The sequence below is a fragment of the Trichosurus vulpecula genome, chromosome 4 (assembly GCF_011100635.1).
Source record: "Trichosurus vulpecula isolate mTriVul1 chromosome 4, mTriVul1.pri, whole genome shotgun sequence".
Classification (NCBI taxonomy): domain Eukaryota; kingdom Metazoa; phylum Chordata; class Mammalia; order Diprotodontia; family Phalangeridae; genus Trichosurus; species Trichosurus vulpecula.
In genome coordinates this window covers 212,608,923-212,897,280 of record NC_050576.1, presented here as the reverse complement: position 1 = coordinate 212,897,280, position 288,358 = coordinate 212,608,923, and the positions used below count along the sequence as shown (strand labels likewise).

The following is a 288,358-nucleotide window of genomic DNA, read 5'->3' as shown; positions in this document are numbered from 1 at the left end:
AACATCTGGGTTTTCAAAGCTAGGGGTGAGGAGCACTCCTTAACTGCTATCCAGATTTTCATCTGGCCAAATCACATGGAACACTCTTCCAATGAGTGAGCCCCCAAAGCAAAATGCTAACCTCAGAGTATATATACACACACTTCTTCAGGGTCAGAGGGCATCACAACTATGTGACTCAAACTCATGTGACAAGCTTTCTTGTAACTTAATCGGGCCATCAAAGACTCTTGATTGAAACGAAGGCAAGGCTCAATCACCTTAGTGCTGAGGAGCATTCCAAAAGAAAAAACATCAAAAAGTCCCACCCTGCTTGCCACTACATTCCACCCCTCCAGGATCCCTGGCCCTACAATCTAAATGGAGGCACCATACTTTGCAGTCCCATCACACAACAACTTATTAGTAAGGTGGCCACGTAGTCCCAAATAAAGCATATCATTCAATATATCTTGCAGCACTTCTCAGAATACCCACACAGCATATATCATTGTTCAGCGAACTAAACCATAACGTTCATAGCAACATCCTTAAGCAAAACATCATTCAGTAGAATTCCCCAAAATACTTGTTTACACAAGCAAGGGATCCCAGACCAAGGTCTTCCCTACCACAACATATCATCCTTAAGGGGTGACAGAAAAATACAAACACCATTCACCCCTAGGTCACAGCAATTTACAATCTCCTCAGTCAATACCGAGTGTCCAAGAAAAGTCCTTCTTGGGGGGGGGGGTGTCCCCATACTGCCATTGCAGACTTCCTCCTAGCACTCTCAGGTACAGGCATGCTTTAATGAGCTAAGTCCCAACACAAAAAAGTCCAAATAAAGTTCTCTTGGGGAGTGTCCTCCCCACACTGCTCCGGCCTCCACTTCCAAGTACTGAGGGGCCTCCCCCCGGGGCCCAGACCATCTCAGGGGAACACAGCAAAAAAGCACATTCAGTGCCTTGCTGCAAAGTTTTTATCTTGTGGCTCAATTTTGAGCTCCGGGGTTCTTTGTCCCCTGCAGGAGCTGGGCACTCCTGGCTTCTACCTGAGTCCCGATGCCAGCAGTTCTCAGTTCCTGCTTTCACCTTTCTAAAGTTCTCACACAGGCAGCTCTCTACTCCTTCTGGGTCATTATGCAGGCATCTCTCCACTTTTTCTCTCGCCTCACTAACCACTCCTGCTGGGTTGGTACACAGGCAGTTCTCCATTCCTGCTCCAGGGCTCCATCTACTCTGGTCTGGGTTTTGAATATAATATCCTTTCAGTGCATTCAACCCTCCAGCACAGTCTGGAGCTGGGCTAATCCACTCAAGCCCTGGCTCTGGCCATCCCCACTTCCCACAGGCTTGTTTTACTCCCACAGCTGTTGCTCCAACCTCTCTACTTGGGAGTGCTAGTGGGGTGGGGAGGGAGGGAGAGGTTATCTCCCAGGGGCCCTGCTCTGAGGACTCAGGAAACCACTCCTGTTACTGCTACTCTCCTGTTTCCCCTCAGGCCACTACTGCTCCTGGGGCTCCACAGAACCATAGCTGCCACAACTGGGAAACAAACAATTATCCCAGCCCCCATACATTCCTTTTAGTTTGCAGACCCTGCCTGACAACACCATTTTGTAACAATGTTACTAGCAGCTGCTATAGAGGTGTAAGACCAACAACACCAGCACACAGGAGGGCTGCTAGCAGTTTCTTTGATCTGCTTTTCTAAGGAAAGCAACTTTTAAGGGGTTTACAATCTCACTTTAATTAAATATATACATATCATTCTCTTAGTTCTGGGGAAAAATTCAGCACCCTGAGCTTTAGAGAAAGCACAAACAGAAATTATAAGCAGAAATTATATAAACAGAGCAAATAACAAATCAGCAGAGAGGGCTTCTAACTGTCCATAGAAATATGTACATAGTTACCAGAGAGAGAAGCACCGCATCTGGATTTTCAAAGCCTGGGGCTTACTCATTGGAAGAATGTTCATGTGATTTAGTCAGACGAGATTTTGAATAGCCATTAAGGAGTCACCCTGGCTTTGAAAAGGTAAGCCATTCCATATTGGTTATATATGTATAGTCATGTAAAACATATCCATTATAGTCACGTTGTAAAAGAAAACAGATCAAAAACTCAAGAAAAATAGAGAAAGTGAAAAAAAACCCCAAAGTTGCTTCAATCTGTATGCATACACCATCAGTTCTTTCTCTGGGGATGGATAGCATTTTTCATCCTAGTCCTTTAGGGTTGTCATGGATCATTGTATTGCTGAGAATAACTAAGTCATTCACAGCTGACCATCTTACCATATTGCTGTTATTTTGTACCCATTACATTTCCCTTTGTGTCAACCCATATTTTTTTTGTATATATAGGTCCTTGTCCTTTTTGTTTTTTATTTCTTTTGAGATATAGACCTAGTAGTGGTGTTGCTATGTCAAAGGTTTTATAGCCCTTTGGGCATAGTTCCAAATTGCTCTATAGAATGGTTTAATCAGTTCACATCTCCGACAACATTACATTAATGTCTCGTTTTTCCCACATCCCCTCCTACACTTATCATATAGCTTTTCTGTCCTATTATCTTATCTAATAGGTATGACATAACATACCAGCAAGGCAAGAATAACAGTATAGATGACAATTGTCAATATGCCTATGTGGTTCTGTATTGCAAAATGTATGAGACTCTCCACATAGAAGGTAGAAGAGGTAAATCATTTATTCAGACACCAGAGAACCAGATCCCATAAGCCATCCACCCAATCCAGCAAAGAATTCAATACACAATATTACAGCATGGAGCCTTGCCATCACAAAACCTCTCCCCGCTGCTGGGGCCTTGTAAAAAAAACTTACAGTACAGCTGTCACAGGTCAGCTCTCTTTCTCTTAGCTCTGTCATATCTACCATAACTGCTCTCTTAGCATTTCCTGTGACATAATTTCCTTTTCCTCTCAGCAAGCTCCTCCCAACACATGTAACTTAGGCTTCCTGTGGCATAAGCAGATCACATGGCCTATTAATGTATGGGAAAGATCTTCAAATCTAAATTGCTATTACATTGGGCCCCAAGATCTTTCTTATCCATTACATAGGGCAATGGGAGTTTTGGGATAACTGGTGTCAACAGAACTTTACACAATAATATAACAGGGATAACATAAGATAAGCACATAAAACAATGTCATCATTCCCCCCCACCCACCCAAAAGAGTAGGTTCAAAATCTTGGGATAAAGGTGAAGGTCTCGTCCTCCACAGCTTCTTCCTGCTGAAATTGGACATAGAGCTGTCCCTGCTCCAAGAGGTCAAGATTCCCATTCAAGAGGTCAGTTCTTTAGCAAGCTGGCATCTGGAATTCAGTTGATGCCAAGTCCAGGGATGACACATCACAGTCGTGGACAGGTCCAGGGGTGACATCCAAACACATCAAAGGGTGACATCTGGCTTAAGCAATCAGGTATCTGCAGGTGGATGGTACTAAGTCTGCAGGAAACAAATCTAGCAAACCAATTTAACAGACGAAAATCTAAAAAGAAAGAAGGAAACAATCATAGCCTCATTCATGATAGAATACATGAGTCAAGGATACAGTTTTATAATCATTCTCTCTTGGCTAAACCACTGTTATAGTATTATCCTTCCCATGTGCTGGTGAATCAGTGTTTTTTGTTTTGTCTTTTGTTTTTGTGGGACTACCTTATAGCGTGGAGGGTATATAAAAGTGAAGAGTGGAGAAGGGAGTTAGAGAAGAGTATGTGATGTGCAAGAGAGAAAGAGAAGATGGATAATGAAAAGAGTGGGAGAAATCCTTTTTGGAAAGGAGTCCCCAAAATGCAATTCAAAAATCTAATGAACAGGACTAGTTGAAGTGAAGGAGGCAGGGAGAATCTATTTGACCATCTAAGACGACAAAAGAGGGTAAGCATTATATAACCAGATAAAAGCATAAGAGGAAAAGGGGCTAATAAATCCCAAAGGGAAAGAGGTAACAAATGAAAGGGATCAGGGTTGAGGGGAAGAGAACCAGTGAGAGCAAGACAACCTTTAAAAAAAGATTAAAATTAACTGAAGGAACATAATACTGTGTCTACAACAAAGAGGGAAAAATTATAACTTGTGCTGAAGTTCTGGAATCATTCTTTGCATAGAAATGAAATGTAAGAGGCATGTGCTACCCACATAAAATGTGTATATCCACATTTTTGTTGTTCTTTAGTCATCTTTTTTTTCAGTCATGTCCAACTCTCTGTGACCCCATTTGGGGTTTCCTTGGCAAGATACTGGAGAGGTCTGCCATTTCCTTCTCTAGTTCATTTCACAGATGAGGAAGCTGAGGCAAACAGGGTTAAGTGACTTGCTTAAGGTCACACAGCTAGTGTCTGAAGCCAAATTTGAACTCATGGTTCCCCCAGCACTCTATCCACTGCACCACCTACCTGCCTATATGTCCATATAGGTTATTTAAATTTTGCTCTAGGGGAGGCACTGACAGAGACAGAGATAGAGATTGAGTATCTAGATCTAGAATCTTGCATGCCTCTATCCAAGGGAAGATTTGGTTCCTGTCTTGAGGGGCACAGCAGAACCACTATGTTTTCCAGTCTCTCAGAGAGCAGGTACTGGCCAAAATAATATCTATCTGCCCCTCGAAGTATTGCTGGTCTAGGGACACATTTTTTTGTTTTGTTTTGTTTTCAGGTTGAAAAGCAACAAGCTTCTAGTTTCCCCTTAAAAGGGAAGAGGTAACCCTAAACTTATACTCAAATACTCGATGCCTTCCTACTAAATGCTATTTATGCAAAACTATCAAAGCAAATAGTGAAGCAACATTGGAGAAATTACTCAGATTTGAACATGTCCCAAAATATATAAAGTGAATGAGCTTTCCCATTGGGAGTGAGATATCTCACATAGCCAAGAAGAAGCCCTCAGTCTCACACAAGGGGAAATCTCCAGGAAGGGAGCTGGAAATCAGACGCATGTTGAGGCACCAGCTCTTCTACATGTCTTACCACGTAACCAAAGTTTTTTCTTCTCTTCCCTCAGATTTTTTCCTGAATATCTCTTTTCTCCAGACCTCTCCCACCAACTCTACCCCTCACAAGCACACAATCTCATCATTATTCTCTTCAGCAAATTAGTGGTTACACATAAGCAACGATAGAAAAACACCTCAGCCTTGAAACTCGAGTTATGTAAAAGGATTTGAGGAACAGGTGAGTAAAAAAAAAAGCCTATTTCTGAGATCTCTGTGATTTATTGATGCTCAAAAATGAAAACAGCACTTTAGAACACCATCAGTAGTGTGTAAGCCAGCTATGGGCTAAGATATTTTTATGAGTTTCAGTTTTTAAAAATTTAAAGTTTTTCCAAGGTAGTAAAATTTTGGTAGAAAGACAGATTTAGTGCTGGGAAATTCCAAGCTCGTGTTTAAGCTATTTTTTAAAATAATATTTTCTTTTTTCCTCAATTATATGTAAAAACTTGACCCATTTTCAAATCAGGATTGTATTCTGAATGCTACTCCTTTATTACTCTTTAATTTTGATTCTGTTTTGTCTTGTACTATTATTTAATAATTGAAAACCTCATAGGAAATTTGAAGTTGGTTATTTTGGGGAAAGTTTTCCAGGATTATTTTTAAAGGAAAAGTTATAGTACAAAGACTTTCTAAATCTTATGTTTTTGAACCTTCATAACAAGACCAGGGTTTAATATATAGTCCTGACCTTCATGCACAATGTAAAAATTTCCTTGTTTCTACAAATAAAACAAGGTGGTGCAGTGGATGGAGCCCTAGGACTCCAAATGGGAAGACTTGAGTTCAAATTCTAGCTTAGGCACTGGACCCTAGTGGGTCCACAGGCAAGTCATTTAACCTCTGTTTGCCTCAGTCTCCTCATCTGTAAAAAGGAGGAAACAGTAACACCTACCTTCCAAGGTTGTTGGGAGGATTACATTACAAAATGATTGTAAAGCCCTTAGCGCAATGACTAGCACATGGTAAGGGCTCTATGAATTATTATTATCACCACCCCCATGCCCCCTACCCCACTCACCACCTTCACCACCCCACCCCCTCCCCCATCATCATTATCATCATCATCATCATGGGACCACAGTCATGCTATCCATGTCAAGCCTTTTCCTTCCATTATTATGGCTTAATTACTATTCAATGCAGTTTAAGTACTTTCTGTGAGAAAGCAGTTATGTATGATGTTTCCAGGCTTCCAGTATTTAAAACTATTCATAAATAGTCCAATTGGGGAAAGTTCAGCTTGGTAACAGAAATTTAAATGTGAAAGTGTGTTGCCAGCACCGTGGACCTCGGACATTCACTAGCTGTGCCATCCTGGGCAGGTTCTTAATCTCTCTTTACAGCTGGAAACTAGGAATAATAGTAGCACCTACACTCCAGGGTTGTTGTGAGGATCAAATGAGATAACGTTTGTAAAGTGCTGGCACAGTTTAGGTCTTCCTGATTCCAGGAGCACTATCTACTACCTACTTTTTATGCTAATACAAAGACCTTACTTGCCTATTAAAATACTCCTATTTCCAGCTACATAACTGTGTAAGGCCAGATTTTCTTCATGTACTTAAAATATCATAGTAACAGATTGAATGCAAAGCAAATATGAGAATTCAGCTGTCTTCTATTAAGTCAGACATTAAAGAAATTTGTAAAAATAATTCTACTTTTCACTTTTTTGTTTTGGAAAATAGTTTTTTCATAAAAGTTATTATTTCTGTGAACATGTATGGGCCTATTATTATTTTTAATGAATTAATACATATTTTAAAATTTAATCACTTTAATTTTGAATATTATAATATCAATCAATATAACCACATAAACAAAAACTCACTGAGGGCTTCAGTAATTTTTAAGACAATAAAGGGGTCCCGAGACCAAAAAGTTTGAGAACCTGCCAATTTACACCACTCATGTTCTTTTTTTTTTCTTATAGCTTGAGATATCTTTAGTCTGAACTTTTAACTGGCATCAGAGCTAGATGTTGGGGTCACTCATTTGTTCATTGTACCATGTCATTTACTTAATTCAAACCCTGCCTCCAGAAAGTTCAGATTAGTCAACAGAATTTTTTTAAATGCTTAAATATGTTTAGTAATAAACAATCATTTCCTAGCCGCTATACTGAATAGTGCATTAAGAACATTATCATAAGTTCTGGGTACAGCTGCATTAAAAAGGCTTGCAGCCTAATAGATATCTTAGTTCTCTAAATGGAAAGCTCCTTACAATATTTTCATCATAATAAGTATGGTTGTGAATAAAATTATAAAATTTAGAAAGGAGATTGAGTTTTTATTAGAAAAAATGTGATTTTAATAAGTTAAATGTTGCTTTTTTATATCTCAAATTTCTCCCACCCCCAAATCAATGTAAATTAGTTTGTGCTTAAGTTTTCATCACAATGGTGATGCTTCAGTAAATGTCTTTTTTCCCTATAACTAAAAATTTCATAGTCTTTACTAGTAAAATATATTTTTAAATCTCTGAGAATTTTGTAGAAAAAAATCATGTTTAGTGTATAGTGAAAATTTTTAATTCAGTAGGCTAAAAAAAATCATTTCTGAATGTCAAAAATAATTGTCTCCATAGTATTGGCTGCTTCTCCTCTGTCTGATTAACCTTGGTTGGCATTGGCTGAGAGCCTCATTGTTCTCCAAAATGAAGGGTACTTAATTGTTCCCTTTTTCTGTATTCTGCAGGCCTCATAACACACTGCAGTTTGCAGTTTCTCAGAGTTCAACATGTTAACCTAATGCAAAACACAGCAAGTATCTGGTTATCTGAAATGTTTAAATAAAATTAAGATGCCAAGTGTTTTTAGTCAGATTCTCCTGACAGGATTTGACCTAAAGCTCATTTTTATTGGTCACAACTGTCGAATTATATTCTTGGCCTATTTTGTCCAGCAGACAAAGGAAGACAAAATCAGCACCATTTTCTCGTCACGATCAAATTGTTTTGCTGTTGTGGCAGAAGCGAGAAAACTTTGTTCATTGAAAGAAAGAAAAGAAAAGCAAGAATAAAGATAAATGGGGTCAAATTTTAACTCCATGGAAATGCCACGTCTGCTCTTCAGTGGAGAAGCTGGTTTAAAGTCACACAGAAAACTTTGACTGTATTTATTTATTTTGGGGGAGGAAAAAGACACTTTTATTGATGCCCACCTTTGTCAGTTAATTATTTTTTTCTTTATAAAAAATCCAGCCCCAGTTACATGTAATCCATTCTCTATCTTATCATGATTCCTGTAGGTAAAAGTACAAGAGACCTCTAGATGTCTTTTCTTTCTATAAAAGGAGCTGCTATGTACACATGTGCACACACAAATACACACACACACACGCACGCACAGAACTGGGAATCAACAGTGAGTTTATTGTTCATGCTAGAGAAAAATTAAGCTTGCATAAAGGTTGGGCTAAGTGGTCATGGACTACAGACTCTGTTGCCTTGAATAAAACAGTACAATTTGTCATTTACTCTGCACCAGACTGAAATGAGTAAAATCTATTTGAAGGTATCTTGTTTGTAAACATTTGTCAGATTCTAATTTTTTTCTTTTTGTATTAAAATTCAAAATATGGATGTATATGAAACAAAATAAATGGAGAAAATTTTTCTCCCACAGATGGAAGTGTCTTTGAATGTGTGGTACTGATTGTAAGCATGGGTGGGGTGGAAGGGGACTCCAAAAGGGCAACACAGGACAGAAAAAACTAAATATGACTGTTTTCCCCAGGAAGGTGGCCCTGTCTTTTGTCATTCCCAATTCCTTATTGCTTCAAAATAGTCAATAGGGGTGCCATACCTGCAGCATCAGTGAATGCTGGAGGTCCATGTAGTGGGAAGCAGGAGTATCCCACAGGAATGGAGGACTGCTTACTGAAGTCTAGAATAGCTTGTGTTTGTTTTCTTCAGAGAAGGAAAGGTAGAGTAAGAGTGAAATCAACTGAAGCTCTCCATGCAAGTTTCTCTTGCTTTTAATGATCTGTGCTTAAACTGCATTTTCTATATTATATTAACAGCTGTAATGAAATCTGCTGTTTGGCTTATGCAGCCTTGCAAAAATATTACTAGATTTTGCACTAATTCACATTAGCTTTGTCCTCCTAAGTTCTGGAGTTTGCCGTGATACATACATACATATATATATATATATGTGTGTGTGTGTGTGTGTGTATACATATATATGTATATATATATGTGTATATATACACACACACACACATACATACATATGTGTATATAATTATATGTATATATTATATATATGTATATAATTTTATTCTTATATATATGTATATAGTTTTAAAGCCTTTCTCTAGGTTTACTATCATTCCCTCCACCCCCACCTTGCTATGCAAGCCTCTTTCTAGTTCTTAGCTTCCTAAAACTAAGTGTAAGACATAGCTATGGATCACAACTCTTTTTTATTACAGGCTCTGGTGTACAGGTTATTCTGGGGTTCATTTGATCTAATAATTCTTAGACCATTTATTTGTTTATTTATACAGATGTTGTCACTTAAACTAAAGAAAACTGTTCAATGTGAAAACAAAGCTTATGCTTCCTAAAATAAGATGAAAGTTGTTGCACTGAGGTTATTTTTGCCAGATTTTTAAAATGCTACATATTGTATTCATTTGCTGGTGCAACAACAACCCTACATTTTTAATGTTATGCAATTATTTTGTATCTCATCACATCACAGTATTTCTGTACTATTTATTCATATACATATGTTTATAGAGACTTAATCTTTTAAAACTTGTTGTGGAAAGAACTTTCCCACCCATAAGCAATAAATTGCTATGTTTTTTTAAAAAGTTGTGGCCAACTCAAAAGAGTAATTTTTTATAATAAGACATTTCATCTTAGACTTTGGACAAGTTACTTGAATCTCTGGGCCTCAGTTCCTCATCCGTGAGAAGAGGAGTTGGATTAGACAGCCTGTAAGGTCTGATCCAACCCTAAATCTATGGTCCTAGCTATGGTCTGTGCACCTGTGAGAGAGGGGATGTCAAGTGCTGGGACCCCTTTTGTTGTTCAGCTGCTCAGTCATGTCAGACTTTTCATGACCCCATGGACCATAGCACTTCAGGCCTTGCTGTTCTCTACTATCTCCCAAAGTCTATCCAAGTTCATGTTCATTGTTTTCATGATACCATCTAGCCATTATTTAAATTTCAAAGATCCCAAACCACAGAGAGATCTAGAATAAGTGGTAAAAGAGAACACTTTGCTCCTTGTAACGGGGCAAGTTAGAGCCGACCCCTGCCCTCGCTGGACCTCTGCACCCAGGGCCTGCTGAGGTAAACTCGGGGCTCTGAGGTAAGGGTGGGACAAGATGGCACTAGGAGGATGGGTCTCCCCTTTGTTGGCAATGTGGCAGTTCCGGGTCTTTGTCTGGACTTGCCTGAGCACAAGGGAATCATGGGGAGAGTGCGGGAAGGAAAGGGGAGGAGAGTAGGAGGAACCAGGGTGGCCCTAGTGCCTACGTAACTGAAGCTATAAAAGTTTTGCTACTAATATGAATAAACGGAGTTGCTCACCATCTTGCCTCCCATCTCATTCATTGCCCACGAGATCAGGCCTTTGCTGGACAAAGGCCTGGGATTTGGGGTGAGAGGGACCCCAACAAGTTTTGGGGTAATAAGGACCCCAACAGCTCCCCACCAGTCACCGTCCTAGAAACCAGAAAAGGAAGGAGCACCTTTAACTTTCATCAGAAATGGAGCTTTTCCTGTCAAAAGGGGGAAAGCTGGGCAGCCATTTTGGTACCTCCCCAATATGCTAGAATAGTTTGGCTGGAGTGTATGGTGTTAAATCAGTCTGGAACAGTGTGATAAACTCAGATTTTGAAGGATTTTTAAAAATTCAATATTTTCAGTGAACAGAAATCTGTTCTCTCCCTCCCACTCCCTTTCCCTGCACATTAAAGGGTTTTAAATACCAAGTTGAGGAATTTGTATTTTATCCTAGAGATAGTAGTAAGCCACTGAGGATTCTTAAGTGAAGGAGTGACCTGGTCAGAGCTGTGCTTTAGGGAGATAATTTTAGCAGCTATGTAAAAGATGGATTGGAGGGACACTGGGAGCAGGAAAATCAGTTAGAAAATTCAGGCAAGCATTTATGAGGTTCTGATAATTATTGGGGTGATAGCCGTGTGAAAAGAGGACAGAAGTAAGAGATACTGAGGAAATGAAATGGACTTAGGAATGGATTAGGAATGATCAAAAGGGAAAGGAAAATGTCAAAGGTGAGTCTGGTTGTGACTCTGGGTGATCAGAAGGATGGTAGAGCGCTCAACAAAAATAAGAAAGTTTGGAGGAAAGACTGGTTTGGGGGAAATCTAGTGAATTCCGGTTTGGAAATGTAGAGTTTGAGATGTCTATTCGGCTTCCAGTGAGCAGGTATTTGATGCTGCCAGGGAAAATTCAGGAGAAATAATAAGCTTGGATATATACATATACACACACACACACACACACACACACACACACACGCACACACACACATATGTATACACACATATACATATGTATATATATATATATATATATATACATATGTACACACATACACATATATGTGTGTATATAACATGTATATGTATGTATATGTGTATGTGTATGTGTACATATATGTTTGGGAGTCATGGACATTAGTAAACCCCTAGGAGCTAAGATCACTAAGACAGGTGAGAAAAGAGCCTGGGAAAGAGCCTGGGTGTCACCCATGCTCAGGTCACAGACATGGATGATGATTGGAACTGGAACCATTCACTACAGTGCAATCTGAATGGCACTTCACTCACTTCAGTTCCTCCATTTGGCACCAAAGACCTCTCCAGATGAACAGTTAGGCAGGAACTGCATTGGCATTAGTGAAGGGAAAAGAAAAAACAACTAAGACTTATGACCCAAGTTCAAATCCAGCCTCAGACACTTACTGGCTGAATCAGTTTCCTCATCTGTAAAATTAACTGGAGAAGGAAATGGCAAAGCACTCCAGTATCTTTGCCAAGAAAACTCCAAATGGGGTCATGAAGAGTCAGACATGACTGAAACAACTGAATGACAGCAGGGTTGTTAGAAGAGGCAACGTGCTGGAGAAGACTGGATGGAATAGGATGTGCACGTTGGAGGGGTTAGCTTTAGCAAAGGGAAGCTCCACATCATCATGTGAGATAGGGTGAAGGAGGCTATGAGTGACATATTGAGGAACAGAATAGTAATTTTTAAAAAAGGCCTTCAAAAAGACTGACTCATTAAAAAAATTCTATATTCACAAACCTGGAGTTTCTAGAAGATCAAATAAGTAATAATCCTTTTAAGAGCATCTCCTTTCATTACTCATTAAGCAATAATTTTTATATTAAAATAAATTTTATTGCTCCATTTTGTTTCAATATCATCTTCATTTCTCAGTGCATTCCCCTCTTCCCCTACCAGAGAGCCATACCTTATTGTTGTAAGGCAGGGCTCTCCAACCTTAGGTTTTCATTGAAACAATAGACAATATATTATGATTTGCCATTTTAGGAGAGCTCTGCAGTAGCTCGGCTTCCTTTACTAAAGTATTTATGTAAATTTCTATGTAGGCGGGCCACATAAATCGCACTGTGGGTTTTATGCTGCTGCATTTTGGACAGCCCTGTTATAAGGTATTGTATGAATAAGGAGGAAAAACTTAGTTCAGTAAAACGAGCCAACATATTGAGGAAGTTTGACATTATATGCAGTGTTCCACACTCAGGAGCTAAATAAATGCTTGTTGAGAAGCATTTGAAACTTTACAATCTATGCAACTGGGTTATCATTCATGAGTATTCTCTCCAGGATTGTTGGAATGAGAGAGAGAAAAAAAAGGTGAACCCAGAGAATATGAAAAAAATCTGACCACTAAAAACGATTTACTATTTTACAATCATAAACACAACACTATGTCTTTATTTTAAAATTTTAAAAAATTACATCTAATACACTCAGAATTAATTTTACCACTTTTGGAAAGCCAGTTTGGCACAGATGTAAATTATCAAAAGCAGCCAAGTATGAAAATAAACCCAATGTATTTGTTTCATCAGAAATGCTCAGGTGGATAAAATTTTGTTTTGAATCCTTCAGTAATCTCAACAACAACAGCAAAAAAGGTGAAGTTTAAATACTTATCCTGAGCCCTGATTTCTTTGTACTTCTATCCCCAAAAACTAGGACACTTCCTGCCATGTGGCAGGCCATTACGAAATGCTTGATTGCTTGATTTTGGGATCTATAAAATCTCAAAAAAGTTTCATATTTATATTTCTTCAGGTGAGTATATTTATTACAAGAGAAGCAGGATGGTGGAGTTGTTAAAGGATCAGCCTTGAAGTTAGCAAGAACTAAAATCTGGGTTCTGCCTTTGAAAATACAGTCTTTGTAACTATGAGTGAGTAATTTAACCTTTCAATGCCCCAGAAAACTCTCGAGCTCTATAGAACTGCCCATCAATCAAGACTGGTAGAAGTTTCTCCACACTGGGAGTTTCCCATACAGAGGAAAAACATAGGGGAGATCCCACTCTCCAAAAAGTGTATTTTAAAGTGATGTTTTAGATAGAAAACTTGATAAGCTTAAATGATTTAGATAAGTTAGGCCAAAAAATAGTTATACTTTTAGATTCAATAAAAAGAAACTATTTTGTGTGAATTATCTTCCCTAGACAATAATAATATTTAATTTAAAGCAGCAGAACACATAGTAAAAAATATTAACCCTAAAAAATAAAGTGAATAGGAAACAGTGACTTATGGATCAAACAGGCCAATTATCACAGATCTGTGAATCACTGCCTTGTACTATACTTGAATATCTGCAATTGAATTTTTTTAAAAAATGTAGAGGCATTTATTATATTGAGAAACACCAACATCCTCAGCATTAGCAGGGCTGGAAGGAATCCTTGATTGGCTTAGAAGGGCTGAGCTCAAAGGGTTCCCAAGGAAGCACTGGGGACACAGTCTAGCGAAAGGCTAGGATGAATGAAGGCAGATGTCCTTCAAGTCACTGAATCCCAACAGAGCCAAGGCCTCAGAAAAGCTTTGCAAGGGGGTTCAGATACACTTGGTATGAGCTGCCCTTTGGATTTTCTCATCCCTTTTGCGGTTAAATCTTTTCACGTAACTGCTGCTGCTCCGGAGCAATCCATCTCCAGGCCTCAGGCGTCCTTGTAACACCCTCAGCAAAGCTGTGGAGAGCTGCCTTCTCTTGTAGTAGATGTGACCCATTACTATATACCTGCTGCCTGAAAAAGAACCAGAACAGAAATGAGTTAGGCCAGGCATCAGCCGAGTGAAAGACGGTGGGACAGAGAGAGGAATGTTGTAAAAGAAGCTAATAACATGATGACTGATTTTACTATATCAGTGAGATTCTCTAGTCTGGGAGGATCTCAAAAGGGAAAAGACTTGCTTAAAATTCAGTTCTGAACCATTCCAATGTATTTTTCTTTTGCTAGCAATGGTATTTTTTCATCTGTGGATTTACCAGCAGTGAAAAAAGAAATATCTAGGCAGACAGGCTGTAAGTGATACTTACTCTCAAGTATATTGCATTTTATGAAGAAACTGCCCATTTTTCAGGAACCAAAAAGTAGGGGAGAAAACACGGAGTTGTCTATAGCTTTCAGCACTTAGAGATGAGGTTATTCAAATCCAGTTCTTGCCAACTTAGAAGCCATGTGACCACTGGCAATTCGATGAGTCTCTCTGTGGCAACTCTCTAAGTTCGATATGTGGATTTAGGTGAAGGGAATTCCTATGTGTACTCTCAGTGGACACAACAGAAAGGAGATTCTGAAGTTTCTCCCTTTCACAATATTAAAACCCTGATGTGAATTAAGGCCTGGGCAGCTAGGTGGCTCAGAGCATAGAAGACTGGCCCCCGAGTCAGGAAGACTCATCTTCCTGAGTTCAAATCTGGCCTCAGATACTTACTAGCTGTCTGACCCTTAGCAAGTCACTTAACCCTGTTTGCCTCAGTTTCCTCATCTGTAAAGTGAGCTGGAAGAAAGAAATGGCAAACCACTCCAGTATCTTTGCCAAGAAAACCCCAAAAGGGATCACGAAGAGTGATCATGACTGAAGTAAGGCATACATATATACTAGGCACCTTTAGGGGAGCCTCATTACCAAATTTAAAATCTGCATATGGTTTATTGCAGCTGGAGGAATCCAATACGAGCACATGAACTCGGAAGAAGAAGCCATCTGGGGTGACATAGAGGCGGTTTGTCTTGTACAGCCCATGACTGTTGACCAGCAGAGAGACCAGCCGGATGCCTTCACCAAGCACTTCTATATCATGGACGATTCCATTCACGGCTACTTTCAAGATTTAAAAAAAAAGTTTGAAGGGGACAAAAAAGCACAAAACTGATTTCTTCTTGCAATCCCAGATCTTTCAGTGGCCTCATCTGGCCTGAGCTATCTGATAGTTACCTCCCTTCTCCTCTTGGTTCTGCTGGAAGACTGGCCTATCTTGGGCTGTCTTCACTTAATCATTCACTTTCCCATCCTTGGAGAATCATGGGGCTGAACTTGGAGTCAGAAAGACTCAGGCTTGAATCCTTCCTCTAACATTGGCTAATTAGCCTGACCCTGGGTAGACCACTTCACTTCCCCAAGCCTCAGTTTCTTATTCTATAAAAGAAGGGAAATGCTGCCTCCACTCTTTGTACACTTTAAAGTTAAATGTAAATGCCAATTACTATCATGTCTAAAAGCAAGATAATACTAGATATAAGTTAGTCTTCTACCAAGTGCCAGCTAAGTAGGGCCCTGAATTGAAATTCTAGCTGTTTGTAATTCTATAGCCTTAAGGAAGACCAGGATTTGAATGGTAGGAACCATGTTACCAAATTCACTCGTGCAATAGAATTCCTTTTCATCCATATCCCATTTGCACTCAGTCTCACAGGTCTTTTCCATGTGGTAAGTATCTAAAAGGAGAGAAGAAAAGGACTATAAAAACAGAGGTGGATGCAATTCTAGGCAGTTGGGTAGTAAAGAAGTTATATGAAGTGTGGGACCTAGAGAAGGAAAGCCCTCAGTTCAAATCCCACCACACCCACTGCGTTTGCTATTTGGCCTGGGGCAAGTCCCTTAACCTCGGTTTCCTTATCTGTCAAATGGGGCTAATAATACCATCTACCTTCTTGTGATATTAAGATAATACATGTAAAGCACTTTGTGAAACTTACTTTTTATCATCCTTCTACTTATCATTACTATCATCCTTCTATTTTGCATTTTATTCTGAAAAGTTACCATTTGGGTCACAACTAGATTTAAGAGGATGCCTCCAAAACAAATGTCCAGATTCCTATAGTTTTAACTGCATTTAGATCACTATAGAAGGATGAGAGCTGAGAGTTCATTATAATCATGAAAAGAAAGATTTTTCAAGGCTCACTGATCACAAGTACTGGTAATACAGCAATGTTTGGAAGAAAAGGGGGAAGACTTTATGGATTGGTTTTTTGGAAAAATTATCCTTATAGAACAGAGAAGAGCAGCAAGATACAGAAAACAACCAGGGACTGGAAAGGAGACAGAACTTTGTCACTTACTAGCCATGTGGACCTTGAGCTTAATCTAAAAGCTGGATGAGGTCAACGAACCCATCCAGTCCATACCCCTTATCTTTCTGAAATTCATGTTAAATTCATGGAGATGAAAATTGACTTGACCGAGGTCACATAGCTAGTTGGTAAAAGAATGAGAACTAGAAACCAGTTCTACTGATTTTTTGGTCTAGAGAGCTTTCCACTGGACCGTACTTTCTGAGCCTTTTCCTCTCACCTATGAACCTCGTATGTCTTCAAGGAAGGTTATGGTAAGTGATCACGATCATGGGTGGAAGTGCTTGTCAATCTATCAAGCAAGCAACAAGCCTTTAGTTATTGTCTATCATGTCTTGGGCACAATGATAGGCACAATGATAGGGATGCAAAGAAAAAAGTATAATTAACGGTCTCTGCCCCGACAAGCTAATTACTTTTAAAGCCTTGAGTGATCAGGGCGGAAGAGGCTGTGAGGTCTGAAGGAGGAAAGAACAATGGGGAAGTGTAAGCTGGAGGAGGGAAGCCTCAGTGAAGGCACAAGAGCTTTCTTCCAACTTTTGAAGGGTATTTAGTTAGAACAAGCTTTAGCTCCTTCATCTTGGTTCCTTAGAGCAGGTCTAGGAGTAGGGGGTGCAAAACTGCAGAGAGGCGGGTTTAGGCTGGATTTAAGGAAAACAAAACCAACTTTCTAACAACAAGAGTTATCCCAAAGTAGAATAGGCTGCCTCAAGAAGAAGTGTGCTCCCTATCACTGGAAGTTTCCAAGTATAGGCATGACCACTAATGACCGGGGTGTTTTAAAGGGGTTTCTTGTTCTGGTAGGGTTGGTCCTGGTGATCCCAGAAGTCCCACCCCTCAGAACCTGCTGGAGTCTGACCGAGGGGGAGGCTTTTGATTAGATCTTCCTCTCCCCCCACTACATGCATTATGGGGTCCTGGGTTTTGCAGGAGGGATGTAGCTCACCTCTGCGGGGTGGGCGAAGGCGGGACTGCTGATGGCTGAGCCAGGAAGCCTTGGAGCGGTTGCTCAGGGGCACTCCCTCCTGGTCTGGGCTGGTGCGTCCGGGAGAGTTGAGGCTCCCTTCAAGGGGCGGACACTGGTCCTCCACCCACTCTGACCCAGCGCCAGAGAGGGGAGGCCCCTGAGCCAGCGGGTACGAAAGTATGGGCCAAGTCACCCGCCCGGACAGGCGCCGCTTGTTCACGCTGTTGTCCAGTGGCACGGCCTCTCCACGAGGTGGCCACGGACTGCCCAGTTCCAGAGCTGTGTCTTTGCGAGCTCCAGTGCTGTTCTCCATCCGAGGCCGGGGTCTGGCCTTCCTCCACTTGTCCCTCCAGGACCCAGGAGCGCGGGCTCCCAAGGTCGTCTGACCCCAGGTCTTCTCTATTGGGTATGAGAGTGAATCTGTGGAGAAAAAAGCGAGAGACTGTGCTGGAGAAGAGGGAACAGAGAAGCAAGAGATTGCACTGGAGAAAAGATAACCGAGAATCTAGCAGCTAGGGAAGACAGAGGACCAAGAAATTGTGGTGGAGGAGAGAGAAACAAGAGAGTGCTGTAGAAGACCAAAAAACTGAGGGAGAGTTCTGGAGAAGAGAGAGAACCTGGAGAATGAGTTGCAAAAGAGAGGGCTAAGAACAACAGAGAGTGATGGAAAAGAGAGAACCCAGAACAGAGAGATTGTGCTAGAGGAGACAGAACCAAGAACAGAGACTGTGCAGTGATGAGATAACAGAACCAAGAGTCTGTGCTGGAGAGGACAGAGCTGAGAACCAAGAGATTGCACTGGAGAAAAGATAATTGAGAACCTAGAGCCTGGGAAAGACAGGAAACCAAGAAACTGTAGTGGAGGAGAGAGAACTAAGAGACTGCTGGAAGAACAAAAACAGAGAGACTTCTGGAGAAGAGAGAGAATCTGGAGACTAAGTTGCAAAATAGAGGGCTAAGGAAACAGAGAGGCAGTGATGAAGAGAGAACCTAGAACAGAGAGACTGTGCTAGAGGAGACAGAACCAAGAACTGTGCTGGTAAAGAGATAACCAAGAACCATTGTGGTAGAGAAGAGATAACTGAGAACCAAGAGTCTGTCCTGGAGAAGACAGAACTGAGAACTAAGAGTCTGTGCTGGAGAAGAGATAACCAAGAACCAAGAGTCTGTGCTTGAGAAGAGAGACAACTGAGAACATGCCAGAGAAGATATCATTGATAGCAGAGATTCTGTACTGGAGCAGGGACAGAATAAAAGATCTCTGTAGGGAGAAGGGGGAACAGAGGGTCTCTGCAATGAGAGGAGAAAACAATCTGTGTTAGAGGAAAAAAGAACATAATTTCTATAGGGAAAGGAAAGAACAGAATCTATGCTGGAGAAGAAAAAACAGAAACTCTTTGAAGGGAGAGGAAAGAAAAGAGAATCTGTCCTGGAGAAGAGTGAGAACAGAAACTCTGTGGTGGAGCAGAGAGAAAACCAAGAGTCTGTGCCAAAGAAGAGAGACAACTGAGAATGTGTGTCCCAAGAGGAAAGAAAACAGGGTCTCTTCAGGGAGACGGGAGAACAGAGAGCATTTACTGGAAAAGAGAGAGAACTCAGAGTCTGTGTTAGAGAATCAAGAGTCTTGCTGAAGAAGAAAGAGAATCTAGAACAGAGTGTGCTGGAAAAGAAAAAGAGGGTCTCTAAGGGGAAAAGGGAACAACAGAGAATCTGTGCTAGAGAAAAAAAGAACAAGGATCTCTTCAAGAAGAGTGAACCTGAGAGTTGGTTCTAGAGAAAATTGAAAAGTGAGAATAGAGAATCTGAGCTGGGTGGGGACAAGAGAATAGAGGCATTTATACAGGGAGAGGAGAAAACAGAATCTGTGCTAGAGAAGAAAAAGAACTGAGAACTATCCTGGAGGAGAGAGAGAACAGAAAGTTTGCAGGGAGAGGAGAAATCAAAGTCTGTGATGAGGAAAAAAGTAGAGGACTTCTGAACGGAGAGGAGAGAACAGAGAATCTCTCAGAGAGAACAGATAGTGGGGAAAACAGAGAATATGCTATAGAAAATGGAGAATGAAGAAGATAGAGATCATAGAGTCTGTCTGCAGGGAGAGGAAGAAACCATGCTGAAGAAAAGGGAGAATAGAGAGAAGAAAACAGAGAACAGAGAAGAAACAGCTGGTCTCTTCAGGAAGAGGGGAGAATAGAGTCTGTGCTGCAGCAGAGTGAGAACCAAGAGTTTGTGTGGAGAAAGAGGAGAGAACAGAGAGACTACTGAATAATAGACAGAATTGAAAGTCTCCATGAGACAAAGAAGGGAAGAACATGAATCTGTGCAGAATCAATCAATCACTCAACAATAAACGTTTATGAAGTGCCTACTATGTGCTAAATGCTGGGGATGAAAAAGAAGAGGCAAAAGACAGTCCAGTCCTGCCCACCAGTAGCTTACAATCTAAGAGACAGACTGACACTTTCAGCCCTGGGCATTTTCTCTGGCTTTTTCCAGTGCCTTGGAACATTCTCCCTCCTCAATTCCATCTACTGACCTCCCTAGCTTCCTTTAAGTCCCACCTAAAATCACACCTTCTACAGGAAGTGTTCCCTCTTTTAATTATTTCCTATTTTTTCCTAAATGTGCCTCATTTTGTGTATATTTGTTTGCATGTTATTTGCTCTATGAAATTGTAAGGTCCTTGAGGGCAGGGACTGTCTTTTGCCTCTTTTCGTCTCCTCAGTACTTAGTGCTGTGCCTGGCATATAGCAGGTGGTTGATAAATGGAGAGAGAGAGAGAGAGAGAGACAGAGAGAGACGAGAGACAGAGAGAGACAGAGAGAAAGACAGCAAGAGAAAGACAGAGACAGACAGGGAGACAGAGAAACAGAGAGAGACAGGGAGACAGAAAGACAGCGAGAGAAAGACAGAGACAGACACAGAGACACAGGCAGAGACACACAGAGAGAGACAGAATAGAGAGTCTGTAGAAAGAAGAGAAAATTAATAGTTGTAGGGAAAAGAGGGAATGAATAGTATGGGCAGGGAAAGGGAAGAGAATGGAGAAGGGAGAAAAATCCAAAGTCTGTTCTAGAGAAATGAGAACCTAGAATCTATACAGGGAGAAGGCAGTGATGAAAGCATCTGCTAGAGAAGAAAGATGTTCCAGAGAAGAGAGGGAGCCAAGTGTCTGTGGAGGGAGAAGAGAGAATTAAAGTTCTATAAGGGAGAAGAGTGACAACTCAGTCTCTACTAGAGAAAAGATAGAGCCAAGCCTTTGGTGAAGAAAGGACGAATCCAAGATGCTAGCGGGGGAGAGAAGAGAGAATCTATGCCCAGAGAAATAGCAGCATGAAATCTGCAAGGGTCCAGGACAGGGACCCTTGTGTGAAGGGAGAAATAAGGGTCGTAGCCATCTTATCAGTCAGGAAATAAGGTCACTGAGAACCTTCCACAAACTGACACTGCCCTACTCTATGTCATCCCAAGTGCCCAAACCAGACCACTACCCAGTCCCAAAACATTGTTCTCGCCATTCTGTACTTGGCTTATGTGATACCCCGTGAAGAGGCAGTATAGTGGGTAGGGCAATGATGTTAGAGTCAGAGGGTCTTGTTATTAGAAGTTCTATCTCTGATGCTCACAGGTTATGTGACCTTGAATGAGTCACTAAACTTTCCTTGATTCTAGTTTCCTCCTCAGTAAAATGGGGGTAGGGGTAGGGTTGGACTAAATGGCCTCTAAGGTCCCATCTATCTCTAGACCTATGAGCCAATGCCTGGAATTTTCTCCCTTTACTTTTTAATTTTTTCAATAGCATATCCTGATTAAAAGCCAAAGTAAAAGGGACACTGTCCATGAAACCTCTGATATCCTTGTCCCTCAGTGCATATGAATCAAGAATGCCATTTTCTCCCTCAGACCTCAAATGATATTTGTTGTTCCTCCTCCATTACTCCACCCTCCCATAGAATATAAGCTCCTCAAGGATAGGGTCTATTTAATTTTTTTTGTTCTCATATTTTCCATTGCAATTAATAAGTGTAAGCCAATTGATCCAATATTGTATATTATGGTCTGCCTTGTACAAGATACATATGTCTGGGGGCTGCTAAGTGGTGGTGCAATGAATAGAGCACTGGCTCTGGAGTCAGGAGCACCTGAGTTCAAATCCGACCTCAGACACTTGACACTTACCAGCTGTGTGACCTTGGGAAAGTCACTTAACCCCGATTGCCATGCCTTCCCTTCTCCAAAAAAAAAAAAGATACATTTATCTGTCTTTGGTTCTCATTCCTGATTCTGAGAATACAAGTTTCATAAGGGCAGGAGTCCCATCTTATCTAAAGTGCCTAACATAAATGCTTAATAAATTTTTGTTCAACTTTCCAGCCTTTCTTAAGCAGCAGCATTGGGCTATTCCAGTCTTCCAGCTCTGAGAGTTGCTTTCCTGACCCTTTTGATGAAAAATTTCATTGCTTTACCCCTTCTTTTACACGTTTAGAGCATCTGTCTCTTACTTATTGACAGTTTGTTCAGAATGTTCAAAGAATAAATGCCAAGGGCTGGGGGTGGGGAACAGCCTTTTACTGCTGGTGGGGGCAGCAAACTAATTGTTTAAACACCCCTGACAACAGAGCTATTTGGTTTTCCCATCTCTGTTGACAAAGTCATTTGGGACTCCACAGAGCCCCATGCCCCAAAGGGACCTTTACTGGGATTTTTGTATCTCTCTTATTCATAAACTATAGACCCAGAAAAGACCTAGAAGTCTTGTCTTGTCTATCCTGAGAGCCTCCTCTCCCTTTGTTTTTTTTTTTACTTTCTTTAGTGATTGAGAAAAAGGCCTCCAACGATATGGAGTAAACAACAAAAAAATTAATGGTTTTCACCAAACCTTGTGAATGAGTTGGCGAGCAGACAGCAGACCAGCTCTGAAGTTGATCACCTTGTCCACCTTGATTATAAAAACTCATCTTCCCATTTTCCTGAGAGACTGAGCTGACCTAATAGGTCTAAGAACTGATTTCTTTCTTTCCATATCTTTCTTTTTTTCTTTCTTTCTTCCTTTCCTTTTTTTTTTCTCTTTCCCCTTCCTTTTTAACTACTTTTTTGGGCCTTTTTTTGCATTCTTTTTCCTTTAGTTTGAAGTGTTAGGTGCCACAGGGCCCCTTTGCAACCTTCCCTATGCAATCTTGATCATCTCTTTAAAACCACCTTTCCCCAAGAATAATACTTGTTATAGTTCCTGTTTTCGAAAAGGGTCAGTTTTGACTCGGTGTGTTAAATATTGTGCCAGGCACAGCTGAATAAAGTTTTGGTCTATATCCAATTCCTTACTATCAACTATCACCATCTGTTGTCATGAGAAAGATTGATATTTGGGTTAAACGCTCCTGAACCCATTCAATTTCCATGTGGAAAAATACTCCAAAGTCAATTGCCCTGTGCAGTTACAGGAGCTATTTTTCCAGGAGATTGCAAATCAAAGGAAACATCCAAAGGAAAACAAAAACACCTCCCCCAGAGACTGCCTCTGTCTGCCTTTACTGCCTCCATCCCATATTTTCATCTCATCCATGAAATGTGGTTTTAAGGAGAGATGGACCCATCTCTTTGTGCCTCGGGTCTTCTCTGAGACCAACGGGAAGAGTGAAGATGTTTCCGGATCTCTCCTGACTCTGCTCCCCTCCCACCCCTTAACTTAACCCCTGTTCCTGCCTTGTGCAGACTCTTAGAGGGATTCTTCTCCACCTTCCCTTGGTAGGATGCACCAGCTCCAGCCTGCAACTGCAGACACTTCTCAGGAGGCTTCCCTGGAGGCTCAGATATAGCATCCCCTTCTCAAGGCACACAAACACCCCCCAGCAAAGTCAGAGCCTGGGAGCTTAGCAGAGACACCATTCTGGACAGCTCCCACAGGGCCACCGAGTCCTGCCTGGAATGCCAGCCAGTCCTGCGTTTGCATTCTGTGCGCCTAGCCTGTGCAAAGGTCCCGACAGGCAGGCACTCAGCAAGCCCTTTTGATACATCAGGCTGCTGGCTCTCTGCTGGTGGAGCAGCTACTTAACATGCAGCCTTTCCTCCAGCTCTCCCCACTGCTCTCTCTTCACATCATTGTAGTGGCAAGCCTAGAATGAGTATCTCTCTCCTCAGAGGCTGCCAGGGGGAAAACACCCTCTGGACGCAGGCTGGGCTTATTTCTCAGGGGAACACAAGCCTGAAGTGAGCCTGCTCTTCGTCACCTCCTCCAAACTCCCTGCTTCTCTCTTCCTCCCTCTCAAGGGCTCTCTGCATTTCACCCTTCTTACCTTTTCTCTCTGTCACTGGGGTTTCTGAGGAGGATCCAATGAGCAGGCAGAGAAGCCAGAAAGCTCTCTCTGATGGCATTGTGAAGACCACTTTGGCAGTCTCTGAAGCTGAGCTTTCAGCCTTTGCTTTCCTCCCTCAATTCTCCACCCCCGTTCATGCTAATGAGGGGCAGCCTTTGGGGAAACAGGGAATCACTCACTGAACCGACCACTGGAACGAGAGCGAACTGCAAAGTGACCCCTCTACCTACCCTTTCTCCCCAAGATGATGGGGATGGGCTCACCTCTCTTCCCCTTTCATTTTCAGTTGGACATATTAGATCTTGGTCATGCTCTGAAAGAAGGGCGAAATCAGCTGGTTCTTTGCTCAGGCCTGAGGTCTGTAGTCCTTGCTCCATCTGGGGCAATGTGGTCCCTAAACCTCTTGCTTTGACATCTCTTCCACTATTAGACAGACACACCGAGCCAGGAAAGGAGATATGGAGGCCTGGGCAAACTCACAAGCTCTCTGGTTTCAAGAAATTCAATGGCTTCCAGTCTTTTTGGAGCGTAGGAACCCACAGATGCTGCCTGCTAAAAAACCTCACACATCTTTGATCTGGTTCATGGAACTACAGGGGCTCTCTCAGTAGGGGAAGGTTCCACTAAATTCTGTGCTGCTCAGACCTCTCATGGCCTCTTATCCCAGGATCAGAGATAGAGAGCTGGAAAAGAACGAATCCAAATCCTTATTTTACAAATGAGAGAATAGGTGCAGAGAGGTTAAGTGACATAGTGAGGTAATATGGGAGAAGAATTCAGTTTTGATGGTCACCTTTTATCAGAAGACGGTTGACATACTAGAGGATGCTCAAATGTCATCACCAGAATGGTGAGAGATACGGAAACCTTCTCACACTGGATCAAGTAATGAATGAATAAATGAAAAAAAAACACATTTATTAAGCTCTTACTATGGGCAAGCTTTGTGCTAAGCACTGGGGATAGAAACACAAAATGAAAACATTCCTGGCTCCAGAGTAGTTTAGTCTAATACAGGGAGATGAAATATATAAGGAAATAATGGCCAGAGAGGCCTGTTTTGGTTTGAAGAGTTACAGGGGTGGTGAGTGGGACCACAGGGGAGTAGATTGAAGCATCTTTTGTAGTAATGATGGCAATATTGATTTGATATGGTTCCAGAACTAGAAAGCAGGGAGGGTAGGAGAGGCAGGGGAAGAGAGAACTTGACACCCAAGTAGTAGCAAGTCAGCTGGGGGGAAAATGGGGAGAGGATAGTTAAAGTAAAGCATGTCTGGAACCTGGTTAAAGTGGTGGGCTAGTCAAGGTACCTACCACTTAGTAAAGCATCCCCCTCCCCAGGGCAGAAGTCCTAGAACTGAAAGGGTTAAGTCATCAGGGCATAGTTTCTGGTCCAAGTGTTAGAAAAGACAGCTTGAAAAACTAGAAAAGACTAAAGGAAGAAAGGAAGTTTAGTTTTTAAAAATTAATTTTATTGCTATCTTTTGTTTTCATGTCACTTATCTTCCCCCACCCCGCCATTCCTCCTTCCTCTCTCTCAGAGTTTTCTCTTATAACAGACTTCTCTAAAAAGAAGGAGAAAAAATAGCAAAACCAATGAACACATTAAAAAACAAAACCTCACATTACAAACTATGTTTTACATTGGTAGACCCTCACACTTCTACAAAAGAACTCAGGTAGGTGTCTCCTCGTATCCTCTGGGGCTTGGACTTTATAATATTGAAATGTTTGATTTTTATGTTAATGGTTGTTTTCACACACAAGGAGGGAATAGACTTTTTTTTCCTGGTTTTTCTTAGAGGGAAGAACTAGGAAAATAATCCTTGAAACACAGAAGCTATGTGACCATAGATAAATCTTAGAAGCTTTCTACCTCAGCTATCTCATCTGCAAAATGGGGGTGATAATACTTGTACGGCCAGCTTCATAGGGGTTTGTTCAATTCAATAAATATTTATTAAGTGCCTTCCATGTGCAAGGCTTCATGGTGGTCCTATAAAGATAAAAAATGAAACTTTCACCTATAAAGTACTTTATAAATGTGAACTTTCGTTACTACAAAGGATAGTGACCCCTAAACTCTAAAGAGCTGTGATTCTGCTGACTAGATTTCTGTTCCAGGTAATAAAACTTTCTAACAAATAGAGCCATCCAACAATGGAAGGGCCTGGCTCCTGTGGCAATAGTGCCCTATCACTCCTGGATACTAAGTCTGAAACAGGATGACTCTGTCTGGGACAAAGTAGGCAAGATCCCTTTGGAAAGTGGCATGTTGGAATAGATGTACCACCTACCCTCAAGTCAATTATTCTGACTTCTGAGATAGTATTATCTGTCCTCTTTAAATATATACAAATATACATACATACATACATATATACATACATATATGTCTGTATAAAGTTTCTTGAGCTCATTAACCCCAAGCAGAGTGCCCTGTCCATAGAAGCTATTTACAAAATATTTAATTGAATTGAGATTTAAAAAAGGATCAGCCCAAAACAGCTGTTTTGTTTTGTGTATGTGAGGCTTGGATGGGGAAGATAGGCAAAACTACCTTTCCTAGTTCTAGCTACTATGTTGGCACTTTCACACTTTTAAATGAAATGAACGAATGAATAATGCATTTACTGAGTGCTTCTTACGTGCAAAGTGCTGTGTTAATTGCTTCAAATACAAATAGAAAAAAGTGAGATAGTCCCTCCTCTCAAGGAGTTCACATTCTGATGACTTTTAGGGCGAAGAACTCCCTGCCTACACCGTGTTCAGGCGGCAGGAGATGCTTTGTCACCTCAAAACTCCGAAGTGTCCAGAAAGCAGACCTGGCTGGAATCAGGAAGGACAACTTTGGGAATGAGCCATTTATACTCCAGTTTTATTCTTATCCCAGTTAAATATTTTCTGTCCTTAGCAAATCAGCTTGGATGAATTTGGCACATTGGGCATATTTGTCCATATCCCCAGTTCTGGAAAGTTCTCTGGGTTCTTGGGAAGGCTTGGATATTGCAATCATCCCCAGATACAAAGCTATGGAAGTTCAACAAAGAAGTGGCATTTTACAAAGCTCATCAGAGGTTACTTACTGCTTCCTACATTAAAAGAAACTTTCTCAAACCAAGCAAACAGAAGACAAGAAAACAAAGTGAAAATGAGAATAAAAGGAACTGCTAGCAAAGTGGGAGGGGACGCGGGGGGAGATAAAAAAAAAGGACAAGTAAAAAGGGTTCTCCACTCAGAGGAAAAAAATTAGTTTGAAATGAGCTTATAGAACACATGAGGCTCAGATTTTGGAAGAGCATTTATTTCCTACATAGAAAAGAAATTGTTAGGACACAAAGACTCAGTTCATGTCAACAAGACTTAGCCAGTCAATTAATATACATATATATATGTGTGTGTGTATATATGTATTATTGTATGTATTGTGTATATATGTATTATTACAACTTTTCGGGAGGTTGAGTCATAAGCATTGTAACACAAAGCGGTTTGTGGGAGCACCAGAAGTGATTCCATATTTCACCTAGGTCCTGCACTGTCCAAACAGTTCCAAGTCCATGCCTTCTACCAATCTAGGCCAGGGTTGGGGTCCATCCTTTTCCAGTGAAGAAATTTCCCTTTTAGTCCGCTTTACTAACTGAAAGGAACAAGGACCAAAGACCTCTCAAACTCATAAGATCAAACTCCATTCTCCACCATCCCCTACTGCTCTCTCCCTTATTCCCATCCCCCTCACCCCAGCCCTACAATGTGCCACTCTAAAGCTTCCCACCCCTTCCATTCTGTGTTCATTGGATTGTCTGCATCACAGGTAGCAAAGCTGCTTTGTCCTAAACCTTTTCCTTTCCCAGTCCTTCCATCTTCTTGTACTCATAGTCCCTGGAATACCCCTTGTTCTCCATTGCCATTTCCAGGTCCTCCTACTACCTGTATCACTAAGTAATCTCTCCTTTGAGGTTCACACAATCCACAATTACCATCTAGTTAAGTTTCTGGTAGCTATTAACTACCGAGTCATTTCCTCAATGAATTCAGTGCCTGACTCATAGTCTTTCTCTCCTCCCCAACTCCTGCCCTCATAGAGGGGATTTCAATATATACTGTTAACTTCTCACGCCCTAACCTCTAAATTCCTCAACTTATTCGTTTCCCACAACCTACTCCTCCATCCCGCCTCAACTATACATAGAGATGGTCATACCTTAGATCAAGTGTTCTACCTCCTAGGGTTGTTAGGATCAAAGGAGATAATATTTGTAAAGTGCTTAGCTTACACTGTGCTTAGTACAGTGTCTGGCACACAGTAGGTGCCTAATAAATGTGTATTTCCTTGCTTCCTGCCTGCCACTTCCAGGTTCATGTACTTTGAAATTCCCTTTTGTGATGACAATCTATTGTGATTACACTTTCCTCTACCTTGCAACTTCAAACCCAGTTCTTCATTCTCATCGAGGCCTCCAATCCTTACAACCCTTGGTTCATTAACTGGTTTCACTTTCTTCTCTTCCACATTTTGACCTCTTGGTGAAACAGTACAAGTTCTACCCTATCCTTTTCTTTCAAGTCCTTTGCCCCTGTTCTACCACCAATCTTGACCTTTCAAGACTCAGCCTTGGACTACTGTCACCATTCTATCCCATTTACATGCTGCTGAATAAAGCTGGAGAAAATGATGAAACTGTGCTGACTGGGTCCACTACAAATCTACGTCACATAAACTATATCCAACTGTTCCTTTGTGGCAACAAGACAACCACTTTGCACATCCCTAATTGATTCACTGTCAGCCTCTCCAGAGTAGATTTGCCATATCTTTTCATCCCTCCTCAGACCTCTTATGGCTCCCCTTCCCACCTCCCCTCCTCAGCTGATAACCTTACCTAACTGAAAAAACTGAGGCCATTCACTGAGATCTCCCTCTTCTATCTACCTTATCTGACATTACTCAGAAGCCTTCTGCCACTAGCTCCCCCGTCACACCTATCTCATGGGAAGGTTTAGCCCTTCTTCTTACCAAAACTAACCCCTCTGTATGCATGTGATCTCATTCCATCTCATTCCCTCCAGTAGATTGACTCCTATGGCATCCCTAATCTACTCATCTTCTGTTTCTCCTTGTCTACTTCCCTACTGCCTACAAAAATGCCCATGTCTCCCCCATCTTCTAAAAAACCTTCATGTGATCCACCCATCCCTACTAGCTATCATTCCATATCATGTGATTCACCAATCCTTACTAGCTATCATTCCATATCATGTGATCCACCAATCCTTACTAGCTATCATTCCATATCTCTCCTCGCTTTTTTATAACTAAACTCCTTAAGAAGACTGTCTAAAATTGGTGCCTTTATTTCCTCTCCTCTCATTATCTTCTTAAATTTCTGCAGTCTGGCTTCTGATCTCATCATTCAACTGACACCGTTTTCTTCAAAGTCACCAGTCATATCTTAATTGCCAGCTCCAATGGTCTTTTCTCAATCTCCCTTTTATGAACTCTCTGAAACCTTTAACATTATAAATCCCCCTCTTCTCCTGGATCCCCTCTTCTCTGTAGGTTTTCATGACAACATTCTCTCTTGGTTCTCTTCCTACTTGTCTTACCACTCATTCTCAGTCTCCTTTGCTGAATCTTCAACCAGAATACACCCACTACCATAGGTGTTCCCTAAGGTTCTGTCCGAGGCTCTCTTCTTTTCTCCTTCTAAGCTATTTCATTTGGTGAAATATTTCACTATTTCATTTATCATGTCCCAAGGATTCAATCATCTTTAGCAGAGAATTCTCAGATCTAGTTATCCAGCTTTAACTTCCAGTCTCAAATCTACAACTGCTTCTTGGACATCTGAAACTGGGTGTCCCACAGACATTTTAAATTCAACATGTCCCAGACCAAATTTGTTATTTCCCCCCCAAACCCTCTTTTCTTCCTAACTTTCACGTTATTGTCCTGGGCGACACCATCCACCCAGTCACCCAGGCTAGTAATTTCTTTGACTCTCATCCTCTCTCCTCCCTATCTCCAAGCTGTTGCCAAATACTATAGGTTCTACTTAACATCATCTGTCCTCTGGGTCTCCTTCTTCTCTTGACAATGTCCTCATCCCCTCACATCTAGATTATTGCAATAGCGTTTTGGTTGGTCTCCCGGTTTCAAATCTCTCCCTACTCTAGTCCATTCTCTACTCAGCTATCAAACTGATCTTCTTAAAGCACAGGTCTGATCATGCCACTTCCTATATGGTTTCCTATAACCTCTAGGATCAAATCCTCTGTTTGGTTGGCCACCTGCTACCTTTCCAGGCTTTTTCACATTACCCCCTCACCCCCCAAACATAGTCCAGTGACTGGTGTTTTTGCTGTTCCTCATACAAGACACTCTATCTCACAATGCCAGCCATTTTTTACCAGCTGTCCCTCAAGCTTGGTATCCTCTCCCATCTCATCTCCTGGCCTCTCTGGCTTCCTTCAAGTCCTGGCTAAAATCCCACCTTCTACAAGAACCCTTACCTGATCCCTCTAAATGCCAGTGCCACACCTCTAATGATTATTTCCTTCAGAGCTCTGGGGTTTTTTTATTTGCCTTTTTTGGGGGATCCCAAGTGTTTAATGCAGTCCCTGGCACATAGTAGGCACTTAATAAATCCTGGTTGACTGACAAGCTGACTATCCTCAGTGCTTACTTAGCACACTACCAAGCATACAGTAGGTACTTAATAAATGCTTACTGACTATAGCAAGCATGATTACAGCAATTTTTGAATCAACCCCAAGCACTAGGAGTGCCTTAATCCTACCTAGGTGCTTAAGAAATGCTTGCCGAAGTCATTCCCCAATTGATAAATGGTCAAAGCATGTGAACAGGCAGTTTTCAGATGAAGAAATTAAAGCTATTTGTAGTCATATAAAAAAATGCTCTAAATCACTACTGATTAGAGAAATGCCAATTAAAACAACTCTAAGGTACCACCTCACACCTATCAGATTGGCTAATATGACAGAAAAGGAAAATTATAAATGTTGGAGAAGATATGGGAAAATTGGAACACTAACACATTGCTGATGGAGTTGTGAATTGACCTGACCATTCTGGAGAGTAATTTGGAAATATGCTCAAAAGGCTATAAAACTATGCATATCCTTTGATCCACTTCTAGGTCTGTATCCCAAAGAGATCATAAAAATGGGAAAATGACCCACATTTACAAAAATATTTATAGCTGCTCTTTTTGTGGTGGCCAAGAATTGGAAATTGAGGGGATGCCCATTGATTGAGGAATGGCTGAACAAGTTGTGGTATATGAATGTAATGGAATACTATTGTGCTATAAGCAATGATGAGCAGGTGGACTCCAGAAAAACCTGGAAAGACTTCTATGAACTGATGCTGAGAGAAGTGAGCAAAACCAGGAGAACACTGTGCACAGTAACAGCCACATTATTCAATGATAGAATTAGCTCTTCTCAGCAATACAAGGATCCAAGACAATCCCAAAAGAGGCATGAAGGAAAATGTTATCCACATCCAGAGAAAGAACTATGGAATCTGAATGCACATCAAAGCATATTATTTTCACTTTGTTGTTGTTTTTTTCTTTCTTGTGATTTTTCTCTTTTGATTCTTTTTTCACAACATGAGTAATGTGGAAATATGGTCAATAGGATTGTACATGTACAACCTATATCAGATTGCTTGCTGTCTTGGGGAGGAGAAAGAGGAGGGAGGGAGAAAAATTTGAAACTCAAAATGTTATAAAAATGAATGTCAGAAACTCTTTACATGTAATTGGGGGCAGGAGGAATACAATTATGTGCGGGGGGAAAAAAGAAATGCTTGTTGATTGGTTCATTTGATTGTTCAAACCAGTATACCTTCAAAGCTGGGAGCACTTTGCTATGATCCCATTTAGAGGGCAGAAACCATTTTTGTGGACCAAAGAGAAGTCTCTACTAGCGGCATTTCTGTTTTTACAGTGCCACAACTCTCCTAAAAACAGTTTAATATTGAAAGAAAGAAAGCCCCTGAACACCCTAATCCCTTCCTGTGAAACCTCCCCTGGAGGAGAAATTGGAAAAGTCAGTTACCAGAAAGTTGGGAAGGTGTGTCTAATTATAAAAGACTAAGATTGAAAGTTCACTGGAGAAGATGGGATCACTTTAAAATAATCAGTTCCAGATCCCAGCTTTAAAACACAAAACAAAGCAAAACTACGCATCATGCGAATTTCAGTTTTCTGAATATTGGCTCCAAATAATATCTTTTTTTTTTTCTGAGAATCAGAAGCAGAGAAGATTGGAGCACCTTAAAATGATCAGCTTCAGATCCCATCTTTTTTTTTATTTAAATGCATTATGCAAAATTCAGTTTTCTGAATCTTGGCCTCAAATATTTTTTTTCTTAGAGTGAGAAGTTGGATTTTGCTCTCTATACAGCTAACTGTATGAAGAAATACAAAAACAAACTGCATAATTAAATCCTTTATAAATTTGGGTTTACTATGCCTTTGAGGCTTTACAAAGATGGCAAGTGACATTTTTAAGAACTCCTAAACTAAACGATATTTTAATACGCTAAATGACATTTTAAAAACCCAGGCCACAAAAGCGAAGGCGCGACCCAGATGGGACTCGAACCCACAATCCCCAGCTCCGGAGGCTGATGCCTTATCCATTAGGCCACTGGGTCACCACATTGCTTTCGGTCTTGCAGACAACCCTTACGTGACGCCGTCAGTTCTGTCCACGCCTCTTCACGTTCTGTTCCCGTTGGCTCTCTCGCTCTAAGATCTCGGGACCACCCGCCCCCGCAGAAGCAGTCTCAGTGGGCGGAGCCGCTTCTGCGCTCCAACGGCCCAGAACTACAAAGACCATCATCCTCTTGAACTATCAGCCGCTTCCGTTCTCCCGGATAGGTCCCGGTCAAACGCCCCTCCCCCCTTTCTTCCCTAGGTGGGATGCCTTGGTTGTAGACCTGTCTTTCCTTTACAGGGAAAAGGAAATGAAATATTGGGAAAGTTTCGGCCCCCAAAGGGATGCCTCAGCTCCCTCAGAGGGCAACTGCCCTATTCCCCCCACTCTTCCTTACAAGGTAACCGGAGCTCAAACTAGATTTGAGTCATAAGACCTGTATTCAAATTCTGCTTCTGTCACTGTCTGTGTGACCCTGGACACATTCACCTCGTTTTCCTCATGTGTAGAAAGCAAGGGGTTGGACCAAGGTGATCTCTAAGGCCCCTTCCAGCGCTATACCAAACGTTCTTTCTTTCTCATTTTAAAAATAAGCATTTATTGAGATCTTTTTTCCCATCACTATAATTTCCCCTAGTATCCCTACCCCTTCCCAGAGAGCCCTGTATAACAAATTATATTTTTAAGACAAAAAAAATTTAAAAAGAGGACAAAAAAAACCCAACATAACTGATGAATACCTTGAAAAAGTCTGAAAATAACGTGCAGTGTATATACCATGCATACTTGTGGACCTCCCACTTCTGCAAATGGTTGGCAGTGTCTTCTCATATCTCTTCTCCCCATGCTTCTTTCTGGTAATTTTGCAACATGTCACTTTCAAGCTTTTTCTTTTTTGGTTGTTCTTTCTGCTTACAGTTTTGTGGTCATTGTGTACATTATTTTCTCACCCTGTTTACGTTATCCTGCGACCGTCTTTTTTTTTAATAACACATTTTATTTGTTTGTTTTGGGGGTGGGGGGGCAAGGGCAATTGGGGTTAAGTGACTTGCCCAAGGTCACACAGCTAGTACCTTGTCAAGTGTCTGAGGCTGGATTTGAACTCAGGTCCTCCTGACTCCAGGGCTGGTGTTCACTGTGCCACCTAGCTGCCCCTCTGACCATCTGACCATCTTTCAAACCCATCCACCACAAAACCAATGTGCCTGATACATCGGCAATATTTGCTCAATGCTTATCTATCCATCTTCTCAGGCATCTTGCCTGACATCTGCTCTACAACCTCTTTCCTTCTTCCATCCTCCCACACCCTTCCCACCTCTTTCTTTGGAGACAGTAATCAAAAGTCTTACTATTACTACTAAAAAGAGTGTGACAAGCCATTGCCTTATGGTTTCTCTCCTTGTGATGTCCCAGACCCAAACTCTTCTCTGCCTTTATGTGTGTTATTTTTCCCTGTTAGAGATAGATAGTATCTATCTACATAGAATCTAAGTGCTTTGAGAGCAGACACTGTCACACTTTTGTATTTTTATTCTCACTCTCTGACACATTGTAGGCACTTAATAGTTTTCATCCAATCATTCTTTCACATTGGTGCCTTCTGTTTCTATATTATATTAATTTCCTGTTTTTTTTCTTAATAGTATTTTTTTCTAATTACATATAAAGATAGTTTTCAACATCTATTTTTGTAAAATCTTGAGCTCCAAATTTTTCTCCCTCCTATCCCCCCTCTCCAAGACAGCAAGCAATCTGATATAGGTTATACATATTGGTCAGTTGCTGTCCTTTGTTCTTGAAGAGGACCAAAAATGACATCACTCTGCTTGAATCAAGATTCAGTGTGTCCGACCGTGGCTGATCAGGGCAATATGAGCTCGGATTGCTCTACCACAGGCCAGGCACAAATAGTCTGTGTGAACATTTGGGGTGGATACTCCAAATTTGCATATCCTGAGTTTCCTTTGAACTGTTTTAATTCTGCTTTGCTCATAGAGAACAGCACCTTCTCTGATGTGGGGATGCCATGCTGAGAGGTCCTGTACCAATGTCTCCCATGTCACACATCAATTCCAAAGTTCCTGAGAGAGACCTTGAGAGTGTCCTTGTATCGCTTCTTCTGACCACCATGTGAAAGCTTGCCCTGTGTGAGTTCTCCATAAAAGTCTTTTTGGCAAGCATGTGTTTTGCATTCCAACAACATGGCCAGTCCATGGGAGTTGTGCTCTCTGAAGCAGAGTTTGAATGCTTGGCAGTTTAGTTCAAGCAAGGACCTTGGTGTCTGGTACCTTATCCTGCCAGGTGATCTTCAGAATCTTCCTAAGACAATTCAAATGGAAGTGATTCAGTTTCCTGGCATGGCGCTGATATACTGTCCAGGTTTCACAGGCATACAACAATGGGGTCTGCACAGTGGCTCTGTAGACCTTCAGTTTGGTAGTCAGTTTAATACCTCTTCTCTCTCATACTTTCTTTTGGAGCCTCCTGAACACTGAGCTAGCTCTGGCAATGCATGCGTCTCGAAGGTCAGTTCCTAAACTTCTGATAAGTCTAGAATCCTAGTTATGATTATGGTCAACAGACATCCATTCTGATGTAACCAATGGTTACATCAGAATACAGGTAAATGACAATTCAACACAAATTGTCAAATATTGGTTGTGACTTGCCCAAGTTCACACAAATGGTAAATGGTGGAGCTGAGGATTGGAATCCTGGTCCTCCAATCTAGGATCCAGCTCTTTTACCTCTACTTTTCTAAGATTTGTGTGTAGAATTTGTTCTCTTATTGGAGACATTCAACTAAATACATCTCTACTGAGGCAGCTAGGTGGCATGGTGGCTAGAGTGCTAGACTTAGTCAGGAAGTCCTGATTTCAAATCACGAACTGTACTAGCTGTATTACTATTGGCAAGTCGCTTAACTGCTCTTAGCCTTAGTTTCTCATCTGTAACACTGTGCTAATAATTGTATTTACCTTACAGGCATATTAGGGGGATCAGATGAGATAACATGTAAAGACTTTGCAAACCTTAAAGGACATACAAATGCTAGCTAGTATTATTACTATTAATTCTCAGTTGGCTTGAGGGTTAGGAAACAAGAGATGGAAATTGTCATTGAACTCGTCATATCATAGTCATATAAGTCATTCATTTGTGCTCTACAGGCAGTACCCAAGTTATAAATTATGTATATTGCAAAAAGTCCATTTCTTATAGTTATACGTATTTCCCCCCTAGTTTAGTGAGGCTTAGGAACTTGTAATTTCATTGACATATGGAACTCCTGGGTGAGGAAAAAGACAGTATGTATCAGAGGCATGATTTGACCCCTGTCTTCCTAGCTGGCTCTCTACCCACTATAAAAATTCAGAAATGTAAGATGTATGTTGGACTAGATGGCTCCTATAAAATGCAAAGGTAGGAGGGAGAACTAAGAGAAAGCTGTGTCAGAAAAACTCATGGAGGAGAGGGTGGCTAAGAGTGTCAAATGCTGCAGAGACATCTAGGACAAGTGACCCCTTTCATGTTGGAGAATATCCAGGGGTGTGCTGGAGCTAACTCATAAAGGTTAGAGACAGCTGATTTCTACATCTTCAGTGTGTTAGCAATTATGAGAAACATGGTTTTAGGGATCACTGGACTTCCTAGGCAGGGCCAGAGTCCTGAGGAAAAAACCTATGATAGTCCTTAGGGAAGGCTGTACAGACCACAGGACTCCCAGAGGAAGACCAAGTGGTAGCCATCCCTTAATCTGTGGGGATGACAGGACACCCCAAGACAAGATCCAGGAGTAAGCCCGGCAAGCTTCCGCTGCCTGTTGCTTCCCTTCACTTGACCTTAGGAAAATCCATGTGATTTGCCCGTTCACACCCAAAAGAACTCAGGACCAGAGTGGGCAGAAGAAGGCATTTTATTACGCTCCCCAGGAGAGCAGGAACACTCACACTGATACAGCTGCAGGAGCAGGGGTGACCATTCCCTCCACTCCTGCTAGAGTCATGGTTAGTTTACGATCTTTGTTTTTTACATAGTTTTCCTAGGTTATACAGTTTATATAAATAGGATAATAAGATACAGAAGCAAAAGTGAAGTTAATTAGATTTTCCTTGTCTTAGTTTAGGATTAAACTATATTCTTTTACTTCCCCTACTTTCCCTCTTTAACATATGCAAATGATGCAAATCAGTAGGCCTGGATTCTTGACCAAGACCAGACCCTAGATAAGCTTGAACAGGTTCAAGTGGGTTTGGTCTCTCTAATTCCCCAGACTGCCTTCTCAAAAAGTATGTACATACGTACAAGCCTCTGACCTCTCACCTGACCGACCTTGAGGCCTGGTCTCTGCTAAAGCTGGGGTGGCGGAGGGCAGGGAAGCACACCTTTAGTTCTGTGGAAACAAAACTCCTCCTCCCATTTCTTACACATTTATGCTTTGGAAGTTGGCAAAGGCTCCAAATCAGGACTTGCTTTATTGTGTTGTTGGCCATACGTGGCCTCAAAGCTGCAGGTTCCTCACCTAGACTTAAGAAAGTGTTGGAGAAAATGTGAATAATGCAGATTAAACTTAAAATGTGCATTCCCCCCTCCCCCTCCACACACAGCCAGTTGTTAAACATTTACCAGGATACACCAGGGAACATCTTTTTTTTTTCCCTCATTCTACTTTTCTATAACACTTGAGTTTTCTTATAACATTATATGAATCTATATTATGTTATCTAATTTGATTATCTAAAATTAGATGAAAAGCTGGATCTTCTTCTCAAAGTTCTAGCATACTTTGAGGAGTTTGTAAGTGTTCCTTTTTTTTGTCTGCATCTTAAGACCCCATTGGCTGTGCTCCCCCTATTTTTAGGGGGTCAGTAACTAGCATCCCAGTTTTATTTAACTACTTAACACCAGGTAGCTTTTCACAAAGGAATATTTACTTCACAGATGTAGTAAGAACAAATATACAAACATTTTTCCTCGGTACCCCAGGGGCACAGTGCTTATACACCTAGGTTTTGGGGTAGGGAGATAAGGGTCAGTTTAGCTTAGCTCCTAGATGGCATTGGTCCCCCCAAGTTCATGTCCAAAGGTAACTTTTGCTGGGCTGGAATCCCAAACATAACTCCAGAATATCGCTCTGTGTTCCTTAAGATCTCAATGCTATGCTGGCTGCAACACTCATCTTAGATTCCTGGATTCCCAGACTCCTATGGCTTTTGCAACTGGCGCTTGAAGGTCTCCCAAGGTCAGAGACTCCACTCCCTGCATCTATAATGGAAAAGACAGAATGAAAAGGCCAAGGAAGCCCTGTTTATTGGGGGAAGAGGGAAGGAATATGATGTCCTTAGGGAGGGCGGAGGTGCCTCATCTGTAAAATAAAAGTGTTTTTCTCTAAATCCTCTAAGATCCCTTCCAGCTCTAAAGCAATGATTTTATGACTACATGAACCTCCCATGTAAGAATTTTCCTGAACCCTACAGTTGTCATTGCTCTCCCATAGATCTGCATAGATTTTTGCATTGACATTTGCATGTGTGTTATTCCAACCTCCCCCCACAGGATGTAAGTTTCTTGAAGAAAGGAACTGTTTAATTTATGTCTGTATTGTCAAAGAATTTTTTTAAACTGTCTTTTGAGTTAAGTTAAATATTAAGAAATACTATTTCTGAAGCCCCAAACCCTTTTGAGACTTTTCCCTTTCGGAAAGTAGAAAGAACGATAGCTAAGATCTTCCTTTGACCTGGAGTAAAGGTGATAACCAAACTTAACTCTGATCTAGGTAAGGTCATTGTAGCCTCACCTAGCAAGTGATACAAGCCATGATCCTCCTGGGAAAGTCTTCTCTTTTGAAAGTCAAAGTTAAGATAGTGATAGCAGGAAGAAACTCTTAAGGGGAAGTGGTCTAGGAAGAAACTGAGTGGTAACAATTCTGGAATATTAATCTCAAAGTGTATATTTAACATATTATGATCTTTTCCTTGAATCTTGTTCAAGATTTCCTTGATCTTACCACAAATTGTCTTGCTGAGGAGGATCATTCTACAGGGCGTGGGGAATGATGCCAGTTTGTATCTCTCTCTCTCTCTCTCTCTCTCTCTCTCTCTCTCTCTTCAAGCTAGAAATAGCTTAGATATAGGGTAATGGTAAATAAAATTATTTTGGGAGACTTGAGCCTAAATCATAGGGTATGTTATTAATATTTTTTTCTTCTTCAGCAGTATCCAGTGTGTCAGAAAGGCAGCATAGAATAGAGAGCACAGCTGGCATTGGGTCCAGGAAGAGCTGGATTCAAGTCCTGCTTTTGACGCATATTGACTATGTGACCCTGGTAAGTGACTTTATCTCTCAGTACTCTGGGCTGCTTTCAAGACTCTGAATTGCAGAGAAGGGGCCAACCTGCCTTGGGAGAGGAAGTGTCCTTTGCAGAAAGTTCCCTATACAAGTAAAATCTCAGGATTCTTCCCTTTTTCCTAGTACATAGTATAGTGCCTGCCATATAGGTCCTGCTTAATAAAATGTTGATTGAATATTTCAAAGGAAATATGGGGACTGTGCAGTTTCTCTTTCTTATTCTCTCCCTTACTCCTCATTCGCCTCCCAGATTGCTATCCAGGACCAGTTTCACTGCAAATGTATGTTGCCTTATACCAGAGGTAGGCAAATAGAGCATCAGTTCACATTTTCTTTAGAGTAGTTAGACAATTGTTTGTTTTTCAAAGGCCTTCTCTGGATCTATGTTTTAATCTCATTGTATGCCATGGTATTTTGGAGTATTTCTTTACTAATTAATTTATTTTTAGTTTTCAACATTCACTTTCACAAGATTTTGAGTTCCACATTTTCTCCCCATCTCTCCCCTCCCCCACCCAAGATGGCCTGCATTCTGATTACCCCTTCCCCCAGTCTACCCTCCTTTCTATTACACCCCCCCCTTTTATCTCCCTCTCTTCTATTTTCCTGTAGGGCGAGATAGATTTCTATACCCCATTGTCTGTACATCTTATTTCCCAATTGCTTGTAAAAACACTTTTAAACATTCATTTTTTAAAACTTTGAGTTCCATATTCTCTCCCTTCTTCCCTCTCCACTCACCCTCATTGAGAAGGCAAGAAATTGGGTATAGATAACATAGTATTTTTCATACCATGAAATCTTTAAGGGTGGGAGAGTTAATGTATGTGATACAAAGTTTCCTAATTAAAAAACATAGTTGCTATGTAAAGGTTTGGAATATGGGCAATATGCTGTTTAAAGATGTTATCTGCTTTCTCTTATTTAGGTATAGTATTTTTTCTGGAAATCTCGTCAGAGCGTTAGAAAGTTCTATTTCAAACACAAACTTACCACTGAAAAGCTTTGTTTCCATTATGAGTTACTCCAAAATAAAATTGAGTTTGAAGTCTATGAAGCTAAATTGTGTGCCAGTGTATCAGTGGAGTATGAGCCACTAGACAGTAAATGACCAAATTTTAAAGTGTGAGGGAAGAAGGGGGAAATAGGAGCATTAAAAATTTAGGGAAAAAAGTATTAATTAAGTTAGTCATGTGCCAGACACTATTCTAGAACAACTAACCATAGTAAGAGAATTCAATTTAATTGAAACATTCAGCGAATGTCTACTTTGTGCAAACCACTGTGCAGGGAAAGAAAGAAAGAAGGAAGAAAGAAGGGAGAGAAGAATAAAAGAAGGGAAGAAGATAGGGAGAGAGGATGAAGAGAGGAGAGAATGAAGAAGGAAGAAGAAAAATTGTTCATCCTTTGTTTTCAAAGAGGATCAATGACATCACCGGGTGATGGGTTTTTTTTGGTGGGGGCAATTGGGGTTAAGTGACTTGCCCAAGATCACACAGCTAGTAAATATGTCAAGTGTCTGAGGTCGAATTTGAACTCAGATCCTCCTGACTCCAGGGCCATTGCTCTACTCACTGCGCCACCTAGCTGCCCCTCTGGGTAATGTCTTGACTCACATGTGCATTGGTTTTATGTGAGGCAGAGTTGCACAAGTCATTAGTCTCTCTCCCAGAATCATCAAAGTCCAGTGGTAGGACAAAAGTCAGCATGACTGCAGATGGCCTGGGATGCAGTGGATGACCTTGGCATCTTCAATGTCTGACCAAGCTCTAAGTGCTCCACAGCACTTGCTTCAGTCACCTTCGTGGCCATTGGAACGAATTGTTCTCATCTGCCCATTCCACCAGGGAAAGTCTTCACATGCTTGGATAGATATCCCCTGAACTCACCCATGGTTTAAGGTCTGTCAGTTATCTTCAATCTGGTTTATCTTGTCTGTTGAGACAGTTTTACCTGGGTGTGTCCCAGGGTTGCACAAGCTACAGCTTCTTAGAGCCACAGGCTGGTCGAAAGGTAGACATCTAAGGTAGACGAGCAGTCCTGAAAGGGCTTGGCAAGCCCTACCAGGCAGGCTAGTCCTTCCTGAACACCCCATAGACCTTGAGGAAAGAAATAAATATTTATTGAGTTCCGACTAGGTACCAGTCACTTTGCTAAGCATTTTACAGGTATTATTCTACTGATTTGGTTTCTTCAGACATGGTACTGAGTGTGTTCTGGGACCAGGGACTAAGTATAGAAGGCTAGCTTTAGGGGCTAGCCTCCAAAAATAAGGCAAAGACCTTGGACTAAGGCTGCCAACTATGTAAGACTTGAAGGAAGATATGGAAAGGAGTTACTCTATCCAGCTCTCTCCCTTCCCCCTGTTCATTGCCACATAAGTGCTCATATGATCTTCCCCCCTCACTATTCCTTTGTTTCGTTATCCTGACAGAATTCCTGATCAATCATAACTGCTTTGTCCTCCATACACTTCTTCTGTGCCAGTAAAGGGGGAATGGGGAATGCCAGTGACTGCTTTAATACAGAAGTTCACTAGTACAGAGGGTGTAATGGTAAGAATGGTGGTTCCTTTTTTTTTTAAATTGTTTTCTCTTTTGAAATGCTAAGGCAATCAAGTCCCTTTGAGTCTTGCCTTTCAAATGTTATGGCAAACAGAGTGGGACTTTTTGAAGTTTTTTGTTTAAGTGCTTCTCAGCACTGAGGTAATCAAGTGCCTTTGATGAGTCTTTCCTTTGTTTCTTTGATTGAATCAAGAGTCTTTGATGACCTGCTTAAAAAATGAGAAAGCCAAGATGGTGGCTAGAAAGCAGGGACTTGCGTGAGCTCCCACCCAGGTCCCTCCAAACACCTATAAAAATGGCTCTGAACAAATTGTAGAACTGCAGAACCCACAAAATAGCAGAGGGAAGTGGGGCTCCAGTCCAGGACAGCCTGGAAGGTCACTGGGTAAGGTCTATCACATGGAGCTGGGAATGGAGGGGAGCAGAGCCCAGCGTGGGCTGCACCAGGACCAACCAGACTGGGAGCCAGGTGGAACAAGCACTAGCACCCTGAATCAGTGAGCTGTGGAAGTTACCAGACTTCTCAACCCACAAACACCAAAGACAACAGAGAAGGTTAGTGGGAAAAACTGTGGGGACAGAGTGAAAGGAGTTCCCAGTTAGGCCACCACCCCGGACACAGTGGAGGTGATGCAGCTCTGAGGCTGCTTACAGAGCTACAGCTGCAGGCTCACCTGGCAGGAGGAATTAAATGGTGGATCTGAGCGGGAGTGCAGAGCCAGCTTAGATCTGAGTTGCGGTCCGGGTTGGCAGTTCTTAGGGGAGGAGTAGTGCTGGTGTGGCAAAGTTTGCTGTGTAGAAATAGCTCTTAAAACAACAGCACAACCCCTCAAGCTTGGGACAAAGTACTCCCTACTCTACAAGCAGTCATACCCTGACAAAAAACTCAAGGATCAAGTAAGTTGGCTGGGAACATGAACAGGCAGCAAAAACAGACTCAGATTCAGACTCAGACTTTGGAATCTTTCTTTGGTGACAAAGAAGAGCAAAACATACAGCCAGAAGAAGTCAACGAAGTCAATGAGCCTACATCAAAAGCCTCCAAGAAAAACACGAACTGGTCTCAGGCCATGGAAGAGCTCGAAAAGCATTTGGAAAAGCAAGTTAGAGAAGTAGAGGAAAAATTGGGAAGAGAAATGAGAATGATGAGAGAAAACCATGAAAAACAAGTCAATGACTTGCTAAAGGAGACCCAAAAAATATCAAAGAAAATAACACCTTAAAAAATAGACTAACTCAAATGGCAAAAGAGCTCCAAAAAGCCAATGAGGAGAAGAATGCCTTGAAAGGCAGAATTAGCCAAATGGAAAAGGAGGTCCAAAAGACCACTGAGGAAAATACTATCTTAAAAATTAGATTGGAGCAAGTGGAAGTTGGTGACTTTATGAGAAATCAAGATATTATAAAACAGAACCAAAGGAATGAAAAAATGGAAGACAATGTGAAATATTTCATTGGAAAAACCACTGACCTGGAAAATAGATCCAGGAGAGATAATTTAAAAACTACTGGACTACCTGAAAGCCATGATCAAAAAAAGAGCCTAGATATCATCTTTCAAGAAATTATCAAGGAGAACTGCCCTGATATTCTAGAGCCAGAGGATAAAATAGAAATTGAAAGAATCCACCAATCACTTCCTGAAAAAGATCCCAAAAAGAAAACTCCTAGGAATATTGTTGCCAAATTCCAGAGCTTCTAGATCAAGGAGAAAATACTTCAAGCAGCCAGAAAGAAACAATTTGAGTATTATGGAAAAATAATCAGGATAATCCAAGATTTAGCAGCTTCTACATTAAGGAATTGAAGGCCTTGGAATATGATATGCTGGAGGTCAATGGAACTAGGATTAAAACCAATTATCACCTACCCAGCAAAACTGAGTATCATGCTCCAAGGCAAAATATGGATTTTCAATAAAACAGAGGACTTTCAAGCTTTCTCAGTGAAAAGAACCGAGCTGAATAGAAAATTTCACTTTCAAACACAAGAATCAAGAGAAGCATGAGAAGGTAACCAAGAAAGAGAAATCATAAGGGACTTACTAAAGTTGAACTGTTTTGTTTACATTCCTACATAGAAAGATGATGTGTATAATTCATGAGACCTCAGTATTAGGGTAGCTGAAGGGAATATACATATATATGTGTGTGTGTGTGTGTGTGTGTGTGTGTGTGTATGTATATATATATACACATATGTATAGACAGAGGGCACAGGGTGAGTTGAATATGAAGGGATGATATTTAAAAAAATAAAATAAAATTAAGGGATGAGAGAGGAATATATTGAGGAGGGAGAAAGAGAGAGATAGAATGGGGTAAATTATCTCACATAAAAGTGGCAAGAAAAAGCAGTTCATTGGAAGGGAAGAGGGGGCAGGTGAGGGGGAAATGAGTGAATCTTGCTCTCATTGGATTTGACCTGAGGAGGGAATAACATACACACTCAGTTGGGTATCTTACCTCACAGGAAAGAAGGAGGAAGGAGATAAAAAAGGGGGGGCGACAGAAGGGAGGGCAGATAGGGGGAAGAGGTAATCAAAAACAAACACTTTCTAAAAGGGACAAGGTCAAGGGAGAAAATTGAATAAAGGGGGATAGGATAGGAAGGAGCAAAATACAGTTAATCTTTCACAATGTGAATACTGTGGAAGGGTTTTACATAATGACATGCATGTGGCCTATGTTGCGTTGCTTGTCTTCTTAGGGAGGGTGGGTGGGAAGGGAAGAGGGGAGAGAATTTGGAACTCAAAGTTTTAAAAACAGATGTTCAAAAAAAAGTTTTTGCATGCAACTAGGAAATAAGATATACAGGCAATGGGGCATACAAATCTATCTTGCCCTACAAGAAAGTAAGGGAAAAGGGGATGGGGGGGGGTAGTGGGGTGACAGAAGGGAGGGCTGACTGGGCAACGGGGCAACCAGAATATATGCCATCTTGGAATGGGGGGAGGGTAGAAATGGGGAGAAAATTTGTAATTGAAACTCTTGTGAAAATCAATGCTAAAAACTAAAAATATGAAATGAAAAGAATAAAATTTTAAAAAAAGAAACGAGAAAGTCTAGTTCATATGGGTTTGAGTCACATGGTTGTGATGCCCTCTGACCCTGAGAAGGGTATATAAGATCTGAGGCTGACATTTTGTTTTGGGGCTCTCACTCACTGGAAGAGTGTTATGTGATTTGACCAGACAAGACTCTGGGTAGCTGTCACAGAGAACCCCTGCCCCCCACCGGCTTTGAAAAACCGAGATCTTGGTGCTTCTCCCTATGGTAACTAGGTATGTGATGTCTATGGTCAGACAGACAAAAGCCTGTCTGTTGATCTGTTTATATTTTCTCTGTTTGTATGTGCTCTGAAGTTCAGGGTGCTGACTTTTCCCCGGGAGCTAAGTTAATGATATATATATATATATATGTTTAAAGTGAGATTGTAAACCCCTTAAAGTTGCTTTCCTTAGAAAAGCAGATCCAAGAACCTGTGCTAGCAGCCCTCCTGTGTGCTGGTGTTATTGGCCTTATACCTCCACAGCAGCTGTAAGTAGTAATGTTGTTGTTACAGAGGGTTACACTTTGATCCAGAATAGCAATGGTAGCTCTCTAACTCAAAGGTACTGAGCTGTTATGATTTTAGTAATATCTTTAATAATTCTGTAAATTCCCCCAAAGCAGAATTTAAGTTGGGTCCCGGGTTTTGCTTTGCCCTAGACTAAAAGGGAGCTCTTAGTTGTGGTCAGGATAGATCATTAGGTGTGAAGAGGGAGAGAGGGTGGACTAAGGGGGTGGTCTCTTGGGCCACCCAGTGGGAGGAGAAAAGCTTAGTCTAGGAAGAATCAGCCCCTTTCCCTTTTAAAGGGGAGAGTAAAAGAGTAAGGGCTTAGCCAGACCATCTCCACAGGGGAGGATAATAAGTTCTGTTTTGGGTATGGTGAATTTAAGATACATGTTAGATATCCAATTCCAGATATTCAAAAGGCAGCCAAAAAAGCATGATCATTGTTCAGGAGACTGTTTGGGGCTGGATATGTAGATCTGAAAATTATCTGCATAGATGAATTCAGTCTGTGGGACTAAATGGGATAATTGAACTCATGAGAACTGATGAGATCACAAAGTTAGAGAATAAAGAGAAAAAATTAAAGAAGGCCTGGGACAGAGTTTTGGTGGATGCCCATGGTTATGTGTTGTAATGTGGCGAGCCAGTAAAAGAGACTGAAGGACAGTCAAATAAATAAGAAGAGAATCAGTAGAGAGTAGGGTAAAGATAACCTAGGGAAGAGAGAGTATCCAGGAGAAGGTAGATAACAACATCAGGTGCAGCAGCAACAACAAGAAGCATATAGTGCTTCAAGGTTTGTAAAATACTTTACAAATAATATCTCATTTTTTCTTCACAACAACTCTGAGAGATAGGGAGGTGCTATAATTAGCTACAAGGAGTTTGAGAAGGATCAGAACGGAGAAAAGGCCATGAGGTTTGGCAATGATCACAGGTAACTTTGAAGAGAGCAGTTTCAGCTGCTTGATGAGGTTGGTAGCCAGATTGCAGAGGATTTAGAAAAAGAGTGAGAGGAGAGGAAGTGATAGCACCATCCTTTGGAAGATTATCATCTTTAGTTCTTTAGGGATTGTGGTATTTTATGGCTTTTTCCATCACTTTAAGAATAGGGATGGACCTGTGATATCAGTGGTAAAGTTAACTCCCAGGTAAGGAAACTCTCTAATAATGTAGGTCAGTACCTTCTGTAAATTAGAGTCCAAGAGAGTTGTCAATGGCACTAAGAGGTTAAATGACTTGAATAGAGTCACACAGCCAGCATGTGTCAAAAGTGGAACTTGAACCCAATTCTTCTTGGCTTTGGGTGCTGCTCAATATTCACTATGCCATGCTACCTTAAGAATACTGCTGTTAAAATAGTGGGTCTTTCTTTCAGAGAGAAGTTTAGCGTCGTTGGGGTAGCTAGGTGGCGCAGTAGATAGAACACTGGACTTGGAATCAGAAAGATATTTTCCTGAGCTCAAATCCAGCCTCAAACACTTACTAGCTGTGTGACCCTGGGCAAATCGCTTAGCCCTGTTTGCCTCAGTTCCTCATCTGTAAAATGAGCTGGAAAAGGAAATGGTAAGCAACTTTAGTATCTTTGCCAAGACCTCAGATGGGGTCACAGAAGAGTCAAACACAACCGAAAAATGGCTGAAAAAAATTAGTGTCATTCAAAGAATTGTGCAGGTTCCCCATAACAATCCATCTCACTCTTCTCCTGTTCAGTTCTGGACCTAGCTCAGTGTTTTATTTTCAGTATTTATCCTAGATAAGTGTTCCAAAGGACCATTATATATGCTGAGCACCCAAATGTCTATTGTGGTTTGGACAATAGACGTTTGACATATAACTGGCTTTTCTGGTATGGATGGTTAGGCTATACTCTGTTCAATTATGTTGGAATCATTTAGAGGCTCTGCTAGGATTTGATAAAATCAGCACAATATAATCCACAAGTAGGAGCATCTAAAGGAATCAAACTCTCCTGCCACTTGGATACCTCAACAAACATCCTTCATGTTAGTGGCAAATACTTTTGGCCAAGGTAAATTTCATGTTTCCCTTGATAGTAAAATTCAGAGAACTGTCAAAATTCTTGTATGTTTCAAGGAATCTTATTTTTTTTGACACATACATGGGAGAGGCAGGAGAACCTTTAAGACATTTTGCTTTACCTGGTCCTTTTTTAACTTGGATTCTATAATAGAATTTACATTACAACTACAAGTAATCATTACAATGTGCTAGTCATTGTATAAAGCATGGGTTCTTACCCTGGGGTCCACAAATGTCCCACATGGTGAATAGATTTCAGGGGCTTCATGAAATTGGATGGGAAAAAATTACATCTTTTCACTAATCTCTAACTAAAATTTAGCATTTCCTTCAATTATGAATGTAGGCAACAGATATTGTTCGGAGGATTCCATAGGCTTCACTAGACTACCAAAGTGATCCATTATACATACAAAAAAGTTGAGATCCACTTGCATAAATTGTGATTCCGTCCACTTTCTTGTGTATCAGTTCATTATAAGCCCTTCCAGGGTTTTTTTAAAAATTTGTTCCTTTCATAATTTTTTTCCTCTTAATTTTTCTTATCAGCAAGCACTTGTTTTCTCTTTCCTCCCTTCCCCCATTGGAAAAAAAAGGATACAAAACTCTTATAACAAATATGTATAATTGAGAAAAACAAATCCCCACATTGGCCACATTCAAAAAATGCATTTCCTTTGCATTTTAATTCCGTCACTTCTCTGTCAGGTTGTGAATAGCATTCTTCATCATCAATTCTCTAGACTCATGTTTGTCATTAAATTGGCTAGAATTCTTAAATCTTTCAAAATTGTCTTTTTCAGTATTTTTATTATATAAATTGCTTTTCTCTTTCTGTTCATTTCTTTCTGCATTAATTCATAACATTTCCCCCATGTTTCTCTGAAATTGTCCCTTGCAAAGTTTCCTCTGGTGTAATAATATTTCATTACATTCATATACAATATTTTTTTCAACCATTCCTCATTAATGTCATACCTTTATTTTCCAGTTCTTGAACACAACAATAAATGCCACTATAAATACTTTTTTGTGCATATAGGTGCTTTCTTATTTAAATTTTATTTTCAAATGAACATCCACTTTCTCTCCTTCCCAAAAACCAAATTACCAAACCAAAAACTCCTTTCACAAACATGTATAGTCAAGCAAAAAATTTCTGTGTTGACCATGTCCAAAAAATATGTCTCAATCTGTACTCTCAGTTCATCACCTCTCTGTCAAGAGGTGGGCAGAACATTTCATCATGAGTCCTCTGGAATTGTGGTTGGTCATTGTGTTGATTGCAGTTCTCAAGTCTTTCAAAGCTGTTTGTCTTTACAACTCTTGTTAATATATAAATTGTTCTCTGGGTTCTGTTCACTTCACTTTATATCAGTTCCCATCAATTGGAGGATTGAACAAGTTACGGTATATGAATGTGATAAAATGCTACTGTGCTGTACAAATCTTCCCAGGTTTCTCTGAAACCATCCTTTTCACTATTTCCCACAGCACAATAGCATTCCCTCACATTCACATACCATAACTTGTTCAACCATTTTCCAATTGATGGGTACTCCCTCAGTTCCCAATTATTTGCCACCATGAAAAGAGCTGCTCTGAATAATTTTATACATATATGTCCTTTCCCTCTTTTTGATCTCTTTGGGGCATAGGCCACAGGTTAGTGATATGATATCACTGCCTTGTTGTGGCAGAGGGGTTTGCATAGCTCAATGAAACTATGAGCTATGCCATGCAGGGTTACCCAGGATGGACAGGTCATAGAGGAGAATTCTGACAAAAGGTGATCCACCAGAGAAATGGCAAACTACTTCAGTATCCTTGCCAAGAAAACCCCATGGACAGTATTAAAATGCTAAGAGATATGACACCAGAAGATGAGCCCCTTAGGTCTGAAGGACGTGGAGTTCTGTGGTCTGCAGAGTCAAGAAGAGTTGGACATGGTTGAATAACAACAAAAAGTGGCATGGCTGGATCAGAGGTTACGCACAGTTTAGCCACTGTCTGGATACAATTCTAAATTGTTTCACAAGATCCGAACCAATTGACAGCTCTACCAACCACTGTGGGTGTTCAGTATGCTTATCCTTCCACGTTCCCTCCAACAATTGTTATTTTCCTTTTTTGTTGTTATTATCTTGGCCAGTTTTGTCAATGGGAAGTAGAACCTCAGAGCTGCAAGCACCAAGATTTTGGGGCACCCTGTATACACTTCATCACAACAAATAATTGATCTACCAACAAAGGCACAAAATATCTTTATTTTTACAAAATTAGTCCTTGTAAAGGTGTTTACTATAATAGAGTTTTTGTTTATGTATTTATTTTCAGTCTGGCACAGATATCTTCATTTTCCTTAACTGGTCCAGGGAATTAGCTCCTAAAATAAGGGGGTTGAACTTAGATGATCTCTAAGAATATCTTTCAGCAAGATGCTTTGTCCCTACTTATTCCATGAGAATTTTCAATTTAAAGAATTGAGAAGCGAGGGAACTAATTCATTTTATGGAAACAGAAGCCTAAAACATTTTAACACCGCTCCCCCCGCCAAAAAACCAACTTGAATACATTATGTATCAGTGACACCATCTGGTGAGGTGTGGTACTGCAGCCTAGAATCTTACCTAAGTAGAAGATAAATACACAGTTAAAAAAGGAAGAGAAAGTCTGTGAAGTAGAAGTGCAGTCAGTGGACTCAAATGTCTAAAGGAAAGTACTATGTTTTAGGTAGAATCTGAACTAGAGAAGGAAGTTGAGGGAAAATGAACTATTCAGTAGTGACATCTGCCATTGCTTGTAAATTATCAATGGACAACATGACATCAGGTTGTCATTCTCTTATTCTTTATTTTGTGGGATTTTTTTGTCCTTAGAGACTTGTCTCCAACTTTCTAATTAATGTCCAGAGGAAAATAGGGCTTGTTTTATAGCCAATTCAGTGGAAATACACCTCTTCTTCGAAAGCAAGGAATACTTGTACTTATGCCTGGATAGCCCAAGGGCTGCCTTTTCTCTATCCCTGGCTAGAATGCCAAAGCTGAAAGATGTGGAAAGGAGATAAAGGTACCTACATGGCTTGGTGGACAGAGTGCTAGACCCTGGGTGAAGAAGACCTGAGTTCAAATCTAACTTCAGACACTTACAAACCGTATGAACCTGGGCCTTAACCTGCCTTCCTCATCTTCTTTATCTGTAAAATGGGATAATAATAGCACCTGCACCCTAGTGTTGCTGTGAGGATAACATTGTAACTTGGTTTGCAGACCTTTAAAGCACTATATAAATGTTAGCTATTGTTAGCTATTTTCTTATTTATAATGCAAATGAACCAATACATAAAAGCATTAACTATGTACAGCCCTTGAGATGTAAAGAAGAACAGCTGTAGACTGAGGCTTACAAGGTTAAATCTCTAGAGTACTTTGCCCATCTCCTTCTCCAGTGCAAGTACTCACCTTAACAAGGCAGAATTGTGCAGCCTTTATTTTATCCCTCAGAAAATGTAAAAAATACATAAAGGCCCCACAGTAGCCCATTACTGGTTGATAAAATTATCCTTCATCTCTAGCTGAGTTTCATCTATTTTTTACCCCCCAAGGTCCTGCATTTCTTATCTTTGCATTTCTTGGGCTCTCTGTAGCATTTTAAAAAAACTATTAATTACCCGCCTCATCCTACACATCATCTCTTCCCTGAGTTTTCAGGCACTGCTCTCTCCTGGTTCTTCTCCTACTTCTCTGGTCGCTCCTTCTCTCCTTAGCAGGAACATCACCCTTATGCCACCCATTTTATGTCTGTATATCTGAGGACTCTGTCCTGGGTCTTGTTCTCTTCTTTCTAGGTGATTTCATCATCTTCCTGGGTTCAACTCTTAGCTCTAGGCAGGTATCTGCTAGGTCTATATTTCCAGCCCCTACAACTCTCCTGAATTCTAGTCCTATCTCTTCACCTTTATGTCCCTTAGGCACCTCAAACTCAACATGTCCAAAATAGAACATGTTACCTTTCTTCTGAACTTCCCTGTTATTAGTTCCCTGTTATCATTACTTGGGTAGTTTGAAAGAGCGTATATAGATAGAAGGCTTGGGCTTGAGTTGAGTAGGATGGGATTATCCTCAAAAATAAAATTGGGTAAGAAAAGGTAAAATGGATCAATTATCTCATACAAATAAGGTGTGAATGGAAGAACTTCTGCAGTGGAGGCAGGAGGGGGTGAAGAACTGGTAGTGCTAGAACCTTATTTTCATCAGAACTGGGTAACAGGGAATAACACATACGTCTAGTAAGGTCTAATTTTTTTTTAATTTACAGAGAAATAGGAGGGCGAGGGGATAAGATAAGGGAGGGACTCTTAGAAGGGTAGATTAAGGAATAGGAGGATAAAGGAAGAGGATAAGGGAGGGATTTTTAGGAGTGCAGATTAAGGAAATCAATTAGATGTAGTTAGAAGTTATATATTAGTGGAGGAATAGGGTAAAAAGAGAGGGGGAGAAAGATAAACAGTGACGAAAAATAGGATAGAGGGAAATGAACAACTAGTGATTATAATTTTGAATGTGAATGGGATGAAGTCACCCATAAAACAGAAACAGCAGAATGGATTAAAAACCAGAAGCTGCCAATATATTGTTTATAAGAGACACATTTTAAAATGAGATATGTGCATAGAATAAAAATAAAGGCCCAGAGAAGAATTTATTATGCTTCAGCTGATGCGAAAAAAAAGCAGGGGTAGAGATCATGATCTCATATAAAGTTAAAGCTAAAATGGATTTAGTTAAAAGAGATAAACAGGGAGACTACATTATACCATAGATAATGAAGTAATGTCAATACTAAACCTATAAGCACCAAATGCTATAACATCCAAATTTTTAAAGGAAAAGCTAAATGATCTACAGATAGAAATATAAAACTATCTCTCTTTGCAGAAGGTGTGACAATATACTTGGAAAATCCTAGAAGTTCAACTCAAAAGTTAGTTGAAACAATTAATAATTTTTAGCAAAGTAGCAGGATATAAAATAAACTCATATAAATCATCAGCATTTCTACATATCACTAACAAAACTGCAAGAAGAGATAGTAAGAGATACTCCATTTAAAATAACTGTAGATGATATAAAATACCTGGGAGTATATCTGCCAAGACAAACCCAGGAAGTACATGAACATAATTATAAAACATTTTTATACAAATAAAGTAAGATTTAAATAATTGGAGAATATTAATTGTTCATGGGCAGACAGAACCAATCCAATAAAAATGACAACTCTACTTAAACTAATCTACTTATTCAATGCCATCCCAACTAAACTACTAAAAAAATTATTTTATTGAATTAAAAAATGATAAAATTCATTCGGATGAACAAGAGGTCAAGAATATAAAAAGAATTAATGAAAAAAATATAAAGGAAGGAGGCTTAGCTATACCAGATCTTGAACTATATTGTAAGGCAGTAATTATCTAAACTATCTGGCACTGTCTAAGAAATGGAAAATTGGATCAGTGGAACAGAGTAGACATACAATACACAGTAGTAAATTATTATAGTAACCTTGTGTTTGACGAATGTAAAGTTTTAAGCTTTTGGGATAAGAATACATTATTTCATAAAAATTGTTGGGAAAACTGGAAATCAGTCTGGGAGAAATTGAGTATAGAGCAATATCTCATACTATTTACCAAGATAAGGTCAAAATGAATACATGACCTTGAGATAAAGGGAGATATCATAAGAAAACTAGAAGAACATAGAACACATTACCTATTAGACTTATGGATAGGAGGAGAATTTATGAATAAACAAGAAATAAAAAACATTGTGAGATGTAAAATAGATAATTTTAATTACACTAAATTAAAAAGATTTTGTATAAATAAAATCAAGTAGCCAAGATCAGAAGGAAAGCAGAAAATTGGGGGAAAATTTATGGATAGTTTCTTAGATAAAGGTCTCATATCTCAAATATATAAACAACTTCGTCAAATTTACAAGGATATGAGTCACTCCCCAACAAAATGTTCAAAGGATACGAAAAGGCAGTTTTCAATGAAGAAATCAAAACTATATATAGTCAGATGAAAATATGCTCTAAATCATTATTGATTAGGGAATGTGAATTAGATATGTGATTAGATAATGTGAATTAAAACAACTTTGAGATATCATCTCACACCCATCAGATTGGCTAAAATGACAGAAGGGGAAAATGACAAATGGAAGGGATGTGGAAAAACTTGGGACATTAATACACTGTTTGTGGAATTGTGAAGTGATCCAAACATTTTGGAGAGCAATCTGGAATTGTGCCCAAAGAGTTATTAAAATATATATACCCTTCGACCCAGCAATACCACTATTAGGTCTGTTTTCCAAGGTGATCTAAAATATTTATAACAGCTCTCTTTGTGGTGGCAAAGAATTGGAAATTGAGGGGGTGCCCAGTAATTAGGGGATGGCTAAACAAGTTGTGGTTTATGATTGCAATGGAACACTACTGAGTTGTAAGAAAAGAGGAGCTGGCTGATTTTAGAAAACCATGGAAAAACTTGCATAAAATAATGAACAGTGAAGTGAGCAGAATGGAGAAAATGTTGTATACAGTAACGACAACTATAAATACTCAAATCAACTATAAAGAACCAATTGAAGGAAGATGTTATCTACCTTCAGAGAAAGAACTGATAAATAGAAGTATGCATAGTATGGTTTTACATATATTTATAAATCTGGGTCAAATGGCAGCCTTCTCTAGTGTAGAGTGGACAGGGAGGGAGATAGTTCAGAACTTTAAACAAAAAAAAATTTTTAAGGTCAAAATCACTTGTTAACTGATTTCTATTTAATACCATAAAATACTCTATTTTTGGTTTTTCTGAATTTTTCCTCCCATGTAGATTTTGTTTCCTTTTTACTCCTTTTTGTATCATAGGAATTGGTATTTTTTTTAATTAAATAAGTGGGGCCGCTAGGTGGCACAGTGGATAGTATGCCTGGCCTGGAATCAGGAAGACCTAAGTTCAAATCTGACCTCAAACACTTGGTAGCTGTGTGGTCCTAGGCAAATTACTTAACTCTGTTTGCCTCAGTTTCCTTATTTGTAAAATGAGCTGGAGAAGGAAATGGCAAACTACTCTAGTATCTTTGCCAAGAAAACCACAAGCAGGGTCCCAAAGAGTCAGACATGACTGAACAACGACAAATCAAATGAACTTTGGATATGATATATATGTGGATATTCTAACCTTTAGGCATTTTGAGAACAATTTTCCAAAGGTAAAAGGCAATTTTAATTCAATTCAACAAACATTCATTGAATGTCTATTCTATGCTGAGGCATTGGGAAAGGTGCTAGAGATACAAAGACAAAAACAAAATAGTCCCTACCCTCAAGGAGCTTATGTTGTCTGGGAGGAATACAACATGTAAACAGTTAGCAAATATAAAGTATATTCAAAGCAAGGTGCACCAGGACTTTGAACATGCCTAGATCACCCTTTTTTGGGCCAATTTCTCTAGGATCTCTGAATTCTAGGGTTTCTAAACTAAAAAATGCCAGGCAGAGAATCTCTCTAGGGGTCCCTACAAATGTGAAAGCCCAATCTTATCCCAGACAAGGTCCCAATATAACAATGACTGTCTTGACTACTACTGCCTGAACTCCACCAACTGTATTCCCTGAATTTGGGGGGGGGTTCCCTGGACTCCAGTTCCTTTTAACCACTTAACAGATTAGGTTTTACAAAGGAATATTTACTTCAAAGGTATGACAAGTGCAAATTTTGAACTTTCCCTCTAACACATGGAAGGCATAATCTTTCCATTCCCCTCCTGCTTTTGAGGAGAGAGGGATTAGGTTCCCAACTTAACTCAGTTCCTATGTATTACTGTCCTAGCAAGTTCTAAATGCAAAGCTCCCTGGGTTTACATCCCAGCAGTCTGGCTTCTCAGGGCTTCCCTGCTGGGCTGACTGCAACATCCAGCCTGTATTCCTGCCTCCAAGGTTACCATGGCTTGAGTCTGGGTCTAGGGACTCCACTGCCCGAATCTAGCACTAAAAAGGACAAACAAAACAGACCAAAAGCCCAAGCCTGTTTCTTGGAGCCACAGGTACCAACCCAATACAGGAACTGGAATCAGGAATTGAAGCTTTGCCCATGCCCTACAGTGTGACAAAGTGTTTATTCCCATGAGAGTCAGGTCCTTACACTGCTGGACAGCTCTAGTTGTTAGAAAATGTTACTACCTGGAGCAAAGATTTGGCCAACAACCTCTTTAGAGATCAGGGGTCACTGTCTTTAATAACAACTCACGTTTACAAATCATTTTAAGGTTGAACAAGTGTTTTTAAGCTTCTTAATGGCAAGGGCAGTTTTATTTTAATAATTGTAGCTCCAGATTCACCACAGTGCCTTGGAGTCAATGACATTTATTAAAAGCCTACTATGTGCCAGACATTGGGGATACAAAGAAAGGCAGAAGGAAGACAACGTATGAAAAGACATTTGGGGGCGTGATGAAATCCAGAGGACTGCTCCTTTGTAGAGGTATGTGGGTTCATAGATGTGAACCTTCATGTAAGTCAGAATGTATATGTGTATATGTGTATGTGTATATGTGTATGTGTATATGTATACATATGTGTATGTATATGCAGACATATGTTGGTTTTGCTGGGTTTTTTGTCTTTAAAATTTTCTTTTTGATTTTAAAAAGTGGTTTTGAGAGAAGGATATGGGGGGAGGCGTAGGTGCTATAAAAACAAAATACATCAAAATCAATTATTTTAAAAAGAGAAATAATCTTTAAATCATTCCTAAGTCTTCTCAGGTCCTCCAAACCAGGCCATCTTCTCTTGCCATGCCGAATCAGAGGTCAGGCCGTAATGACTTAGTCCTTTCAGTTGAAGGAATCCTGCCCTAGAGAGGCTGCTTTTCTGATTGATGTGTGCCTCATTTGGCCTACTTTACCCAGGTCCCAGCCATACTTCACTTTAGCTATCCTCTTCCCATCTTCTTGCCAGATAACTTGCTATTGCTTGGATGGCAAATCCTTTCTTTTCTTTTCTTCCCTGACTCCCTTTCCATTCTGGAACTAATATTATTACCATTTTTTTTTACTATTTTTATTATATATAATTTACTATTGCTATTAGTAATAGTAACTAATACCATCATTATATTACTATTTTGAAGGGTATGCCACTCTACTTTTCTGGCTCCACTGATCATTCCACTAACTTTTCAAATTAAAATGCCCCTCTCTGGCCACATTCCCTTTATCTATCCCATCATCTACCTCTATTAGATGCTAGATTCTAAGAGGTAAAGTCCTTGGGAGTTGGGACTATCTACATTTAGTATTTGTATCCCCAGTGCTTCACATATAGTAATAATGTTTTCATATTCATGCATTAGTTGATCCATATGAGAGGGTTTCTATATCTTTCATCATCCTGGGTCATGACTTCTGGGAATTCTTTAGTATGTTCCTCTTCCTTCAGAGCATGACCAGGATCTAATATGTCCAACTGAAAATGAAAGGGGAAAAGAGGTGAGCCCATCCCCATCATCTTGGGGAGAAAGGGTAGGTAGAGGGGTCACTTTGCAGTTCGCTCTAGTTCCAGTGGTCGGTTCAGTGAGTGATTCCCTGTTTCCCCAAAGGCTGCCCCTCATTAGCGTGAACGGGGGTGGAGAATTGAGGGAGGAAAGCAAAGGCTGAAAGCTCAGCTTCAGAGACTGCCAAAGTGGTCTTCACAATGCCATCAGAGAGAGCTTTCTGGCTTCTCTGCCTGCTCATTGGCTCCTCCTCAGAAACCCCAGTGACAGAGAGAAAAGGTAAGAAGGGTGAAATGCAGAGAGCCCTTGAGAGGGAGGAAGAGAGAAGCAGGGAGTTTGGAGGAGGTGACGAAGAGCAGGCTCACTTCAGGCTTGTGTTCCCCTGAGAAATAAGCCCAGCCTGCGTCCAGAGGGTGTTTTCCCCCTGGCAGCCTCTGAGGAGAGAGATGCTCATTCTAGGCTTGCCACTTACAATGATGTGAAGAGAGAGCAGTGGGGAGAGCTGGAGGAAAGGCTGCATGTTAAGTAGCTGCTCCACCAGCAGAGAGCCAGCAGCCTGATGTATGAAAGGGCTCTCTGAGTGCCTGCCTGTCGGGACCTTTGCACAGGCTAGGCGCACAGAATGCAAACGCAGGACTGGCTGGCATTCCAGGCAGGTCTCGGTGGCCCTGTGGGAGCTGTCCGGAATGGTGTCTCTGCTAAGCTCCCAGGCTCTGACTTTGCTGGGGGGTGTTTGTGTGCCTTGAGAAGGGGTTGCTATATCTGAGCCTCCAGGGAAGCCTCCTGAGAAGTGTCTGCAGTTGCAGGCTGGAGCTGGTGCATCCTACCAAGGGAAGGTGGAGAAGAATCCCTCTAAGAGTCTGCACAAGACAGAAGCAGGAGTTAAGTTAAGGGGTGGGAGGGGAGCAGAGTCAGGAGAGATCCGGAAACATCTTCACTCTTCCCGTTGGTCTCAGAGAAGACCCGAGGCACAAAGAGATGGGTCCATCTCTCCTTAAAACCACATTTCATGGATGAGATGAAAATATGGGATGGAGGCAGTAAAGGCAGACAGAGGCAGTCTCTGGGGGAGGTGTTTTTGTTTTCCTTTGGATGTTTCCTTTGATTTGCAATCTCCTGGAAAAATAGCTCCTGTAACTGCACAGGGCAATTGACTTTGGAGTATTTTTCCACATGGAAATTGAATGGGTTCAGGAGCGTTTAACCCAAATATCAATCTTTCTCATGACAACAGATGGTGATAGTTGATAGTAAGGAATTGGATACAGACCAAAGCTTTATTCAGCTGTGCCTGGCACAATATTTAACACACCGAGTCAAAACTGACCCTTTTCGAAAACAGGAACTATAACAAGTATTATTCTTGGGGAAAGGTGGTTTTAAGGAGATGATCAAGGTTGCATAGGGGCCCTGTGCTGCTGAATACTTAAAACTAAAGGGCAAAAGAATGGGTGGAAAAAAGCCAAAACATATTAGTTAAAAGGAAGGGGAAAGAGAAAAAAAGAAAGGAAAAAGAAAAGAAGGAAGGAAGAAAAATAAAGAAGGAAGTTAGTGCCTGTGCCTGCCTGTTAGGTCAGCCTAGTCTTTCAGATTAACGGGAAGATGAGATTGAGTGATCAAGAAGGAGGACAAGTTGATTAACTTTAGAGTTGGCCTATTGTCTGCTTACCAACTCATCTATAAGATTTGGTGAAAATCATTAATTTTTTGGTGTTTACTTCACACCACTGGAGGCCTTTTTCTCAATCACTAAAGAAAGAGAAAAAAATAAAGGGAGGGGATAGCTCAGGATAGCCAAGACAAGATCTGTAGATATTTTGGGGGGGGGTCTATAGTTTATTAATAAGACAGATGCAAAAATCCCACTAACGGTCCTTTTCATACTGCTCAAAGTTCATGGGACTCCGTGGAGACCCAGATGACTTTGTAACCAGGGAGGGGAAAACCAAAAAGCTCTGTTGTCAGGGGTATATAAACAATTAGTTTGCTGCCCCTCCAGGAGACTGTTCTCCATTCCCATCCTCATTCCATGGCATTTATTATTTGGATATTCTGGACAAACTGTCAATAAGTAAGAGGCAGATGTTCTAGATGTATAGAAGAAGGGACCCAAGGCAGTGAGATTTTTCTTTCATCAAAACAATCAGAAAAGCGACTCTCAGAGAAGGAAATCTGGAACAACTTGATATTCCTTGTTAAGAGAGGTTACAGGGTTAGAAAGTTTCATTCAGTCATTCAAAAGAAATTTATGTTAGGCACTGAAGATAAGATGGGGTCTCTGCCCTCGTGGAACTTAAGTTCTATGAATTAGGAATGAAAATTAAAGATGGACAAAGGAATAATACACAAAGCAGACCATAATGCACAATATCATACCTGACAGCTACATTAGAAAGTTCAATCAATCAGTAGGCTCTTATTAATTTCAATGGAGAATGCAAAGATAAAAAACTCAATGAAACATGTCAGGATCCCCATGTCAAGACCATTTCTCACCTTTTACTCCTCTCTTTTTTTACTATTAGGAGACATCCTGTTTTCCAGAGCTAAGGCCCAGCAAGCAAACTGTGCCCTGAGCTTGGCATAACAACGATCCTTTACACTCAGCCTCTGGATGAACTGAGCCACAGCAAAGCCCAGAAGTGTTTCACACTGTTGTCTCTGAGCTTGGACAAGCACTTGTAGGACCCATGTTCCGGTCATGATATCCCACTATGGATCAAACTCGTCTCATTGTTGCTGTTCCCCCTCAGTGTCAGGGCTACATCTCACTGTGTAACCACCAGTACAAGTATTGAAATTTGTCCACACTAAAGAGGGTCTCCTACTGGGGGTTGGGGGTGGGGGGTGGCACACATGTCTAGTTTCCTTCCTCCAATGGAATAAAGAAAGCTTTTTGCTTATAACCAACTGTTAGCTCCTTGGTTTGGTTCTATTTCATTTTATTTTTAGAGTTAACTGTGGTTTTGATGACCCGTGTGAGCTCCCTGGCCTTTTTAGAGTGAGCAGCAGTTGCAGAGCTTCTGTGGCTCTTTGGTCATTTGGGCAAGGTCGACACAGTCTCCATTCTCATATTCTATGACAAGCTTGGGTGATGGAGGAGGAAGAACAAGTACCATTTGAGGTCTGCGGGAGAAAATGTCGTTCCTGACTTGTAGGCACTGACGGAAGAGAGTTTCAAGGAAGGTTCCATGGAGAATGGCCCTATTATAATCAGGATATACTATTGAACAGATTGAGAGGTGAAGGGAGAAAATTCCAGGCATTGCTTCATAGGTCTAGAGCTAGAAGGGACCTTAGAGGCCATCTAGTCCAACCCCCTCATTTTACAGAGGAGGAAAGTTAGGTGACTTGCTCAAGGTCACACAACAAGTAAGCATCAGAGGTGGTTCTTGAACCAAGATCCTCTGACTAGAACCAGTGCTCTACCCACTGTAGCATGCTGCCTCTTCACAGGAAACAGTATAAGCCAGAGATGGGGAACCTGCAGCCTCAAGGCCACATGTGGCCCTCTAGATCCTCAAGTGCTGCCCTTTGACCGAATCCAAACTTCACAGAACAAATCCCCGGTTTCCCACCCCTGGTATAAGCAAAGGTAAGGAAGCAGGAGAGGAAGTATTTGTTTTGGGGTTACAGTGTAGCCCAGGTCAGGTGGAACAGTACTATACCATCAGGCTGGACAGGTAGGGTGTCAGTCTGTGGAAGGTTCTCAGTGCCCTTATTTCTTGACTGACAAGCTGGTTGGCCTCTCTATTTCTCTCTTCACAGCTTCTTATGATTCCCATTTCTCTCCTTATGGACTCAGTGTACCTATTTCTCTTGGTACAGAGTGTGGATTCTCTCTCTACCCAGAACCTTGGATATTTCTTTTCTCTCCATCTGACAAATGGTTCTCTTTTTCTTCTGCTAGGCAGATGCCCAGTTGTCACTCCTCTCCCTCATACACCTTCAATGGCTTTTTCTCCTTTCTCGTACCTTTCTCCATTTTAGCAGACTGTCTGGTCTCACTCTTCTCCCTGAAGAGACTTCAGGTTTTCCTTCCACAGCCTATTCTACTTTTCTTGTTAGGCAGTTTAACAAACAAATAAAACATCGAGCCTAAATTTGCCTCTCTTCAATTTTGCACCCCCTACTCCTACTTCTGCTCTCATGAGCCAAGCAGAACAATGGTATGTCTTCTTCCATCTTAACCAGCTCTTCTTTTTTTTTTTAAAAAAATTTTTTTTTGATAGGGGGAAGGCAGGGCAGTTGGGGTTAAATGACTTGCCCAAAGTCACACAGCTAGTGAGTGTGTCAAGTGTCTGATGCCAGATTTGAACTCAAGTCCTCCTGACTCCAGGGCCAGTGTTCTACTCATTGCACCACCTAGCTGTCCCCTTAAGTAGCTCTTCTTAAACTGTGTATTGTGACTCCATACGGGGTCACAAAAAATTGGCAACAGTAAAAGGTTTATGAACACTCACAGACCAAAAATTAATTAAAAATCAAACATGTAATGAATCCGAGATGTTTCTGGCAGTGCTTGCCCATGTTGTATAACTCAACTTCACTGCAGCCTTGATTCTGAACATTCGGCATGTGCACTTTACACTGTGCACACCCTCAGGCCACTCAACGCTAATGAACATTACTGAAACAGAAAAGGGGTCATGAGTGGAAAAAATTTAAGAAGCCCTGATCTAAACAATCCTTCAATATTTCAATTTCAAATTCAAATTCAAAATTCAAATTTTCAAATTTAAATTCAAATTCAATATTCAAAGAAAGCTCTCTGATTCTTCCCTTCCCCAGCCTACACTTCTCCATAATCCTTTCACCCTGCAGACCTCATTGCCTCTTTGAAAGTTCCACTCAATTTTTCTGTACCTGTTACTCAAGGCAGTAAAAGTTGTTAGCTCATTGGGACAGAGGCCATGAACAATTTTGTCTTTGTGTCCTCAGGGCCTATCACAGTGCCTGACTCTTGGTAGGAGCTAACTAACTGATAGATTGACTAACACCTCCACATTCATGATCTCACTTTCAACCATCTTCACAGACTTATGAGGTTCTGTAAACATTGCTACCTCCAATTCATAGGTGAAGGAAAGAAGCTCAGAAGATAGTAGGAGTGGTGAAATGGAAAGCCCTTTAGACCAAAGCTTCTTAAAATGTGGAATAACTGAATGTTGCGGATCCAGAAGGGTTTCTGGCAGTGCTTCCTGGTGTCTCATCACCTGACTTCACTGCCGCTTTGGTTCTGAACACACAACATACACACTTTGCACTGCACACGCTGTCACACCATGTAACACCAACGAACTCTGCCAGAAACACCTCGGCCCAGATTTGAGACTATTGTATGTGGTGTATTGTGGTGTTTTTATTGTACACACAGTTTTCTGCTCTTACAGAAACACAATAGTTTAATTACAGAAAATAAAATTTTAATATTTTTCTACCATCATTCCTCAGCATGTATCAAATTAGTATATCTTTAGACTGCATTGTTTTAGAATATTTGATTTTAAAATCACTGTTATCACCTTCTTTTACGGAAACATGTTTAATTGTAGCAAATAAAGACAAAAACCCTTTAATAGTATTTCTATACCATCACTACTGTATGTGTACGTAAGTGTGAACATCAATTTTTAAAATTAAGCACAAACAAATGTAATTTCATAAACTAAAACTAGTATTTATTTTAGAAATGATTAGCAGTATTTATATTTTAGGATAAAAACATTTTTTATTTATATATAAGTGCCTAAATTTAGAGAGAAGTGGTAAAAATATTGATGACAATGTGGCAGAGTCTTCGCTACCAGGTTGTAGTATACCTAAATTGACAAGAAAAAGAATATATGTCAAATCACTGTTGCAACATGGATTTACTTCTAATGATGACTGTGTAGAAAAATCTCTTTGCTTAATTTGTTGTGAAGTTTTGGCTGCAGAGAGCATGAAACCACCCAAACTGAAGTCATCTTAATACCAAACATGCAGTGTGTTGCAATAAAGCAAAGGAATATTTTAAATGACTTTTAAAGTCTTCAAATAAAAGAAAACAATGTTTTGAAGAATTTGTTACTGTCAATGAAAAGTGTTTACTAGCATCTTACAAAACTTCTTATTTAATTGCAAAACCTAAAGAGTCCTATGTGATAGGAGATCTGGTATTACCTATTACTATTAAAATGTCAGAAATAGTTCATGGAAAAAAAGTATGGGGATGAAATTCATAAAATTCCTTTATCAAATGATACTGTTTCAAAATGAATTTCTTTTTTTCTTTTTCTTTTTTATTGAAATATTAATAGACATTGTAATGAAGTATATCATGCATTATGCTTCTACAAATAAATCTTCATTGTTTCAGTGAACTTCATAGCTCCCTCTTACATATGCTTTGGGAATAACTGAATAAAACTTGGGATAGGACATTCCCAAAAGACTAATGACTGTTGGTGAAGACTACCTGAAATTAACCTGTATCACTGGGCATTTAAGATTTTCAAAAATTTGGAGTTGATTTTGTGTCCACAACGTCCTACTTCAAAAGATCTTGGCATGGAGTTGATTCTGGCATCTCAAAAGCTACATATAGAGAGCATAAGCTTTGGCAGGTTTTACAGGCTGAAAAGCCTTTAAGTGCAGTCCTGGCAGCAGCTTGTGTATATTTTTTCCATATTTTTATTAATTATTTAATATTTTTAGTTTTCAACATTGATTTCCACAAGATTTTGAGGTACAAATTTTCTCCCCCTTTCTACCCTGCCCCCCACTCCAAGATGGCATATATTCTGATTGCCCCCATTCCCCAGTCTGCCCTCCCTTCTGTCACCCCAGTCCCCCCAATCCCCTTTCCTCTTACTTTCTTGTAGGGCAAGATAGATTTCTATACCCCATTGCCTATATATCTTATTACCCAGTTGTATGTAAAAACAACTTTTTTTGAGCATTTGTTTTTAGAACTTTGAGTTCCAAATTCTCTCCCTTCTTCCCTCCCCACCCATCCTCCTTGAGAGGGCAAGTAATTCAACATAGGCCACACATGTATCATTATGCAAAACACTTCCATAATAGCCATGTTGTGAAAGACTAACTATATTTGCCTCCAACCTATACTGTCCCCTTTTATTCGCTTTTCTCCCTTGACCCTGTCCCTTTTCAAAAGTGTTTGCTTTTGATTACCTCCTCCCCCTATTTACCCTCCCTTCTATCATTCCTGCTCTCTTATCCCCTTCCCCCCTACGTTCCTGTGGGGTAAGATACCCAATTGAGTGTGTATGTTATTCCCTCCTTAAGTCAAATCTGATGAGAGCAAGATTCACTCATTCCCTTTCACCTGGCCCCTCTTCCCTTCCAATAGAACTGCTTTTTCTTGACATTTTTATGTGAGATAATTTACCCTATTCTATCTCTCCCTTTTTCCTCCCAATATATTCCTCTCTCACCTCTTAATTTTATTTTTTTAAAATATCATCACTTCATATTCAACTCACCCTGTGCCCTCTGTCTATGTGTATATATATATACACATATATGTGTATGTATATATGTATGTTGCTTTCAACTACCCTAATACTGAGAAAGGTTTCATGAGTTACAAATATCATCTTTCCATGTAGGAATGTAAACAAAACGGTTCAACTTTAGTAAGTCCCTTATGATTTCTCTTTCCTGTTTACATTTTCATGCTTCTCTTCATTCCTGTATTTGAAAGTCAAATTTTCTACTCACCTCTGGTCTTTTCATTGAGAAAGCTTGAAAGTCCTTTATTTTATTGAAAGTCCATATTTTGCCTTGGAACATGATACTCAGTTTTGCTGGGTAGGTGATTCTTGGTTTTAATCCTAGCTCCATTGACCTCCAGAATATCATATTCCAAGCCCTTCAGTCCCTTAATGTAGAAGCTGCTAGATCTTGTATTATCCTGATTGTGTTTCCACAATATTCAAATCATTTCTTTCTGGATGCTTGCAATACTTTCTCCTTGACCTGGGACCTCTGGAATTTGGCAACAATATTCCTAGGAGTTTTCTTTTGGGGATCTTTTTCAAGAGGTGATTAATGTATTCTTCCAATTTCTATTTTACCCTCTGGTTCTAGAATAGCAGGGCAGTTTTCCTTGATAATTTCTTGAAAGATGATGTCTAGGCTCCTTTTTTGATCATGGTTTTCAGGTAGTCCAATAATTTTTAAATACTCTCTCCTGGATCTATTTTCCAGGTCAGTGGTTTTTCCAATGAGATATTTCACATTTTTTATATTTCCATTTTTTCATTCTTTTGGTTCTGTTTTATAATTTCTTGACTTTTCACAAAGTCACTAGCTTCCACTTGTTCCAATCCAATTTTTAAGGTGGTATTTTCTTCAGTGGTCTTTTGGACCTCCTTTTCCATTTGGCTAATTCTGCCTTTAAAGGCATTCTTCTCCTCATTGGCTTTTTGGAGCTCTTTTGACATTTGGGTTAGTCTATTTTTTAAGGTGTTATTTTCTTCAGTATTTTTTTTGAGTCTCCTTTAGCAAGTCTTTGCATTGTTTTTCATTTCTTTTCCTTACTTGATTTTTCAAATACTTTTTGAGCTCTTCCATGAATTGGCTGAGACCAATTCATATTTTTCTTGGAAGCTTTTGATGTAGGCTCTCTGACTTTGTTGACTTCTTCTGGCTGTATGTGTTGACCTTCTTTGTTACCAAAAAAAGATTCTATAGTCTGAGTCCTTTTATGCTGCCTGTTCATATTCCCAGTCAATTACTTGACCCTTGAGCTTTTTGTCAGGGTATGAGTGCCTTCAGAGTGGAAAGTACTTTGTCCCAAGCTTTAGGGGCCTTGCTCTGCTGTTTTCAGAGCTACTTGTACTCTAGTCACCGAAAGCTCAGCCACACCAGTGCTCCTCCTCCCCCAAGAACCCCCAACCAGGACCACGACCCAGATCCAAGAAGGGTGAGGTAAGAGAACCTTACTTCTGCCCCAGCAAAGCAGTCCCTGCACTCCTGCTCTGATCTGCAGCTTGATTCCTCTCATCAGGTGGGCCTGGGGCTGGAAGCAGCCACACCTGGAGCTCTGGAAGCAGCCACAGGAGCTTCTTGCTGCTGCTGCCACTGCCCACCTCTGCCACCCCAGAGGTGGGGCGGGACAGTGCACTTCTCTTACCCGGATTCAGAAGTTTTCCCACTAACCTGCTCCATTGTCTTTGATGTTTGTGGGTTGAGAAGTCTGGTAACTGCCATGGCTCAGTGATTTACGGCCCTAAGGCCTGCTCTGCCCAACTCCCTGTCTGGTCTGCCTGGTGGGGCCCATGCTGGGCTACGCTCCACTCCCAGCACAGTGTGATAGACCCTTCCCAGTGACCATCCAGGCCATCTTGGGCTAGAGACTTGTTTTTCTCTGTTATTTTGTGGGTTCTATAGCTCTAGAATTTGTTCAGAGCCATTTTTAAAGGTGTTTGGAGGGATTTGGGGGAGACCTTAAGCAAGTCCCCATTTTCCAGCTGCCATCTTGGGTCTGCCCCCCAAAAGAACTTCTGAAATTAGTAATGACCAATTCCAGCAGCTTATTATCAGGCATAAGGGCAGCCCAAAGTTTGCAATTCAGTTAGGTGAAACAACTGATGTTTCTAACTTGGCACAGTTGTTACTTTATGTAAGATATGTTTATGAAGGAAGCATGTGCAAGGAATTATTGTTCTGTCACCCTTTGGAAGGGCACACAAGAGGGGAAGATATATATCTTAAGGTTAATGAATTTTCCACAAACTAAGGTTTACAGTGGAAAAATTGCATTGGAGTCTGTCCAGACAGTGCTAGAGCAATGATGGGCAAGAATATTAGCTTTGTAGCAAAAGTTAAAGGTGGTGGCAGTGAACATATCACTTTTACTCACTGAATGACTCATAGGGAGGTACTCATAGTCAAAAAAAATATCAGGAGAGTTAGACGTGTACTTTGCAATACTATCAAAATCATGAACTTCATTAAAAGCTGTGTCCTTAACAGTTATTTGTTTTCAAACCTTTGCAAAGACATGGACTCTGATTACAGAAGCTTATTACTACATGCAGAACTGAGATGGCTCTCCAGAGGATGAAGTTTAAACAGATTATTGAAATCAAAAGTTGAAGTCGTTACATTTTTGACTGAGCAGAAACCAGATTTTGTTAATTTTATTCACAATGACTTATGGCTTTCAAAATTGTGTTATTTGTCAGATTTTTTTAAAAAACTCAATGATTTAAACATGTCGCTTTAAGGAAAAAATTATAATGGATTTATGTTAAAAGATAAAATTGAAAGTTTTACTAAAAAAGTTACCATATGGAAGAATAGGGTAGAAAATGGTTCTTTAGAAATGTTTACAGCTACAGATGATTTTATAATTGAAAATAACATTCACAAAGATTTAATTTTAAGAGTTATAATTGATAATCTGAAGTGCCTGGAGGCATAGTTCTAGAAATACTTCCTTTCAAATTTTATTCTAAAAAACTAAATTGGGTTAATAAACCATACTCAATTGAAATAAAAAATGTCAATCATCTGCTATTAAAAATTCAAGAAGAATTTACCAAGTTATTAAGTGACACAGGTTTAAAACTTAAGTTTTCTAAAAAATTGTTAAATGAATTTTGATTTGGGATTAGGACGAAATTTCCAACAATTTCTGAAATGGCCCTGAACATACTTCTGCCATTTTGTACTACGTTTTTATGTGAAGTGGCATTCTAAACACTGATGATTACAAAATTAAAATATCGATCAACTCTCAAAAATTTTGAAGATGCTCTGGGTCTTGCAGTATCAAATATTCTAACAAGATTTAATTCTTTATGTAAAAAATAAGCAAGCACAGCCATCTCATTAGTATGCAAATTTTCTTGTCTTTAATAAATGGTAAAATTATATGTATACCAAAGAATTGTTTAAAAGAAATTTCTTTATGGTTTATTATCAGTAAATGTTTGATTTGTAGACCTATTATGTACATTTATATATCCGAGGCCATGTAAAAATTTCTCGAGTGAAAAGCAGTTGTAAGTAGAAAAAGTTTAGGAAGCCCTGCTCTAGACCAAAAAATCAGTAGACTTGGTTGCCAGTCCCCCCCATTAGATTATAAGCTCCTTGAGTTCACGAATTATCTTTTGCTTCTTTTCTTACCCCCCAGCACCTAGCACAGTGACTGGCACGTAGTTGGGGCTTAATAAATGTGTGATCTTGGCTAAGGCACTTTTCATGTCCAAGCTTCAGTTCAATAAGATGAGAGCAATGAACCAGATGGGCTCATGGGTCCCTTCCAGCTTTTAGGTTAAGCTCAAGGTCCACATGGCTAGTAAGTGGCGAAGTTCTGTCTCCTTTCCAGTCCCTAGTTGTTTTCTGTACCTTGCTGCTCTTTGCTCTATAAAGATAATTTTTTCCAGCCTTACCTACAGTCAAAGAACCAATCCATAAAGTCTTTCCCCTTTTCTTCCAAACATGCTGCATTACCAGCACTTGTGATCTGTGAGCCTAGGGATGCCTAAAAACCCATCTTTTCACTATTGTAGTGAACCTCCAGCTCTCATCCCTCTATGGTGATCTAAATGCAGGAATCTGGAAGGATTTGCTTTTGGGGGTATCCTCTTAAATCTGCTTGTGACCCCAATGGTAACTTTTCAGAATACAATGCAAACGGAATGGCAGTTTTCCAAAACTTGACCCAATTGGGGAGAAAGGAAGAGACAGAATGGGGTAAATTATCTCTCATAAAAGTGACAAGAAAAAGTAGTTCTGTAGGAAGGGAAGAGGAGGCAGGTGAGGGGGAATGAGTGAATCTTGCTCTCATTGGATTTGACCTGAGGAGAGAATACCATACACACTCAATTGGGTGTCTTATCCCACAGGAAAGAAGGAGGAAGAAGATAAAAAAGGGGGATGATAGAAGGGAGGGCAGATAGGAGGAGGAGGTAATCAAAAACAAACACTTTTGAAAAGGGACAGGGTCAAGGGAGAAAATTCAATAAAGGGGGATAGGTTAGGAAGGAGCAAAATATGGTTAGTCTTTCACAACATCAGTAGTATGAAAGGGTTTTACATAATGAACTATCAGACAGCACAGGCCAATTGAAGCCATGGAAAGATCTGGGAATGCAAGAAAAAATCAGTTTTGTGCTCCTCCCCACCCCCCACTTTTTCCTGTCCTTTGTTTTTTTAATCTTGAAAGTGGCAGTGAATGGAATCGCCCATGATATAGAAGTGCTTGGCAAAGGCATCCGGCTGGTCTCTCTGCTGGTCAACAGTTATGGGCTGTACAAGACAAACCGCCTCTATGTCACCCCAGGTGGCTCCTTCTGAGCTCATGTGCTCGTACTGGATTCCTCCAGTGGCAATAAACCATATGCAGATTTTAAATTTGGTAATTAAGCTCCCCAAAGGTAACCTTGTAAGTATGTGTATTTTACTTCATACCAGATTTTAATATTCTGAAAGGGAGAAACTTCAGTATCTTCTCTCTGTTGTGTCCACTGACAACACGTGGTGGATGCAGGAATCTCCTTCACCTAAACCCACATGTAGAACTTAGAGAGCTGCCACAGAGAGAATCAGTGACGTTCTAGTGGTCACACAGCCTCTAAGTTGGCAAAAGTTGGATTTGAGCGACCATATCTCCTCACTCTAAGCACTACAAGCTATTGACAACTCTTTTTCTCCCCTACTTCTTGGTTACTAAAAAATGAGCGGGATCTTCATAAAGTGCAATATACTTGAGAGTATGTTCAATTTAAAGCCCATCCACACAGATGTTTCTTTTTCACTTCCGGGATGAGCAATCTAGAAACAACAGTAATCCACAGATGAAAAAAAAACCCACCATTTAAAAAAAAAACTTTATTTTTATTTTTTGAGTAATATTTCCCCCAATTACATGTGTAACTTTTTAAAACATTCATTTTAAAAAATTTTGAGTTCCAAATTCTCTCCTTTCTTCTCTTCCCTCCTCGTTCCCTGAGATGGAAAGCACTTTGATATAGGTTATATATGGGCAATCATGCAACACATATTTCCATATTAATCATGTTGTAAAAGAAGAAAAAAGAAGACACAAAGAAAAAAAATGAAAAAAATCAAGTGAAAAATAGTATGCTTCGATGTGCATTCAGACTACATCAGTTCTTTCTCTGGAGGTGGATAGCATTTTTCATCGTGAGTCCTTTGGAATCATCTTGTATCATTGTATTGCTGAGAATAGCTAAGTCATTCACAGTTGATCATCACATAATATTGCTCTTACAGTGTTCAATAGTCTCCTGGTTCTGCTCACTTCACTTTGCATCAGTTCATGTAAGTTTCTCCAGCAAAAACCACCATTGTTAGTGAAAGGAAAATATATTGGGATGAGTTCAGAATTGAGTTTTAAGTGTCTTTTCCCTTTTGAGATCTTCACAGACTAGAGAATCTCACTGATATAGTAAAATCAGTCATCATGTTATTAGCTTCTTTTACAACATTCCCTTCTCTGTCCCACCATCTTTCACTTGGCTGACATCTGGCCTGACTCATTTCTATTCTGGTTCTTTTTCAGGCAGCAGGTATATAGTAATGGGTCACATCTACTACAAGAGAAGGAAGCTCTCCACAGCTTTGCTGCGGGTGCGGGTGTTATGAGGATGCCTGAGGCCTGGAGATGGATTGCTCCGGAGCAGCAGCACTTATGTGAAAAGATTTAACCGCAAAAGGGATTAGAAAATCCAAAGGGCAGCTCATATCAAGTGTATCTGAACCCCCTTGCAAAGCTTTTCTGAGGCCTTGGCTCTGTTGGGGTTCAGTGACTTGAAGGACATCTGCCTTCATTCATCCTAGCCTTTCGCTAGACTGGGCCCCCAGTGCTGCCTTGGGAACGCTTTGAGCTCAGTCCTTCTAAGCCAATCAAGGATTCCTTCCAGCCCTGCTAATGATGAGGATGTTGGTGTTTCTCAATATAATAAATGCCTCTAAATTTTTTTAAAAATTTAATTGCAGATATTCAAGGATAGTACAAGGCAGCGAATCACAGATAAGTGGCTTATTTGATCCATAAGTCACGGTTTCATGGTCACTTTATTTTTTAGGGTTAATTATTTTTTACTATGTGTTCTGCTGCTCTAAATTAAACATTATGGTTGGTTGTTTAGGAAAGATAATTCATACAAAATACTTTCTTTTTATTGAATTAAAAAAGCTTATCTATTTTGTGGCAAAACTTATCTAAATCACTAATGTCGCTTTGCAATACATTTTTGGAGAGGGGGTGCTCCCCAAAGTTTTCATCTGTATGGGGAGCCCTTAATGTGGGGAAACTTCTGCTACTTTTGATTGATGGGCAGTTCTATAGTCTATAGTCTTCTGGGGCATTGACAAGTTAAGTGACTTATTGATGGTCACAAAGCTAATTTTTCAGAGGCAGGACTGGATCCTAGTTCTTTCTCACTCCAAGGTTAACCCTCTTCACCATCTTGCCTCTTTAGCATTAAATATACTAGCCAAAAAAAAAATTTTAAATGTGAAACTTCTTTTATATTCTGCAGATCCCCAAATAAAACAGTCAAATTTTTTAAACTTATTTTTTATTTTTGGTTTACAGCACTCAGTTCCACAAGTTTTTGAGTTCCAAATTTTCTCCCCACTTCTCCTCCCCCACTTTCCCCGAAGACAGCATGTAATTCGACATAAGTTCTACATATACCTTTGCATTAAATTTATTTACAAAGTACTCAGGTTGTAAAGAAGAATTATAACCAAAGGAATCAATCATGAGAAAGAAGAAACAAAACCAAAAAAGAAGAAAAAAAAGAGAGAGAGAGCAAAGAGTTTGCCTCAATCTGCATTCAGACTCTCTAATTCTTTCTCCGGATGTGGATAGCTTTTTCCATCATGAGTCCTTTGGAGCCATCTTTGAACGTTGTATTGCTGAGAAGAGCCAAGTCTATCAAAGTTAGTCATCATGGGTACTATGTGTCTATAATCGTGTATAATGTTCTCCTGGATCTGCTCCCTTCACTCAGCATCAGTTCGTATATGTCTTTCCAGGTTATAATGAAGCCCATCTGCTCCTCATTTCTTATAGCACAATAGTATTCCATTGCACTCATATACCACAACTTATTTAGCCATTCCCTAATTGATGGGTATCCTCTTGATTTCCAATTCTTTGCCATCACGAAAAGAGCTGCTATAAATATTTTTGTACATTCAGGTCCCTTTCCCACTTGTATGATCTCTTTGGGATACAGTCCTTGAAGTGGTATTGCTGGGTCAAAGGGTATGCACATCTTTATAGTTCTTTGGGTATAATTCCAAATTGCTCTCCAGAATGGCTAGATCAGTTCACAACTCCACCAACAATGTAACAGTGTTCCAATTTTCCCACATCCTCTCCAGCATTTATGATTTTCCTGTTTTGTCATGTTGGCCAATCTGACAGGAGAGATATAGTACCTTACAGTTGTTGTGATTTGCATTTCTCTAATCAATAGATTTAGTGCATTTTTCATATGTCTATAGATATCTTTAATTTCTTCCTCTGAAAACTGCCTGTTCATATCCTTTGACCGTTTATCAGTTGGGGCAAATATTTCTTAACGGCCTGTCATATGCCATGTACTGTGCTAGGCTCTGGGGAGATAGGTAGATAGAATTTATTACTCAGGGTAAATATTTAAACTTTTTTTTTGCTACCTACAAGCATGCCATCTCATCCCGAACTCCATTCTTAATCCTGTGGTCTCTTACAAGCTAACATCCTACATCTTGCTTCTTTTTCTCACTTCCCTAGAAAAAGCCACTTACATTCATTACGTCCACTTCCTCTTCTCCTACTCACTTTTCAGACCTTAAAATTTGCTGAAACTGCCTTTTTCAAAGTAATTAACAGTCTCAATTGCTAAATACAATGGGTTTTTTTCAGAGTCCTTATCCTTCTCGACCAATCATCTGCAGCTTTTGACACTGTTGATAATTTTTTTCTACTGAATTTCCTTTTTTTCTTGTCTTTTGTGACACCAGTCTCTCCCAGTATTCTTCCTGTCTGACTGATCTTTCCTCAGTCTCCTTTGCTGAATTATTTGTAGGATCCTTTAAACTATGTTCCAATTCATTTCATAGCATCTATACATATCTACTGGGATACATACATACATGCATACATATATGCTTACATAAAAACATTGTTTGCCCCACAGAATGTAAACTCCTTGAGGGCAGGGAATGGTTTCACTTTTGTCTTCATATCCCCAGCTCTTAACACAGGATTTGGTACATAGTTTAGTAAAGGCTTATTGATGGATTGATTATCTGGTTTGTGGCTTCTACGATCTTTCTTATGATGTGTATAAGGATACGTTAGAACTTGATAACTGCATGTGCTATCCTTTCTCTGGGGAATGTAAATCAATTGATATTGCTGGCTAGGAAACAAATTATACACACACACATACACTCACACACATTTATATATATATGTGTTTGTATACACACTCACACATTTATATATATATGTGTGTGTATGCACACACACCCATATACACACACACACAAACTCACACATTTATATATATATGTGCATATATATATATATACATATATTCATACATGTATATATCAGTCAATAGATGTTTATTAAGCACCAACTATGTAGCAGGCACTGTGTTTAGTACTGAGGATACAAAAAGAGGCAAAAGACAGTCCCTGCCCTCAAGGAGCTCTCAATCTCATGGGGAAGACAAAAAACAAACATATACAAACACACTACATACAAGATAAATAGGAAATCATGAACAAAGAGAAGGCACTAGAATTAAGAAGTATTGAGGACTGAGGCCTTTCCCTTTGTGTTAGGATTTTTTTGTGGTTTTGAAGGTTATTCCCCTCTCCCTTTTAAAATCTGAGTTGGAATTCACATGTAGAATCAGGGAAAAAGCCATGAGCACCAACATCAGAGACACTTTGATTCTCAGGAGTGGCCCAAGGCCATTCTCGTAGCACTCCTATTGGACTTCCCAGGAAGGGGAAAGAAGGGAAGGCAATAGGTATTTATAGAGCATCTATGAGGGGCCAGGCACTATGCAAAGCATTTTATAAATATTATCTCATTTTAACCTCACAACAATCCTGCAAGGATACTGTTATCCTCTCCATTTTACAGTTGAGGAAACTGAAGCAAACAGAGGTTAAGTGACTTGCCCAGGGTCACACGGCTAGTAAGTGTTTGAGTCTGGATTTGAACTCAGGTCTTCCGAAGGTCCAGCACTCTATGCCAGGGCTGTCCAAAATGTGGCCCGCAGTGTGATTCATGGAGCTGCCTACAAGCATAGAAATTTACATAAATGCTTTAGTAAATGAAGCTGAGCTACCGCAGAGCTCTCACTAAAATGGCAAATCAAAATATACTGCCTATTGTTTCAATAAAGACCTAAGGTTGGACAGCCCCCCTCTATGCCATTTAATTTCTTCCTTGATTATACCTCTAGACCAACAGAGGTCTCCTCCTGTTTTCCCTGTTAATATAACTTCATAGATGTGTCTGTCTGGGCTCACACACTGTGACACCTAGGACCATAGATAAGAGCCTCCATCTCTCTCTTGTAGTTGACCTAGAGTAGATTGGGAAACATTCCATTCTCATGTTCTCACTCTCCCCAACCAGTAACTGTGCTGAATAATCTGAAAACCCAGATACAGAACTAGAGTGTACAATAGATAATACTTTGCTCCCCACCAATCACCATCACAGATTGGACTTTTTCCATCCAAGGGACAAAGCTAGGAAACCATCTTGGCAGCCATCATTCCACCACCCCAGTGTGGATGGAGATTAGGAAGCCCTTCTGAGGCCTATAGTACAGCTCACTATGCAGTACATGCTTCAATAAATCCCATTTACACAAAAGTATTGTGTGGGATTTTTTTTCCTACTCCCTTCACTAGTATCAATGCACTGTCTAATCAGTCATCAGGATAGGTCTTTGGTGCCAAATAATAGAAAATTAAGTGAGTAAATCCCGGATCGCTTCAGTGAATGGCTCCAATTTAGATAATCATCCATGTCTGCAACCAGAGCATGACTGAAACCAAGTTCTGGTCTCTCTTTTCTCCTTTGTCTTGTGAGCTAAGCTTCTAGGGCTTTACTCATGCTGATGACTTCCAAATGCATGTATGTGCATGTATGTATGTGTGTGTATATATGTATATACACACACATATATATATGTACATATGTAACCAAAATCTTAGTGCATTAATCTTTAATAACATTATGAGTATAAATGTTTGTTGTTCAGTCGTATCTGATTCATCACCCCATTGAGGGCTTTCTTGGGCAAAAATACCAGAGTGGTTTGCCATTTCTTTCTCCAGCTCATTTTACAGATGAGGATACTGAGGCGAACAGGGTTAAGTGACTTACCCAGGGTGACACAGCTAGTAAGTTTCTGAGGCCAGATTTGAACTCAGGAAGAGGAGTCTTCCTGACTCCAGGTCTGGCACTCTATCCATTGTGCCACCTAACTGCCTTAATTACAAATGCTACACTTAGAAAAAACATTTAAAAGGTTATTTGAAAATAATAGTGTTTCTTACGTTCAACAGAACTACTCTCTTGTGCTTCACATCATTACAGTCAATTTTTGAATTTCATAAAACCTTGATGAGTTGCCACTCAGTGACTGAAAGGATTGAATTTTGTAAACTTAGTCTTAAGGCCATTTAAAGAAAAAGGCTTTGTTGCATACATGACAGTTTTGATGTGAGTCCATGAGAAAATGTCTAATGGCAATAGATGAGATAAGCAAGTTGGCCAAGCAAAAAGACTTCCTCTACTGATCTGGTCTGAGAAAATGTCATCCAGAAATGGTTCCACATGCTTGACAATTCCACATCATGATTAGGCGCTGTTTTAAGAATTTTTAAAAAAACTTATTATTCAAAATTCACAGAAGTATATAAGTGCAAACAAATTTTAAATATTCTTTCGGCAAGTTTGTTGCATTTATATTTATGAAGTTTAAAGATTAAAATTGCACTAGGACTTTTGGGATAGCTCACACACACACATACACTTCCAACCTTATTCTCTCTCCCAAGTCCCACAGAGATTTCAAACTCTACATTTCCAAACCAGAATTCATTAACTTTCCCCTGAAGTGCCACCATCCTTCCAATTACCCAGATTCACAACTTAGTAGTCATCCTTGCCATTTTCCTCTTCCTCGTGCTCTATGTCTAATTAGTTCATTTCCTCCCCATCTCTTGCTTCCATCTCCATAGCTGACACCCTAATTCAGGCCCTCATCACCTCATCTGGACCTCCCAACTCGTTTTCCTACTCCCAGTCTCTCCTCACTATTCCATCTTTTGAATAGCTGCTAAAATTATCTCCCTAAAGCATGACTCGGACTATGCCTTACTCAGGAATCTTCAGTGGCTTATTCCTACCTCTGGGATAAAATGTGAACTCCTCAGCTTGGCATTTTAAAACCTCTGTCATGGCATTCCAGCCTTATTTCACGTAACTCTCCGTTGGAAACACCATGCTCTAGTCAAACTTGTGTAACTTGCTGTACCCAGAACTTGGCATTCCATCTCCCATGGTTGGAGCTTTGGATAGGATATTTCCCTTACCTTGGGCCACAGTGGAGTTGGAACCGACTCATTTAGAGATCATCTGGTCCAACTCTTGGTAGTACAGATGAGGAATTGAGAGGCCCAAGGAGGTTGTGATTGGGCCAATGTCACTCAGGTAGTGGTGGCTGGGATTTGAATCCAGGTTCTCCAGCAGCAAAGTGACTGCATCTCACTTGGAATATACTCCCTGGCCATCTTCTCTTAGAATCCTGATGTTCTTTTGAGGGAGAACTTGGGCTTCCTCTTCCAAAGGGCCTTTCCTGATCCCCCTAGATATTAGCTTTCTCTACCTCCACAGATGATCTTCCTTTTCCATGTCTATTTACATATTGTATCCCCCAGAAGAATGTAAAGTCTTGAAGGCAGGGCCCATTTTCCTGCTTTTTGTTATATCTGCAGTGTTTCCCACCATGCCTTACACATGTGCAGTGCCCGTTGAATTGGACTGAACCTCTCTTGGCCTGTTTTCTGTAAAGTGATCTGTAAGGTCACCTTGAGGTCTGTGACATTGAGTCATTCTTGTCTAAACTGCCTGGATCCAAACATCGTTAAAGACTATGCCTGAAGAGCAAGAGATCTCAACGTATGGAAAGCAATAAATATAGACACCATGATTTGATCCCATGGAAGATGGCAAGGATTCATTGTACAGCTATAGGGTTCTGCTAACCTTTTATTCTAAGTTGGTCTTAACTCGTTGTCACCAATGCTTCACTCTTACATTCTCCCAAGCCTCCTTCAACCTAGCACACAAAGGATGTGGACGAGGATGACTAAATTTATTCGTCTGACTCTGTTTCGGTTTCCAGGTTCTTTGAAGGATGTACTTATATTTCAAGGACTAAGAAGTTCTTTATATCCAGCACCTCTCAAAAGCCTTCATGTTATAATTCAATAGTACCATATCTCAAGATATGTCGGTTGAGGAAGGTCCTTATAGGATCATGGATCTAGAGTGAGAAGAGAACTCAAGAGGCCATCTAGTCTGCCCCCTCAAGATGTGGAACCAGAGGCCTGGGGAGGCTGTGACTTGCCCAAGACCTCACAGCTAATTTCAGGAGTGCAATTTGAAACCAGACCTTCTGACTTCAGGGCCAGGACTCTTTGCACTATGGTTCCTTAGCACTTTCCTATCGTAACATATCATTTTACTGGAATTAGTGATTCATATTCACCTTGAAGTCATTTTCCAATGTGAAATAGAGCAATCAACTATGACTAAGCAATACAGATAAAAATAGTTCTCTATAATTATATGTGTGTGTACAAATACACACACACAAACTATATGTACATATGTGGTATAGGTGTACACACAAACTACATATTGCATAAAACTAATTTGGAACATTCTCTTCACTTATCCTTTTTGCACATTGCATTTTATTTCCCATCGGAATGATGATGAATGGTGTAAGGTCAGAGAGGCTCATTCCCAGCCAGCCACAGGACCTGCATTCAATCATAGAGTAGCTGCTATCAGTGTTAGGGGAAGGACTGACAAACTTAAAGATGCTTTAAGCACTTCTTCTTCAAGAGAACACTGTCAAAGTTCCACTCAAATGACATATATTTGGATATGGTTCTAATTTCTGTTCATCTCCAGCAAAATTTAGACTCTTCTGTATTATCCTTCTAGCTTGTTTACAAGATAAGCATGTCTTTTGTTTGGATTATGACATTGGAATGACAATCTGTAGAACCCATCCATCATCAGTAGAATGATATTGGGCAGATACTGCAAATGAACAGAGAACTGGGACCCAGAATTGAAGAGCCTGCATTGCCTTTGGGAAACTGCAATGTTCTTCCACTGATTCCATGCTTCTCTTGAAATAAAGGTTAAAAATACAAACAAAAGAAAAAACCCAAGCCCCAAAAGTTATTAGTCCAGTGTTGTCTTCCCAATCATATGCCCTCGAGGGCACCGGGATATGCAGACCATTGAAAAGACTTTCATATATCGTGCTTTTCATTAAAATACTTAAAAAACCCTTGCATTTGATATATACTTGTGCTTCTTCGGAGAGAGTAAACTCAGTGTTCACAGACAATAGCTTTGCAATTATCTTAATAAGCACACACTAGAGTCCAACTCTGGAGTACCAACTTAATACGAATGCCCAGAAAAAGTTTAAACTATGCCTGTGTTGATTCTGGCACCACAAAACATATCAAGACCTTGGACTTACCAAATGGAAAAGGAGAGAAAGTCAGGGAAAGATATTTTATTTTTATAATCTAGGAGGGAAAATACAATGAAAAAACCCCCACAAAACCCAGTGAGTCTGTAAATATCAACCCCAGTCCATTTCAAATCTAGGTAGAGATTTTATCTTTAGAAAAACATTTTTGAAAACTCATAACCAACTCTGCTGCCCTTCCCCACCCCACCCCCACTTTTGCCTGTAGGACAATCAACTAAATACAAATCTTGCAGATTTTAGTTTGCAGAAGAAACCTTATCAAAACTATGAAGGTCATTTTAATGAAATGCTTTGAAGGATTTTGAACTTGAAAGCTGAGGAAGAAAAAGCATTTACCAGAAGTATTTAGTTAAGGAATTGTAATCATACAAATTGAATATTCACAACTCCCAAAGTCATAAGTAAAAATATGTCTCACAAGCGTGGACTTCTGAGTGTACATTATGCTACACGAAAGACTAAAAATGAATTATCTACAGGACATCTTGCTGAAGGGCAGAATACATCCCAAAGTACAATAAGAAAAAAGTTTTTGAAACAAGTTACTTGTGATTCTTTAGGTAAGCATGTTTTTCAAAAATTCCTCTGGAATGACTAAAACTCCATAGTTGATAAATTCCATATTCTACAAAATGCCCATGTATTCTATGATGATATAAAAAATAGAAAAAAAGGCATTTACAGCATTAAATACAGATTTGCCATTAATATACTCCTAGTCTGAGGACTCCTGTGAAAATTTGTCGTTACGTACAATTTGGCAACATTGCCAAACATCTATATAAACTGTATCAGCAATCAACCAACCAGTGTTTCATTAGAAACTGCACCGAATCCAATGTCAAAAACATTACTTTATTTGTCTAGGATGAAATGTCCTATTAAGTACAAAAAATTACTCTTTAGAGTTTGCCACAATTATTAAAAACATAGCAATCTATTGCCTACGGGTAGGAAAGTTCTTTCCGCAACAAGTTTTAAATGATTAAGTCCATATATATTTATATTATATATATATGAATAAATAGTACAGAAATACTGTGATGTGATGAGATGCAAAATAATTTCATAACATTAAAAACTAAGGTTCTTGCATCAGCAAATGCATACAATATGTAGCATTAAAAAAGTCAGACAACATAACCTCAATGCAACTACTTTTATCTTAATTATTTTAAGAAGCATAAACTTTGTTTTCACATTGAACAGTTTTCCTTAGTTTAAGTGACAACATCTGTATAAACAAACAAAAAAGAATGGTCTAAGAATTATTAGATCAAACGAACCCCAGAATAACCTGTACACCTGAGCCTGTAATAAGAAAGAGTTGTGATCCATAGCTATGTCTTACACTTAGTTTTAGGAAACTAAGAAGTGGAAAGGGTCTTGCATAGCGGGGGTGATATTAAATCTAGGGAAAGGCTTTAAAAAAAATTCTCAGGCAAACTCCAGATCTTAGGAGAACAAAGCTAATGTGAATTAGTGCAAAATCTAGTAATATTTTTGCAAGGCTGCATAAGCCAAACAGCAGATTTCATTACAGCTGTTAATATAATGTAGAAAAATGCAGTTTAAGCACAGATCATTAAGAGCAAGAGAAACTTGCATGGAGAGCTTCAGTTGATTTCACTCAACACTATTCTAGACTTCAGTAAGCAGTCCTCCATTCCTGTAGGATACTCTGCTTCCCACTACACGGACCTCCAGCATTCACTGATGCTGCAGGTATGGCGCCCCTATTGACTATTTTGAAGCAATAAGTATTTGGGAATGACAAAAGACAGGGCCACCTTCCTGGGGAAAACAGTCATATTTAGTTTTTTCTGTCCTGTGTTGCCCTTTTGGAGTCCCCTTCCACCCCACCCATGCTTACAATCAGTACCACACATTCAAAGACACTTCCATCTGTGGGAGAAAAATTTTCTCCATTTATTTTGTTTCATATACATCCATATTTTGAATTTTAATACAAAAAGAAAAAAATTAGAATCTGACAAATGTTTACAAACAAGATACCTTCAAATAGATTTTACTCATTTCAGTCTGGTGCAGAGTAAATGACAAATTGTACTGTTTTATTCAAGGCAACAGAGTCTGTAGTCCATGACCGCTTAGCCCAACCTTTATGCAAGCTTAATTTTTATCTAGCATGAACAATAAACTCACTGTTGATTCCCAGTTTTTTTTTTGTGTGTATGTGTGTGTGTGTGTGTGTGTGTATTTGTGTGTGCACATGTGTACATAGCAGCTCCTTTCATAGAAAGAAAAGACATCTAGAGGTCTCTTGTACTTTTACCTACAGGAATCATGATAAGATAGAGAATGGATTACATGTAACCGGGGCTGGATTTTTTTTAAGAAAAAATAATTAGCTGACAAATGAGGGCAGCAATAAAAAAAGCGTCTTTTTTGCAACAATAAATAAATACAGTCAAAGTTTTCTGTGTGACTTTAAACCAGCTTCTTCACTGAAGAGCAGACGTGGCATTTCCATGGAGTTAAAACTTGACCCCATTTATCTTTATTCTTGCTTTCCTTTTCTCTCTTTCAATAAACAAAGTTTTCTCGCTTCTGCCACAATAGTAAAACAATTTGATCTTGACAATATGGTGCTGATTTTGTTTTCCTTTGTCCGCTGGACAAAATAGGCCAAGAATATAATTTGACTTTTGTGACCAATAAAAACGAAGTTTAGGTCAAGTCTTGTCAGGAGAACCTGACTAAAAACATCTGGCTTCTTAATTTTAAACTTTTCAGATAACCAGATTCTTGCTGTGTTTTGCATTAGTTTAACACGCTGAACTCTAAGAAGCTGTAGACTGCAGTTTGTTGTTATGAGACCTGCAGAATACAGAAAAAAGGGAACAATTAAGCACCCTTCATTTTGGAGAACAATGAGGCTCTAAGCCAGTGCCAACCAAGGTCAATCAGTCGGAGGGAAAGCAGCCGATACTATGGAGACAATTATTTGTGACATTCAGAATTTTTTTTTTTTTAGCCTACTGAATTAAATTTTTTTACTGTACACTAAACATGATTTTTTTTTTCTGGAAAATCCCCCAAGACTTAAAAATATATTTTACTAATAAAGGTTACAAAATTTTTAGCCATAGGGAAAAAGACATTTACAGAAGTATCATCATTATGGTTAAAAAATATGTACAAACTAATTTACATTGACAGGGGTTGTTGGGGGTGGGGTAAATATGAGATGTAAAAAAAGAGCAACATTTAACAGTAATTAAAAATCACATTTTTCTAATAAAAATTCAGACAATCTCCTTTCTAAACTTCACAGTTTTATTCACAACTGCAGTTAGTATGATGAAAATACTGTACAGAGTTTCCAGGACTAACTAAGCCAACAGACTTTAATACAGTATTCCCAGAATTTACAATAATTTTTTTTAATACATTGTTCAATGTGGCTGCTAGGAAATGATTGTTTACGGCTATACATCTTTAAACATTTAAAAATTCTGTTAACTAATCTGAACTTTCTGGAGGCAGGGTTTGAATTAAGTAAATGACATGGTACAATGAAAGAATGAGTGACCCCCAACATCCAGCTCTGATTCCAGTTAAAAAGTTCAGACTAAAGATATCACAATCTGTAAGAAAAGAAAGAACATGGATGGTGTAAATGAAGAAGCATAACAAATAAAATGCAGTAATGAAAATAATGTGCAAATACTTAATGCTGGATACCATAAATGAAAACAGGGGTATGAGGGAATGGCAGCAGATGGCAGCTTGGTAAATCACTGAAATCCACAATTAGAGCAAGAGTTTCAACAAAATGACCCCTAAGGTCCTGGTCATTTCCAACTCTAAAATCCTATAATTCTAAATACTGGTCATTCACTTCCAATTTAATCTTGCTCATTTGCACAGAAATTAGAATAGCTGTATGTATCACTACATTCAGTGGTGCTTGCAACAGGCTTTCACATTTAGATTTTTTATTTCTGTTACGAATCCAAAATTTCCCCAATTCTGCTACAACTGCTTTCTAATGGAAATTACTAAAACTGGACTGTAAAAAATAGGAATTAAAAATAGTAGGATTGAAGTAATGTCATTTTACTTATTTAGGTAGCATAATCATTTTTATATTGTACACGGTCAATACTAAATATTGGTTTGGAAACTCTTTACAGTCTATTCTTCCATTCAGAAAAGAACTGCTAGAAAAATTTCTCCAAAATAACCAACTCCAAATTTCCCATGAGGTTTTCAATTCTTAAATAACAGTGCAATGCTAAACAGAATCAAAATTATAAACTAAAAGAGAAGGAACATTCAGGGAAGACTGCAGCCCTGATTTTAAAATAGGGCAAACTGAAGCTTTGCAATTTCCCAGCACTAAACTTGTTGGTAGTTACCTGCATATCTTTAAAATTCTTTAAAATCTGAGGTCAATAAAAAGTGCCCTAGGAGCCAGTTCCTTTGGGAGGCTAGCTCATGGTGTTCTAAAGAGTTGATTTAATTTTGAGCATCAACAAATCAGAGATGGCAACAATTGGCCTTTTTTTGGGGGGGGGGCTTACCTGCTTGCCTTGAATCCTTTTAATTTCTGTACAAAGAATGATTCAAGAACTTCTGCACACTGGTAAAAAGGGGAGTCACTTGGATTGTAGTAACGACAGTTATCAAAAATTTTGGTCATATCTGCCACAAATTCTGTCAGCTTTTTATAATAACGCTTCTGTATTCTTTCTTCCATGGTGGCTAGATCTTAAAAACACAAAAATATGAAATATTATTTTAAGAGAACTGAATATTAAAGTTTTTAATGTATTACCAAATCTGGTCCTGAACATTCCCTTCAGGTTTAATGTGATACATTTATTGCCAAAGTAGGCATGAGAAAATAGGAAGGGGAAGAGGATCTCTTCTCTTCAAAATCAACCCCAACTGTTTTCTTGTAGTCTTTTGTAAAAATGCCTTTGCAATATCGTTGAATCATACTTTATTTCCCAATAGCTCCATTCCTAACAACCACCACCTTGATGGCCACATCCACTACCTCTTCCAACATTCTGAGCTGAAGATAAATTTTTGTTATCAACACTAACTTCAGAAACTTAGATTTTTTCTCTCAAATTTGTGCTCCTGAACATGAACAGAGAGGTTTAGGGTTTGCTTCAGCAACAGCAGTGGGCACAGGAGAACCTACTCCTTGCTGTCACCAAACCTGCCTGTACTCCCAGGGGCTTCTTTTCTTAAGATATCTCGTCCTTTCAGAAATTTGTGTATTGGGGTCTAGAATTTAAATTTTAGATTGCAGAGCAGGGTCCTCTAAAATCAACTGGTCATAGACACAGGCTTTTCTCCCCACTTTCCACATAGCTAAATATATAGCACTGACCTGAAAACTGTATTCTCGACTTCTATAGCCACAGAGAAAACTAAGTGTTTAAAATTCATATTGTGGGGTATATGGGAGGAAAGTAAAATTAGGGGGAGAAAAATTAGCTTGTTTATTTTATGATCCTTATTTTGGTCTAACTACAAGATTTTAAGAGAAAACATAATTATTTATAACATAAAAACCCCAAACCAAAAGTATTTTGATGCTCAAGTATATATTTGAAAAATTAATGTAAATAAAGTCAGAAATCAGGGAAGGCAAGTGTCTTGTAATTAACCTCACTCTTCAGATATAGTCCTACAAAGTCTGATTCTCACACCTCATCGAGGTGGCAACTTGGGGCTCTTGAAGGCTAAGCATGCAGAAAGCAAGCTCTAATCCGTTTTATGACACAGGAAGGCTCAGAATTCCTGGCAAAAAATGAAGTCCCTAGCTAAGCATGGAATGGCTTATCACTAGGAGGCAGGTGGTTTGGTAGCGAATTTTATGTTTGATGGGTTGCCATGGCCAAAGAAAAATACAGGCTTGTTTCCAGGTTTGCCCATCTTCCTTCCACTTCTGCAATGAGGGTGATAGAGTGGCAGAAAAGGGGGCAAAAAGTACTAAAAATCAGTTGTTAGACTTAAGATTTCAATATTCATTTGCTGATGTTGTTTTCAGTCGTTTTAAGTTGTGTCCGACTCTTTGTGACCCCATTTGGGGTTTTCATGGAAGAGGTACTAGAGTGGTTTGCCATTTCCTTCTCCAGCTGATTTTAAAGATGAGGAACTGAGGCAAATCGGACTAAATGTCAAACAAGATTAAAGGGTCACACAGCTGTCTGAGGCCAGATTTGAACTCAGGAAGATCAGTCTTCCTGACATTAGGCCCAGCACTCGATCCATTGTGCCATCTAGCTGCCAGTGTGAATATTCATATATTGGCTTATATTCAGCTATTTTAAATACCAAGCAAGGGTTAGAGAAAAGATTAAAAGTCATCTAAGAAAAAAGTCCATTTTTCCAATTCTCAGAACTTCGTCAAAAAATAATTTTTTTTAAAAAAATATGTCTATACATAGTGTCTCTTTAATCTCTTGCATCCTGGCTTCCACTCTCATCTTTTTATTGAAACAGGTCACTAATGACCAAATTGCCAAATACAACAGAATTCTGTCAGCATTTAATACTGTTTTCTCTTTATTTTCTGTGTTCTGTCTCTCCTTAAGCTTCATGAACACTTCATACTCTAGGTTTTAAGATCAGAATGTTAAATTCCTTTCCTTTTTCTTTTGCTGACTGCTTGTATTCTTTAAAACTCTTCTCTCTTGGCACTCTCATGCATCAACTATCACATGTGCATGGAAGACTTCATAAAAATCTTCATCTGCAGCTAAACTGAACAAGTCTCCTTTAGAAAATTAATATGTTTAAGTTTAGCTTTCATTGACCAATATAAGCACTTAAGATATTAAAAAGAAATGTACCAAAAACTCCTCGAACACAAGAATTAGGAATCATTATACATGAAACCATATGCTTATTTATTTTTAAAAATCCAATTTTATTTTCAGTTCTGAATTCTCCCTTCCTCTTACCTTCTTTTATCTATCAAGAAAGAAGAACAAAGCCCATTACAAATCTGTGCAGTGGAAAACAAATTCCTGCATTATTCATTGTTAAAAGAAATAAATGTCATATATATTAAGTTTAAGGATGTAGTAATGGAGTTTTTTTATACATTCAATATGAAATCTCTTGCTGCTTGTTATCTTTATGTTCATTTCAGTAAGCATATTGTTGTTTTGAAGCTGTTTTGTAAACTCTGAATGATTTCATGTATCTCCCATATTTCTCTGAGTTCTTTAATTCATCATTTATTCATGTATGATAACATTCTATTTTTTCATATACTATGCTTTTTTCAATTATTCCCCAGATGTTGGGCACATCATTTCTCCTAAGTTAGAGCAGGTTAAGAACTTTATCCCAACCCACAACTATCAAAGATATTCTACTCTCTTTAATTAAATAAAAAAAAAATTCATCTTTTACCTTGCTTCTACTGAGTCCTCAAATGTCTGCCAGAGAATTTCTCTTGGATTCTCCACTAGTACCTCAAATTTCACATGTTCAAAACTGAGTTTAGCATCTTTCCTCTTAAACCTATTTCTCCTGACTTTATTATTTTATTGGTAGCACCATCACTTACACAAGCTCTCACATGAAAAACTTTGTAGTTATCACATCCAAATGGTTACTAAGTCTCATCTTAGCTACCTTTGCATTATCTTTTGCATCTACTCAGCATAAACCATTCTCCTTTTTCCCTCTTCTCCTGGGGGTGCTGGCATATAAGTAGGGTACTGCTGATGCAACTGCCCACATAGAAATTTCCTGATGATTTTTGGTGGAAGTGCCTCAGATAAACTTTGGAGCATGTGTAGATATTCTGTAACTGTTTGCAGTCTTCTAGCCAGGTGGTGGACAGCAGCCTCTTTTGTTGGCTGCAGTGGGAGAACCAGATCTAGGGGTGCTTTCAAAGAGCCATTTGTTGTCCTTGGCCTCTCTCTTGGCTTGACTCCTTTATTGATGGTATCCAATGAGAGGTATTACTGTAAGGGGAGAGGTCTTGGGCCCTTTCTGTTTGAGGGTACCATGTGGCCCTGTGAACATGGTCCTCTGTTCTTTGCCAGCCTTGGCATATCTTCTTTTGTATTAGGTGAAGGGATGGTAGACTGGCCATGTGACCTTAAGAGTTTCAAATGGTCAGGAGAGTGAGTGACTGGGAGTGAGGTGCAGGAGTCCTATTCTTTCCCCTCTACTGCAACCCTGGGACTGTCCTTTAATACCACCCTCACAATTAATGCCATCCTAATTGGTCTTTTCACCTCCCTTCACACCTTTGCCAAACTTATCTTTCTTATATGAGTCAACCTTGTCTTAAAACTGAAACGAAACACTTCGGCAGTTCTATACTGCCCAAATAAAGTCCAACCTTACTGGTATTCAGGGCACTCTGCAGTCTGCCACCACCTCACCTTCCCAACCTTTTCTCAGACTCTTCTCCTCCACGCATACTATGGCCTAGCCAAAGTGGAGCTCTCTCTGCCTCTCAAAATGTCTTGAATTTTTCTGCCTCCATATTTTGGCTCATGCTGATCTCTGTGTTTGGAATATCTTCTGCCTCACCCTTTAGACTGCTAAATATTTACCTATCCTTTAAAACTCAACTTAAATACCATTGCCTCTGTGAGGAGAGGAGAGGAGAGGAGAAGAGAAGAGAGAAGAGGAATGCATTTAAGAGGCTTTATGAAGGTTTTTATTTTATGACAGACCATGTCAACAGATTGCATATGAGGGATGAGAGAATGAGGGATGGAAGAAGATACCTAGGTTTCCATCCTGGGTGAATAGGAAAATGATGGTGCCCTCAAGAGTAAAAGGGAAGGGGGTATGAGGGAAAAGATAATGAATTCAGTTGTGGAAACATTGAGTTTAAAATGTCTACGGGTCATCCCAATCAGGATGTCTAACAGTCGGTTAGATGCAAACCTGGAGTTTAGCAAAGAGGTGTGAGGGCTGGATAAGTAGATTTGAGAATCACTAGTACAGAGACTATAACCGGATCCATCAGAACCAATGAGACAACCAAGTAAAGGACAACAGAGGGAAAGAGAAGAGGGCTCCTGATAGGGCCCTGTGGGACACCCATTTAGAGCAAAATATGACCTGGATGAAGATCCTGCAAAAGAGACTGAGAAGTGCTCAGATAAGGGGAGAACCCAAAAAGAGTGGTGTGACAAAACCTAGAGAGAAGAGAGTGAATCAAAGAGAAGAGGGTGAGAAAATGTCATTGGATCTGGCAATTAAGAGACTGTTAGTAGTAATTTTGGAGAAAATGGTTTCAGTTGAATGATAAGGGCAGAAGACATACTGCAGAGAGAAAGGAAGAAAATGAGAAGAAAAAAAAGTAGAAGGGAGTTTAACCATAAAAGCAAAGTGAGACATGGGATGCTATTATGTGGGGACAGATGTATCAGGTGGGGGTTTTCTAAGGATAGGGCAAATATGAGCATGTTTGTAGACATCAGAGAAGGGAGTAGACAAGGAGAGATTGAAGATATGTGACTGGGGTGATAAGGTGGACAACTTGTTGGAGAACACAAGATGCACTGGGCTCACTTGTGCACATGGTGGGGCTTGACTTGGCAAGGAGAAGGGCCATTATGTGAGACGGGTGAGGAGGAGATAGTGGTAGGAGACATCTAGGTGGAATGAGATGAGGAGGAGGGAAGAAGAGGTACATTTTTTGTTTAATGACCTCAATTTTTTCATTGAAATATAAGGGCAAGTTGTTAGCTGAGAGGGTGGGTGGGAAGGAAGGCCCTGGGAGGTTTGAGAAAGGATAAAAAGTTAGGAAGAGCTGCTCTGGAGAGCAGGATAGCAAGTTGACAAGGGAGGTATAACAGAGGATTACCTAACAGCATGAGAGGCTATGGACCACGTAAGGCTATATAAGACAAATTTATGGTGGCCCCAGTAAGTCTTCATCTTAAAACACAAGCATCTTTGACAGGGTCCTGCAAATGCACTGACATACTGTCAACTTTTTTGTTTTACCTTGACTGAGAAAACAAAGAGGAGTCCTTCTTGCCAACAAGAATTCCTTCTGAATGTTTATTTTGTAATTCTACCAATTGTCATGATATTTGTAAACATTAAATGAAACTGTATTTTGCAGGGAGGTGATGTCTTGCATGGGTAAAAGGAGCTTGCTCCTTGAGAGTTTCTTATACACGGATTTTGAAATTGCAGATTTTGTCCAAGGAAATGGAAGAAATATTGTACTGTAATAACTATCTGTCTCTTCTTTTAAGTTGAGAAAATGTGAAAGCTTCCCCTTTCATTACATGGAAACTATTATAATGCTGATCATTAGGAGTATTATCTGCTGATGCGAGTAAGTCCCAGGACTTCTGCTGATGTGGAAATTCACTGTGACCTTTATTTTATTGAATTTCCCCTATCTATCTGAAATGTCTTAATCCAACTACAGATAATTTAATTCCATCATTTAAATTTAAGAGTGAATATCTCATCCACAATGCTAAATAAGACATACCTTCAGAAAGGCTTTATTTGAAGTTCTGTACGATTATTTTACATAGCTGGTCTGAGGTCTTTTTTTTTTTAATACCAATTTTAAAGGGACAGTGGGAAGAAAAGGCCTTGGATAGGAGAAATCATTAGCATTATGCTATTTTATTTGAAAACATAAGTTTACTTTAAGTTCACAGAAACACTGACACTTAAATATTAGGAAAGCTACAATCTATTCTATGTAGACAGTGTTACATTTATTTAAGTACTTAAGTCCAGCTCAGGAGAAATGCTTCAGTTACAGGAAATGCATGTGATTCATTGCTTTTTACAAAGTGAAAACATCTCCTGCACAGAGTAAGGAAGCTGTTCACCATCTGACTGAAGCACTTACCCATTGGTTCCTTGATAACACCATAATAATCTGGTGCATCATTAGGATCCACTGGCTCTAGGAAAGGCCATGCCATCTTGTGAGCCTGGGAAGAAAAGGAGACAACATTATCAGAGGTAAATACTGGCCCCCAGCTAAGTCACTGGTGATCCAGTGAACTTTATAGATTGAATTTAAATTCTCATTTTGCCCAGAACAGAAATGGACTTGATCTGCCTAATTCTTATGATGAAGGATACTTGTTTTCATCCTGACCTTGCTGCACCTCACCCACTTCTGCATAAGTGGGATCTAAAATATAAATAACATACATTTTGAAAGCAAAGAGTTAAAATTGGAAGTAATGGTGAAAAGGATCCCACAGCTTGAAATATGTTAATTCATACTCTATAATATATCTACAAGCATGCAAGTAAGCCTTCATTTTAAAAGATACCAAAATTAGCAACAGTCACTAAAAATATTTCTTTAAAAACAAAAATGATACACTCTAATAAAGACGTATTGGCTAAAGAATAAGTGCATGTTTGTTTTTGGGGAAAATGTTTTATGGTTGGTGTCATTTTCTATTAATTTCTTGTGTTTGCTAAAGGATTTAGAAATGACATTCAATTACTTACTATCTGATTGTCCTAATAAGAATGATCTTGCAAAGAAATTAAAAACTTTTATAAGTGTAGATATTACCTAGCTACAGTGTGGAAATCTGTTCTCTATTTCGAAATTTCTATTATTTCTCACTACCATTCAAAGTCATGAAATGATTCCAATTGGTCATTTAAAGCAGGCCTTAAAAAGAAAATACTTAACGAAGAGTCCTGTAGGCCCAGAGATGTAGGAAATCATAGGACTTCTTGCCAGTGATTCTACCTAAAGAAGTACTGAATTTAAAAAGTGTACTTCCCTAGGCGGATTTATTTAGTTTTTGAACTCTCCCCTTGGGCCAAGGTGTCTTCAGTGGTTTGTAAGAATAAACTTACCTAACCTATTACAACTAGTCTGCTCCAGACTATGCTTCACATATCATCTATCATCTACCACCTACCATGGACCACTTTCCATTTTGGGGCACATACTGCATTTCTCCCCCTTGTATCTAGTTCCCTTAGAAGATTAGAGCAATCAAATCAATACTGCCATTACCTCTGGGAAAGGCAAGGAAATCAAATGCTGTACTCATTATCCTAGAGATTCTTCAGACTAAAACTTTTCCCTGACTACCATTCTCTAATATGTATGGTCTACTCCCAATCAGGATATGAGATTGAAGGCAGAGAATGTTTCTCTTCTGTATTTTATCCACAGTGCCTAGTAAGTCATAGTTGCTTAATAAATGCTTTCATTAATTCCCCATCACTAATTCTAACACTGGTAGTATGTGCCTTTAGCTGGTTATTTATAGGGCAGCTTGCAAACAAGCTGAGTTAAATAAGCTGTGAGCTAAATAGCAGGTTCCTTTCAAATTATGATGTCTGTGGAATAGGAAACCTATTCTTCAGTAAACACTGCTGCTATTCACTGTGCTGTCACTCCTCACCTGTAAGGAACGCAGCACTCGTTTTAGTCCTTCATAATCTTTATCTGTCAATGGGCTAAGCACTGTCATGGCATCCTCAGTGGACTGGCATTGTGGACAGACATACTCATCAATGAGATCTGCTTCACTTTGCAAAATGCCAACACAGCGCCCATGATACCAATTCTGACATCGGTCACAACCAATGTAAAATCTGCAAGATGCAAAACAGAAATGTAAGTTCTAGGATGAAAGGATGATGCTTTTCACAATTTATTTAAATGAGTGTTATATATCTGAAGATATACTAAACATTAGTACATAACATAGTTCTAATACGATTTTCATATTGGCTGAAGACTGACACTTATTTAAGAGCTTGTTAATTTAGTATTTCCTATAGTTAAAAAAAAATCAAATAACTAAATTGTCAGAAAACAGTATTAGTAATATTGCCTTACATTGCAGAATAGATTTGGAGAAACAAATTTTAATTTAATTGATTTTAAAGCTCAAAGTACAAAAGAAAGCTCAAATCTCTCAATGAATAAGATATCAAATGGGAAGCTACTGCTGGCCACCCAGCTGGCAGTCAAAAGTCTATGGTCTAATAACAGTCTCAAAGGCTATGCTCGAATTTTAATTTTTCTAATCTAAAATAAAGCACTGTTTCAAACACTGGTAAAATCCAAACCAGATATTCTTTTTTAAATCTAGTTAATTTATATTTAGAAAAATCAAATCTACCTTTTAAACCGCATATTCCCAATACATCTCAACATTCACTATAAAGCAACATCAATTTTGAAAGGGGAGGGGGAAGGGAAGAGAAAAAATAAAAATTGGGAAGGAACTTGTAATAGGTGTATAATATATGCAAAAATAACCTCCTTTTACATTGAAAAATAAACAAATAACCAGTCAGAGCAGTTTGTCTTCCTAAATTATTAAATAAGATGCTCTTATCAGAACTCACTGTGACTCATCATAAGGTGTTCTGCAGATACAGTACAATTCCTCACTGCTGCCCTCTTGTGCCCGTTTACAATCATTACAGATGTACACATCCATTTTCTTAGCCTCCTTTTCTGTGATGCCAACACATTCTCCATGATACCAGTTAGTACAAAGATCACAGCCAATATAGAACCTAAAAGTATTCACAATGAAAATGACAATGTAATTGTCATTTTGAACTGCATGGCCCTTTTATCCCTGTCTTCCCTGTTACTGATGCACTTTCTGCTTGATGGCTTTCTATAATAGGTCAGACCGAACTTACTGAATCCAACCATTCTACCCATGGAGAGAAAGCTACAGCATCTGACCCTGTATCTAATGTGAAAGTATTCACTCACATCAATTTCAACAAATGCATGCTTTTCAGTAAAATGTAGGTCTTAAATGTACTGGAATTTTGGAGAAAACAAAAACAAAAACACAACAACACACTGATGGTAATGTCTCCACTAATGAATGTGCATAAAACTGTAATAGGCACAAAACCCAAAGCATCAAACTTACTTACATCTATCAAACCTATGCCACAGAAGCCATCACAATATCAAGGCTATTTCTTAGATAGGTTTGAAAATGTATCTCAAAGTTAAGTTTAAAAAACAGAGCAAAGCGCAAACACCACAAAGAAGTTATGCTATTATGGAGAACATGCAGGGCAGCCAGCCAGCTGTGTGTATGATACATGTAGACAAAACATGTTAGGATGGAGAAAAGTGGTAAAAGAGAGACACAGTAGATGAATTTCTGTCAAATACTCTAAATATGCAAAAGGAGTTTTATCTAGTTAAAATCACAGGCTCCTTAAAATAAACTACCATGAGGACCATTCTTCGGAGAATATTTTTAGATAATATGTGGCATATAAACGCAGGCAATGTGCAACAAATGTGTAATGAAAATGAAGATAACATAAACAAAGTAACAGAATCAATTAAAAAAAAAAAACAGATGTGGCCTTGCAAGGAATGGTGTGAAAATAGTTATCTTGTAAGATGTTTTATATTTGTTACAAGTGTAGAACACATTTGTGACTAACAGACGGTTACTATCCATAACTTTTTAATATACAGATCCTAATAAAGTGATGTACTGATTAACACTGGTGACTTGCAGGGTGCAGAAAACAATCACAGTCAAAGGGGTAAGCATAATTATGGCGAGAAGGAGCACTGCACACATTGGATGAGACCCTGGATGGGAATGGGGAAAACCTTGGTCAAAACCAGTCACTGAGTCTCCTCAGCTGCAAAACAGGGATAATAATCTCTATTGGTAACCATCTCACAGGCCTATTCTAAGGATGAAATAAGATACTATATAGAAAAGTGCTCTGCAAATCTTAAAGAGCTACCTACCATACATGGCAGCCGAGATAAGGTAACTAGTATCCCTAGAAACATTGTACCACATGTCTTGGACAACGTAACTAGAGGAAAGGAACTAGGTGTCAAACTCTGAAGTAAGCTGCCTTTATGAACTGAAGACAAAAATAAAGGTTAATTCTCATCTCTCCTTTTTTGCATTGCTCTTTTTTTCCATTTGTACAAAGACTAACACAGAATCTTAGGGGCATTACTGCATACGCTCTCCAGGAGCTAATATGTTACTTCCATGGCACTTTGAGAAAATTATGTTGGAAGCAAGTTTACATCTCAAACTTTAAATATGATTTTGCATTAAAATCCCCAATAAGCCCTCTATCGAAGTAATAACAAAAAATGTAAAACTTAATAGATAATGTTAACCTTACTAAATAAACACATTAACTTATTCTAACTAAAAAGTGGCATGAGTGAACTTGGCATAATTCAATGATCTTAATGCCAAAGAAAAATGTTTAGTATCCACGCAAAATAAATGCAAAATGACCTTAAAGAAGTGATCATTCAGATGTACCTCATTTTATGCAATGCATTTCTGAAATTTTGAATTTAAATTGAGTGTTAAATAAAATATTTAAAATGTACAAAGTGCTTTTCATATACCTTTCTAAAGGTACAAAAAGTCCTCCATTTTGTATTTTGGAAATCTTTATTCATGGATTCCACGGGAATTTTTACAGAAGACAGAGATGAGAGCCAAATAGGATGAAATGGCATGAAGGGGTTCCATGTGCATGAGCACAGAAAGTATTGACAGAAGGAAACCATAAATGTATCAAAAAATCAAAATTTCATAGTTCATTTTAGACTGGATTTGCTTAAAGTGAAGCACACTAGACCAAAGGGATGAATTCATAGGGTTAACTTTTTAAACTGTACACCATATATCTAATGAACGAAGATAATAAACAATGAAGATGCCCATCTAGTCTCACCTAAACAGAAAGAGTTTAGATTCCAAACATGCCTAGCCCCAAAGAATTTGTGGGCTGTTCTACTGGGAAGAATGGCAGAGGGAAGGAAAAGCAATGTAAAAAAAAGTATTTGTGATGTAGGATTTGTTTTTACTGGAGTAAAATTATTAGAAAATCTTACAAAAGCAATTTTTGTTTCCTGTTTAAACACAATACAGACAAAACAAGTCTAGAAATTATTCAGGTATAGAAAGTCTACTAGTGTATAAACTATGATGTTAACTTGATTCTTAAAACCTAAAATGATAAAATTTCTCAGCATAACCAAATGGATTTGGAGGGAGTATAATGTTAATAAATTTTTGCTTAACTAGATTTGCTTGACATAATAAATTGCCAGAAAATTAACCAAAAAAAAAATATGGTCTACACACTAACAATTCAAGAAGAAAATTAAGATACTTTTCTAAATGATGAAAATTCATCACATCATTACAAGTGTGAAGGACCTCCTCTAAACTCATTCTATATACCCCATATTACAAGTTATACCTGTCCCTCTCCCTCCACCAAAAAACTTCCACTTTCATTGACATTTTTTCCAGTTAGAAATGAGAAATATTCTTCAGACTTTCATATTCTGCAGAATATATGAAAGAAAAATTTTATATTGCACTTGATAAACAGGACTTTTATAACAATAAAACTTAAGCCACTAATATTATTATTAACAAATAGTACCATTCTCCCATAGAACAGTACCATCTTTCAACAACTACAGTCTGATAGTAAATAAAATGGACTTTAATCTCAAATTTAAGAAAAGATTACAGAGCCAGTGCTCTCAATTTTGGATTGATCTCTAGAAGGACCTATTGATTAATTTTGGGATTAAAAATTTACTTCCAAGGAGGAGACTTAATTGCTCTCTAAAGGAGAGAAACTGATGAGGAGAGAAAAGCAAGAGAATAACAGAAAGTATGTTTTTTTCTTCCTGGATAGTGGAATATGATGAAGAGACAGACTAAAATAAGAATCATAACATAAAATCATGAATTTGCTTTTTCTTGTACAAGGTTTTGATCATCAGATTAAAAAAACCACACTGACAATTTTGCTCTTGTAAATTGCTTTCAAATATACACTAATATTGCTACCTTCAGCCTTTAATAGGTAAGGTTAAATAAATACTGAAAAAAGAGAATTCAAAGAACTGGACCTACTCACTTAGATTCATCATAAGGCGTTTTACAGATACAGTAAAGCTTTGTGTCCTTCTTAGTTTCCTTTGAGGTAGTGGAAATCATTTTCTTTTTCTTGGATTTGGAAGCTGAAGACTCTTTCTCCTCATCTCGTTTTCTTTTCTGGGAAGATACAGGTATGGGCAATGTCGGAGTTGATGTGACACTGACCGAATGCTGTGGTGGAGGTGGTGGTGGTGGAGGTGGTGGGGTTGGTGGTGGAGGTGGTGGTGGAGGTGGTGGTGGGGTTGCTACTGCAGAGAGAGCTGCAGCAGCTGCAGCCTGTGCTTTCTCCTTTTCCTTCCTAATTTTATTGAGGTCTTTCTTTAGCTCTTCCTGTGGAAAATGAAATAGAACAAAAATGGTCATTAGGATCATTTAAGCAGGATCAGAAAAGACTCCATCTGTAATGTCCTTTGATTCTAATGTTCAAATGTTTTAGTCCAGGAGGAAAAAAGAGTCCTTTTCTTACATCCTCCCTCTTGTGGCAACTCAAGCCCATTCAAAACTACTGTAAGATTGTGGAAGCATTATAAAGAGAAAAATAACATTAAGTAACAAAAATTTATAAAGGCATCTAAGTAATACTGACTACATGTCTAAAATTGCTTTCACAGTTTTGGCTTACCAAAGACTTGATACAGAAGTTTTTGTGAGAAAAATTTTGTGTAAACTTAAAGCTCCATGCAGCTAGGTCCTGATTAGTGAGAATAATGAATACTCTGAAACACTATTCTAATTCAAACAGCATATTTTCATTGGGTTGGAAACAATGACCATATTTTACATAATTATGGCTTCAAATACTATAAAATCAAATACAAGCAACTACTTAAGGGGATTCATTATTTGTGCCAATTGGGGACTTAGCTTTATAAACATGACAATGTATAAACAGGACAATGTACCTTGGCAGTATTTTCTCCACTGACATGGTCTTCAGGCAATTATGGGAAGGAGTTGCTTTCTGTTTAGAAGCAATCCTGAAAACTACCTTGTAAAGTAGATGGTACCTCCTTCCCAAAATTACTTTGTATTTATTTGATATACTCTTCTATATATACATGTTGTCTTTTCCGATAGAATGTAAGCTCCTTAAGGACAGGGACTATTTTACTTTTGTCTTAGTATCTACAGGGTCCGGTATAGTAACTGGCAAAGAGTGGGCACTTAATAAATGCTTGATTGGTTGCAGACAAGGATTCATTAAATGGATTCCAGAGGAACAAAACTATAAATGAAGGCTGCATTCCAGACCTAGGAATTAGTATCAAATAAAGGGATATGACCAGCAATGTCATAAAAGCCAAGATATAACTATAAAATTTTATAATTAAATGTATAATTACTCCAAATCCCAATAAAATGAATATAAATACTATACTGATTGATCACATGAGTGGCTTTAAGACATAATAAAATACATCAATAGTATGTGAGCAAAACAAGTCAAATGTATCATAAATCTGACCCATCTAAAATAAATATGCATCCTAGAACCACTATTATTATTCTTTGGTCAGGACCTGTGATTTCCTCAGGTTGTTCCCTCTACCTGTGTAGATAAGTAACTGATTGGTAATTTAAGAGTCTTAGTAAGCAGCTTAAGTGCACTGAAAGGTCAAATCATTTGTTCATGGTTTCCTAGCCAGAGGCAGGCCTTGAACCTAGGTCTCTAATTCTAAACCTGCTTCTCTATCCATTACCTCATGCCACCTCTCACTTATTAACTAAAATATTTAAACAAAAATTTTACTAGTCTTCTCTGAATTTAGGGAAATTATTTGGATAGCACCTATCTTTTGTAAAATAACCACCTAGCAAAGTTTGAACCAATGCCTTATTTTTCTCTAAATAAATTTGAAAGGTAGGAGAAAACTGAGATAGCAAAGGAGACTGAGGACTGGTCAGATAGTTAGGAGGAGATCCAGAAAATAACAGTGCCAGGGAGTGCTAAGGGAGAGGACAGTATCCAGAAGGAAGAGGTGAATAATACCAAGTGCTGCTGAAAGGTCAAGAAGGAATAGAATTCGGAAAAAGCCATCAGCTTGGCAAACCAAAAAGCAATTCTGGAGAGAGGGGTTTCCTTAGGCAGGCAGAGATGGAATCCACAGTAGAGGGGGTTGAATAAGTGGATGTGCACTCTTTCTAGACATTCAGCAATGAAGGTGATAAAAGACATAGGATGAATGATAGCTTGAGGGGATTGTAACATCTGTTTTTCGGATAGTTGAGAATGTTTGTAGGTGAATTTTTCCTCTAATTTAGCTTAATAAGATGAAAATGCTCCCTACGTAAGTGTTATTTTTAGTGTATTTTATATATCCTCCACTAAAATCTTACTCTGTGCCTTATTGTTTCGGGGAGATGACTCAGGGATAGCAAAGCTTATGCCAGCAAAACACAAGTTTTGGTAGGTTCTACCAAAGCTGTAAAGCCTTCAAAAGTATGGGCCTGGTAAGTGTCTGAATGGATGAGGACCAGCCTACATAAATTAGGCTGGCTATAGGGTGGAGACTTTTTTTTTTGGCCACAGCAAATCTCCAAGACCTACTAAGTTACAGAAAAGCTGTGATCTGTGTTGGTGGATGGAAGATCTACAGTGATAAAATTACAGAAATAAGTATACCTATGAATATATCTTTTTGATTTCAAAGATCTCATAATAGGGATATAATTTAATTTGCAGGAGGTCCAAATTTGGACTGATATAATAGCTACTTGCAGCATCTGATGGCATAGCTATTACTATTAACATTATGCTAGGTATTTAATATAGGTTGACAGACTAGCCGTCTTTTTAATCTGCCCATTATGTTCCTCTCCTCTTTGCTGTCTCCTTACTTAGATTAAGAACTGCTAATAGACAGGTGTTGAAAGCAAAAGGGACATTCCTTTGCCTTGGTGACCGTGAGGGTGTTTACAGGCCAAGTGTAGTGTCGTCGGGTGATATCCATGACTCCTCTCTCACGTGCCCTTCTCTCCTCCACCATCCAATCTGTTACTTTTACTTCTGTAACATCTCTCATCCCTCTCTCTCCTCTGATACTGCCAGCACTCTGGTGCAAGCCCTCATCACTTCATACTTGGACTATTATAACACCCTGGTGGTGGGTTCTGCCTGCCTCAAGTCTTTCCTCACTATAGTCTATCCTCTACTCAGCTGTCAAAGTAGAGCTTGTCTTACAATATCAGATGGAAATCTTAGTCAAAAAAACTCCAGTGACTCACTATTACCTCTAACATCAAATGTTAAATCCTCAGGTTGGTATTCAAAGCCCTTCATAAACCCCCACCCTTCTTATACCTTATTCGCCCCTTTGACAATGGTCTCCTTACTGTTCCTTCCATAATACTCTGCATTTCCCAATCCTGGGCACTTTCCCCTATGTCTCCTGTCCCTTATGTTTGGAATTCTCTCTCTTCCTCAACTCCACCTCCTGGCTTCCTTCAAGTGCCAGCTAAAGTCTCACCTTCTGCAAGAGGCCTTTCCTGATCCCCCTTAATGCTAGTGCCTTTCCTCTGTCGATTAGTTCCAATTTATCCTTTCTATAGCTTGTTTGTATATAGAGGTTTTCAAGTTATTTTCCCCATTAGACTTTGAGGTCCTTGAGAGCAGTGGCTGACTTCTGCCTTTCTTTGTATCCCCCTGCCAGAGTGCCTAGTACATACCAGGAATTTTATAAATGTCTGTTGACTGACTGCTGCTTCAACTTTCTCCTTCTACCTACTAAGTGTGGGTGTCCCTAAGGTTCTGGTCTTCGGCCCTTTATTCTTTTCCTATCCTTGGGTGATCTTCTTAGATCCCATGAGTTCAATTATCATCTCTATACAAATGAGTCTCAGATGTACATTTCTAGCATTACTCTTTCTCCTGAGTTTTATAAACTATCTACTAGAAATCCCTACCTACAATGTTCCATCTACACTTTAAATTCAAAACGTCCAGAAGAGAATTCATTATCTTACTCTCTAAGCCTTCTCTTCTTCCTAAATTCCCTATTTCTATTACTAGCTTCACTATCACAATCATCTAGACTTGAAATCTTAGATTCATTGAGTTTTCTTTCTCCCTCATTCCCCATATTCAAATCATTACAAAGTCCTAGTGATTCTATCTCCACAATATCTCTCGTATCAATTCTCTTTCTCTACCATCCTAGTTCACCACCCCTTGAATGGACTACTGTAGTAGCCATCTGACTGGTCTCTCTGCTTTTAGTCTTCTAATGCTTTATGTCATCTGTCATCCAACTGCCAACATAATCTTCCTAAAATACCAGTTTGATTATGTCAATTCTTTGTTCAAAGTCCTTAAGTATCCATAGGATCAAATACAAACTCCTTAAGGTCTCTGCAGTTTGGTTCTAATTTACCTTTCCAGCCTCTTTTTCATGCATTCTAATTTCCAGTATGTACCACTACCTGATCCCTAAATTTCTTTTTACACTGTGCATATTTATGCAGGACATATCTTATGCATACGATGCATTATCTCCTTATCTTTATCTTTACCTTTTCTTTCTTCAAGGCCCTGCTTAAGTAACATCTCTTCCATGGAGCCTCTCTGCCCATCCTCCCAGGTGAAAGTGATCTTTCTTTCCTAATTTGTTACAGGACTTTGCTTATACTTCTTTGTTGTTATCATGTTCTATCTTGTATCATATTTGTGTACATGTCACCCATCCCATTTGACTGTAAGCTTCTTAAAGGCAGTGATTAGAAGGTTGTTCATTTTTGTATTCCTCATCCTTGGCATGCAAAAGGCTCTTAATATCTGCTGACTTAGTAAGGGGAAAGATTCACTCTAGTTCAAAGTAGCAGTGTTAATTTACTTTATCCTAAATTGTTTGTCTCTAGACCTATAGAAGCCAAGAATATTTTGGAGGTCACAACACACAGACTTGAATATGAGGCAAAGCTCTCTGAAAAGAAAGAAAAATGAATTTCAGAGACTTGTCTAAAATTAAGGAAGATACTTAGCTGGTAAATCTGAGCAATGGTCAAAGACAAAGTGGCAACTTTTGCCCTGTAAATTTTCACCTCGATCTTTTAAGAAAAATTCACTGATAGATGAGCTCTTAGAATTATCATGACAAAGACAGTATCTTTGTGGATGTGTAAGCATTTAAGATACAAGGCAAACAATCCTATTTCTTTTCTTTCCTGAGCCTAGGAATCATAAAGATGAATGATTAACAGTAACCCATATGTAACTAGCCATTTAGGAGTTTTTATAAGTTATGTTTATAAGACAGTCTGATGTTTACCCATAGACCAAAGGGGAAAAAAAGGTCATGTGTACTTGGAAAATATAAGGTTTAAACGACAGTTAAGGTCATTAAGATCATTCTTCATTAAAAAAAAAAAAGATCATTCTTCATGTTCGTAGCAACAATAGGCCAAATATTCCAAAGGCAGGAAAAGAAAGTTCTATTAGAACCAGTTCAATTTTCACGATGTATAAGCTGTTGATATACTGTATTTTGAACACACTGCCATTTACACATTTAATTGAATGTTGTCTCTCAAATTAGTTACCTTGACAGAATACACACTTACTCTAATAGCACTGCCATTGGTTAAAACACTTTGAGAATGCCTTCAACGTGGATACAGTAATGATGTAAGAAAAGCCAATGTGTTACTTTATGGCTTGTTTTTGACATTCAATGCTATAATTTTGATAGCCAATCTAATTTTGATTTCTTTTGGAATAGCTTTTGTCTATTTTAAAAATCAAACCCACCATCGAAGAGCAAAGATTTGCCGTCAATAAGGATACTCAAAAGAATGTGTCAAAGGCTCTCAAAGGAATTCAGAATGTTTTGAACCACTTCAAATAGAATAAACTTCTGCTTTCAATAGAATAAACACGATAATTTTTGAAGTGAGTGGTATAAATTCTGGTATGTTGGCTGAAAATATAAAATCATTTCATAATTATACCTCTTACAGACTTAAGTTAATTTAAGGAAACAGGTGTAAACTAAAAATTCAAGGTAATAGTTCACAAGACAGATGGATATCTGACACAAAAGGGAAATGAAAGAAAGCTCCTCCTACCTGCACTTCTATTTGAAGGTCTTTGTCCAGTAGCGCTCTCTTCTTCAATATTTCAGCTTTGAGTTGTTCTTTATGTTTGAAGAGCAGAGCTGATAGCTTGGTAGCATTTTGCTTGCTACGCTTCTGTTCCACACTTTCTTCCCGTTTTCGTTTCTTAGCTGCCTGTTTTTCTTCTTTATCTATCTTATCCAAAATAAACTTCATCACCTGGTTACAGACTATCATTCTAAGAAAAAATATACAAGGTACATAAAGCTGAACTGATGGGTGACTACAGAAAAAATGCTGAAAGTACATTAGGCACCAATGACTTTTCTAGGTGCTTACAGACAATATTATCTATTAAGAACTATGTCTGGAAACATTTCAACATGTCTAGAACAGTACTTTAATAAAGCAAAGTTTACATGAAATCCAATTATCTAGTCATCTGTTTTCATCATCTCAACATTCAATATCTTATGCCCACTAGCAGAGGCAATAATAGTTTATTAGTTTATAGTAAAATAAAAAAATTCATAGAATATGCCAAGAAGAACCGAATGAATTTTAGTCCAAACACAGAGAATATACAAAAGCTATGCAATAATCAGAATTCGTTTCTTGGTGTGCGAGTCAAAGGGGAAAAAAGATGACTACTTTGACAGAGTAACCTTTTCTATTATTTCAAAACATTTTTCCTACCTCTGATTTTCTTCTCTTTCAGCTGGAGTCATAGTCTTTTTCTGTTTTAAGTGTTCTATCACAGCATTATGTTTCATCACCACCTTGAAAACAGTAAAATTCAAAGAAATATTACATAATTAACACTAGTACTAGAAAGCTGAAGCACATAGAAGGGATTCTTTTAAAAAGCACAGACAAAATTTTGTATAGGTATATTTTATTTAAATATTAATTTTTTAAATTTCAGCTTCTTCTTTCATAAAGATTAAGGGTTAAAATTTTCCTGCTGAATAAAACTAAAAAATTAAACTGCAGAAAATTTGATATTGATACTACTCCTTTTGAAGATCCAGTCTCCATTTTTATAAAAAATAGTTACAGTAAATTTTAGATTTGACATGTGCTTTTCTAATAAGAGAAAATGTTTTTTACATTAAAAAGATCTAACTACATCAAATTAAATTAAACAAGTAAATATCACCCTTCTTCCCCTTCGAATGCCTGAAAAAATCTGGGAATAAGTTTCAAAAATACAACGGAAAATGACATTATTTGATTTGTTCAGACATGGGCTGTACTTTGTACCCAAAGAGTCAAAAGTGAGAGGCAAAGTGGCATTGTAGTTTAGGCACTGAACTTGGGAGTAAAGAAGACTTGGGTTCCAATCTTGCTTCAGACATTTAGTAGCTGTGTGACTCTGGGAAAGTTACATGCTTTCTCTGTGTCTCTGTAAAATGAGAGGCCTGGACTCAATGGCCTATTCTTAAGGTCTCTCTCAACTCTAAATCTATGATCTCAAATCTAGTTTGAATAAAGCCAAAAACTGCACTCTTAGAACCAGACCCAGCTTAAGCCTCAATGATCTACCTCCCAGGGAGCTTCTTCAAAGGTTGCAGGAGCCTTGGTTACTACATCTGCCTTTGGGGCTGGAAAGCAAGGAGGCCAATCCTTCTAGACTGAAGCTCCAGCAAATGCCCAAGGGTATTCCCTTGGCTGTCTAATCACTCAGAAAGAGGGATCTCATTGCAGTCCCCCGCATTTCTCTCTTCTTCCCCTTAGATATCTAAGTCTAGTTGAGGACCCACTGGGGTGGATGACAAGAGGGAATTCCTGGGGAGTTCCCTCTCCAAGAGTCTGTGCTGTGCTTCTTGGGCTCTGATTATGCCTGAAGAGAGAAGACTTTGTGATTGGTATGGGCAGATAGGGGTCCCAAGAGCTCAACGGGAGAGAGGAAGTATTAGAAAGGAGGGAAGCGGTGGTGGTGGTGAATCCTAAACAGCAGGGTTTTTCAAATTTTACCAATCATGTGGCTGCCTTAAGTAAAGAATGCGAAAATAGGTGTGTGAAGGGTGACAGTGGAAGAACCAGGGCACTTGAGAATGACCCGTATGTGTTTAGCCTGTTCAGTCACAAAATTCTCAACTTTCTATGTCTGCTATTTTAAATTTCCCCACATTCCCATGATTCCCTTTAACTTATGATGCTCTGCATTTTTGTAGGGCAGAAACAAATTTCCTGAAAGACTTTTATTATTTTCTCTTCTTCACAACAACCCTGTGAGGTACATAGTACAAGCATTATTATCCCTATTTTACAGACGAGAGACAGTGTGGCACAGTGAATAGAGTGCTGGTCTTGGCATCAGGAATACCTCTGTTCAAATCTGACTTCTAACATCAGCTGTGTGGTTGTGGGCAAATGGAAATCATGAAACTTCTCTGAGACTCAGGCAACTCTAAAACTTGTCTACTAATACAATTTAAGAAACAACAGATCCCTGATACACTGAGTAATGAGGAAACTGAAGGTGAGACATTAAGCGACATACGGCCATTATGATAAGAGGTGGAATGTGAATCCAGTTTTCACAACTACAAGTCCAGTTCTCTTCCCAGTGAACCATGTTGCCTATTTCTTCCAAATAGGTCAACAGAGTTCTTTTTAATGTTAATTTTGATGAATTATTTTTCAGAATATAGCTATAACTATGTATTTCTTTTAAAGAGGTCTCATTTTTGGAGTGTGACCTACACTTAGGTCTATGTCATTTTTTAGCAGCACTCTTGGCTTGATTCATACTATAAACCATCTGTTTACAGGAGATGAGGTTGTTTATATCTTACTAAGGTAGTGTTAAAAGATTCAGAAATTTTTCTGTGCTAGCCACTTTTATAAATGGCAGTTTATTGAGAAAAATTGGGCTTATTTATTCTTACTTTAATCTTTTAAAGATTCATTTAGTGTTACTGTTCAAAAGCAAAAAAAAGAAAAAGAAAAAAGTACATAAAAATTTTAACCTTAGACATCTCTTAAAGGTAACTGGCATAAATGGATAGATACCTAATATAAAACTTCCACCTCAGCCCAAGGTCTCCATACTGAACCTGCTTGCCTCCTTCTATTATAACCCCCAGGGGTTCAATTTGATCCTTTGGAATCCTCATTAACCAACTTCATCTTAGACCTCTCTCCCTTATGTGATTCTTCAGTCTTCTGGCACTCATAGAGACCTGCCTTCCCTTGAAGAATCTACCTCTCTGGACATCCCTTTAAGTACTAATTTCACATTCTCTCCTGTTACACTTTCTTGGGCACTTTATCTGCTTCCATGGGTTCAATTTATTATATTTAAACAGACAACTCCCAGACCTATATATCCTGCCCCATTCTTTCTCCTTAGCTCCAGTCTTGCGTCATCAATTTCCTACAAAGACCATGGAGCATTTTTGTCTTCATATTCCAGGGTCTAGCACTGTGCTTGTCACGTAGTTGATATTTAATAAATCTTTGTTGATTGACCAGATATTTCTCAAACTCCAGTCCAAAACAGAATTCATTATCTTTCTTTTGAAAAAAGTTGAACAAAAATACTATAGCCCCTCACCTATTTGTTTTTAAAGAGAAGGTCTATTTCCATTATTTCTTTTCCTGTCTTCACTGGTTTTTCCATTGCTCAGAGTAGATCTCATCTTTTCCCCAAACCCATTCTCTTACGAACTTTTTTATTCCTGCTGAGAACACTATCCTCCTTCTAGTCAGGTCTGCAAGGTTATTTTTGGTCAGTCAGCCAAAATACCAAACAGTTGCCAAGTTCTATTGATTCTACCTCCATTAAATCTCTCACCTCTACCTCCTTCCTTCTCATAACAGCCACCATTCTAGTTCAGGCACTCACTATTTCTTGCTTAGACTACTGCAATAGCTTCCTAATTGCTCTTTCTGCTTCAAGCATCTCCCCTCTCCAAACTACCCTCCACAAGGCTGCTAAACCGACATTCCTCAAGCAGAGGACTGATACGTCACTTCACTCCAATGGCTTCCTATTACATCTAGGATTAAACAGAAACTCCTTCACAGCCTGGCTCCTACCTGCCTTGACACAAACTACCCTTCAAGCCTCCCCTTCACAATGTCCCCCTCCAGCCATACTAGCTTGCCTGCCGTATCTCCTCTGTTCCTTTGCACAAACTATCCTCTCTTTGTATCTACTTCTTAGAATTCCTGGTTTCCTTCACTCAGCTTAAGTGTCTCCTGTTTTCTACATGAGGCCTTTTCCTAATCATCCAGCTGATGGTGTCCTGTCCCCAAACTTACCTTGTATATATTCTGAATGTACTTTTACATATACATATTTCCCTAATAAGATGTAATCTCCTTGAGGGCAGGAACCATTTCTTTTCTGCATTTGTATCCCCAACACTGATAAGAGGTATTTAATAAATGCTTATCTATTAATTGAAAATTAGGCCAAGAAGGAAAAAGAAAAACTGGAGTATATGCTCCAGAATTTTTGATATACCACTGAATGTACAAATCAAAGGAATGAATTATCTAGAAATATGTTTAAGTAAAGGTTATTTATAAAGGCTTATTTATCTATCATTTTATATTAATAATATAATATTTATATGTTTATTATTTATAAAAGAAGGGGGTTGGACTTGAAGAGTTCTAAGGTTCCTTTAGTGCTAAATTCTACGACATGCTCATTGAGTGATCAAACGCAGGCAGCAAAGATTTATATGGCTAAACAGAAATCTCATGCATTGAACAGAATGTTGCATAAAATGGGAAAACAATTCCCTTGTTTCCTGGGGCAATGCATATTTGTTAGAAGGGTTCTGTTATCCCCCCTCCCTACCTAGAAAAAATAAATTCATGTTAATTTTTTAAAAATCCCTGTTTTCCTAAAAAGTGAAAAAAACAAAACAAAACAAAACCAAGACTGATTGACTATTCAATGACATAAATTAGGGCCTTCCAATAAAAGACACTAAGCAAAAAACCAGATATGCCTAAGTATGAACATGGCAAAGGATTAGATTACCAAAGTTCTTCTAATTAGGGAAGATCTTTGATCTTGTGGGTAAGTCTCCCTAGTAGATACATAGTGTAGGGAGAGCAGGCCCTAAAGCCAGGAAGACCTGGATGCTAGTCCTACCTCTGTCATATAACTGTTTAATGTCCCTGGGTAAGTCAGTCAACCTTTCAGTCTAATACTAAAAGTTGCAGAGGATGTGCGGATCTTGTTGGCAGAGGAAGTTTCTTTCCCTGGAAGTTCCCCACAGCAGGGCTGTCCAACAGGTTATGCAAGTATAGAAATTTACATAAATGCTTTAGTAAAGGAAATGTACGGTTGGACAGCCCTGCCCTACAGGATGAAATCATATGTCCAGTCCCTGTCTCTATCCATTACTCTAAGTGAAACATTCAAAAACTTATGATTAAACCTTTACATTTCAAACACTCTCATGTAACTAGAATATGCTGCTTCAGCCAAAGAAGTAATAATTTATAAAATAAAATGCCTAAGAGATAAGGACAGATAAGCTCAATTTTTTAAGAGCAGTCGTAAGTATGGCTATAGTATTACTAGGTAAAAGAACAACAGACAACATACATTTCCAAGTTTACGTAAAGGAAAACTGTCCAGAAATTCTTGCCTAGGAAACGCAAGACTTATAATCAAGAACACTATGAATTCATCCATTTATTCACCTATGGAAAGTGGTCTATTCCCAAACACAACTCACTTCTTCCCCTCCCATGCCACACTCTAGTTCTGCAAGCTCTTTTCATTGTACCCTTTTTATCTTTAATACTCACAGAGACTTGGCTTCCTAAAGATGACACTGAATGTCAGGCTACCTTTCTACAGCACTAGGCGTGCCTTCTTTCATAGCCCCCACCCCAACACACACACACTGGTCCTAGAAGGAGAGCAGGGATCCTTGTACTCCCACTTCTATTTCCAGAATTGCCCTTTGTACTGTCACTCAGCTACCTCTCTTCCTTTGAGATTGACTTACCCAATACAGATTCTAGTGGCAGTTTCTCTCTCTCTCTCTCTCTCTCTCTCTCTCTCTCTCTCTCTCTCTCTCCCCCCTTTTTTAAAGTGTTCAGTACCTCTCCCACCTTTTCTAAGGGATTCAGCACCCTTCTTTTCCACCTCAACTCCTGTCTTTTTAATTATGGGACTTCAACACACTTGATGTTTTTTTCAAACACCTTAATCTTCCAATTCTTCAGTTTCCTCAACAGTAGGGTTAGTCACACCCCTGATATTATTATCACCCACCACAAGGGAGCCACTTCTAGGAACAAAACCTCTCAAATTCCTTTATATGATCATGTTACCATTCCATCTCTAATGCCTTATCACTGTCTTAAACTTAGTCTTCTCTCTTACTTCTATGTCTCAGCACTCTCCTAGGTCAACACACCTCTGCTCTGACTTCATTTTACTTTATTCTCTATGTTGACTGGAGAATTAACCAGTTTTACTTGACATTATCCTCTGCTCTCTAGTTCCCTGCCCCCTTATCCTTGCTCATGGCTTGCTAAAGCTTAATTCTGAATTATACCTGCCATCAATCTCTCTCCTTTGCTTCTACACATGTGCTATAAATGAAGCTGGAGGACATGACACAACTAAGATGATTTGGTCCACTACAAAAGCAATTTCAAAAATCCTTCCCAAATGATTCTCTATCGCATTCTCCACAAAAGCTGTTACAAATCTGCTCTTATCGGAAGCCTCCCATGCAATACCTCATGCCTCTACCCATCCTCTAAGCTGGAGACTTTACTAAAACAATCCATTTGTCTTCTTTCCTCTTTTTCCCTATTCCTGTATCTCAAAGCCCTTTGACATCAACTCCTATTTTCTCCTCCTTCCTATCTGGGGCCTTTACCTGACCATCATCCTTTGATGAAGAGGTAAACTGTTTCTTTACCAAGGCCAACTGCTTTATATGCATCCTTGATTCCATCCCACTTTTTCTAGTAGATTGCCCCTACAATCACTACTCCTTTCCTCCTAACCCCTTCCCGTCTTCAAACTCTGTTGATTCCTTCCTTGCTGTCTACAAACATGCTCAAGTCATCCTGATCCTAAAAAAAAAGACATCATTACTTTATCCTATCATTCCCTCAAGTAATCGTTTTGTGATTTTCCTCCCTTTAAGCCAAACTCCTAGAAAAAGTCATTTCCACTTTCTTCTACTCTTTTTGTTTCTCAATCCTCTGAGCTCATCACTCAACTCAAATTTCTGTCTTCCAAGTACGATGTCTTAAAGGATAAGCTAGATGGTCTTTTCTCAATTCTTGTCCTTCTCAACCTCTAAATGTTATGAACATTCTCCTCCGGGGTAGTCTTTGCTCTTCCTTTGGTTCTTTTACCTGTTAAGCTTGTATCTTCTCTTTTTGCTGATGAATCATCCATATCCTACCCACTCACTATGAGTGTACCCCAAGGCTTTGTCTTGGGCCCTATTCTCTTTTCTCTCTCTACACTCACTTGGTGGCTTCATCAACTCTCAAGGTTTTAATCAACACTATGCAGATGACTACTGGATCTAATTTGTCACATATCTCCAAATGCCTACTACACAGAATTCGTTATCTTTTCTCCAAAACCCACTCCTTTAATGAGTTTACTTACTTTTGTCAAGGTTAACCTTCATCATTCTAGTCATCTAAACCCTAAATTTCAGCATTATCCTCAACTCCTCAGCCTCCCTCACTCCACCAATCTGATCGTTAACTGCCCTTCTTAGTGATGATTCTCAAACACAATTCTCCAATAATCTCCATCTCTGGGCTAGCTGTTTCCCATGTCCCCTTTCTGCTCTCCCACCTTCATTTCTTGAGACCCCTTGTTTCCTTTAAAACTGAACATAAGCATCACCTTCCATACTAAGCCTTTCCTGATTCTGCCCAGCTGCTAGTATAATCTCCACTGTTCCCAGTTACTATTTTTATTTTGTAGGGAAAGGTACAGAGATTGGATCCCAGACAAAGAAACTCCTTCTATTAATGAAAGTTGGCAACTTTTCTGCAACTTACAGTTTCAGAGAATTGTCCAGAGTAACTCACCCAAGGCACCATATGTTGGAGGTGGGATTTGAATACAGGTGTTTTTAGGCTTCTGTTTTAGTCTCTATCCATGATGCAACATTTCTTCTTAGTTATTTAGTATACCTTTTATATCTACCCCTCTTTTGGTAGCTTGATGGCCCCCACTCCTCACTTTTGAGGGATTCACCATATTGGTGCTAGACTTAGTACAGACCACTGACTGACTCTAGACCTATTTTAGTTCAGAACTCCCAAGCTCAAGTGATCCTCAAGCTTCTGCTTCCTCTAGTAGCAAAACTGTATGCACGTGCCACTGTGTCTGGCAATGAGTACTGAATTTTGGGTTCTTAGGAACACATTTCTCAGAGAACAAAATGTTTCTAGAGTATGTAGAATTACTTCTCAGTTCTCTAGGTTTTAATGGTCACAAGATTAACAAGGTAAGCCAAGCAGGGGAATGAACTTGAAAATGCTCTAGTAATTCGAGAAGTCAAAGCAGGGTGTGAAGTACACCACTGCATCAATCCTATCAAGATCCATTAAAGAACTGAAGTAATGGGGGTTTAAAGGTAAAATGATATTCTCCTGTGTTTTCCAAAAATTCTGTTGGCTCCCACCCATCTTTTTCTTTCCTAATTTTAGCACTTTAAAAAAAGTTTAGTCTAATTCTTTGCATCTTTCTACTTATTATCTTCTTACGCTAAACATTACAGAGATGAAAATCACATAAAAAAAATCTGGTCTTGTGAAATGGACAATTTCAGTAAATTAAATGAGGTTTTAGATACGAACAAAAAAATCCTCTCTATAAGTGCTTTAGGATCAGTTAGGTAAGGAAGCTAATACTTACTAAAATGATTTCATGGCACTGAAATGGACTCACCTTATTTAGAAGACATCCCAGTGAGACTGCTTTGTATTTGTGCAGGAAAACTAGAGTTCTCTACAAAAATTCTATTCCAAAGTCTCACTGAAGTATATAGGTGACCTTTGATTCTTGAAAGCTAAATTAATGGAGCACCAGTTCTGGTAGTCCTTGATAATCTAGAAAGAGGGTTCTTGGTTTTTTTTTTTTGCATATGGGCCTGGCAATAAACTGTGCATCTGTTATCTAATCAAACAACTAAATTTGTTAAGACTCAGAAGGTTGGCTGCCAGGTAATGAATGATTTTGGGCCATAACAACTCATGAAGACCATATAAAATAGAACCAAGAGAATTTCCATAGATATAGATATTTATATCTCTCTATGCACACATACACACCACAATAATGTAAATGAAAACAACTCTAAAAGACTCAGATGAAATGCAAAGCCTATCTAGGCTCCAGAAGACAACGTTATACTCTCAGTAGGGAGGAAGTAGACTAGAGGTCTGCTACTAATGGAATAATGCAAACATTTATCATCTGGGATTGGTAGAACTGCTTTTTTTATTACAAGGGAAGGTGCTCTGATGGTGATGGAGTTCTGGGGCAATGAGAGTGATATAAAAACAAGTGTCCTTGTGGTTGGGATACACGTTTTAGTAGGACAAATTCAAACTATCTCAAAAGGAAATGAGGTTGGATGTAAACTTGTTTCTAGGTACCTAAACAGCTAGGTGGTACAACAGATAAAGGGCAGTGGACCTGGAGTCACAAAGACCTGAGCCAGACACTTACTAGCAGTATGACACTGGGCAGGGCACTTAACCTTTGTCTACCTCAGTTTCCTTCTCTGTAAAATGGTGTTAATAATAGTACCTACTTCTTAGCGTTGCTGAGAGGAGAAAATATTTTTAAAGAATTGTAAAAACCATAAAGTGCTACCTAAATGCTATTATTATTATTATTATTATTAATTATCTCTCTTAAAACCAAAATTCAACCTTAAAGTTCTTTGTTAAGACTAATCGACTAAAGATATGAATATTGTGCAAATCTCTTCTTTCTAAGCATCCACCTTCTTGGTCTCTTAAAAATGAAGCAGTTATTTCCCAATAACACTGAATGCTTATGTCTAGACATGTCTGCAAACAGGAACAGGCATTTGTTCACTATTTTTAGGCAACTGAGCAGCTTGCTCTTGTTATTAAAAATGTTACAGGAAAAGTTGACACCAATAAATTGGCCACATTTAATCTCATGAATAAAATATTATAGAACTATAATTCATGCTACTGTTTCTTTTTAAAATAAAAAACCAAGTAAACACTTGTGACTCTACCTGTTTCTGGATGATTTCACTTTGATTGGAAGCTTGGAGGGTGTGTTCACGTTTGATTTCAATCTGTTGCTGTTTCTTCTTTTGCTGTTGTTCCCTGAGTTGTTGAACCCTTTGCAACTGTTCTTGTACACTGGCTGCTTGCACGGTGACCACGTTCTGGATCTGGTGAGCCTGCACAGGGCTGGTTTGCTGAATCTGAATAGGTAACTGAAGTTTGATTTGCCCAGGAACAACACCTTGCTGAGCCTGTATCTGAGCCACAACATGTGACTGAATCTGAGAGAGAACCTGAACTTGTTGTTGTAGCTGAGGCACAGTAATGACTTGTGTCTGTGGCTGCTGGAGTTGTAGCTGAGGACGGGATGGGGAGGTTACAGTAACTTGATTCAAAGTTTGTGTTGTTGGGAGAGTTTGTATGGAAGATTGAAGCTGGGGTTGTGATGGTTGCTGTACTTGGGACTGAATCTGAACCGATGTATGTGGCTGAATTTGAACTGGCTGTGAGGCTGTTGTCTGCACTGGGGCTTGACATACAGTAGGTCCATTGGATGAAACTGGTGGAAGCACTCGAGCCTGTGGTGGGCTTTGGACTCGAACTGGAGACTGCCCTTGAGCCTGGCTTTGAGACTGACACTGTATTGTGACTTGAGTCTTATTTGGATGTGTCGGGACAGGCTGTGCTTCAGAAGTGACAGGGGATGAAGCTGTTGCTTGAGTTTGGACTTCAGTGTGAGTCTGGGCCTCAGGCTGGGCTTGTGGCTGGGGCTGAGCTTGGCTGGGGGACTGGGGCTGAATCTGAGTTGGGGTCTGGGGCTGAGCTGAAGGTTGAACAGTCTGAGGTGGGGCTTGTGGTTGACTCTGACTTGGTTGCTGAGCTGGTGGTAGGGCTTGGATGGGCTGAGCCTGGGTCTGAGCTGATTGTGTGGTTTGTTTCTGTTCACTTGTAGCTGTGAAAAATAAAAAACCAAACATTCCCATTATTCTAGACTGTAAACCCACACTCATTAACTTTAAAAAGATATTTCTAAGGTGGAGAACTCTGTTTTGGTTTCTAAGAGTTATCATTTTTACTTAGCTTGTTCATGTGCAGATAGTAATTTTAAATAAGCCTAACCCCTACCTGATGTTGAGGTGGAAACTGTTGTCGTAGTGCTGGCCGCTGTAGCTGTCGTAGGTAAAGGGGTGAAAAGAAATCGTTGAATGGTACCATTTGGCATTGCAGCTTGCATTAATTGTTGGCCTGGCCCTGGAATTACTGTTACCCCTTGAGGGATCAGTTGCAGTTGTCCAGTAGTTTGCCCCTGTCCTTGAATTACAACAGTCAAACCCTGACTGCCACCCTATGAAAAAAAGCCACCATATAAATGCATATTGCTCAAAGAACAGGCTTAAATATATTGTTGATCATTTAGACTAATGGTATTTTTTGTTACCAGAAATACAAATTGAGGGTACATGGGTAGTTACTGTGGGTGTTGGCTGGGAAATTTAAGAGGAAAATAGAATGAACACAAAATGCTTACAACTACTGCTCACCATGTATACACCACACGTATTAAAAAAAATGTTCATACTGGAAGAGCTCAAACTAAGATATGTACATATATATATATATATATATATGGTCCAGATTATAGACAAGGAATTCAAAAACCTAAATCCACAGAGAAGGTAAATATACTAGCCCCGGGAAGTATTCAATAATGACTATATATCAAGGAATATGGACTAAATAACTTCATATTATAACCATCTATTTATCCTAAAATTCAGCAATCCTACAATTTCACCTCATTTTACGTAGCAGAAAAATGAAAAATAAGCAAAAAAAGGCCCCAGCACAATATAGTTAAATCTATAGATTTTACTTGCAGGAGAGCCAAATAAGTATTCATTTGTAACCAATTTAGAGGTATTTTACATACAGTTTTTATTAGGTTTCTTTAGGTTTTGAAGACCATGATAAATTATAAACTTCAAAAGAGGGGGTGGGGCAGGGAAGGACCATGAAAAGTAGATATTCTGATAGCAGCAGAGAGTGATAGCTGACAGCAAGGGAAGCAAAAAACTATAAAAAGCTGACACAAGACACTAAAAATCGTAGCAGCTTTGGGGACATTTAACGTAGGAACAAATGGCCCAGTCCTACGTACCTCAACAGCACATCGCTATTTCAGCAGAGTACAATGCTTCTGATGACCCAGGATCAATAATTCAGTATGTCATGTTATGGTCAGTATATATATCATGCTGAAGTAGATTTCAGAAGATTTTATCCCAGAAACGTCATGGAACATTACTACTTCAACTCAACCATCTTCTGTCATGGTACATGGCTACTGCTACCACAACTTCTTCCCTGGGGCTTTATCTTCCTAACTGATGAAAGCTTACTTTATCCACCCAGCCTTGTGGAGTAGAGAGACAGTATTCTTCCCTCTGAGAGGTCCTGGACCAACACTTCCATCCTTAGCCACCACTCCTTTCTAGGTGCTGTTTCCCCTCCATAAGAATGGAAGATCATTGAAGGCAAGGACCGACTCTCTTTTCTTTTATCATACCTAGCACTTAGCACTGTTAATAAATATCTCTTCAATAATTATGTAAAGTAATTGCAAAATCAATAACATTTAGCTAAAAGATATAAATTTTGGAATATTTAGAACACATGCTGAAAAGTCTATCCTGAGGACAAAATGTGGTAGCTTTCAAATTAATTATTTGGAAGAGGCAAACACCTCTATTATTTCTATTCTAGAACTAAAAGAATAAAGAAGTCGTGGGGAGAGGGACTGACTTTTTTGAGGGATGTTTCACAGACACTTATTTAGGTCCTACGTATAAAATTCCTTGGGCTTAAGGGATATACTGTTGCTGTTATCACCATCACCATCATCACCTTAACTGTTATATTGTGTTATACTATTGCTGCTGCTGCTGCTACTACTACTGTAACATATAATGCAATTCTGTCCATACCACTTCAAGGTCCACAAAATCCACACATACCTCTCCCCGTCAGACCTGTGAGGCAGACAAGGCAAGCCCTATTTATTTTTCCCCCCTCTACGACTTATAGAGAAGGGTGGTGTGGTGCAATGAACCTGGAGCCAAGAGCCATGTGCTGGGCCCTGATGGTGTTCTATAGAGCAATAACATGTAAGGTCACATTCAAAGATTTCAAAAAGTACTTGACATTATTTACCTGGCCTTGTGTTAACTGAGTGAGCTGAGCCATTGTAAGTTTCACTTGTCCTTGCTGGGGCCGAGGAGGCTGTGGGGTGGAGGATGGGGGCTGCATATGTGGCACAGCTGCTCCTGACGTTACTACCTTTTGTCCAGAGTTTGAAGGTACTGCACTAGGACTAGAAACGGCAGTGGAAACAGGCTGCCCCCTGATGATCTGCGTTACTACCTGTTGAGTCTGACCTGTAAAAACAACACAACATTAAGGATGCTAAAAATACAGTCTCAGCATTTAGTTGTTCTTGTTGAGAGAGAGTATGACAAGTCAGATTATCATACAGTCATTTCTGTCTTCAAATTAGGCTAACACACATTATTCACCCAATTATGCAAATAGTGACTCAACTGGATTCCTCCATGTCAACTTCCCATTTAACTGCCTAATCTATTTAAAGTCTCTCTCGCCAGCAATTACTGTGTCCAACCAGGGTCTATATATCTAGTAGTGAGGAGACAATTAGAACACATTTTCAATCTAACTTTCTTATGGTAACCTACGTCCCCAATTCTTCTTTTAAAAAAAAAAAAAACAAACCTTTTTATTGACCTTGTTTGTTTTATATTCTACCTTCACATTTCCCCCTCCCCAGTTAACCATCCCTCCTAACGAACAGTAAGACAAAAAAGCAGTTCCACAAAACTAATCAACACATCAAAAGTATCTTTCATATGCTATCAGGCCATCTACTTAGGCCCTTTTGTCATCAGTTCCGCCACCAACACTGTCATGATACTGAATCATCTGAGCAAGCAATGGTACAGGGGAGTGGACTTCCAGAATTCCTACTCTAGGGCTCAAATCTCCCCAGTGAGTGTAAATTTGCATGGCCTCACACCAGATTAGATTATGCTTCATATCCCATTCAGCTGTAACAACCATAACAACTTGCCATCTGCATGGATGCTACATGCACATTTTCCCCACTTCAGCTTTCTACCTTTTGCCCTGGTAACAGTCATCAACCAGTAACAATGCTTTTGTAAAGTAAGCATGAGCTGACTGACAGATCAAGTCACTCCCCAGACCAAGACTCTGTTCCCCGGCTATCACATATTTGTATACATTGTCTCCTTGTATAAATGTCTCTGCTGCTCAAAGGCAGATGATCTCACTTTTTGTATTAATCTTTCCAGTGGCTGGAACACAGTCAGTGCTTAAATGCTTTGTACATTCCTAGACAATGTTTTCCTCGTTCATATGTGCAACATTCCACATCCACAAACCCAAATTTCCGTGATGTAGCTGCATTTCCCAACTTTTCATTATTAAGGCATACAGTTTCTATTTTTTTGTTCTTTCCACTTTGTTGTAGTAATTCTGCACATGGTTTTATTGGTTCTGCTTATGAGTCTTCCTGTGCTTCTCTGAATCCTTCACAAATTGTTGCTTATGGTGCAGCTATTTCACTGCATTCATGTGCCACAATTTGTTCCCTATTCCTCAATGAATGGGCAATTACTGTGTTCTAATTCTTTACTATCACAAGAAGCGATACTATGAATATATGGGTGTATATGGACTTTCATTTCTATCTCTGACCTCCTTGGGATTTGTGCTCAATAGTGAGATCTCTAGGTAAAAATGTTGGGCTGCTTTAGTAACTTTTCTTTAAAGCAAAATTCCCAATTGCTTTCTAGATGGGTGACCAATTCACAACTATACCCATAGTAATACCAGTGTGACTGTCTTTCCACAGCCCTTCCAACTTTGATTATTTCCATCTCTGGTCATTTTTTGCCACATTTCCATTTCTATCTCTGTATCCACTTCTAGAATAGAAGCAAGAGAGACCAAATAGAAGCATACTATCCAAAAAGGCTGGATTTAATACACTTCATCGGCATTTTGTTGTTAGTCATTTTCAATCATGTTTGACTGTGAGCCCATTTGGGGCTTTCTAGGCAAAGATACTGGAGCGGTTTGCCAAATCCTTCTCCAGCTCATTTTACAGATGAAGAAACTGAGGCAAACAGGGTGAAGTAACTTGCCCACAGTCACAGTGTCTGAGGCCAAATTTGAACTTGGGTCTTCCTGAATCTAGGTCTGCCATTCTATCCACTGTGCCACCTATCTGCCTCTTCAGTTGTATTTAATATAGAACAAATCTGTGACTTCAAACCACAAGCATTTATCGACTACACAGTCTCTGCCAGTGCATCAGGGATAGAAAGACGAAAGCGAGTTTCTGCGTTCAAGGGACTTAAATTCTCCTGGGGGAGACAACATCTATATAAATAAGTATATCACACACACACACACACGCACGCGCGCGATAATATTTTTGGAGGGGGAAGGACACTAGCTGCTTGTAAGAATCCGGAAAAGTTTCACACAGCAAGTGCTTAAAAAATGATTATAAATTGACTGATGTTAGAAAATGGTGCTTGATTAAAGTTTTGAAGGGAATAACTTGAGGTGAAGTGAGGGACTCATTTCAGGTATGGGGCAGAGCCAGGTAAACGCAGGAATATGGGAGATGGAAGGTCCTGTGTAGAATATGACAAGAAGGTGAGTTTGGCTGGAGTACTAAATATAAGAAAGGGAGTAATATTTAAGTCTGAAAAAGTTAAGTTGTGGCCAAATTATGAAAGGCTTTAAAAACTAAACAGAGAAACCTATCTTAAGAGTCCCTGGAATTTACTGAATGATATGGTCAGACTTACATACTTTAGGAAGATTATTTTGGCAACAGAATGGAGATGGGAGATATCAAATGGGTACTTTCTTCAATGGTAAAGACTGCAAAGTCTTCTAATAACAGCTATAATTCACATTTATAATCTTTGTGGTTTATAAAGTGCTTATCTCAACATTAACCCAGTAAAGCAAAGCATATTATCTCCATTTTACAAATGAGGAAGCTAAAGCTTTTTGAGGTTAATTGACTTGCTTATGACAGAGCTACTAAGTAGTTTGTTTTTATTTATGAATTTGACAAATATCAACATTTTCCTAAAGCCCTCTACTCCCCCCCAAGAAAAACAACTCAGAAGAGAAACGCCTATGAAACTGTGACTCTTCCTTAAATACAAAGGTTGGTTTTGTTTACTGTGTAGATTTTAAATCTAACATAGTAGTTCTAAGACTCCTATGCTTACCTTTGTCCCTTTCTGAACTTCCTTGGGCTAGCTTATTTTTTTAATGATGCCTTGGTGATCTTTTCTTTTTTAGAGTCATCGATACTAACCTAACAAGCCTGACCCCTACCACTGCCAGAAAAAAAGCCCTTCCTTGTCAAATAAGTAGTCATTATGCGAAACAAATTCACACATTGGCCTTGTACCATTCTGCATCTATCATTCCATTATCTCTTTGCCAAGAGATAGGAAGCATCGCTAATCTTCTGGAGTCAGGACTGATCATCAGTGTTTTCACGTTTCTTTCCCTTTACAATGTTAGAGCCAAAATATAAATTGTTCTTCTGCTCTGTTCATTTCATTCTTCATCAGTTCAGACAAATACTCCTAGGCTTATCTATATCTTGCTCCCTTTCTCATTTCTTATGGAGCAAGAATATTCAATTTTATTCATATACTATAATTTGTCCACCCATTCCCCAAATGATAGGCACTCACTTGGTTTATAATTCTTTGCTAAAACAAAATTGCTGTAGTATTTTTGTACATGTTAAGTACTTTTCTTTTCTTTGATATCTTTAAGCCTAGTAATGATATTAGGTCAAGGGGTAGAAACAGTTTAATGATTTGAGAACTGCTTTCCAGAATGGCTGAACTAATTCAAAGTTCTACCTACAGTGTGCCTGTTCTTTCACATATCCCCTACAATACTTATCACTTTTCTTTTCTGTCACCTTTGCCAATCAGACAAATGAGTGGCAGCCCCTCAGATTTGTTTGAATTTGCACTGTATTTATTTTAGTAATATAGAACATTTTTTCATGATTACTGAGAGCTTGCCTTTCATCTTTGGAGAATTAACAGTCTGTATTCTCTCATCTTTTTACCTACTGGGGACTAACTCTGGTTCTTTCTTATTAGTATTAATGTCTTGCCTATCTTGGGTATGAGAACTTTTTTTAAAGAAAATTAAAAATTTCTCTCCAGTTAACTCCCCTTCTTTTTTAAAAAAATTATTTTATTTTTAATTTATGGAATAAAATAGATTGCACACGAAACTTCGAATTTATTATATAGCACTATTCCTTTTAAATATATAACAAAGTTATCATATACATTTCTTTTGTTTTCCTTTTTTTTCTTCCCTCCTGTCCCTGCCCCCCCCCCCCCGGCCCTTGGGATTACTACCATTAAACAAAATAGGTATATATATATATATATATGTGTGTGTGTGTGTGTGTATATGTATATATATACACACACACATACATATATGTGTGTGTGTTTGTGTGTGTATATGTATATGTATATATGTATATATACACATACACACATATATGTATGTTTACATATACATATATATGTAAAAATATTCTATACCTACTTCTATTTATCAGTTCTTTCTCTGGATGCAGATAGCATCTTTCTTCATATGTCCTTTACTTTAAATTTGTATATTTATAATAGTCAAAATTACTTAGTTGCTCAAATTCATTCTTAAAACAATACTGCTGTTACTGTATACGATGTCCTCTTGGTTCTGCTCACTTCACTCTTCAAGGCCTGATCTCACCTCTGCAACATCTCTCCAATATTCCCCCTCCTCTCCTCTGACACTGTCACAATTCTAGTGCCACACCCTCATTACCCCATGCCTTGATTATTCAAATAGCCTGTGGGTGGGTCTGCCTGCCACTAAAGTGATTTTCCTAAAGTGCAGGTCTGATTGTGTCTACCCAGCCCCTCAGCCCCCCACCTGCCCCATAAACTCCAGTGGCTCCCCATTGCCTCCAAGAGTAAATACAAAATGCTCTGCTTGGCATTCAAAGACCTTCATAAACTAGCCCCCTCTTACCTTTCCAGTCTTCCTTACTCCCTAATACATAATCTTTGATGCAGTGACATTTGTCTCCTAGCTGTTCCACAAACAATACACTCCATCTCCTGGCTCCAGGTATTTTTACTGGCTGTCTCCCATACCTGGAACATTTTCCTTTCGCCATTCCAAGACCTCCTAGGCTTCCTTTAAATCCCAAGTAAAATCCCACCTTCTACAGGAAACCTTCCCTAATCCCTCTTAACTCCCTTGCTCTCCCTGTTAATTATTTCCTTTTCATCTTATATATTGACTTGTATAGTATTTGTTTGCACATTGTCTCCCCCATTAGATTGTAAGCTTCTTGAGGGCAAGGACTGTCTTTTGTCTCTTTGTGTATCCCCAGCACATAGCAAAGTGCCTAGTACACAGTAGGTGATTAATAAGTGTTTATTGACTGACTAATTGAAATAGTGGGAAATTCTTGTGTGCCTACTCTCTTCTACTGAACTGCTTTTCTGTTTTTTTTCTCTTGTTGCTGTTCAGTCATTTTTCAGTAGTGTTTGACTCTTTGTGACCGTATATGGGGTTTTCTTGGCAAAACTACTAGAGTGGTTTGCCATTTCCTTTCCAGCTCATTTTACAAATGAGGAAATTGAGATAAACAAAGTTAAGTGACCTGCCCAGGAGCACAAAACTTATATTAAGTGTCTTTAGTCAAATTTGAACTCAGTCTTCCTGACTCCTAGCCCAGCACTCTATCCCCTGTGTCACCTAGCTGCCCCTTTTCTATTTTTAAACTAATACTAAATAGTTTTCTGATGATTGCTGCTTTGTAATATACTTTGAGATACTGTTAGGTCCCCTTAATTCCCACTTTCTAAAGTGGGAATCTCCCCTTCAGAGAAAAGGAACGTTTTGTTCCTCCAAATGAACATCGTAATTTTTCTACTTCTAGAATAACCTCCTTGGTGGTTTGATTGGCATTGTACTGATTGTGTAAATTAATCTGGGTATTATTTCCATTTTTATTATATGCTCCAACCAAGAGCAATCAATATATCTCTAATTACTTAGGTCAATATTTCTAGGTCAAACACCATAGGAGTGTTTTGTAGTTGTTGTCATATAGTTCCTGTGTATGTCTTAGAAGCTGGGTTCCCTAATATTTTACACATTTTACAGATAAAGCAAATGGAATTTCTTTTTCTCTTCCTGTTTGGTTTTGTTGGTAATATACAGAAAAGCTGATTTTTTGGCGGGGAGGGGGAAGGGGGGTATTCTATAGCCTGCTGTTTTACTCAACTATCATTTCAGTTAATTTTTTAGTATATCTTCTAGGGTGCACTAAGTAAACATTCATGTCATCTGCAAAAATTGATAATTCTGTTAACACTCTGCCTTTGCATAGTTCCTAAATTTCTTTTGTTTTTTTTAAAGCCATAGTGGTATTTCTAGATTTATATTAAGTAACTGTGGTGATAATGGATATCCTTACTTTACCCATGAACCTACTGCAAGGGTCTTTCTCCATTACAACTAATGCTAGCTCTTGGTTTAAGAGAAATCTCTTTACCATATTAATGGGCAGTCTACTTAATCCTCTGCTTTAAAAATTTGTACTTTCAACATAAACAGGTATTGCATTTTGTCAAAATGTCTTTTCTCCATCTATTTATACATGCACATGATCTCTATGGTTTTTATCTTAGAAGAACATTTCCTTGTTGTGCAAAAATATTTATATACTACTAGAATTAGTTCTGTGAATTTTGATAGAATTGACTTGCAAATCTACTTGGTCTTGGTTTCCTTCCATTTTTAGAGGTCCTTTATGTTTTGATTTCTTTTTTCTAAGATTAGGTTAAGTTCTCTCTTCCTTATCTTATACTTCCATAAATACTTATTTTCATTTGTTATCAGTATGTGCATATTACTTTATAATATTTTGAAACAATTTCCCTTATTTGCTCTTTATTATAATTTTTTTTTGCATTTTAAATAATAGCAATTTGGGTTTCCTTGCTTAAAAAATAGATTAACTAATGATTTATGTATTTTATTAACTAAAAAAAAATCCCAAGTCCTAGTTTTTAAAAATCAATTTGGCTTTCAATTTTACTTTTTCTTTGATTTTTTTCAGAATGTCTATTTTGTGGGATTAGGAGTTTAGAGTTACAAATTCCTTTCCCTCTTCCCTATCCCTGGACTGCTTTGGTTGCATCCCAAAGGTTTTGTTACGTGGTCTTACTGATGTTATTTAATGAAATTATGTTGTTTCTATAATTTGTTCTTTGACCCATCATGTTTTAGGATTACTCAGTTTCCATTTAAATTTCAAAAGCCCTTTGCTGGTTTGAGTTTTCATTATTTAGTGATCAGGAAAAATATTTTTAATATTTCTGCCTTTCTGTGTTGAGGTTTTTAATGCCCTACTACATGGTCAGATTTTGTAGATAGACTGTGCACAGCTGAGAAATAGTATATTTCATTCAGCAATTACCAAAGAGCTGTCATTTCTAACTTTTCTAAAAATTCTATCGGGTCTCTAATTTGCTTCTGATTAGATCTGTCTAGGTCTAAAAAAGGCACATCAAGGTCACCTAATTATAGTTTTGCTATTTCTCCCTAAAAATTTTTACTCCTTTTATTTTATTACTCCTTTTTAGTACTTACGTATTATGCCATTTGATACATATATGTATTGATAATATTTAATAATTTATGGTGCTTTTAAATATAATGCAATTTCCCTGTATTTCTTTTAAGGAAGTCTGTTTTTACTCTTAAGGAAGTCTGTTTTTACTCTTTGCTTGTCTGAGATAATGGCTTCCTTTGCTTTTTAAATTTTGCCTGAAGCATAATAAATTCTGTTTCACCCTCTTATTTGAACTATGAATCTTTACGTTTCAAGTATATTTCTTGTAAACAAAACATTGTCGGATTCTCCTTTCTAATATACTATGTTCCTCTGCTTTTTAGGTGAGTTCATCACCTTCATGTTTAGTTATGACTGCTAGTTGTGTGTTCCCTTCCCCTCCCCCATCATAAAGCTCTTACATGTTTTCCACTTTTCCTTCTACCTCTTTTACAAAGAAGGAAAGGGGCATTGTGAGCATTGTGATCAATAGTAGTAATCTATAATTGGTCTGTTTTTAAACCTCCTTTCATCAAAATTAACCCTGACCTGATTATTTATTTTCTGTTTTAATCTCCCTGTTTATAACCAACCCTAAATTGATTTGCTTGTTGTGACTAGCCCCCCTTTCAGAATATACTCTGCCTCTTATACCCTCCTCTTTTTGTTGCCTGTTTCCTCCTCATTTAAGGTATTTATTTGTGTGTGTGCGTGTGTGGGGGGGGGGGGGGGAGGGAGAGAGGGAGAGAGAGAGAGAGAGAGAGAGAGAGAGAGAGAGAGAGAGAGAGAGAGAGAGAGAGGAGAGGGCGAGGAGAAAGAGAGGGAGAGAGAGAAGGAGAGAGAGATGGAGTGAGAGAAAGAGAGAGGAGGGAGAGGAGAAAGTAATTCTCCTTACCTGATTTGGCAAAATGTGAGATTATAAGATGCCTGCTCCCCTGCCCATTCTACTCTTTTCTCAGGCACCCCATTTATAAGAAATAGTAATTTTCGCCTCCTCCTTTCTCATTTCTTCCTTTTCCTTTTTTTCCTTTCTTAAAACCACAAACTAGAACAAAAAAACTGTAAATAAGTCCTCTGATGATGTTATTTAATTTCTATGACCCCGAAAGATAACAGGACTTCAAAGAGACACTTTTCTCTCATTAGAATGGAAGCATTTCCTCATTTAGCCCCTTGCAACTGCCCAAATGTATTTACTACCTAGGATTCTTCTGATCCTTATGTTTATAATTCAGAATTTCTACTATCTTTGTACTTATTCAGAATGCTTTAAAGACCTCTATTCCACTAAAGGTGTATCTCTACCCGCCCCACCCCCGCAACAGACTCATACTGAATTTTGCAAGTTAAGTTATTCTTGGTTGTAAAACTTCCATCTTTGTAGAATGTTGTTTTTCAAGATTTTTTTCTCCTTTATTATGCTTCCTACAAGTGTCGAACAATACAATTTGTGATTCTTTTGCACTTGGACTCTTCCTAGTTGAAATATTTTTCTTAGAACTAGAAGGTATAGATTTTGGCTATGAAATTCCTGGGTGTTTTCTGTTTGGTTCTTTTTTTCAGGAGGTAACTGAATTCTACTTTCCGATTTGCCCTCTAGTTCATATAGATCTGAGCAATTTTCTTTTACGATTTTTTGAAATATTACATCCAAATTTTATTTTTTTTGTCATGGTTCTCAAATAATACAATGGTTCTTAAATTCTCTTTCCTTGAAGTGTTGGATTTCTAGTAGATACCCGACATCTGGATAGTTGATACCGGACATTTTATTTTTTCAATGTTTTAATTTTGTTCTAAGATTGCTTTCTGTTTCAGGGTCACTGAGTTCTGTTTTCTTCATTCTCTTTTTCAGAATCCACTTCTTGAGTAAAGTTTTTCTACCTTCTAAGCTATTTACTCTTTCAATTCCATCCCAACCCTACCAAACTCTAATTTCACACTTTATCTCTTGCTTCATTTCCCCAAGACACTTTTATACATTTATAGGCCTTGTGGCCAAGGCATTTGTTCTTATCTGAGATTCTGCTTTTAACTGTAGGATTATTTTCTTCTTCTAGGTTTACCTCTTGGGCTTATCTTAACTCAAAGTTTCCTACATTGTATTTAGTGTTTAATCATCATTTTCAGTCTCAGATCTTGGATTAGGATTTTTGTTGTGGGGACCTCTGGCACTGTTAGGTTGAGAAGGGCTTATTTGATCCTTTCCTCTCTGTAGTCTGGTTGCTGCTGCATGGGCTGGCTAGTAATTAGGTCCCATCCTATGCTCCAATTCCTGGTTTGTCTCAAATCTCCTAGTGATCAATTGGAGAGAATGGCCTTGGATAGTCTGTCCGTCTTGTTATATGATCCCTAATCAGTTGATTTTATCCTTTTCTGTGGTTCTGAGATGGGCAAGCGGAATGCTGGAGATCACAATTACTGGTCTCTCGCACAATTTTCTTGGCATTGGTTCTTAGTTGCTGAGTTAGCCTTACCTCCTGCTGTGGCTCTCAACACTGACAATTGGATAGCCTGACTCTGTCTTTGTGTGTGGTGACTCAACGGTGCACTCTGGCTGCAGGTCTCCCATTAGTGGGTCTTGCTGGCTTTCCACTTTCCTTCAGAGCATGAACTAAGTTCAGGCCCATTTATGAGAGCTTGTTCCAGCTGCTCTGGTGCAATTACTCTCTTCCAGGCTCCAACTTTGCCTGAACTGGTGATGCCTTTCTTGGCACAGCCCCTTTATTGACAGTTATCAGCTTACGGCTACCTTTTGGCGCATTTCAGGACAGGAGAGAGGACCTTATTTTTAATTTGTTTCTTTTCTGTGGTTACCAATGCAACATTCAGGCTCTCCATCCATTATCCCACGCACTATCAATCAATAAACAGTTACTAAGTGCCTGGTCCTTTGCTAAGTGCTGGGGATACAAATATAAATGAAAACAGTTCTTGCCCTCGAGGAGTTTATAATCTAATGGGGAACTACAATAGACAAAAGGAAACTGAAAGTAGGGGAAAGAGATACCAGTGCAAGAGGATGGAAGTTTTGAACAAGTCTAAAAGCAGTACAGGTAATACCAAAAGGGGAGAAAAACTGTGCTGAGCCCCCTCTTAAAATAGAGGCCATGAAGCTCATGTTCCTGCTCTGCAGTCAAAGAAGCAGAGGGTATTGGTGAGCTGGTCACTATAATACCAGCCTACCTACTCTTCCAATAGTACATTGCCCAGCTAACATCTTTTATACCACTTTACCACGTCACCAATGGTCCTCAGCTCTGGGCATTTTCTTTGGCTTGTTTCCATGCCTGGAATGCTCTCCCTCTTAAATTCCACCTACTGACCTCCCTGACCTCCTTTTTAAGTACCAACTAAAATCCCACCTTCTACAGGAAGCCTTCCCCAACCTCTTAAGTCCAGTACTTTACTTCTGTTAATTATTTCCTCCTGATCCTGTATATAGCTTCCTTTGACATACATTTGTTTGCATGTTGTCTTCTTCATTAGATTATAAGCTCCTTGAGGGCAGCGACTGCCTTTTGCTGCTTTTTAGCAGTGTCTGGCAGACTGAAGGCATTTAATAAATGTTTACTGACTGATTTTCTGCAGCACTATTACATCCATGTACTGCCTTTTTGGTCGCTGACAATTTTAATTTTTAAATTATGTGATTCTCAATCTATTAACATGACAGAAGAACACCAGAATTAGAAGGATGGGGCTCTGAATCAAGAAGCAGCCTGGCATCTTTGAAAGAGCAGTGAAATTTCCCAAACAATCCAGATACTCTCATCCTCTTTTAAATTCTGAGTCTAGATCATTCTTGATCCATAGTGCCTGTCAAAAGGTGCCCTACAACTGCCTGTCACCATCTGGACAACAGGTATTCTTCATCCAATTGGTCTTTTATGTGTTAGGTTCTAGCTTTTAAGAGGTAAAGGATTTCACTGAGGAGGACTTTTAGTATTCTTGGGCTTGATGCAATCAGCACTATGTCATTTGAAAGACTTTACCACCTAAAGGAAATCCGTTTTCCACGTGGAATCTGTTCAGAACATCTCTTATGACAGCGCTGAACATTTCTGGCAAACATTTGTCTTCCTGTTTTGTTCTGCTTGATATGGAGCATCAGGAGATCAATGACCAAAACTTTGTGCTCACATCTATCAAAGCATCTTATGTGCAAGGGAGACAATTTTTGTTGGAAGAGACCTTTTAAAGATTGAATTTTGCTGTAATGAGTTACAAAAAAGAAACCAACAGATATAGAAGGATACTGTATTTTCTATTGCTTTCAAGTTAATCAGATGGTTATAAAAATGACCCGCTCTAGAAAAACTGTGAATGTTTCTTCTCCTCTTTTTATCAAAATTAGGAACATATAAGTTTTGAAGGTCACTTTATACATTTACAAGTTGTGTGACCCTGGGGGGCTCGATCACTTGAACTCCTCCTCATCTATAAAATGGAGACAATAAGAGCCCCTACCTCACACCAGTTATGAGCATCAAATGAGGTCAGATATGTTAAGTGATTTGTAAAGGGAGTGCTAGGGAAATGGTAGTCATTACTGTGATTTTTTTTTTTGGCTAATACTCTCAAAATCTTTTAGAGATGAGCAACTTTCTACAAAAGTCCTTTTCATCATTTCTGGGGTAACGATAAAGTATGTGATTTTACCTGATTCTCTCTCCCCATCTGGGTATTCTTCTCCTCTATCAGATAGTTTGAAAATCAGTCTGGATCTCAAAGAAGTCCGAAGGGCCCAGAAGGAACAGGCAATAGGCAGCCCTTCCCTTTCTATGTCCCAACCATTTCCCAGTTCTTCCTAGGTGCTGAATTATCTTTCCCTGGTAGATGCTGTCACCACCCTCACTCCTGCCGCTTTGCCAACATCCCATTCCGGCTTGAGGTAACCCAAACCCTGCTTCACTGCAACTCTTGGGCCTACCTCATACTTCTGAATCACAATACTTTGATGATATAAAATCAGAATCCTTTCAGTAAGATGTTGAATAACTGGGCCTTACCATTTACCCTACTGCTGTGCCTTCTAAACCACCGGGCACTGTCATATCCCCTGCAGCTGAATCCTTCTCTATATCCCCTAATTAGTATATGAAGGCAGAAACTGCCTTACTTTTTTAGTTGTATTTTCTACTTTTTTAACAGTGCTTGGCACAATAGCAAATGCACTTACATGCCATCCCTTCTTTTAGATATCTTAAAAATCAGTCTTTTAGTGCTTTAAGAATTATGTTTCCTCACAATCAGAATAACACAAGATCTAGCAGCTTCTACATTAAGGGATGAAGGGCTTGGAATACGATATTCCGGAGGTCAATGGAGCTAGGATTAAAACCAAGAATCGCCTACCCAGCAAAACTTGAGCATCATGCTCCAAGGCAAAATATGGACTTTCAAGCTTTCTCAGTGAAAAGACCAGAGCTGAATAGAAAATGTGACTTTCAAACACAAGAATCAAGAGAACATGAAAAGGTAAACAAGAAAAAGAAATCACAAGGGACTTACTAAAGTTGAACTGTTTTATTTACATTCCTACATGGAAAGATGATGTGTATGATTCATGAGACTTCAGTATTAGGGTAGCTGAAGGGAATATGCACATATATATGTATGTGTGTGTGTGTACATATGTATACGTGTGTGTATGTATATATGCATGTGTGTATATACATATATATACACATATATATACATACACACACACACACATATATATATATATATATATATATATAGACAGAGGGCACAGGGTGAGTTGAATATGAAGGGATGATATCTAAAAAAATAAAATCAAATTAAGGGATGAGAGAGGAATATATTGAGAGAGGGAGAAAGGGAGAGATAGAATGGGGTAAATTATCTTGCATAAAAGTGGCAAGAAAAAGCAGTTCTGTAGGAAGGGAAGAGGAGGCAGGTGAGGGGGAATGAGTGACTCTTGCTCTCATCAGATTTGACCTGAGGAGGGAATACCATACACACTCAATTGGGTATCTCACCTCACAGGAAAGGAGGAGGAAGAAGATAAAAAAGGGGGGATGATAGAAGGGAGGGCAGATAGGGGGAGGAGGTAATCAAAAACAAACACTTTTGAAAAGGGACAGGGTCATGGGAGAAAATTCAGTAAAGGGGGATAGGTTAGGAAGGAGCAAAATATAGCTAGTCTTTCACAACATGAGTATTGTGGAAGGGTTTTACATAATGATACGCATGTGGCCTATGTTGAATTGTTTGCATTCTTAGGGAGGGTGGATGGAAAGGGAAGAGGGGAGAGAATTTGGAACTCAAAGTTTTAAAAACAGATGTTCAAAAAAAAATATGTTTCCCTCAGCATGAACTTCTTTTATGTGTACCTAGTCTGGTCCAGCTACAATCTCTGATTCCATTTTAGGTGTTCTTTCTTCACTGTTAGACTGTATGCTACTTAAGAGTAGGGATTGTTTCAGTCTTTGTATTTATATAAATAGGAGTTCAGAGTACCTAGGATAGTATGCGTTTAATAAACGCTTGTTGAAAGATTAGACCACACAGTAATAGGGTACTGAGGTAATAATAATCTACTAAATATGCCATAAAGATGGAAAGAACTCATGATACAGAATGAATCTGTTTTTCATTTATTTCAAGTCCTCCTTACAGTTTTATCTATATTCTTATTATTGATCTATTGAAATATTGAATTATTGAAATATTCTTATAATGATCTGGCTTAACTGGGTCTCATACAAAGCTTTTTATAGATTCATTTTCCCTTGTATCATTCTTTGTTGTTTTGCCAGATGATATCGCTTGTACTCTTCCATCACTGTCTATTATAATATTTTGCAAGTAAGTTTATATTCTAAACCCATGTTTCCTTTTAACTGCCAAGTCTTCTGCTTGTTTGATGGTTTTTCAAGTCAAGCTGTGTGACCTTTTGGTCTCTTTGTAGTAGTGATTATTTTATATCAGTTAAACTTTTATAAGAAATGGTTATAACTGGTTTCAATGGCTCTTCTTCTTAATTCAGGAGCCATGTTTTCATGATCAATGTCAGGGTGAAGTTGTAATTACATGCATCATTTTTTCATCTTTACTCTTTTATATGGGTGATGATTCTCACTTGCAATATAACAAGAGTACATATAGACACATGATTCAGAAATGGAAGTGTTAACCAGCTATTTCTTCTTTATTATATTATATAGCCAATTTCATCATTATGTAATGTTTGGCATTGAAACTTCATGTGTGTAAAGCCTCAAACCTTTGACTTCTTTCCTTTCTTAATTCTAAACCATCTTTTTCAACATATTTCTCACTGTCCTCTCTTATGACCATCTTTGCTTTGAAGTTACCAAGTATCACTGTATATGTAGATTTGGTTTGGAGCATCCTGTCAAGTTAAAAGAAATTCTCTTCAACCTCTTAAAACAGATCACAGAATCATATTTCCAGCACTGGAAGGGACTGGCCAGGAGAACCTAGGAATTAGCCCTCTACTTAGTGGCAACTTCCCTATGCTTTCTGGTTTCAGATATAAAAAAAATATATTGTTATGTTTCAGATCCTCCAGTTGTATATCAGTTGGTTGGCCAATGGCTCTCATTTAAAGTACCAACAGTTAAAACTAATACATATTTAATATTTACTTAAATTATAATATTACTTATTTACTTAAACTTACTTACATTATTTACTACATACTTAATATTTAATGCAGATTTAAGAACCGCGGGATTCTTAACCTGTCTTGGTCTCTTTCCTGCCATTTACTCTGCCAACACTACTTTGAAAAGGCTATACAGGCAGAGTATCACTTTGTGTTTTTCTGTGTTTCATGGGTTCCCATAACTTACTAATGGGCAGTGTCCTGATAACAAAACTCTCTGTACTTTCCTAATCTGGTCCTCACATCACAGACACAGTTATAGAGGGCTTTAGAGAGAAAACTGCTTCGGAGGTGATCCAATCTGAACCACCTTCACTCCTCCATTTTATAGATGAGAGAATGGGGGCCTAGACACTCAGGTTAAATGACTTGCTCAAGGTGATATAAGGCAGTAACTGGCAATCTGTAACTGAGAATGTGTACGAATTGAAGGCTTTCTAGTTTGGTAAAACCTGTCAGAGCATAAGCTCTGCTAGCACAGCTTTCAAGGATCAAGGGACACCGATGATGACTTCAGAGTAAAGAATGCTAGAGAGGTGGTGAACCAGTGCAAGGGAATAGGGTACATATTTGTAGACATGGCCAACAGTGTTGCTTTGTTTTCCTTGACTGTACTTATTTGTTACAAGGGAGGGCTCTATCACAATAGGTGGGAAGGGGAAGCAATGGGAAATGATAATGTTAAAAAGGAAAAGAACAAATATACATTTAAAAAAAGGAAAAAAAAAAAGAACGGCAAAAGTGGAACAACAACAATAAAAATAATGTAGATTCGTGCCCATGCTTCCATAACAAAATAAAGCACTGGAGCAGGACTGCTGTAGAGGCCTCAGGAATAGCTGACTAAACAGACGACTTGATTTTTATAATCAGTTCAAACAAACTGTAAAGTTTAGACAGAATTAAATTTAGCTAGGGTGAGACACACTAACATGAGTTCAATAGGAGTAGTTGCTCAGTACCCTTTCACATACCACTGTTGCCCCGTTCTTTCACTTTAGCTAGAAGAGATGGCAAGCAGGTAATTTTTTTCCAGCATTATAGTAAATTCTGAAACTATTTTATATTTGTAGATAGTTTATAAATCTTTAAATTCATTACAATTTACAAATTACTAATTATCATTTAACAGTACTTCACTCAATATCAAAATTTTGAAATTTAATAATCCAGCTTTTTTTTTTGAAGATCACAGTAGAAGCACTTAATAAAGAAATATTAATTCTAACTTGTAATTTTCTATTATGGAGAATGATCAGTAGTACAGAATATGACGGACTTCATATATTTAAAAATAAAAATGAACCTACTGGCTGGAAGAATACCTTGCTGTACCATCAGAGGTGTTCGAATAATTGTCTTTCCTAGGGTTGATTGTTGGAGTGGTGTTCTAATCACTGTCATACCAGGACGGATCTGAGTCCCTGTGATTACCTATCAATGACACAAAGGGGACATGAATTCAAATGTTTTTCAAGACTCAGGTATGATGATTTTTGAACTCAAGATCTTCTAAGTATACTATGCTTGGTCAAATGTGAGAAATCTCTGGAGAAATGTCAGATGTCCCCAGATACTACATTAATTTTTATTGAATACATTTGAATAATGCTTACATTTTTGAAAAATAAACAAACAAAAAAGAAACCCCAATTTTCTTTTTTACTCTTCTTCTTGATAATGTGTTTAATTCCGCTGAGGATAACCTCAAATTTCCCAATTAAAACTATTTCATATAAAGTTCTTTTGCCACCGAGACACACAATGGTCTAAAGGAAAGTTACAAGACCTAATGAAGGCCATGTTCAAAACTATCCCTAGCTTCTAGGTATTACGGAAAAGCAATAAGTGGCTCCCATTTTTCCTCTGAGCAGATTATAGCTACTAGTTAAAGGAGTAAGAGATTAAATTAAGAAATCAGACGTTCCTTTATAGTATGAAAGAAGAAAATACAGAATGCATTAATTCAGCTTTGTTATTAGGTTGAATGTTCAGACAAGTCTCCCTGATTAACCTTCCGGATAGTTATCAGTGTCACAGAAGATGATGCATCTGATATATATGTGTATATACACACACATATATGTATATATCAATTGCTTAATGAAATATAGATACAATGTTGTGGGATGTAATTTATTTTTATTTTTCAAACTCTTACTTGCCCACAGCATGTTTTAAGCACAGATGATCCAGTGCAAATTTGCAAGGCTATAATAAAAGGAAAATTTTCTTTTAAAAATTCCTTATTTAACACTTACTATTCAGAGGAACATACTTACTGATACTAAATGAAAGTCCATCTGGTCAATGGCTAGTGTTTAACTGTTTAATGATTAATGTCTCACATTTTAGAAATCTAACAAATAGAAGAACAGATTTTTCAGAACAATGATTTTTCATAGATTAAGTAGTAACAGGTAAGGGAAAATGAGAGGCTAGGTTAGGCTACTCTGAAAAACCCAACCCACATTTCAAAAGGAGGTAACCTCAGAAAAGAAGTCTTACCTGTGAATTACTTGTGGTACCTACAGTGCCTGGGGTGTTTGGTCTAATAGTGACTGTAGCTGTTCTTGGCTGGAATGAAGTAAAAGTTTGCTGACTTGCACCTGTACTTGATGGAATGATACCCAGGACTTTCTGTTGAACCTGAACAACACCTTGAAAAAAATTAAGAATTCATTAACGATGCACCGGTGCGGCTAGGTTTCCTTGCATTAATTACAAATTGGGAAGGTTACGGTGGGATACACGGACTATGAGACCCACGACACAGAACAGAGGAAAGAAAATAAAGGCAAAACTATTTGACAAACACGAATTAAAGGTCTTCATGACTTTTCTTCCTTACCTCCTTGTGTTGTTGGCACATTTACAGCAACAATCTTGCTATTTGCAGGAAGCGGTAGTTTGGTAATTACTTTTCCTGCCATAGTAACTGGACTGCCTGTAATTTGGAACGTCTGACCTGTGCTGGCAATGGTTGTAGCAGATGTAGCAGCTGTGCTGGTGGCTATTAGGGTATAAGACATTCAATAAGTTTTAGATTTAAGACAACCAGCAATATAGTCACTTCTAGGAAGAAGTTCCAAGGCATAAAATGATGTATTTGTATACTTACAAAAAATTCCTGCCCTTTCATTTCTTTAAATATACCTTTTATTTCAATTTTAAATTTCATCTATTTAAATATTCCTTTTACTAAAGTAAGTCTGGGATTTCAAAGGTTATCCCAGTCAAGCATAGCTTTGGTAGATCCTACCAAAAGAGAAAAGCCCAGTTATGGATGTGTCTGCTTTTATGTACCAGCTCTACTAAATCTGGAGAAGCTCATCCCTGGTGACAACTAAAAAAGCAAACTAACAAAAATGATAAAAAATATGGTATGGGTTTTGAAAATTTCCTTTTATTATTCAGGACTCAGGGCTTTTTTTTTTAAATTTTGATTAACTAAAAGTCTGTCTCCTATTAATATTAACCTTTCTTAATCAAAATCTGACTCATGAAACAAGGAAAGATGGTTTGACATTCCTCAGATAGAAGCCAAAGTGATTTAGTTATTTCTTAGCCCTGCTAGTTAACTGCTGAAACAAGGATTTCTCTGATGCCAAGTCTTCTGGGTTATCTTGGTGACATGTCAATATTCTGCCTCTATCAATCTATTTGTGAAACCTCGAAATACAAATTTAATCTGTAACCTTAGCTTATTCATAAAGTTTGTTTGATGAGGTTTGCTTCTTTAGGGAGCATGTGAGATTATGACTCTGTTTCACAAAGTTTGTTCAACTTTAATGACATTGAGGGAATTATGGAACTATGAATGCATCGTCTCTTTAACTTTTACGGCCTAAAAGGCATGTACAAGATTGCAATACGTAAAAAAATTATTTCTCTATCATTCTGACATACTTTTGCCTGTTAGACGTCTTGTGAGACTCCTAATAGTGGTTCAGGTCATCTGTGAGGCCTGAACTCATGCTTGAACATAATAATAAAACCTAGGTTTTTAACCTCTATAATTTCTGGGTTGTAAATATATTTGGCAGCAGTTACCAACCACATGAACTTAAAGAGAAGATATTTCTCCCATAACAAACACAATGCTCCAAATCCCACCTGGCTTCTTTTACTATTGCAATGGGGCTTAACAGGAAAAAGCTTGCTAAGTATCATACTTTTTATACAGTTTACAAACTTTAATTCAATTGGTGGCATTCTCAATTGTGATTTTGTCTAACAATGAAAAGGCTTACATGCTACTAGAGAAACCAAATCATATTAGTAACAATATGCTCACCATATATTAAATTAGAAGCTACAAAAGATTGCAATTAAATGAAAAGATGACATAAAGGTTTATCCTGAGCGAAGACATTAAAATAAATTATATTGGTGGTTTCATCATAAGACCAGCAAAACAAGGAACACTGTTTCTTGAAGCACTTAATCATCTCACTCTGCAGCTGCAGTGTTCATGAGTGCAAATGACCAGTGACTATGAAGATTACTACAACTTATATACCAACATCTGTGTTCAGGAAAAAATGTTAGAGAAGTTCTAGGAAGAACCTGACAAACTCCTTCGAATTAAGTCAACACAAAATTCAATACTCAGCAACCACACTTTGAAAAAGAATAAAGGGGAAGCTGGTGAAAGTATGTTGGAATATATGGTTCAGACTAAGAAATGTGAATGGCCAAACATTGGATACTTCTTGGAAGTGTACTCTCTAGACACACACACACACACACACACACACACACTCTCTCTCACTCACTCTCTCTCTCTGAATATTCTTTTAAAAAGAATTGAAATGTATTGCATGAAGAGAATATACCCTTGATGAAAATGTGAGAAGGGAAGGAACAGGCTTTCATAGGAAATTTTCTGCAGAGGACCACATGTTTACAATCACACTAATGAGTGAGGTACAGAAAACATCCTAGGGAGGGCGGAGCCAAGATGGAGGCTGGAAAACAGGAACTCACTTAAGTTCTCCCCCAAATCCCTCCAAAGAATGGCTCTGAACAAATCCTAGAGCTACAGAAACCACAAAATAACACAGGGAAGCAGGTCTCCAGCCTGGGACTGCCTGGATGGTTGCTGGGAAGGGTCTATCGCACCATACTGTGAGCAGAGCGCAGCCCAGTATGGACCGTGCCAGGAACGACCATGCTAGTAATAGACTGGGGGAAGTAGGCCTTAGGGCCATGAATCACTGAGCTGTAGCAGTTATCAGACTTCTTGATCCACAAACGCCAAAGACAACTTAGCAGGTCAGCGGGAAAACTGCTGGATCTGGGTGACAGAAGTGCGCAGTCCAGCCCCAAGCCCCGGAGCTGCAGAGGTGATGCAGTGGCAGGCAGCTGCCTCCAGAGCTACAGCTGTGGCTGCTTCCAGCCCCAGGCCCACCTTGTGGGAGGAATCAAGCTGCAGATCAGAGCAGGAGTGCAGGGATTGCTCTGCTGGCCCAGAGGCAGGGTACTCCTGCTTTGCCCTGCTTGGATCTGGGTCATGGTCCTGGCTGGTGGTTCTTGGGGGAGGAGGAGTGCTGGTGTGGCAGAGATTGCTGTGTAGAAGTAGCTCTGAAAACAGCAGTGCAAGACCCCCCTGAAGCTTGGGACAAAGCACTCTCCACTCTGAAGGCAGTCATACCCTGACAAAAAAAAGCTCAAGGGTCAAGTAGTTGACTGGGAACATGAACATGCAGCATAAAAGGACTCAGACTATAGAATCTTTCTTTGATGACAAAGAAGATCAAAACACACAGCCAAAAGAAGTCAACAAAGTCAAAGAGCCCACATCAAAAGCCTCCAAGAAGAATATGAATTGGTCTCAGGCCATGGAAGAGCTCAAAAAGGATTTCGTAAAGCAAGTTAGAGAAGTAGAAGAAAAATTGGGAAGAAAAATGAGAGTGATGCAAGAAAATCATGTAAAACAAGTCAACAACTTGCTAAAGGAGACCCCACAAATAACACCTTAAAAAACAGACTAACCTAAATGGCAAAAGAGCTCCACAAAGCCAAATGAGGATAAGAATGCCTTAAAAGGCAGGATTACCCAAATGGAAAAGGAGGTCCAAAAGGCCACTGAAGAAAATGCTACCTTAAAAATGAGAATTGAGCAAGTGGAACCTAGTGACTTTATGAGAAATCAAGAAATTATAAAACAGAACCAAAAGAATGAAGAAATGGAAGACAATGTGAACTATCTCACCGGAAAAACCACTGACCTGGAGAATAGATCCAGGAGAGATAATTTAAAAATTATTGGACTACCTGAAAGCCATGATCAAAAAAAGAGCCTAGACATCATCTTTCAAGAAATGATCAAGAAAAACTGCCCTGATATTCTAGAGCCACAGGGTAAAATAGAAATTGAAAGAATCCACTGGTGACCTCTTGAAAAAGATCCCAAAAAGAAAACTCCTAGGAATATTGTCGCCAAATTCCAGAGTTCTCAAGTCAAGGAGAAAATATTGCAAGCAGCCAGAAAGAAACAATTTGAGTACTGTGGAATCAGGATAACACAAGATCTAGCAGCTTCTACATTAAGCGATTGAAGGGCTTGGAATATGATATTCTGGAGGTCAAAGGAGCTAGGATTAAAACCTAGAATCACCTACCCAGCAAAACTGAGTATCATGCTCCAAGGCAAAATATGGATTTTCAATAAAATAGAGGACTTTCAAGCTTTCTCAGTGAAAAGACTAGAGCTGAATAGAAAATCTGACTTTCAAACACAAGAATCAAGAGAAGCATGAAAAGGAAATCAAGAAAAAGAACAAGAAATAGAAATTGCAAGGGACTTACTAAAGTTGAACTGTTTTGTTTACATTCCTACATGGAAGGATGACGTATATGATTCATGAGACCTCAGTATTAGGGTAGCTGAAGGGAACATGCATATATATATATATGTTTATGTGTGTGTGTGTGTATACACACACACACACACACACACACACACGTATATATATAAGTGAAGTATATATATACTTATATATATATGAAATGTGTATATATATATAAGTATTCACTTATATATATATAAGTAAATGTGTATGTATGTATATATGTATGTGTGTATGTATATATATGTATATATATATATATATATATATATATATATATATATATATATATAGAGAGAGAGAGAGAGAGAGAGAGAGAGAGAGAGAGAGAGAGAGAGAGAGAGAGAGAGAGGGCACAGGGTGAGGTGAAGAAGAAGGGAAGATATCTCAGAGAAATAAAATCAAATTAAGGGATGAGAGAGGAATATATTGAGAGAGGGAGACAGGGAGAGATAGAATGGGGTGGATTATCTCGAATAAAGGTGGCAAGAGGAAGCAGTTCTGTGGGAGGAGGGGAGAGGGCAGGTGAGGGGGGAAGGAGTGACTCTTGCTCTAATCAGATTGGGCCTGAGGAGGGAATACCATACATACTCAATTGGGTATCTTACCCCACAGGAAAGAAGAGGGAAGAAGATAAAAAAAAGGGGGGATAATGGAGGGGAGGGCAGATGGGGGTGGAGGTAGTCAAAAACAAACACTTTCAGAAGGGGACAGGGTCAAGGGAGAAAATTCAATAAAGGGGGATGGGTTGGGAAGGAGCAAAATATAGTTAGTCTTTCACAACATGAGTAATGTGGAAGGGTTATACATAATGATACACATGTAGCCTATGTTGAATTGCTTGACTTCTTAGGGAGGGTGGGAGGGAAGGGAAGAGGGGAGAGAATTTGGAACTCAAAGTTTTAAAAACAGATGTTCAAAAACAAAAAAGTTTTTGCATGCAACTAGAAAATAAGATACACAGGCAATAGGGCGTAGAAATTTATCTTGTCCTACAAGAAAGGAAGGCAAAAGGGGATGGGAGGGGAGTGGGGTGACAGAAGGGAGGGCTGACTGGGGAACAGGGCAACCAGAATATACGCCATCTTGGAGTGGGGGGGAGGACAGAAATGGGGAGAAAATTTGTAATTCAAACTCTTGTGAAAAATCAATGCTGAAAACTAAATATGTTAAATAAATAAATTTAAAAAAAAAAGAAAGACTGTGGTCAAAATGGAAAGAAGGCTGACTAGATTGCTAGGACGTGAATTCACATCTCAGCTTGGCTACCTGTGTAACCTTGGGCAAGTCACTTAACCTCTGTGGGTTTCAGTATCCTTGCCTGTAAAATGACAAGGTTGGGCAGGAACACCTCTTGTTCTCCTTCTAATTCTAGATCCATGAAATTATGAATCATCCCAACAGAAAAATAAAGTGGTTGAAAACACAAAAACACCTTTTTATCCAGATCTAACACGTAGCTGGATGGGCAGAGAATGAACATATACTCTAGAAAAGTACTATAGCAATGATGAGCTGGAAGTGACTGGACTAATTCGCATCTGGGCAGTAAGTACAGATTGATGCCGCAAAAGCCAATCCCTTTCTTTACTGATACTGGCATTGTTTCAATGATGCTGGATGATTTTTGTGAACCATGGAATGGCACAATCTCAGAAGAATCAAGGCTTCCCATTTTAAAAAGCAACATATAATGAGACAGTGTACTCTCAGGCAGGATGCAGCATCTTACCAACGGGGCCCTGCATGACACAACTGGCTTAAAAGACAGTATTAAGGATATGTATGGGAAGAAAAAGCAGCAAGCTGATGTACAGAGAATGAGAAACGGCTGGTGGAGAGCTTGAGTGGTATAACGTTAATGAAATATCAAAAGAACAAGAGGAAGGCTTTTAGAATAGTGACAGATTCTCCATGGAAGCTGACAGGAAACCATGAGCAGAAATCAGACAGGGCTAGACAGGAACCATACTTTTGAAATCAAAGGTCCTTCAAAGTATCAAAGTGAAAGCATATATGTTGACAACATGATCAAGGAGAAAGATCCATGGGTTGGGAGCCTGCAGACTGGGGGCAGGGGTGGTGTCTTATCTCAGTTCTGTCATTAACTAGCAACACAATCTCACCACTCATCCTGAATTCTGATGAAGCTCCATTTGAAACTGCCTATATATATATAGACATGGGTTTAGTCAGTCTTAGCTAACTGAAAGAGGACAATTAAGATAGAGCTCTGGATTAGAAGATTAAAAGACAGTTTCTCACTTAGGTTTTGTGGCTACACAATTGTGTGATCTTGAATAAGTCAATTCTCTTCTCACTTTCAAAAATCCTCCCAGACCTAACATTAAATGATTCATTGTGTTGTAAGTGAAATAGTGAAAGGGCAAGAGAAGGTATTAGCTAATAATTGAGAGATTACTTATGTTGGTAGGATATAAGCTTTAGCAGGTGTTAACAAGATGAGAAGACACTAAATATGGACCCAGTCAAGAGGCTTGTCTACTCAAACAGTGCCTAGAGAAAGGCTAACTTCCAAATGATCTTTGATTTCAGTAGGCAGAGGCGGAGCACATTTTTCTGAGCTAAAATCAATCCTTCACTAAATGACAATTGTTTACCTGAACTTGACTGGCCTTGTTTAACCCAGGTAGCAAACGTTTGATGGAAGTTCTTGTTCTGCTGGAATGTCACTGTGGCTGGAGATCCAACCTTAGTTGTGAGTACCACTTTAGTTCCAGTGGTAACTGGGCCACTTATAGGGGCTACCACAACCTTCTGCGGGGTGGAGACCGTATTGGTGGTACTGTTTGTTGTAGTGGTGGTAGAGGCTGCAATTACTGTTGGTAGCTGTTTCTGCTGCTCCAATCGTTTCTACAAAAGTTAGCAAAGGAAATAAAAATTACTAAGACAGTCTTCTAAGTTGAAGATGGGCTCATGGGTCCCCAAATTACTTTACTTCTTAGGCTAAGAAACTCAGTTCAAATACTCCTTTGGTAAAGCATCAAACACCTGAAAATGTGACCCATATCCTAGCTGATTCTAGCTATACATCTTACTGATTTTTCAAAAGCCAAGGTCTACTTCAAATAACAGGAAACTCAAATGGTAGAAGTTTTCTCCTCATGAAAAAATACTTCAAATTCTTGGTTTGAAAATAAACATTTAAAATTACAATTAGCATTAGTGATCTCACAGTTGACTGGGACACTCTGCTGTTCACTGATGGAATTTGTAGCAGGTGCCAGATGAAACTGCAAATCACATTCATTTAACTTACATACTAATTTATCTAATCATAAAATGCATGTCAATATCTACAGCTGTTATTGTAGGGGAGTAAATTTGCATTCAACCAAGCTGAAACATATAAAGATCTTTTCTAGACTTCCTACACTACTGTGTTCGAAAATCACTTTTAAAAGTGATTAGACACACAAATAAATGTCAGTTTATTTGCATTTAGTCTCATTCTTCTTACATTCTGATCTTTCAGACTGCTGTATCCACCAAAAGAGATACTTGTCATACCTTAGTCACAATAAAATGCTCAAAGTTTCCAATAGCTCATTGTTACTGGTTTGTGAATTCTTTGCTTGTACTCTGTTAAATATAAATGACCATTTTTCAAGGTAACTATCGTACATGAAACTACATCAAGATAATTACTTTCAAGCAGATGCTAAAGATATATAAAACCAAAGAGAGATAAAGTAATGAAAGATGGAAAAATACTGTTTTCACTTTGAAAGACAAAATTCCAAGAGCCGAACACATCCTATTGGGATGGGAATTTATATCATTCCTACTGGCATATACTGTTTGAACTATGCTAGTCTCATAGAACTACATAGTGTTAGCTGAGTGCTGGCCAAACAGTGGTCTTGTAGTGAGAAATTATTAATTGATTTAGTAAGATTTTTTTATAAGCTATTTGGCTTATTTATTTAGATTTTCACTAGAGTACAGAATTTTTCTGGTATGGTAGTTTTTCTATGCTCTTCTTAACAGTTAAAGAAACAGGGTCTTAGCTACTAAAAAAATCTTTACAAAACTAGAATAGAGAACAAAAAATTCTAATTTTGTACATTATTCAAATAGATGTACATTAGTGAACCAAGGACTGTTTTCAGACAGTGGATATGAGTTTCATTTATACAAACAAATGTTGCTTCAAAGCAAACACCATAGTCCCAGTACTCAATGCTGTAGTTCATATGCATGCATTTTGGGTAATGATGCAAATTTGCTGACAGGTGGGACTAGTAACAGCTCCCCCACCTGCTGGGCAGCCAATCGTTGCTGTTTTAGTTGAGCCTCCATTTGGGCCTTGAACTCCTCGGCCTTCTTCTGTTCACTAACCTTAGCCTGCTGCTCAACTGCCTGCGCCTTTTCCTTCTCCACTCTGAAGAAAAAAAGGAAAAATATATCAGATCATTATACTTGTAGGCTTTTAACATTAAGTGTTATTTGGATGGTCATGGAACAAAATCGCCAAACATTAAGGATTTTAAAAATACTACACAAATTAAAAATAGGACTATAACCAAAATAGAAAATTTAAGACAAGTGGATAACTTGAAAGTACAAACTCTTAAAGAACTAAATATGAGTAAATATCTACCATTTTTAAAAAATGGAATAAATTAACAAAGGCATACTTAATTTTTATTGCATGATCAACAATTAGTTATGTAGTTACCTTTCTGCAAATGCCCGGATCTCCCATAACTCCAATTCCTCTTCTGCTACCCAGGTTTCAATTATAACAGGGCCTGTTTGCTTAGGTGTTTCTGGCCTCTTTGGCCTCAGTGCACTTGATCGAAGCCCTTTCCTCTGAGGTGTAGGTGTTTCTTTGGATGGAAAAGAAATCAAGACAAATTAAACTGTATAACTTTAGTGGATCTTTTTTTGTTGTCAATACCTTACATTCGTACCCTAGCACTTCTGTTCATTTTATTTTAGATTTTCTGCTGGAAAACACTCCCCAAATTTTCAGCTACTGAAAGCATGCCTTTACCTCAAGGACCAAATGAACTGCCACTTCTGAAGCCTTCACTGATTACCCCCAAATAGATGTAATTTTGCACTAGCATTCTACAGCACTATTATGTTACTTTAGTAAGTCTTTTTGTAACGTGACTCTCACTTCTGATATTCCCAAATATATTCCTGTTTCTTACAGGTCTTAACATCTGATAAAATTTCACAACGGGGGCAGCTAGGTGGCACAGTAAGTAGAGCACAGGCCCTGGAGTCAGGAGGGCTTGAGTTCAAATCCGACCTCAGACACTTGACACACTTACTAGCTGTGTGACCTTGGGTAAGTTGCTTAACCCCAATTGCCTTGCCTCCCCCTCCCCCCCAAAATTGACAACGACACATATCAATGTGATATCTCTTCTTTGTTGACTTATTACTATAGTATAATTCTTTGTATCTTACATAGAGCCTGTAGAAATATTTGTACAGAAGTGCTCAAAAATTTTGTTGTCTGGTTGATATTCTTCTGTCCTGTTATACACTATATACATAATGGGAATTCACTGTAAGAACTAAAGCATTTATATGTGCATGTAAAACCAATTCTCTTTGTGTAAAATCCTTGTAAAAGTCATTTATAAATGAAAAAATTATACAGGAATATTCACATGAGAGCCAATGGAGAAAGTCAAAAAGTTGAGGGCAGTTAGGTCAATTAAATATTTATGTACATTTGTTTTAAAAATTCCTTACCCTTTGGAGCCTCTGGAACACCAATGGGGCAAATGATTTTCCTGATGCAATATTCTGATCGAATGCCATATGGACCAACATCTCTCCGCTTAATTATTTCAGTTGTTGTAATTTCTGTGTCTGATGTTTCTATTGAGATTGAACAAAGGTAAGATTAATTACAATTTAGAATATATTTTATTTTATTGTATTGACATTGAAATGAATTTACTGCTTACTAAAAAATCACCTCTGTGGTATCTAGGGTGTGAAATATTGCATTAACTGTCAGGGCTGCTGTGTTAGTTATTTTTGCTGAGCTCTCTCAGTCTTTGTTACAAAGGAAAGTTCACTTGAGAGAGAAGGAATACATCTGGAAATAAATAGGATGTAAAAACAAAAGGTCTATTTTTTCAAAAGGAGGAAAACCACTGCAAAGTCCAAGGGAAATGTAAGGGAAGAACTAAAGATCAGTGAGAAGTGGGGTAACCTAAGGTATAAAATACCTGACAGAGTCATTATATGCTGCCAGTCTACACATGTTGGCTCATGCCAGTATAGGGCACTTCACAGGCCCAGATGAAACATATTTCTGTGAAATGGAACTATCACGTATCAGGGGACCCACCGGGTATTCAAATTTTTCTATACATTGAATTCACCTCAGTACCCTGTCAACTATACTATACTAATCAATCAAAAAGCATTTATTAAGTGCTTCCTACGCGCCAGGCACAATACCCAGCACTGGAGAGAAAAGTGACAAAAGTGACTTCTAGGGGATCAATATCTAATAGTGGAGACAAAATGTAAATAACTAGGTCTACACAAAAGATATGCAGACTACGTGGCAGCTAATTTCAGAGGGGAAGTTACCACAGGTGGCGGAATAGGAGAGCATGAGGGAATGGAGTGCTGTGTTTGAGGGACAGCCCTGGATCAAGTTCCTAGGACATGGAGTGGTCAGGGGAAGCCCCTTCTGGTGCAGTCATGTGAAACGTTATTGTTCAAAAGCATGTGCATCATAAGCTACAGGATCAGTGATGAAATGCTACATGTGGCCAGCTTCCATCTCCTCTTTAACTGTGGACTTGTTTCTAAATTAAGGGGTGTCACCAGAAGGTAACTGGTAGCACTGAGGGAAGGAACAGGAAACTTTTGGCAAAGTGAGGTATAAAGTGGGGCATGCGTATCCTAGTTACATACAAGTTTGATTCCTAGTAACAAGTAACTTCTTTTTTTTTCCCCACAAGCAACTTTTCTATCTACATTGTTTCATACATCATAAATGACTCACATGACAATTTAGATACAAAGACCTAGGATTAGATGACACAATGCAAACTTCAGTTTACAAAACTCAAATATTTTTAAAACAAATAAGCATTTTTACTTTTAAAGCAAACACATGACATGCTTAAAATCAAATCCCACTGTCATTTAACTTTGATACTAAAGTTTAAGCAAACAAAAATGTATAAATATACTACCTGTTCGAGTAGTCCCTCCCCCAGGAGGAGTTTTGGCTGCCATATCATCCCACCTTAAACTTGCCCAGAGTAACCGCAACATAAGACTTACTCCAGCCAATGATTTTACTGTCTGAAGTCTGTATCTGAAATAAATGCCAAAGAAACCACAACATGTAAATTTCATGAAACTAAAGTAACTATAATATAGCTTCTCAAACATTTTGGATAGTAAGCTACCCTAGAAAACAAAGGGACTGACTTCACTTTCCTTTAAACTCTAATATTTAGCATACTGTAAAACATTTTCATACTCTACTTGGCATTATATCTCCGTTCTTGTTAAATTCTTCCCTAGTATAATCATTATAACTCCTTAAGGGCTGGAACTGTGTTATCTAAAAAAAAAAATCCATCTCAGTGATTCATATAAATTAGATGATCAATAAATGTTATTGGATGAATCATACTGATTGGGAATAGGCAAAAAGGTTCATGAGTATACCTTTAGACAACTCAGAATGTTTAACTTGTAATGCCAAAGTCCACATGAATTGATAAATCTGTTGTACAGCTGCACAACACAATTTAATTCCATATTAAGACTTTACATATTTGAAATGGATTACAAAAATCACAGCTATGAAATAGGAAGACAGAAAAATTTAGAAGAGCAAACCCAGAGGAAATAACTAAGTTTAGATCAGACCAAAGGTAACTAGAGTGGTAGTGATGGGAGAATAAAATTGTCTAAAATACTAATTTTGAGTGAAAAAGAAGTTGTGCTATACAAATTTTCTGAACCCAATGAAGTTCAAAGATCTACAGACATCTAATTTGTAACCCTCTAACACCCATCAACTATTTGACAGCAGAGAATCCTGTTCAAATGATGTTGTTCAAATAATTATTTACATGCAAAACTGCTAAACATTTAAGGAAATTTTAATATGAATATGAATTAAAGTATCTCCTAAAACATTTATTTCAAAACAAATTACGTTACTACAATGAGCTTTATGTCACGAATATAAAAGTTTAAAAGCTCTAAAAATTGAACTTATAGTGTCAACTCTTGCTCACTTCCTCCTTTTAATTAAGCCCACAGTTGATTAATTACCACGGATTATTATGTTAACTGCTAACACACAGCCTACCAAAGAAAACACTGGAGGGAAAAAAACCCCACATTGTTTCTACCCCAACTAGAAAAAGGGTGAATCAGGAAAGCTTAGAATAAGAGCAGCTCTGCAGTAGCCTGGCTTTTTGGGAATAGGAAAAAGTTAGGCAATGAATGAACCAACTAACCAACATTTAATAAGAATCTTCTATCTTCTAGGTCAGGGCAGTCCAACCTTAGGTTTTTATTGAAACAATATATTTTGATATGCCATTTTAGTGAGAGCTCTGCAGAGTTTACTAAGGCATTTACGTAAATTTTTATGCTTGTAGACCCATGGGCCGCATTTTGGACAGCCTGTTTTAGGTATTGGGGACACCAAGACAAAAATGAAACAGTCCCTGCCCTGAAGGAGCTTACTTTCTATTAAGGAAAACAACAAGTTTTCCTTTTCCTTTACATACCCTTATATAAGTGTATGTAAAATAAATACAAGGTATGTTGGGGGGAGTGGGGGGGAAAAGGTGGAGATTAGTAAAGGCAGAATGTGGCATTTTTGAGCAGAGCATTGAAGAACACCAGAGATTCTAAGAGGCAAATAACTTAGCAAAGTGTCTGGCAGATATTCTGTGCTAAAATGTTTGTTGACTGACTGAGGTGAGGAGGATGTGCATTTCAGGTATGGGAGACACAGCCTGTGCAAAGGCAACAGAGAAAGGAATAAATCGGAAAAACTGCAAGCTTCTCCAGTTTAATTAAAGTCAGGTCTGCCCAGTCTAAGTCTAGCTCTTTTTTTTTTTTACAGGAAGAACTAGACTAGAAGGAAGAGTTAACAGCCTTTCAGAGATGGCATATAGTCTTCATTTATTTTCTCTTTATGAAGGCAAAGGTGTGGCTGGGAAATTTCTTCATGTGGGGGAATAAGGGCAGAATTGACCACCTGTAAGTGACACTTTCTTTTCTTCCCCATTAAGAGGCTGCTTCCATGTAAAGCTATCAAAGCTGATTAGTAGTAATGGTTGTTGATGATTAGGAAAAAAAGGAATTCTTCCTTATGTCCTTCCTATGACCTCAGTATTACCTGCTCTAAATAGACTCTTTTAAAATATAAATACTCCTGCAATCTTAAGACCAAGCACTTTAATGAATGGGGGGATTCGTTTTTGACAGAAAAAAAGGGACATTGGAAAGGGAGGCAAAGGATTGAGTCTGATGAAGGAAAAGGACATTGATAGGAAGCTGGCAAGGCACTGAAGTTTCATCTGCTCCACCACTGTGTATATGCCAATGCTGACTATGCCAATCAGAATCACTTTATGTACCGGCACAGATGCTAGCGGTTGCCAATTCTTGACCTAGAACTTCAGACACACATATATTCATATAACAGCATAGGAATGAATTCCAAAACCAACTCAAGCTTCTGGATTATACTTGATTCTGCTTCACCTCTTTGGTACAAATAAATAAGAACTGACATTTCTTTTAACTTCAGTAAATGAAGTAGTATTTCACATATTTCATTTATACACGGAACTTAGGGTAGAAAGAGACGTCATGGCCACTCAATACACTCCCTACTCCAAAGGAATCCTCCCTAAAACCCATCATACAGCCTCTGCTGTATGGAAGGTCATTACCTCTTCAAGTAAAAGATTTTGCTTTTGGACAGCTTTAATCACTAGCAAGTTCTTCTTGACATCAAGTCCAAATTTGCCTTTCTGCAACTTCTTTGCAACCCATTGTTTCCAATTCTTCCCTCTGGTGCCCTAAAGAGCAAGTCCAATCTCCTTTCAACATGATAAGCCTTTAAATACTTGAAGATAGCTATCATGCTCTCCCAGTAAGTCTCCTCTTCTCCAAGCTAAAATAACTGTCATTCTTTCCACCAAGCTTCATGTGAAATGGACATTAATCCATTCACTATACCAAATGCTCTTCTGAAAAGTTTCCAGCTTATTTATATCCTTTTAAAATCTTTAATAATATTCTAGAGGCAGTCCGACTACGATAGAACACAGTCCGGCTTATTCGTGGATGTTATGTCTCTATTACTATAGTCCAAGATCTCATTAGCTTTCTTGGCTGCCACTTCTCAGGGTGACTGACTGATAAACTGAACTTTCAGACCACTGAAATGCAGAGATGTTTTTCAGACAAATTTCTGTCTATCTCTATCACCTTGTACTTGTGAAGTTGATTTTTTTTAATCCAAGTATAATTTATACCTAGTTGATTTCATATTATTAGATTTATCCCAAAATTCTAACCTAGTGAGATCTTTTTGGATCCTGATGCTGTCATCCAGTGTTTTAGTTATCCCTCCCAACTTTGTGACATTTACATATGTGAAAGCATAAGATTACCTCCTTATCCAAGTCACTTGATGAAAATGTTAAGTGGCACAAGGTCTAACACAAATCTCACAGTGCATCACTGGAATCCTTCTGCCAAGATGACACCAACCCATAAGACTACTATTTGAGTCCTGCCCATTCAGCTGTTCTGAATCCACTTAATTCAATTGACTGGACCAAAAACCTATACTATTTTTCCCTACGAATAGCACAAAAATCCTTTATTAAATGCTTTGCATTAAAAATTTAAGTAAACTTTATCTACAGATTCCCCTAATTTACCAAGCTTATCAAATAAGGAAAAATTAGTCTCATGCGACCTGTTCTTAATTTAGAATGTATTTAAAATCTACATTGTCTCCTAATCACCTGAAAAGAGAATGTGTAAAAGGGCTTTAAAAAGTGACAGAAATTACATAAATGAATACCGATTATCCCCACAATTTGTATTTTAGCACAATATAAAATAAGGCTCTCAAAATCTAGCAACTAACAGTACTCTTTTGGGCAACTAAAAGAAATAGCATTCCAGCAGATCCTAATATCCATCTATGAGATTAGTTAAGAACAAAGTTTTGCCTCAACAACTGCCAGGTGGTTGTTAAAAAAAATTAAAATAGTTGTACATTGTAACTTTTCCAGTGGGAAAGAGGTTACCTGCTGGACTGTCAAGGATACATTTTTGAGACCGTTCTCAATGAAGACAGCTGAAAAGTGCAGAGTAATCCTACAAATCCATGAATTGTAATGAAGCTTTCCTTGATTCCCTGCAGGATTCTGCAAATCCTTCACTGCAGGCCCTGCAGAGAAATTGTACTTTTCAGCTGTCTCTATTGAATGCGTAATGGAGTGATGATATTTTAATCCAAATCAAAAGGCAAGCTATAAAAAATTGGGTTAAATATTATCAATTAATAAAAGAAGATATTATTAACTGACATAAATTATAACTGTAGTATATAGAGCTCTGATATGCACTTATTTTATGGTATTCCATTTCAAGGACTAGTCAAGTTCCAATGGGAAGGGAAACAATTAATAGGGAAACAATTAATACTTTAACTTATGAAGGAAAGAAAACTTTTTATAGACAGGAGGCCTACCTAATAACTTACTCAAGTGACATTTGTGATTAACGGAAGCACAAAGAGTTATGTACAAAAGCTTCCCAATGGCAACTAATATGTAGCCTGGTACCCTAGCATGTCTAACGGAACAATCAAAACTACATGAAAGTTTCCATTATTTAGACTCTCTACCCTTCCAAGTTTTAAAGAGAAGGGAAAGAACAAGAGCTCAAGGGCATGGCATTTGACAAGGAAAAAGCACAGCAGCCAAGTGAGAGGGAAGTGCAAATGAAAGGTGCAACAGAGAGCCCTGAACTGGGAGTTAGAAGAAAGGGTAGTTCCAGCTCTGCCACTTATTAAACATCTGGCTTTGGGTAAATCACCCAAACTGGCTTTAGTGTCCTCACCTTCAAAATGGGAGTATATGAGGTCATTTAAGATTCCTTCTAGCTCTAACACGTGATGAGTTTATAAACTTCAAAATCATGCATGACAATTTGTCCCTAGAAATAATGTCTACAGTCAGAAATTCCTAAATAAGGAGTACTTCTGGAAATAAACTCCAAAGGAACCCAAAAGGGCAAGAAAAATCGTAAGAGTTGTTTTGGAAACAAATATTGGTGAACCTGAAAGAGCGTTTATTATGCAAAAATTTGGATGTTATCATTACAGCATACCGATTTCCTTTTAATTATTCAAAAATATTTCAACTTATTTTATTATTTTTTATGCATTACTTAATGGAAATAAAGTAGCAACATTTCAGAAATGTATAATAATCTGATTTCATAATAATGATTTCATCACTGTACAAAATAAATGGCAACAACCTGGGAAATTAAACTATGGAAGCAACCTAGCTTGATACTTCTCATTTGCTCTCCTAAAATGAAGCTGAGATTAATTTCCAGAGTTCCAAATATCTTGACCCTTCAGCAATCCTTTTCTCTTTGGGAATGCTAGCTTTTGGGGTCTGAATTCTTTTAGAATACATTACATTAATTTTTCTATGTTTATCAATTAAAATGTATTTATTCTAATTTAGTAATTCATTTATTCAAATGCATTTTAAAAATCCCCACAATTACTCATTTCTCCAAATGGTTTATAAAACATACCTCCACGTGATACCAAAAGTAGGTCTTGGAGACGGATATGGCCATATATCCAAGGCAGGTTTTGCATTGTAATTAAAACAAGGTACCTCTCGGATGCCACCTTTTCTGGCCAACTTTTTCAAGTCATCATTAGGCAAAACAAATATACTCTTTTTGCTGCTCTTGGTTACAAATTTCCTATAGGATGGCAGAGCTGTGCCAGAACGAGTCTTCTTAGGTCTGGAAAATTTCATTAGTTTTACTTTGTCTTTTGTAGAATACTCTTTGCTCACAGTCATTGATGTTACTAATGTGCCCCCTGGAGTGGTCAGTGAATCAGTGACTGTTGTTGTAACAACAGTTTTACTGTGTTCTTTCACAGAGATGACATCCACATTGCTGCCAGTAGTGGGTGTGCTCAGTTTTGTCACAGTAGTGGTGGTGGTGGTTACAGTGGACATCGCACAGTTTTCAGTAGAAGAGACCACTGACTGCTGATCACCTTGGGGGGCCAATACTTCTGCAACTTTAAACACAGTTTTTGATTCTGTGGCCACAGTTGATGTTGTTGTGGTAACTTCTGTGATCACTGTTTTTCTCGTAGCATTTCCATTGCCATTTTCCACTTTGTTAGCAGGTAGACCATTCTGATCATTAAAATCACTACTTAGGTTAGACTCTTCACCAGAAGTAATAGGTGATGGGGGAACTTTTTTAACATCTGAGGTTTCAACCTCCATATTTTCTACCTGATTAATTGAGCTGCTCTCTTTACATGATGGTGAAGGTGCTATGGAAGGACCATCAACAGAAGCAGCTTTTTCAATAGAATGGTGTTTTTCCACCAAATACTGCATACTCTTGGGCCCTCTGATTGATGTTAGATTTTCCATGTTACCTTGGTATTTACCATCAATATCTGAAGAACTAAGTAAACATGATTTTGTGTTCAAGTTACTTCTTTCATTGAAATCTTCCATGATGACATCTCCATTCATGAATGGTTTTACAGGGGCTTCCTTAACAAATAATGGCTTGATCTCATGTTCAGGAATTGTTTTAATACTATTAACCTTTGGTTCAACATTACCAGTTCCTACCTTACTGTCAGAGATCTCATTCATGTATTCATCTTTTGAAAATACCTTAAATTCATTATCTTTCCCATTAATCTGAAATGTAGTTGCTATTTCTTTCTCTCCCTTTTTCTCAGTATCTCCATTTTCGCTATTCTTTTTGTCTATTATGTTCTTTAGATTTATTTGATGATGACATCTATTCACTGAGCTCTCTAATTTCTGCTCCTGACTTGGTTTTTCACCATTAGCTTCCATTATCTTACAATGTGACATGTCACCACTGGCTTTTTCTCTGGGTTCAAGAGTTTGCTTTTCAGAAGACAAGTCTGAAACTAACTTTAGACCTTCTTGTTCCTGGTTCTCTATGGAGCATTTTAAATTACTTTTATGGCTGTTCTGAACAAACACATCCTCCTCCTTACTGTCCTGAGTGAGTACAGATTCAGAGCTCTTTTCCAAAGTGCTATTATTTTCAGAGTCACATGCCTGACTTCCATATTTTTCTCCCAAAGCTGTTGCTTCAGAGGCAGCTGGAACATCTGTGTCACAGGTACTTTCATGAACCACTGGTTCTGAAGCACTTTCAGGTAGAGAAACAGTGGTATTTACCGGTAGGAAATTATTTTCCTTTTTAGTGGCCAACATATTTTTTTCATCTTGATTGGCTCGTTGGTCATCCACATTGAGGGTATCATGTTCTTTTGTTTTAAGCCTGTCTTGTTCTTGACATTTATCAGCAACTGCAGGTTCAGATACATCACTGATGACAGAATTTTGTTTCTGCAAGTTTGGTTCTGGGCTCTGAATGGAGACTTTTTCTAGTACCTGACCTTTTGTGGAATGTTTATCTGTATAAGTTACATCAGAGTCACTGATCCTAACGGTAGAGTTTTCATTATTTTGTGAACATTCTTGAATCAGATCTTCTGTTCTATTATTATTTGAACCTTGTGTTTTCTCCTGATCAACCATGCTGGCTTGACCTCCTTCTTTTGTTTTCATTAGTACACGTGATTCAGCCATGCTTTTCAGGGGACCCACGGAAGTCTTTCCTTCCAACTTCAATTTTTCAAGGCGCTGTTTTTCTTCCAATGTAAATTGCTTAACTCTCCTTTCAAGTAGTCCATCTAATTTGGACGATTTTACTTTCTTTTTGTAACTAGTCCTTAGATGAAAACCCTCACTGACATTAATTACATCTGCTTTAAAAGAATTTTCCTCACATCTTGCAGATGAATCTGTTTTTATTTCATCTACCTCCATAGGTTCTTCCTTGATAGACTTATCACTTTCAGAATTAAGCATTCCTTTCTCATCTGTGAACCAAAAACATTTATATTAATACAATTTTAGTATTAAAATGTATAAATAATGATATTTATGGATAGTTTTATTTTTTATATTGCCTCATTTTCTTTATTTTCATTCTAGTGTGAAATAGGCAATATTCAAGTCCCTAGCACGTGAATACAATGCAGAATTTGAAAAAGCAGATTTTTCAAAACCTCATTAATCCATGTATACATCATATAATTTAAGTCAGAATTTCCTAATTTTAAAACTTCACCAGTAAATTAGTACATTACATATTTCTGCATACAAAGAACTATTTTCACATAAGATTTATAAACCAATCTATAAGCTTTTATTAAGAATCTACAACGTATTGGTCATTTTGCCAGGAGCTGGTTAAAAAAAGATTATTTTAAATTATTTTCAAGCTCACATATACTTTAAGAAAAACAATATTCTCTCTATGCATATATTTATGTATATGTGCTTATGTGTGTATTTTGTGTAATCACAGACACAGACATGACACAGACACAGTCATATGGATCTCACTACAAGGCTGGCTTCAGGATAATTAACTTTTGGCCAAAGCTACTGAAGACCAACTACTAAATAACAGAGAAAATGGAATCTGCGGTGGTGCAGGGAGCATTTGAGAAGTGAAATAATAGATCCTTGATATGTATTTATATATGCATACGCATATATAAACACATATTCACACATCTGTATTTAAAAAATACAAATAATCATTGCCATACCTTTTCCTTTTGTAGCAACTACATCTGAAGAGGTCATATCAACTTCAGGTTTTTCTTTAAGCATTGTACTTTCTTCTTTAGCTTGGTCTTTCTTCTCGGAAATTTTTGTAGTTTCCATTTCAATTTGGTCTATTTCTTGTAGCATTTCTGAATCACTTGCTTTACTTTTCTGAGGGTTGGTCTCTAACTTTACTTTTGTTGGACTTCGTGTTAGACTTTTCCTTTTATCTAGTTCACACTCATTTTCACCAGTGTCAAGATTTTTGGCTAGAAAGAACCAAATATTAAAATAATGAGACACTACCAGTATTTTAATAATTCTATACATTTATTTTTGTACATCTGGTAGAATGGAATGTTTCTTTTTCACTGTGAATTAAAACCATTTATATCCTAGGGTTTTAGTATTCAATAACACATTAAATATATATTACTATTAAATACTCATGGACATAATGAATTTATATTTATTTTTAAAATTTTAAAAATTTATAGCATTTTATACTAACTTATTTTGCTCAAAAAAAGTACATGGTTTTTTTTAACCATTTTTTCCCCAAAAATCTATAACACAAGCCTGGCCTTTAGCATAAGCAGAATAGTAGTGACTACTTGGTATGATTTTAGAGGTGACAAAAAAATCTTCTGTATGTACTAAGGACTGAAACTGCCAATATTCTCTTGATTTTAATCCTCCATTTAAACACAAACACACTATGGAAGAAGTGCTCTATCATATATTCTGTAGTACAAGAATGCTATGGTGCTGTTCAAAGAATAGCATAATTGGGTTGGTTTCTTTGGGGTGTAGGGGTGGAGAACAGGGTGGAGGGCACTGGATATAGAAGGGAGAGAGGACCATGAGGACACTAGGAGGGAGGGCTAGGCACCAGTGGGGAAGAAGGGAGACAGGGGGTAACAATCTTCAGGTAATTGTCACTTCTCCTATGTGGGCCCTGTTGAACTAGTGAATGCAAGGCAAATATAACTGACCTGCACCAATAATCCACACTAAAGTGACATACTCCTCACCTGGATCATTTTTATTTAAAAAATAACCTGGTCCCGCTAAATAATCTTAAATTACTGAAAAACCCAACAATTTTGTTTTAGTGTTGGCCCCTTTTGTATTGATCATGATGAATCAGACTACCAAAAGAAAACGTTTATTATGTCAAATGAACTCATGGTTGGTTGATCAGAATATATAAACTTTTTTTAAAAAGTCTTTTCCTAAAGTCTAAAATTGAAAGCACACCCCCTTTTGTTCTTGTGTTCTCTACACTTAAAAATTACTGATGCATTTGCTATGGCTGTAACTGATAACTTCTCAAACATACAAATAAGCCCCTTTATATGTTAAGAACCATATTATCCTTACTAAATCTATTAGTATTTACATCATATAGTAACTGCCTAGCCACCACAACACAAGTTTATTAACATATGATAGAAAAAGGGTATTCCACCGTTGCCACAACTACAGCAGCTCAGTCTAGCTTGCCCCTTTGAATAGCTTCCATATTATTGCTTCATCCACTGCTGCCACCCTGGAGAAGTGGTGCTGGCTCAAGGCATAATTGGAACGAATGCCAAAATCCAACTAGATAGCACTACTCCACTACTGGGAATTAGGTCATGGGAAATGAAGGGGGAAAAAAAAGATATCCTGGACAACCTTGAATAGAGAATCAGTTTATTATATAAGTAAAATACCACCAAAACAAATACATTCATAATAAAACATCTCTTCATGACAAAAAAAGAACATGTGTTAAGGGATTTACTGGAATAGCTCATATAACAAATTCTTATATAATAAAAGAATCTGGATTATCCCTTAGATTGTAATGGATTATGATTAACAGATATTGCACACTCACTACTTTACAAGAGTCTGTGCCATGAAGTAAATTATAGTACTATTAAAAGACAAACAGATCATAATGTTTCCAGGATTGCAGTATACAAAATCAAACTGTCTCCACAATTTCACCAAGACAATCCCTCTTGGGGCCAATTTAGTGTGTGTCAGCACAACACTGAGCTGACACCATCCCACCTGCTAACACAAGCCCAAGAGCTAAACATCGTATAAAATGCTCTTTATACATAAATGTTAGCTAATTACATCACATAGCTAATGGTTTACTATAAAATCACATTATAAGAACAGTGTTTACTAGGTTGCTTTAAAATATAGCAGCACTTCATTTATTCAGCATCTTCAGGGAAAGAGCAATGATATGTTAGCTAGGTGTTAGAGTGCTAGATTTTAGTCAGGGAGACTTGAATTCAAATTCTGTTCAGACACTTGGCTGTTTGACCCTGAGCAAGCCACTTACAATTCTCAGAGCCTCAGTTTCTTCATCTGTAAAATGCAGATAATAATAGCACCCACCTCACAGGGTTATTTTGAGAACCAAATAAACTAACATATATAAGGCACTTGAAACACCAGTTTTAGGTTAAATGCTTAATGCTTAATCCTTAAATGCCAACTATTATTATTAGCTATGTATAATTCTTACTCCTCTATATTCTAGAACTTCATAATTAAATACTTTGATGGAAATTTTCCTAAAACATTTTGTATACTTACCTTTCACATAAACATTATTTAATTTTTTCTCAATACCATCATTACCAACATTTATCACTGTACCATGCTATAACATAGGACTAATGAGGTATGTAGGGATGCTGGCTCTGTCTACTTAAATAAACCTCAGGCTACTTCACTGTCTGAGCTCCTGCCTCTTCTACTTCACTGTCAGATGTCACTTCTTGCCCATTTCTATCATTCTTTCATAAAATATGTTACAGGTCCACAAACTAAGTAGCTCTCTTTTTGTTCGGAAACTCACAAGCTTGTTAGAAGTAAATGGGGTCTGTGTTTCTGAGGGGCTTTGCTGTGAGTCAAATAAATACATGAACCCTGTGTCATTGTGGCTGCTCTTAGGTCTTATCCGGCCACTTGCTGACTCAACTGTTGACATAAGTACCATCAGAATAAATGAGGTGTCACTGGTACTTATGAACCCATACAAATTTTGTTTAGGTGATCTGGTCTTTAGGATGCCTTTTTTTTTTTTTACAAAGCTCTACTATTCCCTGAGTTTCCTTATTTCTCACTTAGTAATTTTTTATACTATATGAATAAAATAAAATACATCACTTAAAACACATATTATTTAGAGAGTGGAAGAGAAACATTTTTACCTAGGACATGGCTAACGTGGTTTCAATAAGCAAGAAATCAAAAGCATAGAAAAAATAATCTGAGGTACTTACTGTCTAATATTTTTCTGTAATTCACATTAGTATTTCCAGGCAATTTAGGGACAAACCTATGAACATGTGTTTTACTAATCCAACTCCAACCACCATAGCCTGTTACTCTATATTCCTCTCCTTTTTGTTTCCAAACCTGTTAAAAAGGGAATTAATTTGATCAAGCAACACAAATGACACATTTCATAAGGTATTTGTGTGTTTTACCTAATAAAGGTCATATTCAGTCAGGCATTTTCATCTAACTGGTTCTTTCACTAGATCAGAAAGGAAGAATATCACTTGGAAGCCACAGGGAGATGAAAAGGAAATGACTGGCTAGTTTTCAATGACAGAAAAAGAAATACAGATACAAGGAAAACAAATGGAAAGTAATCTGCTTCTGATTTTGCTATAGGTGACTAACTATTTCTACCCATCCATGAAATGCTACACTTACAGTTATCCCAATAAGTTAAGCAGAGAATTAACTTATAATGTAGTTTACATTTTGTTTGGAAGAAAATTTTTTTTAAATGCTCAAATATAGCTATTTACAAGATAAATAAAAAAGACTAAATACAGTTATTTCTGTCGACTAACCAAAGTACCTACATTACAAACTTAAGTTATAAAACAGAAGGCTTTGGAACAACTAAAAATACTTTACAATATTATACTTTAATAATTCAACTGATTCTCTATCCTACTCCAAGGAGGCTGTTCCAAACCTTTTTTTCTTAAGCACTCTTCCCACCCTTTCAACAAAGGATGTGACTGAGAAAATGGAGGCCCTTTCTCCATGAGCTCTTCTCCCCTACTCTACATCTCAAAACCTTCTTAGATGCTATCCCTTATTTTCTTTTTCTCCAGTCTGATGAACTGTGTTTGCACTTTCTTTTTACCTCTGCCTCTTAGAATTTCCCAAGTTTCTTTGAAAGCTCAGTTCAAGTGACGACTCTTATACAGGGTCATTTATTCCTGATCCCTCTCATTGCTAGTGCCTCCTCTCACCCTAATCTACCTTGTATTTACTTTGTATAAATTTAAAGGTGTGCATGTTGTTCTCCCAGATATAATGTAAGATTCCTGAAGGAGGGTCTGGTTTTGTTTTTTCTTCTTCATATCCCCGGTGCTTAACTTAGGGCCTTATACATAACAGGCATTTAATAAATACTTGCTAATGAATGTTAAAAGATTTTAGTGAAGATTACCTGATGTTTGATAGGAAATGTATATTTCACCCATGTAGCTTGTTGCATTGTTTCTTCCTCCTCCTGTTTTCTCTCTTTTTTTTTCACTTTCTCCTTTTCTTCTCTTTCGATGGATGTCATTCTGTGTAATCTAAAAAGCAGTATATTATTACAAAATAACTTCTGAAAGACTTTGGTAGTTTATGTATTTGAATAATAAGAATTTAAAGTTAATAATTTATCAGGAATATTATCCCATTACAAGGGATTCTTGAAGTATTAGAAATGTTTGATTAAAATGTATTTTAGAGATGAGGAAATTGAGGCTGAATGGTTAAGTTACTTGCTCAGGGACACACAGCCAGAAAGTGGTCGAGGTAATATTTGAACTTAGGTATCTCCCAATTCCAAGTCACTCTACGCTGTTCTAGACCATGATGATCTCTTATTTCATGCTGTGGGTAGGCTTAGTGGTGACCCGGGGGCTTGACAGTGAGTGGAGAGGATACAGCCTCTAGCTGAAGCTTACATACATACACACATTCAATCCTTCACATACCACTTTACAGTAAGCAAAGTACATCACTACTACTTATTCTCTTTTCCAGTCTCTGAGGAAAAGTCATCCCTAATTCTTTCTTAAGCCTTATTCTTCTACCTATGCCTTTGATCCCCCTCCCTTCCCAAGACATTGTAGCAATCAGCCTTTCTTTTACTCTCTGTTACCTCACTAGTTCTTTCCCATAGATCTACAAACATACTCGGGTTCTTCCCATTCTAAAAGAGTTCTTTCCTTGACCCTTCTACTTTATTTAGCCATCATCTTATTAATTCATTCCCTTTAAAAGACAAACTTCATGGTTGCCTTCAATAAACCCATTTCCTTACTGATCATCATTTCACTGACTCCTTGAAATCTGGTTTCTATTCCTACCATATATTCTCAAAGGCTACCAATTACTGCATTTAACAAGCCCATCAACCAGGCCTTATTCCCTTGATCGTTCTGTAATATTTGACACATTGAATATACCCTTGTTCTGGATATGTTGAACCAGCTCTGTAGCCATTACTTTAATGTCTCTTCCACTGTCCTCTTCCCAACTCCTTGTGATAGGTGTTCCACCATGGTTTTGTCCTTGAATCTCTTAAGTTTCTTTTGTTACAACTCTTAATAATCTCATTCACTCCCAAAGCTTCAACTATAACTGCCTACATTTAAAGACTCCCTAATCTAAATCCCCAGTCCTTATCTTTCTTTTCTTGTTTTTAAAATAAGTGTCTTTATTATGAACCTAATAACCATCAATGACACATGGTTGCTTTGATGTACAAACAAAATAATCATATATGAAATGATAAAATTCTCTTACATAGTTTGTTTTTAAAGGTATATATTAAATTTAATGGGGCAGCTAGGTGGCACAGTGGATAGAGTGCTGGGATCTGGAGTCAGGAAGACCCAAGTTCAAATGCTGCCTCAGAAACTTACTAGCTCTGTGACCCTGGGCAAGTTACTTAACCCTGTTTACCTCAGTTTCCTCATCTGTAAAATAAGCTGAAGAAGGAAAACACTCCAGTATTCCTGCCCAAAAAAATCCCAAACAGGGTCGTAAAGAGTCAGTCATGACTGAACAACAAAATTAAATTCAACACATGGCAACAAAACTTTACTGTTTGTGTTCTCTTCTAAATTTCTTGTTTTCTTCTATATTTGCATCTCTCTCATTACCGACTAACTTGTGCCTTTTTCTTTCTACCCTCACCCTGAAACAGAACATTTCCCTCGTAAACAAATAAGCACAGTCAAGTAAAACCTTTATCTTTCTTCTAAGTTCCAAACTTGCATCCCCAACTGGCCATAGGAAATCTCCATCTAGATGAACCACAGTACCTCAAACTCAGTGTGTCTAAATCTGTTCTTAAGTTTTCCCCTAAATATCTTCCTTCTTCTGATTTCGTTCTTTCTACCAGTGGAATCTCCATTTGCTCAACCCATGTTTGAAAATTTAGTATTAGTTTCGATTCCTTTTTTTCCATATCCAACCAATAATTAAATCCTAAAGATTCTATCTCTGCAGCATTCCTTGAATCATCCCCTCCTTTTCATCTCAAGTACCATCATCCTAGCAGTTACAAACTCCCTAGGCTACTGCAATCTTTTTTTAGTAGGTCTTCCTCTTTTTGCTTTCTCTTTACCCTCTGCTCCAACTCTTCACAAGGCTGTGTATATCTGGTCATGTTACTCTCCTGCTCAACATCCCTCAATGAGTTTTGTACTCACCAGGCACTAAACTTTATACTTCTTAGTCTGATATTAAAGGCCCTCTGAAAGCTGGTACCACTCTGCTTTTCTAGTCTAACAATAATAACTTCATAGTTAATAACTGGTAATATTTTAAAGCTCATTAAATTCTTACAAAGTGTTTTTTCTATCCTTCCTTGAGAAAGGTAATGTAACTTCCTTCATCTCCATTTCACAGTTGAGAAGACTGAGGCTAAAATGATGGGAGACTGCCTAAGGCCACACAGCTAATAAATAATGAATGGACACTCAAACTCAAATTTGTAAATTCAAGTTCAGTGATCTTTTCATTATACTATCCATTTTACTTTTCTCAAGCCAAACGGGCTCTTCACAGATCTATCTTTGGCCCATTTCTCTCCATCTTTTATGTCCTTTCGCTAATTTCATTCACCTCAAAAGACGCAACTATAATTTCTTTGCGCATGACTCTTAATTCTATATTAAACAATTTATTATACACCCATACACTCTAGGATTTTCTGCCTTGTTTAAGCTATGCTTATAATAACCTTCCCTGATCGTTAAATTCTTATCCATCCTTTAAAGTTCATGGACACATTGTTAAGGAAGTTAGTTTGATCTCAGTTGGTAAAGACCTTTCCTCACCATAGGTTAAAAAAAAAATAACTTTCAGGGGAAGAAGGTAGGTTGAGGAGGGAACAACTAATAAATGCACATTAAAGTAAAATGTGTCTATAAGCTCTCCCAGGATAGGTACCATGTCTTAAATAAACTTTAATCTTCCCCAGGGCCTAGGGCAATGTCTCTAGACACAAGATACTTAGTAACTGTCGGGTAAGGTTTCTACAACCTCAGATTACATGGAAAGGTTTTTAACAAAAACTAAGGTTTCAGGTGAGTCTAGAAGACACAAACTGAAATTCACTTTCAGTTCTCAAAATACGGATAAATATCTCTGGAAATAATGTACATGATAATCCTTGTTATTTCCCCACAAATTTGTAGAAGTTTCCTAAGCTCCTCCAAAAGAATACAAGTTCCTTAAGGGAAGGAGCTCTTAGTCATTTTCCTTTCACATTCCCAAAATGTAGCAAACAGCTTACTGGTTTAAATTAGTGGAGTGGAAAAATTGCTAAATTTGGAGTCATTGGACTTGAGTTTGGATTCTGGCTCTGTCACTTATTCTATTTGAGTAAGCCAATTAACTTCTATGAACCTAAGTGTTCCATCATTTGTAAAATGAAGAGGTTAGACTAGAGAGACTCTGGAGTTCCTTCTAGCACTATCTGGATCCATGATCCTATGAGATAAAATGGATTAGGTATACAAATCACCTCTACAAGTGCAGTTTCAATAAAGCAAATGAAACATCGAATGTTGGGGATAGAACCGTCTGGGTAGAAGGTCTAGAAATATATACAATGGAGAAAAATAGTAGGATCACAGGATAATTTTTTTAGAAGAATAAACCTTTTTACTCAGACTCTCCCACCCCTCCATGTACATCAGTAACTAGTCTATAAAGTTGTGGTCTTATAAAGTTCCTGGGACAATGAGAAAATGCCTTGCTCAGGCAGGGTCACAGAGCTGGCATGTCCAACTTGAACCCGAATCATCCTAACTCTAAGGTCAACTCCCTAACCAACAGAACATGCTGCCACCTCTCAAGAATAAATCATATTTATTCATAAATTGTTCTATTTTCCCCCAACACTTTCATTCTAAAATGAGCATGGGCAGGGTCTATACCTTAGTCCAAAAAATGAGATGAAAGAACTGAGGAAATCACAGGAAAACAGAGAACACTAACTCTTTATTTCTCCAATCCCATCTAAACAACTCATTAGCCCCTTTAACATAAAACTGTCTTCCTTTCCAAAACCAAAGTCCATTTTCATTTAGGGAAGTGTCTGGTGGCCACAGCCATTGCTATTTCAAAACAGAAAAGAGGATGTCTACATGTAGGATTTTTGTGGGGGGAAAAAATCTCAAAATATGGAAGGAGAAATTTATGTTATGTCTTATGTCACAGATCCCAGTTAGATGGGGTGATCTGATTTAATCTGTGTACGAGCAAGATTACCTTCTATAAAATGTCTAAATAAATGGGGATCCATTTAGTGAAGGCCTCTAGTGACAGGATGCCTCCTACGGCAGCTCCATTCCACTTTTGGAAAATTCTAATTTTTATTAAGTTTTTCCTTACATCAAGTTTAAATCTGCTTCTCACCAACTTCTACTCATCACTCTTACTCCTGTCCTCTGGTACCAAGAAAAATAAGTGTAATTCCTACTTCATTTCACACAATGCTTGCCAAATGTAATATTGCATCTCCCCTTCCCTACCAGTCTTTCCAATGAGAGAGTTAAGCATCTTGATTTAGCAACCAAATAGTGCATATGTTTCTGTATCATTTTTAGTCTTTACATTTTTTAAAAAATAAATTTGGATCACATAATATATCCAATTATAACAATCACTCAAATAACACATTTAAAATCCTATACACATTTAAAATATATAAAAATATCTGAATATTTCATACTACAATAATTTAAACATGCAAAATGTCCTGTGGTTGGTACTTCTTAAGTAAATTTAGATTAACAAACAATTTCTAAGGAGGGAGGAGGTAGGTGGGTAGAGGGAATGCAAATTTCCTAATATTTTATTGGTCTTAGGCAACTAGCATGATTTAAGTAACAACAAATTTTTTCTTCCTCTCAGTCATGTTAATTTCCAAATTATAATTCACATATCAGACAGAATTTTTTCCCTTACCTGGTATGTCCTAAAGATTCTCGCCAGATTGGCAGCATGACAACTGGCTTAATGGCACATTCCAAAATGGCCAAAGCCAAAGCAAATTCTCTAGGTTTGCTACACATCTGAACCGCTTTGATCCAATTTGACCTACATTTTATAAAGAAGACAAACAGCTATCAGTTGAAATTTTAAAATGTATTCATAATTTTATATAATAAGCACATCTCCATTTAAACATTTCTGTTAAGCAGTGCAAAAATAGTCTTGCTGGAATTTTCTGCTATGACGTGTTATCTAAAAATTACACTTTGTTGGCAAATAGACCCAATTAAAGCTTGGGTAATATTTCTAAGTTCATTCAGTAACTCTACAATTGTTTTTGACATCATAGAATGTAGACCTTCATTGGAAGGCCTAAGAATGCCTGTTGTCTACATTTTGTAACTGAAGGAAATGTTAAATTTTAATTAGAGGTTAGCAAAAATACAGAGGTGACTTTTTCTTTTTTTCAGTCTAAGTCTAAAGATCCTCTGAAATCTATCCAGACCCCAGGCTCAGTATGGCAGCTGTTAGTTGACTTGAGTCTCTGTTACCTGTGAGATGCCCAATTGGGATGCAGGAATGGTGCTGGGATGTTGTTTTCCAACTGGATGATGGTTAACCTCAAGGTGGATATGGTAAGTACTTTGGACCCATGTACAGAACCATTCCATTTGAACTCTCCTGCTGGAGTCAAGCAAAATTTATGTGAAAGATGCCTTCTCTTGTCATGGTCCTCTCTGTGCTGGTGTTTGTTCAGGGCAAAAGAATTGGTGGTGTACTGATTGTGGTAGACACGATACTTCCCCTCTTGACCTAGCTTGAAAAAGTTGTTGATATTTCCTTTCATAATTATCTCCTTCTTGGTGCTCAATCGTGAAATTTCTCCTTGAGAGTTAACTACCAGGACCTACTCGAAGAAACAGATATATAAAAAGATTTCATTAAAGCATATGAAATATGTAAATTGATTTAACAAACTTTTTTTTTTCAATAACCTGTAGTCATCAATTCCAATCAAATATTAGGTAATAACCCATTTTAAACTAAACAGTAAATTAAATTTAAATTAAGAAAATACATGTAAAACAAGTAAATTATGTCTACATAAGGATAGCACTTCTAGCTTTTAACGTGTATTTTAAGTCAGAGGCATCAAGCTGTCTAGGGAAATTTCTATTCAGTAAATACTACCTGTAATAATTTCTTGGTCTACTACTTTACCACATCTATACCTGAGAATTACAAAGTCTTAAGAGCTAGAAAGAACCGTGGAGGTCATTTAATACAAACTTTTCATTTTATAATAAAGAAACAAAGGCCTAAAGGACTAGGCTACTAACTTAGCTGGCCAGCAGCAGGGCTGGGACTAAAATACAGGACCTCTTAACTCTTTAATACGGGTAGCTGCCAAGAGTTAACAGGTTTTAAGAATACTTTACAGCAATCCCACCTAGGAAGGATTTTTAAAAATGCATTAGACCAAATATAATGTTGCCCAGTTGTGGTGGCCCAGCCTGAGAGACTGAGGGAGGTGGATCACCTGAATTCAAGAGTTGTGAGCTGCAATAGGGCTAAAGCGAATCAGGTGTCTGCACTAACTGTCTCACCAATAAGGTGAGCCCCAGGAGCAGGGGGCCACCAGCCTGCTTAAGGTCAGAAACGGAGCAGGTTAATGCTTCTGTGCTCATCAGCGGTTGGGTTGGGGCTGTGAGTGAGTGCTACACTTCTAGCCTGAGTGATATATGAAAACTGAATCAAAAAACAAAACAACTACACACGCACACACGTGTGTGTGTCTCTACGTATGCATCGCTACAAAATTTGGCTGTGATGACGTCTATTCCCAGAGCAGCTGGGAGTCACAAGTCTTTATGAAAAAAGACAGTACTGCACCCTCTAAGCAGAGAATCCTTGCTATGTTGCTACGCTAACATCATAGAATGTCATAGCGTACGCTACTCCAGTGGCATGCTAGTAAATATTTAATAACTGTCTCAAAAAAATGTATGTGACACACTTTTAAGTTCAATCTGCATTATTAACATTTTCTCTCCATCACTTTAAAGCCTATACAATGAACAAAACAATAAATCAAGCCCTAACTTATAGCATTTGCTGATTTCTGAGGTGTAAATACACTCAAAATTACTAGAAGATCAAAGTAAATTCTAAACCATAAACATTTTAAAAGTGGGAGCTCTTATGCTGAGTGAAGTTATGGAAAATTAAACTAATTTTTAAGTGGGATGGAATATGGATATGTAATAGGGACAGGGACTAGAACTATATTTTCATGGAACTAACGAAGTCAGGGGCAAGGAAACTCTTCTTCACAACTTTCTGCTACAGAGTTGCTGAGAGCATTGAGAGGTTAATCAACTTGCCTAAGATAACATGGGCAGTATGTGCCAGAAGAAGGATGTGAACCCAGGTCTTCCTGGTTTCAAAGTCAGTTCTCTCTCCATCTTGCCATACTGCCTCTTGTACACAACAGGCCTTACTGTAAATAGCACTTTTAATTTCATAGAAACAGAACTTATTTAAAGGTGGAAAAAGCAATTCAACAGCAAATCACCACAATCTACAGAGAATTTTATTATCTTTCCATTTTTTCAAAATGGCAGCATAAATAATGAGAATTACTTGAAATTATAATAATTTTTTTTAAAAAGACACACACCGGGGCAGCTAGGTGGCGCAGTGAGTAGAGCACTGGACCTGGAGTCAGGAGGACCTGAGTTCAAATCTGGCCTCAGACACTTAACACACTTACTAGGTGTGTGATCTTGGGCAAGTCACTTAACCCCAACTGCCCTGCCTTCCCCCCTCTTCCCCCCCAAAAAAACATAAAAATGATACACACCTCTCTGCCTTCCTTAAATAATTTATTTGCTTCATGTGCTGCTGCAGCAACCTGTTGGCTCTTCAGTTGACTAAGCTTGCTGTCTGGATTTCGTAATCTTGTGACCATCCGTGTTGAGCCAGGTGTACCTTTTCCTGTTCCAGGGGAATCACTTCTTTCTCCATTAGACTTCTCTGATTTGAAATCTGATAACAAAAGTTAAGTAACTGCATTTGGTAAAACGTGAAAAGGCGGCTGATATTAATCACAATTAATATGGTAAAATCTCACCTGTCTGGCACACAATCAAGGAAGTAAAAAGGAAAAAGTGGCCAAGAGAGGGCACCAAGTCCCTGCACAAAAGTTCAGGCAGCTTACTCACAGGCAAGGACCTTACTCAAAGGCTCTTATTTTACACACAATACTAAGAAGCCTGAAGACCTGGTTTCCAAGCTGAATGCAAACTAGAAATACCAATTAGAAAAGGGTGCAGGGGGAGGTATGCTCTAAGCAAGCACAACTATAAAAGCAAGAAGTGGCAGCTCCAATCAAGGAATACACAGGAAAATCTATGAAGAAGAAATAAGAAATGGCAGAGTAGGAGACAGCAGTACACTTCCAGCACTCTTCATAATTTCTCCAAAAAGATGTAAAAAAATGCACCAGACCACGTCCTGACAGAGAAATCCAAGAAAAAATTTACAGTAAGTCATTTTCATAGGGCAGGCTGGCATTGGGAGATAGGCAAGTCTGTGGACACTGCTAAAGAATGGGTGGGTAAAACGAAAAACAAAAACAAAAAAAAAAAATCAAGCAATCAACAGATAACTTCCTTAAAGATAACCACAACAATGAGACAATGAAGACAATATACCAAAAATTTTGGGATGCTACCCAAGTAGAAGAAATTTTCTATCTCTAACCCTTTTATCATTAAAGAGAGAAGGGAAAAAAAAATTAATGAATTGGGGGGGAAAAAAAACTTTAGAAAACCAAAAATTTTTTAAAAACCACAATTAAACACCAAAATAGACGCCCTCAAAAACCAGATGTTTAAAAATGGAAAGAAAAAAGTTAAATAATTTGATTTTTAAAAAGGAAAGTCAAATTACTAGCATCAAAAAATACAAACGGTAAATTCACAACAAATGAAGAAATAAAGGAAATTAATAAACTATTTTGCCCAATTATATGCCAATGAAACCAAAGATTTAAATTAAAAGAATAAATTCCTACAGAGATATAAAATGCCTAGAATAATGGAACAAAAAACTGAAGAGAACACAAATAAGCCAGTCTTAGGGGGAAAAAATTGAACAAGCCATTAATGACCTCCCAAAGAAAAAAGTTCAGAACTAGATGGAGTTAAAAGCAGATTCTACAAAAAATTTAAAGAAAAATCAATTCCAATATTACATAAGCTGTTTGAAAAAACAGGAAAAGAAAAAACAACCAAATTCCTTCAATGATACAAATATGGTCTTGATATCTGATCTAGAGTCAAAACAGAAAGAAAACTACAAATCAATATTGCTAACGAATACTGAAGCAAAATTTTTAAATAAAATATTAGCAAAGAGACTAGAGTGACCACATCAAAAGAACTATATACGCGCTCTCTCTCTCTCTCTCTCTCTCTCTCTCTCTCCAAGCAGGATGTATTTATACTAGGAATGCAGGACTGATTCAATATTAGGACTACTATAAATATAATAGTATATCAATAACAAGAATAACAAAAACACACGATTATTTCCAAAGATGCAGAAAAAAGGCTTTGGTAAAATGAAACACCCATTCCTGTTTAAAACACTAGTAAGCATAAGAACAAAAAGAATCTTTCATTAACATGATAAGTAGTATTTATCTAAAACCAAGAACTAGCATTATATATAAAAGAGACCTTTCCAGTAAGATCCAGGGTAAATAAGGAATATCCATTATTACTACTAAATCTGATAGTGCTAAAAATGCTAGATACAGAGATAAGGCAAGAAAAACATAGGCATGGTCAAAGAGGAAACAAAATTATTGCTTTTTATATAAATGGTTTTATATAAATGGTTTATATAAAATGGTTGAATTCAGAGGACTCTAGAAAATCAACCAAAAATTAGATGAAATAATTAACTTCAGCAAGGTTGCAGGATATATGCTGAACTCATATAAATCATCAGCATTTGTGTGTATTACCAACAAAACCCAGTAGAAAGAGACAGAAAGAGAAATTCCGTTTAAAATGACAACAGGATGTATAAAGTGTCTCTGCCACATACAAGAACTATATGAAAATACGATTACAAGACACTCTTTATAAAATCAGATCTAAATAATTGTAGTGTTACTATTTTCTCATGGTTAGGCCAAGTCAATACAATATAAATTACAATGCTACCTAAATTAATTTACTATTCAGTGCTAAACCAATCAAACTATTAAAGGTTTACTTTATAGAGCTGGGGGAAAAATCATCTGGAGAAATGAAAGGCCAAGAATCTCAAGGAAAAAATAGAAAAAATGAGAAAGAAGGGGGACTCAAAATACTAGATAGACCTCAAACTACAAAAAGCAGTAACCATCAAAACTATTTGGTACCGGTTAAATGGTAGAACAGTGAAACAGGTAAAACATGCAATATACAGCAACAAATAAGAGCAGCAGTCTAACGTTTGAAAAACTCAGATTCTAGCTGCTGGGATAAAAACTCACTATTCAAAAAAACTGCTGGTAAGAGCAATGTGGCACAAATTAGGCATAGATCAATATCTCACAATGTAGCCCAAAATAAGCTCCCAATAGTTACACGACTTGGACATAAAGGGTAACACCATAAACAATTTTAGAGGAGCAAAGAAGAATTCATCTTTCGGAGTGATGGATAGGGGAAAAGAGTCCATGGCTAAACAACTGATAGAGAATATCTTAAAATTTAAAATGGCAAATTTTGATTATATAAAATTAAAAAAGCTTTATATAAAGAAAGCTAGTGCAGCTAAAATGAGAAAATAAGCAGGTGAATCAAAAAGATCTATGCAGTGAGTTTCTCTGATAAAGGTCTCATTTCTAAGAAACTGATTCAAGCTGATGAGAATAATGGCCATTCCTCAGTGGATAAATGGTCAAAGGATATGAACAAGCAGTTTTCAAAGAAAGAAATCCAAAATATTATTATTCAAGTGAAAAAAAATACCACAAATTGCTAATAATTAGAGAAAGGCAAACTGAAGCAATTCTAAAGTTTTACCACATAACTCATCAGATTGGCAAAACTGACAAAAAAAGAAAATCAGAAATGCTGGAGGGCTATGGGAAACAGGCATATTAATGGTGGAACTGTGAGTTGCTAGAGCCATTCTGGAAAGCAATCTGGAACTACATGCAAAAATTTATTTACCCTGCATAATAATCTGACCCAGTAATTCCACTACCAGGTCTACACCCCAAAGAGATCCAAGAAAGATGAAAAGGACCCATTTGTAGAAAAGTATATATAGCAGTTCTATTTGCATTGGCAAAGAACTAGAAATTAAGGGAATACTTGTTAATTGGGAAATAGTTAAACAAATTAAGGCATATGAATGTACTGAAACTGTCCTGAGTGAAATGATGAAGGGGATGATTTCAGAAAAATCTGGGAAGAGCTGAATTAACTAACGCAGTCAAGAACGCAGAGCCAGGACAATTTAAATAATAACAAAAACACTGTAAAGACAAACAGGTTTCAAAGATGTTAAGAACTCTGAATGCAAAAACCAACACAATTTAAAGGACTGATAATTAAACATGGTGCACACTTACTGGCAGAAAGGTGATAGATTAGGACTACATAATGAAACATAATTTTTGGACATGGGCAATATAGGAATTTGCTTTGCTAAGCTATGTATGTTACAAAGTTTTTGTTTTTCTTCTCTAATGTTGGGGAGAAGACAGAGGAAAAAAATATGAGTTTTTAAAGAGAACAATAAGAGAACTAAAAACAAGACAACCAACTGCACAGACAGACAAATAGCCCTATGTACCTCAAAAGGTCTTGAAGGAATCTTGATATTAAAGTACAGTATAATAATAAATGACACTAAAAACTATGAGCCTGAGTCATAAAGATAAAAATTAAAGTTATATTCTATAGGTGCTAACAAGGTAAAGAAGTGTATAATATGTTTTAGAATAATTTCCACTTCAAAATATTTATTTTTTAAATGCTGTTTAAAGGGAGAAAGTCTATGAATTATTCGGTAACCTTAGCCAATTATTCTTTTCTTTTAAATCTTTATTTCCATATGTCAATTCTTCAGGTAATTTCCAAATCTCTATATCTGTCTCTAATCAATGCATCAATTAATTATTCCCCACATTCAAAGAAGGGAGAGCAATGCTATTAATGGGTATTTTGGGGGTAAATTAGGGTATATTGTTTTGATTAAAAGTTTAGAATAAATATGTTAATATGCTCTTACCTATTTCCTCTTGAACAGATAAAGGTGTATGAGATTCCCTTTCTCCATTTTCAGGATCATCAGAAGTTTTTGTGAAAGATTCATTCTGGGAGGAATTTAGTTCACTGCTGCTGTTGCTGTTTTCGGTATAAGGCAGGTTGGGGACAGTAGCAGTACTATTGCCATCATTCAACTTGGTAGATTCTTCTAAAAATAGAATAAATAATTTTCAGATTGTGGAATATATAGCAACAGTAACACTCAGATGATTCCCTTAAATTTCTTTTAGGATTCCTACTATAAGGAGATTAAGAAAAGATGATTAAATATGACATAAGTGCAGCATATGAAAAGAAACTCTAAAATGAATGATTAACTTAAAATGTTTGCCTAGAACTTCTAATTGTATACAAGGTTAGTTCATGGTAAAATTTTCTTCATAAATGAACAGGTACATGCAATATGTGTGTAAAACATAAAAACATTCATTTGTAAATAATTCTTATTTACAAAAACATGACCAACATTCAGAGGAGCAAGAGTGAATAAATGCCTAGAGAATTAATTTTGAGGCAATATAACAATAATTACATGCTGGTTTCTTTATGAAAAATTATACTAATTCTTTCAGGATATTATAGGTCACTCTATTTGTTAGTTTGCAGCTTGTTAGTAATATTCTACAAATAAAAAGATATTTTAAATTGGCACCACTGATTTAAAATCAATAATTTAAAAAATATATTATTTTTATTCTGCTTATTCTGAAGCATAAGACAAAACATCCAACAACACATTTTGAGTTTTAGAAAGTGACATTTATGCCACACAATATATAAAATGCATTGGGTTCCTCAAAAATGATTTTCTACCTGCATTTAATTCAGGATTATATGCATCCTTTTATGTCAAAGTACAGTTTCTCATATACTGAAACTAATTAACACCTTCTTAAGATCATGCATACATTATTGGGATATATACTACTAGTAGAGGAAGTGTGGCACAGTAGACAGAGAAAGGTTTGGGGTCAGAAAGAATTGGGTTCAAGGTTAAATCCTGTTTCTACCACATACTGGCTATGTGACTAGTCAAATCACTTTGACTTCTCAGTGCTTTAGGCAACTTCCTAAGACCGTATGTAAGTTGCAAGGAAGATACCAACCTGCATCAATCAACAAACATTTTGTTAAGTGTTTACCATATGCTAGTCACCATGCTATGTATTGGGAATACAAGTACAAAGAATGAAATAATCCCTACTTACCATGAGCTTATATTCTAATGGGAAAGACAAGAATGTGTGTATATACAGACACGTATACACGCATATATGTGTAGATCCAGAATAAATTTAAAATCAACACATGCAAATATATACAGGTTAAAACAAGGGTAGTTTGGGAGGGAGATCACTAGCAGTTGGGGTGACAGGGCAGAGTCGGGAAAGGCTCCATGCAACAGACAGTACTTGAATTGTCTCTAATTGTCTCTAAGGTCTCTTAATGAATGGTAAGGAGAGCACACAACCTAGCTAGGTGGAACAACCAGTGCAAAGGCCTAGAGACAGCAGATGGAGTATCACATGAAGGACAGAGAGAAGCCTGTTTGGCTGACCGCTGAGTGTGCAAGTGGACATCCTGGCCACTGAGGCTGAAGAGATATGTTGGGGCCAGTTATGTAGAGAGCTTTAGAAGATAAATCAGAATTCATATTTTATCCTAAAAACAACAGGAAGCCACCAGAGTTGGCATGATTTGGGAGTCACATGGCCAGATGCGTGGCTAAGGAAAATTTGTTTGGCAGGAGTCTGGAGGTTACATTGGAGTGGGGAGAAATTTGAGATAGGGAGACCAATCAGGAGGCTGTTGCAATAATCAAGGCAAGAAATGAAGAGATGTTAATGACAAGATTTATCCTACTCCAGTGATAAACCTGAGACACTGGAAGGATGGTGATGACTTTTGACAGAGAAAAGGAAATTTGGAAGAGGAGGGAGTTTAGGGTGAAAGGTAATGAGTTCAGTTTTAGCCATGCTGAGCTTAAGATGTCTTTGGGACATCCAGTTTGAAACATCCAATTTGCCTATTCTCAAAGGAGAGATTGAGGCTTAATATATATATATAGATCTGAGAGTCACTGCCATAGAGACGACAGTTAAAACCATAGGAGGTGATAATGTTATCAAAAATGAGGGCATGGAGGGAGAAGAGAAGGTTCAGGACAGAACTTTGGGAAACACTCAAAGTCAGGGATGATGAGCCAGCAAAGGGAACCAAGGTATGATCAGAGAAGCAAAAGGAGAGCCAACAAAAAGTTAAGTTATAAAAACACAACAGTACTGTTAAATGCACTGTCACAGAAGTTCCTATATGTCTCTTTGGGAGAGGCAATTTGGTGTCATAGCAAGAATAATAAATGTAAGGTAAGAAAGAGTGCTATATTTGGCAATCAGAGAACTTAGGTTCAAATCTCTATGTTATATATTATTACATATATTACAGACACACACACACACACACACACACACACACACACACACACGGTATTGTATTACTTAGAGCAGATCACATAAACTCTCTGGGCACCACATTTCTCATCTGTAAAATAATCAGGAAAGACTAGATGACCTCACCTTCCAATATGAAATCTATGACTTTATGATTATAGGTCCCTAAGAACCAAGTCCAAATCCCATCCCCCAACACTTAGCAGCTGTGTGACCATACGCAAGTCACTTTACATCTGAATCTATTTCTTTGTCTGAACAATAGGATAATAATGCCTGTAGCATCCAACTAACAGGGCTGTCATAGGAATCAAATGAAGTTATGATATGTAAAATGTTTTGCAAATCTTAAAACCCTAAGGATGTGCTCAACTTATCTAAGCTTTTTAAAAAATCCCACTTCCCTTGCTATTTAAAGAATGAAAGGCTGAGCATTTCTATCTATATGTTCTTATATTTCACTTTTATAGACACAGAAATTTTTTAAATGTCTAGAGGGCATTTCATGAACATCTAAGAATACTTAGGGGAAATTAGGTCAGTTTTAGGATGTTTCATCAGTACTCTCAAACCCCAGCTGAATTTAGAAAATCTACAAGCTATAGCGTGCCTGACACCTGGAAAAACTGCATTTATTTTCATACTTTCTGGGAAATTAAGCAAAACAAAGCTTTTGTTACTATGCTTAAATATAAATCCACAAAACAAATGTTTTGGTCTAAGATCTAAAATAGAACATCAATAGAACAAGGTTTGAGTTTTGTATTATTATAATACAGAAGAAGCAGCCGTAGCATAGTGGGAAGTCTTGCTTCTGATCCATACTTGCTATGTGATTTTGGGTCCCTCTTTGCTCTAGGCAACTCAATAAATAGACATGACAGAGAAGGTGCCAACATGCATTGATGGAAGGAAGTTCCCCATACTTATGAAATCACAGGTCCAGCACCTGGGCCCTATATAAAACTGATGTTACTCAGGTTAGTTCTATGTGGAGTTTGTTCCCCACTTTGTATCTTAAGCCAAAAAATATTTGGAGCTTGAATGTAAGAAATACAAAATCCAAGTATTAGGCAATAGGGAATTAACCATCAAAATATATGCCAACTTTTCTCCAGAACATCATCCTAGTATTCATCTGAGGCTTCTACCTTTCAAGAAACGTATCTAGTCATCATTTGGTAGTCAGAAATCTGGTACTTTTCTTTCCATAAGAGTTTTGTGGGCATGATTTCCCAATTCTTCCTTTAGGATAATAACTTGTAATAAATTATTAAATCCTACAAATTAAGATTTTAGATGATAAGAAAAAAATTTCTACTTCATGAAATCTATTTAAAGATTCAATTCTGTCTGAATTAATTATACCATTAAGAGATGTATCAGGAAATGTGCAAACATGTGTAACCTTTATCATATTACTTGCCTTCTCAGTGATGGGGGAGAGAGGGCTAGAGAGAATTTGGAACTCAAAAAAATAAATAAAAAAAGGAAGGTTAAAATTTGTTTTAACATGTAACTGGGTAAAAACAAAATGTTAAAATTTAAAAACTCCGTATAACAAGCACAGGGTTTTGGGAAGTGTCTGAATGATCTAAAATATCAAATTTAGGAACCACTTCTTACTAGGAAATTTAATATTTCCACCAATAGGAAGCACTGCCAACAGCATTCATTCTACACAAAAAATATCTAAGATTCTTGATGTTTTAAAAATGCTTCTAAGATCCTTGGTTTATAAAATTAAGTTCTCATATTTCTATTCTGCTACATCTGCACAAAAATCACAGAGATAAACTTCTTAGAAAGAAACTTGTGTACCTTACAATGGATCTTTTGGGGCCCACTTTACCTGAAGATGATTAAAAAATACCATCCCATTCAAATCTGGTAAAAAGTTATTTATAATACAAAAGACTTCTTCTTAAAGATAGAAGAGGAAGAGAACTATGTCTGGATAATAATTTTTAATGGTATTTGAAGTTGTCTAATAGTGCTGAAGGGTAACACAATTCTTCCCCTTTCTAATCCCAGATTCTTCTAAAGAAGGAAGCGATACAGTACATTAAGTACCGAGATGTACATACAGAATAGGCTTTAGCACAGGAAATGCAACAGTGGAGAAATTTTGGAGTACAGGAGAATAACAGATAGATCATATTGCACATTCCTTAAAAAACAACAACTCATTACCAATGGATATTATATCTAAGAACTTAAGAAAAAAGTCACAGAAACACCAAAGGGGACAGGAAGGTAGTAGTAATTTGTCATGACCAGAACGAACTCTGCCCGATGCTTGCTATTACTGTCTGAAAATAAAACAAAATCTCATCCCCTTGTAATAACAGAGTTGCCAGGCAGCTGGGAGCAACCACTGACATCCTGGTTTGCACCCTACACTATCAACAGATCCAGTATGGGTCAGTATTGGGATCCAACATTGGTATCTTCCAGGGATTGCATATGAAGGCCTCATTCCCCCAGAATCTGGTACTGCACAGAAGCACAACTTACTTCACTAGAGTAAAAAACCCATTTATTGAGCCACTGACACCAGGCCTCACGTGGCCAAGGCCAAATTTAGGACCAGGACCTCAGACACCAGGCCAAGTACATGCTCTTGTATATTGTGAATATGTTAATCCCCCAAAATCTTGATATGAGGCTAAGGTATTAGCTTCAAGTCCGAGTTTGATAATGTTTCTGACATTGATCAAATCTTCAATGTCCTATACACCTCAATCAATGTTCCTGGCTGGCTATGCCCCTCCCATCTCCTACCACTCCCACTGGTGTTTAGAAGAGAATAAGACATCACCACAGGACCCTGAAAATTGGAAGGCCCTGTCACCTGATATTCCCCCTGGTTCATGCCTAAGAAATGCCACTTTTACCTCTCCTTATCCCTGTGGTTCTGTGCTAAGGCTAAGATCCTCTTCCTTTACTACCACTCTCTACTCTCTCATCACTGTTAGTATTGACCAACCTTTCCTTAATCCCTCCTCTCTTCCTTTGCTTTCTTTTTATTTGGCCCACTGAATCATCACCCATCCAGTCACTTAACAAACTCTCCCTTCATCCTAGATCTGATGATACCGAATCTCTCAACCCTGCCCAACCATTCTAGGACTGAGTTGATATTTATTCTCTCTTCTTTCTCTCTCTCCTTCCCTTACCTCCTGTTCCTCCCTCCCCTTCCCCTATTCTCTTCTCTTTAAAGCAGGGATTCTTAACCTGGGCTGAATGAACTTTTTTGGGGGAAAGAGACATGATAACTATTTCAATATAATTGGTTTTCATTTTTAATCCCATGCATTTTATTTTATGCATTTAAAAGCATTATTCTAAGAAGAGGTCCACAGGCTTTGCCAGAATGCCAAACAGGTCCATAATATGAAAAAGACTGAGAACTCCTGCTTTGAAATCTCTCTTTTGGTAACTGTATTGATAAGCTTCTGTGGATTTAATCATCTCTATGAATAGATGACCTCAAGATGTACATATCCAGCCTATTTTCTCTCCTGACCTCTAATTCTACAAAACCGATTCTACCTTTCTAATTTGAATTGGAAGTCCTGTAGACATCACAAACTCAACATGTCCAAAAATCCCTCATATTTCCTACTACGCACTCATTTTACAAACCTTCCTATTTGCATAAAGGGCAACATCATCCTTCTAGTTATCCAGGTTTAAAATCTTATTGTCATCCTCAACTCCTGAAACTTACATTTTTAAGGAAAGGACTAGGTTAGCTCTGCTCATTCACTCATTCTTTTCAGGACTCTGCTGATTTTCTGGACTACTTTCTCCACCATAACCCAACAGCCTTCTCACCCTGAAGGATCCCTCAGCCTCTATGGCCCCTTCCTCTGATTGGTCAGTTTCTCCTGGCCTCTCCATTTTATGGAGGCCCAGAGCTCTCTGGTCTCTGCTTCTTTCTCTACCTTGCCTCTCCCTCTCCTCTTGCTTTTCAGCTTCTTTTTATGTGTAGTCTTTCCCCAATAGAATGTAAGGCCCTGGAGGTGGAACTGAGATGGTGGAATAGCTGGAAGAAGAACAGCAAGCTCTCCCCCAAACTCCTTAAAACAGATCTAGAAAATGCACCAAACCAAATCCTGATTGAGAATCCAAGAAAAAGTCACAGTGAGTCATTTTTCAAGCCCAGTTCAGCTTAGGAAGAAAAGCAGAAGTCTGTGAATACTGGGGACAGGAAATAGCCAGGAGTTTGCCATTTGGAGCGTTCCAGCACAGGGAGAGGCTGTGTACCAGGACAAGAGGAGATCCCAAACTGATATGAAGTCACCATAAAGTTTAAGGACAGGTGCCAACTTGCAGCTTTGTTGACTATTATACAGTTTTGGGTCACAGATCCAGGATGGACTAAGCAGAGGATTTGTGTCTAGGTATGGAGGTCTGGGGTAATGAGTGGTCACAGGCCCCAGGCAGCATAACAAGATGGGCAAGTTCAGAAACCAGCAGCAGCTAGCTGAGAGATGATTTTATCTAGTCTTCTTTTCCCTTCCCTCTTAAGTGTTTTCCTCTTCCTCTCTATTTTTCTTTGAAGATCATCAAGACATAATAAAATCACTCTCAAGACTTCTGTATAATTAGACTACTCCACAACTCTTGATGATAGAGTTCATTAGAGACCCCTGTATGATCTCCCCATATTAAAGTTTAAGCAGTTTCTCTTTACTTAGTCCCTTATGACTGTTTACCTTTTAGTGTTTCTCTTAACTCCTGTGTTTGGACTTCAAAATTTCTACAGAGATCTGATCTTTTCATTAGCAAGGCTTAGAAGTCCTTGATTCTATTAAAGGTTCCTTTTTTCCACTGTAGGAATATACTTAGTTTTGCTAGAAGGTTATTTTGGTTGAAGGCCTCTACCTTTTGCCTTCTGGAATATCATATGCTAAACTCTCTCCTCCTTAAACATCATGACTGCTAAATTTTGTATAATCCTGACTCAGTCCTCAGCACTTGAATTCTTTCTTTACAGTTACTTGTAGGTTCTTTTTGGTCTTTGTACAACCAGAACCTAGTACAAAGCATCTAGCACATAGTGTTTAACTAACTGCTTATGGACAAGTCCAGGTGTCTCCTATTTGTAAACCTGCACTTGACCTTGCTATCCTCTCAAGCTATCATCCTGCATCTCTTTTCCCTTTAATAGCCAAACTCTAAGAAAAAGCTGTTTATACCCATTCCCCATTCCCTCATCTCTCAACCCCTTGCAATATGACTTCTGATCTCAATGAATTGGATTTGAACTTCTACTAGCTGAGTGACCACAGGCTTATCTTTTTAAGCCTCAGTTTCTTATCTGCAAAATGCACCTAAAAGTACCTCATAGGGCCACTGAGTGGAGTGCATTTACAGCATGATATTATTATTATCATCATCATCACTTTCCATATGGACCACTGAGACCTCTCCGAGAATCCATATTTTTAAATCTTTCTAAGGTGTAAGTTTTACCATGTTACTCTCTTTAAAAATTTTTCAGTGGCTCATCACTGCCTCAAAGGTAAAATAAAGAGATTTTTCAACCTGGAATTTAAAGATTTCTACATAGCCATTCAGACATCTTTTCTAATACTGCTCTTCATGCATTCTATATTACAGCCAAACTGGCCCACAACTGCTCCCTAGTTAACAGAGAATTTCACCTCTCGTCTCTGTATTTACAAAGGCCTGCAATTACTTAGTGAACTAAAAACTCTAAGCTTTTTTCATATCAACAGTTTTCTAAACATATTTTTCGCATTCTGTATTGAATGTGAGACTTTATATCCTTATTAAATTTATCTTTGTTAGATTTAGCCCATCACTCTATAATCTGTCAGGATTGTTTTGGCTCCTGATTCTGCTGTCCAGTGTGTTAGCTCTTTCCCATCTTTAACTCGTTCACATATAGGATAAGCATAAGCATGATGTTAGTGCCTTCATTCCAGGCACTAATGAAAATATCAAATGGGGCCAGGGACAGACTCTTGGGGACATCAACAGAAATCATCATCCGGGTGATTTCATCCTTCCAAAAGGAACATTATGGAAGAAGTCAAATGACTTACTGATATTCATATGTACTTTGTTTACTATCATGTTTTGATAGTAACATTATCAAAACATGAAAATGAAGTTAGCTTGGCATGACTTATATATGATGGGAAGCCAAAATGACTCCAAGAGATTGATGCTTCCTTAAGTGTTCATAAAACAGTATGAAAATATTTCAATAACTTGTTACAAAATTTTTCTAAGGATCAGGCTAACTAGCCTATATTTTTCAGAATCTATCTTTTCAGCTTTTTTGGAAAACTCACTTATTTGCTTTTCTCTAGTCTTCTGGCATCTCTCCAGTTTCCTCAAAGACCATTGAAAATGGTTTAATGACTACAATGTCAAGTTCTTTTGGAACCCTGGAACGTAATTCATTGCAGTCAAGTGACAAACTCAGAACACTTAAGATGCTCTCGCAGTCTCCTCATTTTATCTTGGGTTCAACTTCCTTTTAAACATTTTTCTCCCATTTTTTAAAGTCTAAAGTTAATTCTCTTTGATGAAAGAAATGGAAGCAAAGAAGAGTTTGAATAAGTGTGCTCTTTTAGTTATGCTTTTAACATACTGGCTCATCTATCCTCATGCTGTGGGCTTATACATTCCGTGTTCTCACCACAAATGCAACTTAAGAAGTCCTTTTGGAGGTAAACATGAAAGAATAATTATAAGGGTCTCAATGAAGTTAAACTATTTACATTCTTATTTGGGAAGATGATACATGTAACATTCCTACATGGGAAGATGATACATGTAACATTCCTACATGGGAAGATGATACATGTTAACATTCCTATATGGGAAGATGAAAAATGTAACTCCTAAGAACTTTATCATCGTTAGAATGTAAAAAGGAGTTTACATAGACAGAGGGCAAGGCTACGAGTTGATTATGTTAGAATGATCTCCCCAAAAAATGAAGGGGTGAGAAAGATGGATGCACAGGGGGAAAGGAGAGTAGAATGGGGAAATTTTTCTCACATAAAAGAGGCATGCCAGGAAGAGCTTTTACAGTGGAGAGGAAAGTGGGGTTGAGGTGGCGGGCAATGCTTGAAACCTCTCTCTCATCAGAATTAGTTCAGAGGGATGAATAAATATACACACTCAGTTGTGTATAGAAAAATTACTTATCCAATAGGGAAATAGGAGAGGAAAGGGATACAAGAAAGTGAAGGGTATGATAAAAAGGAAGACAGATTAAGGGAGGCAGTGGTTAGAAGAAGAATAGAATTTTGAGGAGGGACAGGATAAAAAGAAAAAGAAAAAGAGAAACAGAAGAAAATGAGATTGAGGGAAATATATAGTAATTAACTATGAATCTGAATAGGATGAGTTAACACATAAAACAGAAACACATAGCAGAATGGATTAGAAACTACAATCTAACAATATATTGTTTATAAGAGACATATTTGAAACAGAAAGACACAGAGTTAAAATAAAGGGCTGCAGCAGAATATAATATACTTCAGCTGAACCAGGGAAAAAAAAGGCAGGGGTAGCAGACAAAGGAAAAGCAAAAATAGACCTAATTAAAAGGGAAACTATATTTTGCTAAAAGGTATATCAGAAGTAATAAAAATTTCTACAGCAAGTTTCTCTGATAAAGACTCCATTTCTCAAATATATACTGAATACAGGACTGAGTCAAATTTATGAAAATAAGAGCCATTCTCCAATTTATAAATGGTCAAAGGATACAAACAGGCATTTTTCAGAAGAAGAAATAAAAGCTATTTATAGTCTTATAAAAAATGTTCTAAATCATTATTGATTAGAGAAAGGCAAATTAAAACAACTCTGAAGTACCACCTCACATCTATCAGAAGCGAAAAATGCAGGAGGGGATGAGGGAAATAAGGTATGCTAATGAACTGCTGGTGGAGTGAAATGGTCCAACCATTCTGGAAAATCATTTAGAACTAGGCACAAAGGGCTATAAAACTGTGCATACTCTTTGATCCAGCAATACCACTACTAGGTGTGTATCCCAAAGAGATCAAAGGAAAAGGAAAAGGACCAATATGCATAAAAATATTTATAGCAGCTCTTTTTTCTGGTGGCAAAGAATTGGAAATTGAGAGGATGCTCATCAATTTGGGAATGGCTGAACAGGTTGTGGCATACGTTTGTGATGGAGTACTACTGTGCTATGGAAAATGATGAGCAGGGTGGTTTCAGAAACAATGCAAAGTGAAGAGGGAAAACCGGGAAACCATTGTGCACAATAACAACAAGGCTGATGATCAATTGTGAAAGACTCGGCTACTCTGATTAACTCAATGATCCAAGACAATTACAAGAGACTTCTGATGAAAAAAACACTATGTACTTCCAAAGAGAGAGAACTAATTGAACTCGGAGTGCAAACTGAAGGATAATTTTCCCTCTTTCCTTATTTTTCTTGCCTTTTTTTTTTAATTATGGATAACACAGAAATGTTTTTACATGATTCCACATGTGTGTCTTATTTTGCTTGCCTTTTCAGTGAGTGAGGAAGGGCTAGAAAGGAGAAAGAGAATTGGGAACTCAAAATTTAAAAAGAAAAGAATACTAAGAATGAATGAATGAATGAATGAATGAATGAATAATTGTGTTGTTTTTTAAAAAAGAAGCCCTTTTATTTGTTTATCTTTTCCTTAACTACATGCTTCTGTTTGCATCTTGTGAATATACACTTCTAAAATATTTAGCTCATATAAATTGGGAAGCTCCTTGTGAAGCTTCTCCTCTTCCACTAAAATGATTCTCAATTGTATTTTTAGAATTATTTTGAGGGCTTCTTTGTCATCTTCCCTTTCACAGGCCTAAAATACATGTCTCTCTTCTGAAAGTTTAAAAGTCTTCCTTCCTAAGTTTCATACATACAGTGTCCCAAAGTCTTAAATAGCTTAAAACTGCACTAAGACTTTAGAACACCTTGTATGTCTGATCATGCATAACCTCTCCCTCCTTTGTTATTATGAACCTTAAGATGACACAGTCACTTTCTCCCAAAGATCCCATCATTTTGACTTTACTAACCAGGTCCTCCTTGTTAGTTGGAATTAAGGTTTGGAGTAGTGCTTCATTTAAATTCTGAGAGGAGAAAATCTCAGTAAAGTAAGGCAAGAATTGCCTGGTGCTGCATTTAGCGGAGAAACTCTTTTCATATATATATATATATATATATATATATATATATATATATATATATATATATATATATATATATATATAAGTAGCTGATGACCTCAATTACAGCATCATGGATTTAAATCTACAATGTACCTTCAGTTATCTGATCCAACTCCTTCATTTTACAGGAGAGAAAACTGAGGCTCAGAAACAGGGGAGTCTTCTGACTCCAAATTCAGCAGAATATGCTTATTCAGTTTGCCTCTGGGCACATTTTGTTCTCTGTAACAGAAATTCAGCTCAAACATATGACCACAGGGTCTGCAGTACACAAGTTATGTCAATGTAATTTCTATTTCTCTTTCACTTCTTCCTTACTTTCCACTGTTTTTCTCCCTCTGTATCTCTATGTACATATGCAAAGCTAGTTTGTTAAAGAGCATGTCCTTTCCCCCAGAAAATCAAAATCCAAACCCATTTTGAATATTTCTAAGAACAAGGAAAAGGCTTGCTACTTCAAAAATAATTTTAATAAATATTTATCATGTATCTATTACATAAGCAGTGGATACAGCAGAGAAGAGCTGGGTTCAAGTTGTGCTTCTGATATATTTACTAATTAATCCTAATTCTATGACTCTATGCAAGTCACTTTTAAATGCCCCAGGCAACTCTGTTAGTTGGAGAGCACCTGCCAATCTGCATCAGTGGAGAGCAATTCCTCACGGAGTTACTTTCTTAGATGGAATCACAGTTTCCAGTTTTAAAACAACTGTACAGAACACTACACTAGTAGATGCAAAAGGAAATAAAAGGCACTGGGGGAGAAAAATACTTATAAATAAAATTATGTTTTCCTGGAATCCATCATCCAACAGCCAGTTTATTATCATGCTGGGGTAGCTTTGATGAAAAGTTCTTATTTCTCTGTCTGCTTCTCTATAACTTTATATACATGGGTCCAAGTTCTGCCTTCTAGATCCAAATGGCAAAACATCCAAATGACACAATGCTAACTGCATATACTGGATGCGTTGCAGCAAAGCATGTATCCTTTTATACTTCCCTAACCAACTCACTCTCCCACTCACCACAGAGGCTCATCCCAAATCTTCTCATCTCTCCTTCCCTCTCCCCTCACTGTCTCTGCTAAGAATTTTGCCTCATATTGCAATGAAAATTTGTGGTCATTTGCTAAGAGCTACCATCTTCTCCTCTCCAACCTCACCTCATATCAACCAGATGCCTTCCACCATTATCTCCTCCTTCGTTCTGGTCTGACATAAAAGGTGGCCCTTCTCCTTTACAAAGGCAAACTCCTCTTCATGCACAAGTGATCCCATTCCACCTCAGCTTCTCCAACAGGTTGCTTCTTCTATCAACCTCACTCTCACATATCTTCAATCTCTCCAAGTCCACTGGCTGTTTCCCTATCGGCTAAAAACACACCTATGTCCACTCCATCTTCAAAAAGCCCTAACTTGGTCCAACCATCCCCACTATCATCCAATATCTCTCTTCCTTTCTGTGGCCAAATTCCCTAAGAAGGGCATCTACAGTAAGTGTCTCCACTTCTTTCTTACTCCCTTCTTAATTCCCTATAGTTTGGCTTCCACTCTATCATTCAACAGCTCTTTCCAAAGTTACTTAATTGCCAGATTTACTGACCTTGTCTCTCCATTACAATGTAATTTCATTGTTTGTGTATTTGTAATTGTACTTGTACTTTTACTGTATTTGTACTTGTATTCTCAGCACCTAACATGGCAAGTGGCAAATTGCAAGCACTTAATAAATACTTATTGACTGATTTCAGACAACTCTGAATGTTAGGAAGGTCTTTCTTATACCAAGTCAAATTTGCTTCTGCACATTTCTGTTCATCACTCCTAATGCTGTCTTTATAGTCTAAGACAATGTTTGCAGTCCACTAAAATTTACAAATCTCTTACTAACAAATTGTAATTCAGCCACACATATCCCATCTTGCACTTGTGAGGTTAATTTTTTGAATCTGAGTATATAGCAACATTTATCCCTAATTAAGTTTCAACATATTAAACTTGGTCCAATGTTCTAGGCCATCAAGATATTTTGAATTCTGACTTTGTCATCAATTGTGTTAGCTATCTCAACTCAACTTTGTGTCACTTGCAAATTTGATAGGTGCTTCTACCCAGATCACTGAGAAAAGGGCTCAGCAATCACCCCTGCCAGGTCTTTCAGTACCTTGGGATGTAGACTATGTAGGCCTACTGACCTGATATCAATGAAGTCAACTCTTACTAGTTCCCTATTTATCTCACATTTGAACTTTCCATTAGCCATTTTTGTTCTATCCTTTCTAGTTCAAAATGGTTCTCCTTGATAAAGAATGCAGAAGCAAAATGAGAGACTGTAGATAAGTGAAGTCCTCCTTAAGTGCTCTATCATACCTTCATACCAGGCTTGTGACCTGATTCTTGAACTCTCCATCTAATTTCTACTTCTATCTACTCCAATGACATTAAAGCTTTCATTACTGCCTCGTTAATCTTTAATCCAATATTTTCTACCATGCTCTTCTTTTCCAGTTAATGGATTCCCTTGCACAAACTGGGCTTACTATACAATGCTCTTACCCTCTCTCCTTTCACCTCCTCTTGTTTCTTTTGAATAAAGTATAGCCTTCTAGAACTTTATTCAAGTCACGGATTTCCCAGTGACACCTGAGGACTTCAATGTACCTTCTTGAGTTATGGTCTCTTTTGTCTCGTCATTTCCTTGTCATTCATACTTTGTGTATCTATATTCAGATATCTGAGGCCATGTCAGGAGCCAGTATTGGCTCCTCTTTTGTACAGTCTAGACTCTGTCTACACAAGCCAAATTCATCCTATGAAAATATGGGCATCTCTGTTGCGATTCTTCTTCCCACATTATAGGCATTTTCTATGATATCTCTCTTGACAGATATATTTGACAACGAATTTGTGAAAATAAACATAATAATTATACAATGGCATAATTCCAAGGAGAAGAGCTTAAAGTAGTAGAACGTCTTACATTTTTTCCTGGACAATTAGGGCCTCTTTGTAAAAATTTAAGATTTTTTTTAAAAGGTCTGTAATATCTTAGGAATTTTGTACTAGTATCCTGGTTTGAAGCCTTAAAAAGAACTACCTAAGCACATGCAGACACAAAATGTATTAGTACATAAAGAACTAAAAAGGTTAAGTCATTTAACACAGAGCTATTAGTATGCCAAAGACTACTTTGATGATGAAAGAATATGTAAATGATTATAAAATTAAAAAATAAAATAATAATTGTAGTAAACTTTTAAAAGCATGAATGGTCATAATAAATTTCAAGCACTAATTATAAAAACATTATTGAACTCTAAATGTTAGGTGACAACATAGCAGTCCAGGATGGCACTATAAACATGGAACATGAATAAACAAGTTCTGTAGGTGTTTTTCAAGATGATGTTCAAGATTTTTACTAACCAACACCCCGCTCCCCTCCCCATTACAGAGGCACTGATACATTGCCCTCTGTACCTGGTACATCCTGGGGTAGCTCAGGAGCCACCTTCTTCTCTGCCATGTTGTTGCTATCATGAGTTTCTGAGGGGCACCCCACTGTGCTCTTCCCTTCAGGGGGACTAGTTTCTCCTGAAGAAGTATTTGTTGTGTTGTCGCCAGTATTTGTTGACAGAGAGTTACCTTTATCCCCAACATCTTTTGGCTCTACAGTAAAATGTACAACAAAACTTTAAAGATATTCTTTAAAATTCCTTTGGCAGGACTGGCCATACCTAAAGAAAATCAACTGCTGAAAAATGGAATATCAGTGATCCACACAATTCACCATTGACCATTCTCTGGCAATTCTGTTGTATGTTATTTTAACAATAGATTATTCACACAAAGTCAACACATTCAAGAAGTTAACACAAGAAATATAACAAAGATGAGCAAACCATTAATTCTTTTAGCATCATGTATGTATGTATTCTGTTAGAAAAATACTTTATTTTCTGCATAATATCTCATGAAAAGGAAATGCTGGTCTGAAAAACTGAAAGAATTTTGAGTAGATGCATTATTATACTTACTGACTACTAATTATCATATATGAAATACTTAAAATGTCTAAATTCCACCAATATAAATTTAAGTGGTTTTGTGCTATTTAAAAAAAACCCCAGTATATTCTTCATAATTCTCCAGGTTAAAAAAAAAACAAACCTATGCTTCATATATAACACTTCCGATAGAAAGCTTTTTAAAACCAAGTAGTTTATTTACCCTCTGGTTTTCCTTTCTCAGAATCACCACCAGATGTTTTTTCTTCTTTGTTTTTTTCCTGGGGTTGATCTGAAAGCTCTTCTTTGCTTTTCTCAGAATCTTTTTGGCTATTATTTTCAGATTCATTTTTGTCCTTGTCTGCTTCTTCTGGAACTGGACTCTTAGCATCTTCAATGTCACCTCCCTTTTTGGATTTGGTAGCTTCCAAAATTTCATCTATGTAGTAAAGAGTTCAAAATTTTAAACTAGATACACGAAGCATCCATACAAAATACTGAAGGCTTTGTTATTGTTTTTAAGAAAATGTTAAGAAACCAACATTAGAAAAGCAATTGCTAAAAGCTGAAAATAATTGATACAAATCTACTTATGAATAGTTAGTTTGTGGAAATTCTCATTTAAGCTACAGAAGGGGTAAAATAAATAGAAAGTCTATTGGTTTTCAGGAAACAAAAATTATTAAATGTTCATATACAGAGAGTCCCAGAAAATCTTAGTGCAGTTTTAAGTTTTTAAAACTTTAAAAGCCAAAAACTGTACTAAGATTTTTGGGACCCCTTGTATGAATATTTTTAGATACATATCCAAATAGTGTCAGTTTTTAAATGTACAACTTAATAGTCCTTTTCTACCAAGATAAAAGCATTAACTATAAATCCTATTTTCACTGTGAATAAAATATTCCTAATTCCTGAAATTGTGGTAAAATTGTTTGTTTTAAGGCAGATGCTCAACTGTCTTCTGACAAGGAATAAAACCTTGGAACAAGAGAATTTTGGTTCCAGTTCTTCTGTGATCTTATATAATCTATAACCCCAAGAGACTTGATTTTTTTATCTGTAAAATCAGAGGGTTGGACTAGATAATCTCTAAGGCTCCTGAAGAAGTTCTAACTAACATTCTTTAGGTCAATTACTTTTCTGTCACATTTCAAATATCACTGGTACTATGACACTGACAGAGAATTCAGGAGGTGGCTAGAAAGGATCAGAGAATTAAGGTTTGGAAGAGCCTTTAAAGTCATCAAGGTGAGCCCCTTCGTTTTTTTGATAAAGAAACTGAGGACCAGAGAGGTTAAGTGACTAGCTGAAGGCCACATGGCTAGTATGTACTGAAGTATAATTTGAACCCAGGTCTTCTTCACTCCAAGTCCAGCACTATACACACAAAGCCAAGGAGAAAAGGAATTAGTAAGAAAATAGCTAATTACGATTAAAAACTCAAGATGAAACAGAGTCAAACATTATCTAATGCTATTAGATTTAAAAAGCTTCCTGAGATCAGGCACTTTTATTAATTGTATTCCCAGCATTATTAATATAATCACAGGGCCTAGCACAGAGAAGGTGCTTAACAATAAATGTTTATTGGATTAGATTAGACTTGATGCAGATATAGGTCTTTATACATGGAAATTCAAATCTCAGTTTTAAAGCACAATCATAGGTTGTAATGATTCATTATAAATTGTTAACATCCTTTCTGCTTCAGCTATCAAAGAAAGCAAAATAAATTATATTCATCTATGTTTCTAAGACTATCCTGGATGCCTTGTAAGCAATGAATATTAATTTTAATAAAACAGACTGAAATTTCTATAGAAAATCTACTGAGGCAGCCAATCTATTTGCTAATTGATCTAGTCACAGTATGTTTTCACTTCAACTTTTCCTACAATCTACAGAAATAAAAAAATTCAAGCTATGATAACTAAACTTCATTGTATATATCTATTACCATTTCTGAATCACTGTAATTTAGCAAAATGTCTACTTGATTCTTTTTTTTAAAGGGGTCGGAAGGGATAGGTGGAGAGGAAAGGGGTTAAGTGACTTGCCCATGTTCACGCAGCTATTAAGGGTCTGAGGCTGCATTTGAACTCAGGCCCTCCTGACTCCAGGCCTGGTGCTCTATAAACTGTACCACCTAGGTGCCCCCCATTCTTTTTTTTATAAGCCTCTGTCTCCCGCAACCTATAATTATTCTTTTTTCTGATCCTCTCTTTCCAAAATATCACCATTCCTCCCCCTACTTCTAACTCTAAACAAAAGGGTTTACAATCTATAAGAAATCACAACAGTTTCAAGCATTACTTATATATTGCTAACAGATATGAAATTTTAAAAGTAATGAGTTTCTGCAGACAAGTTCAATGGAAACCTGACTTAATGAAAATGCTCAGCATTTAAGCAAATTAATTTTAACTATAAACATCTCGATCAGGACAAGATCTCAAGACATCCTGCCAGTCTTTACTTTCCTCTATAAGTTTTCACAAGTATAAAAACTGGTAAAAGCACAATTTTTACAAAGAACAAGATTGACTGTTTTCTTATTTTAGCTTTTATCCTCTTTGATCAATCAATTTCATCTAAAGCTGTTTTATATCAATGATTCTGAAACTCAGAATACAGGGAAAGTTTCAAAGGGTCTTTAAAATGAACACCTAAACACTGACTTTCTTGGCAAAGTCTGTCTTAGAATGTTGATACTCTTCCCTTTCTCTTGCTTCCTCCTATCCTCTAAACTCCTGTGTATATCAGGTTAGGTTACTGAGATATTGAAGAGGGGGCAGAGTCAAAGGCCAAATGAAGATTTGAGGAAGTTTCATGAACAGACAGGTCATGGTTTTAAACTCAAGAAACTCCAAAGAACACTAGGACTCAAACTTAGGAGACTTCGATTCTAGTCTCAGGTCATGTCTGTCACCATGACCAAGCCAGACATATGTAACCTTTCTGAGCTCTCAAGGCCATTAGAAAACATGTTTGCCATACTTTATTATTCTACCCTCCATCTCCCCGCTGCTTTTCATTTTTTGTCTTCTCCCTTTATTTTCTTTAACCTTATCAGTGTGAACTAGTCACAGTATGTCTCATTTTGGCTTTTCCTACAATCTACAGAAATAAAAGAAGTTCAATGCTACAATGACCAAATTTTATGATATTATCTATTAATGTTTCCCAATCACAGTAATCTAGGAAAATGCTTATTTGGTTCATTCTTTTTCTCATAAACCTTTATGTCTCCCCTAAACTGTAATTATTCTTTTTTTTCACCTTTCCTTCTTATGACAATCAGTTTTTTTTCCCTACTTCTGCATCTACTTTACCATATTCAAACAAAAACTATAAAATCTATAGACTTTGAAATATGCTAGATACAAGACATAGTGCAAAGGGGTCAAAAAGAATTCTTGGGAGAGTTGTGGAATTAAAACACAAATCTCAAGTATATGTAAACTGAGGCAATTAATGAGCACAGAAATAAATTCCAAATTCAAAGAAAACAAACCATTATAAAACCCAAATGCTAAAAGTAGGGTTAAAACTTCTTTATTTGGATGCATATTTGTGTATCCTGACTACAGATTTCCTAATGACCACAATATTTTCTGGATTAAGAGCCATCCAATTAAAAACAGGAGGTGATCTAAAATCCCTGGCTTCTTCCAAAGCTCAGCTATAGCTCACCTCCCCCAGGAGGAATTTGTTGAGCTCCCCAGCAGAAATGCCTCCCTCTACTTCTCTCCTAAAATTTTTTTTTACTTTGCATTTACTTTGTATATGTATGTGTTTACTTGAATATGTGCATGCCATTTTTGCCAACAGACTACTAGTTCCTTGAGAGCAGGGTTCCCTAGTGTCTAACACAGTGCAAGCACATATCAAACACTTAATAAAGGCTTACCGGTTGGTTTTTTTTTAAAAAAAAACACGAGGTGAAGTATTTTCTGAAATTATTTTGTAGCATCTGAATCACTAAAAATTTCAAGAAACTTAGTAGTTTTTAAGGGAGCATATGAATCTGAGAAAGACTTCAATTCTCTATGACTTTCTAAGAGAAAGGAATATAATTATTTGCTAAACAAACTAGAACCTAAATGAAGAAGGTGTTAATAGCCAGTAGCAAAGGTATTACTGGCTAGGTGCATCTTAGAAGTCTCATTTTTTATTGAGGGTAACCAAAAGAAAGGGTGGGAGTAAGGAAATAATAAATGTTTGTTTTACTGTAAGGTAGACTTGCATGGTAGTTAAATACTAAAGAATACAAATTGTTATAAAAATCTGCTGCTTTATTTAAGGCTTTTAAGAAAGGATGCAAAATATAGTAACCAAAGAGCCTGCCTTGGAGACAAAAAAAGCTGGCTTCACACTCTGCTGACTAACACTAGAAACACTGGTAGTAGAATAATGAGCCAATCACTTAACAAGAAAGAACCCCAGGCGACTCTCTTCACACCATAAAGTGCAAACAAGCTGCTGATTTTTATTAGTGAAAGAAGTCAGATCTTTACATGGTTACAGGTCCAGATGGAAAAAAAAAATTAATTACCTGAACAACAATTTCATGTCCCTATTTTCCAATGCTTCAAATTTTGTTCATTCAATGGTTCTTAAAAAGTACTCATGTTTCTTCTGAGTCAAAGGGCTAGTTGCCCATATCAGGCTGGCTTACTTACTGGAACTGCCATCTAATGATAAAAGAGGGTAGTAACTTCAAGCTATCCAGGAGGAGAAAAAGGTAATAGTTTGTATTTTGGCTCCAACCTGGGTTCGAGGAACACAATTGGGTGGAATCTAGAGCCAATTTTTACAAGTTGTTTCTGAATATATTTAAATGGCTATTTTGGTTAATCTATTCTACTCTCAAAATTGATTATTGCAATTGAGAAGATGGGATTTTACTTTTTCTGATTTTTAACTACTTAATTCCATTAATCTTGTTCTGTTTACTCTGGGAAACCAACCCTATGAATTCCGAACTCTCAGTTAAAATCAAGACTATAGAGAAATATTCTTTGACAGTAAGCAAAGGCAATATTTTAAGTTGCCAAAGCAAAATTTTCAAATATTCTGGTTTGGATTTAAAAATTGGTTATGCCAATTACAAGCATTTTGTAAATCTTCAACTGATTTAGGGAGATCATCATTAGAACCAGGTATTAAAACACATGGTATCTAATTGGTGATAAAAAATTCTATCAATAGAGCACCAGCCCTGGAGTCAGGAGGATATGAATTCAAATCTGGCCTCAGACACTTACGAGTTGTGTGACCCTGGGCAAGTCACTTAACCCTGATTGCCTCAAAAAAAATTTCAATCAGTAGAATACCCAAATAAAAACAGACTCAATATTTGTGAAAAAGCATGCTTGTATGCAATTCAACAAATATAATATTTTTTGGTCTTTTGTCCAAATTATCACAATTATCCAAATTTAGTTGTATGTTCTCCAATGCTAAATCCCATTTCTACTTGCTCCTGTGAAATTAATGAAACAAAAAAAGTATTAGTCAAAATATGGAGGCCCAGAAAATGAGAGGTAAACATTTGTTTCCTGATACCTAAACTCTGAAGACAGTGATAAAATTTTCATCCTAAAAGCAAAAGTAAATTCAGAGACAAAACTATTTGACTAAAGACAAAGAAGTTCTAATTCTCAGAATGATATTATGAATAATATGAAGATATTATGGAGAGAAATTATATTTTTACTATAAATTTTCTCTTGACTTTAAAACTAAACCAATATGGGAGATTATATAATACAGTGTAAAAGAGCAATGACTCTGGAGTTACAGGACCTGGGTTCAAATACCACTTCAGACATTCATTAACTGTGGGGCTTTGAGCAAGTCACTTAACCTCCACGGACCCCAGAGCTTCATCTACTGTATCAAATGAAAGAACTGGACAAGTTGGCCTCTGAGGTTCCTTCCAACTTCTAGGTTGTCTATGACCTATGATAAAAGCATTTACAAACGGAACATTTTAAATGTTTCAAAACAAAGCCAGTTTATATTTGACGATTTTCTAATGAAAACAGTGTACTACTAGGTCTATTTTTCGTTAAGCAGAGAAATATTACCTGGTTATTTTGACAAATGCTTATACTGAGGGACAACATGGAGTGGAGACAGTGCAAGAATTAAGAGAGTTTAGAGTCCTAATCTTTACCAGCTACCTGAGACAATGACTGATGGGGATGGTCAAGGCAAAGTCACACTCTCCTGAAACCCAGGCTCTCCATCTGTCCAAAAGGAATAACTCCTTGCACTACATACTTCGATGGGTTGGGAGGAATGTATGTTTATACATGTAAATTATTAGTACTATTAAAATTATTAAACAGATGTAAACAAATATTTTTGTTCTTTTCATCAAAGTATGAAACATTATGCACATGACAACCACAATGAACACTCTTTTAAAGTAGCACAAGCTACACAAAATTCCTTCCAGGTAAAAAGTACTTTTCATACATTACACACATCACAACAGTCTTGTAAGGCAGACAGTAAGAATTTGAAAATAGGTTTCACTTTTCCCTAGATCTGGCTTATAGAAAACCCACATAAGCTTCACATTATCACTGATAGGCTGACAATAAAAGTGACAAAGTCAAAGGTAGCAAAAGTAATAATAGATCTTTATTGAATAAAAAAACATAAAAAATTTAGAGTAAATTTTTAATATGATAATTCTGTGAAATGGTTTTTTAGAGCATGCCCTCCTTTTTCTTCCCATTGAAAGAGGTTTCATTTTATAGATGCAGTATAAATTTTGAGAGAGCCTATATTTGGAACCATATAGTAATAAACTATATTTTATAGATTGAGGCTCTTAGAGGTTGAGTTGTCACAGATCACACAGATATTGAGCAGCAAAGCAGGAACTTTCATGTAGATCTTCTGACTCCAAGTTCAGTACTCCAAAGGAAATATTGAGAGCAGCTACTTGATTCTGGTGATGGTATTAAATGTAATCATTCATTTAAAAAATATAACCACTCAGCAGAAAGAAAATGGTAGGAAAATTTCAGAGATAAACTTCGGTTACCTTAGAAATGCATTTATTGAAATTCCACACGTGCTCTTCCCCTCCCCCCAAAAGTAGGCATAAAATAACTGAGGTTGGATTATAGCTCACAGTCTAGTGAATATGAGTAACTAAATATCCTAAGAAACAAAAGATCAAACTTTGGATTTTTATCCAAACTGTCCCCATCATAAGAGTTTAGCTGTAAATATATTATTTAGTTTTACAGCAATTTCTACTTCTCCCCATTACAATAATGTTAGATGCTGAGTATACACATGCTGAGCAGGTTTAAAAACACCCAATCTCAAATGTTCATATAACCTTTACATACACTTTAAAATAATAATTACAATTAGAAGCCATTTACAGAACATCACTAACTACTGAGGCATAATACAAGATGAAATTTCATATAATGTCTTTAATCTATATTGTTAACAATGGAGAAATACAAAGTTATATGGCGAAACAAAGGAAAATACTTGATATTTCTTATACATTTTCAAGTTTTATAATGAAATTACATTACCAGTAGGTTTCAAGTATAACAGACAAATTCTCTTACCATTTGCAGCAGCCAGAAACGATTTGTTACTTCCACGTGCTTTATTAGTCAGGTCTTCAGTTATATCCATATGTCGATGAATTTCTTCACGCATTTCTTCTAGAGTTTTACAAAGTTCAGCTTCCCAGTAATCTTTATCTAGGCAATCAATTAATTCTGCCAACTGGACCTTTGTGCTATAGTACCAAAGCTTCTTATCCTTTTCATTTTCTGAATCTTCCTCTCTGTAAGAAAAAATGTAAAATACTCTCAACATATACATTAACAACATATTTATGTGGTAGTTACTCATCTAGCAAACCTCATCTATCTTTGGAAAAAGCAGAAAGGAGAAAAAAAAAGCAAAAACAACACAAAAGGTTGGGAAGGCCAAGGTGAGGGAAGGCCAATAAGGGGCATAAATAGATGGTTTAGAGTCCATGGATTTTATTTAAAGCTGAACTAGTCCCTCACTCAGAACCTATTTAAGCTTACTTTATACACAAATATAACAAGCTTGACAAATGCTTTTCAAATCTACAGAAAATCAGAAGTCAAAAGTAAGTAAAAGAGGAGAAGACAGAAGAAAGCAGACTGACAAAAGAACGTCAGTCTCTGACAGTCGGACAAAATCCTAAATACAGGACAATTAAAACTCTTAGCAATCTGCTATGTACAAATAACCCTATACAGCTCAATAGCCTTGAATGTTTCTGATAACCCAAGCCATCAAAAATAGTTAAGTGATGATTTCCATCAAAATGGTTAAAAATTTTAAAACTTTGGTAGCTTAGAAATGGGTGGAGAAAGAGATAAGCTCCAGTTATTAGAAAAAAGAAATATAAGTGAAACTCTTCATTTACCAATGTTTCTGTATAAATATATACATATACACAGTAACGTAAATGGAGGGGTGGCTCTCACCTTGGGATAGTAGTATCCATCCCTATAAGCACATACAGACTTTCTTTAACAAAGTAAATTATAGTCTTGTGCCAGATTCACAGAAGCATTTGCAAAATATTTTCTTCTTTTCTGTGGTAGGAAGGTAGTGAATAAAAGATTATTTAGAAGGTCCTCTAGGTTTATATCACTCAACATTTTTTGGAAAGGAAAAACTAATTAAGTCAAACTTTCAGTAAAACAGTGTTAAAACTCCAAAAATGTCAAGATTCACTAGCTTAATATACTAAACCAGCCACATTTGTTTTTGGCTAGATCAACACCTTCCAAAATTGTCTCCTGCTTTCCATATTAATTCAATTTTTTTCTGTTAAAAAATTTTTTTACTCCAATTAGAAAGACCAAATTTGGCCCCAAAGAAGAGGTGAGAAAATGTGCTTTCCCCACTTCACTGCAGAAGTGGGGACTAAGGATGTAGAACCCTGCATCTGCTGTTAAACCAGGGTAATATATAGTGGTCAGTTTTGCCAAGCTATTTTCCCTCTTTTTAGAATCTCTGTTATAAGAGAAGGTTTGGTGGGTAGGGGACAGGAGAGAGAGAGAGATATCTGGAAATGAACATGATAAAAAATAAGAGCCATCAATGACTAAAAAAACTTATTACATTAACCTTTTGCTATTGCTTTTTCCTCCTTCATCATTCTACATTCCATTTCCTGACAGCTATTCCCAACAACTTCTTTATGACTAGCTGGGACTGACAATGGGGTTAATATGGTGACTAGTCATACTTGCATTACCATTAATATTAAATTACACAAAATTATTTTATTTCTATCCTAACTATTAGCTCATGACCAGCCCTTTTAATCATTTAGGTATACTGCAAGATTTTAAAAAGCAGTATCTGTACTTACTAAGTTGTCTTTATCAATTATAATATTATTTATTATGTTTTGCAAAAGGTTCCAGAAACCAGTTTTCAAAATAGGGATGCCATGGATCAAGAAATAAATTCTACACTTAAAGCCCTGCTCACAAAACCAAAAATATTCAAGAAATAATTACAGAGTCAGTGTGGTGTAGCGGAAAAAGCACTGCATTTGAAGAGAGGGGGCCAGGGTGTGAATGCCAGCTATGCCACTTACCACCTACTGAGTGTGACCCTGAGCAAGTCACTTAACCTTTCTAAACCTCAGTTGAGGCTGGAGACAGCTGGAACTAAATCATCTCTAAGGTCCCTTCCAGCTCTAAATCAATGATACTATGAGTCTAGAGAAGAGCAGGGTTAAGTGGCCAATAACACTGAATAAATAATCATTTGTTGAAAACTTAATACATTTACAGCATTATGTTAAAAAAAAAAAAAACAACCAGCAACAATATAGAACTAGGGAAATAGTATCCAGAGACAAGATATAGCTTAATTTTTTTTAATATTCAAAAATAAAATCTTGCTAAATACTATATGGATAATGCTGCTGAATTAAGGATCAGAAGGTCTAAGCTCTAGGCCCTGCAAGGCCATTTACCAGCTATATGACTTTGGGTAAGTAACTTACTCTGAGACCTAGATTCTTTATTTATAAAACTGAGATAATATCACTCACCTGCCCTACAACCTCATAAGTTTGTGACAATCAAATGAGAAACATGGAAAAAAAAAACTTTGAAAAGTTAAAACTGCCATAAAAATATAAAAGTATTAAGCAACTACCATAGTACTCTAAACACCAAATGCATTTGATAATGCTTACTCATTTGAATTTAACTGAATGACATACACTTATTTCTCAAAGTTCAATATTTTTCCATTACTAAAAAAAGTGGGGAAAATTACATAAATTTCAAAGAGGCAAGCTTCAAAAACTCTAAAAATGGAGAAAAAATTCTGACAGAGAATGACAATGGTCATGGTTTTATTTTATGAAAGATAATTTTCAAAAAATGTTTAATTTTCCTCAGACTAGACATTCAGTATAATCCTATCATTAAAATTTTAAAGGTCCAAATATAGATGTAATGTCTTAAAAATATCTTTGGAGGTAGAAAAGAGAAAAATATTTAACAGTAAGTACCAAGGATGCTTTTAATTTTAAGAATTCTTTAAGTTGTGAATTCATCCTGCAGCATGAATTGATTCATCAGTTTTTTATGTCCATAGTTTATAAAAACCAACTGAATACAGTATGACTATAAATAATGGAATGGTCTAAAGATCAGGATCACAGAAGAAAAAAGCATTCAACAACAACATTAAATAGATGCTTACTTGATGCTTTCTAGAGGAAGAGAAGTAGGAATAGTCTCTGCCCTTAAGATTACTAACTGTATACGACGGTCAAAGGAAAGAGAGGTGTATGAGATAACATTAAAGTTGCAAGCACAAACGCCCTGAAAAATGATACTAGTAACAGAAAAAGGGAAGTGGGGGAGGAAAGCAGGTTTGGGAGAAAAAATTCCATACTAGAAATGATGACCTTATGAAGAAAGTAGGACATCCAGGTGGAGATATCTAGTAGGCAACTGAAAATATAAGTTCAGTCCTTCAGGAGAAAAGAGCTGTGGATAACAGACTTGGGAAGAGCTTATATAGCATCAAGGACAGCAAGGACAGATAAGTTGCAAAAACATAAGATACCACATTGTCCAGCCCTCTCATTTTAGTGATAAGCAAAATATGGACCACAGTTGCAAAGTTTAATTAGTCACAGAACCCAGATTAGGATACAGTAGTCCTAACTGCCATTCTGGTGCTCTTTAATTAACACCAGCAAAAAAAGGATGAGCTTCCTTACAGGAAGACCTTCCTACAAGTCAGTCTTGGGAAATACCAGTGTTAAAGGGGAAAGAAGAGAAATCAGTAAAGGAGACAGAAAGAACAAATAGCTAGGGAAGATAACAAGGAAGATGCAATGTCATAGAAGGTACTGAAAGACTATTAAGTAGTAGGTGGTCCATAGTGTTAGATACTGTGGAGAAGTTAAGGAGGATAACAATTATAAATAAATTTTTAAAATTAAGAGGTTAATTAATGGTAAAGTAGTTAGACTGGAAGTCAGAATTTAAAGGGTTGAGCAAATGACTATTGAGGAAGGGCTCGAATGTTGACTATACCTTCCATAAATTTTATTGTGAAGAAGAGAAGGACATGAATTGTTAGGGTGACGAACATTTTTTTTTAAGATTTTTTTAAAAAGAAGACCTGAGTATATTTATAGGCAAAAAGCAAGACAGCACAGCAAACTAGAAAGGAGAATGGACTTGGAATCATAAGACATGGCTGATGCTTATTAGTTTTGTGACCCTGAGTAAACCACTTCACCTTTACCAGTCTTGGTTTCCTAATCTGTAAAGAAGGGATAATCCATTTTAGGTCTAATAGCTCTATTTTATTTTCCATGTTACAGATGATTACCAGCAATGGAAGATGAAACAAAGATGAGATTTAACTGATAGGAGTTCCCAAGAAAGGGACAGGCACAAGTAATAAAAGACAAGAAAGACAGAAACAGAAATATTAATAAATATTAATAAAGGTGACCTGTTTATCTCAAAGTTAATTTGCCTCTTTAAAAATAAAAACCTATCTCATATGCCTTTAACCAACTATTTCTAACCAAAAGGTTAAGTTTTTGTAACTTCGATGTAAACTCTTCAAGGGTCAGGACTATATCTATTTTTGTACACCAAAATACCTACAGGTTTACCATTACTTTAAAAAAAGAGAGAACAAGAAACAAAATTGTTGACACCTATTGTGCCAGATAAACAGAATTATTCTTCATTTGTTCCTTGTATATATTTTGTATAATCTACTCAAATTATCAAAAGCAGGGATGATAGAATTTTATTTCAAGCCTACCACAACTCTACATAAAAAGTAGATGCTTAATCAATGTTCATTTTAACAAAGTTGTGGAATAGTATAAAGAATAAATTAGAGAATGTAAAGAGTAGTAAGGAAGCTTAAGGATGCACAGATGAAACACCAAAGACGAAAGACCAGAAAGATGAAAGACCAAAAAGTCCGGAGTTCAAACAACCTGCCAAAGGCCACAAAACTTAGGTTAGTGGTAGATTTCTTACTAGATAGGTTCTCCTATCTTTCAGGCCAATGTCCTTTCTACTGTATCACGTAGCAACAATAGATAACTTTACTGGCTTTAAATTATCAGCACTTAATCTCAAATTTTCAATTCTTCATGCACCACCCTATGTTCCATGCCTTGTAGTCATCCATGGCTTGTGTAATACCACTATTAAACAGTTCTAGGATCCAACTGATTTGAGTATTTCCTGCAATATTAAAGATCACGATCCATCTCTGCTTGCCCAACCTCTGCAACTATTGCCTCCATCCTCTCCTAAGTTCAATGCTAGGATGCACCCAATATGGCAGAGGCCTTCTTGCTTTCTCCTAATATCCAAACGATACCACCAATTAGGATATCTACCCCTTATTCTTAATCATGTGACCAATCCATCTTTTTATTGCAAATACATTTTTCTGATGACATCCTTTATTCTGTTCTTCATTTCTTATATAGTCTACTCAAATCTACTAAGTGCCTCCTCAATATTTCACTCCTTCAGAGACTGCTATATTTCATGCCTTATGGCAAAAGGTAAGATACTGGTGTTATTTATTACTGGAAGAAATTTAGAGTTACCAAGGGAGTTTTGCAATTTCCTTAAGACAATCTAGCTGCTCTCCTTTTCCTACTTAGTTTCATCTATTGTTACTAGTCCTAGACATATATACTGATTGGCAAGCTCTACAAGTTATACATCTAAATGTTTATCTTAACCTGGGCAATACACCTTCTTCATCCACTCAGTTTTTCTTGTGTGGATAGTAAGGTCAAACCCTTTTGAGTCGTTATGGATCTCTTCCAGGAGGCAGCAGCTAGATTTGACCAAGTATAGACCAAGGAAATCCATGCTGGGGGCAAAACAATTGTGGGGGCACTGAGAGATTGATTCACAAAGAGAATTTGAAAGAGAATGGGGGAAAAATGACAAAACTATGGGAAAAAAATCTCATGCCTCATTAATGCATAAAATAAAGTGGTCTCAGAAAATACCACCACCAACTAGCAAAATATATAACTTTCCCATCTACATAAAATTATTATGAAAATAAGTTATAACACACATAAAGGGCACCTTCAAGGAGGATCTTAATAAGGAAAAGGCAGGCTTTCACAAGATACATTTCACAAGGGATCAAATCACTACCAACACACAATTCCCTCTCTGAAAGATCACTAAAGGATACGTGATTCTACTGCTTTTTGATTATTTAAAAACAAAACAAAAAGCAATGATACATTTGATTTGGTTGAGCAAAACGACTTTAAGGTTGTCTTCCAACAGGATGGCTCTCATTCACTCATCAAAATTATTCAAGATTGTTTAAAAGATCTAACAACAAAGATAATCTTCAACAGATTTCTAACCCTAAAAATCAGGTGAGGCAAAGACGTTTGAAAAAATAATGGAGAAATTCAAGTTGAACAGAGATTTTTCAGGGTAGCTAGGTGGTGGAATAAATAAAGCACGAGTCCTAGAGTCAGGAGACATAAGTTCAAATCCAGCCTCAGACACTTACTAGTTGTGTGACCCACTTAATCACAAGTGCCTCCAAAAAAAGAAAAAAAGAGAGGGATTTTCTATGAATGGTGGGATCTTCCAACCACTCAACAAGGGCCTACTATGTGCCAAGCATGATACAGAAACAAAATGAAACGTCTAATTGCAAAGGACATTGTGCTATTTTCAAGCAAACTCCAGAACACTAAAACTAAGAATTGTTAATTCAGTCAGATTTTATTTTCACTTTATTTTAGACAGACTGGACCCATGCACATTTCACAGATTCTTACCTTTTGCTTTGGGGTTTGTAGAGCTCTTAGGATGCAATAATAACTTGTCTTTACACAGATACAAAAGATGAAAAGCATTCAATGTGCTTCCACACAATAATGGCAAAAATTCTAAATAATTCACATAGTTTTAAAAAACACCTACCAAAAGGGCATTTAGGGTGCAATTTTAAGTTTTATATTTTATTTTGTAAAACATATAAAATCCTTTAAATTTACTATGGCCATCAATATGGACCACCATTACAAAATTAAAAGTGTGTTATTTGATGCTACATAGAAAACAGACTATTCAGCATAGTACCTACGTGAATATAAAGAGCAACTTAACTAAAAATTGTGAAGTTTTGTATTGCCCTATTAGAAAACAATTCAAAAAAATCAGTATCTACATTTTAGGAACAAATTTCTCTTTCTAAAAACAGGAGACAAAGTTTTTATGAAAAATGAATTTAAATTTAAAATATTAGCTGGCATATAACATGAATTCTTTACTAGTTTCTCTCTTCTACAATCCAACAGCCTATAACATGTTTTTTTTTAATTTCACAAATGGTCATCATAAATTAATTTATAGCTGCTTAGCTTCCTTAAGCCTACATGAATCACACAATCCCAAAAGGTCTGAATTTACCTATTCGGTTGAAGTTTTTAAATTTTCACTTGCTTTGTGAAGGGTTGGTTTATTTTTTGGTTTTATAAGAAAGTGTCATTTTTGGAAAATGTCCATTAGTTTATTTTTACTTTCTAAATATATCCTTATTTGAAAATTTGAAAATATTTTCATATAATATGTTAATATGACAAAAAAAAATTAGAGTATAAACCTTAATTTAAACTAATTTGTAGAAAATGTTCCCTCCGAAGCAGATAAAAAAAAGGGGGGATGATGGAGGGGAGGGCAGATGGGGGTGGAGGTAATCAAAAACAAACACTTTCAAAAAGGGACACGGTCAAGGGAGAAAATTCAATAAAGGGGGATGGGTTGGAAAGGAGCAAAATATAGTTAGTCTTCCACCACATGAGTATGGTGGAAGGGTTATACCTAATGATACACATGTGGCCTATGTTGAATTGCTTGACTTCTTAGGGAGGGTGGGTGGGAAGGGAAGAGGGAAGAGAATTTGGAACTCAAAGTTTTAAAAACAGTTGTTCAAAAACAAAAAAAAAAAAAGTTTTTGCATGCAACTAGAAAATAAGATATACAGGCAATGGGGCGTAGAAATTTATCTTGCCCTACAAGAAAGGAAGGGAAAAGGGGATGGGAGAGGAGTGGGGTGACAGAAGGGAGGGCTGACTGGGGAACAGGGCAACCAGAATATACGCCATCTTGGAGTGGGGGGGAGGGTAGAAATGGGGAGAAAATTTGTAATTGAAACTCTTGTGAAAATCAATGCTGAAAACTAAATATATTAAATTAAAAAAAAAAGTAGAAAGAGCAAAAAAATAATAATAAAAATAAAAATAAAAAAAAGAAAATTTTCCCTCCAAAATATTTTAAGTTTTGAGCAACCAATCTACTATATAATCAATAAACCACATGAAGAATGGAAGGTGAAAATATTGGGCTGGATTTGTTAACAGTTATGTTACTGGGGCTCCATGTGTTCTCCATTTTAATTGTCCCTCCCAGCCTCTTCCATTCCCCTTAGTGGTTTCAAGCAAACTATAGTGGTCATTGTGTTGGACTACTACTATTTTAGACATTAATTCTCTCTTTGCTCTCTGCCCCTTGAGGTGCCTTTAAGCACAATATCTCGTACCTTGCAACTCCAAAACAAGTAGAATCATAGGATTTTAAAACTAAAAGAAACTTTATAAATGAAGGGCAACCCAAGGCAATGAAACTTTTGTGGAAAGTATCAAAGAGGAGCAGTTTACTAAATAAAAGATTTTATTTGCCCTTAATTACCCTCCAGGGTAATGGAGAAGAAAGAACACAGAAATGGGAGATTTGGGACAAGACAAAAACTTTAACCACTTCAAAAATTTGTTTTGGGTCAGCCTTGTTTACTTGCAGCTTTCTTTAGAGATGAATGTGCATGGAGAGGAAACATTCAAAACTTAACAATTTGCCTTTTTACTAATTACATCTCTCTCTCTCTCTCTCTCTCTCTCTCTCTCACACACACACACACACACACACAGAAACTAGGAACATAAAAATGATTAACCATACTTTTCTTGCCATTTGTAATGACATAATTACATACCTAAAATGAAAAGTTTATTCCTATCTTTTCCTATGCTTCCATTTTTGGCCACTATTGGTTTCTGCTACTGCTTTAGCTAAATAAATGTGGAGATTGAGCTAGGAACACCTTTGTCACTTAATTTTTCCCCCTCCAAAAGAAAAAAGCCAGAGTATACAAAATGGTTAGCTATAAAACCACCATTAAAAATCTGCATAGCCCTTGCAAATCAGAAATTATTTAACTTTACAACAATACAAATGATAATTATACATTATACCACAACTTTGAGTCAAAAAGGAAAATGCAACTTTACATCAAAGCCTCTTATACAAAAACAAAACTACATTGTTATTCAGACTACATGTACACTGGAATATACTTACATAATGAGTCTTCTGTTTAGAAACCAGTATTTCCTCCGACTTCTGTCATATCCAATAGGTTCGTGTCGAATATATGGTTTATTTTTTTGGATTTCAGCAACACAGTCAGTTACACCAGGTACCTTGTGTGCCACACAGACCTCACACTGCCATTCATCCTCTGGTACCTCCTCAAGAGGTGGTTTCACACACTCTAAATGGTATACTGCTGAGCAAGTTTCACAGCAAAGCAAATCCCCAAGTTTGTGACAAACCCTACAGTGGTCATCATACTGTATTACCCCTTCAGACATCAATTCTTCACGAGCAATGTTCGTCGTAAGAAACTGATCCACTAAAAACTGCAGAACTTTGATTTTATTTTGTACTGGTCCATAAGGATAGTCCTCTGCTTCTTGATAAGGAAGAACATGATGGTACTCCTTGTCACTCTCACAATATACCCGCAGAACCTCTGGCCATGTCATTCCATCTATAAAATATAGTGTGGAATTAACACTATCTTTCAGGTCAGCAGGTCCAAAGGTAGTATTTGAGGTGTCTTCTTCTCGTAAAACTGCTTTCAAAAGCACTACATGCATCTCTGCCATAAGAGTACACTGCTCTTGACTTACAAGAGCAGCACAGAAGTCCTCAAAACGAAAAGGAGATAAGCGTAAAACGGTGCCAAAGTTCCGCAGGACTTCATAGATGGCTATAACATTCATTATATGCTCATTGGGCACCATTAAGTCCTCAGAGGATTTAGGAAATTCAAGAGGTGGGATATCTTTTTCTTCCAATATCGGAGAACGAGGGCGATGTACTCTCTGTCTTCTTCTACCTATAAAAAAAATTGGTATAGTTACGAATCAATTTATTATATATTTCCTACTACCTAGGGATCTTCCATCTTCCTAAGTCGTAACACTGAAAACAAATCAGCTTTCTATTTTCTAGTAACTTCAACATTATAAGTGAGGGAATTTATTATCTTAACTTTTAAAAAACTAATTATTAAAAATCCAAATTCAGAATTTACAGATTCCAAAACTGAAATAAAAATTCAGGTAAATGCTGCTAAGCAGGCAGGTCTTTTGCAGTCCATCTTTATTTTCCCCGGCTTCTAGTGCCTTCCCTCTATTATTACTTTCCATCTACACTGTATAAATCTTCATGTACATAGTTGTTTGCATTTATCTCTCCCAATAAACTGAGGGACAGTCTTTTGCTTTCCTTTGTCTCCTCAGTCCTGAGCATAGTGCCTGGCACATAGTAATGAAATGACTCAGTTAATATGAAAAAAACAAGGCTTACAAAGTTAAGGTCATAATTACTTTTAAATGAAAAATATAAATTATTTCCTGCACAAACAAATAGATTAAGAGACAGTCTTCTATGAAAGGATTGATGTTCAGTAAGTGAGACTATTCCTCCATCAATCACAAAGTATGTAGGAGAAAAGTCCTCATTTGATAAAAACTGCCGGGAAAATTGGAAAGCCATCTGGTAGAAACTGGGCTCAGACCAACCCCACACACCATTTCCTACGATACATTCTAAATGGATGTGGGACCTTACTATTAAAGACCATACGACAAAAAAAGTGGAGTAGATCATATACCTCTCAACTCTTTGGGTAAGAGAAGTATTCTTAACCAATCAAGAGATAGAGGCAATTACAAAAGATAAAATAGATAACTTTGATTATGTGAAACCAAAAAGCTTCAGTACAGATAAAATTAATTTACTTCAAATAAGGAAGAAAATGGTCGAATGAGAAAAAAAATCTTTCCATAATATTTCTCTGATAAGGGTCTAGTATCATGTGTGTGCAAGGGAGGTGGAGGTACACATACACACACACACACACACACACACACACACACACACCCCCCCCACACACATACACTTATATATCTATATATGACTAATAGCCATTTTTTAGTAGATAGGATATGAATAGTTATCAAAAGAAAATTTCCGAAGTATTTACAACTACATGAAAGAATGATCCAAGTCACGATTAATAGGAGGAATACAAATCAAAACAAAATTCTGAGGTTCTACTGCATAACCTGCAAACTGGCAAAAATAACAAAAAATGTCAATAGTCAATGCTGGAGGGGTTGTGGGATGACATACAAATCAATACATTGTTGGTAGAACTATGAAATGCTCCAACCATTTTGGAAAGTAATTTTTAATTATGCAAATAAAGCAGCTAAAATGTCTAAACACTTTGAACTAGAGATTCAATCACTGGGTTTATATCTCAATTAATCTCATTAATAAAAAGAAAGTCCCCATATATACTAAAATATTTATAGCAGCATTTTTTGTGATCGCTAAGAATTGGAAACAAAGACTGGAAAATTGCTAAACAAATTGTGGTATATGAATGAAATGAAATACTACTTTGTTGTAAGAAATCAAGTATATGATGAATACAGAGAAGCATGGAAAGACCTACATTAATTAATGCAGAGTGAAGTAAACAGAACCTCTCCCCGCCAAAAAAATCAATATACAGAATAACTACAGCAATGTAAATGGAAAGAATAACCACACATCAAAAAAATAAATAAATAAAAAGCGAATATAACAAAATTATAAAGATCAAGCAGGACTCTAACGAAGAACGATAAGAAGACTCTTCCAGACTACTCTTTTGTATGAGTGGGAGATCCACAAGTATTGTACATTGTATATGCTTTCAATTTTTTTCAATGTATTGATAAGTCATGCTGTTTTTTTCCTCCTCTTCTTTTTCTTTTCTTTAAAAAATGCTATTTGGTATACTGGGTAGCTCTCTGAAAGGTCTAAGGGAGGGATAACGGGGAAAATTTTCAAGAATTTTTCATTTTTATATATGCTATATATATTTATAGTTTTGTGTATATGTATATATACATATAGTTATCTACAAGGTTGTCTATTTTACTGCAGAGATGTATTACATTCCTTTTGATAAAGGTTGGACACATAATTACAATTCTAGAAGAGATGTGGATGAGAAGTTCAAGAGAGAAAATTTAGGTAAAGATCAGGTAATAAAACCTGCAACTAAATCTTGGTCAAAAAACCAAAGAGGCTGCACAGAGAAAACAAATCCTTTATGGTACTATTTAAACACATTCTTCCTCAACAGAGGTAAATGTTCTTTCTTCTGAAAAATAAAATCTTTAGAAGCTTGATAACCATTCAATCATACCAGAACTTTCTCTTCTCTGGGATAAATAAACCTAGCCCTTTCAACTTTTCCTTTTTCCTTATAGAGATCTTGTTTTCAAAACCTCTAATCATTTTTGTGGCTCTCTTCTAAACAAACTATTCCTAAAGTTAAAATTATGACATTTTACACATAATAATACAACACATGAGGAAATGAACAAATTCACATAGGAACATAACAGCAATTCTTTAAAGTATTTTTTCCTCTACCAACTAAAAAACTTTCCCCTCCCGCCCCCAATGACAACTATAAACACAAATGTTTTCCAAGGAAATCACACCTCACTTTATAAAGGGTAGACTAACAACCTGATATTTCCATTATAACAAGAAAGCTAGATTTAAAGGACCTACGTTGGAATCCTGACTTCACCACTGTGTGGCAAACCTTGACCGATTGAAACAATTTTCTTTATCTGTGAAACGAGAGTGTTGGGACTTCCCTCTCTAACTAATGATTTTAAATCAGTACAGACAAAAAAAAAGCCATTTATTTCAACTCTTTCATTTGATAGATGAAAAACTGAGGCCTGGAAAAATTAAATGACTCACCCCAGGTCACGCAGCTAGAAGCTGACATAAGAGTATAAACCCAGGCCCTTTGACTCTACATCTAGCATTTTTTTTTTCACTATACCATACCATACTGGCCCAGCTCATAAACTATTAATTATATTTCATGCACAATCACAAGAAATCACTCAACCCTACTCCTAAAGCCCACTCCCCTCTAATAAATAAATAAAAACCTTTTTCCTCCTTTGTCTCCTGGTATACTACACTACAGGTTCTCCTCCCACCTTTACTTAAGACTATTCTTCCCCTGCTCTTCAACTGGATATATCCCAAGACTCGGTCTTCAATGCTCCTATTTTGTCTGCATTCCTACATTCATGGCTTCAATGCTTAGTATAAAAGAAAGAATGCTAGATTTCTAGTCAAAGGATCTGTTTTAAGGTTCTGACTCTCTTTGTGAGCTTTGGCTAAGTCACTTTAATTTCCGAGTTGCCTGAGCTATAAAATAAAAGGGTTGTACTGGATGATTTCTAAGGTACATGACAGCTTTAATTCAACTCTATACAGAATACTCACAAATTTTCATCTCTAATCTCTTTCCTGAACACCAGTCCATCATCTCCAACTGTCTACTAGGCATTTCCATGTGGATATCCTGCCATCATATTTTCCCCCAAACTACTTTCTTCCATTTCTGTAAATGATTTTGTCATTTTTCCAATCACATAAATCAATAATCATATATCAAATAGGTACTTTTTATGTGTCAGACATGATACAAAGCACTCCAGATACAAATATAAAATAAAGCAGATTCTGCCCTTAAAGAGCACATATTCTATGGAAATTGAATTCTAGCCTCAAATCCTAGCAAATCATCTTCATATCTAGTTATGTGCCAAGCCCCACAAATTCAGAAAGTAGTACAGTGCTTTATAAACCAAAAGACTCGAGCTACGAGGGTAAGAATTCATTATTTAACAAAATCATCTGGTAAAGAGGAGACTGGCAAAGATGGCACTGTAAGAGGAAGCAATACAGTTCAGCTCTCCTCTACACTATCCCAACAAAGCAATAACACCAAAGTAGCAAATGGGAAATCTGAGAAAAAACTAGTCAGTCATTTCTCCAGGATAGTTCAGCCTAGAGAAATAGCTAGAGAAGGCCCAGCAGAAAGGTTTCTGGCAGCCCACAGACTTGGTTCCTGCAGCAACTGAATTTAACAGAAAGACGGAGAGAAGTGGGTACGGATCAAGGTACTGTTCAGGGAGCTGGAACAGGTGCCATCCAGCAGCTGTGCTAGTCAGCTCCCAGAGCTGAGCGTCAGATCCAGCAAGAACTGAGAAGGGAAACTGTGTCTAGAAGTAATGACTAGGAGCTAAGACCTGGTCTGAGGTACAGTACTAGAAAAGGAGCAAGAACAGAACCAGCAGCAGCTGTGTGGCACTAAATTCGAAGTAGGTTCCCCAGTCCAGCCTACAGCTCCTGAATTGCAGCAATCAACTGAGTTGCCATGGAAGGGAGATCAGACTAAGAGTCTGCAGACACGTTGCTCTTAACCTACAGAGCTTTCCTGTTAGCTCACAGCATCTATTGGAGCTCCAAAAGGCACAAGTTGTGTCTCCAAGATCCAAACCAGGATGAAGAGTTTGCAGAGTTCAGAGCAAAAGGTCAGTTACAGACACCACTTTAGATGCACTGAAGGTTTGAGTTCCCCAGTCTAAGATGTTCCTGAGATGCTTAAAGAACAGAATACTCCAAGAAATGATCAGTGGGACTCCAGAGAAGACAAATGAGGCCCAGCCAAAGCCCCCGACAACCCCTCCAGGCAACTGAGTACACTAAGCCTGGACCCAACCTGGAAAGTAAGGCTGGAAGAATAAGTGAAGAAAGTTAAAAAAGAATACCACACAGGAGTATTACGGTGACAGGACTCAGGATACAAATGCAGATGAAAAGAATGACTCCAAAATATGTACAAGCAAAATCTCAAAGAAAAATACATCTTGGTTAAAAAGTCCAACTAGAATTCCGAAGAAATAAAGCAAGACTTGGGGGGTGGAGGGGATGAGGGGGTGTTTGGGCTCAAAACGACTTTAACAATTACATGAAAACACTACAGGAAAGAAGTGGAAAAGGAGAGCACCAGAGGGTGAAAAAATTTTTTTAAAAAAAATTAAAGCTAGAAAAAATTTTGGAAAGAGAAGAAACAGTTTGGCATAAGAGGTATAAAATCTTTCCCAAGCAACAGGTTTCTTGAAAATCAGAATAGACCAATGACTCCAAGAGAAAACAATATTAAAACAAAGTCAAGACAATAAATATAAGGTATCTCATGTAAAAAAATAACCTATTTGGAAAACATCAAAGAGAGATTATTTAATGATCTATGGGTTGTTAAGCTGATTTTTTGTTAATTGTTAACCTAAAAGCCAATCCTAAATAGTCTAAACACCTTATTTAAAGAAATCAAAAAGAAAGCTGTCAATATCTTTAAGAAGCAGAGGGCAAAACAGAAATAGAAAAAATCTACCAAAAACCTCATGAAAGAAATAAAATAAAAACTCCCAGAAGCATTACAGCCAAAATTTAGGGCTTTCAGATCAAAGAAAAAATACTACCAGCATCCAGAAAAAAAAGAATTCAAGTACCAAAGGGTCAGGATCATACATGATTTAGAAAATTACAGATCCATTACAAAAAGAATGCAAAATGAAAATAGAAGAATTCACCAATCACCTCCTAAAAGAAACCCCAAAATTAAAACTCCCCAAAATGTCATAACCCAAATCCAGAGCTTCCATGTGAAAAGCAAAAATACTCTAAGTAGCCAGAAAGAAAGAATTCAAGTGCTGAGACGCCAGTCAGGATCACACAAAACTTGGCAGTTAATAAAAGAGTGAAGTTTGGACCATGATCTTCCAAAAGGCAAGGGATATAGGCCTACAGTCAAAAACAACTTAACCTATGAAAAGTGAGTACAATCTTTCAATGGGGGAAAAAAAGTATTTTTAATGAAACAGAGAACTTCTTGGTAAGAAGATCAGTGCTGCATAGAAACTCTGAAATATTATCAAGCAGAAAAGATTATACAAAGATGAAATGTTTACTTTCTAAGAAGGGGAAATTATATGTGTTCCCTTAGAACCTTAATGTCATAATAAGAAAAGGCCTGAATTTTGCCATGTTTTAATGATCTTCAGAAAGGAAAGGATAGGGAAAAGAAATTCACTAGGAAAGTAAGGATAAGAGAATTTATCTCATATAATTCCAGTTTCAAAAGTAGAAGACCATACTATGAACAAGTAAAAGGTAAATGGAGTAGGCATCACTTGAAGGCCACTTTCATTTGAATTGGTCAAAGGAAGGCAGAACAGAAAAAAATATTTAAAAATATATTCAACTGACCAGGATAACAAGAGAAAGCAGACGGAAAATTAAAAAAAAAAAAAAAAAAAAGGACAGATTCAGGGAGGGATTAATCGTAAACAAGGCAAACTCCTATGGATAGCAGATCAGAAAGAAGAGTTTAAAGGAAAAGAAAAGGTAAAAACTTAGAATGGTGTGGAGGGGAGGGGAGGAGCACATGTTTTGTGTGCATGTGTGTGCATGCATGCCTCTGTGGGGGGTGGGGGTGGTAAGAGCTAAGGAGAGCAGGGAAAAGGAAGAAGACTGCTTCAAGAGTAGAGCACACTTTTCTCATCACCTTCAATGTAAAAAGTGGGGAAATCAAAGACAGGAAAAACCATAAGAGAACAGGATGGAGGGAGATAAACAATAATTGTAACTGTAAGTGTGAATGAGATGAACTCACCCATAAAATGGTAGAAGATAACAGGATGTCTTGAATACATTATTTACAAGAAACATACTTGGAATATAAAGATTTATGCAGAGATAAAATAAGGGTCTAGAACAAAATCTATTATACTTCAGCTGAACAAAAAAAAAGAGCTAATAACCATGATTTCAGACAAGGCAACAACAAAAAAAGATAATTAAAAGAAATAAACATGGAAACTACATTATGCTGAAAGGTATCATAGACCATGAATTAATAGAAATAACATGTTTATGTGTGTGTATGTGTGTGTGTGTGCACACACCCATTAACTGAATGCCATACCATTTAAATGCTAAAAATGAGTTACGGGGAAAATTAGGAAGGAAAACTATACTGGTAGAGGATCCCTTTCAGAAAGCAGACAAAAAATAAAATAAACAAGTTAAGGACATGTACAGAATTTTTGAAAAGTCAGATATGATGGATTTCTGACAATTGCTGAGAAGAAACAGAAAGGAATACACACACATATACACACATGTATACACACACTTATTTTTTTTCAGCTGTACATGGCACTTTTACCAAAAAAATGACCATGTATTCTTACAAGCATATGCAAAAATATTAAATACATCCTCTGTTGTTCTCAACGCAATAAAAATTATATTCAAGGGCCACTGAGGAAAGGATTCAAAATTATATGGAAACCAAATAACTTATCCTAAAGAATGTTTGGGTCAAAGAACAAATCATAGAAACAATAAATAGTTTCATCAAAGATAATGACAACAATGAGAAAACATACCAAAATTTTTGGGATGCAGCCAAAGCAGTCCTTAGCGGAAAATTCTTATCTCTAAACACTTTCATCAATAAAAGAGAGAAAGAACAGATCAATGAATTGGGCATCCAACTAAAATATCAACAATTTTTTTAAAAACCTAATCAACACTAAAATAGAAATTCTGAAAATCAAAGGAGATATTAATAAAATTGACAGTTAAAACAACTAGGAGCTGTTTTTTCCCCCAGAGGGAAAATGAATAAAATAGATATGATATTAACTAATTTGATTAAATAAAGGAAAGAGAAAGATCAAATTATCAGTATAAAAACTAAAAAAAAAATTACACAAGAAATGAAGAAACAAAGGAAATTAATAGAAAGTATTTACCAAAGTATATGCCAACAAAACTGTCAACTTAAATGAAATGGATATTTAGAAAAACATCATATGCCCGTGTTAACAGAATAAGAAATAAGAGAACTGAAATAACACAATCTTGGAAAAAGAAACTGAACGAGCCATAAATTAACTATCAAAGGAATAAAACCTCAGGACTAGATGAATATACAAGCAAATTCTATCAAATATTCAAAGAATGATTAATTCCAATTTACATTAACTTCACAATAACAGCAAAAGGGATCCAAATTCCTTCGTCACAAACACCTAAACCAGGAAGTCAAAATAGAGAAAACTAAAGACCAACATCCTTAATGAATACTGATTCAAATTTTTAGCAAACAAATTACAGTAACATGTCACAAAGATCATATGCTATGAACAGGTTGGAGTTATACTAGAAATGCAGGTTTGGTTCAATATATAAACATACTAAACCATATCAATAACAATAATAAAAAATAATAATTTTATCTATAGATGCAGATAAAGGTTTTGACAAATCATGTTATTGATTTCTATTTAAAAACACTAGAAAATATAGGAATACATGGACCTTTCCTTCATAAGGTAAACAGTATCTACCTGAAACTAAGAATCAACATTATATGCAACAGAGATAAAGCAGAGGCTTTCCAGTAAGATCAAGGGTAAAGCAAGGCTGTCCATCATCACCACTACTATATATACATATATATATATATATATTTATTTATGATAGCACTATAAATACCAGCTATAGCAATAAGAAAAAATAAATAAAAAGATGCAGAAAGGAAACAAAATTACATTGCTCTCTGGAGACAATATGATTTGGAGAATCAAATAACATGACTGAAAAAATAACTTCAGAAAAAATTGCAGGACACAAAATATATCCACATAAATCTTTAGCATTTTTTTATATTACCAACAAGTCCCAGCAGGGAAAAAACAAAAAGAGAAACTCTCCTTAAAACAAACATATAATGTATAAAATACTTGGGAATCTACCAACCTACCAACAAGAAGCCTCTCTTCCCCCTCTACCAGCCATCCTGAAAGAAAAAAGCAGGATCACGTGCATCTGGCAGGCCCAGAAAGAACCCAGATTTAAGTCCGCCCTCTTCAGATTACACTTCCAACACTACATCCTCTCCTTTCCATCAGGCCTTAGGGAAAAGAACACTAAGACCATCCTGAATCAAGCAGACCCAAGGCTGAACACAGATCCAGAACCAGGCAAGACCACCAATTAGAGAAGCCAGCCAGAGATTAACTTCCCAAGGAAGGAATAAACCCAGACCCAGTCTAGCACCCTATGCAACATGCCTTGAAGATGGTGAGCTTCTGTCCCCATCTGCCACCTTTTATGATTCTTTCTGATTCTTCTGCTAATGTCTCTATTACCTGTAAGAATTCCTCAGAGGCTATTTAGGAGAAAATTATCCTCTGCTTCCTTCCTCATAATCTCTCATAATCATGCCTCTCAATCCAGCATCACCCATGTCCCAGCACACCTCTGCCCAAAACTTCCATTGTGCCTTCTGGAATTCTCATTCCATAGAAAATTAACTGTCTTTCAACCTGTAAGCTCTTTAATAATCCTTTAATCTACTGGTCCTCTCCAAGATGCAGATCTCCACTGCTGACACCACATCCCTTTCTATTCTCTCCAGCACAGACTGTACCTTCCCTCATACTCCCAACACACTGGTTGTGAAAGCGGAACTGAAATATTTCTTGCTCCCAATTGTCATTTCCAGATTTTCCCTTTGCCGTCTTCGCCTGGTAATCTTTCCTCTTTTGATGTCCACACAGTTAAAATATTCCATGCAATTCAAAATTAAGCTGTGTAATAATTCTCAGGTCATTCTCACTGCTTTCTCAATTAATTCAGCACTTGGTTCATCATCTTCTCCTCCCCAACTCCTCCTAGTAGGAGAATTTAATGTTTATTTAGATGCTCCCTTAAATGCCCCAATCTCTCATTTCATCAACTTCCTTAAGTTCCATGGATTACTCCTTCATTCTACCTCAGTCACACACAGGGCTGGTCACACATTACTATCCCACTTTCCTAATACTGTAATGAGTCAGCTAAGTGATACAGTAGATAGAGCACCAGGCCTGAAGTCAAGAAGACCGGAATTCAAATCCAGCCCCAGACATCTTCTAGCTGTGTCCCTGGACAAGTTACTTAACCTATCTGCCTTAGTTTCTGCATCTATAAAACAGGGATGATAATAGCACCTACTTTCTAGCCTTGTTGTGAGGATCAAAACAGACAATAATTGTAAAGTGTTTAGTTAGCACGGTGCCTGACAAATATAAATGTTATCTATTATTATTATTAATTAGAAATTGATATTCCCCCATCTGTCCATAGACTCTCCTTTCCCTACATTTCTCCCAATTATTCATCTCTCTTAAATCTGTATGTGCCATCAACACTGCCAATCCCTCTACCCCTCAGTACTTTCTTAGACCATTACCCTCTCTGGCTTCACTCTGCTCCAACCTCAGCCCAATAGTTACTACCATTTCAACTCTACACTTTCCTCCAACCTTGAACCTCTAACTTAATGCCATTATTCTCTTGTCAAACCACAGATTACTCCCTTCATGAACTTCATCCACGAGGTACTGAACAAAGCTAGAAGAAATTCCACAACCACATAACTTCATGTTATCCAGTCTCACCTAGGTCCTCCTAACTGCTGCAAGGCACTCCTTTTAATCCTCCCTCATTGAATACTTACTTCCCAAAGAAGCTACTCCAAACCATACTACTATGCTATAAAAACTGACATGGGGATAGTTGCAGAAAAACCTGGGAAGACTTATATGTACTCATGCAAAGTGAAGTGAGCAGAACCAGGAAAACAATGTATACAGTAATAGCAATATTGTAACAACGATCAACTGTGAAAGACATAGCTACTTTGCCCAATACAATGATTCGCAATACCAAAGGACTCATGATAAAAAAATGTTTCAGAGAGAGAACTGATGAAGTCTAAGTACAGAGTGAAGCACGTTATTTTTCACTTTCTTTTTCTCGCCTTTTTTTGTTGCAACATGGCTAATATAGAAATGTTTTGCATAACTTCGCATGCATAATGATAGCATACTGTTTATCCTTTCCATGGGTGGGGAGAGCCTGGGAGGGTGTTTTGAACTCAAAATTTTAAAAAATGAATATTAAAAAGATTTTTCAAGCTACTCCAAACCCTCTTCTCCCTCCTCAAGCCCCCCACACCCACTCCTCTACCCTTTCAGTTAGGGACTTTGGTTTGTTTTGTTCTGATTAATATATGGGGAAAAGTTAGCCCATTCAACATATTCTCTCTTTTCTCCCATTTCTTCCATCTCAAAACCACTTGAGATCATCTCCCACTTTCTTCTTTCCCCCAGTCTCTGACAACAAGGGAACTGCCAAGGCCAGTTAGCCACTCTACATGTGCATATGATCTCCTCCCCTCCCATCTTCTCCAGTAAACTGCACCTTCATTCATCCCCTTCCTATCACCTGGTTGCTTCCCTACTGCCTTTCAACACACCTCCAGGTTTCTCTCATCCTTTAAAAAAACAAAAGAAAACCTTTACTAGACCCTACAATTCTGTGTTCATCTTAAAAAATCTCTTCTTTCTCAAACTACTTTAAAAAACTTTCTTTTTTTTAAAGCCTCCACTTCCTCTCCTTTCACGTACTCCTCAACACTACAGTATGGCTTTCCACCTCATCATTCCACTGAAACTATTCTCTCCAAAGTTACCAATCACTTCTTAGATTCCAAATTTGAAGGTTTTTTTCTCATTCCTAATCTTTCTCTATCTATCTGCATTAATACCCTCCCCTCCAAGATAATCATTCTTCACTGGGTTTTCATGACACCACTTTACTGGTTCTTCTACCTGAGCATTCCTTTTCAGTCCATTTTGCTGGCTCTTCGTTATTATCACGTCCCATAACTATGGGTGTCCCCCAAGGTTCTATCCCTAGCCCTGTGTTCTTCACCCTCTGTACAATCATGATAACCTCATCAACTCCCATAGAGTTTTTTACTTCCAAGCTAATGACTCCAAGATCTATATATTCAGCCCCATTCTCACCGCCAAAGTTTCAGTCCTGTATAACCAAATGCCTACTGAATATTTCAAACTAGATGATTCCTGAGACATTAAACAAAACATTTTTAAAACTTAACTCATTATCTTTCCTCCTAAAACCTCCCCTCTTCCAAATTTCCCTATTTCTGTCTAAAGCATCACCATCCTTCCAGTGACTTCCACATTTACAATAAATTTGGCATGGTTCTTGACTATTTGCTTTTCCAAAGCCCACATATTCAAATAATGCCAAAACCTGCTATCTACCCTCACAATATCTCAAATCTTTTTTTTTTTAATCAAGGAAATGTTTATGTTTGTTACTAGTTTTCTAATTCTTTTTTCTCCTTAACAGTATTTTTTTTCCAATTACATGTAAAGATAGTTTTCGACATTCATTTCTGTAAAATTTTGAGTTCCAAATTTTTCTCCCTCCCTCCATGTAGGAATAATCTTGCTAGCAGCTACTGTGGCTGTATAAAACCAACAACAACTAGCACACAGAAGCCGGTTAACACAGGTTCTTTTGATCTGCTTTACTAAGGAAAGTGATGTTAAGGAGTTAACAATCTCCCTTCAATCACACATACATATATATAATTCACTTAGTTCAGGAGGAAAAGCCAGCAGCCTGAACTTCAGAATAAATACAAACAAATTACAAACATACACAATATAAACAGACCAGATCACAATTCATTGTTACCAGAAAAGCATCAACATCTGGGTTTACAAGCCGGGGGCTCTTAAAACGGCTGCCCAGAGTCCCACCCCACTCTTCCAGTGACTGAGAGCCCTAAGGGAAGACACTAACCTCTTGAGTTTATATATTCTGTTCAGGGTCAAAGAGCATCACAACATGCTACTCACCCACGTGACCTAAAAGCATCACAAACATGGGACTTAAACCCATGTGGCCTAGCTTTCTCTTAAGGCAAGGAGATCATCAAAGACTCCTGATTTAATCGAAGAGGCAAAGGCCAGACTCTTCAAGTGCACTTGATTAAATAGGTGCTAAAAGAGAAAACAGTAAAAGAGAGTCCCACCTTAATTACCAAAACATTCCATCCCCTTCCCCCTCCCCAAGATAGCAAGCAGTTGATATAGGTATACATGTACAATCATGTTAAACATATTTCCACATTAGTCTCGTTGTGAAAGAATCAGAATTAAAGGAAAAAACCATGAGAAAGGAAAAAAAAGTGAAAATAGTATGCTTTGATCTGCATTCAGACTACAATTATTTCTCTGGAAGTAGTCAGTATTTTTCATCACTGAGTCTTTTGGAATTGTCTTGGATCAATGTATTGCTGAGCAGAGCTAAGTCTATCATAGTTAATCATCACACAATGCTGATGTTGTTGTGTATAATGTTCTCCTTGTTCTGCTCACTTCACTCAGCATTAGTTCATGTAAGTCTTTCCAGGTTTTTCTGAAATCCACCTGCTCATGCTTTCTTATAGAACAATAGTATTGCATTACATTCATATGCCACAACTCGTTCAGCCATTCCCCAACTGATGGGCAACCCCTCAATTTCCAATTCTATGACCCTACAAAAAGAGCTGTTATAAATATTTTTAAATATGTGGTTCCTTTTCCCTTTTTTATAATCTCTTTGGGATCTAGACCTATTAGTGGTATTGCTGGATCAAAGGGTATGCACAGTTTTATAGCCCTTTGAACATAGTTCCAAACTGCTCTCCAGAATAGCTGCATCAGTTCACAACTCCACCAACAATACATTAGTGCTCTAATTTTCCCACATCTTCTCCAACATTTATCATTTTCCTTTTCTGTCACATTAGCCAATCTGATAGGTGTGTGGTGATACCTCAGAGTTCTTTTAATTTGCATTTCTCTAATCAAGAGTGATTACGAGCATTTTTATATGATTATAGATAGTTTTAATTTCTTCCTCTGAAAACTGCCAGTTCATATCCTTTGACCATTTATCTACCTCAAATCTACTACCCTCTCTCCATACACACAGCTACAACCTAAGTTCAGGCCCTCATCATCTTTCATCTAGGTTATTGCAACAGCTTCCTAACTGGTCACTCTACCTCAAATCTTTTCCCCCTCTAGTCAGCACTATATACTGCTGTTAAACTAATTTTCCTTAAGTACAATTATGACCATGTGACTCTACCAAGCCTCAATTCACAGGCTTCTCATTGTCTCCAGGATGAAACATAAACTCATGTTTAGCTTTTAAAGCCCTATGCAACTGGCTCCAACTTATCTTTCTAGACTCACTGGGCATTACTAGCCTTCCCACACTGAAATCCAACCAAAGTGGCCTTTTCTTTGTTCCTCATTCAAGACACTCTATCTTCTGCCTCCTTGCCTTTGCACTGACAGTTTCCTCAAGTCTGAACTGCACTCCCTCCATATGCTCCACCTCCTAGGAATCCTTCTCTTCCTTTAATACTCAGCTATAAGTTTTTCCTGATCTCCTCAACTGCTAGTTATAGTTGTACTGTATGTATTTTTATATGTATTTATTATCTATCCCATTAAAATGTTAGCATATTATTAGTGGAAATTGTTTCATTCTTTGAACTTGCATCCCCAGAGCCAAATACAATGCCTGGCACATAGCAGGTGTTTAACAAATACATGCTGTTTGAAATTGAGACATGTACCTGCATCATATGAATACAACTACAAAACAATATTTTTACAGGAAACAGACCTAAATAATTAGAGAAATGGTAAATGCTCACGGATAGGGCAGGCATATGTAATAAAAATGTCAATATTACATTAATTAATCTATTCATTGAGGGTCATACCAATAAAACTATCAAAGGATTGCTTTATATAACTAGGAAAAATGGGAACAAAGTTTATGTAGAGGAACAAAAAGTCAAGAATCTCAAGGGTAGGTATAATACAAAGTGGCCAAGAAGGAGACCTAGCAGTACTAGATGGCAAACTGTATTACAAATTAGTAATTATTGAAACAATTTGGTGAGTTTAAAATAGGTGTAAGCTGATCAGAAAACAAACTGGGTATACTACATAACAAAGACACCTAAATGAATCTAGTATCCTAATGGTTAGATAAACCCAAAGACTCCAGAAACTGAGAAAAGTACTCAGTATTCAACAAAAACTGGATAGGAATCTGGGAGAAATTATGTATAATCCAACATCTTATACCACATACCAAGATAAACTCCAAATAGATAAATGATATAAACCTTAAATGGTTACATAATAAACAAATAAGAGAAGCAAAGAAATTACCTTTCAGATGTATGGATGGATAGAGGAAAAATTCATGACCAAACAAAGGCTAGAGAGCATTACAGAAAATAAAATGGGCCAATTTGATTACATAAAATTTATAAGTTTCTGTACAACCCAAGCAGCTAAACTTAGAAAGGAAACAATTAACTAGGGAAGAAAATCTGAGGCAAATTTCTCTGATAAAAGTCTTACATCCAAGATACATAAAGAACTGATTGAAATTTATCCAAATAAAAACCATTCTCCAATAAACAAAGAATATTAACAGCTAGTTTTCAAAGGAAGAAATCCATACTATCAATAAGAAGAAAATAAAAGTTCCAAAATACTAATAATTTTGAGGTTCCACATCCCACCTATGACATAAGCAAAGATAAGAAAATGATAATTGTTCAAAGAGCTGTGAGGAAAACTGACACACTAATACAAGGTTGCTGATGATGTGAATTGGTCCAGGTGTTCTGGAAAACAATTTGGAGCCATGTCCAAAAAGTTACTAAACTGTGCACATAGATACCATTTGACATAGCAAAACCACTATGGATTTATACCCAAAAAGATCAAGAAGAAAAGGGACCTATACATACAAAAATATTTATAGTAGCTCTTTTTTTGGTGACAAAGGTCTAGAAACTAAGGTAATGTCCATCAACTGTATTAACCCATACAATTTACACATCAATGCCTAAATAATGTATGTTATATGAATACAATGAATATTAATGTGCTGTAAGAAAAGATGAAATGAATGGTGTTGGAGAAACTTGTTAAAGGACTTGCCATGAACTGAAGCAAAATTAGAACAGCAATTTACAAAATAACATTATAAAGGAAAACAATTTTGAAAGACTGATGAATTTTGACCAACCATAATTACCAAGGAGTGATGATAAAGCATGTTACCACCTATACACACGATGTAGAATAAGATATACCTTTTTGGACGTGGACCATGTAGAAATTTGTTTTGCCTGACAATGGACATTTATTACAAAGACTTTGGGATTTTTTTTCCTCCTTTCCCCCCACAGATGAATGGTAAGGAGAGAGTGGCAAAAAAACAAACAAACAAAAAGCAACACTAAAGTATTTTTTTAAATGCACAGAAAGGAACAAAAGGTCAGAAAGACAGACAATTAAGGCAGCATTCACATATTTAATTTAGAATCTGAAGTTTCACATATAATCTTCTGTTATAATATAAAAAATGAAATGCTCATTTTAATGTTTCTTAAATTTGGAGTCTTTCTCTATACTACTTATATCCACCATTTTCTTCTCTACCATTGCTGTCACTCTAATTCAGGCCCTTATCACCTCATGTTCATACTATCTAACAGTCTCCTCATTGTTTTCCCTAATTCCAATAAATTCTTAACACTGGTGACATGTCAATCTTCTTCAACATCACTCTCTTCCCCCATCCTTTCATCCATGGTCATTTTCAATGGGCCCCCCAATGTCAAGTGGGCAAATTCCAAACTTCTAATATACAAGGCCCCTCTATGATCTAGCCCCTGTTTCATTCTGGCTGCTTTCCTGCTGCCTTAAAAACATGCCCATGTCTTGGTCACCACTTTCATAAACCCCTTACTTGACTGGTCCATAACCACTAGCTAACATCCTATATTTCTCCTCCCTTTCGCAGCAGCTATAATGATACAGAGGACGGAGTGTTGGGCCTGGAGTCAGAAAGATGAATTCAAATCCAGCCTTAGACATTTACAAGCTATGTTTGAGCAGGTCGCTTAACCTTTTGTCAAGTTTCCTTAACTGTAAAACGGGGATAATAATAGCACCCACTGCCCAGGGTTGTTGAGGATGAAATAAGATAGAAGATATCTGAAAAGCACTTAGCACAGTGCCCGTCAAATAGCAGGCACTTTCCTCCTTCCCTTCCTTTCTTCTTTTCTGCCTGGCTAAAATCCATGAAAAGGCCATTTACAACAAGGGCCACCACTTCCTTTCCTCACTCTCTTCTTAATTCTCTTCGGTATGGCTTCCAGCCTCATCATTCCACCAAAACTAATCTCTCCAAAGTTAACAATAATCTCTAAATTGCCAGATCTAATGCCTTTTTCTCAACCCACATCGTTCTTGACCACTCATTAGCCTTTCATACTGCTAATACTTTTTGCTCCTTAAGACTATCTTCTATGTTTTCAAGACACCGCTGCATCATGGTTCTCTTCGTACCTGACTATTCCTTAGGTTTTTTGTTTTTTTTTTTTGTTTGCTTCTTTTGCTGGATTTGCATCCAAGTCTCACTCACTAACTCTGGATGTGCTCCTGAGGTTCTGTACTGGATCCTCTTCTCTGGGTAATCTTATCTGCCCTCATGGATTAAGGTATCATTCTTCCCCAACCTTCCCCTCTTCTTTACTTCCCCATTACTGTTGTCAACTTCATCTTCCTAAAGCTCTTAACTGAAAACCACAAGTCTGAGACATTACATTGCAACTAGATTTATTACAAGAGAAATGAACATGCACATGGAATCCAAACAGAACCTTGCATATTTATGAAATTGTGACAGAGGAGAAACCGAAATCTCCACCTAAATGGGAGTGGCAGGAGAAGAGAAATCATGAATAATTAAGATGGCAAAAGCAGCATTCTTTTCCTTGGGAACTGCTAGTCTGTGAAGAAATGATGGTCTGTTTATCTACAAAGGTCCCAGCTGCACAAGCAGTTTTCCAGCCTAGCGAAGACGGACTGGTGACTGTGTTGACTCCCAAGGACACACAGAGAGTCCAGGTTGAGGTGCAAACAATAAATTGGGGTGGGGGGGGGGCGCAGGGTTATCCTTGAACTGTTCACTGCATACTCTGCGTCCAGTGTTTCTGGAAAATATAGCAACTCAAAAAGACAAGTTCTGGGGAAACCTTAATAAAGCACAGGCCTGACCATGTCAATCTCTTATATTCAATAAACTCCAATGGCTCCCTGTCACCTCCAAGATCAAAGATAAAATACTCTTTTTGGCTTTTTAAAGTCTTTCATAACCTAGCTCATCCCTACCTTTCCATTCTTCTTACACCTTACTTACAACCTCAATTCCAGAAGACTGATGATGAAGCATGCTATCTACTGACCTAGAGAGGTGATGGACAAGGAGCAGAATGAGACATACATTTTAGCTATGGCCAAAGTAGAATTTTAGTTTTCCTTGACTATGCAAATTTGTTACAAGGATTTGGTTCTTCTTTTTTCTCTTTTTTCAACTGCAGATGGGTGAGAGAGGAAGGAATAAGATAATGAAAAGAATGACAGAAAGAAAAAGAAAAGGTCATTGACATATTTCTTAAAGGTAAAGAATAGAAGACCAGAAAAGAAAAAGAAGACCAGAAAAGCAAGGAAAGCTGCACATAATAAAGCTCTGCAAGTTTATAGGCAATTCTCCTCTTACACGATCTATCTACACACACTCTCTCTCTCTCTCTCTCTCTCTCTCTCTCTGTTTTGAAATGCCCACTTTATTTGATGTTTGCTAAGTTCAAGAGAAAAAAAATAAAAGAAACGATTAAAAAAACAACTCCCATATCCAAGGGGGTAAGAAAGGAACTGTGTGAAGATCAATAGCCAAAATTACTGGCTATTTTCTTATACAACTCCACAATAAAAGGTTCTGATTTTCAGTGATGTTTTAAATCAGTCAACAAAATGAGTTTTACAGCAATTCATACCAAGTGGCCAAGATTTCAGTAGCAAGATTATATAATATGTTCAAACAAGATCAGATTTGAGTTAGCACAAGCTGAATCTCAAGGTGGGTGATATCTACCACCATAACTGTGATTTGGCATAGACACAAATGAGCTGTTATTGTTCTGCTTACTATATTTGAATGTGAAGGTTTAACTTAAAGTTAAAAACCTCCCTTTGGAAGTTAAAAGTACCATAATATATATTTCTCAGTGTCATTCATTTTAGTAAATACAATTTTTAAAAAGAAAAACCTGCAACTTTTCAAAAAAATTAAAAAACAGTTATCATAGCCTGAAATTTTCAACATTTAAATTTTTTAATTTTTTTTCTTTAATTTGTAGGTAAAATAATATCCCTTTGTGATACATAAATACACAAATAGTTTAAAGAAAAAATACAATTCTGGAGCAGCTGAAACTAGTACAAGAAACATTTTGAGTAGAAGAAATACAGAAACAAAGCAAAAAAACCAAAATCAAAAAATATGATACACTGTATCAGTGGGATTTACAAGCACTGTTACTGATGTTAAGACCTCTGTGTACTTTGTATGAATGTTTTAGTATGAATCCTAATAAAATGAAATGACATCATGCAGAAGACAGACAATTTAAGAATTTTTCTAGAGAAAATTATTTTATAAATTTTATAAATTGCTTTAATCAAAAAAGCAACTTTTTAAAAAATGTGACATTGCTGCTTGCAATAAAAGGTTGCTTATAGAAATTCTAAGTGTAAAAAGCCTCATTAGACACAATAAATATTGGTGCCAACTGGAGCCATCAATATCGATGAGATATTGCTGGTAAAGGATATGAAATGAAATTTCAATGGTTTCACTTTTAGTAATATCAGGAAGGAGAATTGGCTATATGTCTGAAGACCTCTATGATCAATTAAATGAGATACTAAATCTTCCCATTGTGCACAGCAAGTAGTTGAAGAAATAAATGTAGTCAAGAAGCTCATTTGATTCCCTGTGTTACAAATTGCTAAAAATGATATTAGGGAAGATTTTTACATTGCAATTATTAATGGTAATGCCCCATCAAGAGAAACTGTAAAGTATAATAATATGAAATAGTATAATATGGGAAAATTAAATTGTATCATATTATACTTGGCAATGACAGAGCTTGACTGATGGCTGGAAAAAACGAAAGTCCACAAGTACTAGTTGAAAATATGACCCTTCACACAATTTGGATATAATGCACACCTTGCAACAACCTGTATCAAAAAATATGAGGATAACTACATGTAGTTTATCAAATTGTAATGATAAATTTGATTATCAAATTTATTAAAACACACATACAACTATAATACAATAAAACTGGTTTCCTTTATAATGTTATATTTTTATCTTACACACTTAAAAACATTATTCTGAGAAAAGGTCCATCAGTCTGCCAAAGGGATTCATGATACAAAAAAGTTTAAGAACCCTTACATTAAAAGGAAGATTCTTTGCAAAATTTTGTGCCAATATAGTAGCAGAAAACAGGTTATTTCTATATTACTATAAAACATACTGGCTTTCTCAACTCAAGTACTCCAATGGATGGTTGAGGTAAAACTATACCATTTTTCTTAATGACCATAATGAAGATGAAACAATTTCGTTTTATAACAAAATTTCCTCGTAAAACTTGCATACAAGGAAAAAAAATTTTCTTATCTGGGTATTATAAATAAATCAATGCCAAGTCCTCAAATTCATCTAGGATACAAAAAGAGTTACTGCATTTATTTCAAAAAGAAAGTTGGCTCTATGGATAATAAATTTATAAAATAATATTTTGATGTTTCCTAATTTTTAAAGTGCCTTCCTTATAAGTAAAATAGAAGAAAATAAAGACCTAATCACCTCTCTGGTCTACAAAAACAGTATGTATTTTGCTTTCAAGACCTAAATAATTCTAAATATGATAAATAAGATCATTTGCCATGGACAAATATAACACATCTGGTCATACTTCATTTCAGAAAGAATGGTTATTGTGTTGGGATAGTATGTTGAAAAATATCTAAACATGAAAACTTTATTATAATTTAGCTAGATTAGAGTTCTCTGGTTTGTCAAAGAAAATATTACAAAATCTTAAAACTTTTATTTCTGTGAAATGGGTTTTTACCGTTCCAAATTAGTAGTTTGAAAAAGAACCACAAGTATCAATATCATCAATGATACCATTCTTTGAGAAACTGTACTTATTAGCCCACCCATGATATTAATATTATGGTTATTTTTATAAGTTAGAAATATCAAAGTCTGTTTGTTTTCTACATCTATCAACAATGTCCTTGATTAGTATGTAGATGACCCACTCTGTCAATAAATATTTATTAAGAACCTGCTATGCGCCAGGCACTGTGCTAATGGCTGGTGATACTCCCACCAAAAAAAGGCCAAAAAAAAAGTCCTCAAGGAGCTCATAGTCTAATGGGGGTGACAACAAGCAAATAAATATGTACAAGCAAGCTATATACAGAACTCAAGAAAGAGAAAGCATTAAAATTAAGAAAGACTGTAAAAGACTTCCTGTAGAAAGAAGATGGGATTTTAGTTGGGACTTAGAACTTCTCTCATATTTTATACAGATGAGAGGGTACGCATATAGGGTGGTAGTATTTGGTGGTTTTTAGAACACTTTTCCTAGTACTAATAAAAATTCCCTCTCTTCCCCTGCTTTTGGCATTTGTCCCTTACTCACATACCCTCAAAGAAGAGAATAGATGTGAAATATAATTCATTAAGGAGATGCATGATACAAAGAGATGAGTTGGGAATGCAGAGATGCAATGACTGACAAGCGGAAAACCAGAGTATGTTCTCCTGGTATCCACATGTTAGAAAAAAGCAAGGAAGGCCTCCAACCTAACATGCTGGGTGGACCTCCTGTGGCGAATTTAAGAAAGGACATGGATAAACAAGGTCCACACAAGACAAGTAGGCATGGATAGTGTGTAACCAACATCACTGGAGGCAATTTCCCATGTGATGAGACCACAAATCCATTTAAACAAAAATATAAAAACTCTAAAGTATTTTATGAATGGTTTATGAATCTGTGGAAATTAGCTTATTTTTATTGTATACTCAAGATCTGTCTGCTGTTACAAAAACTTGTTGTAAAAGAATTATAGCTAGGAGGAGCAGGGGAGAGTTTTCTGAACTTGAAGTTAGGAAGACCTGACTTTAAATCCTGCCTCAGACATAGGTGGGCAAGTCACTTAACCTCTCTCAGCCTCAGTTTCCTCATCTGTAAAATGGGGATATTAACAGCACCTACCTCACAGGGTTGTTGTGAGGATGAAATGAGATAACATATATAAAACACTTTGCAAACCTGAAAGCATTATATAAATGTTAGCTATTAGTAAATTATAAAATCTTTATTTTATACAAACAAAACATGACAAATTATTTGGGTAGATTGTCTTAAGATAAGTATGGAGATAGGAAGTAAACTTTTTTTGGTAAAAATGCATGGCTATCACCCCATAAAGTTTAGAAACCATTGCACTAGACCCCAGTCAGTAATTTATTCCACATACTCAACTGCTCCCTCCTGAGTGACCATCCTCTACCATCTCAGCTCCTTATAGCCTACCTGTACTTTTATCAGCTGCCTATATAATGTGAGTTAGTGACACTAGCTGAGCATATTCTATAGATTCAAACACAACCTATTTCTCTGTCCCCTGGATTTAATTATAATACTAATCCTACCTCTTTCTAAGCATTAAAAGCACTTATTAATCAATTACTATAAATTTCATACATACATGTTTTTAGGATATTGGTTGAGCCACTTATACTCACTAAAACTATGCTTTAACACAAGGTGTACCATGGCCATTTGGAAGTGTGGGTTTGGGGGGCAAGAATACTGTCAAGTACCCTGCCTGCCTTACACATACGTATCAGTTTCACTACAAGTCTACATAAAGATTATAAAATTAAGTAAACCTACATGGTGGCCAAGGTTCAAATACTGTGCTTCTGTTTCTTATGAAATAATTTAAAACTAATACCGCAACCTTTAGGAACTAAATCTAAAGCACAGAATCATAGCAAAGTTATTCATAAATATGGTACAGTGAAAAGGGCACTGGTTCTGGAATCAGAAAACTTTCATTCAAATCCCACCTCTGACTCTGGGTTAAGTCATAACCACTCTAGGTCTAGCTTCCTTATCCATAAAATGAGGGCATTGACCTAGGAGGCCTTAGAGGTCCACAAGATCTAACCAAGTGATTAAATTCTATTCCCCAAATTTATAAGCATGAAGAGAAAAACCTTCTAAATCTCTTAAATATTTTAGAATATAAAAGTTCACATAATTCTTAAAGTCATGAAGATCCTGACAACTGTAGTAAAAATAACTTAAGGCACTACAAAAAAATTTTTATATATAGTAAAATAAAATACATTACCATTAGTCACAAATAAAAGGTATCTCTAAACACTGAGAATCGGTTTTTGTTTTTGGTTTTTTTTTTTTTTTCTGAGATCACAGGAATCCATTTTAAATTGATCTTACCCCTTCCCTTCCAAACTAAAGAAGTACATATATATCTTTTGGGGATAAAAGTGCTTCATCATGACCTGAGGCTGCACACTGAACAGGAACACGGCAATAAACAAATAAAGTCCTTAGCATAAAAGCACCCTGTCCCCTCTTTTCTTCAGAGGATGCATAATACAAAAAGACCTTTCTACTTTGAAAAGCCATGTTCCCAGTGAAGAGATAATGTTCACTATTAATACTAGATTTGCCTTTCCTAGGATAAGGGTTCTAGTACAACTTTAAAACAAAACACTAGCTATCATTTCAAGCAAGCAAAAACACTAATTACCACTTAATAACCAGAGCAAAAGCTCTCCCTCCCCGGCCCTACCAAGTTGTATTCTTCTGACCAGGAGGAATTACTGGAGGCTAACCAGAGAGGACAGGGTTACTGAATGCATACCACCTCAGGTGGTGTGCTCTAAATCTAATTCCTCAACTGTCAAACCTCTTAAGGTAAGACAATGATTCTTTTCACCTGAGCAAGTCTGAAACTTGGTAATGAATATTACTGGAGAAAATAAAATCTCTCATTTCAGACAGCAGTGGGACCACAAGGCTCTCTGCACACTGCAACACATTTCTGTGTCACAAACTGTTTGTTTGATTTTACAAGCAGTAATCATTTGAGAAAACACAGATACTGAAGTATTTGAAATTTAACATGAAAGGGGTTTCTACAATGTCTTCTTTTAGAAAAAAAATTTTAAATTGAAAAAATTTTTAATTTAAAAAATGTTTTAAAAATTAGTTAAAATAATTTATGCAGCTTTGCTAAATTCTCATCCTCATATACAATGACCCTTCTAAAAAATTTGTCAGTTTCTCTCTAGTCTCATGGCCAGTACCCTTATAAGGAGAAGCCTTTTTACCACCACTAATAGTGAGAGTCTGATAGTTTCTCCCACCTTCACCTGGGGCTCTCTAATATATGTCTCATATATTCATATATATGCCAGATATGCATCAATGCAGTTATATAGACCTTCTCAATGGCTTATTATCTAACAAGTCACTACTCCAGGACTAGTAGCCTGGGAGAAGTAGAAAAGGAGGTACTTCTCTTGGGCTGCCCATCAGTGACAAGTGGGGAGTGGCTGCTGCTGGTGGTGGCAGAAATGGTTGGGCCCTTCCCCACAGGGATGCCTGTGAAGGTGAGGTTGTGAGAAGAACCACTGCTCTTCCTATTCCCAGGGCTCTTAGGCTTAAGAACCTGGACTATCTCCACCAAGACCTAAGGGGAAAGAGGTGCTCAAGGTGATGATGGTGGTTTAGACCAGGCTGTAAATATTCTGCCTTCTGGTTCTATCTCTCTGAGTGACTTACTATTTCAACTACGCTAGCTATATATACATACATACAGAGAGAAAGAGAGTATTTACCTAGTACGTGTACACAAAACTATGCATGATGTTTCATGTCTTATCCCTCTACTGAACCATAAAGGACTAAATTTTACCTAAAATTTTGTATTTCCCCAGCATAAACAATGCTAAATGTTTACCAAATGAATATAACTTTTATTCATTGTTTGAGGAAAAACAACAAAATGGTAATTTGGGATCAGATTTTGACTGAACTAGGAGGTTGAGACAGACCTACGAAAAAACAGTATGTCAGTTACATGTGAGACTATGTGATGTCCCCAGGTACATATAAGATACACGTACACACATAATACATTCATTTATTTAAATTTATGTACATCACATTGTAATCCTACTGTCCTTCATTCTCCTTATTCTTCCTTAGTATTTTACCTTTTTTGCATATCTGTTCTTGATTAAGTCATGGCCACAACAAACAAAACAAAATTAGAAATTACTAGGACTAAAACAACACTCACAATTATATACAAATTATTTTCCTATTCTCAAGCAGTGGTGAGATTAGTATACAAATGAATATGGCAATACCCCACTAATTTTGGATGCTGTGACATTCACATTATAGACATCTTTCCAACCTACTAATCAAGATGAGATTTTGCACAGTTAAACTTCTGATGTCCTTAACAACTAGCAAGCCTTTCACCACCTCCTCAGCAGAGACTTGCTTCTGCTACAGTGAAAGTTCCTTGAAGAGATGGACTTAAATCCACAGAACCAGAGAGTGTGCCACTCAGAAAACCCTTGCTGACAACAGCAGATGTCACTGATGTAGGTAGTCCCTTCTAGCAGCACACCCAGGGACCTATGTCTACTCCTGATACTAAGGGACTCTCCTGAATTCTGCAAGCGGGAGCTACTAGCAAGTCTGCCAGATCCCTGCCTCCACATGGCAGAGATTATCCTAGGATCCACAAACTGGTTTTTAAAGATATTTTTGTAACCTTATTTCAATATAATTGGTTTCCTTTTGAATCCTATGTATTTTATCTTATGCATCTAAAAACACTGTTCTGAGAAGGGGTTCACAAGATTACCAAGTGCCGAAGAGATCCATGACACACAAAAAGGTTAAGAATCCTTCGTAGGGGTTTTTTTTCTTTTAAATGTGTTGTATCTTTTGTTCTCACATCAGATTCAGTTCCAGATAGCTTTAGGTGTTTTGACATTCCATGGATACCAGATACTATTATTCATCTGCTCTTCAATACTCTTGCTCCGTGCCCAGGCCATCTCCTTTTCAGATTATGTGTGCATTACTGGATGATATCCTTTCTTATGTGTAAATCATCACTGGTAATATGTTACAACAAAATTACAGTCACCAGACATTTCTCAAGTGTCCTCTGGGGCATATGTAATCTTGAACTTTTGGAGATTGTGTTATTACATCATTCATAGTCATATATCACCCAAATAATATTGTTAAGACTGTTTGATTTTTAAGTCATTTTAAAATAATGGAATAAAAAAGAAGATGAAATGAAAATAGACTATCTTAGCAGCCAAATACTCAGAAGGAAAATACATATTAAATGATTTTTACATACTTAAATGAGTATTTAAAAGGGTGTAACAACAGTGTTATTTGCAGCTGCTGTGGGAGGTGTAAGACTATTAACACTAGCACACAGGAGGGCTTCTAGCACAGGTTCTTTGATCTCCTTTTCTAAAGGAAAGCAACTTTAAAGGGGTTAACAATCTAACTTTAATCAGACACACACACACACACACACAAATTCACTTGGAAAAGTCAGCACCCTGAACTTCAGAGAAAATACAATAGAAATTACAAGCAGAAATTATATAAACAGAGCAAATACAAACAGCAAAGACCAACAGACAGGGCTTCCAACTGTCTGACCAAAAGTAGTACATACATAGTTACCAGAGAGAAAAGCACCAACATCTGGGTTTTCAAAGGGGCGGAAGTGGGGAGGGGCTCCTTAACAGCTACCCAGAGTCTCATCTGGCTACATCACACCAACATTCTTCCCATGAGTGAGACCCAAAACAAAATGCTAACCTCAGAGAATATACACACTTCTTCAGGATCTGAGGGCATCACAACCCTCGTGACCCAGGCTCATGTGACTCAAACTCATGTGACTTAGGCAGGTCACATGAGCCTATTCATGGATGGAAAAGATTTTCCCATTAAGCAAAAATACATTAACAATACAAAGGGAGAATGAATAACCTTTAAAATAGTATTCTCTGGACTTGAAAGACCTAGAACCTTAAAAAAAAATGGAATAAGGGAGAGGAAGTGTTTCCAATTTCCTAAATTTCCTTTCTTTTTGGAGAAGTGTGGGTAGTACATGGGATATTTGGTATTGCTTATAGGCACATGATCCGGGCAATGACCTAATGCCCATCAAAGAAAAAAAACATGGCTACAGATCTGTGCCTACCCCACAGCTATCTCCTACCTAGAGACAGATTTATCTCTCAAGGGGTCAAAGACCTCAATGAGAGGCTCTTTAGTGTTGTGTACTAATCAACACAACATTACTTGTCAAAGGGAGCAACTAGAGAAAACCTCTACTATTTTTGTAGTGAATCCCTCTTCCATCTGTATTCTGCATAGGGCATCCTCCAAGGCAATGGTTTCAAATTCTACACACTGGCCATGTAGCCCTGGGCAAGCCATTTTTTATACTGTTTTATACTGCCAGCTAGTTGAGAATGATTTTTACATTTCACCAACTCCCTTTCCAAGTTATAAACTGTTGAACATGATGTTCTGGGTGGGTGAAGATAATTTCCTCACTGGGGATTTCCTATACCAATGAAATCACAGGTTCACTTTTTAAAAAAAAAATTATCATGTTACTTTTCTTTGCTTGTTACATTTCTGGACTTTTGCAAAAGGTCTTATTTCAAATCCTTAGAGATAGATCTAAGTATAAAAAAGAAAGGGTTCAGTGAAGCCTATGCAACTGCGTCCCCCATATGTGTGCTGTCATGATAATCTAGGAGGCTAATGACATGGCAAGCCAGCCCCTTTTTTATCCCACAACAGTAATGCTTCAAAACCCCAAAACGAAACTCTTAAAATGGGGAAAATGAAGTTAACAGCCCAGAAGCAAAGTCTTCTCAAGTATAAAGCCCTAGAGACAAATCAGTTCTTAGACTGCACTGACTGCAGATGCTTCATGCTGTCTGTCTTCATCAACATGAGTCCTCACAGGGTCAGATAATGCCCTCTGGGGAACTTAAAGCATAACTCTGGAGGCCAAAGGCAGACACATTTTATCCTCAACAGGATCAGGTGAGTGTGAAATGTGCAAACTTTTAGGTATTGCTGAAAAATTTTTTTCAAAAAAGAAAAGTGGGTAAAGTGTCATTTCTGTGCAAAAGGAGGCATAATTTTTCCCTGACATATAAACCCCAACAAGTAGTGAGGACTAAATATCCTGCTCACCTAATTAAGCATAGTGGCTGCTGTTAAAGTATCTTGAGACCTCAAAAGAAGGAGTTAGGTATTAAGAGTCTAATTGTGGTAGTTCCACTGTCATCAATGACAGTATGTTGTAAAAATATTAACATATGTCATCTTATAGTTTCGTGTATAACTGTTCTCAGAGTAATCAGGTCTCAAAGCCATGATTTTGTTGATTTACTCTCCATTTCACTACTCTCAACTTTTTGTAAAGTGATACTGCTTGTAATCATATGCCATAGTGCTGGCAGAAACCTCTAAGGGTGTTTAATCCAAAGCCAGCATTTACAGATGTGAAAACTGAGGCTCTGAAAGCTTAAGAAATTTGTTCAAGATTTTGCAGGTAAGTAGGAGAACCAACATCTAAGCAGCCTGGGTCCTCTGACTCCAATTCTAGTGGACACTGCATCATGCTACATCGCTATTCTTCTCTGTAACATTTAACACATTAGTTTATATCCTAAACTGGATCTCCCCTTGGCTGCTAAGTCTTTCCATTTTCAGAAAGAGATCAAGTGTGTCTGCTGATTGAGAGGGTTTCTCAGTTATTTTGGTTTCCTTGTTGTGATAATTACATCAATTAAATTTCAGTTAAGAAATAGTAATTAAACATTTCAATATCTTTTGTTTTATCTACTTCCTATTTGAAAACAACAATGATTTGCTTGAACAGATCAGCTTAAAGCTGCTGTCACTGCATGCAATGTCTTCTGGTTTTTATTTTTTCTTCTAGTTTGGTGTTTTGACCTGTGCTGTACAAGCTAACTGGCTAACTGCAAACTGATAACTGGCATGAACAGCACTTCCTCACTGGTACCCAGTTATTTCATTTCTGTTAGAATATAGTCAATTTCTTTTTTGTTATGGTATTGGTCCTTCCTTTGGCCAGCACCTTCCTAAATTTCCTGTTGAAACAAAATATTTATGGAATATGGTCTAGAGACCTCTAAATAGTCTTGGCATCTTTCATATGTTGATACAAGATCACAGATTTAGAGCTCAAATGGATATTCAAGAGATTCTAGTCCAACCTCTTCATTTTATAGAGAAGGCACAGAGCAGTAACTCAGAGGTCAAAGTCTCAGGTACATGGTATAGCCTAGGTTCTCTGCCTCCAAACCCAATTGTTTCTAATGTACAAAGCTGCCTCCCAAAACATTTGCCAATGGATTTTGCTGTCTTCTACTGTGGTTACTTTTGTATTTAAGTCCTTGAATGTCACCGTGTATGCATTTTGTTGTTCAGTCATTTCTGTCAGGTCCAACTCTTTGCAATCCCTTTTGGAGTTTTCTTGGACAAGATGGTAAAGTGGTTTGCCATGTCCTCCCCCAGCTCCTTTTACAGATGAAGAAGCTGAAGCAAACAGGGTTAAGTAACTTGTTCAGGATCACACAGTTAGTAAGTGACTGCAGAGGAAATTGAACTCAGGTTTTCCTAAATCTAGGCCTGGAATACTATTCACTATGCCACACAAATATCTTAGAAAATCCTTTCATGTTCTTCACAGAACTTCTCTACTCATTCTCTTCAAGAGATTGTAGCCCACAAACTGCAATTATCTAATCTTGGTGGGCTTTTTGCGTATGATGATTTTAAGTACTTCAAAGTGTTCTATGAAATGGTATTGTTATCTTTGGGAGCATGGTGAAACTAACTCTGCCAACCTAATTACTTGCCTCTGCAGGAAAACCTGTGAGCCAAAATTCCATTTTGCTGAAACTTTTCTCTGTGTTCTAGGTCATTTATGAGTGATCACTACTGAAATACATCAGTCAATCCAGTAACATATCGACTTATGGATAAGTTCTATTATAGAATATATCAACTTATGGAATATGCAGAATATATCAACTTATGGAATATGTTCCATTTTAGTATAACAAGAGTTAAATTAATGTGTCTAAGTAAAAAGTGTGTGACTTTTAGCACCCTTCAAGCATGGAAAAATGTACCTGTTAGATCTACAGATAAAAGAAGACTTTATAATCAAACAAGGGATAAAGGCAATCACAGGATATAAAACAGATAATTTTGATTACATAAAATTAAAAAACTTTTGCACAAACAAAATTAATGCAGCCAAAATTGGAAGAAAAACATAAGATGGGGGAAAATTTTACAATAAATTTTCTCTGATAAAGGCCTCATTTCTCAAATATAAAGACAAACAGAGGCAAATTTATAAAAATAAGAGACATTCTCCAGTAGATAAACAGTCAAAAGATATGGGCAGGCAATCTTCAGAAGAAATCAAAGCTATCAATAGTCATGAAAAAAGGCTCTAAATCACGATGAGTTATAGACATGCAAATTTTAAAAACTCTTGAGGGTACCACCTTAAACCTATAAGATTGGTTAACATGACAGAAAAGGAAAATGACAAATGCTAAAGGGGATACAGAAAAACTTGGGACATTAATACACTGTTGGTGGAGTTGTGAACTGGCCCAACTATTTTGGAGAACCATTTGCAACTATGCCCAAAGAGCTATCAATACCATTACTAGGTCTGTATCTCAAAGAGATCAAACAAAAAAATATTTGTAACAGCTTTTTTTGTGGTGGCAAAGAATAGGAAACTGAGGGGATGCCCATCAATTGCGATGGCTGAATGAGTTGTGGTATATGAATGTAATGGAATACTATTGTTCTATAAGAAATGATGAACAGGCAGATTTCAGAAAAACTTACATGAACTGATGCTGAGTGAAGTGAGTAGAACCAGGACCTTGTACACAGCAATAGCAACACTGTGAAAGTATCATCTTTGACAGACTTAGCTCTTCTCAGCAATGCAATGATCTAAGACAATTTTAAAAGACTCATGATGGAAAATGCTATTCATATCCAGAGAAAGAACTTATGGAGACTGAATGCAGATTGAAGCATACTATTTTCCCTTTTTTTCTTTCTTGTGGTTTTTCCCTTTTGTTCTGAATCTTCTTTCACAACATGACAAATGTGGAAATGTTTACTATGACTATACATGTATACCTATAACAGATTTCTTGCCATCTTGGGAAGGGTGGAGGGGAAGGAGGAGGAAAAAATCTGGAACTCAAAATCTTCTAAAAGTGAACATTGAAAGCTAAAAATAAATTTTAAAAGAAAACAAAAAAAAAACCAGAATATTATAACTAAAAATTGAATTGGGAAATGATAGCAATTTCCTCCAATCATTCCAAAGATAAATGAACATCACATGAACATGTATCTGGCCTACAAGAGTTACCTCAATGGCTTGGATCATACTGCTAAAGTCATTCACAATACTGACTTGGCTGAAGATGCACCACTAGACCTGAGTGTCCATTTCCCAAATTCAAGTTACTAATCCCAAAACAGATTGTCCCAGGAAAGATCACACATACAGTTACCATAAATCTGTCACCACTACTAGAAAGTTTTAACCTTATGTCCTATAGTAATAGCTATTTCTTAATCTCATTTTCATAAACTGAGTGAAAACTTTCAAATCTGGCCTAATACATTTAATAGCTGTGTGATTATGGATAAGTTACTTATCACTCAGCCTCAGTTTCTTCATCTGTAAACAGGGTTAGCAGCACCTAACTCCCAGGGTTGTTCTAAGAATAAAATGCAATAACATATGTCAATTGCTTTGCAAAACTAAACCTCTACATGTAAAATGTAATTATTTTTATTACTATAGTCTTTTTATTTACATTTTCTTAACATTTACATCCCTCTGCATCTAATATTACAAATAATCTAAAATCCTACAAGTTGTACCTATTTCTTGAAAATGTTTAATAAACTATCTTTCTGGAGAAAGGAGATCAGCTAAATGTTTGACACCTTTAGAGATGCCAAGATTGCCTTCCAACACAGGTCTCCCTGAAATGGGTTAATTGTTCCTTTTGAGAAATTACTACTCCAATGTGTCATTATGGCATGGAGGTAACCCTGGATTCTCTAAAGCTACTGTAGTGGAGCTTAAGCTCTAACAATAGTTCTACCATGCTAAAAAGGCTTAAAATAGAATCATGCTAAGAAACTGCATTCAAGTAGGTTGGCTACTTGGTGATGAAGTCATTGGTCACGAAAACCCACGAAACAGGAAAAAAAATGCAAAATGGCTCTCGGTTTTCTGTGGCTTTTGTAGGAAAGGTAACAGCACAGAAGAAAAGGGAACAGAGCTTCTCAGAATCAGTTTCTACATTATCCATAAATTTTAACTTGTTTATTTATATGACAAGTGTGAGATCCTGGGCCAATGGACATACTACTGTGCCAAAAGAATCTCAGCACCTGGAATCTAGTAGAATTTTTTGGTTCCCATAATGACAAGCAAGCAGGTGGTGTGGCAGGCACCAACAGCTAGCTCCATGACTGACACAAGATTTAACTTCAATAAACGTTTTTAAATTTTTGTTTTATTAATTTATTTTCTATTTTTGTCCACATTTATAGACAGATGGGGTGGCCATTTTGTGCACATATATTCAAGTCTTGGGAATTGAAGATTTGCAAACTTTATTTTATTGAAGGGTGAACAGGAATCCAAATCTAAGGGGAAATGTTGTTACTTTCTAGCCACACAGTTTTAGAAATATCTTCTCTAGCACTTCTCCTTTTATGGACTTAAGGTGTCCTGAGATATCAAAGTGGTCCTTTTCAATTTTAAGCTTAAATTTCTGACACACTTGGCTATTTCATTGTTTTCTGGCACCTCCAGGAAATACTAAACTGAAAGGAAAGAAGCTGAAGTTCAAATGAGTCAATGTTGGTTGTTGCTTGGGACAGGAAGAAGGACTGGACCTACGACTTATGTCCTTGGCATAAGAAACTCAATCAGGAGGGCACCCTTGGCAACTTATGAACAGCCTGAGAGAGGTACCTAGAGCACTGAGAGCAAAAGAGACTTGCCCAGGGTCACAAAGCCAGTATGTATCAGAGGCAGGATTGGACCTCACTCAGGGCATCTCTCTTTGCCTGTGGTGCCATGCTGCCTCTCATTCCTGCTGTGATTCTTGTGAAACATCTGAGGGAGGGAGAGGGTTGAACAATTAAAATTACTTTTTGTTGGGCCATTTAAATACAATTCAAAGTGATAAAGTAAATGTGCCTTCTCTCTCCTGTATTATTACCAGTTATTTCCGTATTTTTATATTTGGAGGGAGGCAACGTATAGCATGCCAGCTCTGGTGTTGGTAAGCTGGATTCAAATCTATCTCTGCCACTTATACCTGTGTGACCTTGGGCAAGTGATTTAACCTCTGCCCCAGGCCTCAGTTTCCTCATTTGAAAAATGAGTTACAAAAAAAAATAAAAAATAAAAATAAAAAAAAATAAAAAACAAACAAGAAAAATGAGAGTTGTACTAGCTGGCCTTAGTGGTCAGCTACTCAGCTTCCCCTCTGAGGAGCACTAGCATTTACAAGCACAGGAAAGTAGGGGACCTGGTCACAATTCCAGGGCCAAGAGGAATGCTAGCACATGTGGCTGCAGGGGAGCAAGGTCCCTACCTGGGTAAAAACCAGAGCACAGGCCAAAGGGAAAAAGAGGTACAAAAGCTCAGTGAAGTATGAAAATTGGGCAAGTAAAAGCTAGTGGAAAAAAAAAAAAGAAAATGTGAAATATCTCATTAGAAAAACAACTGACCTGGAAAACAGATCGAAGAAAGATAATTTAACAATTACTGGACTACTTGATAGCCATGACAAAAAAAGAGCCTAGACATCATCTTTTAAGAATTTATCAAGGAAAACTGCCCTGATATCCTAGAACCACAGGGTAAAAGAGAAATGAAAAAAAAAAATCCACCAATCACCCCCTGAAAGAGATACCAAAAGGAAAACTCCCAGAAATATTATAGCCAAATTCCAGAGCTACCAATTCAAGGACAAAATAAAGCAAGCACCCAGAAAGAAACAATTCGAATATCATGGAGCCACAACCATGATCACAGAAGATTCAGCAGTTTCCACATTAATGGAGCAGAGAGCTTGAAATATGATATTCCAGAAGGCAAAGAATCTAAGATTACAACCAAGAATAACATACCCAGCAAAACCAAGTATAATCCTTCAAGAGGAAAAAATGGACTTTAATGAAATGGAGGACTTTCAAATATTCCTGATGAAAAGACCAGAGCTGAATAGAAAATCTGACATTCAAACACAGGACTCAAGAGAAACACAAATATGTAAACATGAAACAGAAATCTTAAGGGTCTTAAGATGGTTAATCTGTTTACATTCCTATATTGGAAGATAATACCAGTGACTACTAAGAACTTTATTATTATTATGGCAGTTAGAAGGAATATGCATAGAGAGAGGAAACAAGCGTGAGCTGAAGATGATGGGATGATCCAAAAAAAAATTCGAGCGGTGAGAAAGAGGGATACACTGGGAAGAAGGGGGAAGGGCGAGTAAGAATTGGGAAAATCATATCACATAAGAGAGTCACACAAGGAAGAGTTTTTACAGTGGAGAGGAAAAGGAGACAGGGGTAGTGTCTAGCAACATTTCACTCTCATCTGAACTGATCAAAGTAAGAATAATATACACATTCAGTTGGAATATAAAATTTATCTTACCAAATAGGGAGGTAGGAGGGGAAGACTATAAGAGAAAGATGGGGGATAGACGGAAGGTGAAGTAAGTGGGTCAGAAGCAAAACAGACTTTTGAGAAGGGAAAGGTCAAAAAGAGAAACAGAAGGCTGCACAGGGGAAAAAATAGGATGGAGGAAAATACACAGCTAGTAATCCTAACTGCGAATGTGAATGGGATGAACTCACCCACAAAATGGAAGCAGATAGTGGAATGGATTAGAAACCAGAATCCAATAATATGTTAGAAACACACTTGAAATGGAAAGACACAGAGTTAAAATAAAGGAATGGAGCAGAATCTACTGTGCTTCAGCTAAAGTTAAAAAAAAAAAGCAGCAATAACAATCTTGCTATCAGATAAAGCTAAGGCAAAAATAGACCTAATTTAAAAAGATAAGCAGAACAACTATATTGTACTTTTAAAAAATACCATAGACAATGAAGTAATATCAATATGAAACATATATGTACCAAATGGCATAGCATCCAAATTCTTAAGGTAAATATCAAATAAGTTACAGCTGGAAACAGGCAGTTAAACTATACTACTGGGGGAACCTCAACTTTCTCCTATCAGAACTAGATAAATCAATCAAACTACAGAATAAATTTTCAAAAAGTTAAGGAGATAAACAGAATTTCAGAAAAGATAAATGTAACAGACCTCTGGAGAAAACCGAATGGGAAAAGAAAAGAGTATATCATTTTCTCAGCTTGTTCATGGCACTTTCACAAAAGCTGACCATGTATTAGGATATAAAAACCTCACAAACAAATGCAGTAAAGTAGAAATATTAAATACATCCTTTTCAAATCATAATTCAACAAAAATTATATTCAATAAGGGGCCATGGAAACAGCTAGGTAGTGCAGTGAGTAGAGCACTGGCCTTGGAGTCAGGAGGACCTGAGTTCAAATCTGGCCTCAGACACTTGACACACTTACTAGCTGTGTGACCTCAGGCAAGTCACTTAACCTCAATTGCCCTTTGCTCCCTCCTCCAAAAATAAAAAATAAAAAAAATTTAAAAAAGAGAACGACAACAATGAGACAACATACCAAAATTTGTGAGATGCAGCTAATACACTGTTTAGAAGAAAATTTATGTCTAAGTGCTTCCATCAATAAAATAGAGAAAAAGCAGATCAATGAATTAGCCATGCAATTAAAAAAACTAGAAAAAGAACAAATGAAAAATCTTCAATGAAACACCAAAATGTAAATCCTGAAAATCAAAGGAGAGATTAATAGAACTGAAAGTTTAAAAAAAAAAAAGACAACTGAATTAATAAATAAAAGTAGGAGCTCTTTTTATGAAAACAACAACAATAAAGCAGATAAACCATTGGGGATAATTTGATTTTAAAAAAGAAAAAAAACAAATTACCAGTATCAAAAATGAAAAAGAGTGAATGTGGGGCAGCTAGGTGGCACAGTAGGTAGAGCACTGGCCCTTGAGTCAGGAGGACCTGAGTTCAAATCCAGCCTCAGACACCTGACACACTGTGTGACCTTGGTTAAGTCACTTAACCCCAACTGCCCAACCTTCCCCCCTCCAAAAAAAAAAAAAAGAGAAAAAGAGTGAATGTACCACCAATAAAGATGAAATGAAAAACAATTATTAAAGCTATTTTGCCTAATTCTATGCCAATAAATCTGACAACTTAAGTGAAATGGATGAATATTTACAAAGTATAAATTGCCCAGATTAACATTAGAGGAAAGAGAATACTTAAATAATCCTATCTTAGAAATAAAAAATTGAACAAGCCATCAGTGAGCTCCCTAAAGAAGAATTCCCAGGACCAGATGGATTCATAAGTGAATTCTAACAAACATTTAAAGAACAATTAATTCCAACACTATATAAACTATTTGGAAAAATAGGCAAAGAAGGAGTCCTACAAAATTCCTTTTATGACACAAATATTGTTCTGATACCTAAACCAGGAAGAGCAAAAAGAGAGTAAGAAAATTATAGAACAATTTTCCTAATGAATATTGATGCAAAAATTTTAAATAAAATAGTAGCAAGGAGATTACAGCAATATATCACGAGGATCATACACTATGGCCAGTTGGGATTTATACCTGGAATGCAGGACTGGTTCAGTATTAGGAAAACTGTCAGCATAACCGACCATATCAACAACAAAACCAAGAGAAATCATATGATTATCTCAATAGACGAAGAAAAGGCTTCTGACAAAATACAATACTCATTCCTTTTTTTTTTTAAATAACAGCATACAAATAAATAGAACTTTTCTTAAAATGATAAGTTGTATCTGTCTAAAACTATGAGCAAGCATTATCTGTAATGGGGATAAGCTAGAATAAGTCTTCCCAATAAGATCAGGAGTTAAACAAAGCTGTCCATTATCACCACTATTATTCAATATTGTACTAGAACTGCTAGCTGTAGCAATAAGATAAGAAATAGAAATTAAAGGAATTAGAATAGGCAATAAGGAAACTAAACTATCACTCTGTAGATGATATGATGGTATGCTTAAGAGAATGCCAGAGAATCAAATAAAAAAACTAGTTAAAACAACTACCAACTTTAGCAAAGTTGCAGGATATAAAATAAGTCCACATAAATCAGCATTTCTACACATTACCAATCAATTCCAACAGGAAGAGATAGAGAATTGCCATTTAAAATAACTGCAGACAATATAATGTACATGGGAGTCTACCTGACGAAACAAACCCAGCAACTATATGAACACAATTATAAAACACTTTTCATACAAATAAAGACACATCTAAACAAATACTAACTGCTCGTGAATAAGCCAAGCCAATATGATAAAAATGATAATTCTACTGAAATTAATTTACTTATTCAGTACCATACCAATCAATCTACCAAAAATTATTTTACAGAAGCAGAAAAAATAAGAAAATTCATCTGGAAAAAAATGGTTCAAAAATATCAATGAAAAAGAATGTGAAAGAAGGCAGCTTAGAACTATCAGATTTCAAACTATTACAAAGCGATACTCATAAAAACAGTTTGGTACTGCCTAAGAAGTAGAACAGTAGATCAGTAGACTAGATTAGGTATACGATACATAGTATTGTTTGACAAATCCAGATATCCAAAGTTTTGGGATCTCTTGTTCATTCCCTCAGTTGTATCCAACTTTTCCTGACCCTATGGTCCATAGCACACTAAATCCTTCTGTCCTTCACTATCTCCCAAAGTCTAAGCTCATATTCCTTGCTTCCATAACACTATCTCTCCTTCTCATCATCTACTGTCCCCTTCTCCTTTTGCCTTCAATCTTTCCCTACATTAGGGTCTTCTCGAATCACTCTCAAAAATCTTCACCAGTACCATAATTTGAAAGCATCAATTCTGTGGTGCTCAGTTTTCCATATAGTCCAAAGTTCACAGCCATATGTTACCACTGGAAAAACCACAGCTTTGACAACATGGACCTTTTTGTTGGCAAGATACTATCTCTGCTTTTTAGCATGCTGTCCAGATTTGCCAGAGCTTTCCTTCCAAGGACCAAGCTTCTTTGAACTTCATGGCTACAGTTGCCAACTGCAGTGACCTTTGAACCCAAGAATATAAAATCTGACACTGCTTCCATTTCTTCTCTCTCTAATTGCCAGGAAGTGACAGGATCAGTTGCCATGATCTTAGTTTTTTTAATGTTAAGTTTCAAGGCAACTTTTGCACTCTCCTCTTTTACTGTCATCAAGAGTCTTCTTAATATCTCTTCACTTTCTGCCATCAGAGTGGGATTGTCTGTATATTTGAAATTGTTGATATGTCTCCTGGAAACCTTAATTCTGGCTTTTGATTTGTCGAGTCTGTAATTTCATGTGATGTACTCTGCATGTAAATTAAAGTGACACTGTAGAGCCACCATACTCCTTCTCAAATTTTAAACCCATCAGTTTGGTTCTAACTGTTGCTTCTTGACTTGCATAGTGGTCCCTCAGGAGACAAGTAAGATGATCTAGTACTCCTATCTCTTTCAGAACTTGTCACACTTTGTTGTGATACACACAATCAAAGTTTTTAGTCAATGAAGCAGAAATAGATGGTTTTTTTTTTCTGGAACTCCCTGGCTTTCTCCATAATCCAGTGAATGTTGGCAATTTGGTCTCTAATTCCTCTGCCTCTTCAAAATCCAGCCTACACTTCTGGTAATTCTCAGTTCACATACTGCTGAATCCTAGCTTGCAAAATCTTAGGCTTAACCTTGCTGGTGTGTGAAATGAGTGCAACTGTTTGCAATTTGAACATTCCCTGTCATTGTCCTTCTTTAGGACTGAGACATAAACTGATCTTTTCCAATCTAGTGGCCTCTGTTGGGTTTCCCGAATTTGCTGGCATATTGAGTATAGCACTTTAACAGTAACATCTTCTAGGATTTTAAATAGCTCAGTTCTAATTCCATTACTTCCACTAGCCTTAATGTTCAATGCTTCCTAAGGCCCACTTGACTTCACTCTCCAAGGATGTCTGGCTCTAGATCAGTAACCACACTGTGGTTATCTGTGATGTTAAGATCTTTTTTGTATAGTATATAGGATAATTCTGTATATTCCTGATACCTCTTCTTAACCTCTTCTAATTCTGTTAAGTTCCAGCCATTTTTGTCTTTTATCATACCCATTTTTGCATGAAATGGTCTCTTGATATAGCTGATTTTCTTGAAGAGATTTGTCTTTCCCATTCTATTATTTTCTTCTATTTCTTTGCATTGCTCATTTAAGAAAATCTTCTTATCTCTCCTTGCTATTCTCTGTGATTCTGTAATCATTTGTATATTTTTTCCCTTTTCCCTTTACCTTTTTCACTTTCCTTCTTTCCTCAGCTATTTGTAAAGTCTCATCAGACAGTCAATTTGCTTTCTTGTTCTTTTTCTTTGGGAGGTTTTTTGTTACTTTTTTCTATGCAATACTGATCTCCAATGGATCACCTTTTGTCTGAACTCTCCACTATGACCTGTCCGTCTTGGGAAACCCTGCACGGCATAGCTCATAGTTTCATAGAGCTACGCAAGCCCCTCCGCCACGACAAGGCAGTGATCTAGGAGGGGAGCTTTTGGGACAAGAACTCACTACTTGACAAAAATTGCTGGGAAAACTGGAAAGCAGTTATGTAAAAATTAGGTATAGACCAATATCTCACACCATATACCAAAATAAAGTTAAAATGAGTACATGATTTAGACATAAAGGGTGATATCATAAGCAAATTAGGGAAGCATGGGAAATTTCACCTGTCAGATAAAGGAAGAATTACAGGAAGTAAAATGGATAATTTCGATTAGAATACATTTTTAAAAGGGTTTTTTTTACACAAACAAAATCAGTGCAGCCAAAATTAGAAAAGGAGGAAAGTGGGGGGGAAATTTTTACAGCAAGTTTCTCTGATATAGGCCTTGTTTCTCAAATATGTAGACATAAGAGTCATTCCCCAGTTGATAAATGGTCAAAGGATATGAACAAGCAGTTTTCAGAAAAAGAAATCAAAGCTATGAATAGTCATATAAAAAAATGCTCTAAATCACTACTAAGTTTTTTGCAAATTGAAAAAACTCTGAGATACCACTTTATGCCTATCAGATTGGCTAATATAACAGAAAAGGAAAATGACAAATGTTGGAGGGGATGTGGAAAAACTGGAATACTAAAGTACTGTTGGTATTGTTGTGAACTGGTCCAACTATTCTGAAGAACAATTTGCAACTATATCCAAAGGGCTATAAAAAAGGGTACAAACCCTTTGACCCAGCAATACCGCTCCTAGTTGTGTGCACTAAACAGATCAAAGGGAAAGGGACCACATGTACAAAAATATTCATAGCAACTTTTTGTGGTGGCAAAAAATTGGAAACTGAGGGGATGCCCATTAATTGGGGAATGGCTGAACAAGTTGTGGTATATGATTATGATGGAATACTATTGTACAATAAAAAATGATGAGCAGGATAATTTCAGAAAAAGCTAGTGAAATTTAGATGATCTAATACATGTTGAGGTAAGTTGAACCAGGAGAACACTGTATACAGCAACAGCAATTCTGTACAATGATGAACTGTAAGTGACTTGGCAATTCTGATCAATGCAATGATCCAAGACAGTGCCAAAGGACTTACGACAAAAAACAAAAAAACAAAAAAAAAACTATCCACCTCAAGAGAGAAAGCGCTGGTCAAGCATGAATGCAGCCTGAAAGATAATCTTTTTACTTCATTTTTCTTGCTTTCTTTTTTTTGCAACATGGCTAATATGGAAATGTTTTGCATGATGTCACATATATAACTGATATTACTTTTCTGGCTTTCTCAGTGGGTGTGGTAGGCAGAGGGGGAAGGGAGGGAATTCAGACCTCTTTTTTAAATGAAATATTAAAAACAAATCTCATATTACAATGCTAATGACAACTATTTGCAAAAAAAACCTATCAGGAAAGTAATTGCAGCTTATGTACCAACATTAGCAGCAAGGTAAATAGATAAATCTGTACCAAAAACATAAAAAGATCCTCCAAATTAAATCAATATACATTTTAACACATCATGACTTCAATTTAAAGGTAAGTTAAGGACAGTAAGAAATGAAGCAAGGATGGTAGAAGACATGGATTAGGAATAAGGAATGAGAAAGGTTAAAAAGCTGAATGTTAAGTATACACATCTTGACATTATGAATACTTTATTTGAGAAAAGAGTCAACAGTCACTGGATACAGCAAATAATCCCACAAAAGAGTAAAAACGATTATATTTTGACAGGAAAAAACACATTCTGAATGAGAGAGGTGTCCTTGAATCAGCTGTGTACAGTCAATATTGGCAGAAAGCTAGAAAAAAGATTATATGCAACTGAAACAATGCAACCCTTTACCTATTTAAACAAGTTATTAATAATGAAAAATGGGTAAATAACAGAAATGATGTTGTGCTATAATAAATTTTCTAAAAAGTTTTGATAATGTAAATCATTTGCTATAACAAGAAAAACAAATTAGCCTATAAAGCATCTTAGTCAGCAAATCCCTGACTTAGTTGCCAAGAAGACATAACCAAAGACAACACTGATTTAGAATATAAACTAATTTTCAAAATCTTACAAAGAAGGCTGATGGAAGTTATAAGAAACATCATTTTATAAAGCAGACATAAGCAGCACAGTAGTTAAAATAAAGCTTGGCAAGAGACCAAACTAAGTCAAGTCATCTCATGGGAACCTAAGGATGAAAACCGGACACCAGAAAAAAAAAATGGAGAAGAGTTATAAAGATTGTATAGTAAATTGTTTTCACTATCATGAACTCTAATATTACAGTCCCAGTTGTGTTTAGAAGAGGAAGAAACTGGCCCTAATGAGAACAAACATGAGAGGCTGATTCAACCAAGTATATGCTGAGAAAATGCAGGCTAGAAGTAACAAAATTGTGAAGGCACTTGAATGTATCTAAAGGTAAAATACAAAAAAAAAAAAGTGGGGGGAAAAAAGTCTCAGACCTTACTACTTATTAGTGCCAAAAAAAAGGTGATGCAGAAAAATAACAACAACCGAAGACCTATTTAACTATGTTTCTATCCATATAAAATCTTTTGTGAGCCTCACCTATACACATATCAAGGACATGTTCAAAGAAGGTATACATTGGGAATAGGTAGGATTTTGGAAGTGATACTCTACATAGTACACCATATCTTTACCATAACACTGGGGAACCTGGTATAGAAGACAGAATGATGAACTTGATGTCAGGAACAACTGAACATAAATCTCATCTTCAACATCTCCTGGTTATGCAAGCCTGGCCAAGTCATTTAACTTCTCCGAAGTCATTTTCTATCTATAAAATGAGGAAGTTGGACTAGGCTGACTTTAAAGTCCTCAAATTCTAAATCTAAGATCCTGATTGTAAAAAGGCATTTGCTTCACTAGGGCAAAACACCACTTTTCCAAAAAATTGTCTCCTATCCTCAAATTAAAATCATTCAAAATTCCTTAATAGTTATAACAACAAAGATAACTAACATCAGATGAGGCATAAAAAAGCAAGGGTACACTTGCCAAAGGTCTTGGCCACTGTCATGGACGGAGATACAGCTCAGAGTCCAAGATGAAGAGAGGATTCCCTATAAGGTTCTACAGATGTCATCACTTATTAAGCACAGAACACTTTAAAGCTAACCGAAAGAGACTTGTAAACACTAAAATAAAAGTTTCCCTTAACTATCCATACAGAAAAAAATAAGTAGAGGAAGAATATCCATCCACATTTTATAAAATGCAACTGGATAAACAACCTATGGAGCTGGCTCATTCGTGAATGCATGTGTTTTCACACACACATCTGGGACAGAACAGATAACATGTTGGGCCAGAAATTAAAGAAGAGGGTAGGCTGAATTGCAGTTTCTTTAATCAACCCAAATTTCACCCAGAAAAAGTCCACTTTTTTAATACCAATATTCTACCAATGTAATAAAATGGCTGCAAAGATGGAACACAATCTCTTAACACCTGAAAATTAGGATCAAACAGTGAGCAGTAGAGAGGTGTTTGGTAGGTGCAAGTAAGCTGCAAGCTATAACAAATGAAGAACTTCAAAAAACAGCACTAAAGGATGCCATCAAGGGAATCTGTAACAGAAAAATCAGATGGAATGGTCATGTACCAAAGATGAGAGATGAAAGGACAGCCAAAGTCCTCCATGGTATTCTTGTTACATCAGAAAAAAAAAAATCAACAAAGGACTCTAGTACTCCTCATTCCAGGAAAGAAGACCTCCTGTGGTGAATTTATGGGACAACATGAGAAGCATCGCAGTTGAGAGAACAGTGAATAGTAATGTTAAAAGTTGAGGTCACATCCTCAATCTGCCACTTACTCTCTGGGCAATGTTGGATTCATCACTCCATCTCTCTGAGCCTCAGTTTCCTAATTTATAAAAATGAGGAAGAGTTTTGGACTAGATGATCTATAAGGTCTATGATCCTATCATGGCTAAGGATGAGCATGGGATGGGTTGCAATCTACATCTTTGGAGAGAACATCAAATGGCTCTGAGATCAAAGAATCATTGAGTACAAGAAGTATGATCATTTCTCTTGAGAAGACCGTTAGATTAATGGGAAAATTGGTTATTGGTGCTTGTAAGTTGCTTCACTGTTGTTATTAAAGTGAAATAATATTTTCAGTTAATGTACTACTTCCCTGAATTTATACTGGTCCCCTATTTGCAACACCTCCCCCTCTAACTTGAGAGTAGTTGAAGAGTCCTTTAATCGTACTCTCCAATTACTCACATCTACTTTCCTCCAGTGAAGAGGATATGCAAGGATGGCTATCACCAACTCACCAACATAATACATAGGAATTTTTCAAGTCTCACCAGAACTCAAGTTTCTAATATTGCAAAATTCTTGCCTTCATTTGACAGAAAGGGAAAAAATGTGAATTAAAATCAACTTCACTTCAAAATGGTATGTGGATATTGACACAGAACAGTAACTCTAGAAGTATTACACAGCAAGGGAAGTGCGTAGTCTTCTTTAAAAGTCATGCATGGAAAACCATACTGGGTAATGCTGTCAAACATCTGACAAAAGACAAGTGATCCATTCAGATAGAATCGAGTTTCCTGGTTCTTTCACATAAAAACATATTGATATTCGATATCTAAACTCTGCTTACTTTTTGTAAATACTCAATGGATATTCTAAACCCCTTTTGAAATTTCACAAACTTAAAAAAAATGTGATCAAATAAGCAAAATGGGAGGAGGAGGGATAATCAAGTAAAACTATACAATCCAGGCTGTATTTTGATATAAGGGGAAAAGAAGTATTTGCTATGTAAATCTTTTCAATTTTCAAAATCAATATTTCTGCCTTTGCTTTGAAAATCTAAGTGCTCCTGAAGTCATATCTAAAAAACATTTCTGAAACTTAACTTGAAATTTTACTACTTTAATGAATAAAAATCTATTGTTTTTGAAATTGGATAACTGACATATCAGATGCCTGAAAATGGAAAATATTTCTTTAAAAATATGAAATTTTAAAAAATTAAACACTGGCCACTACCATTTTTTAATCTTTTTAACCTTTTTAGTCTACAGCAAAGTTCTTAACCTGGAGGTCCGGTAACTTATTTTTTAAAAATATTTTTGATAACTATATTTCAGTATGCCTAGTTTCCTTTGCAATCCTATGTTTTATTTTGTGCATTTAAAAACATCATTCTGAGAAGGGGCCTGTAGGCTTTACCAGATTGCCAAAGTAGTCCCTGACACAAAGTTTCCAAATCTCTGGACCCAAAGTCATTTAAACAGGAGGGGGGTTTCAAAAGAGAAAGAGGAAGTCAAAGGTAACAGGAATTAATCCCAGTAATTGTTTTGACACCTTTTTCTTGGCTAAAAGTTACCAGTGGCCAAATTCATTTGGGAAAGGCTGATCTAATCCAATCTCTTTATTTTATAGAAGGAAAAAAAATACCCAAGACCTACAGAGACCAAGTGTCTAGCCCAAGGTCATAAATTCTATTCAACTCGACAAGCCTTTATTTAAGTGCTTCTTACAAGCAAGATACTGCTAGGCCAGGGGATACAAAAACAAAAAGGAAACAATATGACTCTCAAGGAACTTACTGTCTTCCTCAGGAGAGGGAGGAGAGGATACAAGTATACATGTAAATACAAAGTAGGTACAAAGTAATTTCAAAGAGAAAGTGCTAATAACTGGGGGTGAGGAATAGGAAAATGTAGAACTCAACTCACTAAGCGATGGCTCAGAAAGAAGCTAGGGTTTTTCTGAGGTGGTAAAGAGGGAGTACAAATTAAACATAAGGGACCACTTGTGAAATGGCATGGAGGTGGTAGATGGAATGTCACGTACAGGAAATAACTAGGCAGAGGCAGCTAGTAGGACTGGAAGGGAGTGTATTCAAAGGGAAGTCATATGAAGTAGGTAGGTGGGAGCCAGCTTATGGAAGGTCTGAAATGCTAGTCTGAGGATTCTGAATTTTATCCTTAAAGGCAAGAGGAAGCCATTGAATATTTTGGAGTACAGAGAGAGCACCAGATCTGTATTTTAGAAATATCAATTTTTTTGGAGGATGGCAAACCTCCCCATTGAGAGGTGATTAAGGGCAAGAAAAGAAGAAAGATAAGAGATTGTGTAAATAAAGAGAGAGGAACAGATGTGAGCTGTTGTGGAAGTAGAAAAGACTTGACAATTAATTGGTTGGGGGTGGACAGGAGAGGGAAGAGTCAAGGATAACTCCAAGGTTACAACACTTAGTGACTAAAAGAATGGTGGTGTCATCAACCGAAATAGTGAAATTTGGAGTGTTGTATGGAAAGGGAATGTGAGTATGGAAAATGATACAAGGCTAGTGATAATCATTTAATATCATGTGAACCCCAGTAAGGGCCAAAGCCTGTACTAATCAACCATTCTTTGCTTTGCTCTAAAAATTCCCTTTCCTGTGTCAGCAACTTTAAAACCAGATGAGGCTGACCAGGAGTACTCTTCCTGTTTGTAACCACAAAGGCCAGGATGCCTAGGCTTATCTTGTTATCCTACGGACATATGCTATACAGGAGAAACACAGATATGCTAGGATGATAATTTCCAAATGACAACTTTGTCAACTGTCTTGTCTTACTGTATTTACAACTTATTCAACTAAGAAACTTCCTTTCTCATGGTATGGTTAAACACATATGGGGACCAAAAATCTGAGTGAGATAGACATCCTGAGTTGGGATTGTTCTGCAATGTATTTAAGCCTTCTCATTCTTTTTATCAGTCAAATTTTATCTGTCTCCCTGCATGCATGTATTCTGTTACTTTAAGGGAATAAAACAATATGAATTTATATATCGCCTAGTATGTTTGCCTCTCTTAACCAAACTTTCAGGTTGACACTAGTCAGTACATCTGGAACTAAAATATAAATATGGGTTCAGAAAACTCTAGACAAGTATTTCAGTATGTTTATCTTCTGAACGTAAACAATTTTTGCATAAGTGTAATCCACAGCTGGGTGGTGCAGTAGATAGAGTGCCAGGCCTGAAGTCAGGCTCATTTTCTTTTATTTTTTTTGCAATTATATAAAACATTTCCATATTATTCATTTTGTACAAGAAGACTTGAATAAAAGTGAAAAATAGCATACTTCAGTCTGTATTCAATCCAAACCAGTTCTTTATCTGGTGGCACATCATATGCTTCATCATTAGTCCTTTGGGAATGTCTTGGATCATGTACTGATGAGGATAGCTAAGTCATTCACAATTCTTCATCAAACAATATTGTTGTTAACTGTGTACAGTGTTGTTCTGATTCTGTTCTTTTCACTATACATCAATTCATGCCGGTCTCTCCACATTTTTCTGAAATCATCCTACTTGTCATTTCTTGCAGCACATTCCATTACAATCATATACCTCAGCTTGTTCCACCACTCTCCAATTGATGGGCATCCCTTTGATTTCCAATTCTTAGCTACCACAAAAAGAGTTGTTAGAAATATTTTTGTACAACAAGGTCCTTTCCCCGTTTTTTTGGATGCTTTTGGGATAAAGACCTAGCAATAGTATTGCTAGATCAGAGTATGCACAGTTTTATAGCCCTTTGGGCATAGTTCCAAACGCTCTCCAGAATGGTTAGATCAGTTCACAACTCCACCAACAATGCACTAGCAACTCTACCAACAATGCATTAGTGTCCCAGTTTTCCCACATCCCCTCCAACATTCAATATTTTCCTTTTTTATAGTATTACAGGTTCATTTTCAAGACATTTTCATGAGTTCAAATCTAGCCTCTGATAGTAACTAGCTATGTGACTTTGAGAAAGAAAGTTACAACTTTATTTGCCTCAGTTTCTTCATCTGTAAAATAAGCTGGAAAAGAAAATGGCAAACTACTCCAGTATCTTTGTCAAGAAATCCCAGATAGGGCCACATAGAGTCAGACGAGACTGAAATGACTAAACAACAACAACAACAAAAAATCCTTAAATTACTAATGTGATGGGTATATGCTGCAAAGAACATGAGACAGTGCCTTCTTTTCTGAAATTTATATCTAAAACCAAAGTGACAACAGCAATTCTAAAAGTGTGATTATGGACCTCTAGGGGTCCCTAAGATTTTCATTCAAAAGGGACACTTTTCATAATAATATATTATTTGCCTATTAAAATACTCCTTCCTTTTCCAAATACATGACTCTATAAGGCCAGATTTTCTTCATATACTTCAACCAAAAAAAAAAAAAGAATCAGAAAGGATTGAACAAAGAAGTAGATTTGAGAATTGTCTCTTATTAAACCAGGTATTAAAGTCTTGCAAAAATATGTAAAACAATGCCACTTTTCTCACTAAATTTTTTCCTGTTTGAAAAGATAATTATTTTTCATAAAATATTTATTTTAACATGTAATGGGCTATTGTTTTTAATGAATTTAATATTTTTAAATTTGTCCATTTTAATTTCTAAGATGGTAAATATCATCATATGTATTATATATGTATACACAGACACACACACACAGATACACACAGAGACACACTCTAAACAAAAGCTCTTTGGGGTCTTCAATAATTTTAAGAGGGTAAAAGGATCCTGAGACCACAAAGTTTGAGACCCACTGGTAAACTGGTGCAGAATTGGCATCCCAAAGGTTCACGTTGTAATCCTACCTTTGACAATTACTAACTCTGTTACTCTAGGCAAGTGACTTAACTGCTAAATTCTGACAATTATAAAACAGGAATAATAACAGCACCTACCTCACAGGGTTATTGTGAGAATTAAATGAAATACTATCTTTTTAAGACGGTGCAAACCTTAAAATGCTATATAAAAATGCTATGTACTTATCTATGTACATTGTTAATTAGTTTACTTTTCAAACTAAAGAAGAGTTACAATTTTGCTCAAGTAATTTCAGATAACATTTGTAAAAGAAGGCAAGCTTGCAGGTTTCCAACAAAAGAGAAAGGACCTACAGCAATCACCTGGATAATTTAGGCCAAAATGTGTGTGTGCACCTCAGATGTATAAATACAGAGATTAAGAAGCAGTACATGATGGAAACAGTATTGGCCTCACAATCAGGAAAGATCTAGGTTCAAATCTTGCAGCTTACACTTTCTAGTTGTGTAACCTTGGTCAAATTATTTATCATTTGAGCCCTAATTCTCCACCTGGAAAATGAGGTTAATATCTGCAATGCCCACCTTAAAAGGTTGTTTGTTGTGGGATCAAATGAGATTACGTATGTAAAGTGCTTTACAAATTTTAAAATGTTATGTAAATGTCAGCAATCAGAAATATATAGGGAATTAGGAGTTTTTATTATATTTACTTAATTCTGTACCTTGTTAATACAGTGTAGACTGGTCCTTAGATGGGAAAGTATTTTTTTTAAGAAACCAAAATATGTGAAAAACTGTTTGGTGTATGAATTGGCAAGAATTTAGAAAAAGTACCTTTTTAAAGCTAAACCTTACTATAGCACTAGCAGGGCAGGGAATAAGTATATAAAAGAGAAATTCCAGATATATTATTAATATTTGAATTCTAAAGGTACCTGTTCCATTTGAACAATAAAGTATGATAAGAATATTCTCATAACCACTTTTGTATCAATTTTATAAAACTTCAGAACTGAGAAAAATTAGAACCATTAGTTCAGGGGTGGAGAACCTGCGGCCTGGAGGCTACATATGGCCCTCTATGTCCTCAAGTGTGGCCCTTTGACTGAATCCAAACTTCACAGAACAAATCCCCTTAATAAAAGAATTTGCTCTATAAAACTTGGACTCAGTCAAAAGGCTTCACCCAAGGACCTACAGAGCCACATGTGGCCTTGAGGCCACAGGTTATACTCAGCTCTAATATACCAGTTCACATTTCCTCCCAGGTATACTAATTTGAAAATTCAAACACACAAATGTAGAAATGGAATAAATAAATGTTCTTAGTAAATCTACAGGGAACTTAATATATTAACAATGATAATTCTATAGAATACTGGCCATCAGATAGATACATCATTTTCTCTGAATATTTTATATCTAACAATTTGACCAGAAAGGCTAGAGAAAGATTTTGTAATTGAAAAATAGGAATACTTGGCTAATTTGATCAATTTGAGGTATACTGATACCTTAACAATCGGTTCAAAAATTTAGTTTCAAAATCTCTCAACCAAGGGTATTCCTTTGGCATCTTATTCAATTTCACCAACCTCCTAATTTTAAATGTCACATGTCCTCTCTACTTGAGTCAACAGCTGAACTTAGTCCTTAGCTTAATGTCATGGGAACAGCGGCAAATTTTTAAAAATTAAGTATATGACGGCTGCCCCTATCTCTAGACATTAAGATCAATAAATATAACTTGTGAATATATAAATGAATTCTCATGGGTAAGACAGAGTCCCTGCTCTTCTTTTTGAGAATTCTGTCAGATAAGAGCACAATTCACTGAGCTGGGAACTTCTGAGAAGAGGAGACCTTCAGTAGACACTCAGAGGTAAACTCCTGGAAGGTCCAGGCCCCTTAGCCAGATGAAGGCGATGAAAAGCTGAAGGTTTTGGTACCCTTGCCACTAATTAGGCTCTGAGTCAACACGGAGATTCAAATTAGTTAGAGGGAGGAATGGGACTGCAGAGTGGACGGAGGTCTTTGAGAAGAAGAGATAAGGAAAGCAGGAAATGTTGGCCTTGTATCATCTTATCCCTCTGGTGGCTCTTTACCCCTTTTCACTCTATATTTTTCTCTAGATTTTGCTTTTTGTTGATTTCTGCCTAAATTTTAAAAAACATCTTATTTCTTTATTATTGGTTGTATTTGCTAAATAAAGTTTTATGTTCCCCATTCTTAATTTTAATTGTAGGTGAATTCAAAGTTTGGTGAGAGAAAAACCTACAATACTATAGAATGAAATTGATTTTACACATCAAGCCCTTTAATAGACTTTTTCTTTGTTTTTAATAGTATAGCCTTTGTCTGTTTCTGTCACTTACTCATATACACACACAATATCCCATCCTCTCCTACTGTTGTTTTTTTAACCTATAAATCACCAGATCTATGCTCATGTCTTACAAAGTAAAATAATGCCATTCTAAACCATAGCCCTCTCAGACACTATTTCATGTGGCTCTTCCCTATACCTGTCTCCTCTTTTTTTCCTGCTTCATTTATAACATAAGAACCCCATTCCAAAGAACCCAGTTCAAATCAAGATGTATGCAAACAAGATAAATCACAGGATCATAGACTTTAGAGCTGGAAGAGACCTCAGAAGCCAGCTAGTACAATTCTCATTTTTTCAAATGAGGAAACTGAGGCCTGGGGAGGAGGTTAAACCAGAGCCAGCATGCTATACACTGCCTCCCTCGAAATATAAAAATACGGAAATAACTGGTAATAATACAGGAGAGAGAAGGTACATTTCCATTGTCACCTTGAATTGAATTTAAATGGCCCAACAAAAAGTAATTTTAATTGTTCAACCCTCTCCCTCCTTCAAATGTTTCACAAGAGTCACAGCAGGAATGAGAGGCGGCATGGTACCACAGGCAAAGAGAGATGCCCTGAGTGAGGTCCAATCCTGCCTCTGATACATACTGGCTTTGTGACCTTAGTGACTCTTTTGCTCTCAGTGCTCTAGGCACCTCTCTCAGGCTGTTCATAAGTTGCCAAGGGTGCCCACCTGACTGAGTTTCCTATGCCAAGGACATAAGTCGTAGGTCCAGTCCTTCTTCCTGTCCTAAGCAACAACCAACATTGACTCATTTGAACTTCAGCTTCTTTCCTTTCAGTTCAATATTTCCTGGAGGTGCCAGAAAACAATGAAATAGCCAAGTGTGTCAGAAATTTAAGCTTAAAATTGAAAAGGACCACTTTGATATCTCAGGACACCTTAAGTTCATAAAAGGAGAAGTGCTAGAGAAGAGATTTCTAAAACTGTGTGGCTAGAAAGTAACATTTCCCCTCAGATTTGGATTCCTGTTCACCCTTCAATAAAATAAAGTTTGCAAATCTTCAATTCTCAAGACTTGAATATACGTGCACAAAATGGCCACCCCATCTATCTATAAACGTGGATAAACAAAAATAGAAAATAAATTAATAAAACAAAAATTTAAAAACATTTGTTGAAGTTAAATCTTGTGTCAGTCATGGAGCTAGCTGTTGGTGCCTACCACACCATCTGCTTGCTTGCCAATATGGAAACCAAAAAGCTCTACTTGACTCCAGGTGCAGGGATCTTAAAGAGTAGAAATTCTTACATAGAAAATATCTGTGGCAGCTGCAGAGCTGGAGGAAATTCTTCAAGATCCCCTGGGACAATCAAAAATCAAAATAGATTTCTGGATAGTGTGGTGGCCCAAACAGTTTTAATCTAATTTAGGTTAAATCCCAATACTTATCAGATTTTTGCAGTATGAGAATCTTGTGTTAAATATTGATTGAAATAAATAATAACAATAATCTTAAATGTGAATAGTCTTTTGAAAACACTTTCCTTTACATATTAATGATTCACATTTTCTTCACAATCTGGTAATGTGTCCCATGCAATCCTTTCGGTTCTACTATGTATATGAAAAATGCCCTTTTATTTGGTATTGAGGTTCAGAAAAAATTTTTTAAAATTAAAAGAAACCAGCCCATATAATAACCATCTCCTCCTTGATACTCTTTCTTCTCTGGGTTTTCTTGACCTTCTCTCCTAACTGACCTCCTCAGTCTCCCCATACACACAACACCCCTAACTGTGGATGTTCCCTAAAGTTCTGTCCAAGGCCCTCTCCTCTCTTTCTACCAGGGATTCTTAAGTTTTCTTATGTCATGGACCCTTTTGGCAGTTTGATGAATTCTAGGGATCCCTTCTCATTATCCATAATCACAAATTAATGTTTTCAAAAGCATAAAATACAGAGGATTATAAATGAGGCCAATTTTATTTAAATAAAGGTGTATTTTTTTTTCCCATTCCAAATTCATTGGACTCCCTGAAATCACTACATGGAATTCTGTTTAAGAACCCCTGCTCTGTGCTCTCACTCAGTAACAGCCATCAGCTCCTATAGAATTAACTATTATCTCTATGCAGATGATGCCGTTATCTACAGATCCAATCCAGTCTCTTTCCCAGCTTCAGTTCCACATTACCAATTATCTGGTGGACATTTCAAACTAGCTGATCCCTGAAACTCAACATGTCTAAAAGTGAACGAATCACCTTTCCTCCTAAATCCTCCCCACTTCCGAACTTTGCTATTTGTATCTAAGGCACCACCATCCTTCCGATGACTTTCATATTTGCCACAAACTTGGTTATGATTCTAAACTGTTCACTCTTCCATAGCCCACATAATCAAACAATGCCAAATCTTTCTATCTACCTTCACAGCACCTCTCAAATCCACTCCTTTCTCTCCACTCACACAGTTAAAACCGTAGTTCAGGCCCCCATGACCTTTCACCAGGATTACTCCAACAGGCTCCTCACGGTCACCCTACCTCAAGAGTGAGCCATTCTAATCCAACATACACAGTGATACCAAACTAATTTTCCTTAAGTATAAATCTGACCATGTGACTCAACCAACCAGCCTCAACTGACAGGCTTCCCATTGCCTCTAGGATAAAATATAAATCTCTATATTTAGCTTTTAAAGCCTTACACCAGTGGTGTCAAACTCAAATAGAAATAGGACCACTAAATTGTACATAAGCATTCCTGCAGGTGGCATATTGACTTATAAACCTACATATTAACATCATATTTTACTGCATTTCTATTTTGTTAAGTATTTCCCAATTACATTTTAATCTGGTCTGGGCAGGCAGCACTCAAGAATGTTGTGGGCCACCGGTGCCACATGTGTATTTGACACCTCTGCTCTACACACCCTGGCTCCAACCTATCTTTTCAGATATTCATTCACAATACTCTCCCACACTTTGGGATCCAACCAGACTGGCCTTTTCCTTGATCCTCACTCAAGATACTCCACCTTCTGTCTCTCTGTCTTTGCAATGACATCTCCCATATTTGAAATGTATTTTCCTTAGTTCTCCCTCATAGTCTCTCTCTTCCTTTAATTTGGAACTATGCCCCATGGCTATAAAAACATGCGTACCCTTTGACCCAGCAATACTACCTCTAGGGCTGTATCCCATAGAGATCATAAAAGTGAGAAAAGGACACACATGTATGAAAGTATTTATAGCACCTCTTTTCGTGGTGGCCAAGAACTAGAAATTGAGGGGATGCCCATCAATTGGGAAATGGCTGAGCAAGTTGTGGTATATGAATGTAATGGAATACTATTGTGCTATAGGAAATGATGAACAGGTGGATTTCAGAAAAACTTGGAAAAAATTATATGAACTAATGCTGAGTGAAGTGAGCAGAACCAGGAGAACACTGCACACAGTAACAGCCAGTGTGCAATAACTGACTTTGATAGACTTAGCTCTTCTCAGCAATGCAAGGACCTAAAACAATTCCAAAAGACTCATGATGGAAAATGCCATCCACATCCAGAGAAATAAACATGGAGCCTTAATGCAGATGGAAGCAAACTATTTTCTTTTTTTGTTTTCTTTTGTCTTGTTTTTTTTCTTTCTCATGACTTATAAAACTCCTCACATTCGTTCTAATTCTTCTGTACAACATGACTAATGTGAAAATATGTTTAACAGGAATTTATATGTAGAGCCTATATTGGTTTGCATGCTGTCTTGGGGAGGTGGGAGGGAAGGGAAGGCGAGAAAATTTAAAACTTATGGAAGTGAATGTTGAAAACTAAAAATAAATAAATTAGTGTATTATTTTTAAAAAGATGCCAGGGTTTTCAACACTCACTTTTGTAAAATTTTTGAGTTCCAAAATTTTTTTTCTCCTTCCCTCCCACTCCCCTCCCCTCTCCAAGGTGGCAAGCAATCTGACATAGGCTATACATGTACAATCATATTAAATATACTTCCATATTAGTCATGTTGTGAAAGAAGAGTCAGAACAACAGGGAAAAATCACAAGAAAGAAAAAACAAATAAGAGAAAATAGTATGCTTCAATATGCATTCAGACTCCATAGTTCTTTCTCTGGATAAGGATAGCATTTTCTATCATAAGTCTTTTGAAACTGTCTCAGATCATTGTATTGTTGAGAAGAGCTAAGTCTATCATAGTTGATTCTCACACAATGTTGCTGTTACTGTGTGTACAATATTGTGTACAGTGTTCTCCTGGTTCTGCTCACTTCACAGCATCAGTTCATATAAGTCTTTCCAGGTTTTTCTGAAATCTACCTGCTCGTCATTTCTTAAAGCACAATAGTCAGCACCCTCAGCTTTCAAAGAAAATACAAACAGAAATTACAAACAGGAATTACAAGAAGAGAGAATAACAGAAACCAACAGACAGGCTTCTATTTGTCTGACCAAATCACAATACATAGTTAACAGAGAGAGAAGCACCAATGCCTGGGTTTTCAAAGCCAGGGGGCTCCTTACCCAGAGTCTCATCTGGTCAAATCACATGGACAACTCTTCAAGTCAGTGAGCCCCAAGCAAAATGCTGACCTCAGAGTCAGGGTCAGTCTTCGGGGTCAGAGGGCATTGCTACCAGGTGACTCAAACTCATGTGACTTTCTTGTGATTTAAGTAGGTCACCAAAGACTTCTGATTCAATCAGACTCTTGATTGAAACAAAGGCAAGACTCAATCAAAAGCACTTGATTGCCTTAGTGCTGAGAAACACTCAAACAAAAAACAGCAAAAAGTCCCACCCTGCTTGGCATTACACCAACTGACGGGCATGCCCTCATTTTCCAATTCTTCGCCACCACAAAAAGAGCTGCTATAAATATTTTTCTACATGTGGTTCCTTTTTCACTTTTTAGGCTCTCTTTGGGATTTAAACCTAGCAGTGGTATTGCTAGACCAGAAAGTATGCATAGTTTTATAGCCCTTTGGGCATAGTTCCAAATTGCTCTCCAGAAGGGTTGCATCAGTTCACAACTCCACCAACAATGCATTAGTGTCCCAGTTTTACCACATCTTCTCCAACATTTATTATTTTCCTTTTTTGTCATATTAGCCAATTGGATAGGTGTAAGGTGGTACTTCAGAGTTATTTTAATTTGCATTTCTCTAATCAACAGATTTAGAGCATTTTTTCATATGACTATAGGTATCTTTAGTTTCTTCCTCTGAAAATTGCCTGTTCATATCCTTTGATCATTTATCAATTGGGGAATGACATGTATTCTTATAAATATGACTCAGTTCTCTATATATCATGCACCAATTTTTAAAAGATGCCTTTCTGGACTTCCGGGGGTGGAGCCAAGATGGCAGCTGGAAAGCAGGGACTTGCGTGAACTCCCCACCACATCCCTCCAAAAACCTATAAAAAATGGCTCTGAACAAATTCTAGAACTGCAGAACCCACAAAATAGCAGAGGGAAGCAGGGATCCAGCCCAGGACAGCCTGGATGGTCGCTGGATGAGGTCTATCGTGCAGGGAGTGGAGGGGAGCGGAGCTCAGCGTGGGAGGCAGCCGGACCAGCCAGAGCAGGAGCCGGGCAGAACAGGCCCTAGCACCCTGAATCAGTGAGCTGTGGCAGTTACCAGACTTCTCAAACCACAAACACCAAAGACAACAGGGAAGGTTAGTGGGAAAAGCTGCGGGGGACAGAGTTCACAGTTCAGCCACCGCCCCAGGGGTAGCGGGGGAGGTGCAGCTACAGAACTACAGCTGCAGTTACTTCCAGCCCCAGGTCCACATGGTAGGAGGAATTAAGTGGCGGATCAGAATAGAAGTGAAGAGCCTGGTCAGGTCCGGGTTGGTGGTTCTTGAGGAAGGAGGAGTGCTGGGGTGGCAGAGCTGGTTATATAGAAATAGCTCTGAAATCAACAGCACATCCCCTCAAGCTTGGAACAAAGTACTCTTTGCTCTACAAGCAGTCATACCCCAATGAAAAACTCAAGGGTCAAGTAAGTTGGCTGGGAACATGGCCAGGTAGCGAAAACGCACCCAGATTCAGTCTTAGACTTTGGAATCTTTCTTTGGTGACAAAGAAGACCAAAACATACGGCCTGAAGAAGTCATCAAAGTGCAAGAGCCTACAGCAAAAGCCTCCAAGAAAAACATGAACTAGTCTCAAGCCATGGAAGAGCTCAAAAAGGAGCTGGAAAAGCAAGTTAGAGAAGTAGAGGAAAAATTGGGACGAGAAATGAGAATGATGTAAGAAAACCATGAAAAACAAGTCAATGACTTGCTAAAGGAGACCCAAAAAAATACTGAAAAAAATACTGAAGAAAACAACACTTTAAAAAATAGACTAACTCAAATGGCAAAAGAGCTCCAAAAAGCCAAGGAGGAGAAGAATGCCTTGAAAGGCGGAATCAGCCAAATGGAAAAGGAGGTCCAAAAGACCACTGAAGCAAGTGGAGCAAGTGGAAGCCAGTGACTTGATGAGAAATCACGATATTATAAAACAGAACCAAAGGAATGAAAAAATGGAAGACAATGTCAAATATCTCATTGGAAAAACCACTGACCTAGAAAATAGATCCAGATGAGATAATTTTAAAATTATTGGACTACCTGAAAGCCATGATCAAAAAAAGAGCCTAGATATCATCTTTCAAGAAATCATTAAGGAGAATTGCCCTGATATTCTAGAGCCAGAGGGTAAAATAGAAATTGAAAGAATCCACCAATCGCCTCCTCAAATAGATTCCAAAAAGAAAATTCCTAGGAACATTGTCGCCAAATTCCAGAGCTCCCAGGTCAAGGAGAAAATACTGCAAGCAGCCAGAAAGAAACAATTTGAATATTGTGGAAAAACAATCAGGATAACACAGGATCTGGCAGCTTCCACATTAAGGGACCGACCGAAGGGCTTGGAATGCGATATTCCAGAGGTCAATGGAGCTAGGATTAAAACCAATTATCACCTACCCAGCAAAACTGAGTATCATGCTCCAAGGTAAAATATGGACTTTCAATAAAAAGAGAGGACTTTCAAACTTTCTCAGTGAAAAGACCAGAGCTGAATAGAAAATTTCACTTTCAAACACAAGAATCAAGAGAAGCATGAAAAGGTAAACAAGAAAGAGAAATCGTAAGGGACTTACTAAAGTTGAACTGTTTTGTTTACATTCCTCCATAGAAAGATGATGTGTATGATTCATGAGACCTCAATATCATAGTAGCTGAAAGGAATATGCATATATATATAAATATATATGTGCATACATACATATACATATGTGTGTGTATATGTATGTATATGTGTAGGTATATATATATATATGTACACACACACACACACACACACACACAAAGGGCACAGGGTGAGTTGAATATGAAGGGATGATATCTAAAAAAATAAAATCAAATTAAGGGATAAGAGAGGAATATATTGAGAGAGAGAGAAAGGGAGAGATAGAATGGGGTAAATTATCTCACATAAAAGGGGCAAGAAAAAGTGGTTCTGTAGGAAGGGAAGAGGGGGCAGGTGAGGGGGAATGAGTAAATCTTGCTCTCATTGGATATGACCTGAGGAGAGAATACCATACACACTCAATTGAGTATCTTACCCCACAAGAGAGAAGGAGGAAGAAGATAAAAAAGGGCGGATGATAGAAGGGAGGGCAGATGAGGGGAGGAGGTAATCAAAAACAAACACTTTCTAAAGGGGACAGGGTCAAGGGAGAAAATTCAACAAAGAGGGATAGGTTAGGAAGGAGTAAAACATAGTTAATCTTTCACAACATGAGTATTGTGGAAGGGTTTTACATAATGATACGCATGTGGCCTATGTTGAATTGCTTGCCTTCTTAGGGAGGGTGGGTGGGGTGGGAAGAGGGGAGAGAATTTGGAACTCAAAGTTTTAAAAACAGATGTTCAAAAACAACAACAACAAAAAAAAGTTTTTGGATGCAACTGGGAAATAAGATACACAGGCAATGGGGCATAGAAATTTATCTTGCCCTACAAGAAGGGAAATGGGGATAAGAGGGGAGTGGGGTGACAGATGGGAGGGCTGACTGGGGAACGGGGCAACCAGAATATACGCCATCTTGGAGTAGGGGGAGGGTAGAAATGGGGAAAAAATTTGTCATTCAAACTTTTGTGAAAATCAATGCTGAAAACTAAATATATTAAATAAATTAAAAAAAAAAAGTAAAAGATGCCTTTCCTGTTTCCCAAACTGCTAATGCCCTCCTTCCCAACTACCCTATGTTAACTATTTTGTGTTTGTATGTTGCATATATTCACATATGTATACATATATATGTGTGTGTGTGCATTTGTATGTGTTTGTACTTGATGACTCCTCCATTAGAATGAAAGCTCGCTGGGGAACAGGGCTGGTATGTACCTCTATCCCTAGTGCCTAGGGCATGAAACAGAACAGATGCTTAAAACACTTGCTGATTGATAGATTAGCCCGTTTCTACCACATTGGAGCTTCTACAGCTCTTGTCATACAGAGATTTTCTTTATAGTAATTTTTGTTTAAGTAGAAATAGTCCAGTAGATCAACAAGCATTTATTAAGCATTTACATGCTAGGCAATCCTTCTACCTAATTGTTTGGCTTTTCTGACCCTTTTCATTCTTCCTTAAGCCTCTCATGGCTTTCCCTACCACCCACACTCTCTACTGAGAATCTTACTTCATATGTCACTGAAAAAAATTTAGGCCTTTTGCTGAGAATTCCCTCTTCTCCCCTCCTCCCCCCACCCCCCCAATTAACTCCAATCTCTCCCTATCTACAAGCTGCTTTTCTACTGTTTACGAAAACACCCAAGTCTCCCTCATTCTCAAAACACTCAAGTCTTCCATTCCTGACAACTCTCATCCCACCTGTACTTCTCCTCCCTTTTATATCTAAACTCCTGATAAAATCATCTAAAATAGATGCCTCCAGTTCCTTTCCTCTCACTCTCTTAACTCTTTTCAGTCAGTCTTCCAACCTTATCATTCGACTGTAAGTACTTTCTCCAAAGTTACCAATGTCAAATTTAATAGCCTTTTCTCAATCCTCATCCTTCTTGAGGTTTCTGTATCCTTTGATACTGTTGATCGGTCTCCTCTCATTTATACTCTACTTACTAAGGGTTTTTTTTTTTGACACTTCCCTTTCCTGGTTTTCCTCCTACCTATCTGATTACTCCTTCTCAGTTCCCTTTGATGGATCTTTATCTAGGTCACCCATTAAAATCAGTATCCTCCGAAGCTCTGTTCCTGGGCCTTCTACTCTTCTCCCTCTATACTATTTTGCTTGGTGATCTTATCAGCTCCATGGTTTCAATTATCATCTCAATACAAATGATTTTCAGGTCTATTTATCCTGTCTTCATCTCTCTCCTAACTTACATTCTAAATTCTCCAACTGCCTTTTGGACATCTTGAGTCTGACATCCCATAGATACACCATGTCCAAAACTGAACTCATTAGCTTTCCCCCAAACCAACTCCTCTTCCTAATTTCGCTATTTCTGTTGAGGGCACATCTTCCCAGTCACCGAGGCTAGGAATGCAGGTGTTGTCTTCAATTCCTCACTCTTCTCTCAACTCCTATATAACCAGTTTTTTACCAGGTTCTGTCTACGGTAAAGACACCTCTTGTATACAACCTTCTCTCTTCTGACACTTCTGCCACCCCAGTCAAGGCCCTATTGTCTCATGCCTGAACTATTACTCCAACAGTCTCTTCTTACTCCAGTGCTTCTTCCACTCAGCTATCAAAGTGAACCCTCTCACTATTCAATAAAATCCAATAACTACCTGTTAGCTCCAGAATCAAATATAAAATGCTTTGTTTGGATTTCAAAACCCTTCATAAACGGCTCCTTCCTACTTTTCCAGTCTTACACTTTACTTTCCTCTCCACATACTATATGACCCTGTGAAAGTGGAAACTGGCATCCTTGCTAATCCTCACAAAAAACACTCCATAGCCTGACTCCATGCATTTTCAATAGCTATACCCCATGCCTAGAATGCTCTCTCCTTGTCTCTGCCTCTTGGCTTCCTGCAGGAAACCAACATTCTGCAAGAAGTGCAGAGGTCTTTCCCAGTCTTCCATAATGCTAGGTTTCCTTTAATGTTAACCTTGACTATCTCCAATTTATTTACTTTTATTTACTTACAATATATCTTGTTTGTACACAGCTATTTACACATATTGTCTCCCCCATTAGACTGTGAGTTCTTTAAAGGCAGGGACGATTTTATGCTTTTATTTGTATTCACAGTTTAACACAGTGCCTGGCACATAGTAAGCATTTAATAAATGCTTGTTCATTTGTTTACTAGCTACTGCAGATACAAGAACAAAAGTGAGATGTTCTCTGGTACTCAAGGAGTCTGCATTCTGTTGGCACTGTACTTTTGAAATATCAGATCTTTTCACTTTAAATTTTTATGAGAGCTCCAAAAATTGAAATGATGTTTTAAATTTTAAAAGTTCTAAAACTGGTATTTTCTGTTTACTCCCAACAGGATCATGGGTGTAGACCTGAAAGATCATCTGATCCATCATCCAATCCATTTAGACCTCAAAGATTATCCAACTCACTCCAATTAGGCCAAAAAGAAATAAATGATTTGCTCCAAGTAACAGGGCTGAGGACTGAGGTCTGAACACAAATACTCTAACACCAAATCCCAAGATCTTTCCACTATATAAATGCTGTTTCAATTCAACAAATTATACGTGCCTACTATGTACAGGCTACTGTGCTGGATGTTAAAGGACAATACAGTTTAAATATGGCATAGTACCTGCCTTCATTGAATAAGGTGACAAAACACTAACAAACACCATTATAAGAAGTGCCAAAGCAATGTGTAAACCAGTAACATTTGAAGTCACAGAACCTAGGGGCAAGGGTAAGGAGAAAAGAGAAAAGACACAGATAGGCAAGAAGTCCAATTTGGCTATGGGACTAATAGGGAGTCATACAAACCTAGAAAGACACCAAGTTATAGAGACTCTTGAATGTCACAGTAGGGAATCTGAATTTTATTTCATAGGCAACAAGAAACCCTTAATGGGCTTTGAATGGAAAAATGGAGTGATTAAATGAAAGATTAATATATGACAAAGGTGTTTAGCTTGGATGGAAGGGAGGTAGCTACTGAAGGCCTGGACACTGCTTAAGAGGACATTTTGCAATATTCCAGGACAGTTAAGGATCTGTATGACAGTGATGGCAATAAAATAAAAAGGAAAAAAAAAAACTGTTACAAGATATCTCATGGAGGTTGAAAAAAATGGCTAGCAGGACACAAATAGGAAAAGACTTTAAAATGATATGCTTAAAATATCCATGGTAAATTTAGCTGCAAATTTTGTAATAGATAAAAAAAAGTAATGTTTTTCATTATATCTAAAATGAGCCCGTGCTTTATTTTAGTACTCTTATCAGTAAGCAAAATATGGTTGAATGCTTATAAAAAGTTAAAAAATTATGTTTAAGTCCTGCACATTTTAATTATTTTTTCTCATTTTATTTTTAATCATTTTTGAAGAATTTTACATACATCAAACAGTCTAAAAATATTTCATTGAGTCATTAATCTAGATGGGAACTTAAAAATCATGTAGTCCAAGTCCCTTATTTTATAAATGAGAAAACTGAGGTTTGGAGAAGCTAAACGACTTGCCTAATGTCACACTGGTATTAAGCAGGCAATCAAAATGGAGGCCTACTTATTCCAAATTTAAAGCTTCACCAATGTTTATTTGTGTTTATGTGCCTAGAATCGTGGAATAGAAAAGGAAGGAGTCACACCTCACACCTTCCAGTAGTTTACAATCTACCTGAGGAGAAAAGACCACTAAGCACCAAACAATTAAATCCCACAAAATGGTATATAATCTAGGACTGAACTATGTGCTTTCAAATGTAATTGTGAATGAAACTGGGGTTTACTGAAGGAGTGATGAAACTGGGCTGAATCATGATTAGAGAAGACCAATGAGAAGAATGCTACCTACCTTCCAACAAAGAGGTGATGGACTCAAGTGGCTGCCTGAAACATATCTTTTTGGACACGATGAAGGTAGGAATTGGTTTGCTTGATTATGCATACTTGTTACAAAGACTGTTTTCTTTTTCTTTTTCTATCTTGGGTAGGGGAAATTAAGAGGAAGAAGGTGAATAGGGAAAACACTGCAAAAAACCACTAAAAACAAAGTGGGGTGTTGCAGTCAGGGAGGCAGGGGGCCCTGACTAGAGCCCTAAAGGATTTGGTTAAGTGGAGAGCCCATTCCAGGTGAGAAGTCTTATGTCTTTTGCTAGGATTTATTTTCTAGGTTGTCTCTCATATAACTCCACAGATGGAGATCTGCTATCACAGGAAAGCAGAGAGCCACAAGTGTAGTAGTACACACAGAAGGCCAAATGGGATGAAAACACAGTAGAAAACGGAGCTCAGGACCCCTAGCCAAAGTATTCTGCACCTTTATGCATACTCATGTAGGGTCCTTTAAATATATCCCTATATTTTCATAGCACAACTAATGTGAAGACAGAAACACACAGTACCATAAAACAATGCTCTTACCCCAACCCCTCAAGAAAAGAGCTACAAATCTAGGCTTCATAAAGACATGACAATGGCCAATACATACATAATAGATGTTCACGAAGGTCATACATTTGGAATGAAACTTTAGAGTCATCTAATTCAATTCAACCCCCTCATTTTACAAATGAAGAAACTGAGGCCCAGGGAGGTCAAGTGATTTGCCTATAGTCACACAAGTACTTAAGCAGCACAGCAGGGATTTGAGCACAACTTCTCAGACTCTACTCTTTCCACTGCACCATGTTCCTTCTGAACTTATTAGAACGTTGAGGCCCTGCAGCTTTGTGGCCCTTCAAACACTTTCCACCACTGCTGTCTTCTTGTACCTCCTAAGGCCTACTTCTTCAGAGACATAAAATAACGTCTAGAGGGAAAAAAAAATCACCAGGAGTACACCAAGGGAATCCATCCTATATTAATGTCTGGAGACATTAATTCTTGAGGGGACAAATATTTATCTTAGTATTACTAATTCAAATTATGCAAATTATCAATTTAGTAGTATCCTGTAACTTCAGGGCTTAGGATCTATAATCGAATAAATTTGGAAAAGCAATTGGTTAGAACTGTAGAATAAGGGTGTTTCCAAATTAGAAATCAATCCAGATAAAGCTGAATCTGGATTTTTAAAAGCCAGAAGCCCCATTGTTTGTGAACAAGCTCTACTACCTAATTATTTAAAAAAAGTTTCTAACAGCTCTGAAACAGTATTTCCTTTGGTTCCTCTTTTCTAAAAATTCTGATACTCTGAATTTCAAAATTCATTGTATGAATTTTCAACAACTCCAAATACACTGGGTACAAGAAACATTTAATTTCAAATAGACTTTAACAAAAATCAGCTAGAGATTACTTTTAGAGTGTATATTATAACTTTGGCAAATGCCTATGCAAAATAGTTTTTATATAGCCCTACTGTAAAAGGATGTCAAGTTTATTCTGAAAGTTTTGTGTGACATGGGCTAGGTGAAGTAGGTGTAGCCAAAACAGAAATCAGAATCACAGGATGGTACTTAGTATTTAAGATGACCTTGGACTTCAGTCTTCCTCATCTTGTAAAACGAGGGAATCAGATTAGATGACATCTAGGGTCCTTTTTAATTTCTAAATCTATGATCCTAGGGTCAAAAAGAAGTACAAATGTCCCCTCACTTCTCCTGGCCAACGCTCCCAGGCTAGATCATCTCTGTTTCTAGGTCTCAACAATGCCTCAAGGAGGCTAAATCTACATCAACACTATTAACTATAGTATGGGTATAGGAACTCACTCTTTTCTATCTATAAAAGAAAAACTCTCAATTGCTATTACTGAATTTTGGCTTGGTGATGGAGAAGGCAAAGTCAGTAACCCCATGCAATTCTTTTGCACAACCTCACTACAAAACCAATTCTACCTACAGATGACTGTCAGTTGATTTCCTGCACTAACAACTTCTTCAACTAAGTTTTGCTCCTAATTCTATTATACATTAATGCTGCCTTTGTTCTTTTTGGGGGGAGGGACAGAGCAGGAGGCAGGGCAATTGGGGTTAAGTGACTTGCCCAAGGTAACACAGCTAGTGTGTCAAGTGTCTGAGGCTGGATTTGAACTCAGATCCTCCTGACTCCAGGGCCGGTGCTCTACTCCCTGCGCCACCCAGCTGCTCCTACCTTTGTTCTTAAATATCAAAAAAGTCTATTTCTCTTTTAGAAATTTTAGAAATACGAAATAGATCCAAATCTCTCACCTATTTTTCTACACGTATTCTTAAGCCAGCTTTTCCAATAATCATTAAAGAATGCAAAAACCTGACTACCTTCTTCTCAGGATGTAAAAGCAGTAAAGTATGTAAAACCAGTCATTCAGCACAAACTTGGCACGCAATTATCCTCCTTTGTAAGTGAGATCATTCTAAAAGCTAAAAACACAAAATATATAATTTTAGAATGCTTTTTAGAAATAATCTTGCTTCAAATTGAAAGCATTAAAAACCAGATACCATATCCCAAAAAAGGAAGAGGAAAAACCTCTAGGAAGTAATATAGCAACTGTGCTATTTCAAACCATTTACAAGTCAAACTTTATATTAAAAACTAAAATGATATTAGTATTTGTAAACAGGTTTTCAAAATTCAAAACAAATACAGGGTTATGGTACTCACTGTAAGATGATCAAAACTTTTACGTTAAACAGACTGAACTACCAGTCTGTACCAAGTACAGACTTTTAACTACTACCATATGAAAAGGCACATAATATACCCATGAGTTTAAGACAAAGTTAAAGTGGATGATGACATTTAAAATTAATTAAAGGGAGTAGATATAACTCCTCTTTACTTAGCCTTCAAAAATAGGCGTTCAAGCAAGCTAAAACTGCCTTGCCAAAATGTCTCAACTCTAACTTTAAAAAACTTTCTCTAAAGGAGTGTTATTCAGTCTGCATGGCTCATTCAGTTGTGTGGTCCTTAACAGAAAAAGGCTAGAGAGAAAAGAGAGGAGAGGAAGAGAAGGGAGAGGGAAGGGGGGGGAGAGAAGAAGGGGGAAGAAAAGGAGGAAGAGGGAGAGGGAGAGGGAGGAGGGAGAAAGGCAGAGAGGGAGGGGGGGGGGAGAGAGGGAGAGAGAGAGATAGAGAGAGAGCTGGAGCAAGCTGTGATTTCTTAAGGTGAATGCTGTTAGTCTAGGAGTTGCATACCAAGTGACAAAACTGAAATTTACATATCACTAATATTTTCAAGAGATAAATGCTTAATATTATTTTTTCCTCTCAGTAAAAGAAAAAAAAGAGAAAAAAATCAACATTTCCTTGCTTCGAGGCAGGAAATGGCATCTTTAACCCAATCTATGAGTTTCTTTAGAGGCAATACGAGTGTGTGGATCAGCTAGATGAATAGCCATATTCATAATTCTCCAAGTATCACAAGCTGAGAAATCAAAATTTAAGTATTTCATACCACTTGAACACTTTATCTATAAACACTGATAAAAAATAAAAGGCATCTTATTCTTGTAAATTAGAAATATGTTATGAAATATACTTGGGGGGGTGGGAGGGAGTCTTTAAAAAAGATACTAATTGATTCCAATTGCCAAAATTACTGAAGAAAAACAAGGCAGGTTGCCACAAAAAGCCTTAAATACATTTTCCACAACTGAGTAAACTGCATCTATATTATTTAGCACAAAGCTACAATTGTGTTTTTTAACTAAATGCATTTCAGCATCGGTCTGAAGAAACTTCCTAGAGAAAACAGGAGAGTAAGAGTTACCATGGAGAAGCCTATTACAGACGGAGGTTGAACTTTCAAACTCAGTAACATAAGGTGGAAAAAAAAATCTACATTGTAATAAGTCCTTCAGTTATTTTTTGAAATTGATCCAAGAGCTGATCTTCAATATTTACTTTAAATGATCAACTCCATCTTCTGCAACAGGTGACACGAAACTCTACTCCCCAAGGAACACGGGGGTGCTTCTAAGCAATACATTGCTTAGGTGAGATTGAGAGAGACAGATATTGTCATCTGGGATTTTACGAAACTGAATTTTAACTAAATGTACCCTTTTGGTTTGATTTTTATTTTTTTAAAGTAGCCACCTAAGGGCAACTGTTGCATGTGCCCATTAACACACAAAGAATGAAAACAAACACACTACGGCTAATTAAGGTTTCCCCCAACAGCACAAGTGGTCGAGCTAATTCCTTGAGACAACTACAAAACCACACAAAGCAAGAAATGTAAAAAGAAAAGAAGCACAAGTAGAAACAACATTATTTACATGTTTACACCCTAAACAACTCCCTACCAAAGATCGCTGCTAAGAGATGATACTCCAACACTAAAGAGAATTCACATTAAGCCATGCAAAGTGGCTAGCTACACAAGAGGCTTCTTTACCTTAAAAGAAAAAAAGGGCAAAACAAGTCTACTTTAAAAAAAAAAAAAAAAAGGAAGGCAAAGGCTACGTGTATGCTTAAGTCTCAATCCTGCCTTGAGGAAAGACTGCACTGGCTCAAATTTTGGGAGGTGGGGGGAAAGTGGGAGAGAGAGAGACAGAGTGTGGCCTGCAAACTGCAACAATGCAATCTCCATTTTGAACAATGCACCTCTTTCCTCTTGTAAATCTAGTTTTTTGCCACTTGATGTGCAATTGCATTTCCCCTCTCTTTGGGGGTGAGGTGGGGGGGGGGGTTGACGCTAGAGCAGGATGCACAGTGCAAGGGAGACAGAGAGTGAGTGCGTGTGTGTCTGTGTGTGTGTTTGTGTGTGTCTCTTCGGTGTGGAGGGGGTAAGGGGTGGAGGGAGTGGAGGAGGGGGGGAGAGAAGGTGGAGAGTGGGAAAGGCAAGCCCCTGATGCGGCTGGGCTGGGTGGATACCTGGGGTACTGCTGTAGGTGCTGTGGCTCCTGAAGCTGCTCTCGGTGCAATAGCTGGCATCGTCGTCGTCTTCCATTTCTTCGGGATAATCGGAGTCATCGTCGTCGTCGTCCTCCTCCATAATATCCTCCTCCTCCTCCTCCTCGGAGTCCTGCGTCTCCTCGGGGTCCCCCTCTTCCTCCTCCTCTTCCTCGGAGACCATGTCCTCGTCCTCGTCCTCCTCCTCGCTCTCGTGGTCATCGTACACCACTTTGCTGATGCTCCTCCTGGACGGGGTGGCCCGGGCCAGGTGGCCGCCGCCACCACCACCACCACCACCACCACCGCCGCCGCCGCCGCCGCCGCCGCCGCCACCCCCGCCTCCAGCTCTGCCTCCCCCGCCTCCTCTCCCCCCCCGGCCCGGGGCGCCGGCGCTGGGGCTGCTGCTGGGGGGGGCGGCCGGCGGCGGCGGCGGCGGCGGTGGCGGCGGCGGCTTCCTCCGGCTACCGCCGCCCCCCCTGGGGGAGCTCAGCCGCGCCTTGGGCGCCACCTCTGCCTGGGCGGCGGCCCACCTGCCCCGGCTGCTGCCTCGGTGCCGGGAGCGGAGCCCCCCGATGGGCCCGGCCGGAGGTGGCGGTGGCGGTGGCGGCGGCGGCGGCGGCGGGGGAGCCGGGGCGCCGCGCTCCGCAGCGCCTGCCGCGGGCTGCTTGGGCGGCCTGCCCCGCCTGCCCCTCATGTCGGAGCCGAGAAGGGAGGGAGGGAGAAGGGAAAGCCGAGGGGGGGAGGGGGACCGGCCAAGGGGCGGCGGTGGGGAGCCGCTGGGGGCGGGGTGGGGAGCCCCGCGGGGTCGGGGCGGGGGGGGCCCGGCCGGCGGAAGCGGGTGGAGGGAGAAGGCTCAATCCGAATTGCCGGCACCCCGCTCCCGATCGCCTCCAGCCGCCATCTTGTTTCTTCCCTCTCGCTCGGTGACTGGGGGAACCGACAGCGGCAGCAGGCCTGGAGCGCGGTCACGTGAACGCCCCCGCCGACGAGGCCGAGGCCGACTCCGCGCAGCCGCCTCTAGGGGGAGCGCGGGAGCCTGCAGCCCGGGCCCGGCCAGCTGGCGGGGGCGCGCAGAGGGGGGAGCCCGGGAAGCTTGCGACCCGTGGCGTCCGGGGCGCTGAGGGCCCTAAAGAACGAGAACGGGGGGCGGGGGGGGGTGAATAGGTATTAAAAATGAGGCCTGCCCCTCTCGGTGACGGAGACTCAGCCAGGGAGAGATCATCGGGATTATTAAGAGTCCTTACTCTCCACCCATTCCCTCCCCCCCACCCCAGTAGCTGAAAAACACGAGAAAAGGGAAAACCCCCAAATTAAAGTGGTGGAGAGACCCCTCCCAACAAAATTGGAGCCAAACTAGATTTGCAGTCGGGATGCCGGGGAGGGCTGCAAGGAGACAGGGGGAGGAAGTAGGAGGTGGGAGGAGCAGAATTTCAGCCTGAATGAGACACTGAGGCTAGGCACTGGGCAGCACCAGAGACAGAGACCCTGGGAGGGAGTGCCTGCGGGCGGGAGAGAAGGCTTGCGTGCACCTCGGGGAGCGCTAGGTCCTGGAAAATCTGTCATTGCACCCCAATAACAACGACACCACGGTATCTTCAGGAACCCCGCCCCAGCTTTTCCAAAGTCGCATTAAAGGCGACTCCAGAAGTGAGGATTGTACTTGGGAGACACCAGCCCCGCCGCCCCAGCTCCGGAGTTTGACAGCTTCAGTCCGAAAGCGCCTTCCCAGGGCAGCCTGCGCGCACCGTGGCAATAACCCATATTGATTCTCCTCATGTTCCCCATGCCCCTAGACACACACAAGTGATTCCTGAAGTACTCTTAAACTTCAAACAAACTTTTCAATGCCACCCTCGCACTGCTGTTTACTCCTAACGTTCGAAGCTTTCATTTTTAAAGACTGCCACCTATTAATTTATTTTTAATTGGACATACTTAGAATTTAATGTAATATTGTAATCTTAATTACAAAACAATAGTATTCTATGCCACTAGCACACAAGCTAAACCAATAATTTGTAGGCCACTGAGGTTCATAAGAAGGACTGGACCCTTTCTAAGGTAATTGGACAAATCTTCCTATATCTATACCCCCCCCAAGCCCCCACCCCCATGGATCAGTGGCAAGGATATGCAAACTACCCACACACACATTCCTACGCTATTCTGTGAGTTGGCCCAATTAACAATACTGAGAAACACCTATACGAGCAATGGAGCAAAGGATGATTGGGAGAAGGGAAAAGATCCAGGTTCCCTATAGGTTTCTCCTAGACTCTTGACCTCCCTACAATTCTAACTGCCCTTTAAGTTACAAGTACTCCTCGTAGTGGTCCTATGCTAAACTTTCTTAGCTAACATCTGAACTATCAGCTAAGGATTAGCTGACATTCAGCTGAGAAAACAAGAATAGAATACAGGAGAGGTACATAGAAGCAAAAGGGGCCTGATTTTTTTTTTGGAGGGGGAAAGGCAGGGCAATTGGGGTTAAGTGACTTGCCCAAGGTCACACAGCCAGTAAATGTAGCCAGTGTCTGAGGTCGAATTTGAACTCAGGTCCTCCTGACTCCAGGGCTGGTGCTCTGCTCACTGTGCCACCTAGCTGCCCCAGGGGTGCTTATTTTTAAAGCACAAACATTACTGCTTTCACAATTAATTTTTTTTAAACTATTAAGGCCCTGATTATGCCACTCAAAACTTACCTGCATGTCACATGGTGGAACTGCCATCATAACCACTGATAACAAATTATTCATACTTTCCATGTCCCTGTCACTGTGCTAGGTGCTGGGGATTGTTTCAAAAACTGAAATAATCCCTGCTCTCAAGGAGCTTGTATACTAATGGAGGAGACAGTACACGGACCTCCTCTGGGCCCTCAAGTTTATAGCTGGATCACCAAAGTGGTGACTGTTATCTCTGGTTTTTGGTATAACTATGGGTGGCTACTCCTGCTGTTGTTGCTCATGAAACCTGACCAATGTGTTTTCCCTCATCAGCCATAGCAAAAAACAAAAACAAAAAACAGTTGGTGCAAAATATTCCTCCAGAAAAACCTGGAACACTTTCTCCAACAAATACACAGACTCTTGGGTGATAGTGAGGCACAAATTTAAAGAACAAGAGTAACAAGGTACACAAATAGGGAGTCCATATGATTAAGGCAACTTATAACTGAAACTACAGGGACTTGATGTCATTCCTCCATCGAGTCCTCACAAAGTTCATCGTGGGTGAGATATTCATAAAGGTTGGGATTCTCTAATGCTAGGATAAACCGGCTCCCTACAGAGCATATCATCTCTGCTGGATGAGTGGCTGACTTTATCTGGCTTCTCACAGAAAAATGGTGTGTAAAAAACTAAAAGTGAAAGTCTACAGGCTTTGAAAAAGTGTATTAGCTCCTCCTGTAGCTGCTAATGGGTATGTGGAAAAATTAATGTTTGGTTAAAAATCTGAATGGACCTGTAACTCCCCCAAATTCGGATTATCAGCCCCCTACCAGTCCCCAATATCACTCCTCCATAGGTAGTTGTAGTCTCCACCACCACCAACCTCATGCTTGTCTGGACTGTTACACCATACTCTTTCAGAAAGGACAGAGGCCTTTACCCTTGAATTGGCAGAAACCTCCAATTCTGCTCCTTCAGTACATTGGCTCTGAGGTTTTCACCTCTCAGGCAGAAGGTAGAAGAGTTATAGCCATCAATAAGCAATAACTCATACTAGAGTTGATTATCAGATTTTCAATATGAGCATTTATACCTCAAAAATCAGCACTTGATCTTTTGATTATCTAGACTTGAGAAAGGGACAGAAAAAAACATTAATAATGCAGATTAAACTCACATATGGAACATAAACCCACACCCACCCATCCCCTTGCCAAGAGCTAGTTGTTAAACATTTACCAGCAAAATGCTGGGTATAACTTTTCCTTTTGACCACTTTTCCCAATTCAGCGCTCACCTCTTTCATTGAGGGACTTCACCCTAACTTATGGTGCCCAATCAGTTGTTGTTCAGTCATGTTTGACTCTGCATGACCCCAGGTCCATGGGGTTTTCTTGGCAAAGATACAGGAGTGTTTTCTTCTCCAGAGTGTCCCCATTTTACAGATGAGGAACTGAAGCAAATAGGGTTAAGTGACTTACCCAGGGTCACACAACTAGGAAGTGTGTGAGGCCATATTTGAACTCAGGAAGATGAGTCTTCCTTCCTGTCTCCAAGCCCAGCACTCTATCTACTTCACCACCTAGCTGCCCTGACCAACCAGTACCTTTCCCAAAACTTCATTTCTGTAGGTTAGACCATAATCAGTCTGTAACCATGTAGCAAATAATCACCAAACAGTTCTGGGTTTGCAGTTTCCCAGTTTAGGGGATTTTTTTGTTTTGTTTTATGTTGTTTTTATCTCTGGTTTCCTCCTATTAGTCCTTGCAATCAATGGCAGAGGAAAAGGTACTAAGTTAGATAATTTCTGCCCTGGAGGCAAGTTCACTGTCTGCTGGTTGTTCAGTTACTTCCTGACTTTTTCATATACAAAGGAGAAGTTCAAAGGCCTTTAAGACACATTTTCACTTGTGCCAGACTCTTTGTGACCTCATTTGGTGTTTCTTTGGCAAAGATTTCATTCTCTAGCTCATTTTACAAATGAGGAAACTGAGGTTCCTCCTTCCAGGGTTAAATGACTTGCCTGTATGACGGGCCACACAACTAGTAAGTGTCTGAGAATTGATTTGAACTCAGGAAGATGAGTCTTCCTGACTCCAGGCCCAGCATTCTATCCACTGCACCACCTAGCTGCCCACTGAGACACATAGAATGATTCTATCACATTTGAAAGACCTTTACTCATCTCTCAAGTCAATCAATCAATATTTATTAAGTGCCTATTTAATAAACAGGAACGGTGCTAAGTACTGGGGATCTAAGAAGGGACAAAAGATAGTCCCTGCCCTGAAGGAGCTTACCATCTAATGGAAGATACAACATGCCAACAAATTTATACTTAACAAGATATAAATAGGATATACAAGATACATAGGAAATAATTAACAGAAGGAAGGCACTAGAATTAAGAGGGGTTAAGAAAAATGGAATTTTAGGTGGGACTTAAATGAAGCCAGGGAAATCAGATCATTCCAGGGATAAGGGACAGCCAGAGGAAATGCCCAGAGCTGAGAGTGTCTTATTGGCAGACATCTCATATCTCTCTGCTCTGGCCCCTTACAGCCTTAATTTTTGCTGTTGTCTAAAAAGGTTACACCCTTCCATAAGTATATAAGTAAGCATATACAGAATAAGCACAAAGACATAAATAAATATAAACTACTTACATAAAGGTAGTGTGGGAGAGAACCAGCAATTGAGGGGAATAGCTATAAGTCATGGTGAATGTTGGGTTCTTTGTTTCCTTGGTCTTCATTTGCATAATGTACTCTAACACCTCAGTGACATGTACTAAGGACTAGCCCTTTCTAATTTTTTTCTAACTTTTAATAGTGTCTAAGCATGAAGTAATAAACTTTGTGCTTTCTTGAGTAATTTTCTTTAACTTTCTTGCATTTCTTGCATTGTTTAAGGTACTGGCAAGTTGAATGATCTCATATCTATCATGTGTGGTTTTTTTCTTTGCAGAAATGTTTCAAATGCCTCTCTTTTATTAAATATCCATGTTTTTTCATTGATAATTAGACTTACATTTTTAGGGTATGTCCTTTTGGGTTGCATATTGAGCTTCTTTGCTTTTCTCAATATGTTCTTCCATTCTTTTCTATGGTTTCTGGTGGGTGAAAATATTCTTATGTTATTCTAATCTCCTTTCCTTCACATCTTAAGGTTTTTATTCGGATTACTTCTTTGTCATTGAAATTGTTAAATTTAACCACTGTGTATCTTGGAGTATGAAGCATATGTTGTTTTGGTTTTTTTTTCATGGAGTTCATCAATGGATTCTTTCGATTAGCTCTTTGTTTTTTGTATTCAAAAGTTCTAGGAAGCTTTCTTTTGACTTATGTTATTTGGAGGCTTATGATCCTTACATTGTCTCTATGAATCCTGTCTTTGAGAACAATATGTTTTGCTTGTATAGATAACTTGCATTCTTTTAACATTATTGCTTTTTGCTTCTTTCAGATAATCCTTCACTTCGATATATTTATATTCCTAATCTATTGTCTTTCACTTTTTTGGAGAACTCTCTCCCAGGAACTAAAGTTTTTCTCTTCTGCTAATTATTTCTGCTGTGTAGGCCATACATTTTGCCATTTGTTCAGGCCTGACTTCTCTCAAGATTCTGATTTCTCTCTTGTCATTAAGGAACCAAGATTCCGCTATGGTTCCATGCTCCTAGGAATCCACAGAATTTTGTGTTTTATCAGGTGTTGTTTTAGTTTTCTTTTTTAGCAATATTATTTAGGGATAGTTGCAATCTTTTAGATGTCTTGGTACTCATATTCTCTTCTAACCCAATTAAATATCTTTAAATTAAATGTAATTAAATCCAATGTTTAGATATTAAATTTTTTTTCTTTTTTCTTTCTTTTTATTCTTTTGAGGGGGGAGGCAGGGCAATTGGGGTTAAGTGATTTGCCCAAGGTCACACAGCTAGTAAGTGTGTCAAGTGTCTGAGGCGGGATTTGAACTCAGGTCCTCCTGACTCCAGGGCCAGAGCTCTACTCCCTGTGCCACCTAGCTGCCCCTAGATATTAAATTTAAATTAAATAAGTTAATTATTTGACATGAAATTTTAATTTAATTAATTAAATCAAGAAGAAAAGATCTGCAAAGAATTTATAGGAGCTCCAAGTAAAAAAAAAAAACAACAACAACCTCAGAATGGGTTATTACACCAAAATTAATTAAAATTAACTAATTTAAGATTAAATTAAAATTAATACATTTGATATTGATTTATCTTCTTTTGCTTTCAGCTTTTAACTGAATTCCTCCTAAGATCTTTACTGGTTTTAATATTTTTTCCTGTCCTTTCCTATTTTTCCTGTCATTTTACGACTGTTTTCCCTTTGATTTAGTGTTTATTCCCAGGGCTGGATCTCAAATCTATTTCATCTTTCTCCCACATTGAGGGCTTCACTTTTCATTGGCTGTGGTCCCTGTCCTGAGAAACTTTTGGGGCACAGACTTTGCCTCAGATCGATTCTAGTCTCCTTCCTCCTCCAGTTCAGCCCAACGTGCTGGGCCCCTGCATCAATTCCCTCCATTTTTCAATCTTGGAGGAGGCCAGAATGGGGGTTCTAGGCTTTCTGCCACACTGGGGTTTTTAATATAGGAGGCTAGCCTAGGCAGAAGGTAAATACTCCATACCTCTAATCCTTTGTAGATGGCTGGGCAGAGTCAAGATCATATTGTGACAAGCTAGTGGAAGGGCAGGGGTGATGTTTGTCAGCAAAGAGGGGCATCCTTGACTGAGTCTCAAAGCACAAGGTGTGGAAAGAAGCTGTTGGGAAAGGGGTATTAAGGAAATTAAAGTTCCACTATTAATTTATAAGGGTATTACCTTGTTGGGCTTCCTGCTTTTTTTTTTTTTGAGAGTTAGTGGGGACTGGAGAAAATATTTAGTATTCCATCTTGTTAGACATTACCCTAGGACTAATTAAAGTGACCTAACAGCCTCTGAAGAGCTAGAGTATAGCCCCCTGGTGAAGAACTCAGTTTTCCCAGCAATGTTAAAAGATAGGATATCCTAACTGAGTTTCATGTCAGAACCTGAGCCTTCTGGTCTCTACTCGGCATTTAAGACTGAAGAAGCCATGTTCTAGAACAGACCTTTTATGAGAGGCTTGAGAGAGGGAGACAAGCTCTAGAAAGGGAAACACAAAGGAAATGTAACTATGGAATAATACAAAGATCATGCTCCCAGTTGAATTCCTGTATGTGTATAGAAAGTCTTGTTCCCTGTGACCCACCATGTTCTGAGTGTAGTAACCAGACGGGAGCACCAGAAGCAGTTAATAGCAAGAAAATTAAAAGATGAGCAAAAGGGGACCCTCTCACCTCTGTAAAGGAGTGCGGAGTGAGAAATACAGAATACGTTGTAAAGGCTCTCAGTGCTGAAACTGTAAATCCTCTGGGAAAAACCCATTCTAAGATTTTGTTTTTCCTCTTTGCACTTAGAGATTTGATAAATTGTAAATCTTTTCTTCTAAAGGAAAACCTAACCTTGATACATTGTGGCCAGACTTAAAGGATGGAGTTGGTGCCCTTAGAACTTTGTATTTGAAAATTGCTCCCCCTAGGCAAAGTTTGGAAATTGCACACACATCCCACTCCAAGCAATACAATATTTGAAAATTTCCTCCCTTGTGCATTACGGCCCACTGGATGACAGGAGCCTTTACTGCACCACACTCAATTTTACTTACATGAAATAAAATGCGGGTGAAAAATGAAATTTTCTGGCATTAAAAAAGTATATACTCAAAAAACAGCAAAAAAAATTCTTTGTTGTGCCCTTCTCCATGCTGTACCTTAGGACTAGTTTGCCTACCTGGGGTAGGGAACCTGAAGCCTTGAGACCACATGTGGTTTTCTAGGTCCTCGGGTACAGTCTTTTGACTGAGTCCAAATTTTACAGAACAAATCTTTTTATTAAGGGGATTTGTTCTGTGAAATTTAGATTCAGTCAAAGGGCCATACTTGAACATTTAGAGGGCTACATGTGGCCCTGAGGCTGCAGGTTCCCCACCTTTGGCCCTAACCCTGAAAAGAAAGTAAATACACCCTAACTATAATATAAGTTCTTCCACAGGCATTTTAGCACGTGGCATAATAAATACATCACTTATAAAAATGCAGAAATACCTTTTGGAAAGGTATAACAGGCTGAAACTTAAGCAAAGTTGAACAAAACATTGAACAAAATGTTAAAGGGAAGGCTGTTCAAGTATAAAGGAAGCATTCTACACTTTTAAAAGGGGGTATGAGGCTTGAATGTTTCCACTGCATATGAAAGACAATAAACTTGCTCCAAAGCACAAACTACCTTCAAATCTTTGTCCTCCCTCATCTGTGTAAGAACCAAGCAGAAATCTGGGAATGTAACTTTCTGGTCACCTTAAGTAAGGGTTGTATCTCTCGCTGAGGGAATCTGTATTTCAATGAAGAAAGATTGTCAAACAGAAGACAGCCCTCTCTCATCGGACCCTGCCAGGAGATGACAAACTTCAGAGTCAAGACCCCAAGGGAACTGAAGAGCCTGTGCTCCCGTGAATCCTAGGGTAAGGATCGTTGCTCTTGCTGGAGGAGCACAGTAGCATTCCAACAGAAAACAGTACTGCAACATTGAAGTTTTACATAGCACAATTATATCCAGCTAAACCAATGCAAACTCATGAATCCAGCAGAGAATCCATCTAGCAGAGGCACTACACCCTGTAAGGAGCAAACCCAGTTGACCATCTAGCAGAAATGCCATTCTCTGGGAGGAGCAAGGCAGCCCTAGAAGCAGAGGGATTCTTCTCTCATTGGCACTGAAGCCCTCCTCACAATGAGGACTCTCTGGAGAAAGAATGAATGTTGAGGCCCTGCTGTTCTGGAATTAGGAGTTGCCTTGGCTACATATGTTCCCTACATGTGTGCTTTGCTATTATTATACTTTAAGTTCATCCCCACTTGTCCCCACTAACTAGGCTCTGTGTGTCTTTATGGGAACATCTGTCCCAAGTTTTTGGGAGAAATGCTTTGTTCTTACTTTGCTTTTGGAGTAAATACTTTTTCTAAAAGTTATTTAATTCTACTGGCTATCTGTTAAGGGAAAGACATTGGTGAGGGCTCTTGAGCTATAAAATTAGGAGTAGATTACTGCTAGAACCCAAGGCAGCAGAGATCCTTCTGGAGACTCAATTTGCAAGTGAAAGTTCAGAAGGAGAGGAGGGGAGTGATGTTGGAAAAAGATATTCTAATCCTTTTGATTGAAGAGAATTATAGCTGTATAGAAGGGTGATCACATCATTGAACCCATAAGTGTTTCATGTCCAGCATCAAAAACTCTGAAATTCCATTATCAGATCATAATCTCCCATTCCATTTCTCCGCGTCTTATCCTAAATCTATTCATAATCCTCATCAGGACCTCTAATTCTTCCATCCTTTAGTACTTTTCCAGACGACTACATATGATCTAATTTTGCTTTACTTCCTTCCTCTATTCTTGAATTCCTTGCCTCTTGATCTTATCTATACTCAAGCCTTTTGAAATCCCACCTTTTGCCTCCTCTGCTCCCATTTATGTGTTCTTAAATGGAACTGGAAGAACTCATGTAATAGAGTCAAATGTATCCCCTATATATTTATACTAGCAAATCTCCATTAGGACCTTAACACAGCAGGACAATCCTTTTACAAAATTCCTTTGTACAATTCCTTAATTGATTTTCTATTTCACTTCCTACTGAAGCTGTTCCAAACCTCCTCTCTTCAAATTTCCAATGCCACCCTCTCCCTAAGGCCCTCTCAAATGGTGATCTGACTATATTTTATTTAAAAAATAAAGTTCTTTTCCCATCAATTTCATCTTCTTCCTTTCTCTTCATCTCCAAATCTTTTCTCTCCTCTCCAACCAAACTTCACCTCAACCTCTTCAGTAATCGCCTTGCTGCCTACACCAGAGACTACGCCCTGGAGAAATTTCTATTAATTCCTTTCCTGCTACTTATAGACCTGCTCAAGTCTTCTCCATCCTTAAAAACCCTCACCAGATACTACCATCACCTCAAATTACATCTCTTCTCACCTACATGGCCAAACCCCTAGAAAAATATACTATATTTGTTCCCACACCCTCTCCTCTCACTTGATGATTCTCAACCATTTGCAGTTTGGCTTCTGACCTCATTTCTCAACTGAAATTGCTCTTTCTGAAGCTACCACTGATCTCTTAATTGCCATATCTAATGGCATTTTCTCATTCTTAATCCTTCTTGACCTCCCTGCAGGAGAGACTCTTCACTCTCTTGACTACTTTCTCTTCCTGGATACTCTCTCCTCTGAGTTTGTGACTATTCTTTCTTGCCTCACCTTCTGCCTGTCTAATCAGTCCTCAGTATCCTTTGCTAGTTCAGTATCCATATCACACCCTCTCACTTTGGGTGTTCCCCAAGGTCCTGTCCTAGGCACTATTTTTTTCTCTGTACTTTCTTATTTGGTGACCTCATCAGCTCCCCATGGGCTTATCATCTCTAAGCAGATGACTTATAGATCTATATATCCAGCTCTAGTTTCTGTCCTGAGTTCCACTTGTGCATTTTTTTTAGTATTATTTATTTATTTTTAACATTCTTTTCTTTTTAAATTTTGAGTTCCAAATTTGCTCACCCCTTCCTGCGTACTCCCCTCACACAAGAAGGCAAACAAAATTATATCAATTAATTATATATATATCAAATCATGCAAAATACATTTCCATATTAGCTATATTGTGAGAAAAAAAGAAAAGAAGGAAGGAACTAACAAACAAACAAATGAAGGAAGGAAGAGGGAGAGGAAGAAAAAGAAAGAAAGAAAAACAAAGAAGGAAAGAAAGGAAAAAAGGAAGGAAGGAGGAAAGAAAGAAAGAAGGAAAGAGAAAGAAAGGAAGAAAGGAAGGAAGGAAGGAAAGAAGGAAGAAAGAGAAAGAAAGAAAGAAAGAAAGAAAGAAAGAAAGAAAGAAAGAAAGAAAGAAAGAAAAAGAAAAGAAGGAAAGAAGGAAGGAAGAAAGAAGGAAAGAGAAAGAAAGGAAGGAAGGAAGGAAGAGAGAGGGAGAGAGAGAAAGGAAGAGAGAAGGGAAGGAAGGAAGGAAGGAAGAAAATTATACTTCAATTTGTACTCAGAGTTACTCAGTGCTCTCTCTGGAAGTGGATAGCATTTTTTTCATAATGAGTCATTTGGAATTGTCTTGGATCATTATATTAATCAGAGTAGCCAAGTCTTTCATGTTTGATCATCATTACAACATTGCTGTTACTCTGTACATTGATCTCTCAGTTCTTCTTACTTCACTTTGCATCAGTTTATAGCTTGCCATGTTTTTCTGAAACCACTCCCCTCATCATCTCCCACAGCATAATATCACAATGTATGCTACAACTTGTTAAGGCATTCCTCAGCTGATGAGCAAACCCTCAATTTCCAATTCTTTGCCAACACAAAAAGCTGCTGTAAATATTTTTGTACATGTAGGTTATTTCCCTTTTTCTTTTATCTCTTTGGGGTACAAACCTAGCAGTGTAATTGCTGGGTCAAAGGAAATGCATAGTCTTACAACTCTTTGGGCATAGTTCCAAATTGCTCTCCAGAATGGTTGGACCAGTTCACAACTCTAGCAACAGTTTGTGTACCTGTTTTTCCTTATCCTTCCCAGCATTTGTCATTTCTGATAGGTGTGAGGTTGTACCTCAAAATTGTTTTAATTTACATTTCTCTAATCAATAGTGATTTAGAACAAATTTTCATATGACCGTAAATAGCTTTGATTTATCCTTCTGAAAACTGCCTATACATATCCTTTGACTATCAGTTGGGTAATGGCTCTTACTTTTATAAATTCAACTCAGTTCCCTATATATTAGAGAAATGGGGCCTTGATCAGAGGAACTTGCTGTAATTTTTTTATATTACTCTATTATCTATTGAAGATAGATTATACTCCATTATCTATGAAAGATATCTTTTAGCAAAATGTAGTTTCCTTGATTATCCCTCTTAATTGGGACTATTTTTGGTTTTAACTTCTCTGAGATCATGATAGCTACCCCTGACTTTTTGACTTCAGCTGAAGCATAATAGACTCTGCTCCAGCCATATATTTTAACCCTGTGTGTCTTTCCATTTCAAGTGAGTCCCTTGTAAACAACATATTTTTGAATTCTAGTTTCTAATCCGTTCTTCTACCCACTTTTGTTTTATGGGTAAACTCATCTCATTCACATTCACAGTTGTGATTACTAAATGTGTATTTCCATCCATACTATTTTCTTATTTATCCTTCCTTCTCTCTTTTTATCCTGTCCCTCCTCAAAAGTCTGTTTTGCTTCTGAACACTAACTCCATTAATCCACCCTTTATTTTATCATTTCTCCCTTCCCCTTGTCTCTTATCCCCTTCCCCTTTTACTCCCCTACTGGGTAAGATAGATTTCTATACCCAACTGAGTGTGTGTGTGGGGGGGGGTGTGGATGTGTGGGGGGGTGTGTTGTCTATTCTGATGGGAGTGAAATTTAAGCACTGTCCACCACCACCACCTCCATTTCCCCTCCACTACAAAAACTCTTTCTTGCAAGCTTCTTTTATTTGAGAAAAATTTCCCCATTTTACCTCTCTTTTCCCCTTTCTCCCAGTGCATCCTTTCTCACCCTTTCAATTTTTTTTTGAGATCATCCCAACAAAATTGATTCACATGCTTGCCCTCTGTCTATGTAGACTCTTTCAAACTGCCCTAAAAATAATAAAGTTCTTAGGAGTAATATGTATCATCTTCCCATATAGGAATGTAAACAGTTTAACTTTCTTGAATCTTTTATGATACTCCTTCATGTTTGCTGTACCTTTTTATGCTTCTCTCGAGTCTTGTGTTTGAATGTCAAGTTTTCTATTTACCTCTGGTCTTTCCATCAGGAATGCTTGAGAGTCCTCTATTTCATTAAATATCCATTTTTTTTCCTCTGAAAGATTATGCTTAGTTCTGCTGGGTAGGTGATTCTTCGCTGCAATCCTAGCTCCTCTGCCTTCTGGAATATCATATGCCAAGCCCTCTGATCCTTTAATGTGGAGGCTGCTAAATCCTGTGCGCTCCTGACTGTGACTCTACTTTATTTGAATTGTTTCTTTCTGGGTGCTTGCTGTATTTTCTCCTTGATCTGGGAGCTCTGAAGTTTGGCTGCAATATTCCTGGGAGTTTTCATTTTGGGATCTCTTTCATGAGATGATCAGTGGATTCTTTCAATATCTATTTTACCTTTTGGAACTAAAATATTATGACAGTTTTCCTTGATAATTTCTTGAAAGGCAATGTCTAGGCTCTTTTTGTTTATCATGGTTTTCAGGTAGTCCAATAATTTTTAAATCATCTCTCCTGGATCTATTTTCCAGGTCATTTGTTTTTCTGATGAGATATTTCACATTTTCTTCTGGGTTTTTTTAAAATTTGTTTTACTTTATTTTATTGTTTCTTGATGTCTCGTGGAATCATTAGCTTTTACTTATCCAATTATAATTTTTAAGGAATTATTTTCTGTAGTGAGTTTTTGTACCTCTTTTTCCATTTGACCAATTCAGTTCCAGTTATTTTTCTTGATTGAATTTTTGCGCGTCTTTTGCCATTTGGCCAATTTTTTAAAGGTATTATTGTCATCAAGTTTGTGCGTGTGTATGCCTCTTTTACCAAGCTGTTAATTCTCTTTTCATATTTTTCTTGCATCATTCATTTCTTTTCCCATTTTTTCCTCTATCACTCTTATGTCTTTCTTTATCTCTTCCAGGAATTTTTGTTGGGCTTGGCTCAAATTAGCATTTTTCTTTGAGACTTTGTTCATAGCTGTTTTCATATTGTTGTCTTCTTCTTAGTTTGTGTCTTGCTGCTGTAGTAGCTTTTTTATGACCAAGTTCTTTTTTGTTGTTGTTGTTTGTTTGCTCATTTTTCAGCCTATTCTTGACTTTGAATTTTATGTTAAAGTTGGGCTCTGCTCACCTGGGGGTGGGGAGACACTGTGCCAAGCTTCAGGCTTTTTTCCATTTTCAGAGCTAGTTCTGGAAGTCTGAAAGTTTTCAATGCTTCCAAGATCATGTGATCCAGGGAGAGTTATGCCACCTCTCTCCTGGTCTTTTCTCTGTTCTTTACCTAGGAATCATCCAGCCTCTGCAATGGCAAGTGCTGTCACTCTTCTTGGTCCTGGAATTGTGACCAGGTCACCTGCTTTCCTGTGGCCACAAGCCCTAGTGCTTCTCTCTACCTTGGAACTATGACCAAGAAATGCATACGGGCAATAGAGTTGCCAATCAGTGCCAGCTGCACCCAGTGCCAACCAAGAATCCTATGTAATCTCTTTCTGACCACTTGTCCAATCCCCTTACCATCTCTGAACTGAGAGGTCCTGAAGCTGCGGCTGCGGCTATTGCAGTTACCTCTAAGGCCTGCTGCTGGTGCTACTGGTGCTGCTATGCTGCACTCTGGGTTGGCCCCCTACCTTGGTGTCATAGACCACTCCTATTGATCTCCTAAGTTGTCTTGGGCTGGAAAAATGTCTCACCCCGAATTTTTGCTGATTGTGCCACTCCAGAATTAGATTTGGGGTGTTATTTAAAATTGTTTGTAGAAAAATGTTGGGAGAATTTGTCTGGGTTGCTACCCGTGTTCTGCCATCTTGGTTCTGCCCCCAATTGTACATTTTCAATTGCTTATTGGACATGTCAAACTGGATGTCCTAATATATTGAAAAAAACCCACAAACCTCATTATCTTTCCCCCCAAAACTTCCTCCCTTCCTAAACTTACCTATTTCCATCAAGGTCACTACTATCTTTCAGGGCACCTAGGTTTGCAACCTCAGCATCATCCTCAACCTCTTACTCTCCCTCAGCCCACAGATCCAATCAGTCACCAAATATTGTCATTGTCATTTCTACCATTTCTACCTCTACAATATCTACAATATCTACCTTTGTAATATCTGCTCAAATGGCTACCGCATTAGTTTAAACCCTCATCATCTCTCACCTAGATTATAGCAACTGCTTCCTAATTGGTCTCTCTGTGTCAAGTCTCTTTCCACTCTAGTCTCTTTTCCACACAGTTGCCAAAGTGATTTTCCTTAAGGAGGGATTTGACCATGACACTCCCTTACTCAATAAATTCCAATGTCTACCTATTGTCTCTAGGGTAAAATATAATTCCCATGCCCTTTTAGGTTTAAAGTCCCATAACTTAACTCCTAGTTATCTTTTTAGCCTCATTTATATTACTCCCCCTCACACACTTAACAGTCCAATCAAGCTCCCAGTCTTTCTCCTTCTCACACATGACACTCTATATCCCATCTCTATACCTTTGAGCTGGCTCTTCCCAATACCTGGAATATAATCCCTCCTCACATCTGCCTCATAGAATTTCTCCTTTTCCTTAAGTTGCAGCTCAAGCACCACCTTCTGCATTGTTGTTGTTCATTTTCAAAGAGGACCAGTGACATCACTGGGTGATGAATTGGATTTAAGTGAGGCAGAGCTGTGTGCAAAGTGATGGACCTTACTCTCTTCCAGAGCCATAGACAAAAATCAAGATAACTGGCTATGGCCCAGGATGCAATGGATGACCTTGGCATCTTTGATGTCTGACCAAGCTTTAAGCACTCCGCAGTACCTGCTTCAGTTGCTTTCATGGCCATTGGAACAAATCATTCCCATTCACCCATTCCACTGGGAGAAGTTTTCACATGCTTGGGGTAGACATACCCCTAACTCACTGACAGGTATGAGGCCTCTCAGTTATCCTCAACTTGGTTTTGCCCATCTGCTGTTACAGTTTTACCCGGGTGTGTCCACCATGCATTCTACAGCTCCTTAGAGCCACAGAATAGAATTGGGTGACAGGTGGACACCAAAGGTAGATGAGCAGCCCAGAAAAGGACTGGCAAAGAACATCCCATAAACCACTGCATAATGCTTTTTCAGATCCTCTCAACTGCTAGTCCTATCCCTCCTTAACCACCACCTATCTAGTTGAATTTCTTTTCTTTGTATTTATTCTGTATATGGTTATATACATACTTGTTTCTCCCATCAGAATGTAAGTTCTTGACCCAAATGGAAATTTAACGATGAAATTCTAAATAATGAATAGATGAAAGAACAAATGATAGAAACAATTAAAATTTATGTTAAATAAAATTATAATGATGAAACAATATACCATAATTTCTGGAATGCAACTTAAGTAGTCCTCAGGGGAGGAAATATATCTCTAATGATATACCTTAACAAAATACAAAAGGATATGATTAATGACTGGCATTTTTTTAAATTAGAAAGTTAATAAAA

General features: G+C 37.7%; 2 protein-coding genes and 1 non-coding gene across 3 annotated transcripts; 1 reads left to right on the top strand and 2 right to left on the bottom strand.

Annotated features, from left to right (window-relative positions):
• Positions 1–32,543: 32,543 nt before the first annotated feature.
• Positions 32,544–32,616, bottom strand: TRNAR-CCG. Its single transcript has one exon. It is a non-coding gene; the product is annotated as a tRNA-Arg (tRNA).
• Positions 32,617–59,419: 26,803 nt separating this feature from the next.
• Positions 59,420–70,445, top strand: C4H17orf58 (chromosome 4 C17orf58 homolog). Its single transcript, XM_036755657.1, is given in 3 exon segments — positions 59,420–59,480; positions 68,890–69,081; positions 70,249–70,445. Coding segments are annotated over 3 exon segments (450 nt in total).
• A 9,372-nt stretch (positions 70,446–79,817) lies between these two features.
• BPTF (bromodomain PHD finger transcription factor) lies at positions 79,818–272,025 on the bottom strand. The gene is made up of 32 exons (XM_036758225.1): positions 271,311–272,025; positions 202,550–203,372; positions 193,202–193,425; positions 185,812–186,027; positions 185,062–185,250; positions 169,846–170,031; positions 165,407–165,591; positions 163,095–163,450; positions 162,517–162,648; positions 157,487–157,616; positions 156,294–156,429; positions 153,000–153,266; positions 149,888–152,261; positions 144,247–144,371; positions 142,778–142,906; positions 141,744–141,894; positions 141,323–141,446; positions 139,663–139,915; positions 133,039–133,200; positions 132,696–132,847; positions 131,498–131,621; positions 114,958–115,181; positions 112,873–113,092; positions 111,753–112,699; positions 102,202–102,284; positions 101,518–101,743; positions 95,438–95,787; positions 91,871–92,044; positions 90,916–91,108; positions 89,379–89,463; positions 83,080–83,266; positions 79,818–81,370 (listed from the first exon to the last, which is right to left on the bottom strand). Exons 1-32 carry the CDS (start codon positions 272,023–272,025, stop codon positions 81,334–81,336), a joined length of 9,879 nt encoding a protein of 3,292 aa, XP_036614120.1. The 3' UTR covers positions 79,818–81,333.
• Between the last annotated feature and the right edge of the window lie 16,333 nt (positions 272,026–288,358).

Coding starts and splice junctions, on each gene's coding strand:
- BPTF (XM_036758225.1), bottom strand. CDS start 272,025: ATGAGGGGCAGGCGGGGCAGGCCGCCCAAGCAGCCCGCGGCAGGCGCT. Junction 144,372..149,887: donor ACTTTTGGTATCACGTGGAG/GTATGTTTTATA, acceptor CATTTATTTCAG/ATACAGACTTCAGACAGTAA. Junction 95,788..101,517: donor ACCTTCAAATAGAAGTGCAG/GTAGGAGGAGCT, acceptor CATTTTCCACAG/GAAGAGCTAAAGAAAGACCT.